Source organism: Marmota monax, unplaced genomic scaffold, assembly GCF_021218885.2.
Source record: "Marmota monax isolate L192 unplaced genomic scaffold, Marmota_monax_Labrador192_F-V1.1 WCK01_AAM20220418_F8-fsc00004, whole genome shotgun sequence".
Taxonomy (NCBI): domain Eukaryota; kingdom Metazoa; phylum Chordata; class Mammalia; order Rodentia; family Sciuridae; genus Marmota; species Marmota monax.
In genome coordinates this window covers 10001420-10252385 of record NW_026692881.1, presented here as the reverse complement: position 1 = coordinate 10252385, position 250966 = coordinate 10001420, and the positions used below count along the sequence as shown (strand labels likewise).

The 250966-nt window shown below is 41.9% G+C and overlaps 2 protein-coding genes across 3 annotated transcripts; both read left to right on the top strand.

Annotated features, from left to right (window-relative positions):
* The first annotated feature begins 34363 nt into the window (after positions 1-34363).
* Positions 34364-185714, top strand: Myof (myoferlin). Of its 2 annotated transcripts, XM_046449804.2 has the most exons (54): positions 34365-34690; positions 55824-55879; positions 58134-58225; positions 76755-76863; positions 79587-79674; positions 91781-91947; positions 92829-92957; positions 93438-93500; positions 93590-93640; positions 94768-94798; positions 95288-95403; positions 96095-96221; positions 97442-97545; positions 100123-100191; positions 100287-100330; positions 102877-102959; positions 105826-105864; positions 109964-110088; positions 111594-111710; positions 120164-120341; positions 121877-122001; positions 124647-124753; positions 126957-127149; positions 128630-128785; positions 131793-131924; positions 134661-134824; positions 137026-137140; positions 138987-139092; positions 140214-140359; positions 141827-142000; positions 142884-142992; positions 144728-144805; positions 147179-147360; positions 147453-147611; positions 147700-147798; positions 148741-148902; positions 150763-150928; positions 153620-153696; positions 157104-157115; positions 158861-158959; positions 160628-160753; positions 162620-162775; positions 163272-163363; positions 166758-166928; positions 167644-167792; positions 170042-170181; positions 172547-172635; positions 172723-172818; positions 175984-176125; positions 178685-178784; positions 180982-181172; positions 182995-183104; positions 183492-183639; positions 185168-185714. In XM_046449804.2, the coding sequence occupies exons 1-54, from the start codon at positions 34603-34605 to the stop codon at positions 185204-185206; spliced, it is 6186 nt and encodes a 2061-aa protein (XP_046305760.1). In that variant the 5' UTR covers positions 34365-34602; the 3' UTR covers positions 185207-185714. The 2 variants fall into 2 exon arrangements, with proteins under 2 accessions (XP_046305761.1, XP_046305760.1); XM_046449805.2 differs by lacking the exon at positions 105826-105864 and having other exon boundaries at positions 34364-34690.
* LOC124096197 (POU domain, class 5, transcription factor 1-like) lies at positions 51730-55801 on the top strand. The gene has a single exon (XM_058581095.1). It carries the CDS (start codon positions 53493-53495, stop codon positions 54573-54575), a length of 1083 nt encoding a protein of 360 aa, XP_058437078.1. The 5' UTR covers positions 51730-53492; the 3' UTR covers positions 54576-55801.
* Positions 185715-250966: the final 65252 nt, after the last annotated feature.

The following is a 250966-nucleotide window of genomic DNA, read 5'->3' as shown; positions in this document are numbered from 1 at the left end:
GTTCTCTGCGGACTCAGGCATTACTATTCTTAATGGGATAAATCTAGTAAAGTTGGACTGGTTCAGTGCGCTTGAGCATTATTCACTCCCAGGACCGGCTCTGGGAGAACTGGATTGCACAAGGTAGCATAGCCTCCCTGTCTATCGCGTGGGCTGAGCCCTTATTCTGTTAAAAATCCGAGAACAGCAACGGAGAGTTTAACAATAAAGAGCTGATAGGTAACGTCCAGCTTGAACGCCTAGATATGAACCCAGGCGCCTCAGAGCATTAGCTCCAGATTGCTGCCCGATGCCTCTCTATTGGTCAAGTCTGGATCTTGGTTAGCCGCCTTGAGAACTTTGTTGCTAAAAGAAGAACAGAAATGGGCTAGGGTTGTGGCTCAGTGGCAGAACCTTGCCCCTCCCATGTGAGGAACTGGGTTCTATTCTCAGCACAAAATAATGATATCGTGTCTATATATAACTAAAAATAAATTAAAAGAAAAAGAGGCACAAGGAAATGTTTGGCAGGGCCTACCTTAAGACCAAGCATAAACTCACCAGAAAATTAAGACTGTAAATACACAGTAGTAAAGCATCCTAGGTAGACTGTGTTGTTACAACTGTGTTGTTACAGGGGTTAAACTCTAGGACTATCTGAGTTTAGTTTCTAACTGCTTCTTACTAGTTATGTGAACTTGCTATTTTATTGAACCTCTCAGAAATTTTGTTTCCTAATCTGTAAAATGACACAAATAATATCTATTTCATAGAGTGGCTATATGAATTAAATGAGATAATCCAGGAAAAGTGCTCAGCATTTAGTAAATGCTCAGTTGCTGTTAGCCATTATCATACAAAAAAGACAACAGACTCGTGTTACTGAATAGAATGGATGAAAAACCAAGTAGTGAATTTTAAAGGATAAAAAATGCAAGAAGATGTTGGTACCTGCTTCCAAGGAATTAAACATCTGGTGGGAAAGACAACACTCTTGGATTTGCTTTATATCTATTGCATTCAAGTATCAGATGGAATTGAAATGGGAGAAAGCCTGAAAAAGTTAAATCAGGTTGTGAACGTTTTTCATTGCCCAGAGTGGCAAAATTTGTTTCCAGAGAAATTTACCAAGACAGAGAAAGAATCTCCCTGCTCACCTTAGATCTAAATGGGGAGCAAAGAATGGAGAAAGGGGAGTGGAAGGGAATGTGGAGAGGGGTGATACCAGCAGGCCAGGTGACATGCCCACTGGGCCAGACACTCCAATTCCACACCTGCTCTCCAGAAACCTTCTTTTTTGGCTCCCTCTGTGAGTAGGGACCCTGAAAAAGAGGAGCAAACAGGAGACTCATTGTCCTGGGAGGCTTTGTAAAATTTTGTAATTGCCCTATTTAGACCATATTTGCTCTTTCCAGAGGCGTGCTGCCAGTCATGAACTTGTGTGAAGTTGGTGGTTTCCATGAGGTCTCACAAGGCCATTGCACTTTGATGTTGACAGTTCACTCAGGGATATTCTAGGACAAGGATTCAGACTCATCTTTATTCATGAGAGAAATGGAACAGTCAAGAAAACTAGGTCTTTATCTCAGCAGGTGAGCTCATTATCTTCCCAGCAGGAAAGTATTCTTGAGAAACCCAAACAGTATCAAAGAGCTGCTGCATAGGCATAGAATTATTAAATGGAAATAGAGAGGTTGTTGTGATTGAGAGTGCCTGTCACCTTTGAAGGTTACATCTTCCAGAGGGATGTTAATGAATGCACAGGGCCTCGTCAGCTAATAGACCTGCATGTCCAATAGAACTTTCTTCAGTGATGGAGAGCTTCTTCCTGTTCTATCCAATATGGTAGCACTATTCATATATAGCTAATGAGTGCTTGAAGTGTGTCCACTGTGATTAAAGGACTGAGTTTTAAATGTACTTAATTTTGTTTTAAAAACTGGTAGTTGATTCAGTTGCTAGAAAACTTTTAAGTATGTTTAACAACTTGGATACCTACATTTTTTTTCTGATTTTCAATTTTATAAAATCTAAATATATATCAAGTATTTCTTTCTTTTTTTTTTTTTTAAGAGAGAGAGAGAGAGAATTTTTTTAATATTTATTTTTTAGTTTTCGGCGGACACAACATCTTTGTACGTGGTGCTGAGGATCGAACCCGGGCCGCACACATGCCAGGCTAGCGCGCTACCGCTTGAGCCACATCCCCAGCTGCTGGCTGCTGATTGGCTCACAGCGGCCCCAGCAACATCTAGCTGATTGGCTCCTCGGCCCCAGCAACATCTAGCTGATTGGCTCCTCTGCGGTGATGCTCATTGGACTGTTTCCCTGCCCTTTCAGACCACGGAGCTGCTCATTGGGGGACTTTTTTGGCTCCGCCCACGTGACCCAGCCAATCGGCCTCAAGAGCAGGAGGATTGTGGGAGGTGGGGAGAAGCTTGGGTGGGAGAGAGAGGCTTGGGGAAAGCCAGTGGTGGCAGTTGAGGCTCTGAGGGTTTTTCCTGAGAGACTATTTTGTTTGTCGTGTGTGGTTCTAAAAATAAAGTTAGTTTCTTTTGACAAGTGGCTCCTGATTGTGCCCAGCCAGACTGCGGCATTTGGTGGCCCGTACGGGGGGCGACTGAGGGTAAGTGAAACTGCTCGCCCCTGAGGGCAGGGCGAGAGGATGGGTAGCCATTTTAAGATTCCTCTTTTATTTTGCTTCACTTGTGTTTTAAGTTGCCTGTCCCTGGAGATGAGTGAGACGGAAGAAAAACCGCTCACATCTGAGGAAAAACTATTTACGTCTGAGGAACAGATAGGGAGAAAGGACGGATGCACATGTCAGGAGGATAGAAAGGCTATAATGACTTTTTGTTGTTCCCTTTTTATTTCATTCTGTCTCGGTTTTGTTTGGCGTCATCTTGTTGGGTTGTATTATAGTAGAAATATGGGATCAGAAATTAGTAAAAAACAAACTGAAAGAGTGTTAAGTAAATTGTTAGAGGAAGGAGGCATCCCAGTAAAATCAAGAGCAGTCAGGGCATACGTTGATACAATACAAAAATGTAGCCCATGGCTTTTTAAGGAGGAGTTGTTGAATATATCACAATGGAACCATCATGGTGAAGATTTAAAAAGAATAGAAAAGAAAAGCCCAGGGACTCTGCCAGTTGGCACATTGCCATTGTGGACATTCGTATCTTGTTTGCTTAGTCCAAAGCCTTCAGTTCAGACAATGGTAGAGGAAGGAGAAGACATAATGATTCAAGTAAAAGAGAAGGTCTCTCAAGGTAGTCAGACAGAGGAAAAGATTCAAGTAAAAGAGAAGGCCTCTCAAGCTAGTCAGACAGAGAAAGAAAGTGTAAAACAGAAAAAGCCATCAGGGGGAAAGTTACAACAGGAGACTGCTACTAACACCTTTCTATCACCAGAGGGTGTAAGTGTCCAACCAACAGCACCACCTCTACAGGAGACTGCTACTAACACCTTTCTATCACCAGAGGGCGTAAGTGTCCAACCAACAGCGCCACCTCCATATGCTGGGAGGCCCCCAACCCCCGCAGTTGATAGTTGGGATCCTGAGACAAGGTCTCAAATATTAACATGCCCTGTATTTGAGGCAGGAGGGCAGCGATTTTACCAAGTTTTAAATTTCAAAACAGTGAAGCAGCTAAAAGAGGCTGTAACAACCTATGGTCCTCAAGCACCCTTCACTGTAAGCTTGGTCGAATCCATTAACAACTTGAACATGACGTCAGCAGATTGGGCTAATATGTGTAAAGCTGTGCTAAATGGAGGACAATACCTGTTATGGAAGGTTGCCAATGAGGAATTTTGCAAGGAGACGGCTAGGCGAAATGCAGCAGCTGGTTATCCTCAGAGAAATCTAGATATGTTGTTAGGAAAGGGACCTTATGAGGATCAGCAGCAACAAATTGCATATGATCCTGGCGTATACGCACAAATTGCTGCAGATGCAATTAAGGCATGGAAGACTTTACAAGGACATGGAGGTTTACAAGGTCAATTATCTAAGGTAATACAAGGAGCTAATGAACCTTATGCTGAATTTGTAGATAGGCTTATTCAAACAGCTACCAGAGTTTTTGGGAATACAGAACAAGCAATGCCATTACTAAAACACCTGGCTTATGAGCAAGCGAATCGTTGGTGCAGAGATATCATTAGACCATGGAAACATGAAGATTTAAACACATATATTAAATTATGTAGAGACATTAATGAACAAGAGCAAGTCGTGGCAGCTGCAGTAAAACAGGCTTTAGATGCCAGAGACATTAATGAACAAGGGCAAATTGTGGCAGCTGCAGTACAACAGGCTTTAGATGCCAGGCCAAGAACATGCTACAATTGTGAACAAACAGGACATTTTAAAAGGAATTGCCCCATTGGAGGAGGGTTTAACAAAACTAGGTATCAAAGGAGTAGAATACCAGGTATTTGCCCACGATGCCGTAGAGGGAGACATTGGGCTAATGAATGCCGTTCTCAAACCACCATAGAGGGTTCTCCATTATCAAAAAACGAACAAGGACCAGGTGTTTATCCACGATATCGTGGAGAAAGGCATTGGGCTCCATTGCCAAAAAATGGACAGGGGGGCCCAATGCTCCGGGGCCCAAAACCACAAATATACGGAGCACTGGAGGAACCCAGCAACCCCATCAGGGTAGTGCCCAGGACACATTGTCCATCAGATCCCTCATCAGACAAACCAGAGGGAGCGCAGGGTTGGACATCTGCGCCTCCGCCAGAGCAGTACTAACTCCAGAGATGGGAGTTCAAATCATTCCCACAGGGGTGAAAGGACCTCTTCCCAAAGGAACAGTAGGCTTATTATTGGGACGCAGCTCTTCTACTCTAAAAGGACTTATGATAAGTCCTGGGGTAATTGATCCTGATTATGAAGGTGAAATAAAAATTATAGCCAGTTCTCCAAAGGGTATATCAGTAATTTCACCAGGAGATAGAATAGCACAGTTACTAATAATACCCAGCCTACATGATAAATTTTCCAGTCATACTGTAGAAAGAGGTTCCAAGGGATTAGGCTCCACAGGTGTAGATTGGGCTATGCTTTCTTTAAATTTAGATTCTCGCCCCATGCTAAAACTAAATATTCAAGGACATGAATTTAATGGGCTACTGGATACAGGTGCAGACCTTAGCATCATCTCTCGTCAAGAATGGCCAAAACATTGGCCATTACAACAAGCCACTCAAACGCTTCGAGGCCTAGGAGTGGCGACTAATCCCCATAGAAGTGCAATGGTATTAGATTGGAAGGATCCTGAAGGATGTGAAGGAACTATACAGCCATATGTATTGGATCATCTTCCCGTAAATTTATGGGGACGAGATGTCCTAGATCAATTAGGTTTGACATTAACAAATAACATCAACCAAAATGCACCCACTATTATGACTAGACAAGGTTTTAGGAAAGGAAAAAGATTAGAAAAACAAGAACAAGGTATAGCAGCACCAATACAAATAGATCAAGGAACAGACAGACATGGGTTGGATTTTCAGAAAGGGCCACTGAGACAATAAAAATTACTTGGAAATCAGAAAGACCAGTATGGGTTCCTCAGTGGCCCCTGACTAAAGAAAAGATACAAGCAGCCCATGACCTGGTCAAACAACAATTAGCGGAAGGACATATACAACCTTCTGTATCTCCCCATAATACTCCCATTTTTGTCATCAAAAAGAAATCTGGTAAATGGAGATTATTGCAAGATTTAAGAGCCATTAATAATGAGATGGTTATTATGGGACCTGCTCAATCAGGGATTCCTCAGTTGTCTGCTTTGCCAAAAACCTGGTATGTTTTAGTTATAGATATTAAAGATTGTTTTTTTTCAATTCCAATTCATCCTGAGGATAGTCCACGTTTTGCATTTACTATCCCTGCACTGAATCATGAAGGTCCTGATCAGAGATATGAATGGAAAGTACTCCCTCAAGGGATGGCTAACAGCCCAACTATGTGTCAAATTTATGTTAACAAAGTAATCCAGCCACTTAGAAATCAAAATCCTGAACTACAAATATTTCACTATATGGATGATGTATTATTAGCACACAAAGATAAAAACACATTGCTAGAATGTTATGCCACACTTACAAACTTATTAAAAAATTATAATCTAGAGATAGCAATAGATAAAGTACAATTAAATTTTCCAATTAATTATTTAGGAGTTCTATTATCCTCAACCATGGTCCGTCCACCAAAAATTCAAATACGAGTAGATCAACTCAAATCACTTAATGACTTTCAAAAGTTATTAGGAGACATAAATTGGATAAGGCCTTATTTAGGTATACCAACAGGAGAGTTGGGACCTTTATTTGATATCCTAAAAGGTCCATCAGATCCAAATTCACCCCGAATGTTAATGCCTGAAGCAAGAAAGGCATTAAAAATCATTGAAACATATATGGAAAATATGCATTTGGATAGAATTGATATAAGTTTGCCTTTATTATTTATTGTACTACCAACAAAAAATATTCCTACAGGAGTATTTTGGCAAGAAGGTCTATTATTATGGATACATTTATCTTATTCTCCTAACACTATTCTTACTAGGTATCCTGAGGCTGTAGGACAATTAATACTCAAAGGAATAAAAGCAGCAAAGGGAGTGTTTGGAATTTCTCCCAATAAAATTATTACTCCATATACTATGAATCAAATTGATGAGTTAGCTAATGAGTTAAATACTTGGGCAATAATCATGTGTAAATCTAATGTTTCATTTGATAACCACTTACCATCTAATCCTTTATTGTCTTTTTGGTCATTGCATCCTGTAATTTTTCCAAAAATGACAAGAAAAACACCTATCATGAATGCTCCAAATATATTCACTGATGGGTCAAATAATGGTACAGCAGCAGTAGTTACCCCTGATCAAACTTTTACATTTTTAGTACCCAAACAATCAGCTCAAAAGGTAGAGCTTAACGCAGTTTTACAAGCTTTTGTGATGTTTAAAGATTCTGTATTTAATTTATTTTCTGATAGTCAGTATGTAGTTAATGCTATAGTATCTCTTGAAGATGCTGGTAGGATTTCCCCTTCTTCTACTGTTTTCTCTTTGCTTTCCACTATACAAAGTCTAATCTGGGACAGAAAAGATCCATTCTTTATAGGACATATCAGGGCACATACAGGATTGCCTGGAGCCCTTAGTTTGGGCAATGATTTAGCAGATAAAACTACACATGACATACATATTTTCTCTACACTAGAAGAAGCTAAAAATTTTCATAAAAAGTTCCATGTCAATGCTAATACTTTACAAAAGCGTTTTAAAATAACTAAGGAACAAGCTAGACAAATAATAAAACAATGTCAAAATTGTGTGACCTTTTTACCACAAGTTAATCTTGGAGTCAATCCTAGAGGATTGATACCTAACCATATTTGGCAGATGGACGTCACACACTTGCCAGAATTTGGAAAATTAAGATATTTGCATGTTACAGTTGATACTTCTTCTGGATTTTTGATGGGCTCCCTTCATGCCGGAGAAAAAACTAAAGATGTTATAGCTCATTGCTTACAAAATTTTGCCACTGTGGGTGTTCCAAAACAGTTAAAAACAGATAATGCCCCTGGTTATACTTCTACCTCTTTTAAACAATTTTGCTCAGCATTTGGCATTACTCATATAACAGGAATCCCATACAATCCACAGGGGCAAGGCATAGTTGAAAGAGCTCATCAAACTATTAAAATGTACTTATTAAAGCAAAAAGAAGGAATTGGGAAGGGGTATATATTCCCCAAAGATAAACTTAAAATAACCCTTTTTACTCTAAACTTTTTAAATTTGGATTCATCAGGACTTAGTGCTGCGGAAAGGCATATGTGTCCAAAAAATGTACATAAGCCCAAGGTACTTTGGAAGGATATTCTAACAGGACAATGGAAAGGTCCTGACCCAGTAATTGTCTGGAGTCGGGGGTCTGTTTGTGTGTTTCCACAGGGAGAACAGCAGCCGATTTGGATTCCAGAGAGATTAACCAAGGTCCTGACCCAGTGATTGTCTGGAGTCGGGGGTCTGTTTATGTGTTTCCACAGGGAGAACAGCAGCCGATTTGGATTCCAGAAAGATTAACTAAAGCGATTTCTACAGACCAAAAAGAAGATGATTTGGCTCAAATCCATAACAACTGATATCCAAAACTCCAGTTTGGCTATTCTTACATCTGCAACAGAACCAGGATGCTTTTTTCAATATCTATTTTATTATTGCCCTTTGCCATATCATGAAGTTCTATTTTGTTTTTTGAGCTCATACAGACCTAGGTTAATGTTTTGCTGATCAGTTCTATTTTTTGACTATAGAGTTTTTAAACATTGCAATGGAGATTTCACCTGTAAAAAGTTATAAGGCCTTTACTATAATGTTATGTGTTGTATGTATTCTATTATGTGTGCACACTTGTGTTTTGTGTTATATGTTTGAATGTACGTATGTCCATATATCATATATGATGAGCGCTCATGATAAAATGGATCCAAATATTTTTTTTTCACGTGATTTATATGGTTTAATTTAAATTGGGTAAACAACTGTTGAGGATTGTTTTAATATGTAAACAAAAAAGAAGGTTAACAGATCTGTTTGTTTACTTTTACCTTTCCTTTTCATTATATTTAATAATTCTCTTAAAGATAATGTAAATTGTTAAGAAAATTTTTTCTTTTAGTGCCTTCTGTAGTGTTACATAATTTTTTCTTTAGCCATTATTGCCAGAATTCCTATCTTCATCCCAGTGCTGGTGAAGTGAAAGATAAAACCAATCTACAGCTTCTACAATAGCCATCACTGAACTGCTTGCAGAACTTGCCTGGACACATTGTGAGCTCACCTGTATGCATTGTGAACTATCTGTTGGTACAGCGAATTGTGGTAGTGCTGGAGTATTTTTGCTGATGGTGTCACCGGTGGTACAATTTTTCAAAGGAGCCCTCAATTGGCTTAATGTCATGGCATTTTGCATCCTCCTCTACTAGTGATGGTCTAAAATTTGGGGGCCAACAGAGGTGAGGCAAAGAACCTCACCCCCCCACAGGTGCAAAGGCCTATCCACAAGTATGGCTGTATGCTGGACCGGTAGTCAGTGACGGGTATGATCCAATTGCAGTGGTACCAACCTAAGACAGGAGGCTGACGCCTAGAGGTCAGTTCATCCGATGACGGGTAAGGACCATATGTTGAATTGGACTGCCTAACAGGCACGGTCCCTAAGCCACATGCTTGTTGTTTAAACAGAGAGGGGGAGATGTTGAGAGCCACAGCCAAAGGGGCCCCAGCAAACTTCCAGCTGCCAGCAAACTTCCAGCTGCTGGCTGATGATTGGCTCACAGCGGCCCCAGCAACATCTAGCTGATTGGCTCCTCGGCCCCAGCAACATCTAGCTGATTGGCTCCTCTGCGGTGATGCTCATTGGACTGTTTCCCTGCCCTTTCAGACCACGGAGCTGCTCATTGGGGGACTTTTTTGGCTCCGCCCACGTGACCCAGCCAATCGGCCTCAAGAGCAGGAGGATTGTGGGAGGTGGGGAGAAGCTTGTGTGGGAGAGAGAGGCTTGTGGAAAGCCGGTGGTGGCAGTTGAGGCTCTGAGGGTTTTTCCTGAGAGACTATTTTGTTTGTTGTGTGTGGTTCTAAAAATAAAGTTAGTTTCTTTTGACAAGTGGCTCCTGATTGTGCCCAGCCAGACTGCGGCACCAGCCCTCAAGTATTTCTAATGAAACTTTTTGTGTCCAAATTGAGCAGATTTCAAAGATTTAGTATAAAAAGGAGTATAAAGTATTGCATTAGTACTTGCTTATATTATTACATGTTAAAATCATAACATCCTGGATATATTAGATAAAATATATTGCTGTAACCAAAATACATGATGATAATAACTTAGAAGAGGAAAAGTTATTTTGACTCACAGTTTTGGAGGTTCAGTTCATGGCTGGCCAACTCCATTGTTCTAGTGAGGCAGAACATCAAGGCGGAAGGACATGGGAAGAGAAGCTATCAGCTCCTTGCAGCCAGGAAGTAGAGAGAGGGAGGGGGGGGGGGGGGGAGAGAGAGAGAGAGAGAGAGAGAGAGAGAGAGAGAGAGAGAGAGAGAGAATGAGAATCCCTAAGGGCATACCCTTAGAGACCTACTACCTCTAGCCCTACCCCACATCTCCAGTTACCACTAGTTAGCCCATTTTAATCTATCAAATGGTTTAATCCACTGATTATGTTACAGCTCTCATAATCTAATAATTTCAGCTCTGAACATTTCTGCATTATCTCACACATGAGCTTTTGGGGGACTTGTCATGTCCAAACCACAATACTCCCCTATTGTGTTTTACTTTTTTAATTGACTGCAAGAACATTCAAAATGATAAATGTGATTTCTGTTGCATTTCTATAATACAGCTCTTGAATGCACACAACAAAATTTCTTTAGATTCGTAACTTTTTTTTTCTAGGTTTATTTTAGAACACATGGGTTGAACGTGTAATTCAGTGGTAGATAAATGGGTCCAATCCCCAACACCACCACAACAGAAAGAAAGAGGGGAGGGTGCAGGGGAGGGAGAGGGAGAGGGAAAAACAAAGGAAGGAAGGAAGGGGGGAGGGAGGGAGGGAGGGAGAAGGTGCATTAGTAGCTCTTTAGAGAAGGTCATATTTATTCCTGTCTTGTATTTAGCTCCTTCAAGTACTTTGAATAACAGTGTGATGAGGCCAACTGTCATGAAATATTTTGTCTTCTCCCATACTTTGCCCTCTTCTCAGTCACTGCCAACCACATTTTTAAAGGAAGGACATTCAAATACAGTACATACAGTCAGCCCTCCATATTAACAGGTCCCATATCCACAGATTCAACCAATTGCAGATTAAAACTATTTGAGGAAAAAAACGCATCTATACAGAACATGTACAGACTTCTTTCCTTGTCAGGATTTCCTAAACAATGTAGTATAATAACTATTTACATAGTATTTACATTGTTTTAGGTATTACAAGTAATGTAGAGATGATTTATAGGAGGATGTTTGAGTGTTACATCTAAATAGTACCCGATTTTATATAAGGGACTTGAGCAGCTGTGGATTTTGGTATCTGAGGTGGATTTGGAACCAATCCCCTTGGATACTAAGGGATGACTGAATGAAGATTCTTAAAAAATAGTGTCTACCACTGCGAAAAACCCTATAATTAAACTACTAAAAAATAGTATTTAGTTCTACAAAGCATTTTAATTGTCAACTGAAATAATTCTTGAATAAGTGTTTCAGCAATCAGATCTTAACAGTGGACCATCTATGTGTACCAGTTTGAAAACTGCAGTTAGGTAACACATCCCTAAAATTCTGTAAAACTGGAATTGGGATAAGTTGTTATGATGTTATCTTCATTGCTTTCCACTAAATCCTCTTTGTTACCCCTGTTACTTTACTCCTCGTGTCTAGATTTTTGTGTGTGTGCATTTTCCTCCACATATTTTTTTTTCTTTAGTTCTCTTTTGCTCCAGTGTTCCAGGGCAGGCCTAAGACCTCTCACAGAGGGTTTGTGCAGTTTATTTAATTCATGGAGAAGTGAGGAATAATGAAAGAGAAAATGAGATCTCAGCTTCACCTCAGCTGAGATCAGGAGGATTAAACTCAGTTAAACTCAGAAGACACTGAGTTTGAATCCTGGTTTAAGATTTTAAACTGGGTGCACTGTGATCTCAGGCACTTAGAAGGCTGAGGCAGGAGGATCACAAATTCAAAGTCAGCCTCAGCAACTTAGCAAGGCCCTAAACAACTTAGCAAGATCCTGTCTCAACATAAAAAATAAAAAAAGATGGGGATGTGGCTCAGCTTAAGTGCCCCTAGGTTCAATCCCAAACACACACACACAAAAAAAAAAAGATTTAAATTCTTCTGAGCCTCAATTTCTTCAGCTGTAAAGAAGAGCCCAGGGGTCCTATCCTATGGAATTGTTAAAAACATTGACTGATAAGCCTTGTGAAAGTAAGGCATGTTGTCTCCATTAGCAGGGGAGCTCCATCGAGGTAGAACTTCATCTGCCAGTTCCTAACTCACGGTCTATCTCAAGAATTTGTTGAACAAATAAACCCCATTATTGATGAATAAATGATTGATGTTCACTCTATGTCAATGTATTCTTTCATGATTTTTCCAAAAGGAACTACTTTGGCAGCCTCTGAGCACCTTGCTCTCCTTAAACACCATCTATGACTTTTCCTGCCATTGTCTCCTACTCTTTGTGTGTTTCAACGCCCCCCATCCCTGCTTTCAATGACACACAGCTCTGAACTCCTGCTGAAGTCTTGTATCTTAATCCTCAATACATTCCTGCAGAGCTCTCCCCCATCCTGGGGTCAGAAGCTCTGACTCCAGGACATATCTCTCAACTGTCATCTTTTCTGCCCCTTGGCTTTAAGTCACTACTTTCCAAATATCTTAAATTTCTCCTCATGTATTTATCCTTGATGATGGAGATGATGTTTTTTTCCACAGCATAGCCATTGTAAAGCTTTTTAAAAAGAGGTCTGGTGCTTTGGCTATGTCTTACCTGTCTCCCACCTCTGTTTATTGAGGGCTATATAAATCAGTGCCAAACAGAAGACTCCAGGAAATACTAGGGATTGGGGAGTGAATCCTTTTGATGATTTACTTAACAATTTGACAGGATCCTGCTTTTGGATATATCTCATCAAATATACTTAAGTGTACCTTATGCCACATTTAAAATAATATTTTTGCTGTAAAACGTTTGAAAGGATTTTAAATAATTATGCTGTTGAAAATCTGGATTATGATTACTTAAAAAGAGCTGTTATTTCTTGATAGTTATGCATACTCAGGACTTCTTTCACAGTTTGAAAATCTAAGTTCTTTTCAAATTAAATGAAATCTTTATGAATACAAAAAAAGTTACTAATTGCCGCAGTCTGGCTGGGCACAAAATCACGAGCCACCACACAGCTTGTAGATTCAAACAGCAACTCTTTATTCCCGAACTCACACCAGCGCTCTACAATCACGTTCTGGGGAAATCCACGTTCTCTGCCCAAATCCACCCCCACTGGGCTTCTGTCTCCCAAAAAATACTGTCTGAAATCCGTGAGAACTCAAGGGGAACTCAGGCAGCAGGATACGCCCTATTCCCAGCAGGAATAACCTTAAACCTGGAACCACCCTAAACCCGGATTATCCTAAACCCGGGAACGCCCTAAACCCGGATCCACCCTGGTCCTTGAGCAAGGTCACCTTAGATGCAATGTCACTGCAAAATGTCCTATTTCCACGAGTCCTTCCACTAAGCAACATGGGGTAAGCTGGCAAGGAAATTGTCATACCTACTTGGCTAATGGCTCCCAGCATCTCCCCCCTTCTGATTAATTAAACAACAAGCAATGTGGCTTAAGGACCGTGCCTGGTAGGTTGTCCAATTCAACATATGGTTCTTACCCGTCATCGGAAAACTGACCTTTAGGCGTCAGCCTCCTGTCTTAGGATGATACCACTGCAATTGGATCATACCCGTCACTGACTACCGGTCCAGCATATAGCCATTGGCCCCCAAATTTTAGACCATCACTAGCAGAAGGGAGGAGGATACAGAAATGCCACGACACCAAGCCAATTGACGGCTCCTTGGGAAAAATTGCATCACTGGTGACACCATCAGCAAAGATATGCCAGCACTACCACAATTAACATGGGGTGCGCTGGCAAGGAAATAAAAATTGCATCACTGGTGACACCATCAGCAAAGATATGCCAGCACTACCACAATTCGCTGCACCAAACGATAGTTACGTAGTCCAGGCAAGTTCTGCAAGCAGTTCAAAGCGGAGGAATCTATCAATATGTCCATTTCCTCCCAAAATCCGTTTCCTCCCAAAGTAAGTTGACTCCTTGATTGAGCATTACTTGTTGAGTTATATTCATTGATGCATCAGTTTATACAGTTTACTGTGATAGCTATCATAGAAGCTGTAGTTTGGTTTTATCTTTGTCTTCACCGGCACTGGGATGAAGATAGGAATTCTGGCAATGATGCTAAAGAGACATTATCCTGAAAAGAATTATTAAATATAATGAAGGAGAAGAAAGATGGCGGCGAGGGGAGTGCATTGCCCCCGTGTGCTGCTTCACTGTGTGGGAGTATGACAAGTCAGGACGGCTAAAGGATATCTTGTTAGGAATTTCCAGCAATAGTGGGGTGCTCCGGAACCTGGAGGAAGGATTTCCATCGCACGAGGATCGGCTACGGGGACTCAAACGCGAGAGGTTTGTCGCACGGAGGGTAACACTGCTTATTCAGCAAATCGCCCCGCGGCTAGAGTCTGCAGCACGCGCTGGGAAACGAGGAGATAGCGACGCAGGGATACAGCGCTGCAGTTTCTGCCAGCCGTGCAAGCACCGTACTCAGGGCTGAATTCTGGGTTCGAGACGGGGGAAGGAAGCGGTCCATCTCGGTTCTCCACACCGGTCAGACCACAGAGGAGGCCAGCAGCCACCATGTTGGAAAGCTGACGTCACCATACCTGTTTTCGACTGACCGCAGCTCATTCAGCCATAGAACAGGTAATTTCAGGCTGCAATTCGCCTACGGCTTGCAGACAGATTGCTAGGGTTCAGTGACTGGGTGCTTCTTAGAACCTGATCTTATCGGAGCGAACACCGAGCGCGGGGCGGCCGAGTTCTGGCTCCCGGAACCATCCCGGAACCGCCCTGGCCCAGGGCTACGGAGCCTGCGGAGGCTGCTTCTTGGACCCTGCTCCTATCAGAGCATACACCAAGCACTAAGCGGCCGAATTCCGGCTCCCGGAACTGAGCCCGCGGGGACTGCTTCTTGGAGCCTACACTTATAGGAGCTTACAAAGAGCACGGAGCGGCCAAGTTCCGGCTCCCGGAACTTCCCTGGCCCAGGGCTAGGAGCCCGCGGAAACTGCTTCTCAGTCCGGGTCCTGCTGAGGGCCGGTCAGGACTCACCCGTTGCTTTGGTTGCCCGGCAAGGGGAACGAAATGCTGCCATTCGCATAGGATACCAACATGGCAGAGATCTGATGTCATCAGAAAGCGGCGGAGGAGAGAACTTCATCAATACCAGCGGTGACATAAACAGTTGGTCTCCTGGTAAGGGGGGTGAGGCACAGACACCCGAGTCTCCTCAATTTGTCGTCGAGCCAGAGGGGAGGAGCCGGGCCGCCGCCAGCACCCGGAGCAGGCCCAGTGGCTCGCCAGCGTGGTGACCGCGTGACCCCAATTGGAGAGGGGGCGGAGCGGAGCCGCCACCCGCACCCGCAAGGTGGGCAGACCCGCGACCCAGTGGTACATGGGCGTGGTAGGAGGGGCAGGGCAGAGCCGCCGTTCGTGCTTGCAAGGTAAACAGACCTCTGACAGCCTGGCGGGTCAGGCCCAGTGGCCTGCCAGTGTGGTACACACGTCACCCCAACTGGAGTAGGGGCAGAGCAGATCCTTCTCCCACGCCCGGATCAGGCCCTGCCAGTGTGGTTGTCACGTGACCCCAATTGGAGTGTGGGCGGAGCTGAACCGCCACCCGTGCCCGCAGGGTGAGCAGACCTGTGACCAACCTGCAGATCAGGCCCAGGGGTCCGCAGGCGTGGTAGGAGGGGCAGGGCAGATCCGCCGCCCGCGCCTCCAAGGTAGGCAGACCTGCAACAGACCGGCGGATCAGGCCCAGGAGCCTGCCGGCGTGGTACACACACCACCCTAATTGGAGTAGGGGCAGAGCAGAGCCTCCACCCGTGCCCGAAAGGTGGGCAGATCTGCGACCGACCAGCGGGACAGGCCCAGTGGCCTGCTGGTACGACAGACACGTCACCCCATTTGGAGTAGGGGCAGAGTAGAGCCGCTGCCCGCGCCTGCAGGGTAGGCAAACCTGCAACCGACTGGCGGATCTGGCCCGGTGGCCTACCAGCGTGGTACACTCGTCACCCCAATTGGAGTAGGGGCAGAACAGAGCCGCCGCCAGCGCCCAGAACAGGCCCAGTGACCTGCCAGCGTGGTAGCCACGACACCCCAATTGGAATAAGGAGAGAGCAGAGCCGCCACCCGCGCCTGCAGGAAAGATATGCAAGCAGTATGAAAAGACAAGGAAAGAAAGGACCACAAGCAATGCAGGTCAACGCAACTTTAGAAGAGGTAACAGCTGCAGCAGATGGAATGTCAGATAAAGAATTCAGGATATACATGCTTTAGATGATCTGGAGTATCAAGGAAGACATTAAACAGCAAAATCAGACAATGAAAGATCACTTCGAGAATGAATTATGCAAACAAATCCAGGAAGCAAAGGATCAACTATACAGGGAGATAGAGGGTATAAAAAACAAACAAACAGAAATCCTAGAAATGCAGGAAGCAATAAACCAACTTAAAAACTCAATGGAGAATACTACCAGCAGAGTAGAACACTTAGAAGATAGAACATCAGACAATGAAGACAAAGTATTTCAACTGGAAAAGAACATAGACAGCTCAGCAAGACTGTTAAGAAACCATGAGCAGAACATCCAAGAAATATGGGATAACATTAAGAGACCAAACTTAAGAGTCATTGGGATACAGGAAGGTACAGAGCTCCAAACCAAAGGAATGAGCAGTCTATTCAATGAAATAATACAAGAAAACTTCCCAGACTTGAAGAATGAGACAGAATCCCAAATCCTAGAAGCCTACAGGATGCCGAATGTGCAAAATCATAAGAGATCCACACCTAGACACATTATAATGAAGATGCCCAACATACAGAATAAGGAGAGAATTTTAAAAGCTACAAGAGAAAGGAAGCAGATTACATTTAGGGGTAAGCCAATCAGGATAACAGCTGATCTTTCAACACAGACTCTGAAAGCTAGAAGATCCTGGAATGACATATTTCAAACACTGAAAGAAAATGGGTTCCAACCAAGAATTGTGTTTCCAGCGAAATTAAGCTTCAGGATGGAAGATGAAATTAAAACCTTCCACGATAAACAAAAGTTTAAAGAATTCGCAGCCAGAAAACCATCTCTTCAAAACATCCTCGCCAAAGCATTACAGGAAGAGGAAATGGAAAATAACAATGAAAACCAACAGTGGGAGGTAGGACAGTAAAGGGGGGGGGATAATCAAAGAGGAAAACAAACCATGTTTAGTAACATAAATAAACAAATATGGCTGGAAGAACAACCCATATCTCAATAATAACCCTAAATGTTAATGGCTTAAACTCACCAATTAAGAGACACAGGCTAGTAGAATGGATCACAAAACAAGACCCAACAATATGCTGCCTACAGGAGACGCATTTGATAGGAAAAGACATACATAGGCTGAAGGTGAAAGGTTGGAAAAAATCATATCACTCATATGGACTTTGGAAACAAGCAGGAGTGACCATACTCATATCAAATAAAATAGATTTCAAGCCAAAGTTAATCAAAAGGGATAAAGAGGGACACTACATACTGCTTAAGGGAACCATACACCAACAAGACATAACAATCATAAATATATATGCCCCAAACAATGGTGCAGCTATGTTCATCAAACAAACTCTTTTCAAGTTCAAGAGTCTAATAGACCACCATACCATAATCATGGGAGACTTCAACACACCTCTCTCGCCACTGGACAGATCTTCCAAACAAAAGTTGAATAAGGAAACTATAGAACTCAATAACACTATTAATAACCTAGACCTAATTGACATATATAGAATATACCACCCAACATCAAGCAATTACACTTTTTTCTCAGCAGCACATGGATCCTTCTCAAAAATAGATCATATATTATGTCACAGGGCAACTCTTAGACAATATAAAGGAGTAGAGATAATACCATGCATCTTATCTGATCATAATGGAATGAAACTGAAAATCAACGATAAAAGAAGGACGGAAAAAGCATACATCACTTGGAGAATGAACAATAGGTTACTGAATGATCAATGGGTTATAGAAGACATCAAGGAGGAAATTAAAAAATTCTTAGAGATAAATGAAAACACAGACACAACATATCGGAATCTATGGGACACATTGAAAGCAGTTCTAAGAGGAAAATTCATTGCTTGGAGTTCATTCCTTAAAAAAAGAAAAAACCAACAAATAAATGATCTCATACTTCATCTCAAAATCCTTGAAAAAGAAGAGCAAAACAACAGCAAAAAGAAGTAGAAGGCAAGAAATAATTAAAATCAGAGCTGAAATTAATGAAATCAAAACAAAAGAAACAATTGAAAAAATTGACAAAAGTAAAAGTTGGTTCTTTGAAAAAATAAAAAAAATCAACAGACCCTTAGCGATGCTAGCGAAGAGAAGAAGAGAGAGAACTCAAATTACTAGCATACGGGATGAAAAAGGCAATATCACAACAGACACTTCAGATATACAGAAGATAATCAAAAATTATTTTGAATCCTTATACTCCAATAAATTAGAAGATAGTGAAGGCATCCATAAATTTCTTAAGTCATATGATCTGCCCAGATTGAGTCAGGAGGATATAGACAACCTAAACAGACCAATATCAATTGAGGAAATAGAAGAAACCATCAAAAGACTACCAACTAAGAAAAGCCCAGGACCGGATGGGTATACAGCAGAATTTTACAAAACCTTTAAAGAAGAACTAATACCAATACTTTTCAAGCTACTTCAGGAAATAGAAAAGGAGGGAGAACTTCCAAATTCATTCTATGAGGCCAACATCACCCTGATACCTAAACCAGACAAAGACACTTCAAAGAAAGAAAACTACAGACCAATATCTCTAATGAACCTAGATGCAAAAATCCTCAATAAAATTCCGGCAAATCGGATACAAAAACATATCAAAAAAATTGTACACCATGATCAAGTAGGATTCATCCCTGGGATGCAATGCTGGTTCAATATACGGAAATCAATAAATGTTATTCACCACATCAATAGACTTAAAAATAAGAACCATATGATCATGTCGATAGATGCGGAAAAAGCATTCGACAAAGTACAGCATCCCATTATGTTCAAAACTCTAGAAAAACTAGGGATAACAGGAACATACCTCAATATTGTAAAAGCAATCTATGCTAAGCCTCAGGCTAGCATCATTCTGAATGGAGAAAAACTGAAGGCATTCCCTCTAAAATCTGGAACAAGACAGGGATGCCCTCTCTCTCCACTTCTGTTCAACATAGTTCTCGAAACACTGGCCAGAGCAATTAGACAGACGAAAGAAATTAAAGGCATAAAAATAGGAAAAGAAGAACTTAAATTATCACTATTTGCAGATGATATGATTCTATACCTAGCAGACCCAAAAGGCTCTACAAAGAAACTATTAGAGCTAATAAATGAATTCAGCAAAGTGGCAGGATATAAAATCAACACGCATAAATCAAAGGCATTCCTGTATATCAGCGACAAATCCTCTGAAATGGAAATGAGGACAACCACTCCATTCAAAATATCTTCAAAAAAAATAAAATACTTGGGAATCAACCTAACAAAAGAGGTGAAAGACTTATACAATGAAAACTACAGAACCCTAAAGAGAGAAATAGAAGAAGATCTTAGAAGATGGAAAAATATACCCTGTTCATGGATAGGCAGAACTAACATCATCAAAATGGCGATATTACCAAAAGTTCTCTATAGGTTTAATGCAATGCCAATCAAAATCCCAACGGCATTTCTTGTAGAAATAGAGAAAGCAATCATGAAATTCATATGGAAAAATAAAAGACCCAGAATAGCAAAAACAATGCTAAGCAGGAAGTGTGAATCAGGCGGTATAGCGATACCAGACTTCAAACTATACTACAGAGCAATAGTAACAAAAACAGCATGGTACTGGTACCAAAACAGGCGGGTGGACCAATGGTACAGAATAGAGGACACAGAAACCAATCCACAAAACTACAACTATCTTATATTTGATAAAGGGGCTAAAAGCATGCAATGGAGGAAGGATAGCATCTTCAACAAATGGTGCTGGGAAAACTGGAAATCCATATGCAACAAAATGAAACTGAATCCCTTTCTCTCGCCATGCACAAAAGTGAATTCAAAATGGATCAAGGAGCTTGATATCAAATCACAGACGCGCCGTCTGATAGAAGAAAAATTTGGCTATGATCTACAGTCGGTGGGGTCGGGCTCCAAATTCCTCAATAGGATACCCATAGCACAAAAGTTAATAACTAGAATCAACAAATGGGACTTACTCAAACTAAAAAGTTTTTTCTCATCAAAAGAAACAATAAGAGAGGTAAATAGGGAGCCTACACCCTGGGAACAAATCTTTACTCCTCACACTTCAGATAGAGCCCTAATATCCAGAGTATACAAAGAACCCAAAAAATTATACAATAAGAGAACAAACAACCCAATCAACAAATGGGCCAAGGACCTGAACAGACACTTCTCAGAGGAGGACATACAGTCAATCAACAAGTACATGAAAAAATGCTCAACATCTCTAGCTGTCAGAGAAATGCAAATCAAAACCACCCTAAGATACCATCTCACTCCAGTAAGATTGGCAGCCATTATGAAGTCAAACAACAACAAGTGCTGTCGAGGATGCGGGGAAAAGGGTACACTTGTACATTGCTGGTGGGACTGCAGATTGGTGCAGCCAATTTGGAAAGCAGTATGGAGATTTCTTGGAAAGCTGGGAATGGAGCCACCATTTGACCCAGCTATTCCCCTTCTTGGTCTATTCCCTAAAGACCTAAAAAGAGCATGCTACAGGGACACTGCTACATCGATGTTCATAGCAGCACAGTTCACAATAGGAAGACTGTGGAACCAACCTAGATGCCCTTCAATGGACGAATGGATAAAAAAAAATGTGGCATTTATACACAATGGAGTATTACTCTGCATTAAAAAATGACAAAATCATAGAATTTGCAGGGAAATGGATGGCATTAGAGCAGATTATGCTAAGTGAAGCTAGCCAATCCCTAAAAAACAAATGCCAAATGTCTTCTTTGATATAAGGAGAGTAACTAAGATCAGAGTAGGGACGAAGAGCAGGAGAAGAAGATTAACATTTAACAGGGATGAGAGGTGGGAGGGAAAGGGAGAGAGAAGGGAAATTGCATGGTAATGGAAGGAGACCCTCAGGGTTATACAGTGGAGGGGGTAGAGAGAGAGGAGGGGAGGGGAGGGGAGAGGTGGGGAGGGGGGAGGGTGGAGGATGGGAAAGGCAGCGGAGCACAACAGACACTAGTATGGCAATATGTAAATCAATGGATGTGTAACTGATGTGATTCTGCAGTCTGTGTATGGGGTGAAGGTGGGAGTTCATAACCCACTTGAATCAAAGTGTGGAATATGATATGTCAAGAAATTTGTAATGTTTTGAACAACCCACAATAAAAAATTAAAAAAAAAAATAATTAAATAAATAAATAAATATAATGAAAAGGAATGGTGAAAGTAAACAAAAAGATCTGTTAACCTACTTTAAAAACAATCCTTAACAGCTGTTTACCTAATTTAAATTAGTAAACAAACAGATCTGTTAACCACCTTTAAAAACAATCCTTAACAGCTGTTTACCTAATTTAAATTAAACCATTTAAATCACGTGAATAAAAAAAATAATAATAATTCGGATCCATTTTTTCATGAGCGCTCCTCATATAAGAAATATGGACATACGCACATACAGACATACAACACAAAACACAAGAGTGTACACAAAAGTACAACACATAAGAAAATAGTAAAGGCCTTGTAGCTTTACCTAGGTGAAATCTCCATTGCAATGTTTAAAAACTCCACAGTCAAAAAATAAAACTGATCAGAAAAACATTAATCTAGGTTTGTATGAGCTCAAAAAATAAAAATAGAACCTTATGATGTGGAAAAATGCAATAATAAAACAGCTATTGAAAAAAGCATCCTGGTTAATCACTGTCGCAGATGTAAGAATGGCCAAGCTGGAGTTCTGGATATGAGCTGTTATGGATTTGAGTCAAATCATCTTCTTTTCAATCTGTAGAAATTGTTTTAGTTAATCTCTCTGGAATCCAAATCGGCTGTTGTTCTCCCTGTGGAAAAACACAAACAGACCCCCGACTCCAGACAATCACTGGGTCAGGACCTTTCCATTGTCCTGTTAGAATATCTTTCCAAAGTACTTTAGGCTTATGTACATTTTTTGGATACATATGTCTTTCCGCAGCACTAAGTCCTGATGAATCCAAATTTAAAAAGTTTAGAGTAAAAAGCGTTATTTTAAGTTTATCTTTGGGGGATATATACCCCCTTCCAATTCCCTCTTTTTGCTTTAATAAGTATGTTTTAATAGTTTGATGAGCTCTTTCAACTATGCCTTGTCCCTGTGGATTGTATGGGATTCCTGTTATATGAGTAATACCAAATGATGAGCAAAATTGTTTAAAAGAGGTAGAGGTATAGCCAGGACCATTATCGGTTTTTAACTGTTTAGGAACGCCCACAGTGGCAAAATTTTGTAAGCAATGAGCTATAACATCTTTAGTTTTTTCTCCGGCATGAAGGAAGCCCATCAAAAATCCGGAAGAAGTATCGACTGTAACATGTAAATATTTTAATTTTCCAAATTCTAGCAAGTGTGTGACGTCCATCTGCCAAATATGGTTAGGTATCAGTCCTCTAGGATTGACTCCAAGATTAACTTGTGGTAAAAATGTCACACAATTTTGACATTGTTTTATTATATGTCTGGCTTGTTCCTTAGTTATTTTAAAATGCTTTTGTAAAGTATTAGCATTAACATGAAACCTTTTATGAAAATTTGTAGCTTCTTCAAATGTAGAGAAAATATGTATGTCATGTGTAGTTTTATCTGCTAAATCATTGCCTAAACTAAGGGCTCCAGGCAATCCTGTATGTGCCCTAATATGTCCTATAAAGAATGGATCTTTTCTGTCCCAGATTAGACTTTGTATAGTGGAAAACAAAGAGAAAACAGTAGAAGAAGGGGAAATCCTACCAGCATCTTCAAGAGATACTATAGCATTAACTACATACTTACTATCAGAAAATAAATTAAATACAGAATCTTTAAATATCAAAAAAGCTTGTAAAACTGCATTAAGCTCTACCTTTTGAGCGGATTGTTTGGGTACTAAAAATGTAAAAGTTCGATCTGGGGTAACTACTGCTGCTGTACCATTATTAGACCCATCAGTGAATATATTTGGAGCATTCATGATAGGTGTTTTTCTTGTCATTTTAGGAAAAACTACAGGATGCTTAGACCAAAAAGACAACAAAGGATTAGATGGTAAATGATTATCAAATGAAACATTAGATTTACACATGATTATTGCCCAAGTATTTAACTCATTAGCTAACTCATCAATTTGATCCATAGTATATGGAGTAATAATTTTATTGGGAGAAATTCCAAATACTCCCTTTGCTGCTCTTATTCCTTTGAGTATTAATTGTCCTACAGCCTCAGGATACCTAGTAAGAATAGTGTTAGGAGAATAAGATAAATGTATCCACAATAATGGACCTTCTTGCCAAAATACTCCTGTAGGAATATTTTTTGTTGGTAGTACAATAAATAATAAAGGCAAACTTATATCAATTCTATCCAAATGCATATTTTCCATATATGTTTCAATAATTTTTAATGCCTTTCTTGCTTTAGGAGTTAACATGCGGGGTGAATTTGGATCTGATGGACCTTTTAGAATATCAAATAAAGGTCCCAACTCTCCTGTTGGTATACCTAGATAAGGCCTTATCCAATTTATGTCTCCCAATAACTTTCGAAAGTCGTTAAGTGATTTGAGTTGATCTACTCGTATTTGAATTTTTGGTGGATGGACCATGGTTGAGGATAATAGAACTCCTAAATAATTAATTGGAAAATTTAATTGTACTTTATCTATTGCTTGTCTCTAGATTATAATTTTTTAATAAGTTTGTAAGTGTGGCATAACATTCCAGCAATATATTTTTATCTTTATGTGCCAATAATACATCATCCATATAGTGAAATATTTGTAGTTCAGGATTTTGATTTCTAAGTGGCTGGATTGCTTTGTTAACATATATTTGACACATAGTTGGACTGTTAGCCATCCCTTGAAGGAGTACTTTCCATTCATATCTCTGATCAGGACCTTCATGATTTAATGCAGGGATAGTAAATGCAAAACGTGGACTATCCTCGGGATGAATTGGAATTGAAAAAAAAAACAATCTTTAATATCTATAGCTAAAACATGCCAGGTTTTTGGCAAAGCAGACAATTGAGGAATCCCTGATTGAGCAGGTCCCATAATAACCATCTCATTATTAATGGCTCTTAAATCTTGCAATAATCTCCATTTACCAGATTTCTTTTTGATGACAAAAATGGGAGTATTATGGGGAGATATGGAAGGTTGTATATGTCCTTCCGCTAATTGTTGTTTGACCAGATCATGGGCTACTTGTATCTTTTCTTTAGTCAGGGGCCACTGAGGAACCCACACTGGTCTTTCTGATTTCCAAGTAATTTTGATTGTCTCAGTGGCCCTTTCTGAAAATCCAACCCATGTCTGTCTGTTCCTTGATCTATTTGTATTGGTGCTGCTATACCTTGCCCTTGTTTTCCTAATCTTTTTTCTTTCCTAAAGCCTTGTCTGGCCCTAGTAGTGGGCGCATTAGGATTGATGTTATTTGTTAACGTCAAACCTAATTGATCTAGGACATCTCGTCCCCATAAATTTATAGGAAGATGATCCAATACATATGGCTGTATAGTTCCTTCACATCCTTCAGGATCCTTCCAATCTAATATCATAGAACTTCTATGGGGATTAGTCGCCACTCCTAGGCCTCGAAGCGTTTGAGTGGCTTGTTGTAATGGCCAATGTTTTGGCCATTCTTGACGAGATATGATGCTAAGGTCAGCACCTGTGTCCAGTAGCCCATTAAACTCATGTCCTTGAATATTTAGTTTTAGCATTGGGCGAGAATCTAAATTTAAAGACAACATAGCCCAATCTACACCTGTGGAGCCTAATCCCCTGGAACTTCTTTCTACACTATGACTAGGAAATTTATTATGTAGGCTGGGTATTATTAACAACTGTGCTATTCTATCTCCAGGTGAAATTACTGATATACCTCTTGGAGAACTAGCTATAATTTTTATTTCACCTACATAGTCGAGATCAATTACCCCAGGACTTATCATAAGTCCTTTTAATGTAGATGAACTACATCCCAATAATAAGCCTACTGTTCCTTGGAGAAGAGGTCCTTTTACTCCTGTGGGAATGATTTGAACTCCCATCTCTGGAGTTAATACTGCTCTGGCAGAGGCGCAGATGTCCAACCCTGTGCTCCCTCGGGTTTGTCTGATGAGGGATTTAATGGACAATGTGTCCTGGGCACTACCCTGATGGTGTTGCTGGGTTCCTCCACTGCCCCGTAGATTTGTGGTTGTGGGCCCCGGAGCATTGGGCCCCCTGTCCGTTTTTTGGCAACGGAGCCTGATGCCTTTCTCCATGATATCGTGGATAAATACCTGGTCCTTGTCCATTTTTTGATAAGGGAGTACCCTCTATGGTGGTTTGAGAACGGCATTCATTAGCCCAATGTCTCCCTCTACGGCATCGTGGGCAAATACCCGGTATTCTATTTCTTTGATACCTAGTTTTGTTAAACCCTCCTCCTATGGGGCAACTCCTTTTAAAATGTCCTGTTTGTTCACAATCATAGCATGTTTTTGGCCTGGCATCTAAAGCCTGTTGTACTGCAGCTGCCAAGAATTGCCCTTGTTCATTAATATCTCTACATAATTTAATATATGTGTTTAAATCTTCATGTCTCCATGGTCTAATAACCTCTCTGCAGCAACGATTTGCTTGGTAATAAGCCAGTTGTTTTATTAATGGCATTGCTTGTTCTGTATCTCCAAAAATTTTGGCAGCTGTTTGAGTTAGCCTATCTACAAAGTCAGCGTAAGGTTCATTAGCTCTCTGTATTACCTTAGATAGCTGACCTTGTAAATCTCCATGTCCTTGTAAAGTCTTCCATGCCCTAACTGCGTCTGCAGCAATTTGTGCATTTTTAGCAGGATCATATTCAATTTGTTGCCGTTGACCCTCATAAGGTCCTTTTCCTAACAACATATCTAGATTTCTTTGAGGGTAACTGGCTGCTGCATTTCGCCTAGCTGTCTCCGCGCAAAATTCCTCATTGGCAACCTTCCATAACAAATATTGTAAATACAGATTTACACATGCTAGCCCAATCTGCTGGCGTCATGTCCAAGTTAGTAATGGACTCGACCATGCTTACCGTGAAGGGAGCTTGGGGACCATAGGTTGTTACAGCCTCCTTTAACTGCTTCACTGTTTTAAAATCTAAAGCACGGTGAATTCACTGCCCTCCTACCTGTTCAAGTACAGGGCATGCTAATCTCTGAGGTCCTGTCTCAGGATCCCATTTATCAACTACGGGGTTTGAGGGCCACTCAGCTGTCTCCATCAGTGGGGCTGTTTGTTGAATTATGCCCTCTTGTGATAAAACGGAGTTAGTAACAGCCTCCTGTTGTGGCCTTTTTTCCTAACAACCCCTTTTCCTTTAAGTTTTCTTCCTCTGTCTGACTAGCTCGAGAGACCTTCTCTTTTGCTTGATCTAAAATGTCTTTCTCCATGGTCTGAACCTCTAACAATTTACTTAACATCTTTTCGGTTTGTTTTTTACTAATTTCTAATCTACTATAAAGATAACGCAACCCAATAAGATAACACAAAACAAAACCGAAACTGAATGAAACAAAAACGGAATAAAAAATCGTTGTATCAATTTTCTCTTCCTTAGGGCCGACAAACTTCAAACCTTTAGCCAACCATTTTTCCCAGTTTGCCTGAGAAATTTCTAGGGATAGGCAGCTTGAAACAAAAACAAAATAAATCAAAACAGGAACACATTGTTTTTTGAATTGATCACCCATTCTCTCGGCTTCCCTCAGGGGCAAGCAATTTCACTTACCTCCAAGTTTCAGACGTTCCCCGTACGACCCGCCAAATGCCGCAGTCTGGCTGGGCACAAAATCATGAGCCACCACACAGCTTGTAGATTCAAACAGCAACTCTTTATTCCCGAACTCACACCAGCGCTCTACAATCATGTTCTGGGGAAATCCACGTTCTCTGCCCAAATCCACCCCCACTGGGCTTCTGTCTCCCAAAAAATACTGTCTGAAATCCGTGAGAACTCAAGGGGAACTCAGGCAGCAGGATACGCCCTATTCCCAGCAGGAATAACCTTAAACCTGGAACCACCCTAAACCCGGATTATCCTAAACCGGGAACGCCCTAAACCCGGATCCGCCCTGGTCCTTGAGCGAGGTCACCTTAGATGCAATGTCACTGCAAAATGTCCTATTTCCACGAGTCCTTCCACTAAGCAACATGGGGTACGCTGGCAAGGAAATTGTCATACCTACTTGGCTAATGGCTCCCAGCAACTAATTAATGAAGCAGTCCTTCTGGTTTTGTTTTTTCCATATTTTTTAATAGACTTTTATTTTTTTAGAGTGGATTTCAGTTCACAGTCAATTGAGCAGGAAGTACAGTTTCTACATATATCCAGATCCCTGAAAAGGTCCCTTAAACATCCCCCCACCACCAGAGTGGTCCATTTGTTACAATCAATGAAACTACATTGAGGGCTGGGGATGTGGCTCAAGTGGTATCGCGCTCATCTGGCATGCGTGCAGCCCGGGTTCGATCCTCAGCACCACATGCAATCAATGTTGTGTCCGCCAAAAAACTAAAAAATAAATATTAAAATTCTCTCTCTCTCTCTCTCTCTCTCCCTCTCTCTCTAAAAAAATAAAAAGAAAAGAAAAAAAAAAACTACATTGATACATCATTATCATCCAAAGTCTATAGTTCATGTTAGGGTTCACTCTTGATGTTGTTATTCTATGAATCTGGACAAATTTTTATAGACATTGACCCACCATAATGATATTGTGCTAAACACTGTAGTTTCACTATCCTAATAAAAAATCCTCTGCGCTCTGCCTACTCATCCTCCTTCCCTCTGCCCCTGGCAACCACTGGTCTATTTATTGTCTCCATAATTTTGCCATTTCCAGAAAGTCATATAGTTGGAATCATGTGACCTTTTCAGATTGGCTTCTTTCATTTGATATGTATCTAAGTTTCCTCCATGGCTTCAAAACTCACATATTTTTAGCACTGATTAATATTCCACCACTTAGATGTTTCACAGCTCATTTATCCATTCATCTGACACCTTTGTTAGGGAATGTTCTTTGGAAGGAGCATTTCCTGTGAAAGGGAAGGGAACATACCCCACAACCCATATTTTCCCCTTGCTGATTGAGGCCCTATGATGGTATGCCAAAGACCAGGTGCATGTCTCTTACAAATGTATATCCAGGGACTGGGGAGATGTTTCAGGTGTGTCTGTGAACCCAGTATATCCACTGTGAGCCAGACCTAGGTAACATTCCATTTAACACTGGCCACCATACGTCCCACTCTAATGAGGGGAGTCAAGGTGACGTTTTGGGTCTCTAGGTATGAATGTTAACTTGAGTCTTGTATTCAAAAGTCCTCAAAATGTTTGAGTATTCCCTTGCTTTCCTATACAATTACCTGAGTAGATGTCCATAGGTCCCTTTGGAGATCACTTTACGTTTTCTTTAGTTAGTGAACTCCACGTCTTGTGGCTGGATCATGGGCAAGGGAGCCTGATTTCTTTTTCTTTTCCTTTTCTTTTTTTAAGAGAGAGACAGAGAGAGAGAGAGAGAGAGAGAGAGAGAGAGAGAGAGAGAGAGAGAATTTTTTAATATTTATTTTTTAGTTGTCAGTGAACACAACATCTTTATTTTATTTTTTTATGTGGTGCTAAGGATCAAACCCAGAGCCCCGAGCACGTGCCAGGCGAGCGTGTTACCGCTTGAGCCACATCCCCAGCCCGAGCCTGATTTCTTAAAGGGGTAACTGTCCTCAGCCTTCTAATTTATTTGGATTATATTGAGCAGGACCCTTGCTTGCCGTCCTCTGCTTCGTTCTGGGATTCTGTGTTCTGCTAATTGTTTCCATCATTTTGCGTGTACTGTAGTTCTCCTCCAACCTGGATGTTTATTATAAATGCTCCTACCTGGCCTCTGACAGTTATGTACCTGCCTTCTGTTATTCTAGTCTTCTTCTTGTTATTATTCTCATTGCTACTAGCCCAGATCTGTACCAGAACCTCTGACCTTGTCCTGGTCTACAATGGACAGAATTTCTTAATGAAATTGATGCCCCTCCACCATCATGTTCTCTATTGCCTTAATAAATGATTATCTTCTAAGCCCCAGTAGGGAAAGCATAGACATCTGGATCCCTACCCTATTATGCTCCTTTTGGAGCATTCTAATCCCTACTGTCTGCCAGAGCAAGCTAGGTATTTCTTCCTAGCTTAAGACTGACCTTTGCTGTTTCCATGTTTCTATGAGCCATTCTAGAAGCATACTTAGACCATCATCAGGATCCTTGCAGAATGTGAAATTCAGTATCCTGGGGAGTGCCCATATCCATAAACTCTTTTTTACCAAATTTATTTTCTGTATTTCTTCTTGATCCACCACTTTTAGAATTCAGCCCCACGTGTTTTCTTCCAGCTCCTGTCTGTACACGTTGGCTCTGCCTTACAATTTATTTAGGGTGTTGTTCCTTCCTGTCTGTAGGAGGCCTAGCCCATCCCCCAGGAGATAGGTTGGGATTTAATTCTGAATATTGTCCCAGTATCAAGCCCCAAATCCATATTAGAATCTATTTTCTTTTTTTTTTTTTTTTTTTTTTTTTTTAAAGGAGAGAGCGGTAGAGAGAGAATTTTAATATTTATTTATTAGTTTTCGGCAGACACAACATCTTTGTTTGTATGTGGTGCTGAGGATCGAACCCGGGTCGCACGCATGCCAAGCGAGCGCGCTACCGCTTGAGCCACATCCCCAGCCCCAGAATCTATTTTCTTGATCCAAACTTTCTTGAACCACTTCTGGTACCAACTGTGACAGATTGAATTCCCCATGAAAAAATTCTGAAATGTAGATTAGTCATACAAGACATTTCTTAGGACATATTCTTGAGATTGGCATCATAGAAGGGAGGAAAAGGAAGAAGGATTTGAAATGATGCAGTTCTGACACGAGCCTCATGTGGGGTCAGGGTCTAAGATGGCCCTCAAATAGTCACCACTTGGGATAAGGGGGACAAACCTTTATGTCCCTGCACTGATCAGCTTTGGGAGGTAGGCTGCTGCTGGAGGGAGACATGATCTTGGGTGAGAGAGCCTTATTTAGGGCTGGTAATCTCCAAAGAGGTCTAACAGCTGAGGTCTGGCAGACCTCCCAGCAGCTGGGGATAAAAATTCTTAATTCCTGGAGGGTATGTGGGTGGTATACTGCAGCATCTATCACACTCTCAAATTCCACTAAAGCCAGTCCCACAGCCATGTCTGCCACTAATGGGGTGGAAAACAACATGCTTCTCATAGAAAAACAAGCAAGTCACAGAGCAATAGGTGGAGAAGACATGTGATATCTCCTAGAGACCGGGAGCTACATGGGAAGCCAGACGACAAAAGAGCAATGCTTTCAAATAATGGGAGGCAATGCTTTTGAACCGGATTTCTGTGCCAGCCAAACTGTTGATTAAATATGAGAGAATGATGCTGTTGAGACATAGAAGGTCCATGCTTCAGCGACACAAGAAAGAAGAAGACACAGAACCCCAAATAGGGAATAGGCAATGGGGAAGGGAAGACTGGGAACAGTAGCCATGCAGCAGCTCAGAGCAAAACCACTCCAACCATAGGAGTTCAGAAGACTCTAGGAGTGGATTCTTCAAGAACATAAGATTGATATGATTCCTAACGAGCTTAGACATGTGGGGAAATTTGCACAATTGGAGAGAGTTTAAGTTATTAAAAAAAAAAAAACTTTAGAAAGAAATAAACAAAAAGAAAAACCATAAAGCACATCATAGTATACTTCTCAGCTTAGTTGTAAATAGTGTTTATAGAGTCACAGTAATATAAACATTTGAGGGCTGGGGTTGTGACTCAGCAGCAGAGCTCACCTAGCATGTGAGAGGCGCTGGGTTCCATCTTAGGGGAGAGAGGATACAGAAAAGGTAGGCATACGTGGGCAGATTAAGGAGAGGTGGCAGAAGTTAAGTAGGTCTTCACTTTCTTTATTAGGAAACAAACAGATGATCCTGAAAGGGAAAAATTTTTTAAAAGTAGAGCTGGGCATGATGGCTCAAGTCTGTAATCCCACAGTTTGGGAGACTGAGGCAGAAGGATCACAACCTCAAGGGCAACCTTAACAATTTGGCGAGGCCCTAAAGCAAATTAGCAAGAACCTATCTCAAAATAAAAAATAAAAATAAAAAGCACTGGGAATGTGGCTTAGTAGTAAAGTCTCCCTGGGTTCAATCCCCAGTACCAAATAAATAAATAAGTTTTAAATATAAAACATATCAATACCAAAATATTCTGATGAAAGAGCACAAAGTGGGGACTCTGGGAGTGGAAATAGCTTCTAGAATAGAAGAACCACTAATTTTATAATAACCTGGTAAGATTTCTTGATTCTTTAAAATAAATACATGTGCAGCTTTTATAAAATAACTTAGAAATAATTCCAAATTCAAAAACTCTCCCCCAAAATAGAGGAAGGAGCAGCACATGCCAACTCATTCTATGATACTAGCATAAGCTTGATTGATGTCAAAGCTTGACAAGGACAAAAGGAAAGAGGGAAATTACAATCAGTCATATTCATAAACTCAGATGCAAAAGTCATAAATAATATTTAAATATATTAGGAACCCAGATTTAGCAATAGGAAAGTATAAGATAAGAGAACCAAGTTGGGTTTATCTCAGGAATGCAGGTTAGTTTAACATCAAAATATAAATGTAATTCACCACATTAAACACAAAAATAATACGACCATCTCAATATATTGAGTAAAACCATCTGATAAAATGCCACCTCACTTATTTTATAAAGTTTTAGCAAGCTAGGAATACAAAGAACTCCTTTAGCCTTAAAAAGGCTAATTATGAAAAGCCTATTGCAAATAACATGCTGAATAATGAAATGTCTTTCCCTTTGAAACAGGGAAAAAGTATAGGATGACAGTAATGAGAAATCTCACCAGAACAGAAATAAAAGGGAAAAATAGAGTAAGCACGAGGATTGGAAAGGAAGAAACAAAGCAGGCATTATTTGCAAATTACATGATTATGATGAGAGAAAATCTGTAAGAATCTACTGCTGATTGCACCGCTCACCAGCAGTGTGTGAGATTCCCTGTGGCGCTGCATTTTGTCGCACTTGGAAGTGTTGGGCCTTCCCATATTAGGCCATCTGGTGACTATAGAATAGTATCTCTTTGGTGTTGGAATTTACATTTTCCTGATTACTAATGAGGTTGAGTACCTTCTCATATTTTCATTTACCTATTTTTCCATTGAGCTCTGAGTGTTTTTCTTACTAATTTGCTGGAGTTGTTTATGTGCTCTAGACACTGGTCCTTTGTAGTTTGTGATTTTTAGTATGATTGAATTTATCATTATTTCCTTTATGATTTTTTCCTATTAAAAAATAATTTCCTACCCTGAGATCATAAAGATGTTCTTCTGTATTATCTTTGAAGTTTTTATCTTCCTTATTTAAACTCCAACTGTAATTTATTATATATCATGTAAGGTTAGAGATCATGTTTTTTTCCCCCACATGAATAGGTAAAATGCAAATTAAATATCCAGTGAAATACTGCTATATGCTCACCAGATGACCACATCTGTAAAAATCTAACATTCTTTAGTGTAACAAAGGTGGAAGAACTACCAGATGGCTCATATACCACCGGCGTTAGCATAAACAGAGCAAACACACTGGAATACAATTTAGAATTACCCAGTAAAGGTGAAGAAATGCTTGCACTCTTTGCTCAAGCAATTCCACTAAAACTCTTTATGTGTCCACTAAACTCAGTAGTGTTTAAGGTGTTTAGCATTGGATAATTGGGTTCTTGCTTTATGTGAGTTTTTTTTTTTTTTTAATCAATGCTAGGGATTGAACCCAGGAATGTTTATCAGTGAAGGACTACATCCCCAGCCCTTTTAAATTTTGAGGCAGGCTCTCACTAAGTTGCTAAGACTGCCTTGAATTTTCAATCCTCCTGCTTCAACCTCCGGAATTGCTGGGATTACAGGCAAGTATGCCACCATGCCCAGTTTGTGTAGGGCTTTGAGAAATTCACTGAGACAGAATTCTGTAGGTTAAAACATAGTTTTTCAGCACACTAGAAGTGTTTGCTTACAGATGGGTCTTAGGTGTGTGTTCATATGAAAAGAAATGAAAAGAAGTTCTATATTTCTTTACCATGATTTGTCCTTTTCTTCAGTGATAACCTGAGTTAAAGCCAACTTGCATTAATGGTAATGCTATGAAAATCATGAATAAGCATGGACTTCCAGGGTTTATATGTATAATTGACTGCGTGCTTTGTGCCAGTCCCCATGTGACCTTTATTTTATAACTTATGTCTATTTTACAGACAGGGAAACTGAGGAAGAGTAGTGTTTTTGAAACTAGCGGAAGTGATGTAGCTCCAAGGGGTAAAGTCGGGACTCATGGGTGTGGGTGACTGTTAACCCCACATCTTCTCTGGTGATTTTCAACACCAGAATGTGCTGCTTTACAGCATCCTCTGGGACTGAAGACACTACTCAGGGGTAGGTCCAGAAACAGCTCCAAGAGCCAGTTCCTTCATTTCCAATTTCATAGAAGACTGTTAGCAGCATTCTATGGGCCAGGATTTGATGGGCCTTCTCTTCTGAAGGTAAATCCTTTTGTAACGCAAAGGATCAGCCCCGCAAACACCAATTTTTGTAATCCCGTACACCCCTGTGCCTGGATTGGGTTTGTTTGCCATAGACAGTTGTTTCTTTGCCATACTGCAGGGGGCGACTTTTAACTGCTTTTCAAGAGCTGACTGTAAGTGGTTGCCGAGTGGGTGTGTTCAACACTACGAGAAGAAATGTCAAAAGTAAGAACTTTTTTAAAACGACTAAGCAAAGTTTGAAAACTGCATGAAACTCAGTGAAGAATGGAAGAGGTGACAGAAAAACAATGAATTCTGTTTCAAGATTTATTATTAAAAAGCAGCAACATTTAGTGGTTTCCTGACCTGCCTGCATTTATTAGCCAAATCCATTGAAGTTTCATCTGCTGCACAAAATTATTTTTCATTGAGGTTTTTGTCCATTTCACTTCCACATTTTCTGAATTCGTAAGTCTGTGCCTGCGGCACTGCGCAGACCCGGGGAGCGTGGGTATCAGTTTACACACACAGCCTTCAGTAAATATTCCGTCAGAGGTCCACCCATTCGCCTTTCCCCCTTCGCTCTTCTCTGGGAGAAACCCTCCCTTCCCTCTGGGAGACAAATTCTGTCCCGGGTGGAGGGGCCGGAGCTCCAGCGCCGCGCCTTCCTAACTTCGTTCGCTGAAACTTACTTTCTCCCAAGCAAGAGCCATGCTCCGGGTGATCGTGGAATCTGCCAGTAACATCCCTAAAACGAAATTTGGGAAGCCGGATCCCATCGTTTCCGTAATTTTTAAGGGTAAGGAAAAGTTTTCTTCTCTTTCTGAAGCCCTGTGCCTGGGTCACATACTTTAAGTCCGCCTTTAGTTGGCTGAGAAAGCACAGCCTGGGCAGGTCAGGGGAGAGGACTGTCTGCTGTGAAGGTTTTATAGATTTTTCCCCAGGGCTTTGAAGCTCATTGAATGACCTGATATCTTAGTTTTAATAGTGTGATTTCGGTAAACCCTTGGGAGAAAATGCTTACTTGCTAATCCCTTAACTTCAGGTGTCAGTAAAGTCTGCGTTGGTTCAAAGTGAGAGTTTCAATAGTCTTGCATGCATTTTTCAATTTTCTCTGCCTTGGAGAAAGGGATAAATAGGAAAAAGAAGCCATTAAATAAACTGTTGGAGGAATCATTACTCTATTAAGCAGCCCCATGCTATTTTTATTGTCACTGGGCTTCTGGTGGGTTTGGGTTAGGTGAAGTTAACTTTTTGAATTAGTTTGTTTTTGCCTTATTTTGTGCCTCTTTGTACTTGTTCTCCATTTCTAAGTGGTTGGGGTGTTTTCACAGGTTCTGTAGCTTTTAAACTGCTTAGAGCAGGAGCTTTGAACAGCACGTAGGTGGCTTGGGGATCTGGTTCTATCTTGTTGAATGACCTTGGGCAAGTGACTTCATTTCTCTGAGTTTTTCTTCTGCAATACCGGAGAGGAAAGTTTAGGCTAGATCATCTTAAAAAGGCCCATTGTACTTCCAAGCATATTTTTCTGTAACAAAAGTGATGGCAGTGAAGGGGGTTGGGTGTGGCTTGTATGATGGCCTGCCCCCAGGCAGTGTGATTTTTTGGCTTTGGCTGGAGAGGTGTGTCTAAATCTGGGTTTGGGGGCTTTACACTTTTTCTGTTTGCCCATTTCTGTTTGGTCATGATAAGATTGCCAGCTCACTTCTTGGCAGGAGTCAGGAATGAGGCAGAGAGAGTGGGAGCTTTGATAGGCACATTTCCTGACTGCTCCTCTACCATTTTCCTCTTCCTCCGGGAGCTTGCCTACTTCTCTCTTATAATTTCTGCATAATGGATCCCTTTCTCGGTTCTTGTTTCCATTTTTTATCCCTAGTTTTCTTCTTAAACCTCTAATTCTCAGGATGAGCAAGAAAATGAAAGATCTGAAGACGACAACTCCTCCTCCTCCTCCTCCTCCTCCTCCTCCTCCTCCTCCTCCACCTCCACCTCCTCCTCCTCCTTCTCCTCCGCCTCCTTCTCCTCTTCCTCCTCCTCCTTCTCCTTGGACAGGAGACTGAAGCCAGGTTCTTGCATTTGTTAGGCAATCAATCTACCACTGAGCTACATCCCCAGGCCTTTTTAAATTTAAATTTTATTTTGAGATAGTATGTGACTGAGTTGCCCAGGCTGTCTTGAACTTGAGATCATATTGCTTCAGCCTTCTGGGGAGCTGGGATTACACATGTGTAACGCTGTACCTGGTCAAAATTTGTATTCTTAAACTAGGATGTGGTTTAAACATCTGGCTAGTGAATATCTTGTAATCATGTTATGTCAGAGTTCATTTGTATATATTAGTTATTTTCAAATCTTTTTTTTTTCCTTGATGCAGTTACATACTAGGGCTATAACATGGAGTGTTTGCATCCTTCACCATTGGCATGTAAAGACATGTAAAAATATATTGGGCTCAATCTGGTGATGTCATTGTTTAAAGCAAACGATATAGATTATAAAGGAGTTAGAACTAACGTTATTGAAATCTGATTTGTCAAATGTATATGTCTTAGTTAAAATTTTTAAATGACTAAACCTATGTCTAAGGCTCCGAACATAAAAACACGTAGTGGAAAATGGAAAACAAATGGGAGAATATAGTCTATCCAAACAATTGCATTTGCTAGATTATTTAACTTTAATGTCTTTTCTGGTATCTTTTGGTTGTACACATGGAATGGTAAATCATTCATTCATTCATCTAACAAGCAATCTGACACATGAAAGAACATTGAACTCAGTGTAGGAACATCTGGACTACAGCTGACTTTAGCTAAGTATATGATGACCTTAGTTAACCCAGATTTAACAGCTGGATCTCAAATTTCTCAGCTATGGAATAGAGGGGATGGATTCCATGTATTGAACATAAGCTCTCAGCAAGACATGGGAGATGTTCCTTAGGTGCTGGAGGGGTTATAGCAATGAATATGGCATTTTTCTTGCTTTCAATCTTCCCCAGTGGCTTGCAATACGGGTGATAGCAAATCCTTCCCAGTTGTGCCCCTCCCAACTTTGAGCATTGTATAAAATTAAGTAATATTAAGTCTTAATAGTTCTGAGGATACTACATTATATCATGATAATGTTTATCACTGGGAACTTAGAGCAAAGCCAGATGTGCATCGTGGTGTGGAGTGGGGTAGCGTGTAGTTTGGAAGATATAGAAGCCCTAAGAGAATATCAGTGTGTCACCAAAGAAAGTCCATGTGTTAACTGAAATGTGTAAACATTTTGCCTCTTGAGTACATAAAGCAGACAGATCCAAGCAGTAAGCAGCTCTTCTCAGACCATAAGATGACAGGAAGCATAGTCAAAAGGTGTGTTAGTGCTTGTGTAGACACTGTGGGGCTGTTAGTCATTTTTCTGTTACTTTAACAACTAACCCTAGATGATCAACTTATGAAGAGATCAGATTTATTTAGACTTACAGTTTTGGAGGGTCCAGTCAATGACTGAGCAGATCTATTACTTGTAGACCTTTAACGATGGTGTCAGAGAGTACATCATGGTTGGGGCAGATGGCAGAGCAAACCTGCTTACATCATGGGGAAGAACAAAGAGAGAGAGAGAGACAGACAGACAGACAGACAGACACATCCAGGGCCCCAACAATCTCTTTAAGCACATACCACCAAAGATCTAAAACCTCTTACTAGGGCTTACCTCTTAAAGTTTCTACCTTTTCCCAATTGCACCACAGAAAACAAACCTATAACATGTGCTTTTGGGGGGACACCTGTCCAAACCATAGCAGAGACTGTAGCTACACTGCAACTGGGAATGTGCTGTACTGACAACCAACTGATTTGGAATTGACCCCAGTCTTTTGTGTTCAGGCTCATCTGAGGCTGACTGTTGAGTTGCTCAAGGTCTGGTATGAGCCAGGAGGATTTGGGGGCTACTGCAATCTCTGTTGTGCAACTGTCATTGGTATTTAGTGGGGCCCAAGTAGATTATGGAAGCCACCAGGCTTCTCTGTTTTTTGGTTTTTTTTTTTTTTTAACTTCCTTGTCCATGCACCAGGTCAATGAATCAGCTCTGATCTTAAGGCCAGAAGGCCTATGAGCCAGAGGTGGCCTTTCTCTCTTGAGTTCCACATAAGTAGCTGAGCTACAAAGCCAAATCCAGCAGGAAGTAGACTACACAGGCTTCTGGGACCTCTATCAACTCTAAGACATTACTATTTTCCAAGACATGAGAGGTTTAAAAAATTTTTAAACTTAAATAATACAATATTTTTGAACCTTTTAAAAATTTTTGCATTGTATTATTTTTCTATGATTTCAGACTTACAGAAAAGTTACAAAAGGTTTATACACATATACATAGAGAAAGAGGAAAAACTGGAACAAAGATTCCTGGTTTCTATGAATCCTGCAGATTCCTAACATGTCAAAATTTTACTACATTGTCTTTATTCTCTCTCCCATGTTCACTTTGTTATACATATCACATACACATATTCATACAGAAATACAAACTTACATATATATATATATATATATATATATATATATATATATATATAGAGAGAGAGAGAGAGAGAGAGAGAGAGAGAGTCTGAAGCATTAGGGTAAAAGGACATCATATTTTCAAGCTACTCTTAAAACAATCAGAGAAAAAAACTCACACATCGATTAACAATGGGGACATATTCTGAGAAATGTGTCACCACTCAGCTATGAACACAGTTATGATGTCACTACGCAAGATTATCTTATGGTAACACCATCCTATATACAGTCTGTTGTTGGCTAAAATATCATTACTGACTGGGCATAAAATCATTTTTTAAGTAAAAACTAATGCATGTAAAAATAAAGCAAATGAACCATCCAAAAGGGATTATATGTTCCCACCCCACCCTCCCTACGCTTTCTGTCTTCCACAATTACTACCTGCTGACTGATTGATTTAAATATTTCTCAGTCTTGTGCTATAGACATGCAAATTCTTCCAGTCACTGCCACCTGCTAGCAATAATACAGCAGTGGATGTCCGTGAAGTGCCATTTTTGTGAATGTTTGCCTTGCTGAAGGACTGACTCTGTTGTCTGTGGTTTTGTGTGAGTGGATATTGCCATGAACTTCCATTTCCCCTTTGACTCCTCCTTGTTCTGTGTCAAATCTCTTAAACAGTTGGTCCAGAGGAACTTTCTTGTATACTTTATATTGTTGTGCATTCATGATGTGGCGGTATGTGGCAACATTACATTCATAAACAATGTTCATTTCCTGGAGAAAGTGATGGTTGCTACTGTAGCAGTTTCCTCATTCTGTCTATTCCATCTGCCAGCATTTTCTCTTGCTTCTAGCCTCCTGCAGATCTTTTCTTGGAGAGATGACTGCTGCTACTGTCTAAATGGCCACCAAGTGTTAGGTTATTACTTATTTTTTGAGATTCTTATTATTTCATTTGGACTTTTTTGTTTTTAAATACCAGGAATCAAACCCAGGGATGCTTTACCACTGAGCATCCCCAGCTCTTTTTATCTTTTATTTTGAGACAGGGTCTCACTAAGTTGTTGAGGTCCTCACTAAATTGCTGAGGCTGGCTTTGAACTTGCAATCCTCCTTCCTCAGCCTCCTGAGCCACTGGGATTACAGGTGTGCACTACCATGATTGGCTTTACTTGGACATGTTTTGGGAGCGCAAGCCTAGATATTTCTGTATCCTCCTTCTAATTAGTGTGTCAAACTTTGTAGTCTTCAGTAAACCACTTTACCTTCCTGAGAATCCTTTTTTCTTCTTTCAAAAAATGGGGCAAGCCGGGTGATGTGAGTGCAACTCAGGAGGCTGAGGTAGGAGGATCTCAAGTTGGAGACTAAGCATGGCCTCAAGCAACTTAGTAAGATTCTGTCTTAGAAAAGAAAAGAAAAAAGGTTGGGACATAGCTTGGTGGCAAAGCACCCCCAAGTTCAATCCCCAGCACCAAAATATATGGGTCAGTAATGGCTTACCTGAAAGGGAATAATTCTATAGAGATCCTCAAAGGCTGTGATTTATCCAATAAAGACTTATCACTTCTCTATTTTTAATTAAATTAACTAAGTAATTTATTTGTGGTACTTGGAATTGAACCCAGGGCCTCACTCATGCTAGACAAGTGTTCCAGCACTAAGCTTACATCCCCAGCCCTGAGACTTGCATATTTTTAGCAAGAACCATTTTATTATTTGAAATTGTACAGTTGATTTTTTTTTCCACTTAAGGACATTAACACTGAGAGAAAACAAACAAACCATATATATATTCTTATTCCCTATTTTAAAAAAATTGGTTTTGAATGTGTTTTTTTGGGGGGGGCGGTGACACACAATAATTACATATTAGTGGGGTTCAGTGCAACATTTCAGTACATGCATATAATGTGTAATGTTCAGATCAGGATAATTGGCAGATCTATCACCTTGGACATTTTAAAATTCTGTGTTGGGAATATTCAAAATCCTGAATACTTTTTGGGAAAAACTTTTATATAAGCACAAAAGCTGCCAGATTCCATCGAGAACTGTTGGAGTATAATGGGAGAAAGAGCTCATGGATTTCGTTCACTGTGGTCTGTGAAGGCTCTCAGTGAATTACCCACATAGAAATTTGGTTACCCGGACACCTCAAGGAACTAGTCCAGAAAATTTCCACAGTTCAAATGAGAGCCTTGGCATGCAGGTACTTTAGTAGGACCAGCGTATTGTATTGACAAAACACTCAGGAAGGCAAAAGTGTTTCATCTACTGAGTCATTCTGGTCACTTCCGGGAGAACAGGGCTTGGAGACTCACTGCTAAAGGACAGCGGCCCCACCCTGTGGAAGCTTGGAAACTCTCAAAGGTACACTTCCCAAAGGCACATTCTGAGACTCTCGGCCATTTACAAAGGCCCAATAGCCTTTTAGAAATTGATTAATATACCTTGTTTCCCCTTCCTCCTCCACAACATATTCTACCTTCATGTTCTCAGCCAGAAATGTTGACATTTTTCTGGTTTTATGTTTCTTTTCTGATTATTGATGAGTTTTTCCATCCCCCTAGGATCTGGCCCTGTCACGAGGCATGGTGTTTTTATAATTTCTGCAACCCTGACACATCATTGATGTTATATATATATTTTCAGTATTGCCCTTGAAAGCAAAGAGCTGGCTGGAGATTGGAGACATCTTGGTGTAATAAAGTCATTGATTCTTAGTTGTGAAAGGGACCATGAGAAGCTAGCCAAGCTCCTCATTCAGCCAGAATTACACTTACTGTTCTCTCAGGTGCTTTATGAGATGAGACTTGGCAAAGAGCCACTTCACACATTCCTGAACCCTGAACACAACCAGTTCCCAGCACCTGCTATCCGGGAGCAAACTAGTGTCTTAGACACTTTGCATTCTTGTTCCCAGCGAGAAAAATGTGTTGAAAATTCCTATGTGAAGCATTCGATGGTCTATAACATACACACTACTTATAATGCCATGATATGACACTAGTTACCTTACCCACTGTGTGATTTCCATTCAACAGCTGTTCTGTTGGACAGGGGTGTACTTTGAACACAGTTCTCACTAAGAAATAACTATGGGACATCTGGTACCATAAGCCTTATCAGCTAACATCTTATTGGGCATTAGAATGCAAAGACTCTGAGCTTTGGAGGCTGGGATGCCTGCATGAGGATTCTAGTTGCTGCCTCTTGCTACCAGATACAATCTCCAGCCTCAGTGTTTTTTAATAAGACCTCCTATCTCCCAGAGTTATTTGAGGATCAAATGAAGATACATGTGACTTTACACATGGGAATCCCTAAATTGCCCTAAATTTATTTGATAACAGTTATTTCAGTATGAAAGGAAACCAAGGCTTGAAAAATACTCATGACATGATTCTAGATCCAGAAGACCAACTAGTTAGAACTCTTGGATGAATTAGGAGAATAGACATGCCAAGATTATAATTTAAAATTAGATGGAAGAGTGAAGAGCTTTGTGAAGAAAGTGTCATTTGACTTGGTCATAAAGGATGAGTGAAAACTAGACATAAAGAATGGGGAAAAGAACCTTCCATGTTTGGGAACAACATAGAAAGTCCAGAGGCCACGTTCCTCTGTGATGAGGTTGACCATGGGGCCTGGTATGGCCATGGCTTGCACTGGACTTGTCAACCACTGGGGAGCCCCCAGGCAGTGATATATGAGTAACTGATGAGAAATAGTCAGGGAGACAACTTAGAAAGTTTACAAGTTGAGACAAATGTTTCCCAGGGAAGAGGGAGGTCATTCTTGGGCTGGAATCAGAAGGAACTAATAAAGGAAAGTAACTAAGGAAGAAGCTGATTGATTTAAATCAATAAGAAAACCATATTAGGCAGACTGAGCAGGCCCTCCTTCCTCACACTGCCTGGCCTCCTCTCAGTCAGGTGGGTGACACTGTAAGAGGTTAACATGGGGCCTTTAGCCATCTGAGACAGGAGGGAAGGAGGCCATCTGGAGATAGAAGAAAGGCTTAGAATTTGACAGTGAAATTTGAAAACCAATTTTCTGTCTTCCCAAAGGTCAAGCTAAGATGAGGGTCTCATACATAGAAGATCCTCCTCTCTCTATGCCACTGTTGGACCCAGGACGGAAGGTGTCATGGTCTGGAATTGTTTAATGACAAGGGACAGATACCCACTCAAGCTTGTTCAAGAAAATCTTGGGAGTTTTCCTAAAGTTAGAGAGAAATCTCTCAGAATCCAAATCCTGGGCCTCACAGGGGACATCACCATGTCTGGCAAGGAGTCATTAGTACTCTCTCCCTCTCTCCCAGAGACTGTGTAGCCTCAGGCCTCAGTTTTTCTCTGCACATGGCAGCCATTACCTTTCTGCACATTGGCTACCTTACTGAGGCCTCTTGTGTGGGCTTTGGGTCACCACCAGGTGACTTGATCCTGACTCGACCCTAACTACAATGTTAGTGTCTCCTCATTGAGGTCTTTGAGAGACAGACTCTAGTTGACTCTATTTTGATCAGATGTTCATACCTGGTCCAATCAGCTGTGGTTAAAGGACATGGAAGCCCAGGACAAGCAGGTATACCAGATGTGTCTAGTGCACAGGATGAGCTTCTGAGGGACTAGAACTCAGTCCATCTCCCAGTTCAAGGATTTGACCTGTTCTTTGCTCTGTTTTTTTTTTTTTTTTGGTACCAGGGATTGAGCCCAGGGTTACTTTACCATTGAGCCACATCTCCAGCCCTTTTTAATATTTTACTTAGAGACAGGGTCTCACTGAATTGCTTAGGGCGTTGCTAAATTACTGAGGCTGGCTTTGAACTTGTGATCCTCCTGCCTCAGCCTCCCGCCTCAGTCTCCCGAGCTACTGGGATTACAGGTTTGCACCACTGTCCTGGCTCTTTGCGTCTTTAATCTGCTAATTGACCTAACATCCCACACGAAGAGACTCCTTTTTTCTATGATCAACACAATAGATGGAAAAGGATGACCTTAGGAATAGGCAGGTTAAATTTCATTTCTGGTTTTATTACTAGGAAATTGTCACTGGGCAACTGTATTTCTGAACCTTCATTTCCTCATCTATCAAGTGAGGGGAATAGGGTATAATTCATAGAAATAATGTAAGGACGGGGCTGTGGTTGTGGCTCAGAAGTAGAGCAGCCACCTGGCGTGCGTGAGGCACTGGGTTCCATTCTCAGCACCACATAAAGTAAAATAAAGACATTGTGTCCACCTATAACTAAAATTAAATATTAAAAAAAAGAAACAATGTAAGGACCAATAGAGAGACAATATCTAAAGCTCTTACCATAGAGCCTGACACATAATTGTTACATGACAGATGTTCCTTTTATACTCATTCCTTTCCCACTGCTGGGGATCATACAGAACCCTAAGGGACCTTTCTGAGGGGTGGCCCAGGCTTAGATTTCAAAATAAGTGGGAAGCCCTTTGGTTGTAGCTGCACAGGGATCTTGAAGGCAGAGCCCATGTCTGATTTATTGATAAGAGTGCACCATGGCCTCTCAATTAGGCACATAGTGGGTTCTTTGTTTTTAGCTGTGGTAAAAGACACATAGCATTTATAATCTTAACCATCTTAAAGCAAACAAAATTTCAACCATCATCAACACCATCCATTCACTAACAGAACTCTTCATCTTGTAAAACTGAAATTGTTTCTGTACCTATTAAATAATAACTGCCCATTCCCATTATCCCTAACCTCTGGCAGTGACCATTCTTTTTATCCCTATGAATTTGACTACTCTAAAGCACTTCTTATAAGTGAAATCAAACAGTATTTGACCTTTTGTGCCAGACTTATTTCACTGAGCATAATGCCTTCAAGGTTCATTCATGTAGCAGTATCTCTCGGAATATTCTCCATTTTTAAGGCTGAATAATATTCCATCGTAAGTATATAGCACATTTGGTTTATCCATTCATCTGCTGACGGGTACTTTGGGTTGCTTCTATCTTTTAGCTCTAACAAATAATTCTACTACAAACAACGGTACAAGTACCTGTGTCCCTGCTTTCAGTTCTTTGGGACATGTACTAACATCCTGAAGAACTGCTCTACTGTTTCCCACAGCTGCAGCACCATTTTACATTCTTACCAGCTGTGCATGCACAAGAGTTCCAATTTCTCCACATCCTTGACAACACTTTTGTTATTTTCTGGTTTTTATAATGGCCATCCTAATGACTGTGGGCACAGTAGATTCTTAGCAACTCTCCACTGACTTGGACTTTCAGCTCACACTTGCCTTGTTAGCTCTGTTGTGCCGGGTACCACAGCACAGCTGAAGGCATGTGGGAAATTGCCTTGATCCCCTGAAGTACCAGGTCTTTTTGTTGGTCTGGGCTCCTGAGGACAGGGCTGGAACCAGAGTTCACCCTGCTCCTCCCAGAAGCACATTGTGGGGAGATCAGTTTCCCTAAATCAGGTTGCCCTGACATCCTCTCTCTCCTGACATCCTCTACTCCTTTGTGGCTTATTGAATTTATACCAGCCCTCTCCATTAGACCGTAAGCTTTGTGAGAACAGGGCCCATGTCACTTTCCCTAGCACCTGGCTTGATGCCTGGTATACAGTAAATAATCAATAATAAGTTCTTGAATGAATGATTGTGGCTCTTCTACTCATTTGGATCAGAGATTCATGGACCATAGGCACCATATGATACCAGATCTCTATGCCCACAAACTACAAAACTGATCTTAAATATTTAAGACTTCAGGTTTCCACAGGCTGGTTGAAATCCATGAGTTGAATCTCAACAAAAGCTGGAAGTCAGAGGAGCCCCAGCCTACCTCTGACCTTGACATAGGCTTTGGTCTTAATTAATGGCATGGAACCTGCAGTGGGGATATGATCTTCCTCTAAAGGTTATAAAAATAAATAACATGATGTACTTAGGGTGTCCAGACTTAAAGTAGATGTTTATTCTTCCTCCACTTCTTGAAGTCTGCCTCCCTTTGCACGTTGCCAAATGAAAAATTAGTGCCCCCGGTTATGTGCTAAAGAAATAGAAAGATTACAAATCTAGTGAGGATGGCCATACAGGACCTTTAAGCTCCTGTAAAGGGTGAAGCTGTAAGTCTGGAAAAGAGGTCTAGACTGGGTTCACATTGTGTCTAAACAACTAGTCAGTTTGGTGAAAATAAAACAGACTTTTTAAAAAGCTTTATTCACCAATCACTTTCTATATGTGGAAGATTATTAGAGCAACATGTTCAAAAGAACTTCCTATGATGGGGGAAATGGTCAAGATCTGCCCTGTCCAATGTGGTAGCCACTAGCCACATGTGAATATCGCTGAAAGGTGACCAAGAGACTGAAAATTTAATATTAGTTTTAATTAATGTTAATGCACATAGCCACATGTGCTTATTGAAGACCTAAGCAGGCAGCACAGATAGCAACAGACAGCCACAGCAGCCCAGTCCAGACTGCCCACTCACTGTGGCCCAGCACCTGTGGACCTCACTTGCCTTATCTGTAAAACGGAGTGGTAATAGTCCCAACTGCAAGCAAGGTGCAGGGATTGGCATGAGTACAGTGTAAGCACATAGGAAGGTCTACGCAGTTATTTTGATCTTCTAGAGACTATGGGCTGGATGCACAACCCAAGTAATAACAATTACTTGGCCTTCCACCATTTATTCAGCTCTTACTCTGCGCACACACCTGCATGTAGTACCTAACCCTCATTTCATTCTTAGGAAGAAGGTGTTGTTGTTTTATCGCCATTTTTCCTGTGGGGGAGCTGGGGCAGAGACAGGGCAGGGTTTTACTAGATTCCAGACTGTATTTGCAGAGCTCAGGATGAATGAGGAGATGGCACAGTACCTAGACCACAACCACCACCGAGTCAAGTGAATGCTTCCGACCCCTTCACTGATAGAGTTGTTCAGTGTGGGGGACATTTGGATCCAGTCTGCAGGAGGAAGAAAGTGCACCAAGAACAAAAGAATTCTATAAAAAGAAAAGAAAAACAAAACCCAACCCTCCTGGGCTGAGCTTGCCACAGGGTAATGAAACCTTTAGGACTTGCAGTGACTCAGAGGCTCAGAGGTGACATAGCTTAGGAGTGAATCAGTTCCTCTGGTAATCACATTTGAGCCATTTTATCAGTGGGAACTAAAAACCTAACAGTGTATGTAAAGTATTAAAAATCTAATATTTAACTGTCAGGATGAGGTGTCATTTCATTTTACCTATTTGCTGGTTTGTTACCTTGATCATCTTTTTTATCCTAATAGTAAAGCTTAGAAATTAGAAAAAAAATTTCCCCTTATCTTTCTTTCTTATGCAAATAACATAAAAAGTTATATTTTTTGCTTATCCTTCCTCACTGTCTGAATTCACTGCCTAGCTACTTCCTGTCTCTCCCTGATTTGTGTTGTTGCTGCTTTCTCCTTTCAAACATGCATCCATTCAAAAAGCAATGATGGAGGCTTAGGCACAGGCCCCAGGAATTTAACCCAGGGACACCCAACCACTGAGCCACATTCTCAGATTTTTTCAAATTTTTGAGGCAAATTCTCTCTAAATTGCTTAGGGCCTCACTAAATTGCTGGGGCTGGCTTCAAACTTGTGATCCTCCTGCCTTAGCCTCTGAAGTCACTGGGATTACAGGCATGCACCACTGCACCTGGCTGAGCTAGACACCCACCTTACGATGGCTTCCCATAGTGACATGCTTTGTGAAAGTCACCCCTCTCAGACCCCTTACATTGTATAAAATCTTTTCATAGGATTGATCTTCCCAACACCAGGTGGTGATGAAGACAGGTATTTATACCCCCTTTTTCAGGTGAGTGTATTGAGACTCAGAAAGATCAAGGGAGGTCAAAGTTGCATAGCCCACAAGAGGCAGGGAATAAACAGAACCTGGGTCTTGAGATTCTTAGTCCAATACATTTTACCACTGCTTAGAAAAATGCATGGCTCGCTTTCCCTGCGCTTGACATCTCTCTTGCTTTAGTTCTACCCTCTGTCCCTGTCCCAGGCTCCAGTGACAAACAGCAGCCCACAAACACTCCTGACTCCCAGCACTCCTGTAGGTTTGCAGCAAACAACCAGCTCACTAAAGAGCCCAGAGGTCAAAGCCACTTACAGCATAGGAGGGAGGTCTGAGGAGAGTGGAATAAAACTGCTGGCAATAGCGAAAATCCTGTTTAACAAGATTATTAATTATGGAATGTCAGCATCTTAGGCCCAGGGCACATGGAGCTCGTCCTTTTCTGCTTAGAAGGGATGGGATCTAATTTTCAAGATTTTTGACTCGTTCTTTGCTTTCAGAATTATTTTGTGTGACTGTTGAATCATGCTTGTCTGATGGAAGCCGCTGCAGGTTTTGCTTGTAACCCAACATATAGCAATGTCCCTTGCATCCTGGGCTCTTTCTTGCTTTCTCACTTGATCCTTCCTCTGCCAGTGGACTTTTTAATCCCCTTGTTATAGGACGTTCAGGCCTAGAAATGCCTTCTGGACCTCAACTCCTCTGTGGAGATAGTGAATTTGCCAAGAACCAGCCTTAATTCATTCTCTATAAATTATGTCTCAGAAACATGCCACCAGAAGCTGGAGTGGCTAGGAGTCTCAGGAAGCAGAATGCCTACATTCAAATTCTGGCTTTGTTTCTTGATAGCAGGTGGCTCTGGACATGCAACTTAACCTTATTATGCCTTGAAATAAGAATAATGTTAATAAGTGACATCCACCAAGCTCTTAGAAGAGTGTGTGGCAGATTACAAGTCCTATATATGGTAGCTATTATTCCTGGCATTAGATAGCAATTTTTATTAATGAATAAATCTGGACATAGGAAGTAGCCCAAAGGTACACAGCTGATAATGACTGAAAAAGCCGCAGGTCATCCTGGAGTTAAGAGGACAGGTTGGGAAATGAAGCAGACTTGGGGCTAAAGCTTGACTCTGCCACTTAGTAGTTCTGTGATCTTGGAGCAAGTCAGTTAACACCACTGAACCTCAGTCTCTTCATCTGTCAAATGGGCATGCTGACACTTCCTGTGTTTAAAGTACCTGGCCCAGATGGATGCTCACACACAAGATCACCACTGCAGCAGCCCATTTAGGTGTCTGGCTCCACCTGAGCCCTGCAGGTGGCACAGCCAGGATGGGATTGCTCCCTAGGGTTGGCTTTCAGGGAATAGCTTCCGTGAGTCTTTCAAATTGACAGGCCTCACTGCAGTTGCCTTGGAGGATCTGGGTTTGATTTGAGAACTTGCTCTCCTGGAAGGGCATCTCCAGAGGCCAGTGGGGCATGGGGTGCAGAAAGGGGAGCAGGAACTTCGCCTGCCTCTGCCTGGGTGTTCCTGTGTATCAGCTCTATCAGCAGCTGCTAAAGAAATGTACAAAACAGCCTTTCTTTGTATCATGGTTCCCACTTGGCCCAAATGTTTTTCTCCTGGAACCCGTTTGGCAACATCGTTCCAAAGCATTGGAGCAGACAGGATTGGAAAGTGTAAAGTCAGAAACACTACTCCAATAGGTTCCCCTGGGTAGTCCACATGACTCTGTGCCCTTCCCCTCCCCTGTCCCTCTCAAGTCCTGAGGGATGAGACATCTCCTGCTTACCCTTCCCAGAGCCATCTCTGGGCCCTAGTTATTGTAGAAATTACCCCATGGTCATGGCTGCCAGGCTATCTTCCAGGGAGGACGTCACTGCCCACATGCCAGCTGCCCCAGGCAGCCTCTGAGGTCTGGAATGGAGCCACATGGAAATTATTCCATTAGGGCAGTCCCTGCCTCACTGGGCACACCCTGTTATACAATAGGGAACCCTGCAGTATGCAAAAGGGGGCTACCCTGTTGCCATAATGAGAAATCATCTAATAGCTCATTTGTTTAGTGCTTTCTGTAGGCCGGGGATTGAGCACTTTGTATTCAAGCTCTAACTTAATCATGAAAGCAACCATGGTCATAATACTTATATGAATTTGTAAAGTCCAATTCACTCAAATCATGGAAAAACTACTATCTAGTAAGCATTAGCTGAGGGCCGGGGGTGGATAACAATATTAATACAATATAGTCCCAGTCTTTAAGGAGTAACTGCCTAGCCTTAATCCTCCAATGTTGGAAACTGCTTTGTGTCTCTTATCTGCCAGATTTGAATTCCAGCTCTGTCACTTCCTAGCTGGGATAAGTTACTGAATCTCTCTGTGCCTTGGTTTCCCCCTTTTTAACTAGGCTTGATCATCATAGAACTTACCTCTTAGAGTTGTTGTGAAGATTAAATGAGATAACTCATGAAAAGTACTGGGAGCTCTGACTGAATTAATGCTAGCCACATGTGGATGGGCTTCAGGAGGTCTGTGAAATTTTAGGCAAATGGTGGATGAATTGATGTGTGGTTGTTCATCTCTCAAAAGAAAGAGGACTTGACCTTGGAACCTGAAAAAGGTGAAATACTCCTGACATCAAGTTCACATGGACCGCTGATCCTGGAGACCTGGTTGATTCACTTCACCTACTGAGGAAGGCTTTGAAAATAGCACCCGCTTCTTCTCCTTGAGCCATTTCAGAAAGACACCACAATCTAACCACTCGGGACTTGGGGACACCTCCTGAGGTTCATGTCGCACTAAACTTGGAGGACACTTTAGATATTATCTCATCTAAAGTCACAAGTTTACACATAAGAAGTCTGAGCTGGTGATTAAGTCTTACTTCTTCCAAAGATAATAGCTCAAAAAATGGAGAGTTCACTGATTTCCAAGTCCGGTCAGGGGAGGTTGGCCAACACCTGTCCTTTTCCCTTTAGGATTATCAGAATCAGTAGGATATGGTGTATTTGAAAGGACATAAAAATGTGTTACCATTGTAGGTGTTATTATTTCCATGGGCTCCTGCTGTTATTAGTTAGGTTAGACAGGATTCTCCAGAGAAACAGAACGAATAGAATGCATCCGTGAGTGAGTGTGTGTGTGTGTGTGTGTGTGTGTGTGTGTGGAGAGAGAGAGAGAGAGAGAGAGAGAGAGAGAGAGAGAGAGAGAGAGAGAGAAGGGAATGGGCTTCTGTGGGGATTGGCAAGTCTGAAATTTGTGGTGCAGGCCAGCAGTCTGGAAACTCAGGCAGGGTTTCTATGTTAATGGTGTTGAGGTGGAATTTCTCCAGGAAACATCAGCTTTTACTCTTAAGGTCTTTGACTGTTTGAATGAGGCCCACCTACATTACAGAGGGAAAATCTCTTACTGTAATTCAGCTGATGGTAAAGTGTTAGTCACATCTCCACATCATAGCTGGCCACCTGGCACAGAAGTGGCAGTTAGTCTTGGGAGACCTGAACTGCAAGGCTCTTGTGTACTGTCTGGTCGGTGACCAGCAAAGGAAAGGGCTCCGTGAAGAGGGTGAATTGGCTGTTCAGTACCCTGGGGACCTCATTCGGGTTAATCACTGCATTTAGGTTAATCACTGCACTGTTGACCTTCACAGAACCTAGTGAGAGGCAGGCGTAGCTAATCAGAAAACAGGAAACGTCCCAAAGAATGCCCTCAGTCTTGGTCCAAAGTTTCTGCATTTGAGTCAGTTGTTTTGTTCAGGGCTGTAAGTACTTAATTCCTTTCCATCGGAAGGAACAGTCATCTTAATAAAATTAGAGGTGGCGGCAGAGGAGGTAGGTGATGCAGAGAAGGGAGGAGGGTTGCCTGTGGTTAATCAGATGTTTGGTGCCTGCATCTTTGACCTTGAAGCATTTGACCAATCAAATAATTGAATAATAGTAATATCTGACTCTGTGGCTGCTGATAAGGAACTAATTTATCATTTTTTTTGTTTGCTAACTTTTTTTTATGTGTGAGAATAGGATTTTAATAAAAGATAATGCATTCACATTTTGATTCTAATCAGAGACTCCTCCTTGGAAGGGTTCGGGCTGGGTTTCCCCAGAAGGGGAGGAGCTCATGCTAACTACTTACACATTTTCCTTTCTAGTCAAGGAAATAGGAGTGTGCAGGGGGCAAATATAAGGGCTTGGAGTGAGACTAGACCTGGTTAGAGGGCTTCCTCCTAGCCCTATGATCTTGGGCAAATTACTTAACCATTCTGGACTCACTTTACTTATCTGCAAACTGGAGATACTAACAGTGCCTACCCAACAGGTTTGCTAGAAGGAATAAGTGAAATGAGGCATGGAAAGGGCTTAGCAAAGCCTGGCTTACAGTGAGCATCCCCTAGAGGGTAAGACCTTCTGCAGCAACACCCTGCACCTAGTGCTTGGAGCTACAGGAAGTTCCTCCTTAGTAGCTCCACCCAGTCTGAGGTCAAAGGCTTCTGCTGAGACTTGACTTCTCCCTTTTGTTCTCAATACAAAACTAAATCATATGTTCTGGAAATGTATTAAGAGTTGTTGGCAACTGGGTTTTTATCATTGAATTATGAATTTATTGAATTTTCTTAAGCCCATACTCTAATATTCTCCTCTTTTAAGTGACTCCTATCAGTCAAATGAAGCTTAGTGGAAATTTAAGACTTTACAGTATGACCATTACCTCTCCCTCAGCCCTCTACTCCTTTCCACAGCCAGTTGTGTGTGCAGAGTCCCCAGACATAACCAGCTCTCCCCTCCTCCACAGCTAACCCACCCACCTGGTGGCCTGTATCTGGAATGAGCTTTTCTTCTTAGATCTGCATTTTCAATCCCTCCTTGTCAATCATTCCCAAACTCCACCTCTGCTTCCTCGGTACCCAGGTTGGATACATAGAATTTTTGGATTTGCCCATTTCACTCTTTGGACCTTGAAGGTCCAAAGACCTTCTTTATGACTTAGTTCTCACCCACCAGTCCCTGGTTAGTGGTACCATTTTATGTGTGTTGAATGCAGGGATTCCTAACCTTTTTCAAAGGTCACTAACTTACTTGAGAATCTGTGAGAATAGTGAGTTCTCTCCCCCTGAAAAACTCAGAGGCAATATTTTGTATATTAGAACAAATACTCTTTAGAGAGTTTCATGATGCCCTGAAATCTGTTCAGGGGCTTCCCTGTGGTCACTGCCCAAGAATCCAGGTTCCTTACATATATTATATGTACATATCTTCATTATCCAATGTTCTGACAGCCTCCAAAGAGGTGCTGTGGTGTGTGGAAAACCCTCAGGTGTTGGAACCAGAGAGATGTAGTTTCAAAATCTGACTGTTTCCCATTAATTGTGTCATCTTAAGCAAGTTGATTGCTCTTGGTTTTCTTGTCTGTAAAACGAGGATGACCTTGAAGGTATCATAATGGATAGACACTGCAGCAGAACACACAGCCTGGCACCTAGAAATGATTACTTAGATGGAGTTGCTACAATTATGTGGAGAAATCATTTTGCCCAATTCCACTGTAGTTAAAAATTCTTTGCATGGCTCCTCTTTCCTCTCAAGAACATGTTCTCTTCCTGTAACCAGAGGAGAGAAGAGTTTATGTCAGATGAGAAGAGAGATGGGTGGGTCCAGTATGGAAGTGTGGGAGGGATAATTTCTGGACAGCTTACAGGTGGCAGCAGAATCAAATCCAGTGAGAGGCCCTGTTGACCTCACAGACAGACCACATTTGGAACTAGCCAGTGAGGTCTAGGCACGAGCCCATGAGTAGGATCATGCTGAAGCTTAGAAAGGGAAGCCCATTGGACTATATGATGCCCACTCAAGTGGAAAAGTTAATGCTTAGCAGAGGGAGGGTCATGACTCATGGCCTTACAATGTTGAGGTCTTGGAAGAATGAGGTGGTTAGTCCCACAGACAGCTGGGAGCCAAAGCAATGTGACATTCAGTTGAACAAAACCAACTGCCTCCTATACTCCACAGTGGCAGAGGGGAAGCAATGGCCCAAGCATGGTTCAAAGTGTAACCACTGATGTGACACTGCCTGGGTTCAAATCCTAGCCTTGCCCCTGACTGATAGGTGATTTTGAATATGGTATTTTAACTTCTCAGTGTCCTTAGCTGTGAAAGGGGAGTGACAACAGTAATATATACCATTTTAAGAAAATAGAATAAGAGAGGTGTTGAGCTGTTCCTTGGTGAGCCCTTATTTTTTCAGGGCCCCGGTTTGGGGTGCCCTTTTAACCCATGGCCGGACATCTGGCTTCGGACTTTGCCTTCTCACCCCCTCCGGGCGGTGGGGGTGATGGGCCAGGAGGGCCAGAGCCGGGCTGGATTGACCATCGGACCTGGCTAAGCTTCCCAGGCCCTCCCGGTGGTCCAGGAATCGGGCCAGGAGTTGGGCCAGGTTCGGAGGTGTGGGGGATTCCCTCATACCCTCCGCCCCACGACTTCTGTGGAGGGATGGCATACTGTGGACCTCAGGTTGGAAAGGGCCTGATCCCCCATGGTGGCCTGGAGACCCCTCAGCCTGAGGTTGAGGTGGGAGCTGGGATGGAGAGCAACTCTGAGGGGGCCTCCCCCGAGCCCTGCATTGCTCACCCTGCTGTTGTGAAAGTGGAGAAGGAGAAGGTGGATCAAAACCCTGAGGAGTCCCAAGATATCCAAGCTTTGCAGAAAGAACTTGAGGAATTTGCCAAGCTGCTGAAGCAGAAGAGGATCAATTTGGGATATACTCAGGCCGATGTGGGGCTTACCCTGGGGGTTCTCTTTGGGAAGGTGTTCAGCCAAACGACCATCTGCAGCTTTGAGGCTCTGCAGCTCAGTTTCAAGAACATGTGCAAGCTGCGGCCCCTGCTGCAGAAGTGGGTGGAGGAAGCAGACAACAATGAGAACCTTCAGGAGATATGCAAAGCGGAGACCCTACTGCAAGCCCGGAAGAGAAAGCGAACAAGTATCGAGAACCGAGTGAGAGACAACCTGGAGAACATGTTCCTGCAGTGCCCAAAACCCACCCTGCAGCAGATCAGCCACATTGCTGAACAGCTAGGGCTTGAGAAGGACGTGGTCCGAGTGTGGTTCTGTAACCGGCGCCAGAAGGGCAAACGATCAAGCACTGATTATTCCCAACGAGAGGATTTTGAGGCTGCAGCTTCTCCTTTCTCAGGGGGACCTGCATCCTTTCCTCTGGCCCCAGGGCCCCATTTTGGTACCTCAGGTAATGGAAGCCCTCACTTCACCACACTCTATTCCCCGGTTCCTTTTCCTGAGGGGGAAGCCTTTCCCTCTGTCTCTGTCACCACTCTGGGCTCTCCCATGCATTCAAACTGAGGTACCTGCCTTTCCCAGGTACGGGGGCAGAGGAAAGAGGAGCTAGGGAGAGAACCTGGAGTCCGGACCAGGGCTTTTGGGATTAAGTTCTTCATTCACTAAGGAAGGAATTGGAAGCACAAAGGGTGGGGTGAGGAGTTGGGGAACTGGTTGGAGGGAAGGTGAAGTTCAATGATGCTCTTGATTTTAATCCCCACATCACTCATACTTTGTTCTTAAATAATAAAGAAGCCTGGGACACAGTAGATAGATAAATTTGTCTTTGGTTTATCCTCTTTTAATTATTGAAGGGCACTAGAGAAATCTGGTGTTAGATACTAACTGCTGTCATACCTGTGACCCTGAAACTGACATGCCATTTCAACTATTCAAGATCTTTCCAGCAACTTGGGAGGCTGAGGCAGGGGGCTCACAAGTTTGAGGCTAGTCTCAGCAATTTAGCAACACCTTATCTCAAAATAAAAATGGACTGGCTTAAAAAAAAAAAAAGAAAATAGAATAATACTTCTAGCATTTGTCATGCAGAGATTAGCTTTTATTTTGGTAAATCTTTTAGAGACAGCCTCCCAGGGCTCCCAAGAGAAGCCCTTGCTCTTTGGACTTTGCTCCAAGGAAACTTGAAGCACTGGCTACATTTACTTATTTACTTCTCTAGGTAGGGTCAGGAGTAAAATGATCCCCAAATCCATCATGCTGGTCCTAGATAGTGCTCCTCTTCTAATTCTCTTGATTTCAGGCCTGTGGGAGGGAGTCCTATCTCATCTTTAAGCTGTGTTGAGGTTTTGTAACTCTGGAAGTCAGGATGGGCTTCAGGGCTGAGATTCCAGGTTTCGGTCAGGTACCCTTGCCACACTGAGCTCAGACACATTTTGTAACTCTGAAACTCAGTCTCCTCATCTATTCAGTGGTTGTACCAGCATCTCAAAGATCATCTCTGTTGGCTTCTTTTTGCAGCAGGCAGGAGATGCAGAGGCCCCAGGAGATCTGCTTGAGGGAGGAGCAGAACATCACAGCACTCCATGATTTTGAATCCCTTGAAGACCAGGGGATGTGAAAGATGTTTTAAGCCAAAAAAAATGTCATTTCATTGGGAAGGCAGATAGATATCAAGTGGTCCCCATCGTAGGCAGATGAATGAGGAAATGTAGACACATATTAGGCTCTCGGCTAATGTTCTTTGAAGGAATGAATGAATTTTAAATGCTCTTTATTTCTCATTGATTGAATCTGTAATTTTTTTATTTGCAGATGAGAAAAAGAAAACGAAGAAAGTCGATAATGAACTCAATCCTGTCTGGAATGAGGTGACTTTGTGATTTTTTTTTTTTCAACTTTGCTTTAATGGATAAGCTACTTCTTTGGATCAGAAACTAACTCTTCCCTTTGGAAAGAGAATTTCCACCCTACTCACTCCAGCTCCCCTTCTTTCCCCAAGACAGTAGCACACTTCAAAGAGGTTGGCCCACCAATGACTGTCTCCTGCATGGGGTGGTGTGGTGAGCTAAACCTGGCCTGGGAATCAGGAGGGATGATGTCTCTCCTGGCTCAGCCGGGAGCTTGCTGCGTGAATATGGTCCACTTCTGTGGCAAGAGGGAGGACTAAATCAACTCCAGAATCTCAGAAAAAAAGCTCATAATTAAAAACATATCTGCGTGTGGTTAAACAAGAGCATATCACATGATACTTTTTGTGTATCTAGCTGAGTAATGACGTTGATTTTTTTATATTGAAAAAAGTGATGTATACTTAATATAGAAATTTTGAAAACTTCAGGTGAACATTATAAAATTAACTTTGATCCCACCCTCAAGAAGTAAGTAGGTAACATCTGTGTGTATCAATAAGTGTTTTTGAGTAAATACAGTTAATGAATATGACTTCTGAAATACAAACTATCAAATACAAGTTCCTATCCTACTTCTTCTTGCTATTGTATCCCAAGCATATGCTTATATCACTCAATTCAAAAGCATTTTTAATGATTAGGTAATATTCTATTGAAAGGATATAATATAACTTATTTGTCCATTCCCCACCCCTCTGTTGACTTTATATCTATTTTCTAAATGGTTCTGTGTTTAGTATTTTCATAGATATGTGAAATTTTTTATTTTTCCTACTGAGTAGGATTTTCCTACTCTGACTAATTTTTCAAAAGTTGATCATCAGCGCCATTGTTTATTTCAAAAGCTGGGGCCAACCTCCCTGCACAAGATCAGTAATAAATGTCTTTGTTGGTTTCACTGAGTCACCAGGCTATAAAAACTTCCCCTCCACCCACTCTGGATCCCTTCTTCCCCCAACTAGTCTCACTATCTCTCCAAGACTAGGGGAGCATGCTATCACAGAATGAGATAAAGATGAAAGCTTCTTACTGCCTATCTGGAAAGCCCTGCTTGCCTCAGGCAGGTTGCAAGGGAAGTCCACATCTCTGTGATTTCACAGGAACCCAGAGCAGCCAAGTGGACCCCCAGGTGCCACAAGAATAAGAGACCTGCCTGGTCGGTCACTGTGAGTCCCTAGCACTTGACACAGAGCTCCAAGAATAAAACAAAGACAAAATATGTTTATTCTGTGTGTTTTTATTGCTTCAGGTTTTGAACCATCCTGACATGTCTATTTTTGAGCTCAATCCACATGACCAGTGGCAAAGAGATGGGTTGTCATGTGAACTGGCATGTCTTCTACAGGCTTCTTCCATCTCATTCCATTTTGCTTTCAGCATGGTTTTTGGTTTTGTGTTTTTTTTTTTTTTTTTTTTGCTCATATTGCAAGTTTACTTATCAAGTAAACTTTCCAACTACATTTTATAACTGAAACCAAACCCAAATGAAATGCCAACCTCAAGCCCATGGGGATTAGTGTATATGTTCTCATGTGAGGTACAACACAAGTTTTCCTTCCATTCCAAACCCACTGCAAAGAACCTCAAACCATTATTTGATTTATTTAATGTGTTTATTACCTAGCCAATCAGAGGCATCAATGGTGCTCTCCTGATTTTCTTTGCACTTTTATTAGAAAGCAATCCATTGCATTTAAAACAGGAAACTTGGAAAGATCTTGACTACAGCATTGACCACAGTGGAACTTCAAATAAGGGGCTGATATATTTTAGAAAATGCTTTCTTAGATTATTCCTCTTCCTTGTGTGATAATGATATAATTAAGACTAGCAAATCACTTAAAAATAAACTTTGAAGAAAGTATTTTCACAGATAATATTCCATCTTATTCTTGCAACAGCTGTGGTAGGCATTAAGTCCAGTTCTGACCATGAGTCAGCGGTTCAGTGACCTGTCTGAAGCCACAGAACCAAGGACATGGGAAAGTTGGAGCCACCTGCAGGTTCTCTGAGTGGAAGGCTGGTTTGAGTCTCATACCCCTCAGCAGCCTCCAGGCATAGAATTCAATAGTTTCTACCTAATTATAGAATTGAGTAATTAGAGACACTGTTGTGGATGAAAATATTGTCCCAACAGGCAATACTGTGCATTTTATTATGTTCTTTGATGCTCTCAACAGCCTTCTTATTTTCATAACCTTTATGTGAACAGATTTTGGAGTTTGACCTGAGGGGTATACCATTGGACTTTTCATCTTCCCTTGGGATCGTTGTGAAAGATTTTGAGACAATTGGACAAAATAAGTAAGTTACTTTCAACAGCTTTTTTCATTCTACATATCATCTCAATATTGTTCATTTTGTTGACAATCACACTTGATAATATTTCCAATGTAACAGTGCTTTAATTCCATGCTCCTACTCCCTTAGGAGCCAATATCAGATATGACTAATCAATCACAGCACTTTTTTTCCAATGACTGAAGTATGTCAAAGAGTCTGCAAACACCATGAGTCTATCCTGCAACTTCTTTGTTAACTGTACATAGTTGCTTCTCACTTTGGGTTGTTTATCTGAGCTGTGGCTATATTGGACACAACACCAATTCTTCCTTTTTCTGATTATGTGTCACCTATATACATCATTATACTGTATCTTTCAGATTCACATGGGAGTTATCATGGTAGTGCCCAGGGTGACACCAAGGATTGTCTTCTGGGTAAATTTGGGTGGGGAAGTTCCAAAACTGGTCCCCATGAGACAGAATGACCTTATTAAATTCAAACCAGTCCTGGAGCTGTACTTTGGTCATGTAGACTTAGAACCTAGACTTATTACCAGTTCACACTAACCAAGTTCCCAGGAAACTAATACTTATAACCAGAATACCTACTTGTTGTTTTGTAATGGGAATCAATTACCTGATGGGTGGGCATGGCTACTCTGATTCATGAATTTTTTTTTCAAGCCATACTACATGATAAGCTAGATTACTCTGTATCCTTGATTGTAAGTATCATGGTTCATAAGATGTGCTATTAAATTAATAACAGGTTTGGGAAGAGACAAAAGGATGAATATTTAATACCTACATCAATTGTAAGAAACATTTCAGTTTTCTATAATTAGTGCATTTAAAAATGCATGTCTTATGGGCTGGAGTAGTGGCTAGGTGGTAGAGCACTTGCCTGGCATGTGTGAGGCCCTGAGTTCAATCCTCAGCACTGCATATAAATAAATAAATAAATAAATAAATAAATAAATAAATAAAATAAAAGATTCATTGACAATTGAAAATATTAAAAAAATACGCACGTCTTAGTTCAGGCACATTTGGTACAATCAGAAGGCTGTAATGAGAGCAATAAAGTAGGATGAGTTAGTTGAGTTAGAGTGACCATGTGCTCTAATTTGTTTGGGACAATCCTGTTTACTGTCGCAGCCCAAGGATTAATAATGTCCCTTTTGCTGTCAACAGTAGCTTGGTTTGGACAGGAAATCAGGTGGTCACCCCAATCACTGGGGTCTTCCACTTAAGGGTATCAGACTCAGCCTGGTCAGACATCTGCTCCCTAGAAAGTACACTGATAGAAACTGTCATGTTTGTCTTTGATGTGATCCTTTCTTCTGTGTTCAGTTGCGGCCAATACCCTTGTGGCTGATTTGGTTTTTTCCCTTAAACTATACATTCTGGAAAGTTCTTGTCCCATCAGTCTTACAACGAAAACTACTTTAGCTTTTTAAGGTTATATTGCACATCTCAGCTTTGAATCATTATGTGATTTTTTTTTTTAAATCTCTCACCCCAAATCCCAGAAGACAGTTTTATTTCCCATATTTCAAAGTTCTGGGGAAGTGGGCACTAGAGCCTCACAGTAACCTCTAATTGTTACTAATAATAGTCTTTTCTCTTCTTTGCTTTCCTCTTTCCGAGAATGGAACCACTGTTGATATTCTAGGCCAGCCCTCTCCAATAGAATATAGGACAGAGTGTACATGCAACTCAAAATTTTCCTGTAGACACATTGGCAAAAATAAAATGAAAACAGGTGAAATTAATAATATTTTTTGTTTGTTTGTTTGTTTGTTTCGGTAGTTTTAGGATGGAACCCAGGGTCTCACCCATGCTAAGTCACTGAACTACATACAACCCCAGCCCCTAATATTTTTAAACCAGTATATCAAAAATATTATCATTTCTACATGTATCCATATTTTTAAAATCATCCAAGATATTTTACATGCTTTGTTTTCCTTATTAAGTCTTTGAAATCTAGAATGTGTTTTACCCTTATAGCACGTCCAATTTGGACAAACCATACTTCAAGTTCTGCATAGACACGTGTTTGGAGGCCACCATATTGGATTGGCTAGTTCTGTACCACTGGGCTCAAAACTCAGACCTCTCTGGATCCTCTCCCTTTTGCTTCTTGTCTAATATATTTCTAAATCTTATGTTTCCTTCCTTTCTGTGATCTGTGCCATGTGTTTTTATCCCTGCCCATCGCTGGAAGTCTGGTTCAGATCTCTACCATTTTGTGCCATGGCTATTTAGCATGGTAGCAGAGCCTAGTGGTCTGCCTCCCAGCTCCCATCTGTCTTCAGCTAAGTCCTTGCTTTCCTGTAGGTTACACATTTGAGGGAAAGACAAAAACAAATAAAATAAATATGTATCTAGTCAGGTATACTGTGAAGTGCTGTGAGCTTAGGAGGAAGCTGTTATATCTTACAAAGAAGAATAAAGCAGAGTAAAAGGTTAGAGAGTGATTGAGGGTAGGAATCAGGGGGGGATGCAATTTTATATGAAGTGCTGACAAGATTACATTTAAGTAGAGACCTAAAATGAAGGAATGAGCTGTGCAGCTCTCTGGGGGAAAATAATATTCTAGGCAGTGAGAATGGCAAGTACAAAGGCCCGGAGGCAGGAGAATATTTGAGAAACTTGAAGAGTCCAGTCAAGTTGAAACAATGAGCACAAGGGGAGGATATGAGGTCAGCAAAGCTATGACACCCATGGCTTTGTGAGCCCAGCATGGGCTTTGGATTTCATTCTCAATGGAATGGAAATTGGGACTCCATTAAAAGGTTTTGAGTACGGTCTGACTTACATTTGTAAAGGGTCATTCAGGCCTTTTGTGTAGAGACTGGATTTTATAGGAACCAGTTAGGGAAGAGGGGAAATAATACTGGGAGCCCGTTAGGAATTTATTTTACACCACATGGAAACAGTGGGGCGCTGGGATGATGGCAGCAATGGGGAGAGGACAAACCCCAGCTGGGCTCACCCCGGCACCCTTTCAGGTGCTGTGTGCATTTCTGGAGAAAGAGCTGATGTGCAGTTGCTCAGAACCTGGACATTTTCTTTTTCATTCTGAACAACAGCAAAAAAAATACTGTCGGTTCTATTGTAAGAGGATCCTTCTAAAGTTTAGAACTCTGCAGCCTGGAGAGACACCACAATGTCTGCTGAGCACAGAGACCAAATGAGCATGTGGTCACCAGGGTGTCATGATGACGGAGGAATTTTTAGGTGTAACAGAAAAAGGTAAATTCTAGGCAAAATATAAAGTAGATTTCCATCACTCTTTCAAACTTTCCCTCCCCACCCCCTCTTCCTCCCTCTGATTTTTCCTGGGCACCCAGTGTCCTTATTTTCCAGGGTTTCCTTGGGGATACCTGCTCAGCCTGCTCTCTGAGCCATGCCCAGCACTCTCTGCCAATTGCCTTTCCCAGAAAAACTCACTTGTCCTGTGGCCCAGCCTTCAAGGTCCTGTTTTAAGGTACTGAGAAGTCAACCTGAGGGAAGGTGTAATGGTTGCTAATAGTTAACTGTGTGATTTTTTTTTTTCCCACAAACACTGGCTTTTGGACTGAAGCCAGTCGCTTACCTGGAGAGGTAAACAAAACAGGACTTGTAGGCCCTGTGGCAGGGTCGCTGGGGCAGGTGTTTTTTGCTAAGAGATTTATTCTCTGTTCTGCAAATTTCACTGCATAGTGAAAGCCTGGCCCCAAGTCAGCTCTGTGACGAACAGAGCTTGATGGCACTATCACTCTGTCACCTCTGTTCCTTACTGTACCAAACAGCATGCCCCCGTCATCAGAAGGGTATCATGCCCTTTGGCTTTGTTTCCACCAACTGAACACTACATAGACCTTGGCCAAATTACCTGTGCATCTTATAAAAAAGAAAACCCTCTAGGAATAAGATATATGTTTGTCTGAAATATTTGTGCAGGTTGGCCCTTTGGCCCCAGATTGTCTTCTTGGCTTTTCTGCTAAAGATTTGGCCTTGAGGCCTCTGCCGACTGTCCAATGTGGGAATGCTTCTGCCACCTGAAAGCCTTGGGTGGGGTGAAGCATTTTTCTTCCAGCTTAAGCAATGTCCTGCTTGCTGATTTGCCTGTTGCCATGGAGACTGGCTGCTGCAAACACTTCTCTCACTTGGCATCTGTTTGCCTGTCAGCAAACAGAGCCAGCGGCCTGGGTTGGCCTGTGCACCATGGCCACACCTTGGACAGATTGGTCCAGGGTGGTCCCTGCACTCACAGCCCCGGTGCGACGGCACTGCCCCTTCTCAGGTGCCAGGGGCCAGGTGGGTTGTTCAGTGCCACTGCTGCTGTCTCTCACTTTACAGTTATCCAATCAGCTTTGCAGACTGAAGAAGGGTGACAGAAGAGTCAGAGGAGCTTCTTGATCACATGATAAACAAAAATGATATTTTTAGCTATAATGTCAGAGTGCAAGAATTTTCCCAGTGAAGAATGAGAGTCCCCTTAGCAGACAAGGCTGTCACTTAGGACTAACCTATTAACGCATTATCCCACTTCATCTTTACACACACCCTCTGACACAGGTCTGTTTTTCCTCAGAGAGGGTCAGTAACCTGCTCAAGATCATACAGCAGCACATGTGTCAGTCAGCTAGCTCAGTTCCAGGCCTGTACTCTTGACTTATGTTATACTGGAAGCCTCTGAGCACCAATAGGAACCAAAATGTACATTGAATGGTCAATGATCTCTTTGCTGAAATGGAAGTAGTTTTTCTTCCTAATTTTGAAAAAAAGAAAAAGCTGTTAATATCAGAGTAGAGGTTCCTCTCCAGGTTAAAATCCATAAAATTTTTATTGTGTTGAATAGGAAGTCACATATGCTCATATTCTACATTGGACATGATTTGTTGAGAGTTTATATCTCATCTCATTTAATTTCACAATGACCTTGAGAAGTGGAGAGGAGACTTGAGGCTCAAAGGATTGAGGCTGGGACTCTGATTCCTTGGCACCCTGGCTTTGCTGCAATCCACTTGAACTCCTCAAGAAGAACCACCTTTAGGAGGCTGGACATGTAGGAGTGAAGTGAATGTACAAGTTTGTATGTGTTTGCACACACATGCGTGTGAATGCATGCACATGTGTGCCTGTGCAGGGGAAGAAAAGAGGCACCGAGCAGGGCTTCTGCAAGTGGTATTCTTTCCCTCACGCTGCAGTAGATACAAAATCTTCTCACTGGGCTTTAGCATCTCTGATCACCCAGCCCAGAACAGCCCCTCCTGGCCGTTGTCCCTCTCATGCCCTATTTTATTTCTTCAGAACCCTTCTTTCTGCGAAGTTCTAATGAGCATAGGAATGATGTAGGGAGTCTCTGTAGGCAGTTGGATGTTAAGGCTGGGGCTGGGGCTAAGACAAGTATTCAGAGTATGTGTTGGTCTGCACATCTGTATCCAGCTCAGTGTTGGATCTGCAACGTTCTTATCTAGTTACTTCATCTGTTCCTGCTTTGCTGGACAGTAAGCTCCACACCCATGTTGCTCAACGCTGTACCACCAGTCCTGAGCAAGGGCCTGGCATATGGAAGTCTCTTGGTAAATGTTTGTTAAATGAATGAATGAATGAATGCTCTATGATACCACCACATGAATGAAACTTAACATTTAAAAATCACTCCATGGAGAAAATATTTACCACATGCATCTCAGATACAGCATTAATCTCCAGGATATATAAAGGACTCAAAAAACTTAACACCAAAGAAACAACTAACCCAATCAATAAATGGGCTAAGGAACTAAACAGACACTTCACAGAAAAAGAAATATAATCGATCAACAAATATATGAAAAAATGTTCAACATCTCTAGCAATTAGAGAAATGCAAATCAAAACTGTTGTACGATTTCATCTCACTCCAGTCAGAATGGCAATTATCAAGAATACAAGATACAATAAATGTTGGCAAGGATGTGGGGGGAAAAGGCACACTCATACATTTCTGGTGGGATTGCAAATTGGTGCAACCACTCTGGAAAGCAGTATGGAGATTCCTCAGAAAACATGGAATGGAACCACCATTTGACTCAGCTATCCCACTCCTAGTCATACACCCAAAGGACTTAAAATCAGCATACAATAGTGACGCAGCCACATCAATGTTTATAGCAGCTCAACTCACAATAGCTAAACTATGGAACCATAGTGCCCTTCAACACATGAATGGATAAACAAAATATGGTATATATACACAATGGAATATTATTCAGCCTTACAGAAGAATGAAATTATGGCATTTGCAGGTAAATGGATGGAGCTGGCGAATATCTTGCTAAGCAAAATAAGCCAATCCCAAAAAACCAAAGGCTGAATGTTTTCTCTGATGCAAATGCTAATTCACAATGAGGGGGTGGGTGCTAGGGAAGAATAGAGGAACTTTTTTTTTTTTTGAGAAAAAGGGAAAAAAAAGGGTTTATTGATTTGCTAGCAAAAGAGAAACACCGGGACTCCTGTCCCAAAGGCTAAGATGACTGTCCCCATCAGGAGAGAGGGTGGGATATTTAAAGGAACTCTTCAAGGGCTAACATTCCAGGTGTGCTCTGGTAGGGGGTCTCTGGGCACCCTGATGGCCTGTTAGGATTCATTTGTTAATTTGGGAGTTACTCACTTCCCAGATCCTAAGCAGGCATCTCCTTCCTGTACTGAGTGTGTTCAAGGGCAATTAACTAGGGGAAGAAAAGATAACACTGTCTCCCTAATCTTGTTAGGGAGGGGGAGAGGGGAGAAGAGAGAAAAAAAAAACATTTTTTAAAAAGATAAACTTTTGAGCAATGAGGGCTATATTCAGAAGGTGAAGGGACAACTGTTACATTTTCCCACCGTCAATTCTACCTTCCATTTCTATGGAAAAGTGGGTGACCAAGACATCTCCAAGCTATTTTCTGCAGAGAGGGCAAGTTGGGGGAAAGTGACCCAAAGTCCTTGTTTTCTTTCAGGTGGGGCATGGACAGTTAAGGGTATTTAGCATCACAGCAATCCAAAAGCCCATTGTGGCAGTTGGCAGGTGACTGGACAAGAATACCTAGGTCAAGGTTTATGCTAGTACTACAATAAACAAGACAGCAAAGCATTACTTTTTTGGTAAACAATTTAAAATGAAAACCATTAGTATTTCAGCCAGTCTCTGAAATTCAGGACAAGCTTGTGTTTCTAGAGTTCTTTGTGATAGTTAAATATTAGGCACTCTCATAATTACCCCTCCTTTATAGACTCCAGCTTTACTTACTTTGGTAGGGCTGATACAAGTGTCCATCTTAAGTTACATTAAAAAGCAACAACAACATTGTCTTTCCTTTTAAAGGTCCATGTAGGACTGTGCTCAGGTTATATTCTCCTGCCAGAAGTTTAAGACCAAGTTGTTCAAAACTGACTTTGTTCCTATCTACTCTTAAGAGTCAGCTGAGATTCTGGAGGTACTTTGAATTAGGCAGAGGGGAGTGAAGGGAGGGAGAGGGTGTGGGGATAGGAATGATAGTAGAATGAATCGGACATTATTGCCCTATGTGTGTGTATATATGACTACACGACCAGTATGATTCTACATCATGTACAACCAGAAGAAAGAAAAAAAAATTTGACACATCATACTCCATTTATGTATGATGTGTCAAAATGTATTCTACTGTCATGTTATTATTATTACAAATTGAATATAATTATTACAAATTGGGGAAAAAAAGTAAATTCTAACAAGGAAAAAAATCACCCTATGGCTGTCACATTAGAACTGTTTCTGGGGGCTGGGGTTGTGGCTCAGAGATAGAGTGCTCGCCTAGCATGCGTGAGGCACTGGCTTTGATCCTCAGCACCACATAAAAATAAAATAAAGGTATTGTGTCCACCTGCAACTAAAAAATAAACATTGAAAAAAAAAACCGTTTCTGAGGAATCTGCCTCCCTTAGCTCTCAGAAACAGTTCTGATTCCAGCTTGGGTTTAAACAGCAAGCAAATGCCTCTCATAAAGCTCCTGACCCTTGGTAGAGAGATGTGAAACATCACCGAGCTCCCAGGAAGGTGGAAGAGCATGGTGGCATGGTGGATTCTGGAGTCAGACAGAGGCTGTGTAGAGACCCAGCTCTACCATCCTGTGTGAGTGACCTGGGGCAAGTTACTTCACCTCCCCAGGCCTCAGAATTCTCAGTCACTGTAGTGTAGCAGTTCCGCTTATGCTAAGATGACAAAATGGGGATAAGATTTGCCCACCCACTGACATGACTTAAAAACTAGACCAAATGCAGTCATTTCCCAATATCAGATGTGACTAGCAGAGACAGTGCTTCCTGAAGCAAATGAGAAGAGCCTTATGAGTGACACCGAATGTCTAGCGAGACTGGTTCCTGAGCCACAGTGTGAGGACAGGGCCCTGATTGTCTCCCAGAACTGGAGAGAGACGGGGGGGGGGGGCACTAGAGATGCCCAGGTGGCTCAAGGACCCAGAGGAGAGAGCTACCCAGAGAGAGGGGGACAGAGGGACAGAGACATCCAGAGAGACACAAAGCAACAGAGAGACAGAGGCAGAGCTACCCAGAGATTGGCAGAGAGTCCCCCTTGACTCTTCAGCTGAGGGCTGATCAGTGAGGAAACTATTGATACAGGGGAAAGAGCCACCTGCCAAGAGGCATAGTCCTCGGGACTCCCACAGGACTGGAAATAGTTTATGTTCTTACCATCCAGAGTGGAAAACCTTGTCATTCATGGAGAAGGATTTTATCTCAGTAATATGGAGGGAAAAAAATCCCTGAAATGGCACAGAAGATAACATTATTAGGCATGGGAGAGTGAAGAGGCTGTGTATTACATTCCACAGATTCAAGGGCTTGAGCATGAGACGAGGAAGATATAGGAAAGTTCTAAATTGAACTGATGGAGATGAAAATTATAATGTCTGAGATAAAATAACCATAATTAGCTCTCTAAGAGTTTGCATTTCTAGTATTCCTTCCCACCACATGTTTGTGCTTGTGCATGCAAAACCATCATCCCAGGCACCCACACACATGCAGAGAAGTCAACAACAACATCTGAGTCTAAGACACTGTGCATGACATCTGGTATATTGTATGTAAGAAGGAGATAACACAAACCTTAAAAATATATCTACAAGGAAAATTATCTAAGTTCTGCATAAGAGGTGTGGGCAAGGGTCCACCTGTTGATCTTGAGATTAGGTGGGATGTTGGTTCTGCTACTTACTGGCTGGGTGAGTCTTGGCAAGTTTCTTCATCTTTATAATGGGGACTATAATACTTCCTCAATAAAAGCTAGATGTAAAAGCCCATCTGATATAATTAAGGAAACATTTCACTTTCCTGATGAAAACATAATAGCAAATGTTTTGTGGGTTTACTAAGTACGAGCGATTATGCTAAAACTATTCTACACATAACCACATTTAATCTTTATGACAACACTCAGTCAGACAGTCGTATCCCCAACTTATAGATGAGAAAAACGTGGCTAAGAGAGGTTTGCCAAATGGGACAAGGCCACTCAGCTCTATAAGGGAGAGATCAAGGAATTAATGTATATTCAAATCATCATACACAGAGCCCAAACCCTCCAGGTAAAATCCTTCTCCATGAATGACAAGGTTTTTCCACTCTGGGTGGTGAGAACATAAACTATGTGTGTGTGTGTGTGTGTGTGTGTGTGTTAAGGTTGAAGACTAGAATACCAGAATGTATAATAAACACGTACACACAGAGACATATGTAGCAATTAGGGGGCTATAAAATAGAAAGTGAAAAAGGGAAAAATTAGATTGTGAAATGTGATAACTCCTTGGGCCAAGGTTTTTCTTTCTTTTTCTTTTTCTTCTTCTTCTTCTTCTTTTTTTTTTTTTTTAATTATAGAAAACACAGAGTGTGGTTGAGAATGAAATTAGCTTGCTGGGGTGAAGTGTGTTATTACTTGTAAATTTCCATTTGCTGCTATGCCATAGATCTTGTCTTCCAACTTTTATTGCTATTATTCCTCCTAGTTCTGAGACTCATTCCTGACCTGGCCATGAGTCCACGTGACAGTGGGGTTTATTTAGGTATCCCTTTCCTCTGCGGGGTGTGGTGAGCCACAGCTGCTTTTCTGACTGGAGTAGCTCTCAGGCTGTGTACAAATCTGAATCAGAAGCAGATGTTACTGTGCGGCAGAATTCTCACTTCTTTTGATTTCTTTTTCATTCCATATTTGCAGCAGAGCAACAAAACTATGAAAAGATCATGGCTGGTTAGGGCTGGCCATCTCTGGAGGCTGGAGAGGTTGTACTGCAGTACCTGGGGAGCCCAATTAAGTAGCTGAGGTTCTGGGGCATCTGTTACACTCTCGTGAGTGATGGAGACCACATACCCAGAAAAAGATGCCCAGGGAAAGAGAAAGGAATTTATTTCATAATGATAAGACCTGTAATTCTCTTTGCATTGAGGAAGCTTTGTTTTGTCAGTTATGGGGGATTGAACCTAGGGACACTTAACTATTGAGTCACATCTCTTGCCCTTTTTATTGATTTATTTTTATATTGAGCTGCTTAGGGCCTCCCTGAAGCTGGCTTTGAATTTCCCACCTTCCTGCCTCAGCCTCCTGAGTCCCTGGGATTACAGGCATGTGCCATCACAGCAAGCTACATAAGTTTTTTTGTTTTATTTTTTGTAGTACTGACTGAACCCAGGGCCTTTCACATGCTAGGCAAGTGCTCTATCACTGAGCTATATATCTATAGCCTCTAGGAGAGAAAGCTTTTATAACTTGCAAGGTCATTGGACGTCTTCAATGATGTACAATTCATTTATTCACTCTATAAATATTTACTAATGCCTATTCTGGCTCATGAATGGCTTTGAGAACTCATTGGGGGAGCCCTGTGTCTTTCATGGAACTAATATCTATTTGGCATAACTACACGTCTAAAATAATATCAGATGGTGATAAGTGGTAGAAAGAAAATAAAGCAGAGTACAAAGAAAGAAAATGACAGGGTAAGGTGAATGTATGCTATTAGATAGTTTTTTAAAAATTGTTTTTAGTTGTAGATGGACACAATATCTTTATTTTATCACTTATTTCTATGTGGTGCTGAGGATCAAACCCAGTGCCTCACATATGCAAGGCAAGTGCTCCACCACTGAGCTACAACCCAGCTCCTCGGTTGGGTTGTATATTATATAAGGATGATTCTTCTATAATGAAACATTTTATGAGACATATGACTTGAAAAACTTTATTCAGATTCCAGTAAATTGGATTTCATGAATTTTCAGCTGCTGCTGAAATTTTTGCCTCTGTCTAACTCTGAGGGAAATAAAAGTTACCTCCCAGACAGATTTGTGGTACCGGTGGCCCATGTGTAGGGCTGGGGCTATCTGTTATGGGTAAGAGAAAGGGCTGGTCCTAAGAACTTGACAGGTGCTTGTACAGAAATAGATGTGGGCGGTTACAAAGGGTTCTTGTGTGTTCATTCACTCGCCCGCCTCCTGTGTGATGAGCCCCCCACTCCCCCGTGATTGGGGCTAGGCCTGGGTTCAGATCCGCTTTCCCTGCAAGTACTACTCTGAGCCACATCCTTCTATGCTTTTAAAAAATGGCTTTTCTAGAATGATGTCAGAAGAAATAATAAAAGGTGGGGTGTTAAACACTTGTCACATCATCTTTTTAACCCTTATATTGGTGCCATCAAGTAGAAGCTGTCACTATCACCATTTGCAGACAAGGAAATAGTGGCTCAATCAAGTTAACAGGTCCACAGCCCACAGAGCACAAGGACGAGCTGGAGCTGGTCGGGTCTGCCTACCTCCACACCCAGAATCACTATGCTGTGTTGCCCCCTTACCTCAGAAGGCCCAGGGGCATGAATGGATCAATAAATGCTCCAATGAAGGAAAAGCTATGACTGTGATTGTAATGGTTGAGGGAGCTGGACTGACCCCTCCGGGCGGGCAAGCATGGATTGAGAACACTGAGCCTGACTGAACAGGGGAATTGGCCAGACGGAAATAGCAAAATTAGCAGGGCCTAGTCCTTTTATTTACAAAATACTGAACCAGGTGTGGTGGCACTCTTCGGTAATCCCAGCCACTCAGGAGGCTGAGGCAGAAGCATGGTAAACTCTTGGCCAGCAGCTTAGTGAGACCCTGTCTCAAAATAAAAAGTAAAAAGGGCTAGGGTCGTAACTTGGTGGTAAAAGCACCCCTGGGTTCAATAGTGATACTGAGTGTCTTTAAGCTCCCAGGCATTAGGCTGGTCAGTCCGCTCCTTGCAGCCACCAGCTAACGGACACCCACCTGGATACCTTGCTGACTGGGAGCTATTTGGTGAGGAGACCTGTGCTCCCACTCAGCACTTTCCCCTTGTTAAAGAGATGCGACTTGTGGCAGGAGAGGCAGGGAAAAGGAGAGCCGCTACTGCCATGCAGCCATGGCCTTTGTGCTGGGTCAGTGCTTTTACAACCAAGAAATGGAGTTTGTTGAAAGTATAGAGGAGACTTGTGCACAGCCAGGTTTGGGAACACTTTTGAGGACCAGTGCTCCTCTATTCTCTAAACACCATGCTTGCTTTTTTTTTTTTTTAAATCTTTTTAAATTTTTAGTTATACATGGACACAATATCTTTATTCTATTTATTTTTATGTGGTGCTGAGAATCAAACCAGTGCCTCACATGTGCAAGGCAAGCGCTCTACCACTGAGCCACAACCCCAGCCCCCATGCTTGCTTTTGAACAACGGGAAAGAATCCTCCAAGTTCTCTGACAATTCTGGTATGGAGGGAAGGGCTTCTCATTGGAGAACTGTGCATAGAAAGCCAATCACTGAACGGAACAAACTGCAGTAAACAAAACTCCATCAACTCTACTCAGCAGGCCTGCAACCCAATGAGAATCTGCACTATCACTTTGGATGTTTTCAGAACTCCGCATGCCCCCCTGTCCCCTGGTCCTGTTTTGCCAGTTGCTTTCTCCACCCCCACCCCTGCACTCACCCTCCTCTTTCCTCAGGCTCCCATTGAAGGTTACTGGTCTAGCTCATTGTTTCTCAGACTTATAAGAATTATCTAGGGAAAAAGTCTGACTCAGGGTCTTGGGAATCTACAAACGCCCAGGTGATGTTGATGCAGGGAGCTCCAGGGGAGACACATTCTGAGAAATAGCTCAGGAGATAATCCAGAAGCTGACAAGGTTGGGATGGGGGACTGGGAGGTAAGCAGATGGCAGGCATAGGCAGATGCTCTTAGATGGGATTTTGCCTTGACAAGGGATTCTTGCAGTGTTCTCTGCTGCCCTGGCTCTGTTAAAGAAAAAGTTATTCAGTGACACTCGTTAAAGCATAGTAAGGAAAATCAGGACCATCGCCACAGTCAGAGAGAGAGAGAGAGAGAGAGAAAGAGAGAGAGAGAGAGAGAGAAGAGAGAGGAGAGAGAGAGACTGGGCTCCACTCCACAGACAGCATGGACAAGGAGCAGGGTAGGAAACAGGGGATGGAAAAGTTCTAAGAGGAAATATCAGGGATTAGGGGGATTCTGGCTAAACCAACCTAACAGGATTCTTGCTGAAGGCAGGCCTGGGTGATCAGATGTCATGTGGGAGATGGTGGAAGATGAGGAATCTGATCAGATATGGAGTTGCTAAACTGACTTAGCAGGGTTTTTTTGTTTTTTGTTTTTTACTGAAATGGCACTTTATAAGAAAGTACACAAGAGAAGGTTCCAGAGGCTGACTGAAGTCTGGCCAAGCAAAGAATGTGCCCCTGCCTTTCCTACTAGTTTAGTTCACAATAAGGGGTGTGCTTGGCTCTCCTACCTATTGGCTTGGGACACTGGCTCAGGGCGGGGATAAGTATGGGGAAGGGAGTTGGAGGCCTAGCCTTAGAGCCTCAGGGCCCTACAGGCCTGGGCAAAATGACAAGGCCCACCCTGTCAAGAGCCCAGTGCTTCAAAGGATGGGAGGTCGGTGTCTTCAGTTTCTCCACAAGGGACCTGGGGGCAGCTTGGGAACTTTTTTTGTCAGAGTTCAGCTTCCCAGAGGACAGCAAGATGACACTCTGCTACTGTCCCCAGAGGCAGAAACAGCACAATGTGTGGTTTATTTCCCAGCCTCCAACGTATTTTTCCTTTTCTTTGTGAAGGAATTTCCAGTAAACCCTCCTGCAGTAATTAATCCATGTGGGCTGAGTCCCGGCTGCAGAGAAGTCTTGGTATATGAGAGCTCCCCTGCTTAACAACCAGCCAGAGGAGGCCTGACTCACCTCAGAGGCATGTGGCTCTCCATGTTTGCGCCCGTGCTAACGGGAGAACATTCTCCATTCCTCTTTTTTTTTTTTTAAACAAACTACACTTTGTCTATTTTAAGATAAACAAAATATTTAAGGAGGTTCTTAACCAGCACTTGCACAACTACGTTGACTGGCTTACCATTAAGCTCTTTTATTCTCCCAATCCCAATATCTAAGTTAGGATTGTCAAGTCATTGCTCCCATTGCTCGGGATTAGTTCCATGCCACATAGAAACCCAACTCCACATCATATGACATTTATGGACTGAAAGAAAAAGGAGCATGACTGGGGTTTTTCTTCATTTTAAAATACATGTGCAACTTATTAATTCCACAAGTAAAGCAGGGGAGCTGAAGGGCCTTTCACTGCAGTTTCCTGTTGAGCCCTGATCTGCCTGTTTTGGTGGGAGACTGATTTTTTCCATGAAATACAAGGCAATTTCCCCACGACTGTCGCACCATCATTTTGGCCTATTCATAGCAGTAGTAATATGAAAGAAAGAAGGTTCCGGGTTCAGTGTCACCTCCTTTTAAGGAAATTGGCTGTGGTCGGACTGAGCTGTTCCAGTCCTCCATGGAGGAGGCCAAGTCATCATTCCCAGTTTTTCACAATAATCTGTATCCAGGCAACACAGCAAATTGGCTCAGCCAGGCATGCCTGGGAGTTCCTGCAGGGCTGGGGCTTGCCCATAGGGAATGGTTCCTTTGATTTACAGTTAAAGTTCTTAGAAGTTGTAACTGTTGGCATTTTTTCTCAACCAGCCTAGCTGTGACAATGTCTCTGGGATTGTAGTTTTTTAAAGCTTCCATCTAAACACACCTTCTTTACTTCGGGGAGAAAAAGATGTAGTTTCTTTTACATGTTGCCCACCAACAAAAGCATCAGAATTTTATGATGAAAATCACAGCTTTTTAGAATGGGACCGAAGGCTTCTAAATGAAGGAATTGAGGTTAAACTTTATAATTGGCTTCTTTTTTACTTTACCCCATTCCTGGTCAGTGATCTGTTGCTACTGTCTCATGGGAAAGCAAAAGCAGAATATACTGGTTGAGTCAGATTGAAGGTTATGAAACCATTCAGGATCATAAATGATCAGCAGAAAGGCTCTGTGTTTTAGGTAAGCTTGTTCTCTCTGGTTAACCACAAGCCCCACCATTCCCTATTGTCTTACATAACGCTGAGTGTGTTCCACATTTCTATTATTGGCCTAACCTTTTCCCCTGACACCCTATGTGATCTAGTTTTGGTCTACAACTTTGTAGGCCAATATTCTTGAAGGCAGAAACCCTGCTTATCATTTTGGGTTGCCAAACACATTTTAGGAGGATCCCTTCCCGTAAATTAGACAGGAAGAACTTCAAGATAAAGAACTTTTAGAGCTGAAAATTATTTACTTCCACCCACTTGTCTGCCAATAATGAAGTGGGCTCAAAGGGATGAGTCACTTAGGCAGGCCTCAGAGAAAACTGGAACTCAGAAAGTTAGAGCTAAAGCAGGAATTGTTCTTGACCTGGGGCAGTTTTATCCTCCAGGGAACAACTAGCAATGTGCTAGTTGTTGGTCACAGCTGGGTGGGGGCACTATGGGCTTCTAGTGGGTAGAGGCCAGGGGTGCTGCTGAACACCTGCAAAGCACAGGACAGCTCCTCACCACCAAAAAAAATAAATATATAAAAATTTAAAAAAATTAATGGGTTCAAAATGTCAGCAGTGCCAAGGTTGAAAATGCTGGTCCAGAGGCTGGGGAAAATAGCTCAACGGTAAAGCACCTGCCTAGCATGCGTGAGGCCCTGAGTTCAATCCCCATCCCCACATACAAAATAAACAACAACAATAAAAAATGGTATTTAAAAAAACAAAAAGAGCCATTCATTAATAATAATAATAATAATAATAATAATAATAATAATAATAAGCTGGTTGAATCCCAGGCCAAGCCTCTTTTCTTTCAGCATGCTGTGTGGTTTGTGCTAAGATTTGTTTGCTGCTGATTTAGAGAGTTTGGTCCTTTTGAGTTTAGCAAAAGCAAATCAGTACATGTTCAACTGTGCAATGTCATTATCTTGATCAGAGTTAGTCTATGAATCATGCAAATGAGAGGAACAAAGTCATGTTTGTTTCCGTGTCTTTCAAGGCGAGCATCTCATTGAGACATTTGACAACAGCCAGGTGACCTTTTAAAACATATATTTTTCACACTTCCTTCTTCTTTAAAACTAAATTAGCCAACCCCATGGCTCTATTTTATTTTATTTTATTTTTGTGGCGCTGGCAATTCAACTCAGGGCCTCGTTCCTGCTAGGCAAGTGTTCCACCGCTGAGCTATGTCCTCAAAGCTGACTGTTCTATTCTAACACCATAGAGGTATTCTGAAAGCATAGACAGCAATCCTAGCTCTCTGTGGGGCCAAGAGAGAGATATATTATGGCTCTCACCTTGTGTTGGAGGAACACTTTGTGGAGTAGCCAAGGAGAAAAAATACTCTAAACAATATACCAAATGAATAGACTCATCTAAAAAATACTCTGTAAAATTGCCATCAATTCTCAAAATTGCCTGGCAGATTTAATTTCTGTATTGACTTGAAAAGAATGAATAATTCACTTTTATTTCTCTGGAGACAAATTTTTTTCTTTTCTGTTGCTAACCACAGACTGTGCTTATCAGATGAGAATCTGTCACAGTTGTAGTTCTCTGTATGAGAACATGCCCTCTTCCAAGAAATCATAACCACTGGGTAAATGGAGTGAAACAGCTCTGTAGCAATTTCCTGGTTTGTGCAATAAAATAAATCTCTTCAGAGAAAGTGAGGTCACTGAATATTGTGGAGTCACTGATGTATGTGATTGGGTGACAGACCCCAGTTCTACAACCTAGACCTTCTTTTGAGGTCTGAGTTGGAGAGAAGAAAATGGATATATATTTGTCACTTCAAAAATTAGGTGCCCATGTTGCTATCAACTTTCACTTCCTGATTTTTAAAGAAACTGTACAAATTTTAAGGTAAGTTATTTCTCCACAAAATGAAACTTTCCTGATTATTAGTTTTGCCCCAAAGCCTAGAGTTACATAAAAATACTCAAATATAATTCCCTCACCCTGGATTTTTTTTTTTAATATGGAGAATCTCTTCTATCACTTTAAGGGCTCAATGTTCATTTTCTATTTCAATGCTAAAAGTTTTCTGTTCTATCTCATTTGCTATGTATTAGTGTAAGTGGTTGCAAAGGTAGCAAGGTCTAAGCAACATGAAGACATTCTTACTATTCCTTTTTCCTTTCTCAGTGTCCACACTGAGATGAAAGCATACCCCTGGGCTCCCTTGCCTTTCTGACTGCCTTCCACAAAGTGAACTTCTTCAACTCTCCTACTTTTATTCCCGTTTCAGGTTACATCCTCCCCATTACATACTATTTTCCATGGTTTATGATTGTACGGTTGACCATCTCTCTGGCGATGTGTTCTATACATTTTTCAGTCATGTGCCTTACTATAAAAAAGGTGTCAGATATTCTTTAATTATTATTTTTTCCTTCACCCTGTAAATATCTTTAAAGTACCTACCACGTCCCAGGTAATTGGGTTAGAGTAGCAGACAAAACAGGAACAATCAGAGCCTCCAGGGAGCTTCACTCCAGGGAGAGGGACACAGTGTGCTTCTGTTGCAATATGTACCATGGAGATAGGTGGGTGAGGAGTAGAGACTTGGTTCAACCCAGGCAGAGAGAATGGTGCACACATCCGAATTGGATTGCTACTCCAGTATTCATCTACTCTGGGGTAGCAAGTTATCCCCATCAGTAATCCACCAACCTTTTCTCAAAGTAAACATTCTGAAGGTCTATGGGGTGGGATGGGTGGGGAGAACCGTACATTTTCATAGTGGGCAAAGTTCTGTGAGTCCTTTTAAATTCCTATTACAGAAGAATACCTTCCTCTTTTACTGAGTTTTGTCCTGCTGTTCTCTCTGGCTCTATTGGTCTTTCCTGATGGTCCATCTACATTGGTTGTGACTATTGGGATTTCATAGGCATTATAGTTAGACTCTGGAACTGACGAGTTGTTATGGAGGAGTGGTGGCAGATATGTCATGTTTACTGCAGAAATACCCTGGCCCACATCTCATTATGAGTTGATTTAAATGGTAGCAATGAATAGCAGGGAGCTGGGGAGGGGTCCCATGATCCAATGGATGCCAGACCCCTACTTACACCACTGCCTGCTTTTTTTGTTTGTTTGTTTTCCCTGCAGATTAATTGGCACAGCTACCGTCTCCCTGAAGGACCTCTCTGGAGACCAAAGCAGATCACTGCCCTACAAGCTCATTTCCCTGCTAAACGAAAAGGGACAAGACACCGGGGTGAGCATTTCCCTCTTGTTGAAAGGTATCCATGTGAGATGGTTAAGCAAAAGTTCATTCAGAAAAAAAACATGGGTTGACAATTAGCTCACTACAGTAAAAGCAGAAATCTGTTTTTGAGGTAAATGGGTTCATTCACATACCACCTCAAATGGCCTTGTCCTCTATTTTCAGTCACAGAAGTAGCAAACTTGAGATTTGATTTTCCATAACAGAATTCTGTAGAGTGAAAGGGACCTCTCTGGGTTTGGCTTTGTGCTTATCCATGTGGACATTAGTATTTGTGTGGCATAGCTCTGTGTATCAGACAGTCCCCAAAAGGAGTGTAGTTTGTGCGTATTACCTTGAAATATCATGATCTGTATTATTGTTTGGGTAGCAATAATAAAGTTTGTTTTCTGATCACAGCCTCTCTAAATAGGTACATATAGTCTGATGTCCAGTCAGAATTCAAAAATGTTTTTTAAAAATCAGCTTCATGTGGTTTACTAACAAGTGCTCATAGAGCTACCACACTCAGCCCATCACCTCTAACTGTTTCATTTCCCAATGAATTTATTTTGCTTGAAAGCCTGGGCAAATGGGAAAATGTATATATACCAAGAGAGGGTATCTCTCTAGGCAAGAATACAGGTTAGGCTTCTCAACATCCATGAGAGTGTCAATTGTGCTGATCTGGTCTCTGAAATGACCAGTTTTCTATGAATCAATATTCTGATCATGAAACATAAATTCAAAGTGTCATCTGACATCTAAGTACCCCAAACCTAGCTGAGAGAAATGATATTAAGGAAAGATGGTTGCCAGTGATCTTCCTGACTTCTTTTCATTTCTTAAAGTGTGGAAGAAAGCACATGTAGAAAAATGGCAGAATTGCTGTGATTGAATGGAGTAGGGAATGTGAAGGCCTAGAGCTCTGCCCCTGAGATCCCCTAACCCTGCTGAGGTCCTTAGAGCACATCTGGGCATCCAAAGGCTAAATGGACCACAGCAGGAAAACAACTGAGCCAGCAGATGAGCCACCCATGTGATCTTCTGGGTTTTGATTCTTTACTAAGTTTAGCAACTGAGCCCCTCCATGTTTGTGTTCGTGCTGTGGCCTTGGTCTTGGTAATAGCATAAGATGCTGCTCTTACGATCCCCTCCCCCTGCCCCCGTCCAGGTTACTGGGGTTGAAACCAGAGCTACATGCATGCACTAAGCTATCTCCCCCACCTTTTGATTTTATTTTGAGACAGGGTCTTGCCAGGCTGGCATCAGACTAGTGAAGCCTCAACTTCCCGAACTACAGGATTACAGGCAGCCCTGCATCCTGCTTCTGATGATTCTTTATTTGCTATGGGGCTGTGGACATGCATATTTTTAAACTCCAGTATCTCCAAGATTAGTAGTTCTTTTGTTTTGTTTTGTTTTGTTTTGTTGGTACCAGGGATTGAACCCAGTGGTGTTTAACCACTGAGCCACATCCTCAGCCTTTTTTAAACTTTTATTTAGAGACAGGGTCTCACTGAGTTGCTTTATGGACTCCTTAAGTTGCTGAGGCTGGCTTTGAACTTGCAATCCTCCTGCCTCAGCCTCCAGAGCCCCTAACATTACAGGCGTGTGCACCCTGCGTGACTCTCTAGATCAGTAGTTCTAAGTCAGTCCATCCGTGATCTTATCCATGAAGGAATATTCACTGATGAGCCGTCCAGGGAAAAAATAAGAGCAATGCAATGTATGTATGCATGCATGTGTACAAGCATGTGTGTGTGTATGTGTGTTTGTGTGTGTTTGTGTGTTCATGAACATGCACACATCATCTTTATTTGCAAAGAACTTCCTTTATTCTGAGGTTTGTTTTTCCCTGTTTTGGGATTAAAATGCCTTTCTTTTATGAAATGACTGTGATAGTAAATGGTAGTTGTGGGCGCATGTTTGGCCAAATAAAAATTAGCAAGCCTGTGTTGATTTCCCCTAAGATACTTTTTTTTTTTGAAATTTTATAGGTCCATGAAATATAAAAGTAAATTAACTCTATCCTAAAATAATATCCCATGTGAAAAATTTTTCTGAGATTTTTTATAAGCAGGAATAACTTTATCTCCTGTATGGATCTAATATATTTCCTTCTTTCTGGTAATGAAAGTTACATAAAATGTTGTTTTCCTACTTGCTTAGGATTTTGGGATCATGGTTTAAGTGAGAAGGCTGGCAATTACGTTGAACTTTATAATCGGCATACTTGCTTCCTCTACTCAGACTAGACTTCCTTTTTTTATCCTATTTTATGAATCACATTATAATATGCATTTTTATTGGACCCTTAAAATTCTTTATTAGACAAAAATGTGAAAATAAATCTCAGCAATTAATACTCATATAAGTTAACTAGCAACAAACGAATTAGCCTTTAAAAATGAGCGTCTCCAATTGGAGCTCTGTAAGCAGAGGCCACCTCCACTCTAGGATGGAGCCTAGTTGTAACACTTGCTTGTTACAACTCGATTCCAGCCTCTTAGGGAACTGTAACAAGGTAGCTCCTTTCCCATCCCACCTTGGCTCACGTGTGGGAAAATAGAAATAGTCCTGCACATGATGTCCTTGTTCTCCCTATCTTGTCTGGCTTTCCTACTTCCCTGCTCATCCCTTCTTAGAGTTTTACTCCTGCTGGACCAACTGGCATTGAATCAGTAACATTCCGATGCTCTGCACTGATTCTGTGATGAATTGTTTCTATGCAGGCCACCATTGACTTGGTGATCGGCTATGAGCCACCTTCAGCTCCACATCCAAATGACCCAAGTGGAACCAGCATGCCAGGCACAGGAGGTAAGCTGATCCTTCCAAAGGCCAGGTCACCCCAAAAGGAATCTGCTAACACACACCATGAGGGGCCCTGGAGAAAGTCTGCAGCTGTAAGGCAGGTGGAGCTGCCTGAATTGGGACATTACAAGTATTTAAGAATTACCCTTCAAGGCAGAGGGGAAAGGTGAAAGAGTCTATGTAAACAACCTCTTGTCAGACCCGCCCAGCACACACCTGGACTGCAAAACCAAGTCCCAAGCATGGTGTTTCCTCTTATCTTTGAAATGTAAACACTCCAGAGAGTGTTCCAGCTTGTGGGGTTCCTGGAGTGACCTCTCTGCTCTCTTCTGTCTGTCTTCTTGCCTTCCCAAAAGTGTGACCACTGGACTATGCTCTCAAAGACCAATCTCATGGTTAGTGCCCTTGGACTGGGGCCTCTTTCTCTGCTCCCTTAGCCCTGATCCCCCTCCCACCCTCAAACAGCCCTTGATCCTCTAGTTAATTGCTTCCCTTCAGAACAACCCACCTCTTATCCTCCTTGATCTCTGACATGGGTTGTCAGTCCTTTGGAGTCAAGAGATCCCACTCAGGGTGGGGTTGTGTGAGGCTATCAGGGGAGGGATTTAGTCCTCAATTGGAGGGAGGGGGTCTACATGGCAATATTTCATGGCCCCAAATTGTAGCTTGCCTAACAAAGGAGACCCTGAGCTCCATTGTTGCAAGGGACAGACAAAGAAAGACACCAAATAGGAACAGAAAACAGGTTTATTTGGCTCTAGCCAGGTTCATAGGACAATGCTTTTGCTGTAATCCATCAATCCCCCTGAACCCCAAATTCAGGCAGTTTCAGAACTTTATATTCAGCGTGTAAGGGGAGGAGGGGCTCAGAGGTTCACAGTCTGCAGAAGTTCACACAAAAGCTTTTTCTTTCTCTGTTCTGGGCAAGTTAACCCTTCAAGGACAACACCTGAGAAGAGGGGAGCTTCTTCTCCCTGTTCTTTCTTCCCCCGGCAGTTGTTACAGAGGAGCCCAATTAGTAACTTCTTCTCTTATCTTTGAAAGTAAACATCTCTGTGAAGCTCCAGTCCAAGGCCAAAGGCCTAGTTAAAAGAATCTGGTTTTCTTATCATACTTTGCATTTGCAAGCACACTTCTAAAACCTATTATATATGTTGTTATTTACATAAAGTAGTCCATAAATTTGTGTGAAAAACTAGTAAGGGGTGTTCAGCTCCTAGTGTGCTGATCTCTTCCAAGTCAAGTAAGATAGAGTAACAGGAAATAAGAAGTTTAAGTACATTGAACTCCTTAGTAGAGATTCTTGTACTGATAGTCCTAAGATCAATTATGGTGAAGATTTCTGGAGAAGTTTAATTAAGATTTTCCTGTGTAGGAGGGGGTGCCACTACACCATCTCTAGTACTGCACCAAAAAAAAAAAAAAAAAAAAGACAATCTTTCACAAAGCTGACTTGACCTCCTTTAGTATTTTTCTAGTGTGATGATGTGATGCAAAAAGTGTCAACTTCTGTCCTGAGATGTGTTACCAAATTCCTGTTCAGCTACCCCAGCCTTGGCATATGCCCCAGGAAGGAGGGACACTTTATTCCAACACACTCAACTTGAAGTCCTCCTTTAGGAGGAAGCTCTGGTACTTGTTCCTTCTCCTGTGTTCTTGTTTCCCTTGCTTCTGAGCTCTGCTTTCTGGCCACCTGATGGTCTCCCCAGTTGAAAGCACCTGTCCTTTGTGCCCTTTGGCCTCTCTGCCCCTTTCTTGCCTGACTTCTTATCCTATCTCAGCCTCAAGTCAACTGCTGTCCCTGCTTGAGCATCCACTACTAATGTTTCAGTCTATTTCTTGAGTAAGTAGTTTCCAGCCAGGGTTAGCTGACCTCCTCCTCCTTGGTGTAGATCAGGACTGACAAGACCCCAGTATATCAGCAACACACTCCACATGTTGCCTTCTGCCTAGTGGCACCTTGAATATGTCACTTGGTCCCTGGACTCTCTAACCTTCAAGAGCCATGTAGTGACTCAAGAATGTCTGTTACTTCTCTATGTCCATAGCAGGAATGACCAAATAAAACACCTGAGACAGTCCAAGACTGTCCAGCACACCCTCAGGTGTGGAACTGAATGGCCCCACCCTTTTCCTTCCCACCTTATCTGCTGATGATTGTTGTCACCAACATTTGCATCTGCCTGGGAAAAAGTAGGCACTTTCTGGCCCTCTTGAGGCAGCCCCGTGGGTGGGCTACCTGAAGTAGCCTCTGATTAGGAAAATTTTACGCTGGACCCTGTGTATTAGTTTCCTCTGGCTGCTGTAACAAATACCACAAACTGATAGTTTAAAGAATGTAGATGTGTTCTCCCTCAGTTCTGAAGAGTAGAAGTCTGAAAGAAAGGTTTCTGTAGGACTGGTTCTATCCAGAGACTGACAGAAAATCTGTTCCAAGCCTCTGTTCTACCTTCTGGTGGTTGTTATCAATCCTTGATGTTTTTTAGTTTAAAAATGTGTCCCTCCAATCTCTGCCTCTCTGCTGTTCTCTCTGCCTGTGTCAGGGTGCAAATTTCCCACTTCTTACAAGGACAACACTGTTAGAAATATCTGGGTGCTGCAAGAAATCGGACACATACTAAAGAGGTACTCAGCGAGGCAAAATTTTACCTCTGCAGAAGAGTGTGCTACCAAAAAAATCTGGCAAGCAAGCATACTGGGTGGGACATCTGCCCAGGTTTTTTTTTTTAATATTTATTTTTAATCTCTTATGCAGCACTGCCCCTTGCTCGGCTTGGAAGAGTTCTGGGTATCAATCTATACAATTGACTAGTTTAAAATTGGGGAGGGTAAAGGGAAGGGCTATAGTTATGATTGTATCACCTAGTGCATGTAGGCATTATGATTGGAAGACCGAGGACAAAGGAGCCACTCAAAATGACTACATTTTATTAGAAATAAGAGGTGCTGCAAGAAATCAAACATGCTCAAATGTGGATGGGCAAGGCAAACCTTTATTCGGCCCAAAGGATATGCTTCAGGGTATCTGATTAAGCTAGCTCGACTGGGTGGGCGGTCCGACAACATTTATCCTTGACGAGGTACTGCCCCTCTCTCTGGATAGGAAGAGTTGGGGTTACAATCTACGGGATTAGCTAATTTTAGAATTAGGGTGGGCAAAGGGGAGGGCCACATCTGATCCAATTAAGGCTGAATACTAGATTTTGAAAATGAACCACCAGACTTTCTATTCCTCACAACTTCAACCACATAGTTTTGTAATTTAAAAATAGCTCCATCAAACTACACGCAGTGAAATTTAGGTTTCAGATTACAGCAAACACATTTTTGCTACATATTAGGAAACTCAGTCTACAGGTTTAACATTGATGGAAAAGAGAAAATTTACTTTACAATAGTCACTAGATTAGGGCCCACCTTAACCTAGTATGACCTCATCTAAGAAGCCTTTTTCAGAATAATTCATCATATTCTGAGTTTCTGGGTGGGTATGAATTTGGAGGCAAGGGGAATAGTATTCAACCTAGTACACTGGCAGATAAAAGATTACTTTCATTATGTCTATTTCATTTTAAGAGCCAAAATGTTAAATGGGTTCCTTGGTGCTTTCGTTTCAGCCAGGCCTTTCAATAAAAGAGCAGACTTTCAGAGCTTGGTGCCATACCTTATTAATATATGTGGAGTAAAAAAAAAAAAAAAAGATTTCTGGGTTTCTTGAATGCTATTGCTCTGTGGGGAAGTGCAGGGGGTAACAAATGCTTTAGGACACAGCTCCTGCCCTCCAGGCACTTTGAGTCAGATTTCATGACAAGACTCTTTGTTTATCTTGGAGATAAAACATCTCCCATAAAAGGAAGGGCTTTGAGGTCAGCCTGGCCTTGGCTGGATTCTGTGTCCATTGTTAATTTGACATGAAACCTGGGTAAGTCCCTTAACTTCTCTGAATCTCAACTTTACTTATTGTAAAGCAAGAATTATAGAAGGTGTGAATTATAAAGTTATGAGGATTAAACACAATAATGGCTGCACTGATGGTAGCTACTATTATTATTGTTGCTATTATTACAAAAACAATTGTGGATGACTTATAATCATAGCTCAGCTGGGTAACATAGTTTGTATGACATCCAAATTATTTCCTCTGCAAAGCAGAGCTTCTAGAAAAGAATTACTTTGTTTGGCCCAGAGTCAGATTGAGATGATCAAATGTTTTCACTGTAAAAATATTTTAAAAAAAAAAAATGTTTTGTCCCAGTGGAGCAGAAAGTTTTTTGAGAACAAGCAGTTTGTTTAAGCTACAGGGAGAGAGATCTTGTCTTCTCAGATTAACTCAAAAGAGCCCAAACCCAGAAACGCAAGTGCCACAAACATAAGATTTCCCTGGAGCAAATTTCTGCCTTCTTAGATATGAGCAAAGCAGCAACTCTTGAACTTTTAACCCCATTGCAGAGAAATCCTTGTCACCGGAGGCTCTCTTTGCCTGAGGCTCTCTTCACCCAAGGCTCCCTTTCCCTGAGACTCCTCCTCCTCACAGCTTGGCATAATGTCAGCTTGGACTCCTAACATCCTAGCAGCCCTGTGGACTGAGAAAGTCTGCCCACACCCTGGAAGCTGACCCCTGGCTGGCTCAGTAACAGGCCGCTGGGCCAAGGCACCTAAGGTCTTCCTTAGAAGCTCTCGGAATCCCTGATACCACTGGACAGACATGGAAATGATCCCTCACTGGGGTTTCTTGCATTTGGCTATCAAAAAAGCGTTGCTGCAAATGAGCCACCTAGCTCTGCAGAGCAATTTGATTGTTTAAGTGTTAAGAGGACAAACTGAAATTTCTTTATTTAAAAAAACAAACAAGGTTCTTTGATCTGGAAGTGCTGTTGTTTCTATAAAAAGAACATTTACCAAGGCTGGGTCAAGGGTGGCACTCAGAATGTGGGCTTTATGTTCAGGCTAAGAGAAATTTTCTTTGAGTTCTATACTAAGAGAAGACAAAGGGAAGGGAGAAAAGAAAGAAGAAAACAACATAGGGGAAGATAAAACCAAGAAGCATGAAACAGAAGTAAAGCAAGAAAACCATACCTCTTGCTATTGCATGCCTTGATGCCATAAACAGGACAACTGGCCCATATTAGTTTTTTACCCTTTGATAGACTCTTGAAAGAAAGAAAGGAAGAAAGAAAGAAATTTAACTACTTTATATTAAAGAAGTGTCTATTTTCTCTATCTTCAGATTTTTGAAATTTTACTTGTTTATCATTATTTGAATACAAAAGAAGTATCTGCTCATTAAAAATGTAAGTAACACAGAAAAGACACTGTAAGACACAGAACAGGAAATTTCTCACAATTCCATCCTCCTGAGATGACCACTGTCGAAAACTACCTGGTGTTGATTTTAAATACCACCATTTACAAAGTTACTCCTGCAAAAGAGAAATGTAAAATATTAATAACAGAATACAGAAGTAAAGATTTTCTGGAAAACTGACCACTGCAAGTTAAAGAAACCGATTATGATCATAGACTAAGGAAGGAATCGAACCCCTTGCGGGCTTATTTAAGGAATGCTTTCTTGGAGTCCTTATGTCAAGATGACTTGAAGGTACAGCTTCTGGGCCACTGGGAGTTGACTGAAAGTGTGTGATGTCAAAGATGTCCCTTTCCTTAACTAGCTTGGAGACTGCTGCCAAGACAGAGGGGTGGGCTGATCCAGAATAAAGATTTGGCCAGCTGAGAACCTGTTACCATGGTGACTTGACTCATCATCTATCAATCAGCTTGACTGGAGCCTACCTTCCTGTAGCCAGAATGAACTATTTTTAAAACCTCATGTCTATTTTTGAAGAACCATCTGTTAAATTTGTGCTTTGTCCAACTCTAGGAATGTAAAAATTCATTCATAGCCAGACTTCTTTGCTTCAAATTTATTTCTTTCCATGAACAAAATTCTTTTGCTTGAAACTACATTTGATCCAGATCAGAAAACACTGACACCTGTTTATGCCACAAGCAGAGGTGAGAATGGCATTGTTTGGCCACCAAGAAGCTTGTAGTCAAAAGATATGAACATAAGTAATGATAGTCAGAGCTGAATATAATAAATTCCTCCAAAGAAGACAGAGCAATTTATTTGTGTTTAACCTGGTTTACATTGTATTTCAAACAGAGCTCATGGGGCAACGTTCCCTAGACTGGCTCACAGTTTTTCTTCATCAAAGGCAGATGCTTCCAGGGTATCCCTACAAGCCTGTGTTTATATCATTGCATTTTAGAGGCTATTCTGTGGTACCTTTGCATGGTCTAAATATTAGAACCATGCCAGAAGATTCTTGGGGCACATCTGGAGCTATTTGCCCAATAATTGGAGTGAGGAGAAAAAATGAATTGCTTACAACAAGACACATTAATTTATATAACTTCTAACATTTTAGAAACCCTCAAAAGTTATAATTCCACATTCCAGATGAGTCAGCATGCTATCTCCAAAACATTACATGCTTTCTCCCTTCAAAACAAACTCTTTCTCATTCTGTGTTATATTTTTCAACTTACACTGAAGATCATGTTATACCAGCCCTTTGTTCTAGTTTATAGTGACTTGATTATGCATTGTTCAATGTAGTAAAAATTCTGCATTGACCAGTACCACCACCCAATAAGACCTGAGCATGAGAAGGAAAACTGATATCACAGGCAGAGAAAGGCATTCCCTCTAGAACTCTTGCAAAACAGATGAAACAAAACCAAACAGAAAATATTCTAGAAAGGCCTCTCTATTTAGGATTGGAAAGGAATAGGTGTTTGGATAAAGGGGTTTGCTGGTAGGGGTGGAGGTTCTGTACTCCAGGCCAGGAGGAAGCCTGTGGTGACTAGGCAAACAGACCTCCAGCTGTCATCCTAAGAGATGGCTTCACTGGGAACCTCTAACAGGTTCCCTTCCCTGGCAAGGTATTGACAGATGGGGGAGATGGAATAAAAAAAAGGGATGGCCTGCAGATCTGGTGACATCTGAGGGACGGATAGCTCATTCTCTTCTGCTTGATAGGAGAAGTGCTAGAGGTGAAGAACATGAGATCCAGGAAGAGGGAGAGAAGTTGACATCCATTGGGAAAGGCATGATTGGGGGCACCAAGGGCAAGCATGACGATAACATAAGGTGTCCTAGGGCTGCCAACTCTTCAGCACTGAGTGGGCAAACAAAGTGTCACTGACACAAGTGACTTCACATAGGGATGGCTTTCCAGAATGTTGCTGTAGAACTTTTGAAAAGAGTACAGAATATCTCAGGAATTATGAAGATGTGTTTTGTTAAGTTGCTGGAGTTGTGATGGAGAGACTTCTTAAATGTTAAGTGAAGCATTACTTGTAATTAAGTAAAGGTCACATGGGGGTTACTGACATTCAGGAAGAGGACAGAGTGTGACCCAGTGACATCATGATTCTGGGGGAGGCAGGCTGGCATTTGTACAAGGGAATGTGGAGACCTTGTCACAGCTAGAGAGGGACTGTAAGGACCCTGAACCATAGTGAGCCAGCAGATCTGAGTTTGAGGCTTGGTCCCACTGTCAGGCTGTCACTTAACCTCTCTGAGCCTCAAATTCCTTAGTTACAACATCAGAAGATTGGGTTAAATGACAAGCAGGGTCTCCTCCAGCCCTGATGTTCTAAGATTCTACTAAAATGGTCTGAGGAAAGCCAAAATTCATGTAAGCAGATGAGATGATGGAAGTTCCCATGGTGGTTACCTCATTCCAGATGCCAGGCTTTGTTCCAGATGTCTGGCTTTGTTCCAGTGGGTTGAATCCAAGAGCAGAAAGCGGTTCAGGAATTAAATGAACAAATGCTGTGGAGAGTCGGATAAAGAGGAGACTTGAGACAAGACCGTTGAATGACCTGATGTGATAGCGTTTGGTGACCTTGGCAAGAGTAGTTTTATTGGAGCCATGAGGTGAAGACCTAATCGGAGTGGGCTGGATAGAGAATCTGAGGAGAGGAAGTGGACCATGTGAGAAAACATTCTGAGCAGTATGCTGTTAAGAGGGGTGGGAAAACAGCAGTGACTATAGGGGGCGCTGTGGAGTCAGTGCAATTTTGCATGTATGCAGCAGGGGGATGGGGGAATTGTGATAGTTCAGCATGTTTGTATTTTGATGGGAATAATCCATTAAAAGGAGGAAACTGATGAGTGTATCCAGAGGCAGGTGTTGCAAAAGCAAAATCTTGAATAGCGAAAGGAAAAAGGATCTGTGCAAACATGGATGGCTGGCCTCAAGTTAGGGAGCATAGCTATGTCAGGGATGGTAGCAGGAGAGAAGGCAGATGAAGGTAGGTTGCTGGATTTGGAGCTGGAAGAATGCAGAAAGTCTCATCTGACTGTTATCTCAATGAAATAAGAAGCAAGGTCATTGGCAGACAATGAGGCTAAAAAGAAGCTTAAATTAAAAAGTTAAATAAAAAATGGGGAGTTGGGAAAGCTGAAGTGATTGACCTTGTAGGTTAATTACAGCTATCTCAGATCAGGACCCAGCAAAGCTTTGAAACAGATGCCTTGGAAATGTGGTAGGATGGCCAGGCAACCCTGCTGAGTCCACTTTAGGTTTGTGATCATAAAATTAAAGTGAAACCCATCAGTAAGTATGTGTCCTCAGCCAAGTTCAGCTATGTGGGTGCAGTGGTGGGGGAAGTACAGGGTCAAATGAACATGTGAGAACAGCAAAGTGATAGGTGGGGAGGGGTTAAGGGGAAGGTAGGGAGTGATTGCAGTGTTGGGCCATGGACTCCCACGTGGGATGGGAGAAAAGTGAAGACATGAAGGAGATGTGAAGGAGATGGGGGCAGGGAAGGTGGTGTGGTCAGTGGATTGGGGGCTGCCCGTGTGGTTGGAATAATAAAGCAAATGGGAAAGATTAGAAAGATTCAGGAGATGACCTCTCAAGTGGGTTGAAAATGTTCCTTGAAAATTCATGTCTACATGGAACTTCAGAATATACCCTTCATTTGGAAATAGAGTCTTTGCATATGTAATAAGGAAGACGAGGTCAGCCAGGTGTAGCAGCACATGCCTGTGGTGATTTGGGAGGCTAAGGCAGGAGGATCACAAGTTGGAAGCCAGCCTCAGCAACTTAGCAACTTAGTGAGACCCTCTTTCGAATAAAAAATAAGGACTAGGAATGTAGCTAGTTGGTAAAATGCCCCTGGGTTAAAAAAAAAAAAAAGATGAGGTAAGCAGACCATGATCCCTCATGAGAGGGAGACAAAGACACAGAGGGAAGAAAAGTCATGTCACTTTTTTTTTCTTCGAAGCCAGAAGGGATGAAGTGGGACCTCAGCATGCGAGGGATTATGGGAAGATGGTTAAAATGGCATTTCGGGTAAGAAAAGCAAGGTATGCGAAGATATCCAGTTAAATAAGCCTAATTCAGCAGTGCAGAGACACCACTCGGAGCCATGGTTGTTGAGTTGGCTTGCTCCAATTGCAGCAGTTGAAGTTCTGCAGCTGTAAGCCGAGTCATGCTAAGAATTGGCAAGAGCTCAGGGAAATGTGTCCCTAACAACGCCTTGAGTTTGGACTTCTCGATTTTGAAACTGTCAAGAGAATAAATTTCCATTGTTTTAAGCTACTCAGTTCACAGAACTTTGTTAAACTGTCCTCGGAAGCAATTACAACCAGCAACTTCTTTTTCGGTCAGTGGTTCCCAGCCTAGTGTTGACCTCTGGTCATAAAAGACTCATTCTTTGTAGATCCACTTGGCTATGATAAAATTCATTCCTGGTCTCATGAACAGGGCAAGTCAGAGAAGCCACTAATGTTTGATAATGAAACAGATTACGCTGCTACCCCTCATTCTTTGTGGAACACTTAGTGTAGCATTGTTTAATCCTGTGTGGCTTCCTTGGCATAAAAAGATTTCCTGCTCAGATATCCCTCTACTGTGGGGCAGAGATTCTGGTTCCCTCTGTTCCATCCCTTTGGCCTGAAGTCTGAATAGCAGAGGGTGTTTTCAGAAGCCTTGGGTTCTTCACTACCCACAGTCTGCTAGAGTATCCATCTGGGGCTTAATGAATGCATGTCCAGAGTCCAGCCCTGCCCTACTTTTCTCCTGTTTGCTGCCATAATTAACCACCAACCTCAAGGGGAACAATTCACAGCAAGGAGGAAGTCCCACTTGGGCTCAGAATGATCAAAGGAAGTTAGGCTTCGTTGTCTAGAGGAACCTGAAAGCCATCTGCCTTGACCATTGCTCAGCCTGGAACAGGTTTGCAGAAGGAGTGTTGACCCTCTGTGCTTCCCTGAGGCTGAGTGAGCACCCTTCAGCTTTTTCAGTTCTCTTTCCTGAGAACTGTGCAGTAGTTTTGCCAAACTGTTGAAGAACTCCAGAAGGCATGTGCCGGGTCAGATATACCCCCTGCCCTCCATTCCACCCTCTCAAGCCCCTTCCATGTACCAAGATTGGGGTAAGGCCTGGGGGAAGTTACAAAAAGAAGGAAAGGTCAAGTTCCTGCTTTTGAAGAATATATGGGAGAGGGGGAGGACTGTGGGTCAATAAGTAGGTACAAGACTCTGAGGTGAGGACCAGAAAGAACAGTGTGCATTGGGACAGAGAGGATGTGAGGTGAGCAAGGCCTATTGCAAGACAGTCTATATCAGCTGAGACTTGAGGGAGGAAAGGAACTTGCCTGTGGAGATTAGGAGGAAGGACATTCTGAGAGCCTGGATCCAGGCAGCAGGCAACCCCCTTTAAAGCCTCTTCAAGAATAGGAAAAAATAGGAGCCCCTGCTAGATTATCTTGCAGAGGACAAAGGGAACTGTTCCCCATCTTTGGCTTCTGTAGGTCTCCCTGATATCTTAACAAAGATGTTGATGCACTAGGAGGCTAGCACCTTACTCACCTGAAGCCTGGGTTTAAACCTAGTTTTAAGTCAGCAAAGCAGGGCAAAGACTTGGTCCTGGGTTTAACTCAGCTCCCAATAACCTGCCACAGACAAGCACTTCAGCTTCTGAGCCCCAGTTTTCTATCTGTAAAATGGGATAAGCCGTCACTTGGACTGAGGATCTCTAAGGTCCCTTCTCATCTGACATCCTGTGGAGTTATGGAGCCCTGAAAGAAGTGTGAAGTGGGGATCCACAGAGTGTCAAGTTAAGGAGCAGAGGGCAGGGGAGGAGGTCACATGCATTGGTCAGGAGCCAGGAAGAAGGGTCCAAGGAAGGCCAAAAGGATTCAGAGAAGTGAGAGGAGAGCCACAGTGAGCCAAACATGCATCCATGGCCCAGTGCCCAATGCTCTGGAAGACCAAGCACGAGGACCCAGGGCAGGCCCTGAGCCTAGCAGGAGGTCACAGCTGACCTTTGAAGAACAGGAGCCAGGTGAGGACAGGCTCAGCAAGAGTGAATCTACGAGGGGAGGAGGTTCACCCTGGCTCAGTGGTAAAGCAGGACATATGAGAGGATATGAGAGGACTCTTTCCTCCTTTGATTCCCCTCCTCCTTCTGCACCCCTTTTCCCCTTGATCTGTGCTGCTCACTGACTGCTCCAGCTCCCCCGAATCCCCACATTGCTGCTTCCCAGGAAGCATTCTGTGCAAACCAAGGGGACAAAGGGAGAGCAACATGACCACCTTGTTCTGCTTAGGAATAAAATGACATGGATTCAGCCTCTGCCACGAGGGTAAGAGGGCATCTGTGAATTAGGAAGCTCAGTTGTAAATGAGCCAGGGCAGCTCCTGAGCTGACCTCTGGAGGAAGACCCACACCAGGAAGGGTGGGGCTGAAGTCCCTCTTTGCAAGTTCCAGTTTTCCACTGCATTTCTTCATTTCTGTGTCCCTTTGACCTCAAGCTGGCTCCTGAGAAGCCAGTGATTCCTCCTCTATGTCTGGGATCTCTGGCTTTCTCTTGGTCTCTTCCAAGGCACCCAGATGAGTGCAGTGATACACCTTGAGCACATTTCCCTAAAGAAACTGTCTCTGAGCCCCAGGTCAGTGTTACCAAGAGCATCTCCTTTGCCACCTCGGAGACTCTGAAAACCTAATAGTAGGCAAGACTTTCCGTGTCCAGAATTGGAGTGTTCAGACATTTTCAGGCCAAGGACTAACTGGATTCTCTTTTTATATTTCAGGAGAAGAGGAAGAAGACGCAGGTGATGAAGACAGATTGGATGGTACAGTCAGGGGCCCGGGGCCTCGGGCGCCAGCTGGGGCAGTTTCAGAAGCGCAGCTTGCTCGCAGGCTCACCAAAGGAAAGAGCAGCCGGCGGATGCTGTCCAATAAGCCGCAAGACTTCCAGGTAGATACAGCCCAGGTGCTCTGCATCCTCATTCAGCCACCCCATGGCCCACGTTCCAGTAATTGCAGTGACACTGTGATGGACCTATTTCTATGGGCTATGCCTTATCTGGTAAAAAAGGAATGTCAGGGCCAGACGCAGTGGCACACATCTACAAAATCCAGCTACTCAGGAGGCTGAGTCAGGAGGATCACAAGTTCAAGACCAGCCTGGCAACTTAGAAAGACCTTGTCTTGAAATAAAATAAAAAGGACTGGAGGTGTAACTCAGTGGTACAGTGCTTACCTATCATGTCAAGGCCCTGGGTTCAATCCCTAGTAATACCCCACCCCCCCTAAAAAAACAGGGGGATGTCAGGGTGTGAATCCAATAGGTGCTCTCCATCTTCGGCATGCAGAAATAGAGTTAAACAAACCAGATGAGGTTCTCCCCAGGAATAAAACCAGAACTTCCCTTCCCTTTGGAGGTAGGCAAGAGCTAATCATAGAATAGAAACACAGACATTGTGTGTTGCACAGCTCTGGTTACTGCTTCAGACTTGAGAGCTCTAGAGTAAGGGAGTATATCATCAGGGCTCAGGAAGGCTAGGTAAGGGCCTGGAGTCTGAGCAGTGACCTCAGCCCCATCCCACCTTTCCCAGGCCAACTCAGAACGATTTCAACCTGCCGAACTGCTCTGGGTTTCTGCACCCCAATCCCAGTTCCTATCTTAGGAATGATCAAGGGAGGCTTCTCCCAGCATGTGAGCACCAGGACATGGCCAAGCTGTCCTGGCCTGCTTTCAGCCATCCTTATGGGCCAAAGGGCAGAAGCAACCCCCCAGGATTCTCCTGCACCACACACTTGGAAAGGATCAGTAACAACACCCCTTCTGTGCTGCAGATCCGAGTCAGAGTGATTGAGGGCCGCCAATTAAGTGGCAACAACATAAGGCCTGTGGTCAAAGTTCACGTCTGTGGCCAGACACACCGAACAAGAATCAAGAGAGGGAACAATCCATTTTTTGATGAGGTAAGTGGGCAAAGAATGCATGTACCTGCTCAGCGGGCATATCCTGTTTATGTGCTTCTCTCCCGCCTCCTGCCATCTCTGCCCTGTCCGTGGGAGGGGGTTGCAGATATGTGAGCAGACGACATGTAAAGACAAGGTAAAGGTCAACGGTTAAACCTACAAAGTTAAGAACCATCTCACCATGATATCACCTGGTGGGCTTCATCATTGATCCTCAGAGCAACATCTTTCTGATGTTTGTACAGCAGTTTCACCCCAATGATAGAGCAAGTGATGTCACCTACATCTACCTTTGTTTTTCTAATTACAGGATGTCTCTGAGGGATGACTCTGTGTAACTAAATAATCCATTTTTTGAGAAGTGGCAAAACTTCCTCAGCTATAAAAATAATACATGTTAGAGGAAAACAATAATGAGCAGATCCCACTAAACCCAAGCCCCCCACTAACATTTAAACATGCTTTCTGTTGTTTTGACAGTTATTTTTCTACAATGTCCACATAACCCCTTCTGAACTGATGGATGAGATCATCAGCATCCGGGTAAGAGGCCCAGAGAGTGGGAAAGTGCAGCTCACTCACTAACTGCCAGATGAAGGCCATCATCTTTCTATCACTCTTCTTTCTTCCAGGTTTACAATTCCCATTCTTTGCGGGCAGATTGTCTGATGGGGGAATTTAAGGTGAGTGACAATAGTCTTCTTCACTGAACTTACATAAAGATAAGAACTTTCATAATAGTGAGTCTGCCTCCAAGCCAGGTCTGAGTCCCCATCGTGGTGACATCTTAGGGTTATGTTTAAGGGATCAACAGCATGAACCGTGCTGAGGACTGCCTAGGCCTGGTCTACTTCTAAAATGTAACACTTAACAGTACCCCAAAGCAAGAAGCTCTGAAACTCCTGCTTCAGGCACCTGCCAGCCTTCTACTGTGGATGGAAGCAAATCCATGGCTACAAGGGGAAAGAGAACTTGACCTTGGCAAATAGTCCACCATTGCACTCCCAGAACCCTGTCTACAAAACCTGTTGTCATAAATCTGGAGTCTGGAAGGAAAGCCAAGCTGGCCAAGAGAATCAGCATGATTGCCAACTATTCTTACTGTAATTAAAAAACAAATAGACTTGGTTGGCTCCTTCTTAACAACTCTACAGGGAATGTGCTGCCTCGAGAAAGAAGCAGCTCTGGTCACTAAAGTCCCACAGGATGATATGGGTCAGGTGGATCTGTGTTTGTACCCTGTCTGCCACCAAGTACCCCTATGTCCTGGGGGAAAACCCAGTTCCTCTCTGATCATTAGTTTCTTCACCAGTAAAGTGGGATCACTGTGAAGATTAAATGATTTATACATGTAAAGCACCTAGCATAGCACCTGCACATTAAAGTGCCTAATTGATGGTTATATTAATATTAGCCTTAGCATAAGCTGAAGGAGGAGGAATGGGCAGGAAGTTGGGCTAGGTAAAATCCTGTAGGGTGATTAATGATCTCAGTTTGCCTGGGACTATCAGTGCTAAAAACTAGGAAAGTCTCAAGCAAACTGGGACACATTCTTCACCCTACTTTCATGGTCCCTTCCAGCTTAAGAACAGCTTATTTGTTCAATAACAAATTGTTGGTTGAGGGTCTTCTCTGTGCCTCACATCAGGCATGGGGGGATGCAAAGAAGGTAAGCTGGAAATATTGGGTCTCAAGCAAATTTAAGCCTAGTCAAGAATATTTCATTTAAACATGATACTGATGGTTTCTTTGAAGTGATTAGACTGATTTTAAAATCTACTTAAGCTACTTTAAATTATTTTTTCCCCAGATTGATGTTGGATTCGTTTATGATGAACCTGGTAAGTAATGTTCTCTTCATCAATCTGAAGTCTCATAGTAATTCCTCCTAACTCTGAGGGAGATGCTAGAAGTCAAGAAAATTTTAGAGATCAAGGGAATCAAAGCCAAAGGAATTTTAAAAAAAATGTTTTCTTATTGGGAAAGGATGTTTACTGGAAATGAATAACAGTAGCTTAGTGTGGATGTCTAATTTTTTTGTCTTAATGTTTGTAAATAAGCAATTTTCTATGTTTTGTGAGGATATCTTTATCAAGATCAAATTATCAATCCAGTAGTAGAGTTCAGAGAATGGTACTTGAGTCACACCAGGACAGCGGGGTGGGGCCAGGGTGAAGAGAGCACAGAACAGAGGACATCTGCATGCAGGCTTGCCTGGGGAACTTGGTGTGTCCTGATGAAGCTTCCAAGGAAATGCTTCTAAAAGGCAAAATCACAGACCCACCAGCATCTCTTTAGAGTGTCCCTGTCCTTCTGCTCCTTTGTTTTAGGTCATGCTGTCATGAGGAAATGGCTTCTTCTTAATGACCCTGAAGATACCAGCTCAGGTGCTAAAGGCTACATGAAAGTCAGCATGTTTGTCCTGGGAACCGGAGATGAGCCTCCCGTGAGTCTCTAAATTCTCTGCCTTTTACTCTTTTCACGAAAAAGCAGATCAAGGACTAAGATAGAGGTCCCCTGTGGTTGCCTTCAGTTCTTCACCTTCCCCACTCCGATTCCTCCATTCCTGAGAAGCCGGTCTTTCCTTCATGATAGATGATCATTCTAGCTCACTCAGTTCCCTTCCTGGTGTCTATAAGTGAGTGTTTAATTCGGGAAACATGCATGTTTGCACAGTGTCCTTGCAACATCAGAAAGATTGGTTTTTACCTACAGAGTGTGACTTACTCGCAGAATCAAGCAATGCCACCTAAAGGATTGTGATGATTCTGGGAAAATGGGCAGCAAATGGAAAGTGCCAGAGAAGAAACACACACACACACACACACACACACGAAAGTGCCTAATTGATGGTTATATTAATATTAGCCTTAGCATTAGCTGAAGGAGGAGGAATGGGCAGTAAAGAATACTTTACTATTTGGTGCTCATAAGACAACAAAAACACACACACATATCAGCATTGATTGTATAGAACAGCTGATAGGTGGAAGGGAAACTGATGCCTGAAATCTTAAGCCCCAAGCATAGGAAATCCTAGAGGAAATTCTGATTGGGTTCATTTTACAAGCATCGGGTTGGCTTTTTAGAAGTGCTACTGTTCTGTATGTGTAATTTAATCATGTGCCTCCAAACAGCCTGAAAAACGTGATCGTGATAACGACAGTGATGATGTGGAGAGCAATTTGTTACTCCCTGCTGGCATCGCCCTTCGGTGGGTGACCTTCCTGCTGAAAATCTACCGGGCTGAGGATATTCCCCAGAGTATGTATGGATTTAATTTTTTCCCAGTCTATCACCTGTGTGCATAATGAGATACTGATTGGTGCTCCCTATCATAGGTTTTTCTTCTGAAGGGTCTTCAAGGGCTTATTTTCATTCATCTGGCCCCATTGAAAGCTCCCTGAGCAGACTCCTGGGCAGCTAGTGCTGCTGATCCATGGTCCTTGTTGGCTCATTCTGCCCTATCTCTTCTTCCTTCAATGCTCTGTCTTCTTCTAGAGAATGCTAAAGAAAGGTGAGCAGTCAGCACTTCTAAATCTCTTTACCCCAAATGAAAGCATGAAATTTTATAATCAAGTAAGTGTGTTTGCTATTTGGAGTGTTAAAAATAGCTGAGCAAAGGGTGGTAAAGTGCCAATAACCAGAACTCTGTTCCTATTATAGTATGATATGTTTAGCAGGAGACTGTTCACATTTAAGAGAATAGTTTACAGTGATTCCATTTATGAAGACCAGTTCAGTCTCTCTTGTCCTTGCTGACAGCCAGCATCCTGCCTGCTTTGCCCAACCTGTCTGCTTCCTGCTGGGCTCAGGGACATCTAAATCCACTGGAGGTAGTACCCACTGCATCCACCATGGATCTCTTTACCTGGAAATCCTTCTCCCTTCTTTTAGACCCTAGAATGTCCCCCATACCATCTTTCCCCCCAAAATATCTTAAATAAAGTAAATTAAGCTTCACATTATACTTCCTATACTAACCTGTTCAGTTGATCTCGGTTCTTTCAAGTTTGTTAAAACAGAGAGATCTGTTTGTAATCGATTTGATGTGCTACAACTATATTATTTACGAGTATGCCAAATCTTCTTGAATTTCTCTACAATGTCAGAACTGGACTTATGTCACTTTGACCTGAAGCATCTTTTCCAAATTAAAACCAGACCTAAGTTTGATAATTGAGTCTTACTCTGACTGGACTGTTTAAAATTCTACTTTCTTCTTCCATAAATTATCAGTTCTCAACATCATAATTTATGGGTTTATTTTTCAAGGTGTTCTATAGATTTTGCAAGGAGAAGACATTTTCTCCCTCTTCAAGTAAGACAAAGGGAAGTTCTGCCACTAGTGCTTACCACCATAGGGAACGATTCTTACTGCATTTATTTTCCCATATAGAAGAAATTTTACAATTTTACTGAATAATTTCCATTTTTTAAGAGAATCAGATTTAATCTCTGCTGTGTGACATATTCCTTTCCAGTGGATGATGCCTTCTCACAGACGGTAAAGGAAATATTTGGTGGCACTGCAGATAAGAAAAACCTTGTGGACCCTTTTGTAGAAGTTTCCTTTGCTGGGAAAAAGGTTTGTATGTGATCCTCTCAGAATAAACATTTAAAGCATGGTGCTTTCCTTGGAGTGAATTCCTGCTTATTCTTTGTTAAAATAGCCCCCTGATGAGTGGGCTGCTCTGCAGGAACACAGATTATCTGAATCGGAACACACCAGAATTCTCCCCAGCTTTATTTTAGAGTGGAAAGTATGCAGGACTCAAATTAGAAAATTCAGCCTTTTGAAAGACTGGAATAGTGAAAGCTACCATGGAATTATTGGAATTATTTCCCGGGTCTAAGTATTATCTTTCTCTTAGGCAAGCTTCCAAGCCGACCACGGTCATCCCTGGTAAATATGGTGGAGTGTAGCCCCCAGGCTCCCAGCTGCCCGCTACTGTCACATTTCTAACCTGCTGTTTCCCCCGCAAGTGGCTGAAACTGGAGACTTGTGCAGGGACACCCCATCCCAGTCTTTTGGAAAAAGCTGGAAGACTCTTGGTGTAAGGGAACCTGTAACCACCAAAAGTCACACACTACTGACTTAGTGTTATTTCCTCAGGGAGTCACTGGGGCTATGGAGGGAAAGTCTTCATCTCTAGGTCAATTTAAATTCAGGTCTGCCCCATTTCAGAGGCAGGTGGGAACATTTCTTAATTTCTTAGTTTTAAATTTTCTGAACTGTAGGTAATAATAATCTCATAGGATTTTCGAGAGGGTCAATTCATTTGAGAAGTAGTGATTGTGAGCCTACTAAGTACCAGATACTGTCCCATGTTCTGAGGCTGTACAAATGAGTCCATGGGATAGCCATTGTTCTCATGGAGCCTAGAAGAAACAGATGGACTGACTTATCTGTTTCTTCTTGCTACAATGAAATACCTGAGACTGGATCATTTCTAAAGACTGTAAGTTTATTTGGCTCATGTTTCTGAAGATTGAAAGTCCAAGAGCATAGCACCAGCATCCGCTTGTCATCTGGTGAGGGCCTTCTTGCTATATCTTGGGGAGTCGGGGGGGAGCATTATCAGCAAGGGTGTAGCTCAGATCCCTCTCCATCTTCTAATAAAGTCATTAATGCCACCAGGGGTCCTCACTCTCAGGGCTCATCAAATCCCAGTTACCTCCCAAAGCCACCATTTCAAAATACCATTAACATGAATTTAGGGCCCAAAGTGGTGTTGGTGCACACCTGTGATCACAGTGACTCAGAAGGCTGAGACAGGAGGATTGCAAGTTCAAGGCCAGCCTCAGTAACTTAGCAAGAGCTGGTCTCAAAATAAATAAAAAGGGCTGAGGATGTACCAATGGCAAAGCAATCCTGGATTCAATTCTCAGTACCAAAAAAAAAAAAAGTATGTATATGTGTATGCATATATATGTGTTTGTGTATATATGTGTGTGTGTGTGCATATATGCACACACACATATGCATGTAAATATGTGCATATGTATATATTTGAATTTAGGTATTAAGTTTCAACTCATGAAGTTTTGGGAAACACATTAAAACCATAACAAACAAACAACAAGCAAAGTAATTGAATAATTTTGTTTTCAGATAGTGCTTAGAACTACAGAAAAGATGTGATTGATGTGGGAGGGGTGTCTAGTAAGGTTACCAGGTGGGACACCTTTCAGGAAGTGATATTTGAGCAGAATCCTGGATGTGAAGATATCTGGGAGCAGGGGCTTCCAGACAGAGAAGAGTAATGGAAGGGGCCAAGGAACCATGTTTGCAATGAAGGAATGTCTGTGTGGCCAGAGAGGAGCAAGCATCAGGGGTGGGAATAAGAGATGAGGTCAGAGAGATGTGAGGGGTGGGGCAGGTTGTGCTTTATTAGCCAGGTAGGGATCTGACCTTATTCCAAATGCACTTTGAGAGCTCACTGAAGATGTTACAGGTGGAGTGATATGAAAGTTGGAAGGCAAGAGAGGAAGTGGGAATTCAGTTAGGAGCCAGCTACAGGTGTCTGAGGGAAAAATATTTTAGGATGTACCCGAAGATACAAGCATCAGGATTTACTGTTGGACTGGGAGGGACTTGTTAAGGGGAGAGGAATATTGTGCGACTCTGGTCCTAAGGCCCAGTGACTAAATGAACAGAGATGGAACACTGGGACAGGAGCTTTGGGGTAGGGAGGAGGCTGTGAGCAGGATCCAAAATCTGTTTGGATGTGTTAATGATGAGCTGCTTCTCAGACAGCATATGATAAATACTCAATAAACCTAACTCTTATTGTTACATTAATCTAATAATAGACATCAGGCTATTAAAAACAAATTAAAGACATGAATAAAAACAAGCTGTTGGTGCACAGAAGAAGGAAAAATCACTTTAAATCCATGTCACATTTTACCAAATCATTATCAAGAAAAATAAAGTTTGGAGGCTGGTGGTATAGCTCAGTGGTAGAGAGTATGCTTTGCATGTATAAGGCCCTGGGTTAGATCCCTTGCACCAAGGGTGAAAATGTCTAAAATTTAACCAGGTCACTAAGTATATAAATAATAAGTAAACTGATGATGTTATAATCCAATGTGAAAATATTGTTAACTTTTGCAATTAGAAACCTGAATACCTACAGTTTTGCTTTGGTGATTGTTACAGGTTTGCACAAATATAATTGAGAAAAATGCAAACCCAGAGTGGAATCAAGTCGTCAATCTCCAAATCAAGGTTTGACTTTCTTTTCTTTCAGAAAAAGTAAAAATATTTACTAGTTACTAAATAAATGGAGAAATAATTGCCCGTTTTCTGTTTCATTTTAACAGTTCCCTTCAATGTGTGAAAAAATAAAACTAACAGTATATGACTGGTGAGTTGAAAATAGACATGTCTAATTCAACAGTAAAGAACTAGACATTTGGATATTGTGGATCTTATGGTAGATGATCTAACTTATACTTCTTGGAATATTTGCTTTCCTTCTATAGGAAGAAATTACTTCCTTACAATAAAATGCTCCTGGAACTGGGAGGTTTAGATTAAAGATAAAAATTATTAAAAAAAATAAGCTTAGTATAGAAAAGCTTTGGACAGGGGCTGGGGATATAGCTCAGTTGGTAGAATGCCTGCCTTGCATGCACAAGGCCCTGGGTTCAATCCCCAGCACCAAAAAAAAAAAAAAGAAAAGAAAAGAAAAGCTTTAGACATCTTGGTTCAACTGCTGATAATAGAAGAAGAGAGAATTATCTGAAAATATTCAAAGATAAGAAACCAAGGATTAAATATCATTAGGCTGTCCAAAATGACTTCAGAAATAAAGTAAGCCCTTTTGGGGGGGGAAGAAACACCAAAATATTCTGAAAGCAAAGTATTTGTTAGAAATACTTTGAGCATTGTTACTATTAGTAAGAAAAACGAATGAATGAAAGGCAAAGAAACACCTTGAAATGTTCTGATGGAATTTTGACTAAACCAATCTCTCAGCACTGATTGGCTACAATAAGACCATTCTTAGATTTTGACTAAACCAACCTCTCAGCACTGATTGGCTACAACAAGACCATTTTTAGAATGTTCTGACTAGATGGGAGTATTCAGCTCTCAGTCTTTGGATCTCCGAAAGTGGAAACATGGCAAATATCACATTGTCTTCATCATCATCATTATCACAAGTGCATATTATGTTGGCTATCATTTTCTGAGCACTGCCAAGTGCCTGGCCTTCACTATCTAAGTTATTTTTTAGATTAACCCTGTGGGGCTGAGTTGACTCCTAGATTCATTTTACAGATGGGGACACTGGGGCTCAGAGAGGTCAGGTAACTTGCCCACAGTCACTTGGATGGTTAAAGATCTGGTTGGGCCTGCCTGTCTCCACAGTTTCTCTTTTGGCCGAATATATTTGACTCTCATTAGTACCCTATTATCATACTGACAAGGAGGTGTGTGGGAGGAGTCATTTGTTCAGTGACTACACCACAATTAATGGAGAGTCACAGTAGGGCCTTCAGCACAAAATACTCCCTTCTTTAGTGACAGAAAATTTTAAGGCATTTTGGACCCTCAGGCCACAACAGAAGGTGCTCCAGGGGCCTCAGGGACCCTTGGGTATATAGGTAGCTCAGATGACCACTCTGATCTATGGACTCTACAGTGGACTATTTACTAATTGAACCATCCCAGAGTTTCCTTTGGTCACTATAAAGGTGGGTTTATATCTGACCTAGGCTGCCCATCTCCAAAGCAACTAGTGTAAATTAGAATGAATAGAAAGACCCTGCTTACCTGGAGAACACTTGGAGCCAGATCTTAGGTCACATATCCTACATGGTATTTGAACAACTGAGGAAAAGCTAAAGATTCTTCAAATATAGTCTGAACCCACTGAGTGAAAAAAAAAAATTCAAACCCCATGCATGTGATTTAATACCCATAAATAACATTTTCTCCAGCAAATTATATGTTATTAGTCACTTCCTATAATCTAATATACTATTCTCTAATCTTTCCCCCAAATACTGAGACTTTGCTTCTTCCCACGGAGCCTTTGACTTCAGAGGGGACATGGCACTAGATGGAATAAAAATAAGAGATGTAAAGCAAACAATGTTCATAATATGTGCCCAACCTGAGACCATTTCATGGTTAGGCTCACAGGCTCCTCAAGATACCCACAGAAGGATATATGATATTTTATTACTTGTAGAGAGCGTGGACAAATTTGTCCCTACAACATAGGCAAGATTTAGGTTTCAGACAAGCAGACACACTCAGAGAAACAGCAGCTATCACATAGTAGGTGCTTACTAGATATTTGAATTGAATTAGAAGGGAATTTTTCTTCCTGTGATACGTCCTTAGATAGAGCCTGATGTGTCCTTAGATAGAACCCATTGTGATTGTTAAGCCATCATCACAATTAGTATGAACATGGTCAAATAAGATACATAGAACTATTTTATGCGATATAATTACATTATGCTCATAATGTAACGTGGCTATAATCCATTGATTCATCTTATGACAATGATATTAAGTGTAGCCATAGAAAAATACAGTGACCTTTCTGTAAAATCTTTCTTTCGTACCTGTTGAATGAATTGTCCAGCTAGATCAGTGTTTGTAAAGGGTGGTTAAAAAGCCATCTGCATTAGAATATACTTAAAATGTACACTCTTGGTGCTTAACCCAGGTTTACTGAATCAAAAGCCTGGACAGGAGATGAGGGTAGGGAGTTTTTATGATTTCTGAGGCCTGAGGAATTTTCCAGTCCTTTCTTTTAATTTTTTAAAAATATTTCCAGTCTTTAGTTTATTATTCCTTCAGGTGGGTATGTATTAGTATCTTTTTCTTTTTTATTGTTGAAATGAAGGCATATTTTTATAGAATCAGGCCTTAACCTGTTCTTTCACACAGGGACCGCCTCACCAAAAATGATGTCGTTGGGACAACATATCTATACCTCTCTAAAATTGCTGCCTCTGGTGGGGAAGTAGAAGGTAAGACATTCAGCAGATCTGGAACGAGACAGAATATAAAACTTTGGAGGAAGAATGAACTGGGAGCCACCTGGAAATAGGCTTGGTTTCTTAAAAGCCGAATGTGATGAGTTTAATGATCCATGTCAGTGATATTTTGGTGTTGACCAGAAGAATAATTAATAGTCCAGTCAAAAAGCAGTTCAATCAACTTTCTTGCTCCTACCCAAAACCTTTTGTCCATAGCTGTTTCATGAAGTTTTAATTGTCAGTATGGAGTGTCAACAGCTGATTTTTCAGAGTGGCATTGATACAAGTTCACCCAAATGTAAAATAATATCCCTGTCTCAAAGGATTCTCTTGGTCCCAACTAAGTCAGCCATAAGACAAGTAAATGTTTTATTAAAAAAAAAAAAATCATGAGGTCAGATGTGAATGAATCATGTCATTTCCCCTCTCTAAGTGTGTGTGTTTTATTTTCACTCTAACAGGTGTTAAAACCAGTACATTTCTCCTTTTACCATTTTCTATGCTTGAGCACTATTTACCTGAACCTGGCATTATGGTTCTGTGTGAATGCCAGAAGTTATAGTAGATAATGAAGAAAAGAAAGCTAAGGTGATAAGAGGAAAAATTAATGATAATACATTAATATCATAAGCTTATTTTTTGTTACCAAAAAATCTTGTAATTGCAAATATGTAAAACATATTGATTAAAGTGAAAGAATTTGGGACAAAATTTTGTCCTGAGAAACTCACATTTCCTCTCATTTTCATCTTAAGACAGGGTTCTATCTGGTTTTGTTTTGCTTGGTTTTGGGGGAAGAGTACTAAGGATTGAACCAAGAGTGCTCTAAATCACTGAGCTACATCCCCTGCCCTTTTTATTTTTTGACTCTGAGACAGGGTCTTGCTAATTTGCCCAGGATGGCCTTGAACTTGCAATCTTCCTGTCTCAGTCTCTCTAGTAACTAGGGTTACAGGTATATGCCACTGCATCTGGCTAAAAAGACTATTGTTAATCCTAACCAAGAGCATGTATAAAAATCTGGAAGATATTCAAGAAATGGCAAAAAGAGTATCAATTGCCTAGCTCAAGAGTTAAAAAGAAAGGCAATTATAAATCCTTCCTCCAAAACCACAAAGAGGTGAACAAAACAGATATAGTTCAAATAAAAAGCCATGTGTGTCTTTATTTTAAGCCAATGGTAGAAGGTAAGAAAGAAATCCCATATGAATGTTTTCTACTGAGTGGCATGGAGATCATAACACCAGAGCTTCTCAGTAAAGAAGTGTAATCACAACCCTTTCCTTTCCTCTGCAGAGAACAATTTTTATATGGCAATGAATACATATACATATGTATGTATATGTTATAATATTTATACAATATATGTATATATAATATAATATATAATATAATGTATTATAATATATATATATAATATAATACAATATAAGCACTATTTATTTTTTCTTTATTTTTTTATCGGTCCTGGGGATTTAACCCAGGGGTGCATTACCATTGAGCTATATCTCCAATCCCTTCTTCATTTTTTATTTTGAAACAGGTTCTCACTAAGTTGCTGAGGACCTTGCTAAATTGCTGAGGCTGGCCTCAAACTTGGGATCCTTCTGTCTTAGCCTCCGAGTTGCTGGGATTATGAGCATGTACAACCTTGTCCGGCTGTTATTTTCTTTTCTTTTTTCTTTTTTGGTACCAGGGATTGAACCCAGCGCCACTTAACCACCGAGGCAAATCCCCAGCCCTTTTTATTTTTTATGTGGCAACAGGGTCTTACTAAGTTGCTTAAGGCCTCAATAAGTTGCTGAGGCTGGTCTTGAACTCAAGATCCTCCTGCCTCAGCTTCCCAAGTCACAGGATCACAGGTTTGTGCCACAGCAACCCATATTTTCTTAATTTTTATAAAACTCATAGCCCAAGCTCTGAACAGAGTGTAAATGCCATCTCCCATTACAATGTAAAAGAAGGACAGAAAAGAGAGGTTAGAAGGAGAAGGAGGTGGAAGATAGGAGCACCAGTACACTCTTAGAAAGTGAGCAATCCAGATACCACTGCAGATTCAATCACAGAGAGAACCAGTAGAGGAATCTATAATCATGCTATGACTGTATGCAGGGAGGGTAAAAAGGACCTAAATCCATTTATTGTAGTAGGAAGATATCAATTAATATCTAAACGTACTTATTCAAGAAATATTTGTTAACTACTTCATTTAGTTTAACATACTCACCGTTTAGTTTAACAGACTCACTCCCATCCAGAAGAATTAAAACCAGAAATGGTTAAAGCAGTTTCAGCCCCTCTCCACGACCTTCTCACTGTAGGCCCTGCAGTCTGTTAGTGTCTCAAAATAACAATGAGCTGTCATCCCGCCCTCAGAAGAACAAACCATGCTTTGAATAACACAATGTGCCATTAACTACAAGCTTAACTATAGGCGTTTGCTTACACAGCCTCAGACTAAATTAACTTGGATATTCTGGCCTTGGTCCCAACTAAGTCATCCATAAGACAAGTAAATGTTTTATTAAAAAAAAAAAAAAAACAGGAAGCATTGGTAACCTCACCAACCTTCCTTGGTAGGAAGCTGGTCTTAGATACCTATTCCCTGGAACTGGAGAGTGGGGTCATTTGTGTGTGGTGGCTCTGAAAATTGTCACAAAGTCTTGAACCATTTTACATTTAAGCCATAAGACTTGTATAAATTACAAGAGTGTCATGTGATTTGGGTCTGAATTTGGGATTTTTCTGTTGTTGCTTAATCACTTACCTGGCTCAAGGTTTGATTAACTTTTCAGTGTCTGTTTTATAATGCCCATGTTGCTCTTGTTTTTTAACCAATCATATTTTTACTATATAGATTTCTCATCTTCGGGATCTGGGTCTGCATCATATACAGGTTTATGCTTTGTAATTTTGCTGTCTATTAAAGCTTTCTATCTACTATTACCTTACTAAGAATATATTAATTGATTGCCTTTAGAACCTTTTTTTTTTTGACATTTTGCTGCTTCAAAAATAGTTTTGCTAGAGTAATAGTTTTTTTATGAGTATATGGGTGTGTTTCATGGCTAAGCTTAAAACAAATTTGCTAATCAGACATTGCCACATCTTTCCTATTTTCCCCTAGATGCACACACCTCACATGTGGTTTCATTGCAGATAATTATTTGTGAGATATAACATTTTTTGTCATTGTTTATGTTCAGTAGGTAGAAATATGGGGCACTAAATCAATTATTCTGAAATGATGATGTAGCTTTTCCCCACTTCCAACATGGATCTTTAGGTTGGAAGACATGAACATTTTCCACTTTTTACCCTGAAGGTCACCTCCCGAATATAAGGCATCATGCCATGTACTTTGGGTTGTATAGCACTCGCCATTTTTTGCAAGTTTGCTCAGTCTTGGCTGTCACAGTTCTCCCAAGGCAGATGTTATTGTTTCTCTAATTAACGAAGATTCTGTGATTTAGAGAGGTCGTCTGGCAGATAAATTTGGTAAGGCCTGCTATGCTAATTGCCCAAGGTTGTGTGAGAGGGTGAAAAGATATTGCACATGAAAAGCTTTGCAAACTCTCAAGGTCAGTGCTCCTCTAAAATGATATCTTCTGCCTTTATATAGCTGACACAATGCCCAGTTCTTAATTGTTTTAAGAAATAAATTTCATCATCTTGTAATCAGACTTGGGAGGAACACAGAGCAGTCCCTAGGTTTGCAGGTTGGACAACACTTCAGTCCTTCATTTGTTCAACCAACTAACAGATATTTCTGTAGCAGTACTCTGTGATAGAAGTAGTACTGGGTGTTTAACCTGCTTAAATCCTGCCACTTCCCTTAAAAGGAGTTTATACCCTAGTCACAGGGATAAGCAGCTATCTAAAGTTCTAAAAACTAAAATGTATAGTAATAATTTGTAGAAGTCCAAAATGCCAATGACTTCAGAGAGGCATGAAAGGCATGAAAAATACTGCTTAAGAAGTAGGTTGTAAGGCTGGGGTTGTGGCTCAGCAGGAGAGTACTTGCCTAGAATGTGTGAGGCACTGGGTTCTATTCTCAGCACCACATAAAAAATAAATAAAGGTATTGTGTCCATCTGTAACTAACAATATATATATATATATATATATATATATATATATATATATATATATATATATATATATATATATTTTAAAGAAGTAGGTTGTAGCTAGATCACAGGAAACCTCAATGACCAAGATAAAGAATTTTTATTTTATTTTTTATGGGCTCTTCAGGAAGGACACTGGGAAGTTTGAGGTGACAACTCTGCATAAAATGGGTTAGGAATATTTGATGGCAGGAGGACACTTAGCTTGTGAGAGAATAGCTTTCCCAAGAGACCATGTTGACACGTTTTAGTCAGGTTTCTCACTTCTGTGACCAAATGACTTGACAAGAACAATTTTAAGGAGGAAACAATTTCAGGAAACAGTTTCAGAGGTCTTAGTCCATGGACCACCGACTCCATTGCTGTGAGCATGAGGTGAGGCAGCACATCATGGCAGAAGTGTGTAGAAGAGGAAAGCAGTTCAGAACGTTATACCAGAAGCAGAGAGAAAGAGAGAGTTTGTCTCACCATGAACTAACTATGAACCCCTAAGGCATGCCCCCAATGACTCACCTTCTCCAGACATACCCTATCTGCCTATAGTTTATACCCAATTAATTCATTCAAGTGGATTAATGCACTGATGAGGTTAAGGCTCTCATAACTAAATCATTTCACCTCTAAACCCTCTTGCATTGTCTCTCACATGAACTTTTGGGGAACACCTTACATCTAAATCATAATAACACATGAGCACATGGAAGGAGGGTTCTTCATGTTAGTACCCAACTGAACAAGTCAAAGGGCATTTTAAATATTCTAAACTAGAAAAGCAATTTAGTTGGACAAAAAGAATTAAGCCCTGGGTATAAAGGAGACCTGCGGTGGGTCATTATTGATAATTTGTGTCTCCATCCCTAAAGATCTCTAACAAAAGGCAAATATTCATGACAAACAGCACAGTCACCCGTGGGAACCAGGTGGAGATGAGATGAGAGTAGACTGGAGGAATGGATGGTGTGAAAGGAGATCTAGTCTGAGCTTTGAAAATCAAGATCCTGATCTTAATCTACCAATTTGTGAGGTCTTTGACAATTCACCTCACCTCTGTGAGGTCTAGTTGCCCATCCACATTGTGACATGAAGGGAGCAATAGCTTTAGCATCCATTCCAACATCAACATTCTGTATTTCAACATTCTGATATTCATCTTCTAAAAATTACTTCTTTCCTTCTTTATGAGTCTCTGCTTAATCCCTTATTCCTACCCAACTTTCCTCCCCCACACTGAAATATTTTATTATAAGAAAAGTCTAAATCCTACTTATTAATAATTTGCAATGTTCCATATAGCAGAATGGATGAAGCCAAACCAATTTGTATGATTTGATAGAATATTCATTTATTTCATCCAGCTCATTTTTCTGGAAGACAATAACATGATTTATAGAAATATCTGTTAGGAAAACTGTTGATCCTGATTGTGTTTCACAAAAAATTCCCAAACAGATATGAAATGTTACACCCAGGGTGTTTACCAAGAGTCATTCTTAAACTATCATGTATTACTTTTCTACATCTTAAGTTAAATGCCCCTCCCTTGCCTCTCTTCACTGAGATTTTTAGTTGGCTAATTTCTTCTAGCATGCCTGGTTTCTACCTCCCTCTGAAAGTGCATACTTCCATTTAGACATTCAGGGAGCTTCACCTAGTGAAAATGACAGTGAAATACATCTGTATGGTTAGGTCAATTGTTTATTCATGGTTGTTCTGCTCACCTGCTACTTCACATTTACCTTTCACCCTTAGTTTTGAACTTTAAGTTGCAAAAGTCCATTGATGTGACAGGTCAACCTCACATCCATAACAGGAATTATCTTGGCAGACAAGAAAGCCTGAAAGACAGAAATCTTTGCTTCAACACGTCTTTTGATTACCCCAATGTCTTCTGTTCATTGTTTGACATCTCTAATTCATAGAACATTCTTCCTTACACTGAGTGAACCAAAGTTGGCCTCCATATATCTCCTAGAAGTGGTCCTAACTCTGCTTTTGTAGACAAGTTTATCCCTTTTACATAGAGATCATTCAGATTGTTGGAAATTGTTCTTATGTTTCCCAGCCTTCACCACAATTTCCTCTTGATTTGACTATTTCCTTACATTATCATTGCTCTTTAGTGGTTAGTAGTCTTGATGAGTCCAAACAGCAGAAATTTAGAGTTTATCAGATGATAATCAGATATACAAAGTAATGAAGGGTAATTTTTATATACCTCCATTTTATTTATTTATTTATTTTTATGTGGTGCTGAGGATCCAACCCAGGGCCTCACACGTGCTAGGTGAGCACTCTACCACTGAGCCACAACCCCAGCCCTGTGAAGGGTTATTTTTATATCACTTCTGAATAACACTTTATTATTACCATAAGCAGGTAGTTCATTGTTACACACAAGTTTTTAAATGTATTTTTAGCAGCATCTGCCAGATTTACACTAACTGCTTGAGGTTAACTGATATCTTTTTGGAACAAATTAAGTTAATCTGATGTACCATTTAAATGACCTCTCAAAACAATGTGATCTTTTACCCCAATTTTCAATTTTGTGTTTAATACCATGCCAGTTATAAACTTGCAAAAAATGTGATCAACTTAAAAATCTCATTATTTCTTCAATTGAATAGCTTTATCTTTTTGTAGGAATATATTTGCCTAGAATACCCCCAAAATGTTTTTATTTCATATCATAATAATAACAGAAAGGATATATGACAAGTCACACGAGTGCTTATAATTTTCACTAATACAACTAACTCATGAAGTGGAGAAAAATAACCTCTCTTAACTAGCTAATAACTAACATTTATTTCAATATATTGAATATTAAAAGTCTGAAATCCAATGATGATGTCCATCTCTCAGCAAATACAGGAGAAACAGAAGTGGGCTTTGTTCCGACATTTGGACCTTGCTACCTGAACCTTTATGGAAGCCCCAGAGAGTACACAGGATTCCCAGACCCCTATGATGAGCTAAATACTGGAAAGGTTAGTCTCTCAATTAAGCAACTTCTTATTATTGAGCACTGGTTAATGTGATTTCTTCTTATAATATTGTAATTAATATCCTATTTAGGGAGTATCCCCTGCACACATGTATGCACACAGACCCACCACACAACTGATAAAGTGTTGAAGGATTTAAGTCTGGCACTCCTCGACTCTTAGCATGTGAGAATAGGAAAGAATCCTGGAGATCATCTAGTCTAATTTGGTGACAGCAAATGACATTTCTTCCCTTCAACTTTTACACTTACAGAAGACATCAAGGGTCAATGCTGGCTCTCTTTTCTTATAAGACACCACGCTGCCTTGCAATTCTTTTCAACACCATATTCCAGGAATTTGCTAACAATTGCAGTGACATGCATTGCCTGCTGAAACACTTTGTTATCCCTGACCTGATCCAACTCTTTCCCTTCATAGATGAGAAGATGGGGCCCCATAGATGAGAAATGCTCTTTCTATTATAATAGAAGCTGAATGTCATTTGGTTATCTCCCATGGTTCAGGAAAGGGACAAAGCTAGAGAGAAAAAGTCCTGGGAAAGAGAGGTGGGAGACAGCTGTGGAATTGGGGTGCTCTCTCCGTCTCCAGAAGATTCTACTGCCAATGCTGCTGCGACTGTGAGACGAGTGTCCATTTTTTCATCCTCATTCCCCACTACACCCAGAACTTCTTCCTCCTTTACTTCCTGGCTACTGAGACTTGCCCCAGTTTTGAGCATGGCAACCTCCTTATTCTGAGAAAAAGGAAAAAAGAGCCAAGTTAACACAGATAACTGCAGAGCTATTCTGCTCGAGTAAGATGAGGGAAGCTTATTCGCATTCACCTCCACCTCCCTGCCTCTTGGACCCCCTTCCAGATTCAGAGCATGGCTTAAAAGCCTCTGTCCTCAGTCACGGCTAAGACAGCTTTCTGCCCTAGAACCCCATGGCACTCTTTGGGACTCTTCTTCAAGTAGATGGCTCTTCTTTTAGAATCAAAGACATGATCAAGGGCTTGGTTGGTAAAGTGCTTGTCCTGCACACACAGATCCCTGGGTTCAATCCCCAGCACCACAAAAAATAAAAATAAAATACCAGATTGAGTGTTTTCTTTTATATGTGGAAGCTAAGGAGAAATAAGGAATTAAAAAACATGAGTAAGAAGCCCATGAAACTAATAGAAGGGACAACCATGTAGAAGAGGAAGGGGAATTAGGGGTAGGAAGGAGGGATGGGAATGAGGAGGAAGAGAAGAATAAAATCAGCCAAACTCTGTCATGTGCATGTATGAACATATCACAAGGAATTCCATTTTTATGTATGACTATAATGTACCAATTAAAAATGAATCAATTGAAAAAAAGAAATCAAGAGTTGCTGACAGATCTATTTTGGAGGTTAGACCCATGAGAAGGGGATTGTAGCAGTATTAGCCTGCCCAAAAGACGGAGTTGTGTTTGCTGTTATCCATGTCTGGTAGAATAATCTTGTGTTCTTGCCTTTCAGGGAGAAGGTGTTGCCTACAGAGGCAGGATCTTGGTTGAATTAAGCACTTTCCTTGAAAAGACACCACCAGATAAGAAGCTTGAGCCCATTTCAAATGATGACCTGCTGGTTGTTGAGGTAAATGTTAGAGTATGAATAGTTCACCGAATGGAAAAGGGTTATTTTAGAGGATTGGTGGTAAAAGGGCTGATATGGGCCTTCCTGAACAAACATACCTAAAGGGGACTCCAGGGACTGAAGGGTCAACTGTGGAAGAGTTGGAGAAAGACTTGCCTCATAGCAACTGCTCAACAACCTCTCCGTGTATGTCCAGCAGCCCTATGAGAGTGAGGAGATATGAATCCTTTGAGATGTTAGTACCCTACTGAAAACAGGCAAAGAGGAGAGAGATACCTCAAACTGAGTGTGCCCTGTTTTCTAACTGAGGCTGCGGAGTCCTGAGGAGGTAGCCATAAGAGCCACCACTAGTCATTTCCATTTTCATGGGCAGCTGGCATATCTCTGAGCCCTGCTTTCTCCTTGAAAACAGGAAGTCTTCCAAATTCACCTTCCTAACTATTTTTGAGAATCCCAGGTCAATGCTCTTGGGTCCCACAAATCTGGATTGTTGGCAAGAACAGCCTGCTCACTGACACTCCTCTGCTCAGGGCCACTTCTTGCTGGTTCCAAACCACCTGGCCTGCCAGCTTCCTCAGGCTGCTCCTGCCCTCTCTTTACCCTCCATCCAAACACAGGACAGGCCTTGCTCTCATTTTTTATGGAGAAAACAAACAGTAAATTTCCAAAAGCTTTCAGCTCTGGAATAAGAATAGGGAAACACAGTGGAATGGAAACCACAAAGTAGCAGATTTCTGGGTCTCCCAGGCTCTCCTGTCAGCTCCCAGCCTGCCTCAGCTCTCATCCTCTCTGGACTTTGGTAGTGCCCTGAACACATCATTTCAGAGTCCAGTTGCAGCTTCCATGAGTTCCCAACTGAGTTCAGGCTTTTCAGGATGATTGACAGGGAGAGTGTTCACTCCCTTGAGAGAAAACTTTCCCTTTTCTCCCTGAACAATGTAACTTTGCTTATTGAATTCCAAGAAGATGATTATATTGGGTTAGCATCCAAAGCAGTATATTCTTGGATCCTACAGTCAGTCTTCCAGCATGTTTAGAACATCCTTAGTCCAATTTCCGAGCTGCACCAATTTCAGTTCTTTGTTTCCTCCTTTAAGAGGAAGGGATCATGTTCCACATTCTTCCTGAGATTGCTTTTTTCCACCCCTCATTTTGCCTCACCCCAGAAGCAAGCTGCAGGGAATCAGCCCAACTTCACACAGGGAAAGAAAGATTTCTCCCCACCTAGTCAGCAAAGATTATAAGATAGCCCTGGCTAAAATATGCACTTGAAAATTTGTGTTCCCAAATTAACAGTTCAATTCAGGTTATTTAAATTGTGAAAGAACAATGGCAGGTGTTTGCTTTCCATTATAGTTAAGGATCAATTCAGTGATTTTTTTTCTAAAAAAAAAAATGGCAATGGTCCATCTTGATGTGAATTTATATTTCTGCCTCTAGAATCAGAGATCATTCACAGCTTTTACATGACAGTTTTTCCAGTTTTTTACATTAATGCATCTAGTTTTAAACTCTTCAGATGGCTTTATTTACTGAACCAACTTCATACAAAAGTGAATATAAAGGCCAGGTATTTACAATAGCTCAATGGAGGATAACTCTCAAAAAATTAGTGAGTCCTTCCACATCACCCTACTCCCCATGTCCCCTTACACAAACACATATGCAATTATGCAATTGATACCATAATACTATTCTCGGATTTAACATTAAGGGTTTTGATACTTTTGAGTTATCCCAAAATTCCTTGATGTATATTAGGAAACATTAAGAATTTTGACCACTCCTGATGTGTGCTAATTTGAGAATTTAAATCAGAGGTGAGAGGCTGGCATGAGAAATGCTAGTCGATACACCTAGCCAACCACCAGGTGTGCACAGTGAGTGGGAGGCTGGTGTTCACTGCTCTTGGCACTGGGCCAGCAACTCTAAATTAAGATATAAAAGTCCCCCCTCCTCCAAACTTTCAGTTAATTTGTTTTGGTTTCTAGGGAAATATTAGAATATTATGATGCTCTTGAATTTTGAGGATTCCTGTAATCTGGGGAAGATATTCCTTACAAATTGGTATGGTCTGAATATTCACGTTCATGTGTTGAAACCTAACGCCCATGGAGATGGTATTAGGAGGTGCATAGATCATGAGAACTCTGCCTTCATGAGATTAGCACCCTTTTAAAAGAGGCCCTGGAGAACTATTTTGCTCCTTCTACCAAGTGAGGACATAGTCAGATGGCCCTTATCAGACCCCCAGTCTTCTGACACCCAGATCCTGGACTGACCAGTCTCTAGAACTGTGAGAAATACATATTCATTATTTATAAGTCACCCAGCTTATGATATTTTTGTTTATCAGCCCAAGCAAACTAAGACACAAAAGACCAGTCCACATAATATAATACCAAAAAGGACCAAGAGCAGTTCAAGACCTTGAGTGCTGGACTTGTCCTGACTCTTTAAGCCAAATTCTGAAGAATAGGTCAGATACCAAGAAGAGCCTCCATAGGGCAGATTCCAGGAGTTTCTGCTGTGAGATCACAAAATGCACACCCATTTCATGTCCTTTTTATGTGCTAAAGAGACCCAGAACCAAAAGCAAAAGATCCTCTGGTCACTGAGGTCCTGGTCAGTGTCTTTTTATCCACTCTATGGTACTATCAACTCTTTAAAGTCTAGGAGTTACACTAGACCTTGAAGACAAATTAAGAAAAAAGAAAAACAGGAGAGGGCAGATGGAAAGATGAGGTAACTTTCATGCTATTTACTGCCAGAATCATGTAGAAAGATGGCTAGAAACCATCTATAGGCCTCCAAGGAAATGCACAGAGACAGCATGTAGTTTTGGACTTGAGTAGTTATGGACTTAAATTGGCTCTTAAAGATGTTAGCTGGAATTAAAGGTGTGAAAAAATACCATGGCGGATGAACATTCTACCATTATGATGTCTCTCTATATTTTTTTGCTCCATCACCTGAACACAATTTAAGTCCATGCTTCTTCTCTTTGTTTCAAACAACCATAATGAGAGGAGGGGAAACATGGCAAGGAGAGGGACCAAACAAAGGATAAAATAAAAACCCTTTATTAACTGAAATGCAAAATCAAATTAGTTTTCTTTAGTGCAAATAACACCCACACACACATACACACAGGCAAACACACACTTCATTCATTTAATGAAAATAAAAGAAAAAAAAAAAAAAACAAACAAACAAAGAGCCAAAAATATATATTGTCCACAGTATGTGTCAACAATATAAAAAAATAGCTTTTTATTAACTGGCATATAAAAGAGAATTTATTTTTTTAGCTCCAAATTATTAAACACAGACAACAAAATAGCTTTTTATGAATTTAACAACCACAACAACAAAAAATCAGATATAAAAAAAATGAAATGAAACAGAAATGGAAGAGCCTAACATCACTAAAAGGAAAGGAACTGAGATTCTGAGGACATGTCCACACTTGAAGCAACCAGGAGCCCTAGAGGAGAATGAGACTGGCACATTTGTGCCACTGCAGGAAGATTAAGTTAATTCAGTCAACCTAGAGTGCATATGTCCCTTGTCCACCTTACAGAGGTGCCACATCCTGGGTCATATGCAAATACAAAAATTTTTGGTGTAGCTCAAAAGGCCACAACAAAAAGGCAACATGATTGCTAGAGGATCAAGAACTCCCCCATCTCCCTAGAGCAGAACTGAGCTTGCTCCAAGTGGGTCTGGGCAGGGGATCTTGCAATGCAGTGGGTACCACAAGGGCCAACCTGGCAACTTCTACAGAAGGAATCAGGCAGACATGAGATCAAATGTTGCAGACCAATTATTATTCAAGCACCTGCTGGCTTCTTGAACCTCTGCCCTGTCCCAGAAGGACCCTGTTTTTTGGTCTCCATCTTCAGGAATCTGTTCTTGAACCACATCCTCCCTGCTCCTCTTTCCCCACCTCCTGTGTGTGATTTAACATATTCTCGTAGCACTTTTTATGGAATCGCATTTTCTCTCCCACTCAGCTGAAGCCTCCTTGAGATCTCTCCTTGTTTTGGCCCACTTTTAGGGCTCCATAAATATCATTTGAAACAGCATGTTCAGATTCTTCCACCAGCTCCAACAGTGATCAGCCACCTTTAATAAACAGGTCAAAGATGTCAAGTTGAGCAACTTTCTTTGGAGCGTATCTTCCTTGTTACTGACCTTTAATGTCTCATGTCTGTACCCTCAGCCTCTTTCAAAACCGGTTACCTTGTATCAGTAACCCGCTTAGCAAAAAATCTCCTCCTTCCCCAAAATGACTTCTGAAATCCTGCCTTATGCCACCTCATCTATTGTGTTTTGCTTGTCACTGAAGATTAGAAGGAGAACCCCCAAGCCTTACACAATAAAGAAACATCCATCCATCCCGGTCCAACAGACTATAGTTTACATTCTTTAACTTTCCCTTGCAGTAAGCAGTTTTGCCCCAAGGCAACTAAGGGAGGGTCCTGAACAAAAGCTGAGGCTCACAGCTTCTCTAAAATGGTGCTTATTGTTTTTTCCTTTCTCCATCTCTTTGTATTCTTAAGGCAGAGGAGAAATGGGAAAGGTCTAGAGGCAGGCCCATTTCTCAGCTGCCCTAATGTAGGGCAATGGGGCCCCCAGGACAGAGGAGCAGATGGCAGGGATACTCTTCCTAGACTCTGGACTTGCAGAGTGATCCGAGGATGCTCCGTGGATAGCAGTTTGCTCACAGTGTGTTCCTCTATTGGGAGTTGTGATGGCCAGAAGCCCAGACTATACTTTCAGAGCTCAGAATCTCCGGAGTGAAGGTCCTACCAGGGCTCTGGGGGTGGCTGCAAATTGTGCATGAGAGCATCCAAGAAATTCTAATGGAATGGCAGACCCAGCCAGACACAGCATCTCCACCCTCCTGAATATCCCCGTGAACTGTCTGTCCTCCGCAGATTCTAGCTTAACAGATAGCTGTGGCTTAAGTACCAGTTATTTTCTTCTGTGCCCTGACTCAGGCCCCAAATTATGTTTCCTATTTTTAGCTCCTTCCCTTCTCTAGAAGTTATACTGACTAATACAAACAACTTCCTACTTTTTAATTTTTACACAATTTAGACTCAAGCCCACAATTTCTACACAGTTCTGAAGTATGAATAGTTTCAAAGGGCTTAGTTGTGAGTAGTTAAAACAGAGATCCTGACAAGTAGCTTCAATCCCCCAAATCCCCTCTACAAAAGTGACAGTGGACCAAGATAGGGAAGCTTTTAAAGTCACAATGCACAGGGTAAAGCCCCACAGGTGATTCAGTGTGCAATTGAGAGAAAGACTTCTTCTTCTGTTTTGGTACCAGGGAATGCACTCGGGGGCACTTGACCACTGAGCCACATCCCTAGCCCCCCCCCCTTTTTAACACTTTAATTTAATTTATTTATTTATATGTGGTGCTGAGGATCGAACCCAGGCCCTCGCATGTGCTACACAAGCATTTCACCACTGAGCCACAACCCCAGCAACCCCTAGCCCTTTTTTTGTATTTTTGTTTTGTCTTACTGAGTTGCTTAGCGCTTTGCCATTGCTGAGGCTGGCTTTGAACTCACAGTCCTGCTGTCTTAGCTTCCTGAGCCGCTGGGATTACAGGTGTGCACCATAGAAAGACTTCTATAAATACTAAAGCTCAGAGGGGTTTCTGACAAAGTCTTATTGGAAGTTAATTATGCCATGTCAAAAATTTCCTTTAGCCAAAATGGAGACTCTAATGATGGAATGTCCAGGGATTTTTCAAGACTACAAGCTACATGCACTGCCAGAGTTTCTTAAAACAGTCCTCCAAAAATGAACAATAGAGTTACCCTATGATCCAGCAATCCCACTTCAGGGTATTGATGCAAAAGAATTGCAAGCAGAGACTCAAACAGATATTTGCACACCCATGTTCACAGCAGGATCATTCACAATAGCCAAAAGGTAGAAGAAACAATCCAAGTGTGCATCCATGGATGAATGGATAAACAAAGTGAGGTATAGTCTTACAATGGAATGTATTTGGCCTTTAAAATGAAGGAAATTAGCTGGGTGCGGTGGTATATGCCTGTAATGCAGTGACTCAGGAGGCTGAGGCAGGAGGATTGCAGGTTCCAAGTCAGCCTCCACAACTTAGGAAGGCCCTAAGGAACTTATGGAAACCCTGTCTCGAAATGAAAAATAAAAAGGACTGGGGATGTGGCTCTATGGTAAAGTGCCCCTGGGTTCAATCCCCAATACCATCCCCACCCCACCCCCCCAAAAAAAAGAAAGAAAGAAAAGGAAAATTCTGACACATGATACAACATAAAAGATATTGGGGACATTCTGCTAAGTGAATTAAGCCAGATACAAAAGGATATACTGCCTGATTCCATTTATGTGAGGTATCTAGAGTAGTCAAATTCATGGAGACAGATAGACTGGAGGGAGGGGGAAATGGAGAATTGTTATTTGAGGAGTACATATCATCAATTTTACAAGATTAAGAAGAGTTCTAAGTGTGGATGGCTGGTAATGTTAGCACAACAATATGAATGTACCCACTGCCATTGAACTGTACACCTAACAATTTTTTTTTTTTAGTATTTTACCACAATTTTTAAAAAGTTTTGAAATGATTGCATGAGTACTTCTACAATTATATGACCACATTCTTGCTTCATACAAGTCAGAAGATCCACCTATAATTGTGATTCATTTAAATGAATGAAAGCCAAGGTACAGATGGACAATGAAGGAAAGATAATCAGTTAGCAAACATCCTACTGGGTTCAAGTAATTTTTATTAACATCCTGGAGGTGAAATAGGTCACTACTTTCCTATTTAGATTGTAGCACAAGGGCTGGGGATGTGGCTCAAGCGGTAGCACGCTCGCCTGGCATGCGTGCGGCCCGGGTTCGATCCTCAGCACCACATACAAACAAAGATGTTGTGTCTGCTGAAAACTTAAAAAAAAATAAATATTAGATTGTAGCACAAAATTGCTAGTGAGGTAACTTTGGAAAGAAAACAAATACAACAACAAAAAGTCATTCTATGCCAAAGTCTGATGCCTCCAATCTCAAACCACAAGTCTGGATGCTTCTCTAAGGGCTTTTGAATTAAACTGGCTACATTGAAAAATTTGTCAAGTCATTTGTGGGTCTCATAAGTTCACCAATGGAGCATGGAATGTGTGGCTGTGATGATAAACACCGAAGTTCTCACCTCCTATTGGGGCAAGTGTGCACAGAGACTGGATACCAACAGGGTTCCAGGACAGACTCTGGATGCAGGCAATAGTAAATGGCAGAATAGTAAATGGCAGGGTTTCCACACATGGCAAAGTATGGCTACTTAAACCATCGCGTAGCTGTTTGACTGAAGAACGCAAACTGCCTAAAGTTCAGCGAGGATATAGGCCAACAAGAAGGAGAAATGTCATGTGAGCAAGGATTTGAGGCAGCATGTAGATTCAAGAGATTTTTCGTACCCATGAAGGAAGGCCTGAGGGCTCAGGGTCATTTCTGTTAAGCTGATAGACTCAGTGTGGTTCTTGTTGGCTGTATTTTCAACTTCCTCTCACACATGCCCCTAACAAACCAGTAATTTAAAGAAGGGAAAGTTTACCTATTTTCACTTATTTAAAAATCTAACATTAAAAATCTTTATTGTGATTTCTTTTTATTATAATTATTATCATGTATTAGCTGTACAAATCAATGATTTTCACCGTCATTGATCTTGTCCCCCACTCCTTTCCTTCCCCCCCACTCTTATCTCCCTTCTTCCTTCTCCCCATCATTCCTTTTCCAGACCATAATAGTCCCTCTTCCACTTTCAGGGCATCTTTGTTTTTTTAGTTTCCACATATGAGAAAAAACATGATATTTGTCTTTCTGCGTCTGGCTTGTTTTGCTTTATTGTTATTTCTAAACTAGAAAAAATAATACTTAAGCAATTCCAATAAATAAACATATATAAATTAAAAAGTAAAGTTTGTATAATCTGTCTTCTCCAATATAACTACTGTTAACAATTTGAGTTATATTCTTCCAAAACTCCTTCGTGACACTATTTAAAAATATATAATGAATTCACTTAAGATACACCCTTTCTCTATTTTGCACTTATGGATATACTTAAGTCTTTGTGAACTTTCATTCATTTATATGACAGTAACCTGATTTGTTTAACCTGTGGCCTGCAGGTAGACTTGGTATTGTTGCCGCTTTTTACCCTTATTCCAGTCAACACAGTGATGTATATCTTGGCACTTCTCTCTTTGCTCATTTGTGAGAGTACAAGGGGAATTCCTGGGTCCAAGAACATTCTCCACTGGTATTTAATTCAGCACTAATCAATTGGGTTTATAAAATTACATCTGTTAGCAATCCGTGCGCAAATACAGTCTAAAGGAACTTCACTGAACTTCACTATGTCTGCTCATACTGTCTAGAAATATCAGCGAAGGCGGAAGTACAGCCTGTCTGCCGTGTTCCATTCAGCCACCATGCTGCAAGATGTTGGCGAGGCCATCCAGTTTGAGGTCAGCATTGGGAACTACGGCAACAAGTTTGACATGACCTGTAAGCCCTTGGCATCAACAACTCAATACAGTCGTGCCGTCTTTGATGGTAAGATTGACACTAACCATTTGGTCCTATGCTTGCTAACAATGAGTGCATCCCAGGACAAGAAGCATGCACTCTGGTCTCACTCTGGCAGCCATTATCCTCAGCACAGCATTAGGGGAAACAAACAGGTTAAATGAGGAAGAGTGTGGCTAGAGTTTAGGCATCTTCAAGAAAGCTCTAACCCAAGAATTTGCAAGTCCCATTGCCAAGAGCTGCCCCCACCAACATGCCCGGCTTTGACACTAGCTCTGCCTTTTAAAGTCCCAAGATGGCAACTCTGATTAATATTGAGCTCCTAAAGCAGCTCCTACCCCCATTATTCCCAAATCTTCCTTGTATTGAATAGGTGAAGTAGATGGGACTCAGGCTCAGGCACTGGAAACATCAAGCCTCTGGTCTTCACCAGCACTGTGATCCTGACCACATCACCTAATTCTAACCTTCAGTTTCTTCATGTTCTTCAGAGGTGTTGTGAGGATGAAATAGCAGTCAGTTTTTGAACAAAGATGAGTGAGAAATGGTCCCTGCTTTTAAGGAGCTTCTATTGTAGTATGTAAAATACAGTCAGCCCTCCGTATCCACAGATTTGCATCATTGGATTTGACCTATTATGGCCTGAAATATATGGGGAAAAAGCATCTGTACTGAACATGTACAGACTTTTTTCTCATCATCATTCCCTAAACAATACAGTCCAACAACTGTTTATATAGCATTTACATTGTATTAGGTCTGGTAAGTAATCCAGAATGATTTAAAGTGTGCAAGAGGATTGCAGGGGTTACATGCAAGTATCACATCATTTTATGTGAGGGACTTCAGCATCCCTGAATTTTGGTATCACTACAGGGATCCTGGAATCAATTTCCTTAGATACTAAAAAGCAACTGTAAACCATAGTAGAAGACAAAGGTATAACACCCCAATAAAAGTATCAACAAATGGTTTGACAGCATAGAGAAGGGAGAGATGAATCCTAGTCAAATACCCCAAAGGCATTGCCAAATTTTTTTTTTTACCTAGCTTTTGCATAAGCAGTTTTAACAACAAAATGCCCTAGAAAACATTAGCTGTTAATTCTTTATCACAGTATAGTACTAATTAATACCAAACTCCATGCAAGCCCTACAAAGAACATGAAAAACACTTTTTTCCCTCCTCCCAATAAAAATATTTATTTAAAATTAGTTTTCAGGAACAAATACATTCAACCTAATCTCTGATGTTCTATATTTTCTACCTCCATGCTTTATAATCATCATTGATGTTCAGATGCATGATCCCAAATAACTAAAAAGATCCTGAGGTCGCTGAGCTCAGTGCACAGGGATAATTTAGAGAAATGTTCAAAACATGCTAAATGAAAGAGAGTTTTCTATCTCTGTTACTTAATTGAATAAAAATAAAGAACCCAATTATCCCAGGTCCTTCTGCAAGCACATGGATTAATCAGTAGCTCGTCTGCACATTTCTTTAATAAATATGTTGTCTACCTTAAGGGTCCAGGGTCCACTGACTCCTCATGTCTATACCAGGAAACTACTATTATTACTTGCCTTGGGCCCGCACAAAGCCAGTTGTTACCCTGACTTCATACTGGGAGGATATTAGTCACCGCCTGGATGCAGTGAACACGCTCCTAGTCATAGCAGAACGGCTGGTAAGTTTATCTTTTTGGCATTTCCTTTTCACCAGAGTGAATTATGTGTCAGGATGCAATAGGCCCCTGTAACATGGATCTCTAAATGCAGTGGTCCAAGAAGGCAAAAGTGATTTCTGTAGTAACAGTTGAGATAAGTGATCCAAAGCTGATAGGGAAGTTCAATGATGTTGGGGACCCCCTTGTTGCTCTGCCATCACTAAGAATTAGCACTGTCTGCAGCTCACCATGACATTCACCCTCAAGCCTAAGGGAAAGGGAAAAGAGGGGGCATAAGATGACAGAGACCTTACTCTAGGAAAGACCCAGAAGTCATACACTTGATCTCTACTCACTTTCCATTATCCAGAACCCAGTCATGTAGACATGTTCTAACTACAAGGAAGATGGGGAATGCAGTCTTGTGCCTGGGCAGCATATGCTCAGATAAAAGTGTTCTTATTGTGGCAGAGGGAGGATGCAGGGGGTGAGGTGACTCATAGTTTCTGCTGCAATTTGTGTAGGAAGAGTGGTTCATTCCAGTAGCAATATGGAATTTTTAGGGCTTTGCTGTTAGTACAGTAGAAATCTTCACTATAAGAAGAGATGGCTTAGGGAAACCAGTGCCCGACATTTTCTATTCTTGCTACAGACTGGAGGAACTACCTTGTTTGGAAGTTGGGGGTTGGTTTCCTTTGGTGGAACTGCATAGACATGATATCTGCCATTAGCCATCTTGCTGACATTGATCAACTAGGTTAGTAAGGAAAAAGAAGATACGTTTGGGATATTTCTAATTAAGTCTTAGATGCTAAGTTATTCCTATCACGTATAGATAAAACTCATTGAGCATTAGTGTTTTAATTTCAAAATTAATGTTTGGTGTAGTAGGGTGTGGAAAAAGCGTGGTTATATATGATTAATGCATGTATAGAAATATCCCTATTAATATGTATAATTAAAATGTACAAATAAACACAAAAATGTGTATTATTGTTAGTTTTTCATAAGATCTCAACTACCAGAGCTGAACCAAGACATATGGGATTATACTTGATCTAAAACTCTGACAAAATCTAAAAATATTATTTGATGTTATAAAGAAAATATGGAAAGAACATTATGCAATTTAAATTAAGTATAATTGTTACCACTGATATGCAATGTATTTGGAATATTAATTTCTAATCCCCTTTCTTAAGGGAATTTGTGGAGAATTAGTCACATTTTTATTCAAATTATATTCTGGAGAGTCTTCAGCTTTTTGCACCCTCATTGTTCTTATAAGCTGTCTCCATCCACCAGTCTATTCTAATTCCATGTTAATCTGGCCAGGATGGTAGCTTTTCCTTGTGGTGGGCATTCCCTCACCCTCTGTGTTGGCAGATGCTCAGCATGGCTTAACACTAGTTCTGGGAACATCTTGTATTTTGTCTGCCCCAGCCCTGGAACCATGATTTCTCCAAGGAGCTATGGCTCCTTTAGTAGGGAATGACATTTAAAAAATAAGATCTGGGGTGGACTGGGGCTGTAGGTCAGTGATAGAGCGCCTTGCACATGTGAGGCACTGGGTTTGAGCCTCAGCACCACACACACACACACACAAAATAAGAAAAGATATTGTGTCCATCTACAACTAAAACATATTATAAATAAATAATAAGATCTGAGTACTAAAGTGCTTACTACTACTGATAGGTCATGATTTCTAGGACATACTTGCACATGATCACACATACACACACATAAATATATGTTGTTTATATACTTATATAAATGTATGTTTACCCCTTTATCTATCAGTATACTAATGATTATGGGTTCTTAAGATACCCCAATTCCAGTCCAATACCATTTATTCTCATATTTCTTAACAGTGAGAAATTTGGCCTCTGTTATCCTTAATATATTCAGTAAATTCAAATTTAAAATCCACAGATAAACCATGGTGAAAAACAAGCCTACTAATTAGAGTTTGATATGTTTATGATTGTTTTTGTCATTCACTGAAGAAGTATAGTCAAAATATTGTGTTTGAAACAGTTACCTGGGTAGGATCAGTGTAATTATGTTATTTTCATCTGAAGTATGATTAGGTCCATTTTGTTTCTGTTTATAGTCTTTTTTAGGGTCCTCTTCTTATTCTTGCTGGTTTCTATTTGTTTATTTATTTGGGTACCAGAGATTGAACTCAGGGACACTTGACTACTGAACCACATCCTCAGCCCTATTTTGTATTTTATTTAGAGACAGAATCTCACTGAGTTGCTTAGCACCTCAATTTTGCTGAGTCTGGCTTTGAACTTGCAATCCTTTTGCCTCAGCCTCCTGAGCTTCTGGGATGACAGGTGTGCGCCACTATGCCCTGCTCTTTTTATTTATTTTTTTGAATACATTAAATACTTACATGGTTTCAAAGGCCAAACTAAGTGATAACTTAATACGTAAACATATTAGCATTTTAACATGATTACATTTTGAAGAAAAAATAAGCACTGCTAAAAACTATGGTGAGTATTCTTAAGTGGGGAAAAAAATAACTCTGACTTTTCTATAAAAAGTTTTTTAATGGCTTCCCCCCCTTGGAAATTTAAGTGAAGCCTTTGTTGAATATATGGCATAATGCACAATTATCAACTATTTTTTTCTCTATATAAATTCTTTAGCAATCCAACATAGAGGCTCTAAAATCAGGCATACAAGGTAAAATTCCGGCAAACCAGCTGGCTGAACTGTGGTTGAAGCTGATAGATGATGTTATAGAAGACACAAGGTATAGTGATCTTATTCCTATCTCAGCATTCCTAGCCCATGCTCTCCTTCCTGAAATTCTAAGAGTGTAAGAGCTTCTAGAATTGTCTCAATTATTTGTTTAAACAAATGAATTTGAACTATTTGGGCCTCTTAAAAGGCCCTTACTGGGAGGAGTCTCAGAATCACCGCCAGGAAAAGCTCTGCTTTGTGATTTGGTGCTGGGGGAGGTAGAGGCCCGAATCCAGGAAGTGGCCCTGGGCAGATTGGGGAGGGGTGGGTGTGGGGAGGAGGAAGCAGGTCTCTGCCTGTGCTTCCCCAAGATCTATGATGCCCACTGCCCTGACCAAGGGAGACTCCTGGCTCTCTCAGAGAATGGCATCTGGGGGTGGAGCATCCATCTGGCTTTTAGAACAGTATTCCTAATTCACAAACACATTTTTAGAAACATTCTTTTCACTTGCTCTTTTACTGAGTGCCCAGTGAACACTGTGGCAAAACCAGTAAATAGGACCTGAGCCAGCTGTGACTTGGGGAAGCAGCTCAGATCTGTTGCATTTGGAAATCAAAGAGGGAAGTGATTCACTCCAAGATCATTTTAAATATGTTAATGAAGCAGTGGGCAGGGAAGTTTTGAAAGAAAAGCATTTTGAGGACTTTTCCTTTAACAGCAGGAGTCCTGCACTTTTCCCCCTCTAGGGTACTGCCCTAAGTCACCCTGTCTTCTGGTGCCTTCTAGTGGTTTAGCTGAGTAATTGAAAAGTAGTTTAAATCAAAATACCACCAGGGAGCTTATTTAGCACTCAGAGAATTTTATAACTGAGTCCTAATGGATCCTCTCTTATGCTCCTCATCTTATGGGTGAGAAAACAGAAGCCCAAAGAGGTAAATTGATACCTGGAGTTGAGTTCACCCTCTCAGGCCTTCTTCCTACCCTGTGCTTCACAGTATCTATTTTACACAGGTCTCAAGTGTGACTTCTGAACCAAGAGCTTTCATGTATATTTTTGCCTTATAGAATCATTCCAAGGTCTTCATTTGTCTATATTGCCATACTTATTAATGAAATAAGACAGAAACAATTGGTAACTTTCATGTAGAAAATTCTTGGGAATTTTAAGGTTTGCTGAGGCAAACAATATGAGCTGTTTTTGAAGAATCCAATTGGAATCCTTTTTAACTTTATGTGACAGGAAATTCAGTGTTTAAGGGAAATCATTCGAGGATTTCCTTCATTTAAGGAGCTGGGTGAAATTCAAATGATTGGAAATTCTAATTGTCTTGAGAAAACTTGTACAATTGTGTGAGACAATGTGCAAGGACTTCCTGGAGTTGGTGACAACCTCACCCTGTGGTCCTACTAGCTGCCATAGTGAGGGGGAAGGGCAGAAGGCCAGTCTGGGCCCCATTTTCTGTAACCCTTTGGGGTTACAGAAGTCATTAGTCTTCCCAAGTCTTATTTTGAATGGGGTCTTGGCTTGCACAAGTGGTTCTTACTCTTTTGGAACTTGTGGGCCCCTTTGAGAATCTGATGAGATGATGATAATGATGAAGACCAGGGTGAGATGATGATGGTAGTGATGAGAGCAGTATTATTTAGACTTTATTGTACAGTAGGCATGGATCTGAATGTTCTCCATAAAAATAGATATCATTTTCCCACATTTGAAGATAGTGGAACAAGAGATTGAGTCAAGACCCCAGAACTAGTAAATGATAGAGCCACAATTTACTAGCGTACCCAGATAAGTAGCTCCAAGGCTGCCTATTGTTAATCGTAAGTATGTCACCTGCATGTTTTCACAGACATATATGCTTTTCTTAGACCGTCTGAGGCCCACCTGTAGACAGCCTAAAGGTTCTTGGTCCCAAAGTTAACACTTCATCTAAAGGACCTCTAACTTCCTCCATCATTTTGTGGATCCATACAAATATTCTAGGAAGCAAAAAGAAGGAAGGTCACTTTCTCCCAGCTGCTGCCATATCCATCTTCTTCCCAGTGTGACTCCATGGACCTTAGGTCAAACCCAAGGAATTGCTTCAGAATGTTAATCCCCTTTTCTGCTCTGCATATGCAAGATATCCTCAACTGCAGCTGAAACCAAGCAATGCTTGTAGAATCCCTGAGGAGACTGATGTGGTTTGCAAGATGGAAACCAAAAGCAAATGACAGTTTTTCGACCTAGATTGTTATTCTTCACTGTTTCTTCTCTTTCCTTCTTTAGATACACCTTGCCCCTCACAGAAGGAAAAGCTAATGTCACAATTCTTGATACTCAGATCCGGAAGTTGAGGTACAGATTTCTATCCCAGATACAGGAGGCAGCTGTGAGGATGAGGTCTGAAGCCACGGATGTGAAGTCCACATTGTTAGAAATTGAGGACTGGCTTGATAAATTAATGCAACTGACTGAAGAGGTAAGACTTTTAAACTACACACACACACACACGGAAGAAGGAGTCTGTGAAATGGCCCCAGCATAGGGGTGGTAGATGGTGTATCTAGGATGTCACATAGGATCAGTGAACACATAAAAAAATAAAAAAATTATTGGACTTGGGATGCTACTGGGTGGGGAGGGGTGAAAATCAGTTGAAATCAGAGCAGGAAAATAATTTTGAGTTGGTTTCTGGAAAATTTTTTCAAAAGGGACAAATTATGATTTCCACAGTACTAAGAGGATATTTTGAGTGATACTTTGAGTAGTAGCAGATCAGTGTAGTACAGAGGATTAAATACCATCAGCTTTGGTTGAGGTTAGAAAGACTTGGATTTAAATCCTGAATCTATCATGTATAACTTAGGGAAGTTTATTCAACCTACCTTAGGCTCAGTTTCCCCTCTGTAAAGTGGAGATGGACATAGTACATGGCATTGCTGTGTGAAGATTTAAAGATGGTCATGTAAAGTCTTAGCACAGTGCAGGGCACATGGTAAATGTGGGGTAAATGCTAGCTGCCACTTACCTTGGTGGCCCAGAAGAACAAGAGAGTAAAAGGACCTCTCCTGTCTGTCAGATGTAAAGGGATGTCTTAGTTCCTCTTGCTATAACAGAATACCACAGATTGGGTAATTTGTAAAGACCAAAGACTTTGTACAGTTCTAGAGGTTAGGAAGTAAGTCCAAGATTGAGGGGACTGCTCTGGTGAGGACTTTCTTGTTGCTTTATTCCATGGCAGAAAGCTGCAGGGCCAGAGAGTGTGAAAGAGAGAAGCAAGCAAGAGGGGGCTGAACTCATGCTCATAACCAACACACCCAAGTTATTGAAATTAATCTATTAGTGAGGGCAGAGCCCTTGTGACTTAATTATTAGGACCTCTTATTAGGCCCCACCTCCCAACACTGTTACACTGGGGACAAAGTTTCCAACAGTGAAGTTTGGGGGACACCTTCAAACCATAGCAGGTACATGGTAATATATTTATGGAAAGAAATATTTTAATGATAAGTTATTTTTATTTCTTATTTTGTATGCTTTGGTACTTTTAAAGATTTCTATAGTGATCAGAAAAAAAGAGGGGGTTAAGAACTAAAATTTTTAGATTTGGCAAATATTGGATTATGGGATATAGATGCTCTGTGTTCTATAAAATATATGCAACCTGTAGCCCTTTGCTGCTGATGACTTTCTTCAAATGATAAGAGGGAACATTTCCTAAAACACCTCCCAGAGCAGAGCAGATAGAGCTCTTGCAGGATGAAGCTCCCTCGGATTCTCTCTATTCCCTTTGGCCAGCCTTGGCCTGCCTCCCCACCCTGCATGCTCACAGTGTGGTTCTAGAAGATGTTCTTTGCTGAATGAGGCCCTGGGAGTCCAGCCTACTGCATCTCCTCCCATCTCTCTGCATCTAGACTAACCATTGCTTTGCTTTCTTTTCCGCCGTCTCATATGCCCAGCCGCAGAACAGTATGCCTGACATTATCATCTGGATGATCCGAGGAGAAAAAAGACTGGCCTATGCACGAATTCCTGCACATCAGGTTTTATACTCCACCAGTGGTGAGAATGCATCTGGGAAATACTGTGGGAAAACCCAGACCATCTTTTTGAAGGTACATGTCTTCCACTTGTAGTATAAATACTTAAATGCAAAACTGTTATTCTGGAGAAGAGACTTCTTTATAATTTACTAATCACTGGGTGGCTAGGGTGCCTGTCATCACTTCTAGCCCATTCTGGCTAAGATGGCAGCTAGACTGGGCCAGAACGAGGGGTGATAATTCTCAGAGTGATTTGAGGTAGACTGGCGGTTATGGACACCTCCCTGATGTCTTTGTGTTATTAATATCAACATGGCATTGTAAGTGCTTTGCTTTCTGGCACGAATTGTCTACTTACTCTAATGTCTCATGTCAAAGCATGCCTTTGTTCCCTTCATATTAGTGAGTGTTTAAGGGAAAAAAGAGAAAGTGGTATTGCTAGTCTTTGGAATCTGTTGCTCTAACCAAGCAAGTCCTCGAATTGAAAATTTTTGAGAATTGCTATGTTAGGGCAGAGTTCTGAACATTTTTTTAGAGTCATGGACCCCTTGAAGCGCTTGATAAAAGCTACTGGACCTCTTCCCCAGAGAAACGCATGTCACGCCTACACCTGACATTTTTGCATCAGCTCTGAGAAAGTCCCAGAAGCCTGGTGAAGAACCTCTGTGTGAATTTGGAGAACCAAAGGAAAGAAAAAAGGAGAGTTGAGGAAGAAGGTTATCTTAAAATAAGGAGATATCCGCTAACTTTTAATAAATGTACTCATTGCTCTTTAATCAGGAAGGTGTAAATAGAATCAGAGTGATTATCTTCTTTCAAGTGTTCTTTGCAGAATAAATCTTACTTAAGATAGAACCACAATGATAATTGACCTCAGCAGTGGGTAGAAGCAAACTGATTAATAAATAAAACTTCACAGGGGGCAGGAGACAAGGCAGAGGGGCGTTCTCTGTATTAGGTTTTGGAACTCACTGGATAGACAGCAAAATGCTTTTAAGAAATTGCTTTGTAGCTTTACTTTGTTAGTACTCATTATCCAGTTTAAGAAGCCATTTAATTCAGTGGGTTTTTGGTCTTGAGACTCCTATAAAACTTTTAAAAATTATTAAAGACCCAGAGAGCTTTTGTTTATGTGGGTTGTATACATCAATATTTGCCAAAATAGAAATTAAATCAGAAAATTTTAAAATTTTTATTAATTCATTTAATAATAGCAATTGCTGGGGCTGGAGGTATAGCTCAATGGTAGAATGCTTACCTAACGTGCACAAGCCTTGGGTTTGATCCCCAGCACCACAAAACAACAACAAAATAACAACATAAACAACAACATAAACTTTTTGCATGTTAACATGAATCATATATTTTTATGATATATTCTGAAAAAAATCAGAGAACAGAGTGATACTCTTTTACATTTTTGCAAACGTTTTAAATGTCTTCCTTAACAGAAATAAAAATGGATTCTCAAATCTGTTCATTTCAACTGATGGAATAAGTTATTTGATGTATAGGAAGAAACTCTGGTCTCATACAGATATATAATTAGAAAAGCAAGGATTATTTTAATAACCTTTTCAGATAATTTTGTATATTCATCTTTGATAGAACACTAAGCTCAAGTGGTATCTTTTAAAACATTAATTTCAATGTGGAATTGAAACTATATCAATCAATTTGCCATCCTTAGCTGTGTTAAAATCCATTGGTCTGTCCAGAACTCTGACTCTTTCATTCAAGCATATTTTGTGACATTACTCCTGGTCATTGGGAAGATATTTGTTTGCTAAGTTGTGCAGATCTTCCTGAGGTTGGAACTTTTCATTGTATAGTATGAAACAAATTGAGAAAAATCACATTTTTAAATATTTCTCTTATCAGAAAGCCTCTATGTGTTGGGAAGCTATCCAGCTCACCATGCTAGATACAGTTTTTCTAAAACTCTTTTGTTTTTACTTGAAAGCTTAAATTTTGTCATTGGCAACAACTATAGTGATTTTTCTTGAAGTGATAGGCTCACTTTGTTTACAGTCAAGAAAACATCTGCTCCATATCCAAATCTAAATGGCCATATTTGTCTGTCAGTTGTTACTTTAGGTAAAAATGGTATGTCATTTAAAAAAAAAATGTAGTTCAATTCACGACTCACACAATTGTACAAGTTTTCTCAAGACAAACATCATATATCAATATGCAGCTGAAGTGCTATCCATTTTATTATGCTAAATATTAAAAATATATTGTACTCAAGTGTCAAGATTTAATAAGACTAATTCTTTTTACCTTAGTTTTTGTTGTTTTGTTTTGTTTTGCAGTACTAGGGATTGAACCCAGGGGCTCTCTACCACTGAGCTACATCTCAGTGTTGTTTTGTTTTTTTCATTTGTTAATTTGCTAAGTTTCCCAGCTGGCCTTGAACTTGGGATCCTTTTGCCTCAGCCTCCCAAGTTTCTGGAATTACAGGCATGTGCCATTGTACCCAGCTGAATTTTCTAGTTTAAAAAAAATTCAGGGGGCTTGGGATGTGGCTCAAGTGGTAGCGCACTCACCTGGCATGCGTGAGGCGCTGGGATCGATCCTCAGCACCACATAAAAATAAAATAAAGATATTAAAAAAAAAAATTCAGGAGAATTCTTTAGTAAAACTGACATTTCATTTTTCTTACTCAGGTATCAACAATTATCACACTATTACTGCCATCACTAATGGGTATGGTCTGGTGTTACTGCCTTGATGCCTATTGTGGTGCCAAGAGTTTTATCCACCATTGCTTTGCACCATCAGTGCAAATGTCAATATAATGAAGAAGATAAAGATTTTTGTTTGTTCTCTTAGGAAAATTATTTCAACCTTGTGGGCCTCCTAGTGGGACATACAGGAATCTCTTGAGATCCACTGCTTTAGTTGTTTTTCAGTCTTTGCTGAAGGGTCATTTGGAAATATTTTAACTAAAGCAACAGACAATTTGGCCAGTGAGAGCAATGATTAGATGATGTTCAGAATGCTTTTGGCTTTATGTTAATGTCACAGTGCATCCAACGCCCAACATAACATGGCCTAACATTGTTCCTCCCACAGTATCCTCAGGAAAAAACAAATGGACCCAAGGTGCCTGTGGAATTGCGAGTGAACATCTGGCTGGGCTTAAGTGCTGTTGAGAAGAAGTTCAATAGCTTCGCAGAAGGAACTTTCACCGTCTTTGCTGAAATGGTACATTTTATGACATCCTTATCTTGTCCAATTTGGTGGGGAAGAACTTTTGCTTTTCATCCTTAGGGAAAACATTCACATACCAAAAATAACTACAGCTGTCATTACAACCATTAAAATCCCACGAAAAAGACCTTAATTTAAGAGGATGGGAGAAGATCCTCTTGAGGTCTCTCAATATCAGAACACACGAGGTGATTAAGACCTTTGTGTGATAGATCCAAGAGATGCTCTCAGCCAGCAGTACTGAAAGTGGATGCCCTTTGAGCTCTTAGAACTTGAACTCAGGAATACCCAGTCATATTGGTGCCTGTACACACACACACACACACACACACACACACTTATGAGATGTTCAAATCTTAAAACACTTGCTTGGAGTAAGAGGTCTTTAAATCACAGAAAACCCATTTCCCACTTAGGGGGAGCTTCCAATAGGTTTTAAGGGCAAAGAATATGCTACTGGAATATTTCAAAAGCAATAGAGATAACTTGTAAAACCTTCACTGAGGTTTAAATCTACTTAGTTACTTAAGTCTGATTACGATTAAAACAATAAAAATAATTTCATGAAAATATAAAGCTAAGAGTAGAATTATTTTGACTTCCTTATTACACCATTTTTAACTTCAAGTGCTTCTTGATTTAAACTTACTATATGTATTTGGTGGGTCTCTTCTGATACATTCTTGGATGAACTCTCTTCTACAAATGGGTGTTTATGTTCAAATAAAAGGAGGGGAGGACTATCTTCATTCTAGCTAATCTATAAGGGTGTTCCTGCAACAGCCATCTTTAATTTTTACTTTTTGATCATTTAGTAGTGCCTGGAACATAGTAAGTACTTGTGAATATTTATTGAATTGATAAATGATGATTGGATTCATTCTCCATTCCTCCATCCATCTATCAGTCGATCCAAGTTTTTAAGGAGCAATGGTTTTATGCCAGGCACTGAGTTGGGTATTGGAGATGACCAAGAAGCCAGGCCTTGTCCCCAAGGATCTCACAATCTGTTGCAGTGATTGCAGAAACTGGGTCTTTTATTGAATATGCAGACTCACAGGGCCATCCTGGGGATTTAGATTCTGTAGCTGAGATAGGGATTAGCATCACAGATAATTTCAATGTGGAAGGCATGGGGCATTTATGAGTCACTCTATGAAACAGTGGAACACATAGAAGTGCTCATGGAGATAAACAGAAGATATGCTAGAGTCCCTGAGTGGAGGATGTTAATGTCCAGCCACCTGAGCAGTGTGGAGTAAGGACTTCGGGGCATATGTAGGAGAGGCTTCCTGCAGGATTTCTTGGCATCCACCAGCCCTCCAGCTCTGTGGCTGCTAATAATCCCCGAGAAACAGTCAACCAGCCCAGGGCTCCTTTCCACTTTTTTCTATTTCCAGACACTTCCCTACACAGAGCCGAGCTCAAGCATCAACTCATGTAGAGAGATTTTCCTATCCATTTCAGTTGTTTTGTGTGACTCTATAGTTTTTCCAGGTTCTACAGCCTGTGAAGACTAGGGTGCGCACATTAGTAATGATAATGGAAATATCACTGTGTCTTACCTTCATGTGCTAATACCAGAGTTTGCTTCTCTGCAACATTTTACTCCCAAGATTTCTAGGAGTTCTTCAGGTGTTTCACATGTGCTTGTTCGTGAATATTTTTTTCTATTATCCTGCCTCCACTGCTGCTAGCTAAAGACCATAGTCCTCAAAGCCAATTAAGTTTCCCACCTCTACTGCTATGTTGTCTTTTTTTCATGTTGAGGTCCTTGCTTGGACTTTGCTGGTTTCCAAGCAGAAGTGGCAGGAACATCTTGTTCCTCCATTTCTAAGTTTCAGGGCCCCTTGTGACAACAGCCCATCTAGTTTCTGTTGAAGCGCATCTCCCCTCCAGGCTCAGAGCCCATATCTGAGACAACATTACTGTGCTCTTACTCAACCAACAGGCTCTTACTCAAATTGCGTCCCTCCTCCTTCAGCCCCAAACTCTCCTATGGCTTATGAACTCATCTTTTCAGTGAGGTCATCAGTAGAGAAATAGAGATTCCAGTTTGGAACCAAACAGGGATACAAGCCAAAGTCACTAACCCTGCTTCCTAGAAACATCTTGGTCTACCTGCCACACTCTGGAGAGGATTAGGGCTCAGAACTTTTAGAGTCCATGAGGTCTGGGTGCCAAAAGACCATCATGTTTCAGACGTGTTCTTTGTGGAATACCTGGGAAATAATCCATCAATTATATATTATTTCTGTAGGGGAAGGTGTCTCAGATTCTAAGCAGTAAACTTAAAAATAAACTTTATGGAACCTGCATATTTATAAGTTAGGGATTTTGTTGGTTTTTAGAAGATATGATTCAGAGAACTACTTGGAGCCATTAAAATAATAAAAATAACTAGTATTAGATAGCAATGTTTACTAAGCATGTTCACACTTACCTGCACTTCTGAATTCCAGAATAACTTTATGAGGACGGCAGTATTATCCTCAGTTTATAAATGAGGATAATTTATAAACTTCAGCCCCAAACTCTCCTATGGCTTAGAAAAATGTATGGCTTATCCAAAGCTGCATGATCAGTAACAACTCAAGTTAGGTCCATACTTCCTGAAGCTTTTCACTTCCTGTGGTTGTCTAGCTTAATCCTGGATGGACTTGAAAAATGTATGGACTGGCTTTATTTCTTGCTCTCTGATAGTGTTACTCTAACTTTACTTTTTGACAGTATGAAAATCAAGCTCTCATGTTTGGAAAATGGGGCACCTCTGGATTAGTGGGACGTCATAAGTTTTCTGATGTCACAGGAAAAATAAAACTCAAGAGGGAATTCTTTTTGCCTCCAAAAGGATGGGAATGGGAAGGAGAGTGGATAGTTGATCCTGAAAGAAGGTAAGTTTTTCATTCTCTGAGAAAAAAAAAAAAGGATGGCAGTGAAACCTTTTCTTAGAAATTGCTAAATGGGTTGTCTCCATCATTATTCTTCAGGACATTTATAAAATACCTGCTGAGCAGGAGTAAGTCCACAGAAATTCATAAAAAATTAAAAGATGTCATCAATGTCCCATAAGACAGACAAGTATAAAAAGTACCTGATAAATGACAATTATCATGATTTATTATGTGTGAATGTGCCAAGCAGTGTGTTGAGCACCAACACCATTTTAGTTTTAACTACATCCTTACCAGATAGGTTGAGGCAAGAATTGTGAAGAGCCTGGGGTTTTACATTATTTGCACCAACTTGCTTGCCACAGTTTTATGGATACATGACCCCTCATTCACAGACAAAGAACCTTCTTGCCCAAGCAATAGAAATAGCAGAACATCAACTTTTGCTCTAGATCTCCATGCCCCAGTTCCCACAGGTTGATGTAAGAGGGCCTGATGACATTTGCACTTAATGGTAGATTGCATTGCAGAAGAGGAATCCTGAGCTTAGGGAATCCAAATCTTTTATAATGAACTGTGAACTTGCTGGCCCTTTGCTCTGGGGAGAGACACTATCTTTGCTTTCCAGGCTGTTCCCTATATAAATATCCTTGAAAAGGAAGTCCATAATAAAGGCAATCAGCTCAGCTGCACCTCAGTTGGTAAGATGTGCAGAAATGAAAGATGTTCATGGAGAGATTAAGTAACTTGTCCAAAGTCACAGAACCTGTAAGTGGTATAGCCAGGGTTGGAAGCTAAGACGAGCCAGGGCATCCAAGTCAGCACTCAACTATTATGCTGGAACATCTGCAAGAAACAGTAGAAGGCAGACATTTAAGGGTGAATCGTAAGGTATGTGAATGATGTCTCAAAACTGTTATTAAAAAGAAAAGAAAGAGTAGGGTCCTGGAGTCTGGAAGAAACTAAAGCCTGATTCTGGAATGTTGCCAATAGCATTAGAACCTGAGCTTGAGTTTGGAGGAAACAAAACTGTAAAGTTGTATTTTAAGGCACCCAACTGGAGTCTGGCCTCTCTGGCACTTGTTTCTTGCCATTGAGTAGCCATTAAGGAGAGAGGGACGTGAGCAAGCCAGCCTGGTAAGAGCCAGTGCTTGCACATCAATGCTTTTGATCCAAGGCAGATCAGCTTGCTTCAGGTGGATTTGGGGGGGTTGGTGAGGAGAAGGAAAGTGGTATTTGAATGGCACAGAAAGAACAGTGGGAGGAATTGTGGTTGGAAAAATAGAAGGTCAAAGCATGTAAGGGCTGGATAGGATCCTAGAGGGAGCAGCCAGGGTTTTAATTCTCTTTCTCTGGGGCCATAAAAGTGAGGGATGAGCCCACTTTATATAAATAGTTGGGATTATTTATTTTTTGATACCTCTCCAGTGCTTGATTCTAGAGGAGGATACAGAAGGAGAAGATGCAGAGATAGTAAAGAAAAAAGAACCCTCATTTGAGTTGGTTACCCGGCAGAAAGCTAGAATCAAACCTCTGTGTTTCTTCTGTGGGTTTTTAAAAATGCTTCCAAATCCAAGAGGAAAACTGGCAAGATAGAGTTATTATGGATTACTCCAGGGTCCAAATGGAGTTTGGAGTCTTAAATGACTTGGTTTGGCTGTCAACTTAGGAATCATGGAGAACATTGAAACTCCTCCCTTCAATTTGTGTTGCGTAGATCAAGCAATCCATGAGTCCATATTTCCACTCTTGGCTTTATGACCGTCTCCACTCCATTTTTTAAAATAGGAGGGATACAAAGAAATGATTCCCCATCCTTTGAACTGTTAGCCAAAAGTTTCACTGAGAAAAAGCTGAACAGCCCTGTATTTCTGAAACAGAAATGGAAGGCGCTGTCTGGGATCCCTATGAGAAGCTGCCCACAACAGTTTTCCTTGTCCTCACCCTAATTACTAAGAAGGAGAAATCACACTCATCTGAGCTCTCTGCAATTTAGGTCTGGTTGTTTCAGCAGGCCCTTTCTCCAAGGAATTGCAAAATCTGATAGTTCAAGTGGGAGTTTGGAGCAGAGAGCCCACAGGGTCAAGCAGGGAGGGAACTGGTACCATTCCCAGGGTGTAGGTGCCTCCCCACCATTGGCAATAACTGGGATTGCGGGTTACCCTTTCTCCTTGATAACACGAGTGCTTGCCTGCCCGCAGCTTACTGACTGAGGCCGATGCTGGTCACACAGAGTTCACAGATGAAGTCTACCAGAATGAGAGCCGTTACCCCGGGGGCGAGTGGAAACCCGCAGAGGACACGTACACTGATGCGGTGAGCTGCCTGCTCTCCAGAGGACTCCTCGTGCGTCATCTCTAAAGCACGAGCTGCTGGGAACCCACCACCCCAGGCTTGGGCTTCACCCTCTTTTTATACATCTTCTGTCCCCAAATAGTCTTCCCTTCACAATTTAACTGGCACTGCTGCACGATCCTTACTTCTGCAGAAAAGAAATGGGACCTAGGTCACTAGATGTTGCCACGTGGTGATGTGTAGGTTGCACAGATTTTTAGGCTAAATATTCATCTATCATTTAATTAGTTTTTAAAGCTGTAACAACATGCTCGTGTCTTTTTAAACATTCAAACATTTTTAAAGAAAACCAAGATGAATTCTTCTCCCTGACTAGTATCCCCCCAAAGGTAACCATTGAAAGCCATTTTCTGTTCATACGCAATTGTATAACTTCTTTTTTCCTCACCTGAATGAAATTGTGTTGTATACACAGTTCTACAACTTGATTTTTCACATAATAATATATCTTGGTCAGCTTTCAATATCAATACATATATATTATGAGCTTTAAAAAAATGCCTCTAGGGTATTTTATTATATGCACCTACTATACTTAATTTAGCTAAATCTCCTTCTCATAGGCCTGAAGGGTTTGGAAATGGAGTGTTGTTTTGTTTTTTCTGGTTTTCATAAACCATGTGACAGTGAATTGACAGGTGACAGGGGAATTCATTGTATCATATTTGCACATGCACATAACATAATTTGATCAATCATTCCCCAGAACCTTCCCTTTCTTTCTTCCTTCCTAGATCCTCTTGCTTTAACTCTACTGATGTCCCTTCTATTATTGTTATTGCTTTAATTGTTGCATTATAATTTTATATATATGAATACATATACACATACGTGGGATTCATTGTGGTCAGTTCAAACATGAACATAGCATAGTTTGGTAGATTTCTTTCCTCAGTACTCTGCATACCCTCCCTCCATTTCTATCCCTCTCCCTTCCTCTACTCTATTTTAATGAGATGCCCCCCATTCTCTCCTTGTCTCTCTCTCTCCCTCTCTCTTACTTCCACATACATTTTTATTTACTTAAGAAGGTTTACCTCTAAGAAAGATCTTGGATTTGCTTGGTCAAAATTTAAATTCATGTAAGATTTTTATAAACATTGCTAAATTGCTTTGCAAAGAGGTTGCATAAACGTGTTCCCAGCAGCAGTGTGAGAAGACATTTGCCCAAACACTCACATCCCACTGTGTCAGCTTTGCCAGTATGTGAATAGAATGCACGGCGGTTGTTTCAGTTTCCAGTTTGTTAATTTAAAGTGAAGCTGAGTGTTTGCCCATGTTTATGGGCCACCTTTATTTTCTTTACTTATGAACTTTCTTTTTCATGATTCTCTTAGTTTCTATATAAACTTAAGTCAATATTTTATATAAACTTTGCTCAGTCTTACATGATCGTGAACCTCCGTAGCATTTTCCTGTACTTGAAAACAAGTGTCTTCAATGTCTGATCCATCCTCTGATGGGTTCTTTCCTGTAGAACCCCCCATAAAAATCAGTTGTGCCATTTCAGAGTTGAACCATGTGAAATTGCTATTCTTTATTTATTTTTATGTGGTACTGAAGATTGAACCCAGTGCCTCACATATGCTAGGTAAGCGCTCTACCACCGAGCTACAACCACAGCCCTCAAACAACTAATTTTTATGTAGCAATTGTGCATTAATAAAGATTGGATATTTTTCTGAGCTAAATGAATCTCTAAGATAGTATCTATGTAAACATATGGATACATAGTAAAGTCTAAGAAAACGTACCTTTGTATCTTATTACCACTCTCTCTCTCTTTCTTTATTTTATTTATTTGAAGAATGGTGAAAAGGCAGCATCGCCCGCTGAGTTGACTTGTCCTCCAGGCTGGGAGTGGGAAGATGATGCATGGGTATATGACATAAATCGAGCAGTGGATGAGAAAGGTAACATTTTGCATCTATTTAGCTGAATGCAGGTTAACCAGAGTAAGGGTTTCTTGAGAGGAAAGTCCTTCTTCTGCTCATCTATGACAACCCCAGTATGTGCTGCTATCTGTAACTATTCAGATGCAGAATCTAAGGAATAAGCAAATATCTTAGCAGGTGTTGGGTGCGAGATGTTAAGAGTGAAAAATAGCAGGTGCTAGGGGATCAACTAGTTAGGCTTTGAGATACCTGGGGATCCAGGATGAGAAGTTAGGAGAGAGCTGGGTTTGGATTTTCTCTGTCCTAATCATATTTCATGATCTTCATGGGAACATAACACTCAGGGTCCCCAGATCAGAAAAGAGAACTGTAAAATGCCTTAAAAGTCATCATATTCAGAAATAGGGTAGATTATTGACATAGCTTCAATTAATAATAGCGTTTATCTTTTTCTATGAAGAGTAATTCTAAGTTGAATTATCAAGAGAGAAAATTTGTTTTTCTTATAAAAAGGCATACAGCATAGAAAGGACTGGCATTGATGTAGAAGATTTCAAATAAAAATTGAAGTTCTTTATTGGTCTTGATGCTCACATATGATCTTATAGTTACCATTGATTAAGTAATACCAGCATGCTAAATATGATCCTGGTGTTTTGTACACATTACTTTGATTGTTTAAAAATAACCCTATATAAAGGTATATTTTACCTGTATGATGCAGAAACTGGGCCATAGACAGGTTTGTTTAGCAAGTTTCAGGAAACTTAATAAACAGCCAGCACATGGGAAGTCCTGGGATTGAACCCAGGGCATGGAACTACACAGTCCACACCCTTATTCTGTGCCCCTCTGCTCCTTGAGCTGCGCTTTATTCTTAGGTGCACTCATTTCTCATGAGTGACTGGAGCGTGCAATGGAGGAGAACCCCGTGGCCACCATGGAGGGTGCCAGGGAATGAGGCTGCTTCAGTTAGGCTAAGTTGCAGCATGTGAAAGCAGCACACCAGTCATGATAGCAGAAAGCATGTGGGGGCAGAGGGAGTGGATGTTTCTGGAAGCTTACTTGGAGATCTGGTAAATGAATCTCTTTTGAGAAACTGCAAAAAAAAAAAAAAAAAAAAAAAACCTCTGTTCCAGGCTGGGAGTATGGCATTACCATTCCTCCTGATAATAAGCCCAAATGCTGGGTTGCAGCAGAGAAAATGTATCACACTCATAGGCGGCGAAGGCTGATCCGAAAACGCAAGAAAGATTTAACACAAACAGCTTCAAGTACTGCTAAGGTAAGAGGAGCAATAGGGGCAGGAGATGGGATGTGGATAGGGGTAGGCGTTGCCTTCCACACAATTGAGTTTCAGTGGATGAGGCTCCTTCTAAGAACTATTTGCAAATCAAGGGTCTGAGGTGCTCCAGGGTTCTCCAAGTGCCCCTACCCCCGATAGCACCATCATCATTGCCTGGGAATTTGCTACAACTTCTTCACCCCAAACCTACTTCTTTAGAAATCTCTGGGGGAGGACCCAGCAATCTGTATTTTGACAAGTCCTCCAAATGATTCTGTGGTAAGCTAAATGTTGAGAATAGCTATGACAGTAGTGATAGACACTGAAATTATTCACAGAATAGCATAGTAGTGGCAATAGCTCAGAACTTGGAACAAGATGCAGAAAGATTCAAATCCTGACTGTCTTTCTCATCTGCAAAATGGGAATACTATCTATACCTATGTAATTAGGGTATTATAATGCTTCAAATGGAATAGTAATATCAGAACAATAATAAATGACGTGTTTTATGTGCCTTCTACAATGCAAGGTACTGAATATACATCATCTACAATCTGTAAGCTCTGGATTTCATGCCCATTTTACAGATGATCTTCACAGAGATGAAATAGACTTCCTCTAGTCATGTGTCTAGTAAGTGTCAGAGTTGGTGTTAAACAGGATTTTCGACACTGAAATGTCAGCTACCTGAAGGCAAAGGCCCCGTCCGTATTTTTCTTAATTGCTTTCTCTGACTTTAACACAATCCCTGTCAGGTAGCAGGTGCTCATATTTGTTGAATGAATAGAATAAAACATTGAAAAACGACATTATTTATGTATAAAATAGTGTTTAAGCTTAAAAATACTAAGTAGTTGTTACAGATGTAGTATATTCTGACCTATCATTTAATTATGAGTTCAGCAAGACATTTATTGAAACCTTGAGGAGGGGGTCTGTCATTTTTCCCCTCTGTATATAAGATTGAGATAATAACGTTTTCCAAACGATAGCACAATAATACTTTCTAATGACCTGATGAAGTGAAACAATACAAAGCAATTTGAGAAAAAATCCACTTGCTTTACCCCATCCCCAGGTCCCAGTGAGGAGCCCCTCCATGCATTTCTTGTTAGTTAGTCTGTTTTTGCAGTTCTGGGGATCAAACCCAGGGCCTGGCACATGCCAGGTATATGTCTGACACTGAGCTACATCTGCAGACCAAGGTGCCCCTCCTATGGTATATCCACCACATGCCAACATTTCTTTGCACTTTAATTGTCTAGTTTTCTCTCTGTATTGTCACAGTCCATCAGCTCTGCAAGAACAGAGATCCTATTTTGTTCTTGGCTGTATCCCTGGCTTCTACCATATGCTTGACAGAGTGGATTTTTATTACTACATATTTTCCGATTGACAAAATAACCTGCTTTTTCAATATAAGGAATATAGTTACTATCCTTAAATGTTTTACCTCTGTTTTAGGCCATGGAAGAATTTGAAGACCGAGAGGGATGGGAATATGCTTCTTTAATTGGCTGGAAATTTCACTGGAAACAGCGTAGTTCAGATACTTTTCGCCGCAGACGCTGGAGGAGAAAAATGGCTCCTTCGGAAACACATGGTGCAGCGGCCATCTTTAAACTTGAAGGCGCCCTTGTAAGTAATCAGTAGCCAAAGCCCAAATAATATAGAAAATATATTAGTGTTGGGTACAGCACCACCAATTCCATGGAGGTGCCTGTAACCCCAGAGGAATAAGACTACAGATAGGTTGAGGGAAAGTCACACATCCTAGGTGTCCAATATTCTTCTAGAATGACTAGACTATTAACATGCGAAAGGTTCCAAGAAATACTACTGTAGACACATCTATTCCACCTAGCATTTTTCAAATATATCTGTTCTAGAACCGTTTGTTCAGGTAACATCTATTAACATCCAAGGCACAAGTTGCTTGGCTCATCCCTTGGAAATTGCAACTGTCCACCCAACCAAGGTTAAATATACACATGTGAAGGAACAGAGGAATGGCTCACAAAATTTGAAAACAGTTCAGATAGAAGCACAATAACAATAATATGCAGGGATCTAAAAAGAAAAAAAAAGTAGGCAGGTGGAAAGAATGAATAAGATAATAGCAATGGATGATCTAAAACAATATGGCGGCAAAAACCCATCTCCAAACATAGCTGGGTTTTTTATTTCTGTACTGTGACCCCACTATATTCTTCTGCTGTTTTCTCTACCTCCTTTCATCCTTTTATTTTACTTCCATATTTCCCCCTGTTTTCCCTTGCTTTCAGCAGCAGGGTTTGGTAGACCTGAACTTGAGACACAGGGGACTTTGACCTTCTGCTCTCTTGCACTCCAGCTAAGTGATTGGGGAAGTCACTTGCTGTCCTACATTTAATTCATCTTCAACAATGGGGTGATTGAATGATGAAATCTCTTTTTAAAGCCACAAATCTATTTGTGATTCTTGACTCTTGGTTGTTTGTTTTTAGACCATGTTAACTGATTTTTCTGCCTCCTACTTCAGGGTGCAGACACCACTGAAGACGAAGATGAGAAGAGCATGGAAAAGCATAAGCACACCGCCACCACGGTGTTTGGAGCAAACACTCCCATTGTTTCTTGCAATTTTGACAGTGAGTTTTAAATGTGTCTTTGTGAATTCTGCTTCTAAGGCTTTTATCTCAAAGAAACTTTTCTTTTTTTTTTTTTTTTTTTTTTTTTTTTTTTTTTTTAATTTTTTATTGTGGGTTCAAAGAAACTTTTCTAATCACTAAATATCTATAAAAATCTCTTTCTGAGAACATAACTTCAATTTCATCCCGTGATGAAAAGGAGATTTTTTTAATATAGTTTTAAAAACTATCATATTTGGGATGAAGGGTGATCAAATTGCTGATTTTAACATGTCTGTCCATAGCTATTCATTCAATTTTGTACATACTCCAAATTATTATTTGATTAGGAAAGAAGTTTCAAAGTTTAAATATAGGTTAGTTTCAAAAGTACCTTCAGGAATTTCGGAAGGAGGCAGACCTACTCTATAAAAATAATAGCAAATACATAGGCCTTAGCATGCACCAGGAACTGTACATACAGCAGCTCATTTAATTCTCATAACAACCCTGGAAGGTAGGTGCTGTCATTGACTCCATTTTGCAGATGAGGGAACCATTGTACAGGATGATCCAATAACTTGCTCAAGGTCTTGAGGCCTATAATTACTAGAGACAAGATTTGAACTCAAGCATTCGGGGTCTCAGAATTCAAATTCAATTACAGTGTTCCTCTTTCCCTCTCAAATCATGTGTTCTTGTGTGCGAGGGAGCTGTGTATGTGCATTAATATAATAATAAAGAGCAGGAGTATATGGATTTTGAAATGTCAAAGAAACTTTTGGTAGATAACTGTATTTCTATCTGGTGCTCAATTAATGCAGATAGCCCTATTTTTATAACTGCTGAAGACCCACTCTCGTTTTAAAAGTCTGTATTCTGACAAAGAGTAACCCCAATTCAGGCCTTGTACAACGGGAATAATGTTTTCCTAATTGACACCCGTGTTGGGCAAGCTGTACTATTTTTTTAAAAATGGAATAGTTCCCCCCTTCTCCATGAAATATACTGTTCTGAGACACCCCAGTGGATGCCTGAAATTGCAGATAGTACTAAAACCTAAATTACACTAACTTTTTTCTTATACATGTATGCCTATGATAAAGTTTAATTTATAAATTAAGCAGAATAAAATGTTTATAACAGTAACTAATAATAATATAGTATAATTAAAACAATGTATTACAATAAAATTGATATCACTACTCTTATTCTTTGGAGCCATTATTAATTATAATAAAAGGTACTTAACATAAGCAAGGCAATATTGATATCAGGACAGTCACTGATCATTGAGATAGATACTAACAAGTGGGCAATGTATACAGGATGGAAACAGTGGACAAAGGGATGATTCACAATCCAGTTGGGATGAAGCAGGATGATTCAAGATTTCATCACACTGCTTAGAATGGCATGCAATTTAAAACTTGTGAATTGTATACTTCTAGAATTTTTCATTTAATATTTTCAAACAATGGTTTTCAGTGGTAGGCCACTGAAACTGTGGAAAACAAAACCACAGATCAGGGAGACTGATAAATTTTATTTTACCGAAATTTTATTTTACCGAAAGCAGGACTACTTTCAGGGGAACACATCATCACTATTATGTGTGCTCTTTACTCTAGGAGGCTACATCCAAGTGACCCACTTCTTCAAAACATGTATCACCTCCAAAATATTCCAGAAAAAGAAAAAAGCCAGAATACAGTGTTATAGTTCTTGTATGTAATCTCCATCTTGTTCTTTTCAGGAGTCTATGTCTACCATCTGCGCTGCTACATCTATCAAGCAAGAAACCTCATGGCTTTAGACAAGGATAGTTTTTCAGGTAAGGGAAAATAAACCAAAAAACCATGCCACACATAATTACACAGCCACTCCTTTTCATCAAGTGGATGTTTTCTGTCATTTCTAACAACAACAAAAAACCATTTTGTGTTGCAACTAGTTTGGTGTAGTGGAGGTAAACTGCTCACTCATTAGATAAAGAATTCCTGAGTGCGGGAGACACACAGGAGATGCATGGCCCTTTAATGCAAATAACACCTGATTAATTAAAAGCACCAAGAAGAGCAATTTCTGCTTTCTGTTTTTACACCTGGGTGTATTTTTATCCTTGGGCCCTTGGTTGATTGGTAAATTAAGATCCTTTATGTTATTTGTAGCTCCCTCTCAAGGTGACAAGAAGAGCACACATTTACCCATCTGTCTATGTAGCATCAGGATTTCATCACTGTGGAGTCCCTTTTGACCTCCTCTGCTACCTGCTCCTTAGTCCAACACCATGAAATCATAAGGCTAGCTGGGTCAGGTGGCATACACCTGTAATCCTAGTGCCTCTCGGTGGGAGGATTACAAGTTTGGGAGGATCACAGCCTAGGCAAATTAGAGAGATCTTGTCTCCAAAATAAAAAAAAATACAGGTCCTGGGGATGTAGCTCAATGGTAGAGTACCCCTGGATCCAATCCTCCATATCAAAAAATAATAATAATGATAATATATAAGCTGGGTACGATGGTGCACACCTATAATAAGGGACTCAGGAGGCTGAGGCAGGAGGATCATGAGTTTAAAGCCAGCCTCAGCAATTTAGCAAGACCTTAAGTAACTCAGTGAGACCCTGTCTCTAGACAAAATATAAAAAAGGGCTGGGGATGTAGCCCAGTGGTTAAGTACCCCTGGGGTCAGTCCCTGGTAATAATAATAACATGAGGTTAAGCATCCTTCACACTGAAACCCTGGGTGATTGTGTTGCCTTTGGCCTAGTTATAAGGGGAAGGTTGTTGGGAGGGGTTGAGGACTTTCCTGCCTTTGGATTTGTGCTCTTGGCCCTGAAGCTGTGATTGTTCCCAGGGCCATCCTGGGCTATCAGGAAGCATTCTACTTTGGGACTTGAGGCTCAGCAGAGCTTCCCTGTATCCGCGATGGAAACAGTGTTTAAATCATTTTCCCTACACTCCAGTGCCCTCACATTAGTTCTGGACTGCATTCCAAGCAGAATATTAACTAAAATATGTTAAGGGATAAATTAGTTATCCCTACACTGTAATACACAGCTCCAAAATGGTTTGGGGGGACATTTTCAAATATTGTCCACCAGGGGGCACTCCATCACTAAAAGTAAAAGTTCGAATTCTTGCAAAATTCTTGACCAAAGTTGCATAAAACTCTAAGCAGTTTGAGATGTGTAAGATCCACCATCAGGGCAAAAGCAAATAACTTCATTCATAGAATGATAGCTGCCTGCGATACTAAAAACAAAGCACCATTTGACATATATAAGAGCTTCAGGTAAAACATTATTTTTATTTATTTGTTTTATTCTTTGAGTTGGGATCTTGCTATGTTGCTCAGGCTGGCCCTGAACTCCTGGGTTCAAACCATCTTCCCATTTTGGCCTCCCAAGTATCTAGGACTACCGGCACATGCCATTGTGCCCTGCACTTACACATTATTGCTCCAATAGGTGAGCCTCCAGCAACTATAAAATGGGTTGCTGTGATTATTTATCATGTATGAAGACACAGATTACTTTTTTGCACATAAGATTTCTTTCCCTGCATTTTCTAGTACATGGAAACAAAGCTTTCTACTACCATAAATTGTAAATGCTATGCACATCTGAGTCTTTCTTTTTTACTACTACATTCTTGAGCCCTGGCACTCAATAAATATTTGCTGAATAAATGGATTAGCAGTGAGAGTAGAAGCAATGATGGTAACTGGCTTTTGTCAGTTGTACCATCTATGATGAGCTCTCTCCTAAGCAGTTTACATTTTTTTACTCCATATCATCCTTTGAACACTATGAAGCAGTTACTACTTTTATTATATGGAGGAGGGAACCAAAATTTAGGAAGGTGAAATACTTTTCCCTGAGATAATATAATGGGGTGGAAGGGTTTGAACCCAGGTGTGTCAGACTACAGAGCCTATGCTCTTAATCATGAGCGTGGAAGATTGTGTGTCCAATTAACCTTGGTGGGGACATACTCCAGAGAGGGAAAATCTTCAGCACACATCAGGGCCTAACATCAACATGACGCCCACTTCTGCCACACCCTGCTCTCCAGAAACCCTATCCCCATGTGGGCGGCGGGAGTTCCTGATGGTTGTATCCAGAGGAAAAGCGTGAGGTTGAGATGAATGATCCTAGGGAGCTAGACTTTCACCATGGCCCCACTTTTATTTCTATTTTAGATCCATATGCTCATGTTTCCTTCCTCCATCGAAGCAAAACCACCGAGATCATCCACTCAACCCTGAATCCCACATGGGACCAAACGATTATATTTGATGAGATTGAAATCTATGGGGAACCCCAAACAGTTCTGCAGGATCCACCCAAAGTTATCATAGAACTTTTCGACAATGACCAAGTGGTAAGTGATTTGGAATTTCTGAAGGACTTGGGGGATGAGGGGGATTTGAAGAGGTGTTTGTTTAGGAATTTGAGGTTTGTTTGTCTTTCCAGGGCAAAGATGAATTCTTAGGACGAAGCATTTGCTCTCCTCTGGTGAAACTAAACTCAGAAATGGACGTCACCCCTAAACTTCTCTGGCACCCAGTCATGAATGGAGAGAGGGCCTGTGGGGACGTCCTTGTGACTGCAGAGCTGATTCTGAGGGACAAGGTACACTGCTTAGAATACTTACGGATAATTCTAGGCACTCCTTGTTTGAACTGAGGGGAGGCACTGACATTCCATGTTTGTTTCACAGGACGGCTCCAACCTTCCCATTCTTCCATCTCAAAGGGCACCAAACCTGTACATGGTCCCCCAGGGTATCAGGCCTGTGGTTCAGCTCACTGCTATTGAGGTACGCCACTCTCTAGGTTTTACTTGATCGAATCAAATCGATGTAGCTACGGAACATGAATCTTTCTTTTAAAGGATGGCATCCTGTGGCACATTTTCTTGCTGTTCTCTAGCTTTCTATAAAATTTTTCCAAAAACTTGAAATATTTCGTCATGGAAATTGAAGACTTGTTAAAGCAACAGGAAGTCAATTCCAGCATTATCGAGGGAATCTAGAGTCTTCATCTATTGAGAGCCAGCAGAGCTTTTCAGGTCAGTTAGAGAATTGGGAAAGCAAAGATGGCCCAGGAGAAGGTGCCTGTGTGTGTGCAGGGTGTGGGAGCAGAGAGGACAGTGAGAAGGGAGGAATGGGCACTGGTGACATGTTAGACAATTGGGTCAGATACAGACTGATGGAGCTGACCAGGTAACTTGAAGGACAATGGCGGGCCTGTTCTCAAGGCCTCCCCATCCAGTTATACAGCAGTGACTGAGATTTCCCTTCTCCAGCTGCCTTGCTAGAAGTTCTCAAAGACTGAGGCAGGTAGCTTTAAACAACAGTTCTCATTGTTTAAAGCTTATGTGTCAGATACAGTGTTGAGAAGTTTCCACTTGATCCTCAGTGTAGCCCTGTGATAGATGACACCTTCAGCTCTGTTTGTGAATGAGACAGAGGTAAATTTGTGAGCATTCACTTGGCTCAGCTATAGCGCAGCCAGGGCTTGATTCCTACACTCTGAGCTGCTCTGCTTTTTCTATCAGCTCAGGCAGGAGAAGGAAAAGGGGCAAAACCGCTTTCTCTGCATTCTAGGCTTTCTAGGTTAACATTGACAATCACGTTAGGCAAATCTGTACCGACCAATCTTGAAAACTTTACTAGTGAAGTTAAATCGAATTTTTCCTTTAGAACAATATTTCTTAATATGTTGAGTTTCTTTCTCTTCTCTTTAACTTGCTTTCCCAGATTCTAGCTTGGGGCTTAAGAAATATGAAAAACTACCAGATGGCTTCTGTCACATCCCCCAGTCTTGTTGTGGAGTGTGGAGGGGAAAGGGTAGAGTCTGTGGTGATCAAAAACCTTAAGAAGACACCCAACTTTCCAAGCTCCGTTCTCTTCATGAAAGTGGTATGGAATCCAACGCTGCAACAGTGTGTGTTGAGTAGATGAATTTTATTTGAAATATGAATGTATATCCCCCCACACAGTATATTTTCCCAAATTTGACAAACAGAAAACTCCTGCCATGTGTTCAGCTTGTCGGTGACTTTACCCTCTTATATTCTCTCACTCTGTAGTGATGGTTTCTTAAAGCTTCAAACAACTCCAGGGATATGGAGGCATCTGTGACTAATACTTACTAATTTCTCCAGTAAACCTTCCATTTATTCAGTTCTCTATTTATTATAGGCCCTTGGTCAGCTCCTCAAAGGTGGAATATTAACCCCCATTGTGCCCCTACAGAGGCACATGGGCCAGAACCCTCTGGATAGGGACTGTCTGTCTGGGGAAGGGGCAGCTGTGGGGGAATCCCTGGGGGGTGATGGGCCGTTTTCTTGTCAGCTCATGACTGTGTCCCTGGGATGGTACCTTCTTTATTCCATCGCCATTGCCTATGGTTATTAGAAGTGAGAAGCATCAGAGACATTTCACAGACCTCTACCAGAGACCCTATATTACTTGGAGCAAAAAGAGGTCACCAGGACTTCTGTTTTTAAAGCAGATAACTTTTACAAAATGAAAAATCTTCCTTTTTTACTTTATTGTATAAAAGAGGTTAAATTCCAGGCATCTTCTTAGCTTGAAGGAATGGAAGGCCTAGAACCTTCCATTTCTTGCCCTACCCCGGTCATTTTCCTGCCCGCGGTGTCTCCAGCACACTGCCCTGGAACACTACAGCCATGTGGCTTAAGCTCTCATTTTATAGATGAAGAAAGTGAGGCTTAGGGGAAACGACTTGTCCAATGTGATAGCAAATATCAGTCTGCATCTTCCATGTGACAGTGACTGTACCCCAATGTCATCCACTGCTGTGGCTCAGTGCTAGGTGAAGGCAGGGGACATTTTTACCCCTCCTCCCTCACTTTGGAGGCAACAAAAAGCTTAACTAGTGTACACAGGAGAACATGGCTAGCAAGTGGCTGGTCAGAGTTTGGACTCAGGTTCTTCCAACTCCAAAGCCCATATCTTGCCCCATAATGCTGCAGATGGGGAGCCATGTAGATGCTTGGAGCCTGAATCCCTGGTCACCCCTGGGCCACTGCACTCATTCTTGTTCACTCTCCACCCCTCTTCTACCTTCCCCCATCTAGGGTAGTGAGCAGAAAAGCCACTCAGTGAACCCCAGCTTCTATTCTTGTATGAAGTCAGAGATAGAAATTCACCTGAATCACAAGGAGACTCATAGACCAGCCCATGATGGACAACCATCAAGGCCATCAAGGCCCCCAAATTCCAGGAGTGGGCAAGGAAAAGTGAGCCCCTCACTTTGGCCTTGAACTTCTAGGGCTAAAAGACTCTCGGCCACCGTTATTTCCCTTGGAAATTTAGTTTTGTCTCGATCATTTCTAAATCCTGCTCAGGACTTGGCTAGCAGTTGACCAAAGTTCTGGGTTCCTCAGCCTCATACAAATCCCCTCTCAGGAAGCAGAGTACAGGGTCAATGGTAAAGAAAGCCAATTCCACATCCTGTTACCTAAGACAGATAGTGTTATCGTGGGCCAGGTACCATTCTAAGCACTTCACATATATTAATTACTGGGCATGGGGTGGAGGGTTTTAGAAAAGTTCCTTGAAGTCCTGCAGTCCATGGTGGCAGAGCCAGCCACTCATCTAACACATAACTCACTAAACTACTTACTCTTAGTCCCTCACGCTGTGCATAGTGGGCAAAAATAATCTGGGTTGGTCCCTTCAGGGAATTTATTAGCAAAGCTGCTCTTGTTGGGTCTTGCAAAAAGAAATGACACCCATTCTTTTGAACCCCAGTTCTTGCCCAAGGAAGAATTGTACATGCCTCCTCTGGTGATCAAAGTTATTGACCATAGGCAGTTTGGGCGGAAGCCAGTGGTCGGACAGTGCACCATTGACCACTTGGACCGTTTTCGCTGTGACCCTTATGCAGGAAAAGAGGATATTGTTCCACAGCTAAAAGGTAAAATGTGAATCTGTAAGTTATAGTTGGGGGCTTGTCATGCATGATCTGATTTAATCTACATGAACCTTCTCGAGATGAGTATTCATTGTCTAGATTCTGCAGAAGAAGAAACGATAGAATTTTCAGTGGACTCTGTAACTCTCCCAAGGAAATGCAGCTAGTTAGTGGTGGAGCAAGATTGGAATCCTGGCCTCGATGTGGGGCCCAAGAAGCATCTTGCCCCTAGACAGACATCAGAGTCTTTTGAGGAAGTGTGAAGCACTTCATGAATTTTTTCTTGACTTTCAAGAAGCAGCCTGGAAACTCTGGGACAACTGTTCCCACATCAGTGAAAGGGATGAAGTAAATTCCTTCAACCTTCCGCAAATGGTTATTTGTTTAAAATTTATTTAAATTTTAATTTAATTTAAATTTAATTAAATTTAAATTTATTTGTTTAAAGTTTATCTGATCTTGGGCCATATAATTAATATGTAAATTATAGAGCAGGGAATAATGCTTTAGATTTCCATAATAAATGATAGTGATATACAATTTGCTATTACCTATTAAATAGTTTATTTCTTTTAGCTTACCATGTGCCCAGGACTGTATTAGAGGATGGGGGTTCAGTCACTTTAGTGCACAAGATCTCAGCTTCGTGAGATTAGAAACCAATGGAGAACTAAAACTAAAACACCCTACACAGACCAATTCTCTTTCAGCTTGCATAGGTTTTTTTTTTTTTTTTTTTAACAGAGCTTCTGAAACTGATCTGCTGTGTGGGTCTAAGTATTCCGTTTCCCTGATTCAAAGAGGTGGAAAAAATCCACAGTCACATTTAAGCAAAATCCTACATGAGTTTATCAAAAACTATTCCAGGCAAAACATTTTATGCTGAATTGATGGTGCCTAAAATTGCAACATTTTTTCATAACAATGAGGCTTGTTGTAACTGAAGAACTTGCTTCATTTGGGATTCCTCAATGGAGAGAAACAATTTGCATAGTATTTTCCCTAATTTTTGTGATAGGTAGTTCTTTGGTCCAAATATGGGAAATCATTAGAAGGTACAAAAGTTGCAGACTTTGGTCCCAGAACACTTACGTGGACTGGTTTTTCTCTACTGGTCAAAGGTTGGTTGGCTCCAAGGGAGAGCTCTCCTGGTTAGAGATTAAGGAGGAGTGTGGGCAACACTTCAGAGAGCCCCAGAGGAGGGAAATCTGCTATGTTCTTAAAACCGATGATAGGATAAGACTTGAGGAGTGAACCTTGCCTGGTCTGATACTGGGAGCACACTCAATAACCTCTCTCCCAGGCCTCCAGGTTTTGTTTACATGAGGATGGTAGAGAAATGAAATGTAAGGAAGAACTTGCATTCAGTTATGTTCATGCGTCCCTGCCCCGTGACTCTCATGTTCCATGTTATTACAGTTGTCTAGAGTTACGGGTGAGCTCACCTTGGAAGTATAGGGACTGATTATAAACCTAAGGGTGCCTGCACGTAAAACTACTCAGCAGAGCAACTGCTGTATCATAGATGCTTAATAAGTATTAGTCTTCCCTGTCCCCCACATTCCTCTGAACATTTCTCTGACATTTATTGAGCATCTACTCTTTTCCCGGTTCTTTTGAATGGTTAAAATACAAACTTTAGGGTCAAAAGGACCATCCACTTACTACTAATGGTTTAACCTGAAGCAAGTGACCTTCTTTCTCTTAGCTTCAGTTTGTTAGTTGTTAAATCTTTTAAACAGAATTAATGGTAGATATTCTAAAGGATTATTGAGGGATTAAATGAGATCATCTAGGTAAAGTGCTTAGCCCATGCCTGGCACATGGTGAGTACCTAAGAAATGCATCTTCCCTCCCTCCTTTATGCCATATGTCAGCTGCCTGGGTGGCTTAAACAGAAAGTTCTTTTGGCTTGGCAGTGTTTGTTCTGTCTGGGTTTTGGCTTTCTGATGAATGTTTGATTGCCTGATGCCTCTTCAATAAAAGGGAGATGTGCACCTATCACCCCAACCCTGGCCCACACTGAGCCTCTGGCACCCGCTTTCAGCTGAACCAAACCTGGGGAGCTCAGCAGGGGTCCTGATCCCCAAACCCTGAGTCACAAATACCTGAGGAATTATGCAGAAAGTCAGGTCTTGTGCCTTTTCCCCAGAATATTCTGTGAGGACACTTCAGACCCCAAATATGCGACTGGCCACCATGTTTTCCCTCCCTCACCTCCTCTCTCCTCTCCTCTCTCCCTTCCTGCTCTCATTCCCTCCACTCTCTTCTCCTCTTCTTCTATTATTTTCTTTATTTTATGTGTCTTATGAACAAATCCCTAGAAAAGAAGGCTCCTTAGGATGTGGGTTTCCTCCCTCACCCTGCTCCCACATCCCATGAAGATATGTATGACACACTGTTCTTTTGAGGGTACTTCCTATGTCTAAGGATTATGCTAATTGTGCAAAGTGAAAGAAAAAAATGGGCCATGTAGTCTTCTAGAAAAGGCCTATAGCCATATTACATTTTGGGGAAAGTGATGGATTGTTGAGTTATTTTCTATGTTCAGATGTGGTCCTCTCCATTCAGAAAGCCTCATTCAGGAATAAACTCTACCATCCATCCTGTGGCTGCTCAACTTGAACTTGGAGGAGAATGTTCACTGCTGTATTTTTCTTAAATATCTCAGATTATGAACCTATTTGCTTGTAGCCTCCCTTATGACTGCGCCCCCCTGCCGGGATGTCATTGTTGAAATAGAAGATACCAAACCGCTACTGGCTTCTAAGGTAGGTTTCAGAACTGACCCTCGGATACTGTCAGTTTTATCTTCCAGATGTCCAAGCATTTGGTGAACTCAATTAAACAACCATGCAGTGATATTAAAATAATAGTCATGGAACCAATTGATTGAGGACTGAGTAACAGAAAATCATCTGAATCTTGCATTCATCCATAGTTTAGAGGATGTTGTGTAGACTAGTGGCCCTAGGCCCTCACAAATTAGTCACCCAGCATACTTAGAACATTATTCACACCCCGCCCCCACCCCACCCACCAAGAGGGAGAGACACTCAGACACAGACATGGGTGTATTTTCAAACTTCCTGAGATGATTCTGATACATGCATGCAAGTCCGAGAACCGCTGGTGTGGGACCTTCCAAGTGATGCCATTCTCTGGAAAGACAAGTTTCAGGAGTAATTTAACAGCATCACAACATTCAGAAGAACAGCGATACATGAGGCAAACCAGGTTTTTGTTTTGTTTTTCTCCTTCATGAAGCAGAAATGTCATAAATTTAATGTCCCTATTTGTCAGTATAAAGGACACCCGAGACTTTATATTCACTGTGGTTTTGAAGCAGTGAAATAGTTGGAAATAGTCACTCAGTACCCTTTTTAAAACCATTCCAGCCCCTTCCATAAGAAGGAGAGGAAAGAAAATCTTAACCTAGAAAAAAAGAAAACACCAACTATCTTGCTGTTTCTTTTGGCATTTAAGATAAACTCTCACAGCATGTTTTAATATGCAAACTGGCCAAAAAATGCACATGATTGAGCTTTAATATGTTATGACCATAAACAGTGCCTTTAAAAAATCCACTTCCTTCCCACTATGTTAAACTCACTAGCAGTTGGACGGAATTACATGTGGTCTCCATAGCCAGCGCCATGGCAGCCGTACATTTGATTCTACTATCTGGAAATTCTGCACGGTCATAAATGACAATATCACATTCTCCATTCCTCAGGGTAAAATGACAATGTCCACCTTGTAAATAGCCCCAGTCAGTCTCAATAGGACAGTAGTAGCCTTGAGATAAGGAAAGCATAAGATATTTAAGATTATTTATGTAGATTTTCATAACTACTCCAGAAAAAAAGGCAGTATCAGATCTTGCTCAATAATCTACTTCCAACTTTACCATCTAACATTGTCAGTCAATTATTACTGCATGCTTTCTGGGTGCACAGTAGCCCTAAGTACCACTGGGAGCAAAGAGAAGAATAAGTCAATATTCTAAGTCATTTCTTGACAGTAGTTAATAGATGACTAGACTACTGTAGCAACCCATTGTGAGAGGTTAGTTTGTAGCATAGCAGGATTGGGGATGGGAGTCGTTCCCGCTGCACAATATGTGACTTTAATCAGCTTGCTCTCCTCAAACCTAGTTGAGGTACACTGTGCTGGTAAGAAAGGATTATTAGAATCTCCTCGGAACACCCGAGCCCACCTGTTCATCCAGGTAGACATTGTACATCCCTGTAAAGTCAAATGAGCAGCGTTGAGCTTTTGGAAGAGCCAATGACAAACTTGCTGATGTCCTGCGTGACACGTATATGTAATGTACATATATTACCACTAACTCAATTCAGGCCTTGTATCTGGGTAAAATGAGGGAGTCGGTCAAAACTAACCATGGTGTTGCTGGGGGCTGGAGACTTTGTCTTTAGGTGACAGCATCATGTTCTGGATACCCATGGCATCACCCTGTGATGTCCATGGGAGCTCTTAACAAGTAGGCTCAGCACTATCATGAGAAATAAGAACCTGGGCAAACTGCTCACGTGCTAGCCAGATGACATGGACATGTCTACATGCCATCTCAACAACTGCCTTCCAATTCCAGTGCTTAAGCAGTATGTCAACAGCACTCAGCAAAATGGCTTCTCCAAGGACAGTGCATGTATGTATGATAAGAAAATGCATGAAGCTGTCTGGGACTGTGGGACTTGATCTGAAGACTCTTATTCTTTCTGATTCTTTCTACTGGTAGATTTTGGAGTGAAAGGTGATCCTTAAACACATAAGATTCTTTTAAGACTAAGGGAAGAATCCCCTGTGCCCTTTAATTATAACTTGACTCTGATTGTGAGGCTCGTATAGATATAATAAAGTGTTTGTTTCCTACCAGCTGCTTCTGTTACTTTTACAACAAATAATGAGCAAGTGGGCACAAATGAGTCCTCCCATACTAATCCTAGATTTTACAATCATCAACTTGTCTTGAATGATTTTCTTTTAAAAAAAGAAAAAAAGGCACACACTCTTCTTTGAAGCAGTTTGGTATAACTGAAAATAATGTGATTAAACAGACTCAGACATCGAAATTCGGGAACCAATAAGTGTGTAAAAGTAGTTTTGGTAAAGAAACCCCCTCTCTCCAAAATCTCAGTCAGCTGTGATGATTTAACCCTTCATCCTGCTTTGGAATGAATCTAATAAAAAGGATTGACACATCTATCTTTCTCTCTGACACTCTTAGTAATTCTGTTGTGTGGGACAAAACTCAACCTGGACGTGCAGAAGGGAAACCTGCGGAGACCTGGTAGTCCTCTCACACAGCACGGTGGGAAGTGCCTCTAGCAACAAGTTGTTCTCTCCACATGCTAGAAATTAACTTGAAGTTAGGATTTCTGAAAGGGAATCTAATTAGCATTTCTTCAAACTGCCCCTGAGGGTGAGCTTAGCTAATGTCCCAGAAGGTGCCAAGAAAGATCTCAAGTTCCTACATTCTAGTTTTCTCTTCTCACATCTCCTGGATGTGCCTCTAGATCAGGGGTGAAATCTCCATGCAAAACTCAAGTGGAAAGATTTGGCCAATGAGAAACTTGACATCCTCATATTAGAACAATTCTGACGAATGAGCACTTATTTGGTGCTATAACATAGGTACGGGGGCGGGAACAAGAAAAAGGTACCTACATGATAATATTGCAATCACACACATCTGTGACGGGAGAGTTGTTGAAGGGATGAGAATTAGAATTAGACCAGGTTGGGGACATACTTCAGGTGCTAAGTGGAATGAAAGGTTTGGGGCAGGAAGATGAGCAGCTGCACAACTCTCTCCTGAGCTGACCATTCTCACAGACTGTGAGACTGTCCAACTTCTCTGAAAACATGCAAAAGAGTTACACACAGTAACAAACAAAAGGCTTAGCAGTAGTCCCTCACATGCTGTGCTTTCAGCAGGGTGAATGTATATGTATATGTGTTCAATGATGAGAACACCTTGCTTAGAATAATTTAAAGAATGTCTCAAAATGTCGATAAACATAAAGCATGAGTGAAACATAATTTCTCCTTCTCTCTTTCTCTTTGAACCTAATGTTGGCGGGGTCTTAAACCTCATATCTGTGTGACCTGTTATATGGTTTGCCCTCTTCCTGGCCATACACGTGCATTGCAGCTGACGGAAAAGGTAACTATACATTTTTTTAGGTTTAAGATTCATGTATTTTGGCCTATAATTGATATACAAATAAAATTTTTCTAAATCCAGGGGGAGGAGGTTGCTGATCCATAAAAGGGAAATAACTCTTTGTAACTGTAACACGCACATTAGTGTGTGCCTTCATATATATATATATATATATATATATATGTGTGTGTGTGTGTGTGTGTGTGTGTGTGCGCATTTATACTATGTGTATATATGTTAGCATGTAATGTAAGTATATACCTATATATACATATATGTGCATATATATTATATTTATAAACATAAATAAGAAATAGACTTTTGTGAGCTTTGTTCCTCACTCCCAAAACTCAATAGGAGCTATATCGTAGGTGACACTTGTACTTTTGGCAACATCACTATTTCTGAGACAGATTAAAATAAGCAATGAGTGTCTGATGGTTTGTTTTTTGCTTTTTTTTTTCAGTACTGAGGACTAAATCTAGGGGTACTCTATCACTGAACTACACACCTTGCCCCTTTTATTTTATTGCTGAGACAGGGTCTCCCTACATTGCTGAGGCTATTCTTGAACTTGAGATCCTCTAGCCTCAACCTCCCTAGTAACTGGATCTGTTCTTGTTACAAATCTGAGTGGGAGGGTTTCTGTAGTTTGAAAATATTCTGCAGGTGACTCTTATTGTCCCTTTTGCCCAAACAAGAGCCATCAAAACCAGAGATTCCCTTGGGTTAGCTCAATAGTGCTTTCCTAGGCTGGGGATGTGGCTCAAGTGGTAGTGAGCCTGCCTGGCATGTGTGGGGCACTGGGTTCAATCCTCAACATCACGTAAAAAATAAAATAAAGATATTGTGTCCACCTAAAACTAAAAAAAAAAAAATATTTAAAAAAAATAGTGCTTGCCTAGCATGTGATAGGCCTTGGGTCAATACCCAGTACTGGGGAGGAAAAACCCTGAAATTCTCAACCCTGACTACACATTAGATACCTGGGGAACTAATGAGAACATTCTGGATGCCAGGTCTTAGCCCATGTTGATTGAATCAGAATCCACAATGACAGGTTGGGAGCTGGTCTAAATGAACCATGCTGCCTTTCTACTTGTGTTTCATGCTTAAAATTTTTGAAAGCTCTTCCTCTTAATAATCTTATATGATTTCCAAATCAACTCTCTGAGGTAAATGGAGAGATAGAGGCAGATTGTTATTATCCCACTCGGTGGATGAAGAAATCTATGCTCAGAGATGTTCAACAACTTGTCCAAGCCAGCGTGGTGTGTAACAAATGATTTTGGTTATAACATAAGAATGGAACTTGAATTAGAACCAGTTTTTCCAACCCTTAGATTAGTGTACAGTGTGTTACAATACATCACTGGCTAAATGAGTTGGGGAAATGAGAGAGGAAAAACCATACAGTAGAGGTTTTATTTTAATTTATTTGCACATATAAATATCATCGGGTAAAAATAAATAATAGATTTTATAGAGAATGTAAGAAAATCATCTAATATAGCTGTGGATATTAAAACCAAATACATCCCATTGTCTGGGGTGGTCATTTCTCTAACTTCTAAGCAGAAACATCATGAATGTTTTGTCCGCAGTGTGCATTAACAAAGGTATATAAGCTCACTTTAATTGTGTCAGAAGTACCTCTCTTACCTATTTCATTGTTTTCCTGCATAAATTGGAAATTTCTAGTCATCAGTTAAAAAAATTTTTTTTTCATTTTGACTTATCTTTAGGAGGAGGAAATTGTTGACTGGTGGAGTAAATTTTATGCTTCCTCAGGGGAACATGAAAAATGTGGACAGTATATCCAGAAAGGCTATTCCAAACTCAAGGTATGGACCTATGCTCTTGTGGGTGGAGGACTCAAGATCCATTAAAACTGGCCCCACGCAGAGCTAAGAAGACTAAAGGGCCACCATGGCTGCTGATGGGGAGGGGCCAGGAATACCTCTGGCCTGCCAGAGAGCCCTCTCACAACAGGTTTGGCTTTGCCAAGATTCCAGGGCTTGAGGATAGCTGTTGAGTTAGGGTTGCGTGACTGCCACTTTGGAGCCTGGGGGCATCTGGCAGAGGGTTGGAAATGGGTTGGTACCACACTAATTAGGGGAACAATTATCCATTTTTGACTCAGGGAGACCCAGAAGTCGTGGTGCTCTTTGCAGAACGGCATTGGTTGTCAACATGCTTCATTCTGTTTCCTGAATGAGGATGGGTTTTGCTGGCTGAAAAGTTGATTCAGTTACATGTATCCAGCATAAAATCACAACCATGGGCACATGTGTCCAGGAGAAAAAAAACCTATTGAGCTAGGCAGGGCTGGCTCTCTCCGATCCGTCTGTTAACATTCTGAGTTTTCTAATTCTTCATTCAACTTCTCAGCCTCTAATGCACTCAAGTAGAAGCAAATGCTAAAGTAGCTTGAGCAATGTATAGGAGGAAAAGACCTTTAATGAGAAATATGCAATCATTAAAATACTTTTCCCCATCAAAGTAGAAAAATCTAAATCTTTTTATGTTATTGTCATAATGGCTTATCGCAGCCTAAGAGTGTTAAAAAAAAATCACTAATTTAGAAAAAGGATCCAACTGGGTTGGGACATCCATCTCACACTCCAGCTCCCTCCCTCCTTCCCTTCCTTTCTTCCTTCCTTCTTACCTTCTCTCCCTGTTTCTCATCTTTTCTCCTCTCCTTTTCTATATTTTTAAAAATCAAGATATAATTTGCATGCAATAAAGTCATTCATTCAACAAGTTTTGATTGTACACACCCATGAAAACCACCGCCCAAAAAGACAAAGAACATTTCCATCACCATAGAACACTCCCTTGTACCCCTTTCCAGCCAACTCCCCACAACCTTCGCTCTTTTTGGAGGCAACCGACCTGATTTCTATCACCAAAGATTGTTTTTGCTTGTTTTTATACTTTATATGAATGGAGTCACACAGTGTTCATCCTCTGTGTATCTGACTTCTTTTTTTAATATTTTTAAATTTTTTAGTTATAGATGGACACAATATCTTTATTTTGTTTATTTTTTTGTGGTGCTGAGGTTTGAACCCAGTGCCTCACATGTGCGAGGCAAGCGCTCTGCCAGCGCTCTGCCACTGAGCCACAACCCTGGGTGTCTGGCTTCTTTAGTCCCATGTGTTACTTTTGAGACTGACCATGTTGTTATCTCAGTAGTTTGTCCTTCTTATTGCCGAGTAGTATCCTTGCTGTAGATACACCACATCGTGGATGATTTGGACAGGTTTTCATTTCCTTTCGGTTAATACTTAGGAATGTAGTTTGGGGGATCCTACCATAGGTAAATATTTAACTCTATCAAAAACTGTCAGACATTTTCCAAAGGGGTTGTATCATTCTACACCCAAAGCAGAAGAGAGTTCGGGTTGCTCTACCCATATCCACGTGACCCTTTGGTATTGTGGGTCCTTTTGGTTTTAGGTTCTATCTGTATTGTAATAAGAAATGAAGAATCCCTTGATGGTTTTCAGATATATGATTGTGAACTGGAGGAAGTAGCAGACTTCGAGGGCCTCACTGACTTCTCAGATACTTTCAAGTTGTACCGAGGCAAATCAGAGGAGAATGAAGATCCTTCCGTGGTAGGAGAGTTTAAGGTGGGTGAAAAGCGTGCTTTCACTCTGGCTTACAACCCACCTTTATTTTCTTCATGAACCCAGAATAGAGGACACCCAACCTCTGGGCAGCATCATGTTCTCTGACCTCTGAAGGAAGAGAAACTGGTAACGAGGGAAAGGCACTGGGGAGAGCCAGGTTGGCCAAAGCCATGCTGACTGCCCCCTCCTTTCTGCCTGCTCTTGCCAGCCAGTTTTGAATCCTACCGATGCAAACCTTCCCAAGACTTGGTTCCTCCTCCCCATTCCACTGCTTTTCAGGCTTTTAGCAGGTCCATTATGACCATCTCCCACTTGACTGTCCTTTCTCCTGTGAGTCCATCCTCCCTGCAACCAAATCTGCTTCTGCATCTTGATGGCTTAAAGACATCACTTGGGTTTCCACAAGATCAAGTCTCAACTCCTTCCAAAGGCAGAGCTGGCCTTTCATAAGTGACATGTCTCCCCTCCACACCTCCCTCATTGCCCTACCCTCCCTGCTCAGAGAACCTCTCCCAAGCCCCAAACACACCTTGTGTCTCACAGCTCAGAGCCTTGGGACAGGCTCTTCTTCCTTCCCTGGATGCCTTCCTTCCCTCTTTGTGGTCTGACAAAGTCCTACTCTTGCTCTAAGCACCAGCTCAAATGTCATACTCTTTGTCAACAGTTTCCTGATTGCCTCAGGCGCTGTGACTCACTCCTGCTCTGGGCTCCCAAAGGTCTGGGTTCCCTTCGCAGTGAAAGCACCTTTCACATTGTGTTGGGGTTTATGGCTGCCTCTCCCTCAACCACACTTGGCAAAGCCATGGCAGAGATGCTGCCTCTTCCTAATCCTTTGCCAATAGCAGACATGGCTGATGGATCAGGGGATTATACCCTACACACAATCTCAAATCCTTCTTACAGCCTCCCACCTAGCAGTCAAGAGGGCATGAGAATCAGGCAAAGCTAACAACCCTGTGCCATCTACACTCCTTGAGTTTTGGGTTCTCGACATCTAGCACATAGTAGGTGCTTCCTTTATGCCATTTGCCTTAATGAAGAGAGATGGAACTTAGGCCCTCATATTCCAATTCCAGCTTCAGTAATTTCCCCTGTACTTGAGCTGGTTTCAGTATAAGAGAGATGGCCTCTCCCACTGTCCCCTCCTGCTGGCCTGCTGGTGCGTTTACTCAAAAAGCATTTGTGTCCCTACTAGATGCATATCTCCAAGTTAGACCCAAGATGGCCAGAACCTAATGTCCCCACCTTAAGTAGCTCCCAGTCTAGTGGAGGATGTGAACAACAGATAGAACATTTCATCATGGGGTCAGTGTGGTGACAGGCCTAGCACAAGGTTAGAGGTGAGCACAGGAGAGGCACACCCACCCCTGGGCAGTCCAGGAGGTGTCCTGGAAGAAGTGATCCTTTTAGCTGAGACCTGAAGGCTGAGCAGGAGACTCCTAGGAGTGTCCCTAGGTGTACAGGGGTGAGGGGAGAGAAGGGAAAACACCCTTTGTACTTTATTGAATTTTTTCCTCTCTCTATGTGTAGCTTTTCATTTCTTCTTGCCACCACCACCCCCACAACGACCAGAGTCACCTCCACCTGCTGCCCAGGTTATTGCTTGCTCTTCCTGCTCAGTCCTGCCCTCTCTTTCCCCCCTGTGATCCCTCAATGACTTGATAGTCATTTGACTTTCCCTACAAGAAACACGCAAAGAGCCATGGTTTTGTTTTTTTTTCTTTCGCAAAGACAGCCCCTTCCTCGCCTAATCCCACCACCCTGGCAAGCTATCCCCCAAGTGCCCTGGGGAGCAGGGCACATCTCAGGAGCCCTCTACCCGGGTTGCCCAGGGCCCAGTGAGTCAAGCCTGTGTCTTTTTCCTAGGGCTCCTTTCGAATCTACCCACTGTCCGATGACCCCAGCGTGCCAGCCCCTCCCCGGCAGTTTCGGGAATTACCTGACAGTGTGGCTCAGGAATGCACGGTTCGGATTTACATTGTTCGGGGCTTAGAGCTCCAGCCCCAGGACAACAATGGCCTGGTAAGAGTTTGGGTGTGGGACCTTCTCCTGTAGCAAGATAATTACAGTCATCAGCCACAATAATTGTCACGTTCTTTCTTTCTGGGCGTCTGTTATCTCACTAGGGGAAAGATACTCTATCAAAACAATGTATTCAGGAGTATTGTCCCCATGGGGATTTACCTAAGATTTGCAGGGGCTTAAGGCCCTCTGGTTCATCCTTCTCATTTTACAGATGTGACCTGGGACACATTTGCTCCAGTCACAGGGCCAGCAGGGGCAGAGTCAGGACCCCACCCCCACCCCACATGGCTGCTCTGCAGGCCCGCTGGCTGCCTGCCACCCAAAGGGGAACGTTGCTCAGGGCTCCTCCCAAGCTCATGGGTGCCACAGAGGCCACCCTGTCATCAGTTAGGAGAGGGTGTGGAAACAAGCTCAGTGTATCCCAGAAATTGACTTCCACTTGCACCCGATGTACATGACATGACATAACATCTCATCTGTCTTGTCCCCGCAGTGTGACCCTTACATAAAAATAACACTGGGTAAAAAAGTAATTGAAGACCGTGACCACTATATTCCCAACACTCTCAACCCAGTTTTTGGCAGGTAATGTACATTTTTAAACATTTTTTCTGTCATTCATTACTTTATGGAATATGCCCTGAGGATGTAATGTGTGCTTATCTCTGGGCTAGGCCCTAAAACTGTGGTGATGAATTCAATATTCTAGTCGGGGAAGAAGTCAATAAATAGGTAAATGCACAAATGAAAGGATTTCATGAAATTGGAAAGTGCCTTGAGGAAAGTCAGTCAGGAGGCGCGCTTCCCTGAGGAGAGATTTGCTTTGAGACCTTGGGAGGTGGAGGGACAGGGACCATGGAAGGCCCAGGAGCTGGATAATCTTGTGCATTCTGCACCAGAACAGGTGCAGAGCTTTAGCTGTAGTGAAATTCTAGTCTCTCTTCCGGAATCCAGTTTGAGCTCTCTGCTTTGGTCCCACCAATTCGATCCAGAGACTGTATTATTGATTCTGTCATCCAAATCGAGGAGGATGCAAAAAGTTATAAGGTTAAAACGTCCTGCTCCATTTGTCTTCTGTTTCCAATGTTTCTTGAAATAGCATTATTTTCTTCGTGGTTACAACCTAGGGCTTGTTTCTGAACTTTGCATTTATTTCATGGGAACCATCTCAAATGATCGATATGAAGTCATCTCTATGTAGGACCAACAGTTCTCAGCTACAAATGGCTCCACATTTAATAACAGCTGATATTGACTGAGCATACAGTGTGCAGGGCCCATGCAAAGCCACTCAACTAAAACATCTCAAAAGTCTCACACTCTGAGGTGCTGCTTTTATCCCTGTTTCACAACAGAGGCAACTGAGGCTAGAGGGGATCCGTGCATACCATACCCAGCTGCTAAGGGCAGAGGCAGAATTCAGGCCCAGGTCATATCACCCCAGCACCAGAGCTGCTTCATCACAGAACTCTGTTGCTGCCACCATCTGATTTTTAACCAGGTCAAACTTATTAATGGGGCAGGGCAGGTTCACAGCAGGTTAGCAGCCCAGCTTCACAGGTGAGGAAAGAGGTCCATCACAGGGCCCGGGTATAGGTGGAATTCCTGACTCCAAGCCCCAGGCCTTTCCAGCACCCTTGGCAGTGCTTTACATTCGTGGCAAAGTCATCACTTGTAGAAAAATGTTCTTTGTTCAAATATTTGTGAAAACAGTGTTATTTGTACAGAACCTTGCTGAGTGGAAGACTACTCAGTCTTTGTCTTGTGTCCTATATTTGTTGGTTTGTGCCCTTATGCATTCTCTCTCTTTCTCTCTCCCATGCATATATGCATGCACACACTCACACACGCACACACACACACATGCACATACACACTCACACACTCAAGAGTCTGCCACTCAAAGTCTCTCAGGTTCAACACACTCTTCTCACAGTCAGTAATACACTGTGCACACAAGACCACACACTCAGCCCCCAGGCATGCACAGGGGCACACGCGCACGCGCGCACACACACACACACACACACACCGGGGCCACATGCTGGAGCCAGGGAGTGGAAGTAATCCTCTGGCATGGCAATGTGATCGTTTTCCTTTTCTTCCTCTGATCCAACCCCAAGGTCTAGACAGGAAAAGGCACGCAGGGCAGGAAGGAGGGCCAGGGAAGTGGGGAAAGCCAGCTTTAAAGAGAGAAAGGCGGCCCTGTCTGGTGGCTCGTCTCAGAGGAGCCAAACATAAGCTTAATTAAGTGGCAGGAAAAGTCTTGCTCAGAGTCACCCTGGGAGGAAGTGATGCTGTCAGGGTCTGTGGCCAATGGCCGTCTGGCGGTGCGCAGACTTCCCCTCATCCAGCAGGGTGGAGCCAAGGAGACGCTGGCTTTGCAGTCCCTCAGGTGGCTCTGGTCCATGGCCTTGGACTTAGGAGGTAGCTTTCTTCTTAGCAGAGACTCTTGAGGACTCTAGACAGGAAATCAGGAAGGAGTAACCTTTCCTACATGCTCGGCCATCGTTCCCCATATTCCTCTCAAACCATGTCATTCTCCAGATTACGTTCAACAGAATATCAGTGTTTTTGGTAAGATATTGATTGATGTTCCAAGGGTTGGGGGAAGTAATCCTTAGTCAAATCAAGACACCTGGGTTAAACATATAATAATTACAGGGGTTTTTTAGAGTCAATAGTCCAAAAATAAGTGGTTCTCAACCTTATTTGATCAAACAATTCTATTTTCTCAAAGGACACATATGACCTATTCTTTGGATTCCAGGATTGGAAATGTGATGCTATGGGGCATCAGTGGGTATGACGCTTCCTTCCCCTTTCTCCTGTGGTTATCTGCCTCATGCAGGCCTCAGGGTAGCTACCACAGCCTAGAGAAGTCACTCAGATTTCCCTAGAAACCATTCTGGAAGTTTTTCCAAAGCCACATTCACATACACCCTTCTGCTTAGATGGATTAATATCCCTGACTCTTTAGGCAGGAACCAGTCCACACATCAACGTGCATGCCATACGGGGCAGGAAATACAGGGGTAGAGGGGCCTTGCACAGTCTTTCCTTCACAAAACTTATTGATCACCTTCTATGAACCTAGTAACTCGGTGGACAGTGCAAACACAGAGGCCAAACCCTGCCCATTTGGAGCAGATGTGCACAAATTAGCATTCTCTGGATCATGTTGCTCACTTGCCACTAAAAGTACTGCTGGTTATTTCTGTATCTTAGAACTGTCTACATTTTATAGAAAAAAATCTTGAAATTCCAGAACTTAAAGCAGAACCAGGGGGGCCTTGGAGAAGGAGGGAGCTTTCCTGGAACCTGTATATCACACTGTATTGACGGAATTCCACTCACACACCTCCCCCACCTCTGTGCTCTTATAGGGTGGATTCCACTGTGTTCCATGGGGGAGGAATCTCTGTTGAAGAAGAGGAAGGAACAGAGTAGGGACACAGATAAAGGGCTGCAAGTCAGTGTTCTGGTGCTATACTCCTTTCCCTGCTGCGAGAGATGCTCAGGTGCCCTGGTAAATAGGAATGAGATAATAGTGAAGTTAATGATATTATGATACTTTATCATTATTAAGTAGGTTATAATCCTGCCAAATGCTTTCTAAACATTTTTTCACTTGACCCTTCTAACAATGTAGATGGTGTGTATTCTCACCATTTTACAGGAGAAAAAAATGAATGCAGAGAGATTAAGTAGGTGGCCTGGAGTCCCATAGCTAGCAAGCAGGAGTTGGGATTGGGAGATAGCCATTTCAGCTCATGCTTTTTTCCTGAGTGAGCATGTGTTATCTTATTTATTACTGTCACTTACTACCTGTCAAGTCTCCTCACCCATCCTAGTGGTCCTGGTCTGTTGTTCTCCAGCAGCCATAGTGGCTGCCTGGGAATTCTTTGCATGGAGCCCTGGTTCTGGTGAGTTGCCCGGATGGACTGTGGCGATTCTAACCCTACATTTCTTTATTTAGAATGTATGAACTGAATTGCTACTTACCTCAAGACAAAGACCTGAAAATTTCTGTCTATGATTATGACACCTTTACTCGTGATGAAAAAGTAGGAGAAACCATCATCGATCTGGAGAACCGCTTCCTGTCCCGGTTCGGGTCCCACTGTGGCATCCCTGAGCAGTACTGTGTGTAAGTGACTCCACCCACACCAGCTTCTGTGGAGGCTTTGCCTCTCCACCTCGGTGCCTTTCTTCACTGGGCCACTGCCCCTTTCAGTAAGTGACATGCCATTTCTAATGATAAGCTTACTTTAGGGAGAATCAAGGCCACCACGTTTCCCAATTCACATTGTGGTCTGTGTAAGTTGGTGGCCACTGGAGAAGTGCAGTGCCCTTTGGGAGCAGAAGTGGCAGCACTCAGAGAACCAGTTCCCCCTGCCCCTCTCTGAGCCCCCTCTTGGCTGTCAGGACCTGAGGCTGGCAATGTTTGAAGGCAGGAAGGAGTTCTCTGCCCTGTGGAAACAAGGATTCGGTGTCCTCCCTCCCCAACTCGATCAGTTCTGTGATGTCTCTCTTCCCCTGACTGCTACCCTTTGCCTTTCTAAGTATCTACAAAATTTGGAATCTCTAGTTTATGAATAATCTCAAACTCTCCATTTCTATAGTGGAGGAAACGGAGAACAAAAAATAATAATGATGAGTAAATAATAATGATGGATTTGGTTGAAGCCAAAATAACATGTGGATTTGAGGCTTCAAAAGAGATTTCTAGGCAAAAGTCAAAGTGTACAGCACATTCCCTGCTCTCATTATGCCTAGTGCTTAGAAGCACATGGGTACAGTACATACGGGTGAGAAAACCTTGGGGCCCTGTAGTAACCCCGGGCATATGATGTTATTTACAGTTCTGGAGTAAATACTTGGCGAGATCAATTGAGACCAACGCAGTTGCTTCAAAATGTAGCCAGATTCAAAGGCTTCCCGCCACCCATCCTTTCTGAAGATGGAAGCAGAATCAGATATGGAGGGAAAGAATACAGTTTGGATGAATTTGGTGAGTGCAGAGCTGCGGTTTGTAAGCAAACTATAATAACCTATTTCTGTTGGGGGGTTTGGGGAAGGGAGATGGACAGAGCCAGAACCCTAGTTGTACTCTATAAGACCTGCACACGTGACTCTAACTAACAAAAGCCACATTATAGTAGAGTTTTTCTGTCTTGTCAAGCACCAGCATGGACATTCTCCTGTCTGCCTTATGTTTCACTTGCCCTTTTCAGGTCACAGCCATTTGAGCTTTGAACACCAAGTTCTGGTAATTAACTAATTTCTATGTAATACATAATTCATTCAAAAATGCTCAGATGACAGGCCAAGAATTTCTCTTCTATGTTTATTCCATCATTTATTCCATCCCTTCTCTAAGATGCCTCATGGATGTGGGAGATGGTTCAAGAGCCAGCTAAGTTCCATATGGCTCATGTCCAAGTTTGGGGTCTTTCTCTTTGTCATGCGATAATTTGTAACACAACCAAACCATCCTGACACATAATCAACTAGCCACACCATGACCAAGACTGAAATTAAGTTCCATAGAGCATAAGAGCTACGGTATGCTTCCATGTTTTGTAGGGGAAAGGACTTCCACATGAGGTCCTGGTGGGGCCAGCCTTGAGGGTGCACGGGAAAGGTGAGCACAGATGCATAGGCGTAAAAGGAATTCCTGTTCTTCAGCTTGATTCTTGACACTGTAAGAAACTAGGTTTTTGTCTTTCCATTTTGAAAAGGACTTAGTCAAGTGCAAAGATGATTAGATGTTTAAGAAATGTTGGTGGGGCTGGGGATGTGGCTCAAGGGGTAGCGAGCTCGCCTGGAATGCGTGCGGCCCGGGTTCGATCCTCAGCACCACATACAAAAACAAAGATGTTGTGTCTGCCGAAAACTAAAAAAAATAAATATTAAAAAAAAACCTCTCTCTCTCTCTCTCTCTCTCTCCCCTCTCTCTCTCTCTATCTTTAAAAAAGAAAGAAAGAAAGAAAAAGAAATGTTGGTGCTGCAAACACTATTGAGAATAAAATGGAAAACATCATGGTCTGGTAGTTAAGGTTACCTCCAAATAATCAAATATCTATCCCCCCCACCCCAAAAAGCTCTATCAGTAATGGAGATTGTTTACAGACCAAATCACCCCCAAAAAAACTTAACAACTAAAAACAACCATTTTTGTTTTGCTCAGTTGTGTGGGTCAGGAACTGCTCAGTTGAGTAATTCTTCTTTGAAGTCTCTCATGGGGCTGCATTCATCTGAAAGCTCAGCTGATGGGGACTGGCCAACATGGCTCACACACATGGCTAGCAGAGGATGCTGGCTCTCCCTGAACTTACAACCATAGCACCTAAACGGGCCTTTCCAACTGGGCAGTCTCTGGTACTCAGACTCCTTACTGATGGATGGGTTCCTCCAAAGTGAGTGTCTCAAAAGAACCAGGCAGGAGCTTCATGGTCTTTTGTGCCTTATAAGTCACACAGCATCCTTTTCCCATACATTAGTGTTTCACTATGTCTTCAGATTCAAAAGGTAAGTATACAGAACCCACCTCTGGCTGGGAAACTTGTCCAAGAATTTGGGGCCATGTTTTTAGAATGCTACAGTGATGCTAGAAGCACTAAAAATTGAACTCCAAAATTTCAGGGGCTTAACACATTAGAAGTTTATTTCTCACTAATTCAAACTAAGCATTTCCACAGGTGGATGGCCTTCTCCCAAGCAGTATTTCATGGACTCAAGGTCTTTCCATTTTATAGCTCTGCCATTCTTCAGCAAAGGCATCTAAGGTGGCTGTCCCCCTCCATATCCAAAATAGAAAGGCATACAGAAGATCCTACATGACAGATATTTATGGGCCAGGTCCAGAGGTGATATACACGTCACTTCCACCCATGTTACATTCTAGTTGAATTTGATTATGTGGCGACATCTGACTGCAAGGGGGGTTGGGAACCTGGCTATCAGCCTGTGCTGCAAAAGTAAATACAGACTGCTCTTGCCATCCTGGGTGTGTTTTGGTCCCTTTGTCCCTTGGGAGTCCAGCATGTGAGTGTGAGCAAGTTGAGTGTAAGCCTGAGAGAGGCAGAGCCCCTAGTGAAGAGCTTTCTTTATCCACTATTCCTGCAAGTCAAAGTTGACACATTGGCAGTGCCTGTCCATTGTTGCAAAGTCTGGGGTGAAATGCTGTGAGCAGCTCAGGTCATTCTTACTAACCGTCCCAAATACCTATCTCTGTTTCAATGCCACTTTCCATTCCAGAAGTCAACAAAATCCTGCACCAGCACCTTGGGGCCCCTGAAGAGCGCCTTGCCCTTCACATCCTCAGGACTCAGGGGCTGGTCCCAGAACATGTGGAAACAAGGACTTTGCACAGCACCTTCCAACCCAACATTTCCCAGGTGAAGGAGAAGCCTCAGCATCCTAATGCAACGGCTAACACAGATTTACCTCTTGTATCATGATTGAATACTTGTAGATACACGAGAAGTAGAAATGACAGTCAAATTAATTTCATCCCAAAGGGGAATGTATTGTACAAATCTTCAGGGAACTCACTAAATGTTAATGGAGATTGTCTGTGACTCAGAACAAACTTGATCTGGACTCTCCCTCTTGTCCCTGTCTCTGTGAATCTATTTAATCTCCTTTTCTGCTGTGGTGACCTTCCTGTGAGTTTAAATATTACAGATAGTTCCTGAGTATTTTTGTGTTGTAGCCTCATCTGGTTCCAAATGTATAGGGACTGGCTGTCCCAACCTGGCCCAATTGGCCACCAAAGGACCACTCAGCTGTAGCCAGGAGAGCAGGTTCTGAGAAAATGACTGAGCTACATCAGGCCTGGGGAGAAGTTACCATTTGAGACTAAAGAGTCAGGGAATCCCAGCTCCCTTTCCCCAGAAAAGAAAGAGTCAGGGAAGCGGTCCCATAGGACACCAGATGGCAGGTCACAGGGACCATGTGCATGGGGATGAGGGCAAGTCAGCTCCCAGAACATGGGGAGAACTTCCAGAGACTCAAAGCAAGGCTTGAACAATGCCAAAATAATCTAAGTGGAAATGTTTCAAAATGAATATTTCTAGGCCATTTCTGCAGATATTTGGATCCAGTGAGTCTGGGTTAAGGCCAGGAATCTGAATTTTCACAAGTTCCATGACAGATTCTGATGCAGGTGGCTAGGAGATCCCATTACAAGAAATGTCAATCTATTGGCTGCACATACTGTTAAACCTACTGCAGGACTAGGGACAAGATCATCACTGAGGAGTGGGCACAATTGGCTGTATTTACTAGGTCATTTTGTCACTTGCCTCTTGCTTTCATTTTGTGCCACATTTTCATTTTTTTTTCCATTTCTTATTCTTTTTCCTTCCACCAAAGAACCTATTCTTCTTCCTCTCTCCCCTCCTCCCCCTCACTTGTATAGTCTCAAGAAAATGACAAAGTGAAAGTGGAAGACAGACTATTATGTCAAGCAAAATAAGTAAAAATAGGAAGGTGGGGGGAGGGGAGGCTAGAAAGTGACATTATATTGTGTGCATGTATGAATAGATAACAACAATCCCATCATTATATACAACTCTAATGCAACAATAAAAAAAAATGTAGGGGGAAAAAAGAAATGACAAAGTGAGGAAGATTTCTCCCTTGGAATCCCCCAACCCACTATCATTTCTGCCTACAGCATTAGACACAGACTGGCTAGGTCTTACAGGACACCTGGACGCCTCATGTTCTGCAACATGTCTGATGTAATGTAGAGCCCTGAGCCCTAGACCTTAGTTGGAAGAGAATCAGGCTCATAGTAAAATGTATCTCCTTTCAAGAGCTCCAAGTAATTCATTTTGATCATAATGCATTAGGAAGCCAATCTAGTGGTTTCCTTGGCAACCTTCTTGAAGACCAGTCTGTTTTTGTCGGAAAGTAGAGTCTACAGAACATCCAAAATACTTTGGAGACTATAAATTGGTTTGTATGGTTGATATAGTTTTAAATGGCATTCCCAGCCTGTCTGGAAGAACATTCCAGTCAGATGAATAGGCCCAGTCTGCGGCAGTCAAGAGAGTTGAGCAGGGTCTCGCCAAGATGGCAGCACAAGTGTCAGAACAGGCCTTCACCCTTCCTCCATGAGCCTCTTACCAAGCGGGGGCTTTGATGAGCCAGTGTCTGGGAACCACCACCTTTGGGGAACAGTAACACTCTTGTCATTGTTTGAGTCCCACCTTTGAAAGAGCCTTATTGTAAGTTTTGGGTTTTTTTTTTCATTTACATTTATATTATTATAATTTTGTATCTTGAGGTAAGTGGAGAATCCCTTGAGTATCACAAAACTGAGACAAATATCAAGAGGTATTGTGGTGATGCATAGAGTGACAGCTGGAGAATTGTGAGAGGGTGAAGGACTCAGTTTTAAATTGTTGTGAGAAGGGATGTGTGTGTGTGTGCGCTCACGTGCTCACTTTAATGGGTGTGGTGTTGGGTAAGTGATGGAAAGTCCCTCATTTTACTAACCAGGAAAAACTCAAACTATGATACAAATGAGCTTGTGCAGCCATCAGAGCCCCCTGGTGAGAATGGAAAGTGGGTGGCCTAAATAACAATGCAGATATAAGATTAATCTTGGCTGGCTCTCTTCCTCTTGTTGCTGCCCATCTGGACTAACAGATTAGTAAACTTGAAGCACTAGTTTAACTTAAGAAATATGATAGATGATTATGATTGTACCACTTACAACTTCCGTCTTCTTTTCATTTTTGGATGGTTTAGGGCAAACTTCAGATGTGGGTGGATGTTTTCCCCAAAAGTTTGGGACCACCAGGCCCTCCTTTCAACATCACACCCCGGAAAGCCAAGAAGTAAGTAATCTCGAGATTCTGCTGCCTTGGACTTAGGGTTTAGTCCAGAACCGGAAGAAAAGTAATTGAAAAATGTGCTCCTTGCAGATACTACCTGCGTGTGATCATTTGGAACACCAAGGATGTTATCTTGGATGAGAAGAGCATCACCGGAGAGGAAATGAGTGACATCTACGTCAAAGGGTGAGGTGGCATGCAGGAACCTTGGAACAAAACAGGTGTCCTCCTTCATTGGATGCCTACTTCATTAGAAGCCCACTCTAAGATTCTTGGCTACCTGAAACTATTTTATCTTATTAATTCCCTCTGCTTAGAAAACTCTAGGAAAACACAGGTGGGAGAAGGAGAAGAAATCAAAGATAAAATTATATAGACCTTGTTTATGAGCAGGAATAGCTAATGACTCTAAAAACTGATATTCACTCCATCATTTCTCAAAGTAGATTTTCTTCAGTTTATTAAGCAAATTTGTTATTTCTGAGATATTTTAGTCCTCTTTGACACTTTGGATAACTAGCCTCAGAAAATAAGTAAAGTTTTCAAAATTTGTTTTTCTCTATATTTTATTACCAGCAACCAAATGTCAGGAAAATGAGGAAATACTGGCATATTTTTTAAGAAAATCATTCCTCTCACTAACATTTCCTGAGTGCATCCAGTGCATAAAATGCATAGTTGTTCATTACCCTCCTTTTGTGTGTGTATGTATGTGGTGTATGTGTGTGGATTGAACCCAGGGCCTTGTGCATGCAAAGCAAGCACTCTACCAACTGAGCTATGTCCCCAGCCCAGTTGTTTGCTACTCTCTTGCTTGTATATTCATTTTCAAACAGTCCATATTGATGTTACTTTCTTGTTATGCCTTGATCAGAGATGTTGAGTGCAATACAGCATTGTGATTAAGAAGTCAGACTTTGGAGTCAAAATATCTGGGTTGAAATCCAGGTACTTTCCCTGCTAGCTGGGCAAGCTCATAAACTCACTGTCCTTCATGCATAGAATGGAGATAATGGTAATGCCTGCTTTCTTGGGCTATCCAGAAGAATCAGTTACTCAAAACATTCAGGATGGTATCTGGCAGATGGTGTGCACTACGTGGGTGTTAGCTACAATTATTGCTATTATTCCACATGCACCGAGTTTGGTTCTTTGCTATGTAAAAGATAAGACTTCTTGAAATGTAATGTATTCATAAAGTGAGAACAAAGTTTCACTTATGATCCCAAGTGACCTTCAATCAAAACTTAGTTCAAGACATGATAATTATTATTTAGGTTCAGTGTAAACAGGGAATGTTTCATCAAGTTCTTCATTATTCTTTCTCATTTCAAGATCTCATTACCATTCCCCGAGGAAAACTAATCCCAGCTAATTATATATATGCAAATTCATTTGACTATCATAAGCATTACTTTTTTTTCAAGTCAAGAAAACAAATTCAAGTAATACTGGATTGAAGGAAAATTCCTCTAAGCAAAGAGTAAAGCTCAACTTAAAGTACCATGTAAAATTTGGAATTAAAATCTAAATGCTAAGGCTAGGAGTATAGCTCAGTGGTATAGGACTTGCCTAGCATGCTCAAGGTCTTGGATTTGATCTTTAGCACTTGAGAGAAAGAAAAAGAGATGGGGAGGGGATTCTAAATACTATATAGAAAAAAATGACCCATGCATAAATACCATGCCTAGCACTACATACATTCGGGTATTATATGCAAAGCTATAATGCATGCACGCCAATACATACAATTAGAGTTGTACATACTTGCTTAACTTGTCTTAAAATTAAATGTGAAAAAATTTACCAAAAAAAAAAAAAAAAAGAGGCAGCACTGCCAGAGTGAGCAATCTAGGAAGGAATGATGGTGACATTTTAGGGATGGGTCAGGAGGTGAAGCCATCAAGATCATAGCCAAGAGAATGTAATCTCTCTTGAGTTAGTTCAAAAGTTAACAGTCAGAAGGAATCTTTCAACTAACTTATCTAGTCAGTGAATTGACTAGCAAAAAGGAAAATAATTGTAGTTGATGGATATTAGTACCACTACTCATACTAGGAATTAATGGTAGTAAAAGACATTATAGTCCCCATGATCCTTTGAGGCAGACTTTGGAGTTAGACTGACCTAGGAGTAAGACTTAATTCCATCAATTACTGGCTATGTGAATTTGTAAAAGTTAAATCCTCTCTGAAGCTGTTTCCTCATCTGTAAAATGGAGACGGCTGCACAGTTGTTGAGAATAATAAAATAACACCTGCTAAGTACCCAGTTCATAAGTGATGATCATAAACCCTGAGTTAAGGATTTCCCCCTTCCCACTCTGCCCCATCAAGGCATGATTTCTCCTGTCATCATGTTGACCATGTGCAGACAGCACAGATGGGAGAGGAGGCTCAGAGAGCATCACAGCCAAGACCACCTTCTACCAGGCCTGGTCCAGGCATCAGTACTTTTAAAAGCTCCATGGTGATTCTGATACAATTCTAAAGCACAGTGTAGAGAGCCACACATGCATTCCACCATTTTGCCTGTCTAAAACCAAATGTCACCACCTGGTTCCAAACCACGACTCTTCCCAGTAGCAGGCAGATGTGACAACAACTTCCTTCTGGTCCCATTCATTCATTCATTCAACAGGTCCATGGGAACTAGAATCATATTTATTTAGTGTCTATTGAGTGCCAGGCACAAGCAAAAGGAAACATTTCAAAATGTTAGAAGTTAAGATGTGATGTTGTTACCGAAATGAATGCTCCTAAAATAAGCCTGTGGAAATAACAGCTTACATCCTCAGTGCTAGTCTCATTAATAAGATCATGGCGAATTTAAGAATAATAAAAAAGGAAGCTGCAAGATTACTTGATTCATGCCCCACCCCCGCGCTTTTTTTTTTTTTTTTTTTGGATTGCTTAAGTAAGATATGGGAAAGGAAATGCTTACATTTTGAGCTAACTCATATTCATTGAGCCTATCAGCAGTGATGACAGACGCTAATGAGTCATGGTTGTGAAGACAAAAAATCATAGCCAGCAAGCTTCAGTATACCCGAAATAGAAGCTACATTGTTGATATTTTCCAGAAAACTTCACCTTAGCCCTATTAACTGAAGTCTAAAGGGTTTCCTGCTTTGGTTTTAGAGGAATTATATTTTATTTGGCTCCAACCTGTGTTGGATGCAATAGAGAGCCTCCCCTTCATAAATCACCCCCGGCTCCTTCGATAACTGGAACCTGCCCAAGAAAAGTGCATTAATTCTCTTGCTCTTCGCGCCCCTAATCACTGCACAATTTTGCGGCTAGATTACTTGTCAGTCACATCAAGCTAAGTCTGTTTGCCTCTGCTTTTCAGCTGGATTCCTGGCAGTGAAGAAAACAAACAGAAAACAGATGTCCATTACCGGTCCTTGGATGGTGAAGGAAATTTTAACTGGAGATTTGTGTTCCCGTTTGACTACCTCCCCGCCGAACAACTCTGTATTGTTGCTAAAAAAGTGAGCTCTGAAATAGGCCAATGAAAGTGGATTCATGGGTCTTCCGTAGCTCAAATATTCAGGGAAGGTCCAAGCTGGTCAGGACTTTGGAGGTCACTGAGTCCAGCTCCCTCTTGGTACAGATGGGGAATCTGAGACCCACAGAGGTATAGCTACTTGCCCTTGCCCAAGGTCACACTACTGACAGGTATTTGTGTGATTAGGAAGTACATGGGAATTTAACTGGAGGTTTGTGTGCCCATTTGACAACCCCCTATTAAACGACTTTCTTCCCCCTGATATATTTCATAGGGCAAAAGATAAAGGATAGAAAAAAGAGTCCTTCATCAGAACATACAACAACCCATGAGTGCTTTTTATGTCATGGGGAAAATGATCTTTCCTCATGACAGGCAGAATTAATCAGAGACCAAATATTAAATGCCCCTTTTAATCCTCCTTATTAAGCTTCAGTATCTGCCTCACCTCCTTCAGAAGCACTTCCGGGAAGGCTCAGGGTCCTTGTGTCTTAATTAGTAAGAATTTCAGTTACAGGACTCAACTCACTTTTTAGGCTTAGACCTAAAAAGTGATTTATTGGTTCACATTCCTAAAAATTCCTGTGTTGGCTGGCTTTAGGCACATCTGGATCCCACGTTGAAGAGATGTCTTTAGACATTGGTCCCACACTCCCTGCCCTCTGCTCTGCCTTCCTCTGTGGGCCTCACTTCACGCAGGCTTTTCCCTGGTGGAGGCAAGAGGGCAACCAGTAGCCCCAGCTCACATCCTGTCCTCTCAGAAAACCTCAGCAGAAAGAGAAGAGAGTCCCCAAGGAACCAGCCAGCATTCTGGAACTGGGCGTTGTTGTCTATGCCTATCTGAGATCATGTGCCCTTGTGAGTCTGTGCTCTGATTGGCCAAGCTTGAAGTTAGCCATGGAGTCCAGATTGAATCCATTGGGGAAGGACGTGCTTTCATCCAATAGTGGGGCCTGAAAGCTGGACGGACAGTAGCAAATGTTCCCTGACCCATTCCTTCCTCCTATATCCATGGCACCACACTCTATCAAAACACACCTGCTGGGCTGAGGATGTAATGTAGCTCAGAGGTAAAGTGCTGGCCTAGTACACATGAGTCCCTGGGTTCAATTCCCAGGATCACACACACCCAAAAACAAACCCTGTCCTCTGCCTGTGCCCCATTGGGTCAGGCTCTACTCAGTGCTGGTCCTACTCAGTACTGATGCTATCGTGAGCACTTTTTCTGTGCCTGGTGGGATGGATGTCTTCCGAGGGGACTTTCTAGAGGCACAGAGGCTCAATATGAGATTGAATCACATATACTTTCAAATGATTAGGCAGAATGGCAGGGGATGGCATCTGAGTCAGGCAATGCCCTTAGGTCAACTTAATTTTTGCCCACATCTAGAGTTGGACCTTCAGTGCCCTGAGTGGTACTTGAAGCATAACCCTACAGGACAATCAGGAGGATCAAAGGACAGTAGCAGAGAGGGTTCCCAGTCCCTCAGAGCCAGGCCCTCTCAGCTCTGCAAAGGAGAACATTCCAGGAATAGGAAAAACAGGATACAACCCAACGATCTTCGTTAAAATTCCCAAAACATTGGGTGTATTCCAGTCCATCAGGGCCAGAGGAACTTAGTCATAACTGGGCTGTGGAGGTGTTATGCTTGATTAATATTGTCTGAGCAGAAGCAGGGATCACAGTTGAGAACTTAAAGACCCTTTTCTAGTCCTCCCTCCGAACTTTCAGTGTGAGAGATCTGAGGGTCTTAGGTGACTACAAGCATGTAAAAGCCAGAAATATTTTTCAAAACCCAAAAATGTTAGGACTGTGTGTGTGTGTATGTGTGTGTGTGTTACTAGGGATTGAATGTAGAAGTATTTTACCACTGAGTTACATCTCCACCCCTTTTTATTTTTTGAGACAGGGTCTCACTAAGTTGCTTAGGGCCTCATTAAATTTGAGCCTGTCCTTGAACTTGTGATCCTCCTGCCTCAGCCTCCCCAATAGCTGGGATTACAGGTGTATGCCACTGCACCCTGCTTTGAATGTTTTAAATCTGTACTGATAAGAGAGTAGAATCTGGGCCCCAGTCCCCACTGCATGTTAACTGAGAATACGCTCTAACATCAGGTGTAATAGGGTGGGTGGGAGATGGCTGCACAAAGGGAACACCGCAGTAGGTGTTGCTGTGGGCTGGCCTAGAACATCTGGCCTTGGGAGAATAACCTGAGCAGGCCATAGTGACTTTCAGGAAGGAGATCAATTTCTTCCCAACCCCTGGGGTGGCAGTAGGAAGTCACACTGATAAAAACATGGCAGACAATCTGCTTTGGGGAATTGCCTGGGACATCCTTTTTGTCACTCAGTTGGTGGCCTTGAGACTTTCTGGGGAGGCTGATATGAAGTGGAAGAATGGGGCCAATGGGAAGGGGTGTTGGGGAGGGCAAGGAGATAAAGACCCCATGCCTTAATGCTGCATCCAGGGGCCAAAGGGGAGGGTTTCAGATCCCGCTAATCACTATCATTCAGGTTTGTCTGTGTCTCTTGTCATTTTAGGAGCATTTCTGGAGCATTGACCAAACAGAGTTTAGAGTCCCACCCAGGCTGATCATTCAGATATGGGACAATGACAAGTTTTCACTGGACGACTACTTGGGTATGGCTTACTTACTTACTTAGAATTGAATAATTCTAAGAAACTTGGCATTAGTGAAATCAATTAAAGCTTGAATTGCTTAAATCTCTACTGCTGGTCAGTAATGGGAGAGGGATGGGGGGTATGTCCACTGCCTGGATGTCCTCTGGGCAGTGTGGCCTGATGGGGAGTGTCACCCTTTCCATGGGCCCTGCCCACCCTCAAGGGGCTGCAATGGAGGGGCTCACACCAGCTCCTGTCTCCCCTGGAAGACTCAAGTCTGTTTATTGGGGTGAGGGGAGGGAGGGATGCCACAGTCCCACAACCTCACCCTGCTGCTTGCTGACCTTCCCACCACTGCTTTGCCCTCGGACATCTCCTCTGTGGCTGAAGGCACTAGTCACAGGCCCCACTCAGTGCCCTCCCTTCTTGGCTCTGTCTTCCTTCCACCCTTTAAAACGCAGCCTTCCCTGAAGCGGCCAGGGCTCTTTTCCAGCCACCCTCCCCACTCCAGTGATTTATGCCTTCTCACCTTAGTTAAGGGTGGAGTTCTGCCCTTCAGCTTTTAGCAGATTATGGCCCCTGCCCCAGGGGGTGTGTAGCCTGACCTGTCTTAGTGCCTCATATAGTTCTAAGAAACCATCACAACGATTATTCCCAATTCATCCATTCACCTTGTACTTGTCTGTCCCCTAAAATTTACCATAACTGAAATCAAACTGGGCATTTCTTCCCTGACCTCAGATCCACTCTCCCCATGAAATCATCTCATCCCGGGGCCCCTCCCTTTCCCAGCCACCCAGTGGAAGCACTGGGTCCTCTGTGACTCCTCTTTTCCCCAGGACCTGGCCACCACTCAGTCTTTGCAATGTAATCCGCCTTATCATGCACAGTTCTTTTCTTATTTCTGTCTGCTTTCCACTTGCCAGTTCATTTTCTCTTGGCTGACCATTGCAGTAGCTCCTAACTAGCCTCCCTCCTTCCATCCTGCTGCTCCAAGGGGCTCTTCCTAGCAGAGAAATGTCCCCCAATAGCTATATCTTACTCCTCCCTTGACCCATCACAGCACCCAATAAAATTCTTTTAACTGAGTGGTTATTAAGAGTAGAACAGGGCTGGGGTTTGGGCTCAGTGATAAGGCACTTGCCTCGCACACATGAGGCACTGGGTTCGAATATATATATAAAAAATTTTTTAAAGAGTAAAACAAATAAATGAGTATAGAAGTATGTTATAAGAGCATATGGATGGAACACTCCAGAATAATAGAGGATTTCCTCCTAGAGTTTAAATGAAGCAGTCTGATGACAAATTAGGGGAATGACTATTTCAAAATGGCTAGCAAGCCAGTCACCAAAAGCAGAGACTAACATGAGCAGGCATAAGCTCAGAAGAAGCTGAGCGAGGTCAGCTGTGGCCTGGAGGCCCATGATACACAGAAGGGCAGTGTCTGAGCCTGGCAGTTTAAAGTGGATCTACCACAACCTCCCTATTGCCGCCCCTCCTGACCAGACTCCTCGGACTCTTGTTCTATTACTGTGGAGTTGACCCTACATCACAGACTCAATTTTCTTAAGAAAAGGGCTCTCAGGAGTCCCCAAACCCAAAAGACACTTTTCACCTATTGCCACAGTGGTATGAAAGAGTTAATGCCACCCCATCATAGAAGTGTGCTTCTCCAGACACCCCAGTCCTGGCCAGGATTCTCAGTTCCTGGTGAGGATTTTCTGTTGAGTTATGTTCCTTCAAGCTCCCCTTTCTGAGGTCAGGAGAAACTTGAACGTGAATGTTCCGTGGAGCTTCCCATGTTCCGAGTACCCGTTGTCTTTACCCACAGCCAAGTGACCTCCCTGTTCAGGGCAGCTCAGAACTAAAATGAGTACATTTCAAATACAAGGGCTGTGAGTTCAGTGGAGATTTTTGTCTATTGATGTTTAATTGCTTTGAATTTATAGAAGAACTCTGTTTATGCTCATGTCTTGGAGAAAGAAAACATGTAGTCCTCTGTGAGAGGCTGAGCAGGGGACAGTTATTTCTTCTGCCATTTTCCATCCTATCTGGAAAGAATTTAAAAGTCTTCCGCTGTCTCTTTCTCTAACTCACCCATCACCTGTTCAGAATCACTGTCTGCTTCTCTGACAAGAACGTTCTGTTCACTTGTGAACAATGGCTGATCCTCTTGAAGCTCATTTGGACTTCACGTTGTTTCCTTGGCTAGGTTTCCTGGAACTTGATTTGCATCACACGATCATTCCAGCAAAATCATCAGAGAAATGCAATTTGGACATGATTCCGGACCTCAAAACCATGAACCCCCTAAAAGCTAAGACCGCCTCGCTCTTTGAACAGAAGTCCATGAGAGGATGGTGGCCATGCTACGCAGATAAAGATGGCTCCCGGGTGATGGCTGTATGTATTTCCTGGTTGGGACTGTTTATTCCTTTTATCATTTAGGTTTTGCTCTTTATCGGTAGATATACTCCAGGTTAGATAGGGCAGTGTTAAATTGGTTAAAATGTTTGTACCTGGGATTATAAGAAAAGGTGGGAGATGCTATGAATATGTGTTTGCAGTGGGGAGGTGAAGAGGTTGAAATGATCCAAACAGTAGGAGTCTAAGTAGTTGCACTGTAATTCTTTGGGACACGCCTTTACCAGGGAAGGTTAATTTATGCTGAGCTTCCATGACTACTCAGTACAGAAAAAGAATCTTCAAATTTGAACTTTTCTCATTAAAAAAAAAAAAAGTTAGAAAAAGTAAGGAGTACTGAGTAAGAAGGCCATAACTTATAAGCATGTTTGGGGAATTCAAGATATATTTTGAGCCAGGCACAGTGGCACACGCCTATAATCTCAGCTACTTAGGGAGGCTGAAGCAGTTAATCATGAGTTTAAAGACAGTTTGGCCACTCAGCATGAGTCTGTGTCTCAAAATTTTAAGAAAATGAAAAGATCTGGGATGTAGCTCAGTGGTAGGGAGCCCCTGGATTCACTCCTCAGTAACATACTCGTACACACACACCCCACAGAGGCAGTATGGCAAATTATCATGCTCGGTCACAAAAGACTAGCTCATTTGTTGTATCTAACATCTGTGATCGTTAATTATGAACCAGGTAACATGCTAAGGGCCTTACATTCATAATCTTCTTTTTAAAAACAATTTTGGTATATGGTTCTCACAAAATAAACTTCCCTCATTCAGAGTACACAATTTAGTGAGTTTGGGCACATGTAGGCACCCATTAAACCACCACTATCACCAAGAGCCAGAACCTTCCATCACCCACAAAGAGTTCTGTGTCCTCTGCAGTTGGTTGCTTTCTGTCACTATAGATTTGTTTGCATATAGTCTTTTTGAATTCTGCTGACAACCTTGTGAAGTAAACATCATCTGCATTTTATAGATTCAAATATAAGCTGGGCAAGCTCAGGCAAGGTGCCCCAGCTTCTTCCAGCCCATACACAAAGTAGCCATCTGAGTGCCTCTGCCTAAGTGGGTATCAGGGTCAGCACTTCTCAAGTTCTCATGAACTTAGCCCCAACTGGGCTTTCTGAGGTCCTGGAAAGTCTGTTACAATCTTAGTTAAAACATGATATAAAAGTGGACATGTTTCTAGACCTCTGACAACCTCAAGGTCCTCCTTGAGCATCACATAAGATTATCCATATAGAAAACTTAGATGGAGCCCGGGCATCCCTCAGGAACCTTGTCATCAGGGAGGCAGCATTCATTCATCCACCCATCCATTGACTGATTTGGCTAATGCACATTAAGTACCTACTAAGTTCCAGCACTACTGCACACAGTAGGTCTACAATGCCAAGTGTGGGGAGACATGGCCCTGGTTCCTTGGAGCCCATAGTTAATGCTCCATATGTGTTAACTATTGTTTTTAGCAGTGCCTCATTAAGTCTGGGTCCATGTAAAGTTACAAAGGAAGGTATGTGAGACGGTGAGATTGATGTGGAATGCTGTAATGTCAGGGACACACAGAACAAGAAGCAGAGAAGAGAGAGAGCGGTGTGTCCTCTCAGTTTCCCACACCAAGTCAGTTCAGAAACACACATGGAAGAGGAAATGTGAAGAACTCTCTTGAGGAAAATTGAAGGCAATCTAAGGATTGTTTTACAAGAATAAAAATCTTTACTTGGGGAATACTCCTTGGGTTGAAATGAAAATATTTGTGAAACGTGATGTCATGTGTTTACCCTGTTCTGCTTTACTGAAGGGGAAAGTCGAGATGACATTGGAGGTCCTCAACGAGAAGGAGGCAGACGAGAGGCCAGCTGGGAAGGGGCGGGATGAACCCAACATGAACCCCAAGCTGGACCCACCCAAGTGAGAGGCCCTCTTTGTTCTCCTGGTTGTCTGATCCCCAAACACCTGTGGTTTGAAAGCCCCCCTTCTAATTCTGAATGGAATAGATTAGCTGTTGTCCTAATTCTGTACTTGAAAGTGGGCCTTGGAGTGGGGGGAGGGGAGTGCAGAGAGGTGGGCGATCTGGCTGCATTTTAACTGTTCTCCTTCCCCACAAACCAAAGCTCGGTGTCCTCAGCATGTTAGGAGGCCGTACAGGGTCCCTGAGCCTTTCTCAGACAATTACAGAGAGTAGGATCTTTTCCTGGCTTTATAAAGGTTCTGAGTTATTCCTGAAACTGTGTTATGCTCTGAGGCAAATCAGTCCCTCCCGAATTGGGTGGGTGATACTATATTTCTGCATTTCAGCCGACCCGAGACCTCCTTCCTCTGGTTCACAAACCCTTGCAAGACCATGCGGTTCATCGTGTGGCGCCGGTTTAAGTGGGTCATCATCGGCCTGCTCATCCTGCTCATCCTGCTGCTCTTCCTGGCTGTGCTCCTGTACTCCTTGCCGGTAGGAGGCCCGGACCTCTTGTCTCGGCTCTGTGTGGGGGTGGACTGGGCCTGGGCATCTGACTCTGTGTTTGCCTGGACCACTGCTTAGAACAATGGGCCCCTGAGCAGTTCTAGTGATGGGACGCTTCTGCTTCTGGAAAATCTACTGTGAAGTGTCCAGTGACTGGAATTGCATTTTCAGGGCTTCACAAATCACATACAGAACTTTATGGTCTTGAGGGCAGGAGGACATTGACTGGGAATTGGAGGAGGAAGCACTTGGGACTTCATATCGCGTTTATCTGGCACCTGGGCAGTGTTTCCAGCTAACCTTCCTACCTTCAAGCTTTATTGTTCTAAACCACCCTGCACCCTAACTCCTTGCCCTGGTATTTGAGGATCCCCAATCCTGACTTATTAAGGTCCCTACAAACCCCATACTCTATCCAGCTACATAGTTGACCCCAAATATTTATTGCACTTACCTATCTGGATCCCTTTTCCCAGTTTGTCTATCCAAATCTCATTCTCTAAAGCCCATGTCACATATAAGCTCTCCTTAAATTTCACATAATCACCCTAGTGAAAAATGGTACAAGAGTTAGCCATGTGCATAGAAGTTGCACCTTCATTCCTCCACTCAGGGAATTATTGAGCATCTACTGTAGCCTAAGAGTTAGGATGTAGAGGTAACCAAGGCATGATTTCTGCCCATGAGCACTCTATAGCCTGGGATCTACTAGGCATATGATCAAGTTCATTCCTGTGGGAAGCAAGCTGTTATTGAGCAAATGACCACAAGGAGCCCATTGCTGAGGACGTTTTCATCAAGGGGGAGGAGAGTGGCATTTTAAACTCAGTTTGGTGAATGGTGAAGGAATGGTCCAGGCAGAGGAAATCAAGGAGAGCAGCAAGGTACGAGGCACTGATAGCCGAGAAGACATTCAAAAACTCTTGCTCCAGTTCATATTAATCACATTACACATGATTTTATGTTTAGTTACATAGTCCTACAGGCACAGTAGGACTGTTTGTTTCAGTGTTGGGGATCAAACCCAGGGCTCTACACATGCCAGGCATCCCCTCTACCTTGAGCTATGCTCCAGTCCAGTAGCAGCTTTATGTTTTCATTGCCCCCATATAATACTTCCATTTGCCAGTTGTAGAAAGTCCAGTCCATCTTTTTCCTGACTTATATTCTATGGACGTAGACCAGTGGTTCTCAACTGGGGGTAGGGTGTTGTTCCCTCAGAGGACATTTGGCAAGCTCTGGAACCACTTTGGTTGTCATAATTGAGGGGATTTTCTGGCATTTAGTATGGAGAGGCCAGGGATGCTGCTGAACGTCTTGCAGGGCACAATAAGTCCCACTGCAAAGAGCCATCTGATCCTAAATGTGAATAGTGCCAGGACTGAGAGATCTTAACTTAAATGTGTTTTTAAATTTTATTTAACATTTCAGGTATATAAAAGCTATATAACATTTCATATAAATATATACACACACAAACGTACTCTTTTATGTGCTGTTTCTATTTCCTTTCTAGAACTATTTATCAATGAAAATCGTAAAGCCAAATGTTTAATAAAAGTGAAGACAACTTCTCACAAGTCCTCCAGCAACGAGGGAATCCTGTCTCCACTTACAGACCAAATCTGCATGTGATTTGGTTGGTGGCAGAAGCTCCAGCCTAGCAGCAACCTACACTACTTGACCACACTAAATCCTGGAAAGTCAGGCCAACAAGCAACAATTTTACCTTGTTACCTTTCAAAGTATTAAAAGTTATATTTTCTAAAGTTTTAGTCCTATTTTTAAGAGTATTTTTCAAGGTGGCTGGTTCCATTTATGTGTCCTCCATTCCATGATTCAAGTTTTGGAAATTGCTGGAATGGAATTTGAAAATTTTCATATCTTGACATCATAGATTTCTTATCTGTAATCAGGAAAAAAGACTGCATTATAAAAACAGCTAGAATAGAGTAATTCTTCCTTATGTCACAAACCACTGTTATGATATTTTGTATGAATAAACATCATGAGACTCTCTTCAATCTCTATGATGAATGCAAATAAAACTATTTCACTTTTTACACATAGTTGTTTGTTCTATCTGTGGGCCAAGCTGGGAAGGAGGAAGTTTCTAGCCCAGTGGTCTCAGTGGACCAAATGCCATGGCACACCACTTGACCTTAAAATGTGCTGCAAAATTTTGGCCAGTGGGTCCAACTGAGGCTAATATAATATATAATAAAATCTAACACTTATTAAAGGTTCTTAATCAGGGCATAGCATCATTGTAAGTTGATGTTTATTAACTCAATTGGATCCTCAAGGTAATCCTACAAACTTAGGAAACATAATTAAACCCATGTTATAGTTGCTTTTTGTTGTTGTTATTGTTTTTGTTTTTTGTGGTGCTGGGGATTGAACCCAGAGCCTTGTGCAGGCAAAGCAAGCACTCTACCAACTGTGCTATATGCCCAGCCCAGTTTTTTGTTTTGGTTTTTGTTTTTAATGAAGCACAAAGAGTTTAAGTAACATGCCCAAGGTCGCACAACCAATAAGTGATAGAGCTGGGATTTGAACCCAGATATTCTGGATTCTTCTTCTCAACATCTCTTAATCACAATAATGTCTCCCTAGAGGAAGGTTAAGAGAAACATAGAATTGAGGTGCTTAGATAATGAGTGACAGGAGCAGCACAATGTGACTCCCTGCCAGCACCAAAGACATCCAGCATGCTTGTGAGAACATTGTTTGTTGATTGACATATTAAGAGACCAGGGTGAGATCAGAAAATGGTTCTATTTAAACAGCAATCTAGGACCGAGGGGAGCAAGAAATGGTGTGATAACGATAATGCTTTTAGACTAACTGATACTACAAAGACTACTGTGTTGGCATTATTACTAAGGTGTCGCACTTTTTTTTTTTCCATATGGAGAATCAAACCCAGGGCTTCGTGTATGGTAGGCAAGTTAGGCAAGTGTTCTGTCACTGAGCCACATCCCCAGTCCACATTTCTGATATTTTAATTCCCTTCAGTATTCTGCCAAAAGTCTTAGCAAAGCGTGTTCAGTCACAAAGATGTTGAAAGTCAGGTACAGGGATACTCACGTGTAATCCCAAAGACTGAGTCAGAAGATTGCAAATTTGAGACCAGCCTGAGCAATTTAACAAGACACTCAGGTACTTGGCGAGACCCTGTGTCAAAATAAATAATGAAAAGGACTGGGGATGTAGCTCAGTGGTAAAGTGTCCCTGGGTTCAATTACAATACCAAAACAAAAAACAAACAAACAAAAAATTAAAAGACACAGCCCTAACTGAATGGGCATGTTCGCCATGCCCCGTGAACTTTGTACCCTCCTTCCAATGAGTCTGCTCATGTCATCCACCTGCATGGAGCATAACCTTCAACTTCATATCTTAACTTCACATCAGAACTCCTGCCCTCTTTGCAGTTCCATTCAAATATCACCTTCTCCTTGACACTTCTTAGGTTCCAAAGTGATCCTTCAAACTCAGAAGTGGACAAAACAGTCTAGCCTTTCTGGAGAAATATGAATATTAAAAGCCTTAAAAACACTGGATGTGAGAGTGCACGCCTGTATTCCCAGCAATCTGGGAGACTGAGGCAGGAGGATGGCAAGTTCAAGGCCAGTCTGAGCAACTTAGTGAGACCCTGTCTCAAAATGAAGAATAAAAATGTTCATGTACACAGGGAAAGATCAAATATATGGTAAAAATAACATGCATTGGTGCAAGAATGAAAAAACATCACTTTTTCTAGTGGTTTTGTTTGTTTGGTTTTTTTGTTTTGTTTTGTTTTGTTTTTTGGTCCTTGGGATTGAACTCAGGGGTACTCCATCACTGAGCCACCTCCCCAGCCCTATTTTATATTTTATTTAAATATAAGTTGCTTAGCACCTCGCTGTTGCTGAGGCTGGCTTTGAACTTACAATTCTCCTGTCTCAGCCTTTCCGAGCCACTGGGATTACAGGCGTGCGCCACCACACCAGGCCACTTTTTCTAGTTTTGTTACTAGCATAGGAAAATGCTGGTGTATGAGCAATAAAAAAAGAAAATACAAATTTACATTAAATAAGGACACAAATGTGTGTATGTGTGTAAAGAAATGCATCAAAATAGTAGAGATACAAAGAGTTTATGCAAAATTTGTATTTCTGCATATTTAGGTAATAAATTATAAATGTGAGTCAACATCGGAGAGTCACTTTTTTTTCCTATAAAACTATGAACTCAAGTTTGACAAACAATGCTATCCTTTGTTTCACCTGGTGAAGATATGACTCATCTTTACAACTGATGTAAGATCCTTGAGGACAGAAGTAATGCTTGTGAAATCTGCACACGAGGGCGTCACAGAGCAGCAGACTTGGCTTTGCTTCCTGGGCCACGCCTTAGACTCATCCAGCACATGAGCAAAATCATGCTACCTCAACCGATTGAGGTGAAGACTAAATGGAATCCCTTGCATAAAATGCCTTTACCAACATGGAAGGTCAGGAGGTGCTCAATATGAGGTAGCTTTAGGTGTGACATGAGACTCCGTAAAGTCAGATGTCTTTGTTCCAAAAGCAGAACTAAGAACAGGTTTTTGGGTTTTTTTTTTTTTCCCCCTCTAACCAGGTGAACCTTTAATAAGAAACAGGATCACTAGAATGGAGGAAAGCAAAAGCCAGATAAAAGTCTGTCTCCTACCTTCCCAAGACCCAAAGGAAGGAAGAAGGATCCCAAGTTCAGGGGGTAGGAAAAGAGCTCTTAGCCAGGCACAGTGGTGCACACCTGTAATCAATCCCAGAGGCTCTGGAGGCTGAAGCAGGAGGATTGAAGGTTGGAAGCCAGCCTCAGCAATTTAGCAAGACTGGAAGCAACTTAGCGAGACCCTGATTCAAAATTTAATTTTTTTTAAAAGGGCTGGGGATGTTGTTCAATGGTTAAGTATCCCGAGTTTAATCCCTATATCAAAAACAGAAAAAAAAAATAAAATGGTCAGCTTTTACCACTGCAGGCCCTGCTATGCAGGTTCCCAGGGGGTTCGGTGGGAGCAGACACTGTCATTGTTCCAATGGAGCAGAAGGTATATGTCCTGTTTGTTACTTTGGACTGTTCCAATAGACCCATATGGGACTGACTGGAAGACATTCTGGCTCTTGTTAAGAAGGGCCAGCTACCCACAGGTGATGCCCCAGGCATTCATATCCTTCCAGCCTTTTCAAGTCGCATTGTACCTATACCCATATTACTACTCTCTAACAACATCCATCATTGTGCTTAGACCTTACCTGAAGATCTGCAGCTTACCATTCATTTAGGTGACACTCTAAGGATGAAAGGGAGACAGCATTTTTTTTTAATTGGCATTTTTTTAGAGCAAAAGTAACTTCACAAAAGAGCACTGTTCCAGGCCAGGATGTCATTTGAAATTTTTCACCATGGGTACGGCACTGACACAGACCAATCAGAATGAATGCTTCAACACATTACAATAGATAAAGGCTATTAAAAATGAAACAAAGCAAAAACCTTGAACGACTATGCCAGTAAGTGCAGGCTGAATCTTAGCCTTCCTTCCAGGGAACCCTGCCAATAGGCTCTCCACAGTGTCTCACTCAAGAAACAGCTGCTGAGTGGGTGAATGAATGGCTGAAAGGAGTCTTTTCCTTCGTTGTCTTCACTATTACCTAAATGGAAACCATGAGTGTCTATCCTTTGAGTAAAGAGCAGCAAAGTTCATTAGGAATGAAATATTTCCATGCAGAACATTGAGCTGGGCTTTCTGAATACACCTCCACCCCCTCCTCTCCCCCAGAAAAAGCTTCATCTTGTCAAAGGATAATGGTCCCTCAATTGAGGTTGCAAGCTGCCTGGTGACCTATAAATGATAGCTAAAAGCTGGAACTAATCATAGTCCAGTCAGATTGTTGCTTCACTATGAATTAAATAACACTTAGTCCTAACTGATGGTAGCAAGTGTCACCATTAACGTCGGAGCCTTCATTAGGAAAATAAATCTCCATCAATGCCATGGGGTGACGGGGAACTGAAGATTCTGACAGGCGAACACTTGATTTTGTTTTGTTCTTCATTTTAAGGCGGCAGGGCAGGGCAGGGAAGGAGGGCTGTCACAATTAGACATTCATGTTGCTTTAAAGAGCTATTTGAAAACTAGACGGAGTTCTGAAATCTATTTTGGAGCAGAAGGGAGCCGAGCTGTTTGGTTTTCCAGGTGCTGGCCCAGTGGCAGCTCTTTGCCCCTCCAAGTTCACCCTGGCTCAGAGGGCTGTTTGCTCAAGGACCTGAGCTGACTGGTTTCACGAGGGGAGCAGATGTTATTACAAACACTAGAAGGTACGTGCACTTTCCAGAAACTGCCCGTTCAGTTCAGGGAGACACAGATAGAGCTAGCACAAAGTACAACTTGCCTGAACCACCAGTGAGAGTGATTTCAAAGCTTAAAACCCCTCTGATTTAAATATTTCTTGTTAAATAGATTCCTTGGTGAGGCCGATACATCCAGTACCCTGAGCCATATGCACACTGCTTCTGAAGGCAGATGGGAATTCCAGTCGGGAGAATGCTTTTGACGGTCTGCTGGATGTGGAAAGAGTTCATAACGGAGTCGATGTTGTAAATAGATTAAGCACCCGCCATCTCTGCAGCTCAGTCCTGTGTTTGTTCAGCGCTGAATGAAAACTCCCTAATCTTGCTTAGGTTAAACATGATGAGGTCCCAAGGCAGATCAAAGGCAGGCTACTTTTCCCTTGGATATACATCCATGAAATGAAACGCCAGAGTTCATGAAGTTCAACAAAAACACGAAAGAAACGTGTAACGCGGACTAACTGCAAAACCTAACTAGTCGGGGACATAATGAAAAACGCAGGCCCGCCATGTGTCCAGGCTCACTCATACTCCAGGGGTGTGGGCTTATGGGAGATGCAGACTCCAGGTTTTTGCCATTTGAATCAACTGAACAAATATATAATTAAAAAAAAAACAAAAAACAATGATTTTTTTTTTTAAGAGAGACTCCTTCACATGACACCGAATGCTTCTCAGGGTAACCCAATTTTGCCAAAATTTATCTCAGCTTCTTAAAAAGGCTCTTTCAGTCCTTGACTAGTATTAATGGGCTACTTCCATGTGTTTTCACAAAATCCTACAGCCAAACCTATAATCCTCTCCCATCATATTTCAGCAAAGTCCTGCCCTGGTAATTATCAGAAGGAGGACCAGGAATATCCAGCTGGATTCTGACGCGGCACGGCAGCCTCTCAGATGAGGTTTCACCTGGGTCAACGGGATAAACAAAATAAATTGATGGAATCCTGTCTTAGAGCAGCAAGAGCGGGGGTCAGGGGATTCCAGACGTCTGGAAGCCTGTGAGCTCACCCCAGCTTGGTCACGATGTAACCCTGTGACTTGGGGCATCTCCTCTGGGGGCCTCCATTCCCTCGTTTGTGAAAATAAGCCCCGAATTAAATGATCTTGTCGGCCCCCACATGGTTTTATGGTTATACTTCTCTGTAACTCCGTTTCCTTGTATGTAAAATTGGGATAATAACCATCATAGAAGCTTCATAGATTGTGAAGATAAAATGATTTAAAATATGCAAAGGAAGCAGGGCACCATGGTGCATAACTATAACCCCAGGTACCCTGAGGCTGAGGCAAGAGGATTACAAGTTCAAGGACAGTCTCAGCAATGTCCGGAGACCCTGTGGGCTGGGGATACAGCTCAGTGGTAGAGCTCTGGCTCTAGGGTGGGGGTGAGATCTTTCCCTTTTCATCTTTATCATTATCATCATTATTAGGGAACAAGATCAGCTAAACAAATATAGATCACAAGGGGACAGACATGTTCTGCCTTTGAACTGTAGCCTTAGAAAGGCATGCAAATCATCCCTATCCCAAATGAATCTGATTTTCCCTCAAGTCTTAACTGTACAATCCTAATTAAAGAAAGCAGGTAGATGCTGGGAGTGTAGCTCCATGCTAGAGCATCAGCTTAGCATGCAGGAGGCCAAGGGTTCAATCCTTAGCACAAAAAGAAAAGGAAATTTTTCCCTCAGATTAAAAGTAGGATTTTATGATACAGCAATTCTACTTCGGGTGCATATCCAAAAGGAAAGAAAGCAAGGACTTGAAGAGATCTTTGTCTTCGTATCCACAGCAACATTATTCACAATAGTAAATCAGCGGAAGCAGCCTGCTGCAGACTGAAAGTTTGTGCCTCCTCACCACCAAAATTCATATATCAAAATCCTAACCCGGAAACTTTGGTCATTAAGAAGTGGAACCTCTGGGAAGTGAGTAGATTATGAGCGTGGTGGCCTCATGATTAGTGAGGATTAGTACCCTTATAAAAGAGGTTCAAGACAATTTAATGAGACTCTGTTTCAAAAAATAAAAAAGGTTGGCGATGTAGTTCAACAGTAGAGCATCCTTGGGTTCAATCCCCAGTACCACAAAATAAAACAAAAATAAAAGAGGCCCAGGAGTAGTCCCTTTTCCTTCCCCCATGTGAAGACACAGTAAGAAGGTAGCAAGTCCTTACCAGACAGAGCATCTGCTGGTGCCTGGACCTCAGACTTTCCAACCTCCAGAACTGTGAGAAGCTCATTTCTGTTGTTTTTAAGCCAGCCCGGCTAGGGTATTCTGGTGTAGCAGCCCAAGTGTTTCATTGATGGTAGAATGCATAAATAAAATGTGGTATCTATGTACAATAGAAAATTATTCACCCTTAAATAGGAAGAAAATTTTGACACATGCTACAACATGGATGAGCCTCAAAGATATGCTAAGTGAATAAGCCAGACTCAAAACAACAAATATTATATGATTCCACTTATACGTGGTCAATTGAGTAATCAAATTCATAAGACAGAAAATAGAATGGCAACTTCTGGGGGGGGTGGGGGCAGATGGAGGAAAGGGGAGTTGTTTAATGGGTACAGAGTTTCAATTTTGCAAGATGAAAATGTACCGTGGCTGAATGAAGGCGATGTTTGCACAACAGCATGAATGTACCTCATGTCACTGAACTGCACACTTAAAAGTGGTAGATTTCATTTTATGCATATTTTAACACACACACAAATATGACTAAGTAAATGAAGTCTCCAACTCCTATGAATTTAGAGACTTAACTTTTTCTCCTAATCCCTACATAAAAGTAGGTCCTCAGGCCTCAGGGAACAGGGAACATTGCTGACTGTCGAACAGGTGAACCCTGTCTCAAAGGTCACTACAGGCCTTTTGACTGCTAACTCCAGCACCCCAGAGACAGGTGGTTTGACCAAAATTGTCTTTTTTAAGCTTTTGGGCTGGGGACATGGTAGAGTGCTTGCCTAGCATGCACAAAACCCTGGATTCAATCCCCAGTATCAAAAAAATTTTTTTTTGATTTTTTAATAATTAGCAAAGGGTATGAACGTATTTAATACCCTACAAATGTATTGGCAATTGCTTCCTTAAAACATAGAACACATTTACACATACACAACCCCCGCAGAGTCTGAGAGGGTTCAAGCCAGACCTGATGGCCTTTCCTCAGCCTCTCTCCATCCCTGTGGGGGGCCTTTCCCAAGCTCTGATGGCTGGACCTCAAGAGCAGCATGGGGAGAAGAGGGGCTGCCACAGGTCTGCTCTGAGGACCTCCTATGGGGACAATAGTCTCCCCGCTGTGTCTGGAGAGGCAGAGAAATCCTCCAATACCCTTCAAAAAAGAAAATGTACTTGGACACTTTTCACTTAAGAATGTGATTTCTACTAAAGAAACCCTCAATGCACTTAAAATACCCTGAGCAAGGATCCCCAACCAGTAAACTAAGAACTACAAAACTGTTTTTAGAGTCTCACCGATTTTTAAACTTCATATTTCTTTTAAAAAGAGGAGGAAGGAGCTTCGAGTAGCTTGAAAGAAAGAATTAAAAAGAAGAAGAAGAAGAAGAAGAAGAAAGCAAATATGTCCATTCTGAGTCAAGACAGTCACTCAGATTTCGGTTTGAAAAGTGATTTGGAATTTTCAGAAAACCCAAGGAAAAACTGCCATATGGTTGTGTTTACCCTGGTAGGTAAAAACATACAGGTACTCAAGAAAGGGAAAATAAAGTTACTTCTTCTACCAAATAATAATAAAAATGTCCACTGTGGATCTGAGAAAAGTTCCTACATTTGCTAAGTTTGCAATCAATGTCAGTCAGTATTATTATTACTATTTGTAGAGTACAGAAGTTCTTCTTATAATGACTTTTAATAAAAGTCAGAGCATACCAAACACACAATCCTTTGAAGGATAATGTTGATATGGCTGACATATGTACCTACTAGGAAGAATTTAGCCTTTAAATTCTTTCCCAAATATTATGCATTTCCACCAGACTTTGGATAATGAGCTGGGTGGTGAACAGATCAAAGCCTGTCTCTCTGGGGAGGTCTGGCCTCCAGGTCCTTTGCTGCAGACTGGGGACATCTCTGTGAACCCTGCATACAGATGGAAATGGCATCCAGGGGTCGCACTGGAGGAGTGCCAGTCCTCTGTGAACTGAAGTGGGTCCTAGCCAGTGAAGTGGCCACAGGCCCTGTCAGTCTCTGACAGTTGTCCCTGTTTCAGAAGTTGACTCTTGCCATTAGCACCCCTTCTTACTTCGGGTCTGGTCACATGCCCAGCTCCTGTTGTCCAAAAGCTGACTCCTTCAGAACTACATGATAATGTAAAAATGCAAATGATAAGGGCTGGGGTTGTGGCTCAGCTGTAGAGCACTCACCTCGCATGTTCCGGGTCCTGGGTTCCATCCTCAGCACCACATAAAAATAAATGAATGGAATAAAGGTATTGTGTCCAACTACAACTAAAAAAAAATAAATATTTTTTAAAAATGCAAATGATAGTGACACTATTTTCTCAGCAATACTCCTGACATCAGAACAAAGATGCTAGTTCTGGAGATACACTAAAAGCTGATTGGGGGTCAGAAATGTAGCTTAATGGTAGAGCACTTGCCTAATATGCCTGAGGCCCTGGGTTCCATCCCAGTACTGAGGAAAAAAGAAAAGAAAAAAAGAAAAAGAAAGGTAGTCAGATTGCTTTTAATCTACATTTTGGAATAGAAATCCCAAACAAAGCAAGTATAGCTCTTTTTGGTGATAAGTTCCCAGTAATTAGTGTCACCAGCTCATCTGGGGGTTCTTTTGCTCAATCTGCGATAAAAATCATGAAGAGGCCATCAATGCCATCTGAACAAAGCATTATTTGGGTCTGTGCACAGACAGTGCACGGGGTAGGGTTCCCAGCCTGCTGAGGATGCAGGTAGCAAAGCTTCTATAGATCCAAAGGTGGACTCCCACAGGCACGGTCGGCTGTTGCACACCCCATCAAGATTTCTCCAATCTTTTCAAATCTTTGCACTTGACACAGCAATCTTCACAGGCCTTAGTTTCTCATCTGTGCTCTGCTGGCAAAGGATGACAGAGGTGCTCACTACCGCCACCCTAGGAAGGTCATGTATTGGTCAGATTCTAGCCTGTTGCACCTGTGGGGATTGTGGGACAGCAGCTCCTGAACCTGGTCATTGCTGAAACTTATTATCATTATTACTAAAGCAGCTTGCCTTACACAGGAGACCTTGCTAACAAAGCGGAACAAAGCCCTCCCTGCTTTGTCTTAAGACCTCTTTGCCATAGCTCTGGATAGTAACTTTGTGGTAACTCTGGGAAAGCCATGGAAACTGGCTCCTGCCAGGCATTTCAGAAGGGCCCAAACAGGACTTTTCGTGTGAGCTGAGTCCAGGCCCTAGGAACATTTCTAGGGTCCTCCAAGGCCTTGGGGGTCAGCTCTATCACCTCCTCTGAGTCTCCCTCTGCATCTCCTCCCCTCTTCCATCTCTAGTTCTTTCTTCGTCTCTTCTTGCCATTCCTTATCTCTTATCCACTTGTTTTTAGCCCCTACAGGCTCTAGGTATAGGTGATGCTGCTCTTTAGAGCTGGGAACTCTACCCGTCCCCACAGAGCACAGACTCTTAGATCTGTCCCTGAGGCCTCTGGTTTTGCTTGGCTGTTGATGAGCATACCAAATCTGGTTCTTGAATAAAATAGAAAGGCAGCTGTCCTGGGTTCAGTTCGTTGGTGTGAGGCTGCCCCTGTATAAAGAAAAGACATGCAGGCACTTTGGAAACCGTTCCTCCAAAGTACCCTGATACACAGGGTAATGGACTTAGATCTCAAGGACTTTGTCTATAGGTTTGAAGTTTTTTGAAAGTCTTGCTTTGGTTTATAAAGGTATTCTAACGTTTGCACTCCATTTCACAAGCCTTTTGATTTCAACAGCTTTTGATTCTGTCTAGTACTGCAAAGAACGAAAACTACTTAAAAGTTTTCATCAAACACAGAGGACATGTTGGATTGTCCAACTCAAAATATACTCTCTATGGCATATGTGAGATTCACTGTTGTGTCCCCTTCATCCAGGAGAGAGGTCATTGCTCCTTCCTCCCCACCCAAGCTACAAGTGAACAGCTTCTCACATGGACAAGTCTTTATCAAATCCCCAAACTAAGCAGCAAAGAAATGTGTGCAGGTATTAAATTAATAATGGTTCACCTGAGCAGTTCTGGGAGGACAAGATTGCATAAAAACGAGGATGTAAATAACTAGAAAAATTACCAATGCTCACCCCACTCACAACCTTTGTCAATCTAATCACAATATATTCCAGGAACATGCTGCAGGTCTGTTCCATGGCTTGCATACCCCTGGCACACATACACTGGGGATGCCTAACCCCCAGCTGAACAGATATTTGTATTTTTCTAACGTAGCACAGCACCTTGTGCCCAGTTGGTGCACAGAGATCAATACCATCTCTGTATTTAGGGGCCAGGATGTAGTTCAGTGGTAAAGCACTTGCCTAACATGTGGGAGGCCCTGTCTTCTCCAGCATCACAAAACAAACAAGCAAACAAACAAGACAATAAATAAATAAATAAAGGGGAAAAAAACCATCAAAAACAAAACAAATATCAGTACTCAGTAGCTGTGACAACCCCCAAGGTGCTGCCTGTCTTGTTGGAGAACAAATTACTGTGATGTGATTACAGGTACCAATTTAGTGTCACAACAGAAGAGAAAAAAACTAGAAAAAGGAAAGGGTGACATAATGGTCAAGAGTTAGAGCCAATAGGCTCGGGCTGGGGCTCAGTAGTAAAGCACTTGCCTAGCACATGTGAGGCACTGGCTTTGATCCTCAGTACCACATAAATAAATAAAATAAAGGTATTGTGTCTGTCTACAACTAAAACAATATATACATATGTGTGTGTGTGTGTGTGTGTGTGTGTGTGTATGGAGAGAGAGAAAGAGTTAGAGCCAAGCAGCAGAGCCAAATCCTGGTGGTCTTATGAGGACAGTGCCTCAACCTCAGTAACTGTGAGTTATTATTATAATCACTACTAATGATTGAACAGTAGAAGAGAAATAGGTGAAGGATGGCTCTGGAAACAGGGTCTGATACACTGCAGAGGAAAGTATTCCAGCATACCATTGAGCCAAGGTCTCTTTGGGAGAAGCGGGTGTCACTTCTGTGTTTCAAAATACTGCCCACAAGATGGCAGCAGCGGCCTCGGGTTCTCACTAGGGCTGAAAGGCATCCCATGCAGTCTGCATTCCACGGAACCCCGCCCCAGACAGGCATCTTTGGGACATATTTTAAGTGGAAGGTGACCAGCATCTCAAAGATGCCCTTCCTTTCTGTAATTCTCTGGAAGTCCTTGACTAGACAGACAAAAAATGCTCTGGGCTTGTGAAAGACTGGAAACCACCCATCCATCCATCCATTCATTCATTCCTTCAACAAATATGTGCTGGGACCTGCCTCATAACAGGCCTCTTGCAAAGAAACAAGGGAGAGAGGACCTGCTCTTGTGACCTCACAGCCAGTCACACACAACTGAAACAGAGGCAGATCCCAGCAACTAAACATGGCAATCCCACAGATTGTCATAAATACACAATTGAAGGTTAAGGAGAGAAAAACAGACTACATGATAGGACATCCACAGACACTCTGCCTGATACACTGCCGAGGGCAGCAGGGAGTTCGAAGTGATCGAAGTTGGTGAAATTAAATTATGATTGAAGGTTTTGTTCCCTGTAAAATTACTTAAGTTCTTTTCTTCCTCCTCCTTTCAGTTAGAAATCTGGGCTGGCTAATGGAACCTGCCACCTGGAATGTCTGGGGCAGCCGTGCAAGGTTACATTCCAGGCTCTGAGCAAAAAAAAAAAAAAATGCCAGCAATTTGCCTTTTGTCAACTGCAAATTAAAGTAATTTCCATGCAGAGGGTTTCTCCTGCTGGCGGTGAGCATCCCAAAACACCAGGTCTGTTTGTGGCAAGCCTTGACCTGGCCTCCCCACCAGGGCCAACACACCTGAGGCTGAAGGCATCTTGGGGTGGAATTAGGGCACGGTTTTCTTGGCTCTTTTTCTTTTTAACTGAAGCACTAAACCAAGGGAGCCTTAGTGGGACCTGGAGGTGGGAAGCAGGGAGTCTGTCTAATTCTATCCCTAAGCTTCCTCATAGAACTTTCCAGAATGTGAGGCAAAAAGGCTTTAAATAAATGCAGAAAAGGTAAATTTTTGTGTGTGGCCATCCCTAGAGCTATGATGACAATAAAAAATAGCCACCATTACAAACAGCGCCAGGCAGGCTCCGCATTAAGAACATGAAAATGACATATCCCCGAGTCATTAAAATGATCCTAAAGTGAAAGAAATATCACTGTCCTCCTTTTATAAATGAGGAATTTGAAGCTCACAGACGTTTCGTGGTTGGGAGAAGGCTGCCAGTAATAAATGATAAAGGTGGGATTTAAACCCTCATTTGTCAAACTCCTAGTGATTCAACCCCCATGCAGTGGTCCAACTGCAGAGATGGATAGAGAGACCTGTCTTCACCAAACCAAGAAGGGTTTGCCCCTCCACTGGTTCAGAAAGTGTCTATAGAGCACATACTCTGTTTTAGACACTGGACCTGCCAAGGTAAGTGCTATAACTGAAGAGTAGAGCAGTTTCTACACAGAGGACTTCTGCGATGACACTGTCCAAGCTTGGAGACTAGAGACGTAAATAGGCCCTGCAGATCCTGTCCACCAAGGAGGAAGCCCACTGCCAAGTACCTTCACTTGCTCATGACAGGTTCAACTGGCTGATTAGAATGCCACACACAAGTAGAAGGTAAGCTTTATGTCCCTGGGTTCACTAGTCACCCTGGAAGGAGATGGCTCACTGCCACCCCCACCCCCACCCCCGCCACTCCTCCACACACACATACAACCCAGTCTGTACCCAAATGTCAGGTCTGGCTGGGAGCCTTGCAGATTCTGGAATCTGGAATCTCTCCTGTCCTGCACCCCGCTCCCTTTCATGACTGCCACCAGAGTCCTCCACTGTGTGACCCCACTGGGACTCTATCATCTTTCTCCATCTGAGTCTCCTTTTCCTTGTCTGTAGGCAGATGACCTGAGGTCTTTTTCAGCTGAGATATCTGAGATATCTGTTAAAGCTGCTGTTTATGGTTCCCTCTGCCCTGTGCCTGGGCTGTTCCACATTCTTCACAATCATTACCTTTTCCAGTCTTCACAGATACACAAGGAGTTTATAGATAAAGAAAACAAAACAAAGATACACCAAGTGACTTCTCCAAGGTAACACAAATGAGAAGCCAGGATTAGAAGCCAGGTTGATCTGACTGTCTTGATCCTTTCTGGCTGTTATAACAAAATACCCTAAAGTAGGTGGCTATGAGCAACAAAAATGTGTTCCTTACAGTTTGAGAGACTGGCAAGTTCAAGATTAAGGCACCAGCAGATCCAATGTCAGACAGCAGCCCCCTTCCTGGTTCAAAAATGACCATCTTTTCTTTCTTTCTCTCTCTCTCTCTCTCTCTCTCTCTCTCTTTTTGTATGTGTGTGGTATTAGGGATTGAGGCCAGAGGTTCTCCACCACTGAGATGCATCCCCAGCCCTTTTTATTTTTTGTCTTAAGGCAGGGTCTCACTGAGTTCCTGAGGCTGGTCTCATACACGCGATCTTCCTGCCTCAGTTTCCCTAGTCACTAGGACTACTGGCATGCACCCACATCCAGTAATCTTTAGTTGTGTTCTTGCATAATGGAACAGGGTGAGAGAGCTTTCTGGGGTCTCTTTCATAACTGCACTAATCCCATTCAGGCAGGCAGAGCCCTCCCAAAGACTCTATTTCCAAATACCCTCCCTCACATTGGCAATTAGGTGTCAACATATAGATTTGAGGAAACAAACATTTTGTCTATAAACTCAATCCTCAAAGCCCCAATATATCTTACTGTATCTAAAATAAAGAGGCCAAGTTTCCCTCTTGCTCTTCAAATCTTTAAACCACCAGCACTGTCGCGACTCTTCCATTGGAAACCCTTACAAATACTTCCTCAGTTCTCACCCTGGTGTCCATGCTCTTCTACCTCCCTTGGCTTTGATTCAGGATGTCAGGACCTGACTGCCCTAGTCTGCCATCATCCATTCATTATTCATGGAGATGACCCCTGACCCCGTGATCTTTGACCTTCCAAGATCCTGTAACTTTCAATCTTGCCCCACTCTAGGTACCTTCCACCCCTGGCCCAGACACCACTCACATGCTATGGAAAATTTCCACCTCCAAAGTTCGGCACTCCAAGCTCTTGGTGCCCCATACTCTCTAGGCCCTGCAGAGCCAGCTTATCACCTGCATCAGGACCCTGGCCTTTCTCTACAGACAGCACTCCTGTTACCATTTCCCCTCCACCTGAGTCCTCCCAGCTCTCTTCTCCTGCCCCAAAGGGCCACTGGATCAACCCTCTCTTTCCTAACTTCACTTGCCACAGTAACTCCACCAACCTCTCCTTCATCTTTTTCTCAGGAAGAGTCAAGCACTCCCAAGCCTATCTCCTTTAGAGCTGCAGGTGCTGCAGAAAAGCCCTGTCTTCCCCAAACATTCCCTCCCCTTCTGGTATCTTTGATTTCTTCCTCTCCTCAAGCTGTTGACATAAGCCTGCAAACCTACCCAGCTCTCCCCAGGCTTGGGAAACTTCTTCAAGTAGAACGTTGGCAGTGCTCCTGTTTCCCTGTTGCAGTTTGGAGAAGACTCTTCACATCCGATTTCCCCAGTGTCTGACCTCCTACCTACATCACTCCACTGAAATGCCACTCTCCAGCCACTGACAAATCCTCATTTCTAAATCTAATAATTTTCCTTCAGTACTTCACTCCTTGTGACCTATGTGAGTAGAACCTACTATCAAACCCAGGTCATCTTTTACTTGAGAGCCCCAGGTCTGTCCTCCTCACTGCCTCTCAGTTGCAAGTTTGCTGACTTCATGGAGTCTCCGTTTCCCTACTCCTTAAAGGAGCAAAACACAAGTCGGAGCTCAGTAAATGACAACCCAGAGTGTGGGCCTTTGGCAGGCTGAGCACTTGGAAATGAAAGGAAGAGGCTCAGAAGCAAGATCTTTCCAACTTCCTCCTTCCCTTCTTTTTCCTGTGCTCCCCTTTCCCCCCAGAGGCAGGTCACAGAAACTAGAATTTCTCTTTCCCAAGGCTTTCAGGGAAATCAGAACCCCTCTCCCCCAAAGCCAGTAATAACACCTAGAAACATTGCTCTAAGTCTTCCTTGCCTTTCTATGTAAGAGCTGGCCATGAAGGAACTCTCAGACCCATCTTGTCTGATAGTAGGTCATAGCTCTCATTCCAGAAGCATTCTGTCCTCTACCTGAGGAATGAATGCGGCCCAGAGAGAATCCAAACGGGCTGGCCTTGCTAGGTTTCCCCTGTTACCTTGAGGTCATATCCAATCCCATTTCTACACAGCTGCCCATTCTTCATTGAATTCAAGAGTAACAGAGAGTTCTCCATGAGTCTTTGGGTCTTCTTTCTGAAAGCTCCTGTGCCAAGTAAGACTTTTATTAAGTACGTTATGCTTTTCTCTTGCTAATCTGACCTTGTGTAAGAGTGTAGACTATAACCCTTAAAATGAGTGTATAAAGGACTCACACCTTTCCACCCCTATACCAACCCTGAGGGTTGTTGTGAGCACTGAAGCAGACACCATGTGCCTGGCATATGAAAGACCCACATACTGTATCTTAGTTATCATTAGTGTTGCTTTCCTCTCTTATGCTGATAGAGTCTCTCTGAATTCACCAGTCTTTGACAACTCTGCCATAGCAACCATTGTAAACCTGGGCCCCACCCCCCACCCCCCTTTGCTGTTGGGGATTGAACCTAGGGGCGACTTTACCACTAAGCTACGTCCCTAAACCTTTTTATTTTTAATTTTGAACAGGTTCTTGCTAAGTTCCTAAGACTGGCTTCAAACTTGTGATCTTTCTGCCTCAGCCTCCCAAGTTGCTGGGAAAACAGGGCTGGGCCACTGATGGTCTATTGTAAGCCTCTTCAGAGCAGAGACCTTTGCGGCCCTATGAAAAGCCAGGAATGTGCTTTGCACACAGTAGGTACAGAATAAGTCACTCTTGACTGCCTGGTAACCTCCAGCTATTTCCCAGCTTTTAATTTCAATAAACCACAAATGCTTTTTTCCACCACAGTCTTCTTGGCTACTTAACGGTTTCAATCCTTTGAAAGGAAAATGACTCCCTTATTTTTCACTTACTTGCTGTGGAGCAAGAGCCCTTTGATGTTCCAAAGGCCTTTCAAGAACGCCTCCTTAGAAATAGGAGCTTGGCTTTTGCCACAGGGAAGTGAACTTGAACCCCAAAGGTTGGGCTGGGACCCCGGAGTCCCAGGCAGGCGTTTTCCTTACGGGCTCCAGGCCTGACCCCAGCCCGGAGCTGGGAGAAAATGCTATTTGCAAGCTCTTCATCCTTCTCAAAGCTGTCATTTTCGTCAGGCCCACTGGGCATTTTGACAAATGCCTTTGCTAATTACTTAATTATTTTGGCCTGTACCAAGTGTGGGAGCTGTTTTCTTAAAGAAAAGAAGGCTTAGGCAGTCCATTCTTATCCAAGGAGGCCTGAGAGTAGCCTCCTTCAATCCTATTAAAGTGTTTGGGTAACTAAGCACCCCCACCAGTCAAATTAACTCGAATACATTATGATGCAAGAACACAGAGAAGTCCTCAGGTCCCCCAGCCCCTTTCCAACCAGCCCTTGTTTTCTTATGCCTTTGGCTCATTTCTTCTAGTTCAAGCTTCTTTTGCATGGGAAAGAAACCAGTGCTTATCTTGCTGGCTTTCAATTAAAGAAACAATTAGGCTAAATGGTAAAAGTGTCTCCGCTGGAATTAGCCGGGAGTGCGAGCCTGTCACCCAGTCATCAACACAGTGGGGTGCACGGGCGGTAGGAAAGCACGGAAGAGATTCCGCCCTGGGTGGGAGGTTGAACTGGCGACCCTGGGCTGGCCAGCCCTCACCCTCCCTCTAAGAATCTTAGTCTCTCTAAGAAATGATCTCGCTCTAAGCATCCTCTCCCTCCCGTGCTACCAAACAACACTTAGATCTCTCCACAGGCCCTGGCCGTGTCTTCCTTGAAGCCTGGAAGAAAGGCCTTTAACTTTCTTTTGTCTCAGAGTCTGTGGAGGCCAAAACTATCTCACAACCAACCCCCAAACACAAATTGCATTTTGGAAGCCTGAATGATCCAAAGTGGTTGTTCACCCTGATCAGAGGAACAGCCAAAGGTCCCATCCAGAAGCCAACATGGTGCCTGGTAGACACTCAGTAATTCATGCGGAATAAAGCTGGTGCCCAGGCTGCAGGGCAAGTCTGGGGTGCAGTCCCCTTGAATCGTTTGTTGCAGGGGCAGGGCACTCACAGAGGGCTCCAATTAGGGTTGACCCAGGTATTTGTTTGCACAGCTGGGACCAGAGAAACTGAGCTGACCCTGGGTCTTTCTCATGAAAATGCAATGAGGGCAAAGCTGCCCCCAACATCAACATTTTGCACGTAGCTAAGGACCAATTCATGGACACCTCAGCTAGCTTTAGGTGAAGGGATCTTAAGAGATTCTCTCTCTTCTTTACAGATGAGGAAATTGAGACATGGAGAAGATGTCTAAAGTCACGCAGTCAGTTAGAAAACAGGAGAAACATAACTGGGCTGGGGACATAGTTCAGTGGCTGAGTATTTACCTAAGGTTGTGCATGAGGCCCTGGGTTGGATCCCCAATGCCACAAGGGAAAAAAGAGAAAGAAATGAGAACCATACATGAGAACCATGTATTTCATTTGCTGAAGGAACTGAAAGGGTAAAATTCCTAGGAATAAATCCAGTAAGGAGCTTGTAGAATCCATAAAAAGAAAACTTTAAAGCAGTAATGGTTCATAAAAGAAAAGTGAGAAAACATGCTCTTCTTTGGATATCTCCCTAAATTAACTGAGCTAGAGCTCAATGCATTTCCAGTTAAAATATCAAAGAGACTGGGGGTTAATAAAATAATATTAAAATTTATATGTGAAAAGGGCTAGAAAAAAGTTCAAGGAAGGATAATGTAGAAGGGTTATTCCTACTCAATATCAAAACACAATATAAAAAAAGAACACAATAGTCATGTTCGGTGGTACACGCCTGTAATCCCAGTTTGTAATCCCAGCAACTCAGGAGGCTGAGGCAGGAGGATCATAAATTCAAAGCCAGCCTCAGCAAAAAGCTGGGCACTAAGCAACAAAGTGAGACCCTATCTCTAAAAAGGTACAAAACAGGGCAGGGGATGTGGCTCAGTGGTTGAGTACCCCTGAGTTCACTCTCCAGGTACCAAAAAAAAAAAAGAAGAAGAAGAAGAAGAACACAATAGCAGGGCACAGAGCATGGTGGCACACACACTGTAATCCCAGTGACTTGGGAGACTGAGGCAAGAGGATCTCAAGTTCAAAACTGGTCTCAGCAATTTAGAAAGGCGTAAGCAATTTAGCGAGACCCTATCTCAAAATAATAAAAAGGAAAGGGGATGTGGCTCAGTGGTTAAACACCCCTGGGTTCAATCCCTTGTATAAACAAAACAAAACAGTATGTAACAAGTTTAAAAGCTGTGGTGAAGAAAAAATAGAGTATAAGAAAATAGAAGGGGACCAGAGACAGATTGAATACATATGGAAATGTAGTTAATGCTAAAAGTAGCATTTAATGAGGAAAAGAGAGATCCTTTAGGGACCATTGATAATCAGCTGGAAAAAATAATGAAGTTAGATCCCTACTTCAATCCTTAACATCAAAATAAATTTTAGTTGGATCAAACATTTAAATTTTTTAAATGACAGCGCAAAATGTCTCAAAGAAAACTTGTCAAATTTATCATCTGAAAGTAGAGAACTTTCGAAATAGACCATAAAACCCTGAAGCCAAATGAAACAATTGATGCATCTGACTATATAAACAAGTACAATTTCTGCATGGCAAAAAAGAAGACTGTGGTGGGGCCTGTACAGCACACATCTGTAATTCCAGCTACTTGGGAGACTGAGGCAAGAGGATTACAAGTTCGAAGCCAGACTGGGCAACTTATCAAGATCCTGTCTCAAAATATGATTTAAAAAAGGACTGGGGATGTAGCTCAGTGGTTGAGCACAATGTTTAATCCTCACACCCAAAAAACACTTTTTTGTGTGTGTGGTGCTGGGGATCAAGCCCAGCGCCTTGTGCATGCAAGGCAAGCCCTCTACCAACTGAGCTACATCCTCAGCCTCCAACTATTTTTTAAATGAATGCTCTGAACAAAATAAATAACACTGGTTAAAAATTGTTTGTAACCTATAACTGATAAAAGATTAGTTTCCCGTTTTACAAAGAGTATTCACTGATCAGCAAGATCTACATGTACAACTCAATAGAAAACTATGCAAAAGATGTGTGTGAACAGGCAGTTCACAGAACAAAAGAACCAGAGTAACTAGGTAGAACATACAATGTGCCACTCCGGCTCATTACACTATCTTTCCTCTGATTTATCTTCATCAGAAAATCCACCACTGGGCGTTTTAGTTTTGTATTTGCTTAGAACTGCTGAACTATTTTTGTTCCCCCTGAGCCAGCTCTTCACCCAGGTACATAGGTGAAGGCAAAGCCAGCCAATGAATCCCTGCCAACCCTACTGGAAGTCTCCAGATAAACAGGTGACCAGGCTTTTCAGGTTCTATGCTGAGTGGAAGAAAGAGAAGCCCTCTAGGTAGGTGCTGGGCTGCACTTCTACACTTGAGAAAAGGGACAAACCTATACCATCTTAATATTAGTACACAAAGCACTCACTCATCCCATGTCCTGCTAATTCGTCATGACTCTTGGCTCACATAAATGGAGTAGACTATTAGCCCTAAACATGGGTTTAGACTTCATGCAACTCCAACAACCCAATTGATCCTAAGTGCAGGCCAAAGAAAGGTTTATCAAACAGTTGTCACTCATTGCCCCATACGATCAGTTCCCCATGATCCTCCCCGGTTCTCGCTTTATGCACAATCTGTCAAGACTGGTGGCCCACGCCTATAATCCCAGTGGCCCAGGAGGCTAAGGCAGGAGGATCAAAAGTTCAAATCCGGGCTGGGGATGTGGCTCAAGCCTGGCTCGCCTGGCATGCGTGCGGCCCGGGTTTGATCCTCAACACCACATACAAACAATGATGCTGTGTCCGCCGAAAACTAAAATAAATAAATAAATATTAAAAAAAAAAGTTCAAAGCCAGCCTCAAAAGAAAAAAAAAATAAAAACAGCTATGGCTGTGGCTCAGTGGTTAAGCACCCTGGGTTCAATCCCCAGTACCAAAAAAAAAAAAAAAAAAAAAAAAGACTGATAGTTAATGGCTTCCTCAGAGCATAGCGTGTTAAATAAAGACGACAGACTAGGGCTCTCTGACAGCAAACCGACTGGTGGGGGAAAGGCTGATCCAAGGCATAAAAAGCAGAGGGCAATAGTGAAGCAATGACTCAGGAACAGATGAAAAGAAAAACCAAATGAAGCTTGTGGTGCTGTGTTCAAGAAACAAGGTGGTGTGTCACCCTCGTGGAAAAAAAAAGAAAAAAGAAATTTAACCCTGGAAAGAACCATCTTCAAGGACTACCTTAAAAATCATGTGCTATGGTTATCAATAAAGGACTGATGAAACTGGAGGTCAGTAGCTCCCCTAGTGAGATCAGTGCGTAATCAAGTAAAACACTGACCCAATGCACTAGGTGTTCCTTGGCAGCAGGAAACTCAGGGGACAAAGTGTGTATCACTTGCAATGTTTTCCTTTTACAAATTAGCAGGTCTCGGTTTCCTCATTTAGACAATGGGAATAAAAACACCTGCTTTCAAAGTTTTGTTGAAAGCATTAAGCAAGGCAGGTCAAGGGCCTGAGCAGGGCCTGGCACCTGGCAGACAGGCCAGAAGCAGAAGCTGCTGTTGCTGTTTTTATCACATTAACATCCCAAGGCCCCAAATGCACCTCACTCATCTTTTTTCTTGTTTTTTTTTTTGCGGTGCTGGGGATTGAACCCAAGGCCTTGTGCATGCAAGGCAAGCACTCTACCAACTGAGCTATATCCCCAGCCCCTTCATCTTTTTTCTTGTAACATTAAATCCCACCACCCTCCTCTCTCTCTCTCTCTGTCTCTCTCTCTCACATACACACACACACACACACACACACCTCTTACACACTTTAAAACACAAAGTTTCGTGATCTTGGAGTTTTCATAGGTGATCACAGTCTGAAATTTTTCATGAATTTTTTTTTATTGGTTGTTCAAAACATTACAAAGCTCTTGACATATCATATTTCATACATTAGATTCAAGTTGGTTATGAACTCCCAATTTTACCCCAAATACAGATTGCAGAATCACATCGGTTACACATCCACATTTTTACATGATGCCCTATTAGTAACTGTTGTATTCTGCTACCTTTCCTATCCTCTACTATCCCCCCTCCCCTCCCCTCCCATCTTCTCTCTCTACCCCATCTACTGTAATTCATTTCTCTCCTTGTTTATTTTCCCATTCCCCTCACAACCTCTTATATGTAATTTTGTATAACAATGAGGGTCTCCCTCCATTACCATGCAATTTCCCTTTTCTCTCCCTTTCCCTCCCACCTCATGTATCTGTTTAATGTTAATCTTTTCTTCCTGCTCTTCCTCCCTGCTCTGTTCTTAGTTGCTCTCATTATATCAAAGAAGACATTTGGTATTTGTTTTTTAGGGATTGACTAGCTTCACTAAGCATAATCTGCTCTAGTGCCTTTCATGAATTTTTAACCCCCACCTTAATAATAACAGTTAACACTTTCACAGTGCTCCCGGCACTACCAGGCCCGGTCTAATGACTTTCCCTGAATTAATTCATTTAATTTTTTTAAAAAAATTTTATTTATTCTAATGTGTTATATATGACTGCAGAATGCAGCTCAATTCACATTACACACATAGAGCACAATTTTTCATGTCTCTAGTTCTACACAAAGTAGAGTCGCACCATTTGTGTTTTCATACATGTACTTAGGGTAATGATGTCGGTCTCATTCCACCACCTTTCCTTCCCCCATGCCCCCTCCCTTCTCCTCCCTCTAATTCACTTAATTTTAATTCATTTAATTCTCACCACAGCTCTAGGGTGGTGGTGGGGGTTGGGAGTGAGTATTTCTATTATTATCCATTTTTTGTAGGAGATGAACACAGGACAATCAGTAGCATTTACAGTCTCATGACAAGTCAGTAGCAGACCTGAAAATTATTACTTTGTGGGGGGAAAAAAAGCAAGGTGAAGAGTGTGCTCTAGGGACTGCCATTAATGCAGCACATATTTACATGTATGTGTACCTATACACACAGTTTTGAATTTTGTTACGCAAGTTTTACCCATAAAAAAAAACAAAACACATTCACACAGTAACTGAGAAGTTCTCTCAACTTTAGCTGCATCCCTCCTCCCTGGAGTCCCCAGCCCTTTAAGCAGGTCCAGACCTGTTTCTGCACACACAGGCTGGTCTGGGGGCTGGGCGCCAGGCTGGGCCTCGCCTGCTTTGGGGAGGAGACAACAGGGCCCCAGGTTACAGACAGCCAGGCAGCTCTGGAATGGAGCTCCCTTCCAGAAGCCTTGTGGAGTATGGGGAGGAAATCAACTGTTCTGGGTGACACCCCGCCCCCCAATTCAGCTTTTTCATCTGCACCAGGTTTGGAAGTAAAATGTTTGGAGGCTGGCACAAAGCAGACCCCCCTCCTCTGTCACCCGATTTCTATCGCCTGCCCTTCCTTTCACGGGAGACAAAGCCTTGCATTCTACAATTAGTGACCAAGCTTTAAAATGCAAATACCTGCAGGACTTTGCAACCCCTGTGAAAAGAGTTTTCACTTAGGTGTTAATTATTTCCACCTCCTTCCTGGGCAGGGCAGGGGGAGAGGAAGAAAGCCTGGTTCCCCCTTGGCCAGAGATGGTTCCAGGGTGGAGGTGAGGGACAGTCCCTAATCCTCTCTCACCCTTGCTCTCCAGGCTCCAAGCAGGACCCACAAGAGGCAGCCCTTGTGGCTACCTCTCCTGTCACCATCTCTGTCACAAACAAGTCTCCAGGCAAAGAAAGTTAGGGCCCCAGAGGAGGCGGGAAAAACAACCACCCGCCGGTCTGTTTCGAAAAGCCTGATCGCACGTAGAGAAGGTGCAGACCCCAAATGGGAGACCCTAGGAGTCAGAGATAGCTCATCTAATTGAAAAATCTTGTTTCCAGTTGCTTCAGAGAATGGAAGTTGGAAACAGTGGAAGGTACCAGCGGTGACAAGGAACATGCTCCGTTTAGTACCCAGGCATTATAAATCCAGTAAATGGGCTGGGGGCCATAAATTCAGTGGTAGAGTGCCCTCACCTTTTTATATTTTGATTTTGCCAACTATTTACCAGATAGTTCGAGATTCACAGCCTCATTCATCTGTCATCTATCTATATACACATTTCTATCCATCTACATAGGATACATGTATCTTTATAACTAAATTTGGGGGAAGCTGAGTCAAGGAAGATAGCTTTTGTTGGCCATTCCCCATGTGGCCTGGGTCTGCCAGACTTTCTCTCTTTAAGGCTTAGCACCCTCTTCTGTAAATGAAGGGACTGCACTCCAGTAGCTCTGTGGTTTCTTCCAAGTGCCAGGCTTTTTGATTCTGGGCTTTGATGTATATTTTCATTATAACTTTTCATTCTGATATGATCTCTCTCCTTCTGCAAAGATTTTGTGAACCTGAATTCCTGGCTGCAATTCTAAGATGCTAAAATTGGAAAACAGAAAAGGCTTTCATTTATAGAACTGATTTTCAAGGAAAATTCCTGAACTTGCTTCTTGTTCTGGATCGAGTTGGACTTTGTGACATAGAGACATAGCATCCTACTTCTCAATAGCTTGGTAAGAGTTGGTGGTGGCTCCCTCATTCCATCCCTCTCCCCTTTTGCCAAGAAATTTGACTTCCTCTGCCCTGATGCTGATGCTTAGGCTACTATGGTTGTCAAAGCAGACAACACCTTTGAGATCCCTGAAGCTCTGAGACCTCCAGTTGCCAAAGCTTTCTTATATTCCTTTCCGCCTGCCACCCTTGGGTCCAGTCACACCAAGCCCCTGCACTGGAGGCCTTGCCTCTCTTCTCCCCTTGAAGGTCATCCCTCAAACTTATCTATGGAACTGTGGTATGTTTAATTTCAGTTCCCATATGCTCTATTTGTGGAAGTTCCATTTGGTTCCTTTTTCATACCTGCTAGATTTTTAGAGTTCATTATTTGTTTTAAATAATGCCCAAGTTAACAATTTGCATAAAGAAGCATGTTTATAAGCCTTGCTGACTTCACTACCAGTGGAAAGTGCAGGTTTGTTTCTGCTCTCGGTTGCTTCTCTTAATTTTTCTTCCTGTTGCATTCCTTGTGCACAATCTTAAGGCATAAAAATAGCTTTAAGTGACACAGAAACAAGATTTCCTGGATATTTCTTAAGTCCCAGTCATTCACAATCATACTGAAGCAAGAAAAAGGGATGCATTTTGGAAATCTATGCCTAAGCCCAGGACCATCTGTCAAGGTCTGCTGCCGTTTAATCTAACGAACTGTTGATCTCATCTCTTTGTAGAGCTGACTTCTTGCAACCCCTCTTCCTCATCCTTGGCCATAACTCACCCACTGCCCTCAGGCTTACATGATAATTGTATGTGATATTTGCAAAGTTGACATCCATTACTGCTGTGATTCTCCTTGCAATCTTTCAAGATAGGCAGAACTGGAGGTTGTTATCCCCCCTGTTTACTGTTTCCATGAGGTCAAAGGTCTTGCCCAAAGTCAGAGGGGTTAAGAATAGAGAGGGAGATCCCAGCCACCTGAGCCTGCTCCTCTGCCTCCATGGAACCTTTCTTGTTTGGCAAATAGTGAATCTCCAGCACCAGGTTGCAGGCAACTGACTTCCCAAACCACTGCATTGCTCATAAGAGATATTTCCTTCCAGCCACTAGGTTGAAAAACATGTTATGGGAATGAGCCACAGCTTCCATAGCCAACTGAACCATCTGGAGGGTGAAGCTCCTCCAGCCAGGCCCTGGAAACCAGGGTGAAAACAGGGTTCCCAAGTGAAACCAGGGTTCCCAAGCCCAAGCAGCCAAAAATTCCCATGATTTCTCTTGTGCCCCTGCAAATGAGAGGAAGACAATCATTCAGCAGAGATGGAAGGAAGGAGGAGGGACAGGTCTTATTAGCCTGTTGGGCCTGTTGGGCTCAGACCTATTTGGGCTAAAAGCCCCCGAAAGAAATGTTGCACCTACTTGTAGAAATCTTTACAGCAGGAAACGAGAGAGACAGGCCACTGAGTCGAGGGCCTAGAAAATGCCTGCAATAGCCTGAAAATGGACATTTTTAAACCCTCCCCTGGGAGGCAGGAGGTAGGGGATAGTAAACACCTTTTCAAAGATGCCCTAACCTCTCTGTCAGGCTGCTGGCTGCTGGAAAGAGAGGACTGAGATAAAACGGACCAGCACAGAAGTCTAGTAGGATAAGGTTATTTTCAGTTGGGAAAAAGAAATTGAAGCCTCAAGGGCCAGGCAGGTAATGTAAGGGAACAAGGGGGCCTGGAACGAAGTGGCCTATGGCCAATGGGACAATACCTGCCTATCCCAAGGGGCAGATGCCACCTACTTAGAGTTGCTCATTGCCATAGGGGAATTTAAGCATGGTCCTCCCTGATCTTTTGATTGTTTCCAAAGAAAATCTGAAATATGTAAAGTGTCCTTACTTTTACCTCTTGGTCACTCATATTTTTAAAGACTGTATGACCTCCACAAAATATATCTGTGTACCATTTATCACAAGAATACAGTGAGTGTGGTTTAATTGTGAGCTTACTGTGTGTCTAGCAGTGCCCTATAAGCACTCTGTGCATTATATTTGATCTTGCAGAAATCTTCTGAAGGAGAAATTATTTATTTAGTTCATTTACCTTTTTAAGAGGTGGGGTCTCATAACGTAGCCCAGGCTGGCCCCAAACTCCTGGGCTCAGGAAAGAAATTCTCCTGCCTCAGCTTCCTGAGTAGCTGGGACTATAGACACATGACACCACGCCAGATCAAGAGAAACCATCAATGACATTTTACCAATCAGGAAAGTGGAGACTCCCATTACAATATTAGATATGTTGGTTAATGTTCTACATGTCAATAAAACTGACCTTTGAGGCTCTTATTTTTCCAAACAGTAATAATTTACATCTTTACTGGGAAAAAAATCCCACAAACAACTTATCAATCTTTTATAGGTTAATATTCAAAGTGAAACAGTCTGGACTTTAAGCAATTGTGTGTTAGCCAATTCAGACTGCATAACAAAGTATCACAGACTGGGTGGCTTAAACAGCAGAAACTTATTTTCTCACAGGTCTAGAAGTCCAAGATCAAGTCTTGGCTGATTTAGTTTCTAGTGAGAGCCCACTTTCTGGTTCTCACATGTTCACCTTTTTATTATGTCCTCACCTGGCCTTTCTTTGGTGTGTATAAGCTGGTGCCTGTTTTTATAAGAACTTAATTTTAGCAGATTGGGGTCCCCTCCACTTTTTTTTTCCTGAGGTACTGTGGACTGAACCCAGGGGCACTTTACCACTGAGCTACATCCCAGCCATTTTTATTTTTTATTTTTTTTATTTTGAAATAGGTTCTAGGTAAGTTACTGAGGCTGGCCTTAAACTTGCAATCTTCCTGCTTCAACCTCTCTCATCAATAAAATTACTAGTGTGTGTCTCCAATCCAACTAGTACTCTACTCATACAACCTCATTTACCCTCATTAATTATCCTAGAGACCTATTTCCAAATACAGCCTCACTGGGGAGTAAGACTTCAGAGAATAGTAAATAGTCAGTAAGCAATATGATAATTCCCATAGCATCAGCTTCTTAGAAAATTCTCTGCTGTGATATTGAAACAAGGGCACACAATAACTTCTTTAACTATTTCTAATTTTTTGGATGACTTTTCTTAACAAGAACTCTGGGAATTGAACGCAGGGCCTCATATATGCTAAAAACATTCACATGACCACCGAGATACACTCACATTCCCTAAAAGCAAAATTCAATGAGCGGTAGCTTCATAACTCAGGAAAGCCATCTTGTTCACATGAAAATAAAGTGGGCACTGAAAATTACCAAAGAGACACCAGCAAAACTTTATCAACTGATTTTCTTTTTAAAAATACTCTTGGTACCAATTGTCTTTCTGACATTACAGCACTTTGGTAGGACAAGCTGAAATTTTCATGCTTTTAGCTTCTCTTTCATTGGTTACACTTCAGTTGGTACTTCTTCTTGCTTAGCCTTTCTCTTGTAGGCCTTTTGCTAAGAATTATGCAGTGCTCCAGTGTCATCCAATAGACTGTGCACTTATTAAGCACACACCATGTGGCAGACATTGTACTAAGGCCTTTTGAATAGGCTATTCCATTTAATCCTCCCCGTAGCTCTGTGAGCTAAATGTCACTGACCCCATTTTAAAGATATGAAAATTGATACTCACAGCTAGTAATAGTAACACCAGGAATCAGTCTCAGGCCTTACTCCAAGTCTGATGTACTTTTTATTGTTTGGGAGTTTGGGTGCTACAAATATCTCCTGGGAAGACAGCAACATTGACATCCTAAACAAGAATATGTTGAGCATTGAGTGTGATGTTGCTCAACACTGAGACTAAAACAGCGACTATGATCAAGAAGAGGGTTTGTGTCCTCACAGAGCTCATAGTCTAGAGGTTTGCTTATTCACTTTGATCACTTATCCTTTTAATTTCAAGATAGTCAAATTTTATTAAGTTATCCTGGGATCTTAGGCAAGCACTATGCTGGGGTTCTTCAGTCTCCTGAAACTTAAAACATGGACAATTTTATCAAGGGAGAGCAAGAACTCCAGAGCCCCTGACACACCTGAGGATGCAGTCACCCAATGGCACTGGTGCCAATGGCCTCCAGTGCTGGACTAGCTCAGGATCCTCTATGCATAAGAAAGGGATCTCCAAAAATATTCTCTTCTTAAACAAGGACCATCTTTCTGGGGTCCACTGAAATTCTTCCTGTCACACTGAAGGGCTGATTGATCAATACTGTTTCCTTGGATTTCCAAAAGAATGACTTTTCAAGATAAAATTAAAAACAAAAATAGAATTCCTTTTCAAAATTGATTCTCTTTCTTGATTCTCTGGCTCATGCCTGTGAACTCTACTTTAGAATGATACAGAGAAGAACGGACCACATCCAGATGAATTCCCACAGCTGGACAAAAGTCTCAGGATCAGTTGTCTCTATAAACAAAAACAAAAGCCTGGGGAATATTGAAATGCCAAAACTCAAACCTTAGCAGTTATTTCCAATCAGAAAGTCGTTTCCAGATTGACTAATTCAATTTCTCCATGATGGGAGCTTTACAAATGTTTGACAGATGGATGAGAAAAAGGAGGGGTGGATGGATGGAGAGATGGATGAATGTATAGATGGATGGGGGATTAACTGAACTAACACTGAGGGTGACTCAGCTTTCTTCTGCTACAGAGATAAAATGGGAACATTTTTTGATTTAGCCAAGCATAACTTAGGCAGTCTTGGGAATTTGTGTTCAGTACCAAGGAAGCATCTAAGGGTTTGCCAATGCCCTCCAAGGGGCAGAAGTAAATTGAACTTGTTGCTGCCGGTCCTAACACACATGAGTGTACCCTGACTCATGCCCATGAGTTCAGTGTCCCTTACGGTATTTTTACTCTTTATTTTGTATCCATGGCACTGTTTCCACAATCCTGAATAACTGGGCCTACTTGATTATATTTAGGATATGTCTTTACTGGCGGTTTTATTGCCATATTATTGTTCTCATTAGCCTGTTGATGCCATAGAACGAAAACACTACGTTCTGAAAGGGCAGTGTGTTTTTTGCATAAGGGAAAGAAAGAGTCGTAATTGGTTTTGATTGTTAAACATTAAGAATAGGCCCTGTCATTTCTATTTAAACTCAGTGAAATGAGAAAACGATGTTCCAGCTCTGAATGAATAATCTATATTGCTTAAGTACAGTAATTATAAAGGGATAAGTGGAGAAAAATGGTAAGAAAAATAAAGGCCATAACCCAGCACACACCGAGGAGCAAGAGCTCTGGTCCCCATGATGCCACTGACTAGCCACGTGTCCTTGAGCAAGTCTGGGAACTCCTGAAACTTGCTTCTTCATCTGCACAAGAGGCTGAATCTGAGGGTCTCTTCCTCCTCCAAGATTTTCTTTTTCTTTCCAGAAACTTGCTACTTATTAGCATTATGGGGTTTTCAAAGGAAAATTTCTACAAGGTCCTTTTTTTTTTTTTGAAAGTAGAAACTAGGTTGTTTTTCCTCTTCCTTTAACACCCTTCTTTCTTTTAGCCTCAAGCCATCTTGTTATATTTCAGTTCCTCCGAGGTGTTCTTGTTGTCCTTTTCTTGGTCTCCTCTTCCTCTTGATGTGCTGTCCGGGACATTCCCACAACTTACTACACACTGCAACATCTGCCTAAGAAAAAAGAAAAAAAAAAAGGTCTCAAGAGTTGTGAACCCTTGTGTTGGGTCAAAATAGAAAATATGTCCATGGAAAAGGTACCTGAGGTATTTACCTCTGAGGGAACTGTCATTAGCCAGGGATTCACATGATTGCTTTTCTAATATTTGAGTTTTTAAAATGGAAACTTTATGAGCATGCTTGGGACCCAGTCCTTCCCCTCTGGGAATGAATTTGTATTCAATACCAAGGAAGCATCTAAGGGTTTGCCAATGCCCCCCATAGGGCATATAGCCCTCCATAGGGCTCTAGTTTCAGAAATGCTTTTGACAACATTGCTTGGAGGAGTCAAATGAAATTATCCTAGGTGCTCTACCGTGGTTAGGTAAATCACGGTATGCCCAGGCAGTGGGTAATCCATCTCTGCTCTGGGATAATGTGAGAACGAATGTGAGATTTTGAGGGTTGTTTCTAGGATATTGAACAGCTTGGGCACCTTATTCAAAGTCCTTTGAGGAACCTAAAAACTATAACAACTTTCTTTGCATGGAGCACAAACATGAGCTTTGTTTTTAGATATTAGTAGGGCCTTAACACTCTACTGTTTTCTGGGTAAGTGTTTATGTCTATGAACTCCCCATGGCAAAGAACTAATGTATAGTCTCAGCTTGACCTTAAATTCTGGCTCACATTAACTCATATTTACTGAGGCTGGGGAGGTTAGGTACCAGCAGGAGCCACCAGGTTACCAGCCTTGAAAGAGTCACATAGACGTAGGCAATCATTGTACCCTGTAGCATGTGCTGAAAAAGAGTCATGGGGTTATGGGACTATTTGTGAGGGAGAGGGAGATAGCTAATCCAGGTTGGCAGGGAACAGCCAGGGGTAGGGGCAGTGAAGAAGGGTTTCCTAGAGATTCCACAGAGTTCAGGCTAATTAGAGAGCTTGGTCTTTCTGGGGTCATCCATGCAGGACTGCCTTGCTCAATGTCCTCTAAGTCTGCATAATACCCCATCTCTGTCCATAACTTCCATAATGCCCATTTTCCTCTTCCAACTTAGCAAGGATCCATCCTGTCACCTGGTTCCCTTCTGTTTCCCATTCTGGCACTACAAGGACAATGTGGTACAATGGGGGTAAGATTTGAGCCTCAGTTTCCACATCTGTGAAATGGCATTTAATCTAGTATCTCACAGAATTATGAACAGTGAAAGCCAGCACAGATGGCTTATCATGCATGGAACACTATCCTAGGCTCTCCCCACACCGATTATCATTTCATTTCATTCCTACAACAACCTGGTAAGATTGTTACAATGTTATCCCCATTTTGCATACCTGGAAAATGACCACAGAAGGCTCAGGTAACTTGCAAGGGTACCGGCTGGTCATGCTCAAATTCTAATACCTTGTTTTAAGGATTAGGTGAGATGGTATAAATGCTTGGCAGACAGCTAGCATACAGCAAGCACTCAATAAAAATTGTGGTTAAAGAGGAGTTCCATTTAGTACAGAGACTTGACTGTTTTAGTTTACTGCAGCCCCAGTATTCTCAACTAGGCCTGCATCTAGTAGGTGGTCAAAATATGTATGTCAAATTAGTTATCCAAGAATACTTGCTCCTGGTTTTTCTGTAGCAGATCTCTTCCTTCCCTTTCAGAACCTGGGGGTAGGGGAGCGTGACTCCTTGGGGCAGTGTTGGGACCTGATAAAATCACTGATGTGAATTGGCTTTGGTGGCTTGTTCAACTGCCTTAACTTTAATTTTCACCAGGATGTCTAAGAAGAGTCTTTGAAGAGAAATGGTGACTTCAAAGACTAAAGTAATACAGCCCAGTGGTTGAGAAGGATGGGTTCTGGAAGGAGCATTCTCTGAATTCAGATCTTGGCTCTGTCACTCTATAGCTCAAACAAATTACTTAGCTTTATCTAAGGCTCAGTTTCCTCATTCTGGTTTTTTTGTTTGTTTGTTTGTTTGTTTTTGGTACTGGGGATTGAACCCAGGTATACTTAACCACAGAGCCTCATCCCCAGCACCACCATCCCTTTCCCCTTTTAATATATTGTTTTTAGAGACACGGTTTCACTAAATTGCTGAGGATTGCTTTGAACTCATGATCCTCCTGCCTCAACCTCCTGAGCCACTGTCCTTATTCTTAAAACTGAGATCATGAAAGTACCTACTGCCTGCAGGTGGAGAGATGAAATGCAACCACTGAGCTGTTTAGTGTCTGATTCAAAGAATGGCAGCACAAGTCCTGAGGCTGCTTCAGAACTCAGATTTCGTTGCTTCCTTTTCTTTTTTCTTCTTTTTTGTGGTGCTAGGGATAGAACCTAGGGCTTCATGCACGTGTGCTAGGCAAGCATTTCACCAAACTGCACCTCCAGCCCTCAGATTCCTTCCCAACTGCTAAGATTTTCCTCTTGCTCTTTCAAAGTTGAAACTCACCAAGGGGAGTCCTCTCGCATCTGCAGGTTTATATTTGCAGGTTTGCAAGTAAAGGAAAAATGCTTTTAATATTATCATATATTATTAATTCTTTCTGCCAATAGAAATTACTGTAACCAGTGTTACACTGATAAATGTCCAAGAGATTTCCAGGCTGTCCAGGAAAAAAAAAAAAGGAAGAAGAAGAATCCCTGATTAAAAGCATTTGTAGAGGCTGGGATTGAGGCTCAATGATAGAGTGCTCACCTTGCATGAATGAGGCACTGGGTTTGATCCTCAGCACCACATAAAAGCAAATAAATAAAAACCAAAGGTATTATGTCCATCTACAACTAATATATATATATATATATATATATATATATATATATTTTAAAGAACATTTGTAATTCTGTGATGTAAATAGGCTTTCCATGGCTGATTTCAAGTGTTGAAATCGAAGTCACTGAATTAGAGTCAGTAAGATGCTAACAGCCAGCTTCGAGCCAGCTCCAATGACTTGGAGTGTTTTTTCAAACAAAGATACTCACTTGAAGAAGTATTGATTACAGCCCTCAGCTCTGCTTGACTTTTTCCTTGACATTCTAGGAAGAATGTGATATATTATACACAAGAGGCAGAGCTCAGACTGAGACTGGCTCAGTCTGCTGGGGTCACATCTTGGCTCAATCATTTACTGACTCTGGAACCCTATCTGGGCTAAATTACTCACCATCTCTCTTTTAGTTTCCTCATTTGTTAACTGGGACTAAAATGGAACTTACCTCCTATGTGCACATGGATGGTGTGTGAAGTGCTTAGCCAAGTGCCTGGCCTATGCGTGCATGACACATGTCAGCTGTCATTATTAACATTACATTAGCACAGAGAATTTTTACTCCCAAACTTATATTTAACAGCTTGAGTTTGTCTAGCATCTCATTGTTCATAAAAAGATTTTCCACACATTACCATATTTGACTTTCTTAATAAACCAGTGTTGAAGACCACACCCTGCCCACGGGTGAAAACTGTGACAGCCAGCATCCTATTGGTGATGCCGTGGCTATTCCAAGGAATATTGTCTTTCAACACTTGTCCTAGATTCTGACTTATATCCTACTGAAGCACATTGAAGAATGTGAATTTAAATGACAAAATTGAGTCTATGCTGGAAACTCCTAAATATCTTCAAATTTCTCAGAAATGAATTAAGGAACACATAATGCACTATGTCAGAGACCCAGAGGAGAATTAGCCTTGTCTTGATGGCTATGTAGAGAATTCCTGTAGCTAGGCATGAACCAAGTTACAATACAATTATATTTGTCAAGGCCTTCTCATAGGTATGAAGGAGACTTGTGGAGAAGACTCTGTGTTTTCTGTTCAGGTAAGATTGCATGATGAGCTCCAGATGGTGGAAATATTATTGCACTAAATATCAAGAAATTAAGTTGCCAAGAAAGCAAGAACTTGAAATGTGCTTTTATGTTTCTATTTAAATATTTGTTCCTTGGTGTGTGTGTGTGTGTGTGTGTGTATGTGTTGATAAAAGAAACAAAACATTCACCACTTTAACCCCCCCCCCTTTTTTTTTTTTTTTGTCTCATGCATGCTAAACTCTTCATTTTACCTCTTTTTTTTTCTTTCCCAGCACTGAGGGTCAAACTCAGGACCTCATCCATATAGGCAAGTGTTCTACCATTGAGCTCCATCCCCAGCCCTATTATTTCAACATTTTTAAAGTGTACAAGTCCATGGGATTTACATATATACTATGTTGCAAAACTGCCATGTTACTACTATGTAATTCTTGAATATTTTGATCATCTCCAAAATAAACCTTGTATCTATTAGCAGTCATTCACTATTTCCTCCAGCCCCAACAGCCAACAACCACAAATCTGCTTTGAGTCTCTTTGCAATTTGGCTGTTCTGGACATAACATATATTTGGAATCACATAATGTGTGGTCTTTTTGACTGTTTTTTTTTTTTTTTTCAATTAGGATGTTTTCAAGGTTCATGCATGTTGTAGCAAATATAAGTACTTTATTCCCTTTCAGGGGTAGGTACTATTCCACTGTGTGAATGCTCACGTTTTATTTATCCATTAACAATCAGGTGTATGATGCTTTCTAATGTCTCAGACTCAGAAATACAAGAGGGATTTCTCAGGCTTTCTCATTATAAGGATGACATTTGGCTTATGCTTCAGACTCAAGATAGAAGTGATGTAAATGAGGTAAATTGAACGTTTATAGTTGATTCTTGCCAATTATCACCCCCATCTGCTCATCAAATTAGGCTTTGCTCAGCATCTTTCCTCTCTCCAACACTTATTTTCCAGAATTCCCAAGGGAACCTGGTCTCCATATATAACAGAGTGGGGTATAGAGTGGCCTCGCCTCTGTGATACACTATGCCCTGTCCCCAACATTCCATGACTCCCTGCAGAGATGCGGAGAGTGGACCCTTTTGGGTAGAATAAAAAGAGTGTGGGGGACACTAGCCCTCTCCTGCTCAATGTGACATTCTGACCCTCAGGCTCTGTGCTTGGCACAGCCTCCTACAAACACATCTCCTTCCTACCACCAGGCTAATAGTTAAGGTCTGGCTGGGGAGACACGGAGAGTGGCTCACGCCCTCCATTCTCCCCTCCCCCCAAGCCCTTTCCCACTCTTTTCCCTCAACCAAGAACTACAGTGGGGAGCACTTCAGCTGGTGTAAACAGGCCTGGGGGGAGGAGGCCTGGCTGGGTCAGCTCCTGCTCAGCTGGGAGAGTGACTTTCAGAAACACTATTTCAATCAATCCATGACCAGCTGAACTGGCTAGGATTCTCTCTTCTCACAGACCGTTAAAAAGTATTACAGTAGGAGATGTTCACCATTAAAATGGAACAGACCAAATCTTTCCAGCCTGCATCAAATTTAGTGAATTCCCATCTGCCCCCCTGAGCCCGGGATTTAGTTATCTTAAGGCACATAGCTAGGATGCCTGGACACCTGCATATAAACGACCTTTGGGGCTTCCTTTTTCCAGCTAATTGTTTAAGAATCTCCCTGCTGATCCTCTATCTCTGTTGGCTATGGTCTTTTATGGCTCCTGATAGGATCCCAGACCACCCCCTGGTATGTAAAGGTTTTAGACAACTTAGGGTCTGGGAAAACAAGATGCCAATCTTGGCTCCCGAAAGACTGGGATGGTAGGAAGAGTCGAGTCTGGCTTAGTTGTGTTGTTTACTCTGGAGGGCAGGAAGAAATGAGGTCCTGGAAAACATGGATGTCAAAAGCTTTCTATCCTGCCATCCTTTATGGATGAAGAAAGGGATTTTGAGATTTAGATAAACCTGGGTCACACCAACTGGAATGTTAGCAGTAAGTACCTGGGACTGTCATCAAAGGAAATCATTGATTTTTTTTTATATTATATGCAAACTATTGCAGATATCTTAAAATAGCATTAACACTCATCCCCGTTTCAAAATTAAGGTAGTGAGGCTGGGGGATGCATCTCAGTAGTAGAATGTGTGCCTAGCCTGCACAGGGCTCTTGGTTTCTTCCCTCTCCTACCCCAAACAAAGTTAAAAGCAAAACAAAATTAGGTTTTGTTTTGTTTTTCGGTGCTAGGGATTAAACCCAGGGCCTTGTGCATGTGAGGCAAGCATTCTACCAACTGAGCTATATCCCCAGCCCCAACAAAATTAGTTTCTAGGACTGCTGCTAGATCTTCTTTACTGCATTAGAAATAATATATTTCTAGATAATCATTTGTCTTTAAAAATATAATGATAAATCTGTATCAATGTAATTGTTTTCCTTTGTAATCATGTTACAATTTATATATGTATCCACATTTATATATACACACACACATATATATATGCACACATGTGTACAATTTATGTTTTAAGACATTACTTGGTACCTTATTTGGAATAGTTGAAAGGTTTAAGCAACTCAATATCCATCGATAGATGAATGGGTAAACAAAAAAGCTGGTATTTTGATACAATTGAATATTATTCTACCTTAAAAAGGAAGGAAGTTCTGACACATGCTACCACATGGCCGACTCTTGAGGACATCATGTCAAGTTAAATAAGCCAGTCACCAAATGACAAATATGGCATAAGATTCCACTTAGGTGGGGTTCTCAAAGGAACCAAACCCGCAGACACAGAAAGTAGAAGGTGGCTGCCAGAGTTGGAAGATGTGGGGAAATGGAAATGGGCGTTTTAGGGTGTAGAGTTTCAGTTTTGCAAGATGAGAGGAGCCGTGAGGATGGGTGGAGATGACGGGTGGAAACAAGGTGATAGATCAGCTGCTGTGGAATCATACGCACACCTGAAAATGGTCAAAGTGATAAAGTCTACCTTACATGTTTTTACCACAATTTTAAAAATAAAAACCATTTTTTTTTTTGGCTGAGAGACCCATCAACTTTCAGACTGCCAAAGGGATCTGGCCCCAAACAGGTTATGAAAACCTGCTCTTAAGCAAATAATGAAAATTACACTTGTAATGATACAAGAAGGTCAGGGCCTTCACTCCCTTATTCTACACACCAAACTTCCATGATTCCTTGCTGCTTCTAAAATGGAAGGTGTCCAAGAGCCCGAGGACCTCTTTCTATCACTTGGTACCTTAGGTAACTCACAGAGCCTCTTTGAGCTCCAGTGTTTCAAGTGGAGATGTCACCCCTGACCTCATGGAGCCGGTGAGAAGGTCAGTGGAGGTGTTGGAGTCGACAACCACCTTCACCATCCATTGTGTCCTTGACCCTCTTCGCTGACTCCTTTCTCCTTCATGAAAGCCCTCCTCCTGTCACCTCTCAGAATCTCCCCTGCATCCTGCCTCTCTGTGAAACCTTCTTTGGCCATTCTGGATGATTCTATGGCTTCAAATCCATCTTCACTTGGTGGATTATCTTTCACCAATAACAGTACTCTCCACTCAACCAGCAATCGAGATCAAGAGCTTTGGGGTTAGACAGTGTCTGGATATGAACCTTCGTTTTGACAGTGCCCTGCAGCTGTATGCTGTAGAGGGGCAGCAAGCTACTGAACCCTCTCTGAGTCTTGGTTTCTTCATCTGTAAAATAAGCTGATAATAGCCACTTCATTGCAATTATAACAATTCAGTGAGGTCATGAACATAAAATGCCTAGTACACAATGGTGTTTATATATAATATATATTTTGACTGTCGATGGACACGATATCTTTATTTTATTTATTTTTTTTATGTGGTGCTGAGAATTAAACCCAGTGCTTCACACATGCTAAGCAAGTGCTCTACCACTGAGCCCCAGCCCCAGCCCCAGCCCAGCAGTGGGTTTTTAAAAAGCAACAACTGAAACTTTTGCTCTTATAGTCATTGGTATTAGACAATAAATACTTTCAAAACATAGATGGAAAATTTATATCCCCTGCCAAGTCTTGAACATAGAAATAATAATTTACCAGGCTCATAGTCACATAATAAATACTAGATAACTGGATGAAGTCAGGAGAACATAATTGACAAATTATTTGTCCAAATCTTTGTCCAAGGTTATCATTCTTAGACTGCAAAACCACCTGTAGTGAGTTAAGCAGGTCTATGAGTCTCCACTCTGGGAGGCCCGAGACTAGGGTTCTAAGTGCCCTGTTCAGGACTAACCTCTGTCTAAGCCCCAACCTATCTAAGTGACTTAATTTTCTAAACATTTGTCATCTGGAAAATGAGAACCAAACATGAACTTTTTTTTTCTTTTCTTTTCTTTTTTTTTTGTGGTCCCCACCCCATCCCTCTCAGCAGCAGAACCCCCACCTTCTCCATCTGGTCTAATTGACCCCTCAAGATCTCCTCTGTCCTGTCCAGTGTCCCCTTCCCCAAGGTGCCAGGCCAGGATGCATCCTCTTCAGGGACAGGGCTGAGAGGAACAAGGCTAATCAAGGACCTGCCCAGCGGGGTCAAGCAACACCTTCCTCTTTAATCTCTGAGAATCACCCCCACCTCCACACCCCTCTGTCCACCCACCCAGCAGGAGCCTGAAGCTCCAGCTGGGAAGATAATTAGCAGCCACCATAATTGATACTAGGCTTACTGAGGTCCCAGAGAGGGCCCCCTGCAAGGATGTGAGCCCATCTGGCCTTGGCTAACCTGTATCTCCCCTCACCCCACCCCCTGCCACCAACACACACAAGGGAGGGGAGAGGTATCTCTGGAGGCTGGCCACAAATGTGTCACCCATTTTGTCAGTGAGGGTCCAGGCATGGCTATGATCATTCCTTCCGCAGCCCTCCCTCCCACCATCCAGCCATCACTTGCCCTCTTCCTTGATATGTGCATCCTTCTTACAGCCACTCTGCCACGGTTTGGCCATTTTTTTTTTTTCATCAGGTCTTCATACCTGATTTTAAAGGAACTTGCAAAAATAATGATGATGATGATGATAGTGATTAACTGTTTTTGATTGAGATGCTTATACTTTTTTAAAAAATATTTTTTTTTATTTTTTAGTTGAAGATGGACACAATATCTTTATTTTATTTTTATGTGGTGGTGAGGATCGAACCCAGGGCCTCGCACGTGCTAGGTGAGCGATCTACCACTGAGCCAACCCCAATCCTTGAGATGCTTATACTGTGCTAAACATATAATTGCCTCATTATTTATTTAAAAAACAAAAAAACTATAAGGCGTTATTGTTACCCCCAAGAGAAACTAAGCAGGGAGAAGGCGATATGCTGGGAGCTGCACAGCTGAGTGGTAGAGCTCTGGGCAGCCTGTCTCTAGAAACCACTTCTTTTCTATGCTATCTGGCCTCCTATATGGGCATAAAATGCTGCTACAGTAAATGCTGGAGTTGGACACATCATGAAAGAAACAAGAAATAGGAAGCATACAAGCCTTTGGATCACACTTGTTCTATCCCTGTGTATATAATCTTGGACAAGGTCACAGACACTCTCAGCCTCCGTTTCCCCTGTAAAAGAGATAATGCTGCTTAGGTTGCAGAGTTGATGTTAGGATTAAGTGGAATAAGGATGCAAAGTGCTTGACACAGAGCAAGCATTTAATAAGTAATTGTTGCCTCTCCCCAATCGGAGTTGGAACCTCTTGCCCTTGGCAATATTGGGAAAGAACTTTTTTTAAAAAGAGTGAACAATATAGATTTCTATTTGATGGAACCCTGGTGTCACACGCAGAAATCTGGAGGCAGAAGGAAGGGGAAGGACAACAGCCCGTGTTGGCCTGGGTCCAGGGGTGCAGAATTTGACACTGTACCTCACGGAAGGCACATTCCTGGTTTCCTGACACCCTATTTTGGATTTCCGATAATTTGTGCTCACAGGCACAGAGCAAAGGATGAGAAATGGGGCTACTGACAGGCATGTGTTCTCTTGGCCAGAGATAGGCATACAGGAAAGGAAAGGTGGAGGGGATGAAATGGGCATTTGAAAACCGGAATAGAGTGGAGCCTCGATTTATAGCTCAATGTAATTTGTGCAGTTTCGTGCTTTCTTCAAATAGCCTAGCTTTTTACATAGGTTCCCACACCTGCACACTGCCCATTGAACCACCAGCCTTACCAAGGCAAGCCCAGGTCTACCTATCACTCCACCATGCCCAGCTCAGCACCCGGCATGTCAAGGACATTCACTCCCTATCAGTGGAATTGTTGACCTGTGATCTCTTTGTCTCTCCTCTCTTTTTACATGACTCCATATAGAATTATAATGACTTCTAGAGGTCAAAACATTCTTTCTAGATGGCCTCAGTCAAGAAAACCCTTGCCCATGGCTTCCACAGGCTTTCTCTGGAGCTGCACTTGGTGCAGTGTGCAATGGAGGAGACCTAAGAGGACCGTAGGGTTGTGTTCTGGAAAGGAAAAATAAAAATGTGGGTTGAGTAGACATAAAACTGAAGTTCCTTGGAGTGACAACCTGGGAATAAGTAATATCCAAGCCAGGCACGCTGAATCAAACTTGCTGGGGGGTACACTCCATCATGAACATTTTTAAAGCAATCTCATCTCAAGAATGATGAACTCTAATATTTGAGGACCACTGCGTTTGACCTTAACCAATTCACTCCAGAATTGGCTTCCAATGGCAACTTAGTGCACTGTCCCCATTTCCAAAAGGGGTCATTTCCATGTCCAAGGTGCCCATACCTCCCACACTGCTGTGGGGCCCCCATCCTGTTCTTGTCATCATGTCCCCTTACCCATTTAATTTCCCTGCTGTCTTCTCATGTCTAACTTGATTGCATGTAAGCCTCACACTGAACTTAGTATTTTAGGAATAAGACCTAGAAATAAGAATTTCTAAGGAGAAGGGGGGAAGAAACTGTAATCATAGTTTCTCGCAAGGGGGAATATAAAAATGGATATAAAAGAGCCCTTTCATCTCGAATCTCTATAAATGTTTTAAATAGGGTTGGTGATAATTAATGTTTCTATAAGTATATGCTTAAGAAGTTGCTACAATCAGCCTTTGTCTGCTCTGAGTTGGCAGCCTGGACCACTGCGTTTCAGAAGGGAATGTTTGAGGGTCATTTCACATTGCCTCACTCCTGGCAATTCGAGAGCTGCTATAATTCTGCCAAAGAACATAGAGGGTTTCCCAGTCAAGTTCCATCCTGATTTTGATTATTGTTTATCTCCAGTCCCTGTCTGAATAGTCGTAGTAAAATAGAGGAAGTTTTACTCCTGAATCCGAGGTCAGCTTGTAATGAACCATGGTTTCAATTGCAGGAACAGCTGCTTCTTTTATAAGCAAGGAGGGTTCACTTACAGTTCAGGGTAACACAGAAATAATTTAAAGAACAAGGACGCTTCTATTCATTTCTTTATTTTTTTATATATTTTTTGAAACGTTTTGACATTTGAGTGGCTGTAGAATGTGGATTATTGACCAGACTCAACAGGAAAAAAAAAAAAAAAGCCAATAAAGGTTAAAAAAAAAAAAAGAAATACAATATTTCTTGACCCACCTCCCACTCCAAACATTATATAAAAGTTTAATTTGTATATGGAGAGTTCAAATAGTAGCCACCTTTTTTTTAAAGGTATGTTGGATGCTTTCAATACTTTACATTAAATACCTTCAAAAAGTTCCAAAAAATAAAGAAAAAAAGTTTAAAACACTGTAGTGTAGACAGAAAAAAAAAAGTGGCTCTTAAATTTTAAAATAAATTGAGAGTGTTTCTCCCCATGACTACCGTTGCATAGAAATTGAATAGTTTAAGCTTTCATTTTTATGTTGTAAATATGTCTGGCACTAAGCCAATAATAGTATGGAACATATTCATATCCTGGGTCCATGAAGACTTTGCAGATTACATAGCCCAGCTTTCCACCTGCAGAAAGAATTACTGCCACCACATCCCTGAGACTGAGTCACATCATCCACTGTCTAAATAAGCACATCTAGCTAGCATCAGTGGTCACTAGACAGTATTGGTCCACTTCTGCTCATCATTATTTCCTTTTTCAACTTGGTTTTATCTCTTAAAATTAAGAATGCATGTATCTTTAAAATTAAGAATGCATTTCTAGAAGTTCATCCAACAGATAGACCTGTTCATATGCAAAACAGCATTATGTACAAAGTTCTGCATTCCAGTCCCATATAAAAACAACCTAAAAAGAAAACCAGTTTGAGAGTCTGAGACTCTCAGACTGCATTGGGATATTTGAATAGTAAGAGCCCACATATAATAAATGTTACAGTGTGCCAGGCCCTGATCTGTTTTATATGATAAACTTATTTAATCCTCATGCCTATTACACTATTGTACAAATGAGGAAGCAGGGGAAAAGATTTAGTAACTTGCTCAGTTTTATAGCTAGTACATGATGGAGATGGGATTTTAAACCAGACATTATTTCATCCGTTTATTTGTCCAATTGTTTGACACATATTTTGTGACTACTGCAATGCACCCTACCTGGCAAAAGAACAAAGTTCCTGCTATTACAGAGTTTGCTATCTAGTGGGGAAGATGAACCACAAACAACTAAATGAATGCATAAATATTAGGGCAGGTCTTGCAGGGAAGATGTATATCTAATACAGGGCAGGGGACAGAGGAAGATGGAAAGAAACATTTTTGGATCAGGTGGCTTTTTTGTCTCCCAAGCCTGAGAAGAGCAAAGGACACATTATGAGGCTATCCAAGGGCAGTCTGACTCCAGAACAATCGTTCTTCCCAAATAAGACTCCAAGCCTCTCAGCCATCAAAATGGTCAAGGCTACTCTGTGCAGGTTTGCAAAGTTCTCCAAAGCATATGAGGTTTGTGAAGCAACATGTGGGACTATGTGCAGAGCATGCAGTCTCCTCTGGACACACACATACATGTCATGTTTGTAAATACACAGCCTCTCTGGAAGGACACGCAAGGGACAGAGAACACTAGCTGCCTTGAAGAAGGGAGGCTAGGCAAAGGAAGTGAGACCTACTTTTATGTATGTGTTCTTATACATTTGGTAAAAAAAAGTTTTATTATGGATTAGTGACACCTATAAAATAACAGGTGCAACATTTATGCAATTTGTATAGTATTTTTTTTTAAAACCAAGAACAGCAACGACCTCATCCCCCATCAATACACCCATAGAGTGAACCTCACATCTAGGACATTTCCAGCTCTGAAGAGTCTACCTGGAGGCTCTTCCTCCATCCATCCTTGCATATTCCCTCCCTTACTGTCACGTCTGATATTCTTTCATGACTTTTTATAAAGACTCTATTGAGATATAATTCACATATTATACAATTTACCCACTTAGAGTGTAAAATCCAATGGTTTTTAGTATGCTTGTACAGTTGTGCAACCATCGCAGTTTCAGAACAAAAGAAACTCTGTATCCATTGGCAGTCACTTCCCCTATCCTCTTAGTCCGTCCCCACCATCAGCAATCTACTGTGTGTTTCTATGGATTTACTTATTCTGGAATTTCATGGAAATGGAACCAAATAATGTGTGGTCCTTTGTGAATAGCCTCTTTCATTAAGCATGTTTTCAAGGTTCATCTGTGTTGCGGTGTATAGCACTACTTTGTTTCTTTTGATTGCCAAATAACATTCCAGTGTATGAATATACCACATTTCATGTAACCTTTCATCAGCTGAAAGATAGTAATATTTCCATCTTTTTTTTTTTTAAGTTTATTTTTTTTTAGTTGTAGTTGGACACAATACCTTTATTTCACTCATTTATTTTTATGTGGTGCTGAGATTCGAACCCAGGGTCTTGCACATGCGAGGCGAGTGCTCTACCACTGAGCCACAACCCAAGCCCAATATTTCCATCTTTGGGATATTATGAATAATACTGTCTCCTGCTATTTTTTAAAAATAATTTTATATATTAATAAATACTATATTGTTTCACCTGGCTTTGCATTGGGGCATATAAAGATTATATCAGGCTATATGTAGTCTTCTACATTCTTTTTCATATCAACATTAAGTTTCTAAGATTTTTTTCTATGTTGCATGTATCAGTAGTAATTTTTCTCATTTGTCTCTACCATATACCATCCCATTATATAAAAATATTGTAGTTTATTTATCCATTTTTCTGTGGATGAACATCCAGTCATTTTCACATTTGGTGCTTCCAAAGAGTTTTGTCCAGAATACTCTCATACACAATTCCTGGTCCATGTATATAAAAATTACTCTGAAGTACAAACCTCCAAGGGGGATAAGTGGGGTATAGAATATGTAAATGATGGCTTTTCCAAATGGCTACCCCACCAGAAGTTTGTAAGGGTCTGTCTGTCTCTCTTTCTTTCTTTCACACTGGGTATTAAACACAGAGGTGTTTTACCACTAAGCTATATCCACAGTCCTTTTATTTTTTTAAGTTTTGAGACAGAATCTTGCTAAGCTGAAGGTCTTGCTAAATTGAGGCTGAGATTGGCCTCAATCTTATGATCCTCCTGCCTCAGCCCCCTAAATTGCTGGGATTATAGACATGAACCATTATGTAAACTGGACTCAGAGTTTCTTGACACACATTTTCACTTGGTAATAACATCTTTTACATTTTGTATCATGTGCTTATAATGTCTTTTCCAAAAACAAGATAATGAAAAATAATTCTCTCTCAATCATAAATAAAATCTGCTTTTCTGGAATCTAAACAATGACCCCCACTTTATTCTTTGGAGCTACCCAGAACAAATATAAGTGCCACTGAACAATGTGCCAACCCTCCACCCATTTGAAGGCAAGGATCTTATTTGCCAAATGCTTCTTCTCCAATGCACCTAGATACTGAGAACAGAGAAGTCGGTATTGGGTGTAATCTCTTCCTTAATCAGATGTGGAGCAGAATTTCTAAAGTGTCCTCCTGGTTCCTCAGGAAGCTGATAAGATCTATGTCAGAAGAGGGTTTCTGCAGGCAACAAACCAGAACTGTTGAGCTAGATGCAGAACTCCTCAGAACCTCTAATTCAACCAGTTCACACTACACATTTCTTTCTTTCTTGATTTTTTTTTTTGGTAGTACTTGTGATTTAACCCAGGGGCACTCTACCACTGAGATATACTCCCCAACCCATTTTATTTTTTATTTTAAGATAGGCTTTCATTAAGTTGCTGAGGCTGGTCTCAAACTTGAGATCCTCTTGCCTCAACCTTCTGAGTCACTAGGATTATAGGCGTGTGCCACTGAGGCTGGCAGATCACACAACTTTCTGATAGAGGTCACAGAACTTAAAATAGCACTTTTTGAGAAACACTTAGGCCAAGCTGAGGACTTGGTCTCTGGTTCTCTCCACCTGTTTTCATTCACATTTGCTTCTTTTAATTCAAGTGTTCTTTCCCAGCAGTTTAGCCCTCAACTCCAGGACAAAAGTTTTGAGCTCAGATTAAAGATACCTCAAAGGAGGTATCAAAAATATTTTCCTTCTCTGTTAATTTCTACTCAGTGTTGTGGTCAAGAAATGCAGCTCTAAAAGGGAAAAGCCAAGTGAAATGCTGCATGGTAATGAGTTTCATCAGTGGCGGCAGATAGTCATGATGATGATGATGATGATTGCAGTCAGTTTAATAACAGCTAACATTTCACCCTCACAGATAACATCAGATCTCACCTTCCTCACAACCCCGAGAAATAGGCATTATCTCCACATTCCAGATGAGGAAACTGAGGTTTACTCAATCATGGAGCTCCAGAAGTTACTGTCTGGCTCCAAAGTCTGCACTCTGGCTCTTGGTTCACCCTACTTCACTGCCCGCATAGGTCCTCCTGATTGCCAGTTCTACAGAACCTGTTGCACATCACCACTTACTTGATCAAAGCACAAAGGCTCCTGATTGGCTCTCCTGTCGTCATCAGCCCACTTGGGTTTCTAAAATGAAATCCTCAGGTACCCTCTCTCCCACAGGAGGAACACTCTGAGCTTAATATTTGGCCTTTTATATTTTTCTGTTGGCCCCACCATTCTCTTTAGACCGATTAAACCAAAATTTCAGCATCTATACTTTAATTCACCCCTTGATCCCATTCTAAGCAGAAATATATTCTAAGTAGCAATGCCAGTAGGATCACCATGAGCTCACCTGAAAATTGCTGAAGAAATGTCTTTTCTTTTAACCTCCACCAAAGGTCCATCTTGGTCCAGACTTACCTTGAACCCAGATATTTGAGATTCCAAGTGGATTCAAAAGCAGTCGAGGATTCCAGGAAATACTCCTTTCCCCCTATTTTGCTTCCATCTGTGCTTACAGAAACCACGGTTCAGAAAATAAAAGGGGGGCTAGGGGCATAGCTCAGTGGTAGAGCACTTGCCTAGCACGTGTGAGGCCCTGGGTTCGAACCTCAGTGCTGCATAAAAATAAATAAATAAAATAAATGTTTGGGGGCAGGGATTGGCTCTTTGGTCTAGCTCTGTCTTCTTTGGGGGAAACTCCTATCTTTCAACTTTGCTTAAGATACAACAGGTACCCACAGGGTTCAGAAGTAGCCAACCTTAGATACCCCCAAGGTCTCTGGACCTAATGGTAAATGCCATAACAATACTAAACCGGTTTTAAACGTTGCCTCTCCAAACACTGCCTTCTGGAGAAATCTGCCTCATTTACAGGCACTGCAGTCCTTAATAGTCATTTCTACACCATCTGACTCTGACGACAACCTATGGGAAATGGGGAGTAACATCTGACCCAAGGAAGAGACCAACCATAAGCCAGTCAGCAACCTACAACTTGCATGGCTGGGCTTGATTAAATGGAACAGACCAGTTAGCTTTCCCTCTTGAGAATTTAAACTAAGAGCCTCGTAAGGAAATGGACAAGTGGAAGAGATGGTTACACTGCCATTGAAAAGTCAGGCTAGACCGAGGCTGGGAAGCCCTTATGGCCAATGAGCAAGGTGAGATTTGGAGAGAGGGGACATTGAAACCATACAGAAAAATCTAGGGGGAGGCAAGAGGCAGAATAGCTATGCTAAGAGAAGCCGAGAAGTCAGGGCAGGGGTAGGGGAGAGGCACCCTGTGTTGGGCTCTGGTTTTCATAAATTTTGTCATTTCCCTTTGGGGTTCTCACCATAAGATTTCCCACACTGAAGTCTCCTCTTTGTAACTGTAAAGACTCCAAGAATCCCCCAAACTCTAGGTGTCTATTGCCCTAGGGAGCTTGGCCCAAAGCAAACACTGCTAATCCCTTTAAATCTTGGAAGCCCCATTAAGAGAAGCAAAATTTCTAGGAAACTTAAGACCCAGGTCAATTTTTTTTTTCTTTTTAAAGAAACACAGGCATGCAGCAGTTTTATCCAGTGTCTTGTAATTCCAAAGTCTTGTTTTAAGAATAAGAAAATGTATCATAAGGTACTCTGTTTCACATAACATCATTGGATTTCACGGTTAACATTTAAAGTTGTATTTATTTAGACAATAACTACAAGTTGCCAGTCATCCTCACCTCTGTTTTATCCGCTGGACTGCAGTTTCTGGGAGGTAAGGACTTTTGGGGTTTTTTTTGTTTGTTTTTCCCCCCTTCTGTATCCTAGAACAATACTGAGGACATAAATATTCGACTAATGAATTTTAAATATCCATTTTTAAATGTAGCTAGGAGTCAACAATTTAGAAGGATTTCCTGTGTGAGTTTTAATTTAAAAGGATTTCCTACCCGAGTTTTTGGTGGTTGTTTTTGTTTTTAGTTCACCCAAATCAGTCAAAACCTGATAACAGAAGAAATTTTTCCACTATCCTGAAGTCCTTTCTCTCTCTATACACACACACACACACACACACACACACACACACATATATATATATATATATTTTTTTTTTTTTTAGGACAAACATACACTCAAAGCATTGATTTTTTTGAGAAAAGACCCCCAGGAAGAACTAAAGGGAGGGAGAAATCCCAGAACTTATTAAGCATATTTTTGCCCTGGAGAACATGGCCTAAACTTCCTGAGTTAGTGCTCACAGCAGTCTCCACTTTACCGAATGCTTGACTTTTATTATCTTCACATAGACCTAAAAACAGGGTCGTTTCAACCAGAGATAAGCTAGGGATCTGTGGGATTGCACTGGAGCCCCTCTGAACTCTGAGTCATTGGTGGAGACCCTCCTCTGACACTTCCCAGACACGTGGCAAAGCTTTTTGGAGCTCACAGCTCTCCCACCTCTAAAACGGTCAGAGGGAAAACGCCTTCATGGTTTCTGGGCTCTAATCACCTCTGATTCCAGACCCCTAGCTTTCACAGATTGATTCCGTGCTTTGGTATATTTTGTGTTTCTAGACCTAGACGGTTTCCTTCCCACATGGCAGAGATAACATTCTTAGAAGCCAGGGGAGACAAGGGCTGGGCCATGCTGAGAAGCTGCCAGCCTGGCACGGGCAGGCTCTGCCTGGAAGGCACCCAGACCACATTCCTGATCAAACACCAGGCGTCTGTGACACTTGAAAGTACCTTTCCAACCTCAAGACCCAAGCTCTGGCTCAATTATTTAATCTGCTCAGAAGTAGTAAGTATTACATAGGTGGCCGCCTTTGAATCTTACAAAGAAGAGGTTTGTATTCACATGGCTGGATGGACGAGAGAAAATTTCTTCCAGTTTCTTAAGTGTGTCTTTATTTTTATTCCCTATTTTTACATGGTGAGGCACCTAGAGTAAGGAAGTTCCTCAAAGGTCACCGGACCTATGGTTGCAATACCCATTTACAAATCACACACACCTGGGCATTCCTCTCAAAATGTGGGTTCAGATTGACTGAGAAACTTGGGGTGTAGGGCCCAGGGGTCTGTGGTTTTATAAGTCCTGTGAGTGATTCTGATGAGCAGCTGGGGTCAAGCTACCTGACCATGGACCTCATCTGAGAATTAATGAAATATTCCTGTGAGAATATTTGTAGCACTCTGTGTGGTGGAGATTTGATTTATAGAAACTCAGTCTGAAGGCAGCACTTGGGATAGTGTCAGAATCCCTATTCTGGGACAGAAGGTGGGACTCATTCAAGGTGAGCTTCTGCACCCACCAGATCCCGGGGGCTGAAAGGACTCCGCCCAAGGAACTAGTGCTTGGGAACTGATCTCTTGGAAGATTTGGATTCTTTGTCTCCTCCCAGAAAGTATGGCTGTTAGGAGCTGCCTGCGTGGATCAGCCTCAGACCCAGGCTTGACTGGATGAACGAGATTGTTCTTAGCATTCCTCCAATATAGTCATTCTAGCCATTCGCTTGCTTTCTCCAAAACTTAAATACAAATTTTTTTTTTACCATTTTTTGTTTCTTTTTGTGGTGCTGGGGACCAAACCAAGGTTCTTGTGCATGCTAAGCATGCATTCTACCACTGAGTAGAGGACACCAACTTTTTATTTTAAAAAATTCTCAAGTAGGGGCTGGAGTTGTGGCTCAGAGGTAGAGCACTCGCCTACCATGCATGAGGCACTGGGTTCGATCCTCAGCACCACATAAAAATAAGGTAAAGATATTGTGTCCACCTATAACTAAAAAATAAATATTTAAAAAAAAATTCTCAAGTAGACAGGAAAATTGAAAGGAAAGAATGCAGCCCACGTCAATATATCTAGACATTTGTTTAAAATTTTATCATATTTGTGCAGAATTGTTCCCTTCTTCTTCCATTATCTTCATATGAACGATTTTTCTTTCTCTCCCAAATCAGTGGAAAGAAAGTTGCAGACATTACAGTGCTTTATAGCTAAATACTTCTGCATTTATTTCCAAAGAGCAGGAATATTTTGCTACCTAAACACATAACCAGCTCATTCCAGAAATTTAATATCACAATAGAAGTTCATTGGGTTAGACAAAGGGGAAGAAAGGGAAGGGATGGGGGATGGGAATAGGAAAGACAGTAGAATGAATCGGACATAAATTTCCTATGTTCATATAGGAATATATAACCAGTATAACTCCACATCATGTACAACCACAAGAATGGGATCCCAATTAGAATAAGTTATACTCCATGTGTGTATAATATGTCAAAATATACTCTACTGTCATGTATATCTAAAAAAAAAATAGTACCATATGTAATATGTGGTTTCTATTCATATTCCCCATTTTGTCCCAAAATGCCCTTATGGTTTTACATATGTATATAATATATATATATATATATTTTTTTAAATATATTTTTATTTATATATATAAAACCATAAGGGCATTTTGGGACAAAATGGGGAATATGAATATATATCTATCTATATATATATATAGATAGATAGATAGATCCAATCTAGGAATATACTTTACATTTGGTTATTATAAATTTTCCCTCTCTTTTATAACAGTGATTTTCTTAAGCATATGGGTAAGTTATTTTGTAAAATGTCCCTCAATTTGGACCTTGTCTGATTGTTTCTTTGTGATTAGGTTCAAGTTGAAGATTTTGGCAGGAATGTAAGAGAGGTGAGCATGTGTCGTCTTCAGTTCTTCACATCAGGTGGCACATGTGGGCAGTTTGTCTCATTTAGGGGATGTTAAATTTGATCATTTGGCACAAAAGTACTTTTTCCCTTCTAATAAGAGGAGGTCAGTGGGCTATAATTTGAGATTGAATGAACATCTGTTCCCTAGTGGGTTAGCCCAGTAGTTGAGCATCCACTATTTTTACTTACTTCTATTATTAAAATGGATGACTGGAAAAGGATGATTCTTAATATTATCATTCCTTTTACATTCGTTGGGTGGCATTAGTTTATAAAGAGAGTCCCGCTAGGTACAGTGAAATATACCTGTAATCTCAGCAACTCTGGAGACTAAGACAGGAGGATTGGAAGTTCAAGGCCTGCCTCAGCAACTTAGCAAGGCCTTTAGCATCTTAGTGAGACCCTGTCTCAAATTTTTTAAAAAGATTGGGGCTAGGAATATGATCCACTGGTAAAGCATCCTTGGGTTAAATTCCCAGTACCAGAGGGAGAGAGGCACACAGAGAGAAAGACTGTATCTCATTTCATACTTGATCTTTATTGTTTTTAGTATCTCAAAGGACTCATTGATTTTTTTTTTATCAGATATGATATTATTTGTTTATTTCATTATTCTTTTTTTTTTTTGGTACCAGGGATTGAATTCAGGGGCACTCAACTACTGAACCACATCCCAAGCCCTTTTTTATATTTTATTTAGAGACGGGGTCTCACTGAGATACTTAGCACCTTGCTTTTTGCTGAGGCTGGCTTTGAACTCATGATCCTCCTGCCTCAGCCTCCCTAGCAGCTGGGATTACAGGTGTATGCCACCATGCCCAGTTCACCATCCTTTTTGATGCTCCAGTTGACCCAAATTTAACCAATGTGAGGTCCTTCAAGGTGGTGCCCCTGCCTTCTTAATAGCTCATCAGTCTTCAAACACTCTTACTTCAAGTACTTTCTGGCATAACAAGACATCCCAGACTCACCTTGTGCTTTCCTCTCACCAGCCCTAGAATTAGTATTTCTTCAAGGATCTCTTGTTTAGAGTTCATAACCACTGGCCTTTCATTTCTTGTAGGACTTTGGAATGAATGGAACTAGGAAATGTGTATCTATTTTTAAAGGATGCATTTTTATGGGTACTTCCAACTGCAATCCAGCACCACAAGATCTCCACTCCTTCCACTACTCCATATTTACAACTCCCTTCTCCCACAGTAAAACCCTAGCTCCCCAAGATACCAATCTATTTACTCATTTGCTGCAATATACACAGAATACTTTGGGAATTACTTTACCACAATCACCACCAACCACAAACTGCCTAAGTGAAGGTGAAGATGTCTGTAGTTTTGTAATCTTTGGACTGCATTCCACCAAGTGTGTGCAGTGAATATCCTGTGTTCAGAAGTTTCTTGGATTAGTTCTTTGTTTTCCTCTGCATGGTTATAATATGAATTTGACCTACACTTAGGTTCAACTTCATTTAATGAGTATTGAGAACAGGCCCAAGGTCACAGTCACCAAGAGAACCTGGAAGGTAAAGATGTGCGTTGCCAATCCAGGGAAAGTTTGTGCTTTAGTCATTGATGGGACCATAAGGTCCACATCCTGCTGGGAAATGGGCCATAACCATTTCCTTATAACATGAAATTATGTGAAACTATCAGAAAATGAGCAGACACACCTGCAGAGCTAATGCCAATATAGTTCCCAGCTCAGACCACTGAGGGTCAAGTTTGTCCCATCGTTTTAGTGCTTCCGTGGTTTGTGAAAGGAGAATACCAGAGACAGAAAACCGAAGGGATTGAAGTGAGAGAAGAAGAAGCCAGAGGAGAGAGAGGGAAAAAGATAGAAAGGCACTTACTTAGAACAGGGGCCATGTGAGGTACTACAAAGCCCAGACTGACTATCCCTTCCTTAGTATTCTCTTTACAGAGCAGGTGACTTTTTTTTTTTAAATTTACTTTTTAGTTTTAGGTGGACACAATATCTTTGTTTTACATTTATGTGGTGCTAAGGATCAAACTCAATGCCTTGTGCATGCTTGGCGAGCACTCAACCCCTGAGCTACAACCCCAGCCCCCAGAGAAGGTGACTTTGAAAGAGAGGATTGGCTCCCTTCTCTGTGCTAGTAACTGAGTTGGGAGAGTCCAGCAAGTTCAATGCTCCAGCATCAGCTAAGCCTCTGGTCTGGCCAGCCCTAGCCAGAGAGACCTCAGCAGCCCTTGGGGACATCAGGACAGATTTTGTGTTATTGAGGTGCCACAGGGTGTTGCACGCATCCTTGTGCCAACAAGTTAAGATCTCATCCAGATTTTTCTGGTTGTGAATTAGCTCCAACTGGGGAATCTCCCCTTTCGTGGGCCATGCCATAAGCAGGGGAGAAGAACTGAGTCCCTACTTTCTGAGATCTGCTCTGTGCTGTCGACACAGCACAAAAATAAGCCAGAACAATCCACATGTGACTTGGCAGTGAGAAATCCAGGTGAGTGATGAGGATAAAGAGGAGCTGAGAGCTGCTGTTGATACAGATGTGCCAATCCCCCTCCCACCCACGAGCCTGCTGATGGAGGCCCATCATCTCTCCCCATGAGGTCCTGGGCTGCAGGCACGTGGCAGAACTCTTTCCACAGCCCCACCACCCCGCCTGCTCTCCAGAAAGCAGTTAATACATATTCCCCCTAAAGCAGAAACTCACATATAGTTAAAAGTGTGATCCTTTCAAGAGAATGTGAATTTCAGCAGCAGATCCCTAGGCCTAGAGGTCAGGGCAATAATGGTGGGAATTCAGGCAGACTTTTTTTTTCCCAGCAGAGTTGATTTTTCCCTGGGAGGTGGTGGATCAGGCCGTGGAGGTCCTGTCCCCCACCCCCACTCCCCACGAGGCCAACTCCTCATGCTACAACTTGATAAAAACATCCCCTCTGGTGCCACAGGAATCCAGCTCTGTCTTCAGAACTCCCTTCAAATCATGTCACTGGCCATTTGTAAGGTTGGCTCAGAATGGAAGAACAAGGTTTGAGAGGTGCTCAATGGATTTATTCTTTCAAATTACCATAGAACTTGAGGGCCTAAATAAATTCAGTGACACCATAAAATTTATTTCAGCAACAACCTGACCAAACGCTCACAAGAATTCTGTCTAAATGATTCCATGTAATGACTGTCAAAACAAAGCATTGGTAGGGCCCAGGCTAAGTATAATAATATCATACCCCTGTTTGCATTTTGATAGATAGTGAAATATCGGCAAAGTCCTTCTAAGGAAACATGTAAGGGAAGGTGATTGACCTACAGGTGTGGAGCCAAAGATTCCAGGTAGAATGGAGATGGGGCTGTTACTAGCATTGAGCCTTTCTAGTTCCTTTAATTGTGGCCAGGAGCCTAGAGAGCCACAGGTCCTAGAAAAAGGTGAGAGGAGAAGAGGTAAAGCTCTAGAGGCTCTGACTTTGGAAAAATATCAAACTAAGAGACTAGCAGACAGGTTTACCAATGGGAAAAAACCATATTGAGAAATATTTTTGGTGTGTTAGAGGATGTGGGAAGACTTACCCAAAGGTTCAAAGAAATCTAAGCAAAGAACAAAATAAAGCAGCAATTAGCCCCAGGAAACTAAAAATGTTATACAAGAAAATAAATGTCATGATAGTACACCACTTGGCTCAGCATTAAACAAAATTAACTGTGTGCTTTTATACTTTTTTTTAAAAAAATTATAATCTTGTTAATATTATTTGACTTCTTAACTGTGTTCCGTTATTATTTTGATAAAAAATTACTTTGAAAAGTTTTCAGTGACGTTAGGATCTTCTCAGATCTGTTAAAGTAAGTAGATGGGGTTTGAATTCAGTGTGGCATTTGGCGAGAAGTTATATGTTGATGTCCAGTGGTTTTGTTCTATTAGTTCTTTTCTCCAAATGCTTCAAGGTCAGAAGGAAGTTGGGGGCTTGGCATGTCACATCAGATCACATCCCCTTGGGCAATAGGAACATCCAAAAGTCACCCACAGTTTAAGACACCCTGGGAGCTTCAAGCCTTCTTATGAGCCTGAATTTTGCTTGCAGAGTGGCCTGGAGCTGAGAATCAAAGGACAGGACTCTTGTACTGGCTCAGCCACCAACAAATTGAGAATATGAGGTAAAGTCAAATGGTTCATCCCACAAGCTCACCCTTCACCCTGGGCTTTAGTTTACTCAGCTCTAAAACTGATGGCAGGCAACAGGCACAACAATGATCTGTTTATCTTTGTTTGTTATCTATTGTTTCATTTAATAAGGAAAGTTTATGGAGCTCCTCCCACACTCACGTGAGTCACAGGGGTTAAGCTCTGAACCTGACCACAAAGGATCTGCCCTTATACAGTTTGTAATTCAGTGGGGAGAATAACAAGAAACCAGGGGGCAGTAGACAAGGAATTATAAATTGTTGCAATAAAAAATAATGCAGGGCAAGGCGTAGGGTGCTCATTAGATGGGGCTGGCAGGGCAGGTGGTGCTGCGACGAGGAGGAGATGTTTTGAGCTGAGATTTGTAGTGATCAGAAAAAGCAGTTTGGGGTTATCCAAAACCACAGTAGGAGGGGGTTCACATAGGCTCCGAGTGGAGAGCTTGCAATATGGACTGACTTGAGTGCTTCAAAACACCCCTGTCTGCTGTGAAAGAAGAGAGATGAAATCCAGAGACTCCAAAGAGGCTGCCTACTATAAGCTGGCAAGTCTGAGGGGGATTGGAGAAGAGTGAGTAGATTCAGGTAATTGGGGTCCAGGAGTTCTTCCACAGTTTCTCCAGGTGAAACCATCTGCTTTCAGTTCTCAATATGAGTTTTGTCTGGGAAGGGAGCAGGGCCATCAAGCCCTAAGCAGCAACTTGATGCAGTCTCCTAAGCCCAGAAAGAGCCTTTGTGCAGTTCTTGTTGTTGTTGTTGTTATTATCAACATCATCATCATCGTCTTTAACAGGCATCCTTTTTGCCTTATAAACACAGATCTAACCATGGCTCCTGGTTTAGCTAGTGAGGTTGCCCTGAATTTAAGCCCCAGCTCCCAGGAAGAGGGGTGGGTATGTGGGTGCCTTTGTGCAGCACATAGACTGACAGAGGGTACATGGAGCTTCATCCTCTAGGTGAGAAGGGCACTGCTTTGAAAGCTGAAACAGAGATTTTCCAGACTCTTGAGTGACACCGTGATCCTCGGGCTTCCAGGGAACCGCAAGGCTGCCCAGCACATCTGGGTGTCCTTGAGCTGCAGCCCAGAGGAATGCGGGCTGTACTTGGAGGGAACGCTCAAATGCCTCGGGGAGGGGAATTTGTGTCTTCTGCGGAGAGGAATTAGGAGCCCTTTGAAGAAGAGATTTCCTTCCCAGAAAATTAAAGCTTGGGACAGGCTGGGAGATGTCCTCTGGCAGAGCACCTGCCCTCACTTCCGGTCTGCACCAGCGCCTAGGCAGGGCCAGACCTGACAGAGCACCAGTGCAGCCCCACTGCCCACCACATTCCCCAGGACCTGCAGTTATACGCCAGCCAGGAGCCTGGCCCAGGAGACCCCAGAACCCAGAAATTCTATACCTGTAGATGGTGGGGAGGGGGTGGGGGTTAAAGGGAAGACAGAGAAGGAGGGAGGAAAGGAGGAAGGAAAGAAGACAGGAAAACAAAACCCCACATCTATTAAGTTTTAGGATACTGTCTGGGATCTAAACTCCTCCCCCTGCCTGGCCTTGAGTGGCCCCATCTATGTTCGCTGTTCATTCATTCATTGAGTTCATCAATACTATTGAATGCCAAGCCCTGACTCAGGTGCTGGGGTGCAGACATGAGCCAAAGAGGCCAATACCTGTCCTTGTGAAATTTAACATAGTCAAACTAAATCCAAATATAAAAATAATATGGAGATAAGTACTAAGAAAAGAATAGCTATTCTCTGAGCACATATGGAAACTCAGCATAATATTTGGGGGGACCAGGCATTTCAAGGATAAGGTAGACTCCTTTCCTTCCAAATTTTTATTTTGAAAATTTCAAACCTATAAAAATGTTGCAAGAATATTATCCTGGACTTATCATCTAGATTCACCAATTGTTAATATTTTGTCACATTAGTTCTCCCTACATTTTTTTTCCGGCATCATTTGAGAGAAAGTGGCAGGCATCAGGACTCTTTTTTTTTTAATATTTATTTTTTTTTTAGTTTTCAGCACATCTTTGTTTTGTATGTGGTGCTGAGGATCGAACCCGGGCTGCACGCATGCCAGGTGAGCGCGCTACCGCTTGAGCCACATCCCCAGCCCCCAAGGACTCTTTATTCCTAGTTATTTCAGTACATATAACCTAAGAGCAAGAACTTTCTATGCAACCACAGTGTACTGTCCAATAAGCTTAGATTAATGCATAGACTAATTATATCAATACCCAAATTATAATGGTCTGAACCCTGTCCCCCCAAATTAACATGTTCAAATCCTAACAACCAGTACCTCAGAATGTTGCTGTATTTGGAGATAAGATTGTTAAAAGATATAATTAAGATAAAGTGAGGTCATGTGGTGGGTCTTAATCCAATGACTGTTGAGCTTCTAAGAGGAGGAAATTAGAATAGAGATGCACACAGAGGGAAGACCATGCGAGAACACAGCAAGAAGGTGAGAAGAAAGAGGCCTCAGCACACACCAAGCCTGCTGACACCTTGATTATGGACTCTAAAACTGCAAAAACACATTTCCATTATTTCAGTCAATACTTTGCTATGGCAGCCCTAGTCAATTAATACACAGGTCTCAACCAAATTTTTCTCATTAAGATTGGGATTGAACCCAAGGTCTTGCATGTGCTAGGAAATTGCACTGGGCCACATCCACAGCCCTTCCCCTGACTTGTCCCCCTTTGAGACAGGGTCTTGATAAATTGCCCAGTGGCCTCAAACTTCCAGTTCTCCTGCCTCAACTTCCCAAGAAGCTGGGATTACTGGAGTGTGCCATCTTGCTCTAATAATATTCTTTACATTTTTTTAAAAATCTAGAACTCAAGGGTCACATGTTGCATTCCATTGTCAATGTAGTCTAGGGCAATCCAGAGTGTCTCTGTAAATATAGAACAATCTTCTCCATCTTTTTCTTTAAGGTCTGTCCTGCCAAGGATGTCTTTGAAGAAAATTATCTTGTGCGACGTCCCATGGTCTTGATTTATGTGTTACAATCCACTGTAGTTTTCCTGTAGTTTTCTGCAAGAATGTGGTACCAGTGATATTCATGGATGAGGCAGGGACTGAAAACAAGCAGCAGGCATTCTGGGTAGAAATAATCAAAGGGGCCACTTAGAGAGCAGAGCAGCACACCTCACTCTAAGCATGGTGCTTACCATATTCACAGAGAACATGAGAGACTGTGGAGGTGGAAGTACAAGCTTTGGGAGCACAAGGGGAATCCAAGATCGGTGAGAGAAGGAACTTAAGAATAAAAAAGGTCAATTGAGGCCAGAATATAGAGATGATAAAGGCCAAGTTAAGATATCTGGTTTTTCACTGAGGACTTGGGAACTCTGGAGAGATTTGGAGGCTGTGCAGTCAGGACATGCTTGTGATCAGAAAGCCCCAAGGGTATGGGTGCCCTGTCCAAATCACACAGAGATTGGCAGGGCTACAATTGGAGCCTAAGACTCTGAACTCTTAGGAGTTTTCTACATACTATGAACACTTTAACACAAATGTTTACTGCATGTTTAGAGCATCTTTTGGGAATCACTAGAGTCTGGCCCAGGGAAGAGGAGGAAGGACAAGACATGGCATTTGAGCAAAGGTGATTGGAGAGTCAGGGAGCTTGCCAGTCTCCAAAACCAGAGCCCAGACCCAAATACAGTGTATGAAGTATGCAATAAGTGCCAAAAAGTAATCTGCCTTCTTCTTTCCTCTTGTTCTTTTTGCAAATTACTTTCACATTGCCTCGTTCATTTCACCTACAGGATAACCCTGTATAGTTATTGAAAGCTATTCTCATTCAACAAATTCGAAAACCTGATGCTTGCAGAAATTCAGAATCAGCCATGGGGTTAGGGTGGCACTGCAGATTTCCCAAGGCTCCCAAGACACCCTGTGTCTCCTGAAATTTCAAACTCCATGACATTCCTTTATATTTCCCCAATTTACTATATGAAAATGAAGTTAGGCAACAAGTTGAAAAAAAAGGCTTAGGGTTTCCCAAGGAACTTTTTTGAGGACAAAGATTCACCTTGTTTTCCAAACCCATTTGTAAGCATCTCACAGCTGTGTTGGTGAGATCTGGATTTGGACAATGAGTCTGACTGGAGACAGCGTGGGAGGGTGGGGACAGCCAGGGTTCAGCGTGTCATTTGGCGGTAACTGTTAGTTTCTGAGACACATGTGCACCTGGACTTTCCAAGGAGCCAGTACCAAGCTGATTATGGGCCAAACCACAGCCAGCAGCCTGAGGGAGGAGAAATGATTCCGTGGTCACTGGACCTAAATTACTGAAGTGAAAGTCAGTCACTGTGGCGCCTTGAGGAGTTAGTTTATTGAGGAGAAAAGACAAGTGACAAATAATCTCAAGATAGCTCCTGGCTCAGATCAAGAGTACTGTAAACTTGAAATATATAAACTATGAAATTCATAGAAGAAAAGAAGGGGAAAAGGAAGGAAGAAAGGGAGGAAGTTTGGGTAGATGATAAGATTTTACTGACACTTTTTGCAATACTTTGGTGTCAACAGGAAATGCCCTGAATTTTTTTTTTATTTTTATTTTTTATTTTTTTAGTATTTATTTTTTAGATGATTTGGACCCAACATCTTTATTTTATATATGTATTTTATGTGGTGCTGAGGATGGAACCCAGGGCCTCACACATGCTAGGTGAGTGCTCTACCGCTGAGCCACAATCCCAGCCCCAATGCCCTGAATTTTGAAATAAAAAGACCATGCGATACCACATTCTAGGTGCACACATATGCTTCGAGCAGAGTCACAGCCTCAACTGTCCACAGCCGTATCCACCTAGGTAGACACTCAACTTCACACTGTAGCCTCAACTCCTCAAATTCCTCAGAGGTCTATGGGACCATTTAAAATAGACTTTCCGCTCCTATCAACTACCCATTCACCCAGGCACAGGGAATACACACCTCCACCTTAGTAGCCAACTACTATTCCATCCTCAAATTATACTCTCAGATACATAGTCACATCTCTAGCTGTGCCAGATCAAAGCCCACTGCACCAGCAAAATCAAACATGTAAGAACCCCCAGATCAGATGATTAATGCCCCTCTCCTCTCTATCTTGTTCACAGCTACCCCCACTTCCTACCCAGAATCACAGTGGTAGGCTTTGCTTTGCTCAAATTCCCACCCAAATGCAGTGGTCAGAGCTAGACTGATTGGGTGGAGGTGGTGTCCCTGTCTCCAGCTCCAAAGTATCAGGTGGTAGGAAACAGTTTGGGGTCTATGTGTCAGGGGTTACTGCCTTCCAATAAGAATGTCTTTGTCCTAAAAAAAAAGTAGGAGGAGTTGGAAAGTAAGAAAAGGAAGGAGACAAGAAAAGAAGCAGAAGACATTCTAAGCAATAGTCTCTCACACATTGCCCTTGTAGGGAATGGAGAGAAGAACATCCCTTACAGGGCAGGCACCCTGTTCCCGGATAGGGTCCCAGGTGTCCAGATTCCACGCTGTTGGGGGAAATTCTGCCCCTCTGGGTAATCTCCAAGGACACTTCCCAATTCTACTATGCTTAGTGAGGGCAAAAATACTATTTCACATTTGAAACACCTTATAAATATGGCTGTTTATTATCTGAACCATGTGCTATCAATTCATTATCTCATTCTGCACAACTTGACTGCAATGTTCCAACTTCTGTGCAACCTTGGCTAGGAGAAAAGAGGTCTGGGTTCCTGTTATTGGGAAGGTCATTTAAACTTCTCCTGTGTCAGGTCCTCATCTCTAAAATGAGGGGATATTCCAGGCCACACTTAAGGCTTCTTCTAGCTCTACTGTCTTATGTTTCTACCAATTCAGGGCAGCACTGGCCTGTAGAAATACAATGCAAGCCACAGAGGTAATTTAAAAATTTCAAGTCATTACATTTTTAAAAAACTAATAAGAAGTAGGTAAAAGTAATTTGAATAATGCATCTTATTTAACTCAAAATATCAAAATTTCAGCACCTCAACATCAATGTTTAAAAATTATAATGAGATTTTTATATTCCTTTTCTGAGTATTTTATACTTTATAGCACATATCAACTTGGGTGCTAAATTTTCACTGGAAATAGTTGATCAGCTGCCGCAGTCCGGCTGCAGCAAAATAACCGGGGGGTGACGAATAACTTGTGTACATTGATACAGCAGGAGTAGGAGCCGTTTATTGCAGGACAGGAGCAGTATTTATACATTCCACACAGCTTATCTAATTAGCATAAACTAGATACAGCAGTCAACCAATCAGGAATCTCCACACTTAATGGCTCGCTTTTGTTACTTCTCAAATCACTCCCTCTGGCATTTTGCCAGGCACCATCCAGACTTGTTTATGAACTCTAACATTCCCCTGGCAAAATGCCAGGTGTTATTTTGACTTGTTTACAGACTCTAATATTTCCCCCTTTTGTTTAATTTAAATAAGGACCATAGTGGTTTTTACAGAAACACCAAAAATAACCTGCTACAAACAGAAAGGGAGGATACAAAATGCCACAATACCAAGCCAATTGATGGCTCCATGCAAGAAGCCCTTGGAAAAATTATACCAGCAATGACACCATTAGCAAAGATACCGAGTTACAATTTGTTATAGATTACAGTTTGTTGTCTCAGTCCAGGTAAAGCAGTGTCTCAATAGATTAACTCACAGTCCAGGTAAATCACAGTCCAGGTAAGTTCTGCAGGCAGCTAGCTTAAATCACAGTCCAGGTAAGTTCTACAGGCAGCTAGCTTGATCCGAAGTCTCGTCCGGTTCTCAGCTGAAATCTCAGTCCGGTTCTCAGCAACACGGGAAATTTTTCCATCCTCGTCCTCACCAGCACTGGGACGAAGGCAGGAACTCTTGCAAAGATGCTAAAGAAAATCCTGTAGCATTCCACTAAGAAAACAACCTTCTGAACAATTTAGTACATTATCTCAAGGATTTTACATTTGAAATAAGCCTTAAAGGTGCTCATTACTCATTAGCTTCCAGGTGTGGGAGAACCATTGTAGCTTAGTTATTGACATTGAAAATGACCAAACATCAGGGACACCAGTAGCGTCTTTTGCTGGCTGTAGCGTCCTGGGCAGCCCCAGATGGCCCTGGGGAGTGTCCCGGACTCAAACTGCTACTGGGCACAGGGAGCAAGAGCCTGCGAGACTGTGCCTCCAGGTCAGGTCTAGATTTGGGCTCGCAGCAGTGGAAGAGCCAGCTCCCCGGCCAGGAGGCGGGGAAGGGCCAGTCGCCACCGCCTCTTGGAAAATCCTTGCTGCGCTGTGACCGGCTTGCACACTCAGCAGCCGCCTCTCCGCTTCACGCACCCTCCGGTAACGAAAAGTATTTAGTAATAGCCTTTTGCTGCAACTTTTTTTCTGATAATCCTTCTTCTGAACTTTCTTTTTCTTTCTGACTAGAGTTCTTGGGCTTTTATCAACACATGCCCTAACTATTCTTGGTTCCACTGGGGTGCCTTCTTCCCTTAGTAATTTACTTCTCACCCCTTCCATATTTTCATCACAAAGACAATACAATACACTGAGACAAAACAAGACACAAACATACTGTATCAATCTTCTCCATTTTCTCGAAATGGCCATTTTTCCTCTCGCCCTATCTGCCTAGGGACGAGCAGATTGCTCCCGTCCTATCTATGGACGGGCAGCTTTTTTCGTCACTTACCCCCGAGTGATCCGGGGCTCCCCGTAACAGGCCACCATCTGCCGGAGTCCGGCTGCAGCAAAATAACCGGGGGGTGACGAATAACTTGTGTACATTGATACAGCAGGAGTAGGAGCCGTTTATTGCAGGACAGGAGCAGTATTTATACATTCCACACAGCTTTTCTAATTAGCATAATCTAGATACATCAGTCAACCAATCAGGAATTTCCACACTTAATGGCTCGCTTTTGTTACTTCTCAAACCACTCCCTCTGGCATTTTGCCAGGCACCATCCAGACTTGTTTATGAACTCTAACATTCCCCTGGCAAAATGCCAGGTGTTATTTTGACTTGTTTACAGACTCTAATAATCAGCTTTTAGATTTTATAAATTTGTAGTCATAAAAGTAGAAGATATGATCCACACACCTAAGTTGTTCCAGCTATATTTAAAATTTTTCCCCATTAACCCCCAGACACATAATTTAAAAGTATCAGCTTTTAAATTAAAATTAAATAGAGTCATAGTCACTTACTGATGAGGATATGTTGAGACACCTGCGTGATTAAGTGATTTCTTAGTTATATGAGCATCATACTTACACAAATCCATTCGGTATAGCCTGTTACACACCTAGGCTGTATGTCATATACACATCTTCTGGACCACAATGAACAAAGCACCATGAGATTAAACCAAGCACAAGAAAAATGATACAATCAAGAGACCCAGGAAACGAGATGTAGGAGCCTGCAGCCCATTTAACTTGACATACTTTTTTTACAGTACATGTTTTAATAAGCAGAAGCAGAACACTGTAAGACAACGATCAACAGTATAACATAGCAAATACATAAACCAGTAACCTAGTCATTACCACCAACCACTATGGATTGTACATAACTGCATGTGCTATATTTAATACCATGTGCAATGCAGTAGGTCTGTTCACACCAGCACCAGTTACATCGTTTACATCAACATGAAGTGAGGAGTGTTCTGCTTTGACATCATAATGCCTAGGATATCACCAGGCCATAGAAATTTTTCAGCTCAACTGCAGTCTTATGGAACCTCCATCATTTATGTGGTCTGTTACTGGTCAAAACGTCGTTATGCATTGGGCCCGTGACTGAGGGCAGTTTCTGCCACGTCTCAAGGGCTCCAATGAAGCATGTGGCTACCATACTGGACAGAAGTGACTGGAACATGGCAGAGCGTGTGAGGTCGGTGCTACCCTCTTCTGCTCGGTTCACACTTCCCCAGAGTGCTTGAAATTGCTGGGTGAGACTGAGATGGATGTGGAAAGGCGGCACCACCAATGTCATCCCAGGCAACACCTGCTCTACCACACCTCTGCACGTCAAGGAAAAGCCAGCGAAGGGGCCGACTCACCTCGCCCATGGAAACAGACTGCAGCTCCTTTCCATGGAGCCGCTGCCAACGTTTCCGCAGGCGTTTCCAGCTCAGATGCAAAGGCACACAAAGGCACGGGCAGGCGTCTGAGCTTCCTCTCCTTGCGCAAAGGAATGCCCGCTGGGCAGCCAGCCCCGCTGCAGCCCAGACTCTACGTGTCACTTTGGGGATTTGAGTTTTATTAATGACAGTGCAGACTGATGGCTGGTTGGTGTTGATGAGAAGGTGGTAGGGGGCAAAGTATCAGGGGGCAGCAGGTGAAGCATTAGCACCAGCCCTTGGTCAAGAGGACACGTCCGCTTCAGGCTGTGCGCACTGTTCACCCCAGACAGAGGGAACATTTCTGGATTTCAGAACACTGCCTGGAACCTCACAGCCCCATCCCAGGGGAAGCTTCAAAAGCCACCTCCGGGAAGATCCTTTCATGCCTCCTACAGAAAAGTTAACAACTAGCAAGGGCTTCACACATAGTGTTCTTCTCTTCATGGAAAAATTGAAACTCAAATAAGTAACTTGCCCAAGGTCATTCGGCCACAAAACTGAAATTTAAACCCAAGTGTGTTTGACACCAAAGTCTGCACTTTCTATTAATAATACCTAATAATAATAGGTGACCTTTATTGAATGGTGCCATGTGTCTGGCACCATGCCTGGAGCTCTTTATAAAAGTGAACTCCTGCCAGGCACAGTGGCATATGCCTGTAATTCCAGTCACTCAGGAGGCTGAGGCAAGAGAATTACAAGATGGAGGCCAGTCTGGGCAACTTAGCAAGACCCTGTCTTAAGATAAAAATAAAAAATAAAAATAAAAAAAGTGAACTTGTTTATATTCAAAATATTTCTGTGAAGCATAATCTCATGACCATTTTATAAATAAGGAAAACTAAGTCTCAGAGAGGTTATATAACTTGCCAAAGATCTTGAAACTTGTAATGGAGATTTGTGCCTGGCTTCTCAACTCAGGTGCTCCGTCATGACATGCTGCCTCCTCATTAATGACAATTGTTAAGGTGGCAGACACAGTTGATGTCCTACTTCCTATCTTCTTGATCTTCTTCTGAGCTCAGGGCAACTGAGATGGCTTCCAGCCCATAGACAGTAGCCCTCAAGTACCTGCATTCTGTGCCTACAACTTTCTCAGGCACCTGAGGAAATGTGGGGGTTCTTAAAACCTTCAGTGTATATTTGAGTCAGCTTTTTCATCACTGTAACCAAAGGACTTGATAAGAATGACACAGAGGAGAGGAAGTTTATTTGGGGTTCATGGTTGCAGAGGTCTTAGTCCATAGATGGCCAACTCCAAAGCAGCCCAAGGTGAGGCAGAACATGGAGGAGGAAGGGCAAGGGAGAGGAAAGCAGCTCAGGGCATGGCAGTCAGGAAGCAGAGAGAAAGGGCTCCTATCACGAGGGGGGAATATAAACCCCAAAGGCATGTCCCCAGGCCTGCCTCCTCTAGCCTCACCTACCTGCCTACAGTTACCACCCAGCTAATCCATTCAAATGGTTTAATGCACTGATTAGCTAAAGGCCCCCCCCCCCTCCCCGTGCTGGGGATTGAACCCAGGACCTTGTGCATGTGAGATCATTAAACCCAAACATTTTATCTCTGAATGTTCTTGCGCTGTCTCACACATGAGCTTTTTGGGGTCATCTCATATCCAAACCATCACAGTATATTAATCTCCTAGAGCTGCTGTAACAGAGTTCCACAAACTGGGCAG

Coding starts and splice junctions, on each gene's coding strand:
- Myof (XM_046449804.2), top strand. CDS start 34,603: ATGCTCCGGGTGATCGTGGAATCTGCCAGTAACATCCCTAAAACGAAA. Junction 34,691..55,823: donor CGTTTCCGTAATTTTTAAGG/GTAAGGAAAAGT, acceptor TTTTATTTGCAG/ATGAGAAAAAGAAAACGAAG. Junction 124,754..126,956: donor GATGTTATAGAAGACACAAG/GTATAGTGATCT, acceptor TTCCTTCTTTAG/ATACACCTTGCCCCTCACAG.
- LOC124096197 (XM_058581095.1), top strand. CDS start 53,493: ATGGCCGGACATCTGGCTTCGGACTTTGCCTTCTCACCCCCTCCGGGC.